General features: G+C 42.0%; 5 protein-coding genes across 9 annotated transcripts; 3 read left to right on the top strand and 2 right to left on the bottom strand.

The window, feature by feature from the left end:
• Positions 1–5893: 5893 nt before the first annotated feature.
• SPATA9 (spermatogenesis associated 9) lies at positions 5894–17937 on the top strand. The gene is made up of 5 exons (XM_077818017.1): positions 5894–6049; positions 6183–6271; positions 14409–14636; positions 15324–15419; positions 17689–17937. Exons 1-5 carry the CDS (start codon positions 5989–5991, stop codon positions 17935–17937), a joined length of 723 nt encoding a protein of 240 aa, XP_077674143.1. The 5' UTR covers positions 5894–5988.
• A 1180-nt stretch (positions 17938–19117) lies between these two features.
• RFESD (Rieske Fe-S domain containing) lies at positions 19118–27352 on the bottom strand. Its single transcript, XM_077817211.1, has 4 exons — positions 25347–27352; positions 24563–24743; positions 24429–24463; positions 19118–23664 (listed from the first exon to the last, which is right to left on the bottom strand). Exons 2-4 carry the CDS (start codon positions 24738–24740, stop codon positions 23395–23397), a joined length of 483 nt encoding a protein of 160 aa, XP_077673337.1. The 5' UTR covers positions 24741–24743; positions 25347–27352; the 3' UTR covers positions 19118–23394.
• Positions 27353–49625: 22273 nt separating this feature from the next.
• GPR150 (G protein-coupled receptor 150) lies at positions 49626–51869 on the top strand. Its single transcript, XM_077816332.1, has one exon. It carries the CDS (start codon positions 49626–49628, stop codon positions 50916–50918), a length of 1293 nt encoding a protein of 430 aa, XP_077672458.1. The 3' UTR covers positions 50919–51869.
• Positions 51870–67090: 15221 nt separating this feature from the next.
• ARSK (arylsulfatase family member K) lies at positions 67091–124197 on the bottom strand. Its single transcript, XM_077817204.1, has 8 exons — positions 123821–124197; positions 112609–112738; positions 107887–108046; positions 91015–91297; positions 87346–87517; positions 81543–81767; positions 68351–68575; positions 67091–67798 (listed from the first exon to the last, which is right to left on the bottom strand). The coding sequence occupies exons 1-8, from the start codon at positions 123995–123997 to the stop codon at positions 67518–67520; spliced, it is 1653 nt and encodes a 550-aa protein (XP_077673330.1). The 5' UTR covers positions 123998–124197; the 3' UTR covers positions 67091–67517.
• A 147-nt stretch (positions 124198–124344) lies between these two features.
• SKIC3 (SKI3 subunit of superkiller complex) lies at positions 124345–204108 on the top strand. Of its 5 annotated transcripts, none has more exons than XM_077817201.1 (41): positions 124345–124350; positions 127007–127104; positions 129046–129189; positions 131136–131227; positions 132166–132292; positions 133699–133839; positions 135832–135930; positions 136031–136139; positions 143933–144073; positions 146203–146304; positions 147207–147349; positions 149442–149528; positions 149618–149721; positions 149815–149941; positions 151386–151565; positions 153166–153290; positions 154069–154322; positions 157927–158029; positions 164476–164652; positions 165135–165279; positions 165435–165513; positions 165607–165668; positions 165789–165845; positions 166935–167003; positions 168861–168935; positions 169725–169866; positions 170899–170992; positions 176903–176980; positions 178608–178732; positions 179498–179621; positions 182877–183098; positions 184056–184128; positions 184522–184575; positions 184691–184802; positions 191783–191911; positions 194150–194271; positions 196437–196595; positions 198487–198639; positions 200442–200572; positions 201713–201836; positions 203220–204108. In XM_077817201.1, the coding sequence occupies exons 2-41, from the start codon at positions 127015–127017 to the stop codon at positions 203295–203297; spliced, it is 4752 nt and encodes a 1583-aa protein (XP_077673327.1). In that variant the 5' UTR covers positions 124345–124350; positions 127007–127014; the 3' UTR covers positions 203298–204108. The 5 variants fall into 5 exon arrangements, with proteins under 5 accessions (XP_077673327.1, XP_077673328.1, XP_077673324.1 ...); XM_077817202.1 differs by having other exon boundaries at positions 124350–124480; positions 132217–132292; XM_077817198.1 differs by having other exon boundaries at positions 124350–124480.
• The last annotated feature ends 201 nt before the right edge of the window (positions 204109–204309 follow it).

Here is a 204309-nt window from a genome sequence, read left to right as displayed (position 1 = left end):
TCAACTCTGATACCAACTGCAGAGACACACAGCGCATTGGAGCTGCACTCGGCACTGAGGTATTCACTGGCACCAACACAGTCTGTTGCCGATACTGTTTTACCAGTTAGCGCTGTGTATGAAAGAGGTACACTTCTCCTCACCATCCCCAGGACACACTTTTTTTTTTTGCCAGCATCCAGCAGCGACTCTGCCGCTGAGATCTATGAGTAGTGCTGCCGAGAGTAGGGAGGATCTCTACAGACCTCAATCACCAGCATGGGGGCACTGGTCTTGCAAGAAGCTCACCAGCCCTCCATGCACATACAGTGCACCACTGTGGCCCTTCTGGGGCTACTGGGGTCCACTTTATCAGTCCTTTAGAAGCCAGTCCCTGTCTTTATGGAAGAGGAGGTCCCCTCTCCTGTGACTTTGCGAGTGCGACCTCAGTCACTGGAATGAAGACATCCTAGATCTGAGCCTTGTAACAAATATCAGTCACTATAATACCAGTGGTGAAACATGTTGAAAAATGGTGTCAGGTATCCTCCTTGAGATCCGAGTATTCTTACACCCACCCCAACACTCTTGGATGTCAAGAAGTCAAGATTCACCAAGAATATGCCCAAAGTCAAAGAGCCCAAATGCTTACATCTGTTTGTAAGAAAGGAATTCTCATCAGCCTTGCTCCAGATGAGGGTGGGCAACTGCCAAACATTGCTGGCCAAATATGATTTTTTAACATGAGAACGGGTGACACCCTTCCTGGCCAAGCCCCCTCACAAAAGCAGATACAATCTGAAAGACATAATAAAAGGCCAGCTTGTGGCCAACACAGCTTTACAGCCAGCAGTGGATGCTTCTGACACCACAGCCAGGTCTATGGTCACCATAGTGACTAAGCAGACAGCGCTGGGGCTCCAAGCCTCAGGTATCCCTCACAAGATTTAAGACACGACTGAAGACTTGCTCTTTGAGGGCTTGGAGCTGTTCAGCGAACAGACTGATAGCACCCTATGTTCGCTGAAAGTTTTCATAGCAACCCTGTCCTCTCTGGGAACCTACACACCTCAACCCTATTGGAAGGTGTACCTCCCTCAACCATTGCACCAGCAGAGGCTGCATACCCCATCTTACCACAGATAGATGGAGTACATGCTGGGAATGCCCGAGATACAACAAGGGAGGGGCATCAAGCCTCTTTGACCTCTGTCCCACACTCTACCATGATGACTCATGAGCAAATTTGATGAGAGAGTTGGGAGGCACATAGGAACCAGTCTATAGAGCACAACCTCTGGAAGCCACCTTGCTCCATTCCACAAGGCATGGTTCTGTTAACATCAGACAGATGGGTACTGGAGATTATAGCCCATGGCTACCCCATATAGTTTGATTCCACACCCACCCCCCTTCCCTATCGCTCTTCAGAGACTTGACTCACAAGAGCTTATTGCAAACAGAAGTGGTTTCTTTGCTTTAGCTTAGAGCTCCAGAGAAGGTTCCTCAAGAGTACAGGAGAAGTACTGTTAATATTTTCTTATTCCAAAGAAAAAAGACATCTTTGTCCTACGCTAGACCTGAGGGACTCAGCAAATATATATACTGTCTCATGTTCAGGATCATAACACTTGCCTCCATCATTCCCATCACTCCAACCTCAAAATTAGTTCACATCTTTTGACTTCCAGGCTGCATACTTCCACATGGCCATCCCTCTGGCTCGCAGGAAGTACCTAAAATGCACAGTGGGGCCAGCCATTACCAATACAGGGCTCTGCCTTTCTCACTCTCTCCAGCACTGAAAGTGTTCACTAAGTGTCTGGCCATAGTAGGACTCATATAAGAAAATGGAGAATTCATGTCTACTCATATGTAAGTCACCAGCAGGTCCCAAATGGAGGCTGAAACAGCTCTGGATCACTTCCTTTCCCTGTTCTCCCACTTAGGACTCCTAATGAATGGGGGAGAGAGATCTCAATACTGTTGCAAAAAATAATATTAATAAATATAACTTTTAAAAAAGTAGTTACAAACTTGTGTGCACCTTTACTAAATATTAAGAAATAGCTACAAGAATATTATAGTCAAGATGCTTGGAAATATAACAATACACATGCTTAGCTAACTACTGTATGTTACAAAATGTTAAAGCTAGTCAAAGAAATTCCAGAAGGTTTCTGCTTCTAGCTCCCAAGGACAAGCAAACATCAATCTGTATGAACACTTTTAGGAAGAAAACTGAGTGTGAAAGGAATGTAGGTTTGTGTTATCAGAGCAATACATCTAGAGGTAAAGTGGGCCTATGCTAACCCCCCTTTCCCCCTTCTTTTTTTCCAAAGAAAAATCTGAGTTTAAACCCACTCAAAGAATTCTAGAAATAGCCTTAGTGATATTCATTTCTTTTGTAAACACACTACAGTTTTCATTCTTTAAACCTGGAGAACACTTATGATGGGCAATTTTTACAGAAGCTACTGGCTACTTCCAACTCATTTCCACTTAGAGGTGATAACCTTTGTTGTTTCTCAAATGCTTAGAAGGTATAAGCTTCTACTAATATGTATATTTATAAATATTTTGTATTTAAATGACAGGTTTCAGAGTAACAGCCGTGTTAGTCTGTATTCGCAAAAAGAAAAGGAGTCCTTGTGGCACCTTAGAGACTAACCAATTTATTTGAGCATGAGCTTTCGTGAGCCACAGCTCACTTCATCAGATGCATACCGTGGCTGCAGTTTCCACGGTATGCATCTGATGAAGTGAGCTGTGGCTCACGAAAGCTCATGCTCAAATAAATTGGTTAGTCTCTAAGGTGCCACAAGGACTCCTTTTCTTTTTGTATTTAAATGAAAACTTTCATATAATAACTGTCTGATATTATATAAATCATAAAATGTTTTATGTACAAACATAGAGCAAGGTCATTTAATGCTAGATTAATTATTAATGTAAGAAGCCATTTAGGTATAGAATACAGTAATGGTTAATTAACAGCTTAGGCTAAAGATTTTCTTAGAGTTATTTAAATTTAAAATACTGTTTTGAGAACTAATAACTTTTAAATAAAGAAAATAAACTAATGGACTTTTTAAAAACAATTTCATTTCCTGTCAAACTCTAATAAAAGTAAAATCTCACAAAATGAACTGAATAAAAAAGCTAAAATTAACTTTAAAAGTTATTTGAATCTTCACATATTTATATACACCCACAGAGAGAGTTATTAAAGAAATGTTGCATATTAGAAAGACCGCATATTTAGGAGATGAAAGTATCATATAAGCCAACCCCAAAGGCATAGAGCCAATAAAAGAATAACAGTAACCAACTTAAATCTGAACAAGCATTAAAGAGGTGTGTTTTCATATAGTTTCATCAAAATAATCATAAGGGTATACAAAATTCTCAAGTGAGCACCTCACACCCCTGGCTACTCTGTTTAGAAAGCAAGCACTCCTCAGTTTAGCCTTTCCACCACTAAAAGGAAGCTGCCACAGACAGATATGAAAAACAGAGAAGAATCAAGTTTCAGAGTAGCAGCCATGTTAGTCTCTAAGGTGCCACAAGTACTCCTTTTCTTTTAGAGAAGAATCAAGAAACCAACCCAAGGAAACCTCCCCAAGACTTCAACATGGATGGATTGGTAAGAAAAAGTTAACTAAAACACTGCCAGGGATTAGATATAAAAGTCTCATAATGATTTTGTTGGAATACTGAAATAAATTAAGACTAACAGTTTCTCCTGTTAATCACCAACTGGTTAAAATGTATTTTTGGAAAGGAGAGGAGGACTAAACACTGGTAAACAAAAAAGTAGGATTTAATTAAATTTAAAATGTTTAATATTGGTTAATTGGCTTGTCTCAATACAACTCCTTAAATGGCTTCTTCTAAGTAACTGATTTAAATGTTTTCTTCTGTTTCATAGAATGTAGTTAAGATTGTTGACTTTGCCAACTATAAACTGCCAGGTTCATCTGCCCTAAAATCTCCAGAGTACTATCTCTGTTAAAAGCTCTACACAAAGAGACATATAGAAAAAAACTGTAATAGAAGTAACCAGTTTATCATTTGTGTTCAGTCATTTGTGTTTAATGTTTTCCTATTCTTTTCTTTAATTATAAAATAGCATTGGTTAATAATTGTGATTATTTTTCTTGGTCTTAATCATGGTGTCCCATAAAGTATTTAAAAGAACACCTGTGACTCAGTGGTGGTAACCACACCCCCCGAGTTTGTAGTAAGACAATTAGTCCGAGGTGGCCTGCCATTTTTTGTTTCTCTGAACTAAATATTTTTAGTAATTTTTAAAACCAAAGTAGTAGATGTTCAATAATTAAAAACTACCCCCTTCCATCTCACATGAACTATGAGAATTTGTCTGTCATACCAGTGCAGATGATAGAGTGCATAGGAGCTATGCTCAATTCTAGTTTGGCAAAAGCTTTCCTGCCAGAAGATAGGTTTGTGTACCTTCAGTCAAGTCAATGACATATGACCTGCAGACAAGATTGATAGTTGCAGTGCGTACATGTCTGGGTCTCTTTGGCCACATATCTACATGGATGTATGTGATACTACTTGCCAGATTTTGCTAGTGACCTAGGCATCGCTGCCGAAGGACAGTCTGACTTTCATCTGGCCACCTTATAACCAAATGAGTCTCAGTCCCACTCTGCATCCTGAAGAACTGGAATAGTGGATAGACCTGCTGAACATAAGAAAATTGATACTCTTCTTGGTCCCCTCCCCAATGACACTGGGCACAGACACATCAGGGACAGGCTGGTGTGCCCCACTTGAATCACTTGCAAATGCAAGGTTCTTGGTCTCAGGACAATCTAAAACATCATATGAACATCTTGGAACTAAAAGCCATAGCATGGTGTTCCTTCCTTCCTCCAAGCCACCCAAACTGCAGACTTTGATGCACAACACCTCAGTGATACCCTATAGTGCAAATCTGAATTAATAAATAATATATATTCTGCAATACTTCAAGGAAAATGGGTGAAATTCTCAACCCCCCATTTTCTCAGTAAATGGGGCTTTATATGGGCCAGTAGGAACACTATTCTCCTCACTAACAGTGGCAAGGCACCAGCCATCCTGGCATCTGGTCCAAAGGCATCACTATTGTTGTGGTCTTGCTGAACATTACCTCTCAGTATTAAACACAGGGGTTTATAAACTATACTAATTAAAGACAGCTGACAAATACCCCTAGTTCAGAAATGTGGCAATGTTTTGTTTCTGGTCTCTCTTATGTTGGCAACCAATGCAGCCATATTAAGAATCACGTGAATTAAACATATATTTTTGGCACGTTTGAGGGCTCCATTGGTAGTGGCCAACATTAGTATCTTGACACTTGGGTATTTCCTTGTCTTAGAGAGAAGAGCAGAAGGAACTAGAAGCAGCTGGAGCCTATTAGTTTCCCAGGAGCCAACCTGGTGCATATAATAAGAAAAGGAATAATAAATCACTGGCTGACTGATGGAAAGGCTCATAGCTATACTGAGAGAAACAGTCTAATGCAAAGGACAAAAACTATGAGTTCTCTTGCTTGCTTAAAACTTAAGGAAAGGACTAAGGGACTTTTGTTTGTTTACCTTGAACCTGAAGACAAAGGAAATCAGAGACGTATTTTGTTTAGCCCCAAGCCCATGGATTTAGGATACCAGAAGAGCAAAATGTAAAAACAGTGTATCCTTGTGCACAACTTAGAAGAAATGTGATCATTTACATGGCAACTTGTGAAAAGTACGGATGATTTTTTTCCTGATAGGATCATACCTTGGGCACCACACATCCGCAGAGCATCAGAAGCTAAGTGGGTACCTAAGAGATCCACTGTGCTGTCATAAAGACTCCCTGCCTGGATATGGTGATGTTCATGTGTGGGGGGGCCATGGTGTGCTCATTTGTGATCTGAGAGTTCATCTGAGTTAGTCTTGTGAGGTAACTAGAGCTTAGGACTCAGGGGAACTCACCCTAGGACACAAGATGCCCATCAAACCAATCGGGTGGATATGTGGGCAGGTGTTAAAGAGATTTTCTGGACAAGGTACATAATCCTGGTTGTGATCCATTTAAACCCATAAACCTTCCTTGTCCTACCTATTTGTACATGGTACCACCACTTTGTTTAATTAATTAGGTTTTTAATTTAATCTTTAATTGCTTCTTTTTTACCTCAGTTTACCTAATTCAGAGAGCAGTTGTGGAAATTATAGATGAGATTAAGGATGAATTTCCAACCATAATTGGATTGCAACAGTCAAACCAGGTAAAGGTACTGAATTATTGTATTTCATTGTCATTGAAGTTCTGATAAAGGATTTTCCCCTTCTTGTTTAAAAATATTATGAATGTGTTTTATCTACCATTATTTAATAAGACATGCTCTGCTGAGGTTGATATTTCGTCATTAAATAGTTATTGGAGCAGGGACTGGAACCTGGGTCTGCCAGGTGGGTGCTCTAATCTCTGGACTGTAGAGTTATGTCTCACTCTTTCTCTGGTGGGGCTTCTCCACTTCCATTTTGTGCTGGGCCCAATCTGGAAAGTGGTCTCAGAATTGGACATTGTAGGTGAGACAGGCAGGGGAATGGCCTGAGCTGCTTTATGGCATCAGGATTTAGATGGCTCCATACATACCCACTGGCAAAAATAGGGGAATTTATCAGCAGAAATGTAGATGCCTAGGTAATTTGTGGGTTAGGTGGCAGCTGAGTGGAGGTTTTGAGAATCCTAACTTGAGAATCTTAAAACTGCCTCAAGTGGCAGTTAGATGCCCAAAAATGTTTGTGGATGCAGCCTGCTGTCCTCTATTCCTCATCTATGGAATGGAGATTAAAATTCCCCTATTTCACAGAGATGTTCTGAAGGTAAAATCCATTAAGGCTTGTGAGGTGCTCAGACTCTCTATTGTGATAGACCCTCAACTCCTTCTACACTTCCAATTCCACTGACACTGGCAAATCAGACTGTGAAGCAGGCATCAATTCCAATCCCTCTCATGTAGAAATAAAATTGGGAGAAGAAGGCCTGTAATAAATTATTGCCTGAAATACCCCAACATCTACTTCCTGTGTTCCTGGTCTCTGGCTGCGGAGCATCTTTGGCAGAAATTCCGTGACTAGGCTGACTTCTAACACTACAAATTCATTTTCTTCTTCAGTTCTGGCATCTTCCTAGCTAAACAACTCCACTTAACCAATTTAATTGAATCTCATGTCCACAATCCCAACCACCTCTGACCACTCCTCAAACCCTCTCCTCCTCCAACCTCCACTTCTCCCTGCACAAGTTCTTGCCAATTTCTTCCATGAGAAAATTTGACAAAATGCAATATGATCTTCCACCTCTTTTTCTACAATTCTCTCTTCCTCCTCCCTGTCACAGACACAGGAGTTTCTCATCTGTTCTCCTCCTCTAAGCCTTCCTCTTGCCCCACTGACCCCATCCCATCTGATTTCCCTCAGATTTCCCTCATACCCACTCTCATTCCTTCCCTTACTCTTCTTGACCTCTTGTGTGCCTCTGGCTCCGTTGACTGGAAATGAGGGCAGTCTAGCTTAGTGGTCAGAGCAGGCATCAGGAACCAAGGACTAGGGGCAGAGCCAGAGTCAGTAGTGGGAAGCCAGGGCCAAAGATCAAACCAAGGTCAGGAACTGAAGCAAGCAGGGTAACAGGCAAGGAGGGGTTGAAGGCAGAGGCAGGACAGGAATAAGGTAACAGGAGCAATCACAGTGGTGGGCATGAACGTTGAGCAGCCAGCAAGCTGCTGCTGCTACCCCCTCCAGCCAATCAGGTGGTGTAGCCAATCAGACAGCTGTTGTAGGCCAAAGGTATTGAGGAGGCTGCCTGGAGACTAGCTCTGCAGCAGGTCGTGATTCCTGACACTTTTTCCCCTCACGATACAAGCATGCTTTAGTCTCTCCCATCTTAAAAAAAATCCATCCTTGATCCAACATGCCTTTCCAGTTAGTGCCGCATCCTCCCTTTCACCTCTAAGCTCATTGAACATGCTGTTTACATTTGCTGTCTAGAGTCCTCTCTTCCAGTTCCATCCTAGACCCTCTCCAACTAGCTTCTATCCTTTGCGCTTAACTGAAACTTACTAATCCTCTTGAAATCTTGTCCTTCTGTGACTGTCCTTTCCTGATTCTCCTCCTACCTCTCTAATTGTTCTTTAGTGTGTCCTTTGGAAGATCCTCCTCATTTCCTCTCCAACTTTCTGTAGGGGCTCCACAGGGATCTGTTTTTCATCCCTTTCTTTTCTCCCTCCACGCTTATCTCTGAAATCTCATCCATAAATACAAATTAAACTACCATTTCGATGCTGATGACTCACAGATCTACCTCTCTACTCCAGGCCTGTCCCATTCTGTCTAAACTAAAACCATGGCCTGCCTCTCTGATTGGCTAAAATCCACAATGCAATATCAGTGCAAGTTCAGCATGGCTGAAACAGAGTTCTTAATCTTTTCCACTATGTTATCTTAAACTCAGACCTGTTTTTTCATCTTCCCATCCAGGCTATATCTAAATCTTGCTGTTTCTTTCCATACAACTACTTTTGAGATTTCCTGTCCATTTACACAGCTACAACTCTTGTCCAAGGTTTCATCTCACATCTCAATTGCTGCAACATCCTTCTCACTAGCCTCGATGAAGTAAACCTCTCCCTGCTCATATCTATGTAGAATGCTGATGCAAAGATCAATTTCCTTGCCCATTGCTTTGACCACATCACCTCGCTCTCTTTGAATCGCACCACTAGCTCCATCTTCTCTATTGCATCAAATATAAACAACTTATTTTCACTTTCAAGGCCCTTTACAACATATCACCACCCATCCTACCTATCATCCATTCACGATCAAAATGTCAGCTCCGACTTCTGAACAGGTCATGAGGCCAGCCTCCATCACCCACTCATTAATAACGTGAACACCTTTGTACTTTCTCCCATGCTGCCCCTCACACCTGGGAGATGCTCCCCATAAATATCCACAAAACTAACTCATTATCCTCCTTAAAAGTCTCCTTTTCCATTATACCTATTAAAAAAACTTTACAACGGTTAGGCTGCTGGCATGCAGAGACCACTGACAATCATGCTGACAAGTATCATCTAATTGTTTCCTTGCACTTCCCCATCTAACTCTCTGTGTCCATCTGTTGTCTCTTGTCTTATACTTGGATTGTAAGCTCTTTGGAACAGGGTCTGTCTTTTTGGTCTGTGTTTGTGCAGCACCTAGCACAATGGGATTCTGGTCCATGACTGGGGCTCCTAAGTTCTACAATAATACAAAATAATAATAGGAATAACACAGCAATGTCTATTGAATGTTATAATTTGTATTGCAGTAGTACCCAAAGGCCTCAATTAGGATTGGGATCCTGCTGTGCTAAGTAGTGACCCAAAGAGCTTAAAATATGATAGGCAACAAATGCCTTTTTCTATTGCCATTTAGGACTTGATCCTGCTCCTGCTGATGTCAGTGGGTGTTTTGCTATTTTAATAGGCTTGGGATCAGCCTTAAATGAACATGAAAATATTTATTATTTCACCTCTTATTGACATTGGCATCAATAATCCCCACTTTCTATTAGGGGACTAATATGACCGAAAGAGTGGCTACAAATGCCCCCTCCCACCTAATTATACTACTGCAAAGCTCCCATTTGGGGAGTTTTGCTTGAGTAAAGATTGCCACTGACTCAGGTGGGAACAGCACTACTAAACCTGTTTGTGGACACTGATAAAATGTAATTTACACTTCTTCCTTGACAACATGAGCTAAAGTGTGTACCATATACCATACATAATGGATATGGTGACATTTAGTCATTAGGTGCTAAGGGCATTGTGATACATATAAGAACAGCCATATTGGATCAGACTAATGGTCCAACTAGCCTAGTGTCCTGTCTTCTGACAGTGGCCAGAGACAGATGCTTCAGAGGGAATGAACATCACAGGGCAATTTATCAAGTGATCCATCCCATGTGGTCCAGTCCCAGTTTCTGGCAGTTGGAGGTTTAAGGACACCCAGAGCATGGGGTTGAGTCCCTGACCATCCAGGTGAACAGCTATTGATAGACCTGCCTTCCATGAACATATCTATTTCTTTTTTGAACCCTGTTATACTTTTGGACTTCACAACATCCCATGGAAATGAGTTCCACAGGTTGATTATGTACTGTGCGAAGAAGGATTTCCTTTTGTTTGTTTTAAACTTGCTGCCTATTAATTTAATTGGGGACCCCTAGTTTTTGTGTTACATGAATAGCTAAATAACACTTCCCTATTCTATTTCTCCATGACATTCATGATTTTATAGACCTATCATCTCTTTTCATCGTCTCTTTTCTAAAATGAACAGTCCAAGTCTTTTTAACCTCGCCTCAGATGGAAGTTGTTCCATACCCCCAATTGTTTTTGTTGCCCTTCTCTGTACTTTTTCCAATTCTAATATCTCTTTTTGAGATGGGCAACCAAAACTGCACAAAGTGGGCATACCATGGATTTATATAGTGGCATGATATTATTTTTTTGTCTTTTTTTTTTATCTATTCCTCTCCGAATATTCTGTTAGCTTTTTTGACTTTTGCTGTAAAGTGAGTGGATGTTTTCAGAGAACCATCCACAATGATCTCTTTCTTGAATGGTAACAGCTAATTTAGACCCCATCATTTTGTACATATAGTTGGGATTATGTTTTCCAATGTGCATTACCTTGCACTTATCAACACTGAATTGCATCTGCCATTTTCTCACCCAGTCACCCAGATTAGTGAGATCCTTTTGTAATGCTTTGCAGTCAGCTTTGAACTAACTATCTTGAGTAATTTTGCATCACCTGCCACCTTACTGTTCATCCTTTTTTCCAGATCACTTATGAATATGTTGAACAGCACAGATACCAGTACAGATTGGGGGACCCCACTATTTACCTCCCTCCATTGTGAAAACTCGCCATTTATTCCTACCATTTGTTTCCTATCTTTCAACCAGTTACTGATCTATGAGAGGACCTTCCCTCTTATCCTATGACTGCTTAGTTTGCTCAAAAACCTTTGGTGAGGGACCTTGTCAAAGACTTGCTGAAAGTCCAAGTACACTATATCGAGTAGATCATGCTTGTCCAAATGCTTGTTGATGCTATCAGATCATTCTAATATACGGGTGAGGCATGATTTCCCTTTAAAAATGCTGTGTTGACTCTTCCTTAACATATCATGTTTATCTATGTTGTCTGATAATTTTGTTCTTTACTACAGTTTCAATCAATTTGCCTGGTACTGAAGTTAGGCTTACTGGCCTGTAAGTGCCAGGATTGTACTTGGAGCCTTTAAAAAAAATATAAGTTACATTAGCTACCCTCCAGTTATCTTATACAGAAGGTGATTTAAGTGACAGATTACATACCTTAGTTAGTTTTGCAATTTCATATTTGAGTTCCTTCAGAACTCTTGGGTGACAACCACCTGGTCTTAGTGACTAATTTATCAATTTGTTCCAAAACCTCCTCTACTGACACCTCAGTCTGGGACAGTTCCTCAGACTTGTCACATAAGATCAGCACAGGTGTCGGGATCTCCCCCATAGCCTCTGCAGTGAAGACTGATACAAAGAATTCATTTAGCTTCTCTGCAGCAGCCCCATCTTCCTTAAGTGCTCCTTTAGCATCTCGGCCATCCTGGGGCCCCATGGACTGTTTGACAGGCTTCCAGCTTCTGATATACTTTAAAAAAATTGCAGTTAGTTTTTTTTTGACCTTAGCTAGTTCTTCAAATTTTTTTTTTTTTTGCCCTGCCTTTTACACTTGACAGAGTTTAAGCTTCTTTCTATTTTCCTCACTAGGATTTTACTTCCAATTTTAAAGGAATTTTTTTTTGGGGGGAGGGGACTCTAACAGCCTCTCTTACTCTGCTGTTTAGTCACGGTAGCACGGTCCTCTTACAGTTTTTAAAATGATTATTTAGGGCATACATTTCATTTGAGCCTCTGTTATGATGTTTTTAAAAAGTCTCCATGCAGTTTGCAGGCATTTCACTCTTGTGACTGTTCCTTTTAATTTCCATTTAACTAGCCTCCTCACTTTTGTGTAGTTCCCTTTTTTTAAATTAAATGCGACTGCGGTGGGTTTATTTGCATTCTCTCCCCCCCTCCCCATTATGTTAAATTTAATTACATTATGGTTGCAATTATATTCACCTCTTGAATTAGATCCTGTGTTCCATTTCAATGCACATTCCTTCCTAAATGTTTTGAGAACCTTACGTAGTTTTATTTTTTTTATTATCACATATAATAATAGTAATAGCCAATGGTACAAAACATTTAAGACAGATCCTCATCTGGTGTAAATTGTCATAGCTCCATTTATTTCAACAACTATGGCACTTTACATCTGAGAATCTACCCTGCATTTTTTTTCAAGCAACATTGTACAGGGTTTAGTTACAGGACTCCCATTGATGATTTTTTTTTTAATGGAAGTTGCACTTCTGACCAATATCAGATAAAATACAGGTCACTGCAGAGCACACAGAAACACGTCTTTGTTCCCTACATGTGTAAGATACAATTTCTCCCATATAGTTCAGTCACTGAAATTCATCACCCTCACTGAGCAAAATCCGAGTGGTTAGAATTGTGGAGGGAAGACTGCTATGGAATGCTCATACTTAGATCTTTCTCACACCGTCATCCTGTGGCCAGGCTATTATGCCAGTGTATGGACAGGAAGAATGACTGCTGCTACATTGTACCTAGCTACTTGGATCATTGTATCCCTCTAATTATAGATCATGTGGTCCATTATAGAGCCGACACAGAGCTCCCCTATAGAGTGTGAAGGAGAGGGTTCAGAGAATCCTCCACAATCTCTCTAACCACAGTACAATCACCACGGGGCAGAAATAGTGCTAAGGGCTTTGTGCTGCTTCCCCCACCATCACCACCACACTGGGTAAATTTCACACTAATCAATTGATTAGGTTTTCTTTAACATTTGGTTGAATCCCATTGGGCTGTAGGATATAAGGTCAGGTTTCTAAAAGAAGCCAGGATGAAAGATTTTTGTAAGGCTTTGTTACTTGTAATATGCTAATGCCCAAAGGCTCCAATCAGTACTGGGCCCCCTTGATCTTTAAATCAATATTTGAGGACATCAGTAACTCAGCCAGAGGTTATGGGCCTATTACAGAAGTGGAAGGGTGAGCTTCTGTGGCCTGAAAAGCACAGGAAGTCCAACTAAAAAATCAGGATGATGCCTTCTGGTCTTAAAGTCTGAGACTCTATGATAATTTGTACTATTACTAAAAACTGGCAAGCTAAGTGTCCTGGAAGAAGTGGGTGAAGAGGAGGAAAGGAGGGATTTGAAGGGGAGAGTAGAGGCTTTATTTTTCAGCTCAGGAATGACATTCCATGCATAAGTGGCATCATGGAAGAAAGATGTTTGCGGGAGAAGTGGACTCAGGCAAGGCTGGCATTGTCAGAGCAGGGGGCAAGGGAAAATGCATTCAGAGATGAGCAGATGAGTAGAACATATTTTAAAATGTTTACAAATATTGAAGTAGAATATGCCTCTATCTTAAGCATTTCGAATATGCCCATCATTGTATTACCAGGGGGCAATGTGGTAACTGAAATCAATAGGTAAATCACCAACAATAAACCATTAAACTCTTTTGGTCCATATCAAGTGTAATCTCAGTTTAATCGGATACATCCTCTATTAGGCTCTTTATGTTCTGAGCTGATAGACTCTCTCAGCTAGAACACCTGCATCTCCAAATTTATATATTTAGGTTTGCTTTTGATGCTGAGTCTGATGGAAAATAGGGTGAGCTCTGCAAGATGACAGAGCCTCCTGGGAGATGCTGACACCATCAACATCCACAGAAGTAAAGTACTTCTCAAATTCAGATGATAGCAGCACTTTCCTGTTTGCTAAGCCACTGTAGGAGGGGGAATACTGCAAAGGCCATACACCTATTACAGGAGAAGGGTAGTCTTGTGTCCACTGGCCAAACAGGAGCTACAAAAGATTTTTCTTCTAGATGCTAACTGTGCTATATAAATGCATGTTGTTTCCCAAGACATTAAAAGTGTAAAACATTCTGGTACTTTATATATGAACACGGGGCAGGATTATATCTTCCTATGTGTTTATAAAGTGTCTTGGATGTTGCCACAAATCAAGTAATTATACATGTTCATTAGTTGTAGAGTTAAATGAAGAATGATAACTGAGCTTTTAATAAAATCGCTTGTATCTCTGCATAGCCTCAGTATCAAAGGATTATCTTTGGAATAGCCTTTCACTCTCCATAAAGTCATGATATTCTAAGAAATTCATTTTAGAATCATATGCCATATTATTTCTCAAACACTTCCCTTTCAGGAAATTGTTCCCATTCTACAAGCATCCAGATCAGTTGTGGCAAGTGCATTCTCTTCATCTCCTGGAGTAAGAGTTATTAATGGGCTAAACAGAATATCAACATCTTCAAAATCTGTTGCCAAAGTCTTGCAGCCACAACTTGTTCAACATTTTGCAGAGTTAAATACTATGTCTCATCGTCTTCTGAAAAATGTAAACACACCAAAGCAGCCTCTCTATAAAAATCAGGTATGGGAGCATTAGTTCAAATGCTTATTATTTAGGACCTATTCTGACATTCTTTACCTGCAATGTATATCAGGTTTTCCAACTACTTCCAATTAAAAGTTCTGTTCCACAGCTCATTCAAGTTACTGTGTGCAAAACTGGAATCTTTACTATCTTTATCTCATTTTCCCCTATGAATACTTTCACCTCTATTACACAGTAATTCATATGGGCACAAATCCTGAAACCATTGGTTTGTCCTCATTCAGTTAACATGCTGGGCCAAAATAGTAGGCATTTTGCCTGAATAAGGACTGTATACAAACAGATCCCGATTGCACCCAATATCTGCAAGTGGAGAGGCCCCTGCATAGGTGGTTCTCCTCCTTCCACATGGAAAGAGACTTTAGCCAGCTCTGCAGCAGCATTAACTCTCCTCCTCCATCACTACTTTCTCCTATAAGCTACAGAAGGCCTGCTGAGTCAGAAGAATAGGCAGGCTGGTAGATGGGCTGTAGTGGATGCCACCCCTTTATGCTTGTGATTCCTGTATGTTCCAGTGACCCACACAGATGACAAAATGAATGTAAATATAGACATTACAGAAGTGGATATAGATATAGGAAACTGCTGTTAAAACATTGTCCTATTGAGCAGCATTGATATTTTGGCAGCAAAAACTGTTTTAAAAAATTATTTTTCCTTCAGGGTAGAACATTTTCCCTGTTCGATGTGATCTCCTATCCAGCAAAGACTGCTCTCACCAGCATAATGTGTGCTTCCTATGCAGCACTAATTTATGTGGTAAGTATACGCTTCTTAGTTTTGCACCTGATTCTGCCACCCTTACCCACAGTGAGTAGCGCCTTACTCCATATGTGAAACCAATAGGACTATGTGCAGCATAAGGTACTATTTAGTGGGTAAAGGGGACAGAATCAGGCATTTTTTGATCAATTCAGTTCCTTAATATTCATGCTATAGTAATGTAGCCATCAGAATAAGATTTAAATGCTGTCATCAACAATAAGAAAAGGAGTACTTATGGCACCTTAGAGACTAACAAATTTATTTGAGCATAAGCTTTCGTGAGCTACAGTTTATGCTCAAATAAATTTGTTAGTTTCTAAGGTGCCACAAGTACTCCTTTTCTTTTTGTGAACTAACACGGCTGCTACTCTGAAACCTGTCATCAACAATAAGCATTTCAGTTTTCTCTCTGCTCTTTTCATACAGGTAGCTGCATGACAGGTGCAATGAAATGGTTATTTTTACTCAAGTTGCATTTGAGTAAAAATATATGCTTTGTACATGTTTAGGCAGCCTTGCAAACTTGGTCCCAAACCAAGGCATAAAAATCTACTCCCCTGTCTTCCGCTATATTGATTGATAATGGAAACTAATGATATTTACTCACTTATTTAAAAAAATTAAAAGAACCCAAAAACCCAACTACTTACCCTAGATAAGTGGGACGCTATTATTTTTCAATGCTGCATTAAATTGTCTCATGAATTTGTGGCTAATGATTTGCTGATTCTTTACTCAAGATTATTTGCCCCTCTGACCCATCCCCTCTAACCTGTCTCATAGACTTTAAGGCCAGAAAGACCCACCATGATAATCTAGTCTGACCTCCTGCACATGACAGGCCACAGAACCTCCTCATTCACCCACTCCTGTCACAACCTCTGAGTTACTAAGCTACTCAAATGTTCATTTAAAGACTTAATTACACAGAACCCATCATTTACTCTAGTTCAAATCAGCAAATGATCCATGTTCCATGCTGCAGAGGAAGGTGAAAAAACCCCTGGATCTCGGTCACATTTCCCAACTCAAACATGGCAATCAGTTAGATGCATGGAGTGAAAAATACTGTAGGCAGGTATAAATATACAGCACATGAAAAGATGGGAGTTGCCTTACCAAGGGGGTGACGGGGTCAGTGCTAATGAGGCCAATTCAATCAGGCTGGCTATGGCCCATTCCCAACAGTGGACAAGGCGTGAGTGTCAACAGAAGGAAAATTACTTTTTGTAGTGACCCAGCCACTCCCAGTCTTTATTCAGGCTTCATTTGGTGTCAAATTTGCAAATTAATTCCAGCTCTGCAGTTTCTCATTGAAGTCTATTTTTGAAGGGGTTTTTTTGTAGAAGAATGGCTGCTTTTAAGTCTGTTATTGAGGGTCCAGGAAGATTGAAATGTTCTCCTACTGGTTTTTGAAGGTTACAATTCTTGATGTCTGATTTGTGACCATTTATTCTTTTGTGTAGAGACTGTCCGGTTTGGCCAATGTACATGGCAGAGGGGCATTGCTGGCACGTGATGGCACGTTTCCCATTGGTAGATGTGCAGGTGAACAATCCCCTGATGGTGTGGCTGATGTGGTTAGGTCCTATGATGGTGTCCCTTGAATAGATATGCAGACGGACTTGGCAACAGGGTTTGTTCCAGGGATTGGTTCCTAGGTTAGTGTTTCTGTTGTGTGGTGGGTAGCTGTTGGTGAGTATTTGCTTCAGGTTGGGGGGCTGACTGTAAGCAAGGACTGGCCTGTCTCCCAAAGTCTGTGAGAGTGGGGGATCATCCTCCAGGATAGGTTGTAGATCCTTGATGATGTGCTGGAGGGGTTTTAGTTGTAAGTATTTACAGTAATACATTCTATAGGAGAAATTTGTAATAGTAATAACTGTTTGTTTAAATATTTGATAGACATAATGGCATTGACCCTGTGAGCAAATTCACTTAGCTACAACTGTACAAAGTGTGTGGCTGCTGTGGTGATGTATAAAGGCTTGATCCTATGAAGTGCTAAACATAGTAGCCTTGATTCAACAGCACTTAAGCCTCTGCATAATTTTAAGCACATATATAGTCTTACTGAATTTGCTGGGACTATTCATATGCTTAACTGTATTAGATTGTGGCCAAAGTGGTCAGCACCTTGAAGCATTGAGTCCTTTATTACTAAGATATTGGTATGTATTAAAAAACTTCAAAATAAAGGGTACTTCTTGTTCATTTCAAATGTCATACAGACAGTAACTAAACTATATACCTTTATTGTATGTAGGCAGTCTCTATTAACACAGTATTAGGGAAAATAAAAAACATTGTTGAAGAAGAAAAGGCCTCAAGAGAAAACACTAAGAATAAGGAAGAAAAAGATGTATTCTCCAAATATGAAGATTTAGCAAGTTACACTGTGCCCTCTCCAGAGAAGCAAGTCTTTTCTGAATTTCCTGTTGATTCAACTAAGAGCAGCATTCACATCCTACATTCTGCACTGGATCAAGATACAGTACTTAGTAGTGGTAACTGAAGCTCAAACAGGTTTGTGAGCTTTTTGTTAGTGCATTAAATGTGAAAAGAAAGACACTTATATACACAGAATTTACATTCTCTATTTGTTAATAAAATAATTCATACAAAAACTTAATATCTTCAGAGTACCTTGACTAGTGAAAGGAAAAAAAAGTCTATCTAGGTATGGCTGAGGGCCTTACTATGAATGTTTTTAGTGCCATGTTCTATAGGATGTAAATTTCTCACTGACACAAACTGTTTAAATTTCATTGATTATGCAAGTTAAAAAAATCCGATGCTTTTAAGTGTAGAGTCTAGTGGGTTCCTTTTATACCAAATTCCACAAATCTGGCCCATGTCTAAGTGCATTTTTCTAGCAGATGGTCACTGACTATATTGGATTAATGTATACTTTGTTTCCTTTACTGTGGTTCAGCCTGCCAAGGATGTTTCTCTCTGATTTTTCCCTTTACCCAGACTTTTCTCATCTCCTGTCTTGATTCACTGGACTAGGATGTTTGACTTCACAAAATGTTATGAAGTTTAAAAATAACCATATCCAATTGTGTCAGAACTATGAAAAGAGATTATCTTTGCATTTTACCCAAAGCATTAACAGAATACTCTCCTCTGTGTCCCATTGTTGTTGAGAGGCCACACACTCTTATGTTTCATGTTTAAATTTCTTTACAACTTCAGAAGCCAGATTTTAATGAAGTGAGGCCCAAGGTCCACAAGCACCACCTTAATCTAGCATTTAAACACACCCCATTACTCCTTAGTCCATGCAAATACATGATGTACAAGTACAGCTCTAATTTTGTATAAACAGATCTACCCATCTGATGGGTTAACCCCCACTGACATACTGAGGTACCCACCTGTTTCCCCTTACACTGTCCTGATGAGCCAGGCCCTCAAGCCTCCTCCAGCATACACCCAGGCAGGGACACACCCAGCTTCAGAAAGACGGGAGACACTGAAATCAGCTCTGCATGGGAAGGCTTCACTAAAGAAATGCCCAGCACTCAAGTGCACATCCCCCCTGGAGTGTAAACCCAAAATTATACTGTCTTGCACTGTACAGAGAACTGTACAGTAGCATAAGCTCATGAAATTCACTCCCTTCCTCAATATGGAGGAAGATGTGCACAGTTTTCCCCCCCGATCCCCCAGTTATAAGTTCCACAAACTGGTTCCAGAGAAAACAAAAAGTTTATTAACTACAAAAGATATCATTTAAAACCTAAGGGATCGCAAACAGATCAAAGCAGATTACCCAGCAAATAAAACAAAAAACACAATATAAGCTTAAGATACCAAAAAAAGAAACTGGTTACAAGTAGTAGTTTCTCACCCTAAATATTATTTTGGGCAGATTGCAGAGGCTCTTGAAGGCAAGCTGCTCTTGTTTGCAGCTTGAAACTCTACTCTCACAGGCCAGACATCTTTCCAGCCTGGGCTCAGTCCTTCTCCCCACCCCCCTTTGTCTTTTCCTGCACTCATTGTGGGTGGGGATTCAATGAAGAATGAATGCTGATTAATCCTCCCCAGCCTTAAATAGCTTTTACATATGGCAGGAATCCTTTGTTTTCCAGTGTGGTTCCCACCACCACCACCACCACCCTCCGTGGAAAAATACTGGTATTCTACCATGGAGTCTAGTACCAGGTGACAATCACATGACCCTGCAGTATCAAAGCAGCCATGAGTCAGAGGTTGTTTGTAACATCCCAGGAAAGCTTCTGAGGAAGGTGGGAGATTAGTATCTTCAAAGACCTATTGTTCTCCCTAATGGTCCATTGACTGGTCCCCAGCTAGCCAGCCAAACTGGTTGCATTCTGTCTGGTGGGCATTCCCCAGGTGCAAACGCTTTTGTAGTACAGATGTATTCAATGGAGTCAAGATTCCTAACTTTAGATACAAAAATGATACATGCATACAAATAGGATAATCAAATTCAGTAAATTGTAACTTTTCCAACAATATTTCACATGCCTTATCTTGCAAGAATGCTATAATATTATAACAATAGTTTATGAAAAATATGGGGTGTAGCGTAACACCACCCTTCAACAGATTCAACTATACCACTTAAAACAAAGATGGCCCAGTACTCTGATTAGATCAGCACCTGGATGAAGAATAGTTGGTTGAAGCAGACGCTGAGCAAGAAAAAGAATATGTTGGTGGGCAAAGAAAAGCACTATGAAGAATTTACAGGAACGAGGCAAATACCTTCCTCTGACTAAAGGTATATGTTCCTAATTGATGAAGTCACTCTGTAGTTTATGAATGTTCCTGGATTCCTCAATGATGCTAAGCTTTTGCATAACACAAAATATGAGTTATGCTTTCTACCAGCTCCAGTTGCCTATGAGATTCCATATCATCCTGGCAGACAGACAGTGACCTGCCCTCAGTTATTCACACCTTTGCCAGCTCCTATCTGGACCACCATAATGCAATATACCTGGGCCTGAAGCCTTCAATGCTTAGGAAACTCCACTAGTACCAAATGTTGCAGCACATCTCAACAACATTGGCTACCATAAGCACATCAGCCTTGTGCGCCACTCTCTACACTGACTTCACCCAGAATACTGAATCAAGTTCAAGGTCTTGGTACTTATCTTGAATGGCCTGACCCCATAGTATCTGAAAGATCTCCTAAAGTTCTGGGATAAGTACTGTGCTTGACAACTCTGATCCTCAGGCACAATGGGGCTTTCTACCATATGAGCAAAGCTCATGTGTCCAAGAGGCACAGCTTTCTCGGGGACTAGTCAGACTGTGGAATGAACTGCCCCAGTGCCTCTATCACAAACTTTGCTACTTTCTGCTCCAAGTTCTAGGTACACGCTTCTTTGAACTGCCTTATCCAAGATACCTTCTGTCAAGGTTCCTTCCCCACTCTGAACTCTAGGGTACAGATATGGGGACCTGCATGAAAGACCCACTAAGCTTATTCTTATCAGCTTAGGTTAAAAACTTCCAAGGTACAAACTTTGCCTTGTCCTTGAACAGTATGCTGCCACCACCAAGCGTTTTAAACAAAGAACAGGGAAAGAGACCACTTGGAGATGTCTTCCCACAAAACATCCCCGCAAGCCCTACACCCCCTTTCCTGGGGAAGGCTTGATAATAATCCTCACCAATTGGCACAGATGAACACAGACCCAAACCCTTGGATCTTAAGAACAATGAAAAATCCATCAGGTTCTTAAAAGAAGAATTTTAATTAAAGAAAATGTAAAAGAATCACCTTTGTAAAATCAGGATAGTAAATACCTTACAGAGTAATCGGATTCAAAATACAGAGAATCCCTCTAGGCAAAACCTTAAGTTACAAAAAGACACAAAGGCAGGAACGTACATTCCCTCCAGCACAGCTTATTTTACCAGCCATTAAACAAAAGAAAATTTAACACATTTTCTAGCTAGATTACTTACTAATTTAACAGGAGTTGGAAGGCTTGCATTTCTGATCTGTTCCTGGCAAAAGCATCACACAGACAGAACCCTTTGTTCCACCCTCTCAAGATTTGAAAGTATCTTGTCCCCCCATTGGTCATTTTGGGTCAGGTGCCAGCGAGTTTACCTTAGCTTCTTAACCCTTTACAGGTGAAAGGGTTTTGCCTCTGGCCAGGAGGGATTTTATAGCACTTGTCAAGGTTCTTCCCCCACTCTGAACTCTAGGATACAGATGTGGGGACCTGCATGAAAAACCTCCTAAGCTTATCTTTACCAGCTTAGGTCAAAACTTCCCCAAGGTACAAAATATTCCACCCTTTGTCCTTGGATTGGCCGCTGCTACCACCACCAAACTAATACTGGTTACTGGGGAAGAGCTGTTTGGACACGTCTTTCCCCCCCAAAATACTTCCCAAAACCTTGCACCCCACTTCCTGGACAAGGTTTGGTAAAAAGCCTCACCAATTTGCCTAGGTGACTACAGACCCAGACCCTTGGATCTTAAGAACAATGAACAATCCTCCCAACACTTGCACACACCCCCTTTCCTGGGAAATGTTGGATAAAAAGCCTCACCAATTTGCATAGGTGACCACAGACCCAAACCCTTGGATCTGAGAACAATGAAAAAGCATTCAGTTTTCTTACAAGAAGACTTTTAATAAAAATAGAAGTAAATAGAAATAAAGAAATCCCCCCTGTAAAATCAGGATGGTAGATACCTTACAGGGTAATTAGATTCAAAACATAGAGAACCCCTCTAGGCAAAATCTTACGTTACAAAAAAGATACACAGACAGAAATAGGTATTCTATTCAGCACAGTTCTTTTCTCAGCCATTTAAAGAAATCATAATCTAACACGTACCTAGCTAGATTACTTACTAAAAGTTCTAAGACTCCATTCCTGGTCTATCCCCGGCAAAACAGCGTAAGACAGACACACAGACCCTTTGTTTCTCTCCCTCGTCCCAGCTTTTGAAAGCATCTTGTCTCCTCGTTGGTCATTTTGGTCAGGTGCCAGCGAGGTTACCTTTAGCTTCTTAACCCTTTACAGGTGAGAGGAGCTTTCCCCTGGCCAGGAGGGATTTCAAAGGGGTTTACCCTTCCCTTTATATTTATGACAGCACTGTATACAGAAAGGTGGTTACCCTTCCCTTTATATTTATGACACCCTCTGATAAGTGTTTACATTTTTAAAATAGTCCAAAACCAAAATTCTACATGACACATCCAATTTTCCTCCAGAGGAAAGGGTGACAGAGAACTCACATATGTCATGTTGGTTAACTGATTATTGGAATGTGCTCAGGCACTACCATGATGAAGGAGACAAAAGTACTTATTTAGAACAGAACTGGGGTAATTGCACACACAAAAGTAACCATGCAAAAGCACATTACAACACACAAATGCTTTGTACATCACTTTATGAAACTCTGGTCCTATGTGTTAAGAAGATAAAATAATAGGTTTTTCTCCTGACCTGTAAATATAATATTTTTTTAAAAATATCTCCCAATTACATTGAAATTATTATAGTTCTAAACTATTTAATGTATACAAAAAATTCTATCCTTCAACGGATATTTACCATAACATTTCAAGATGTTTTTATAAACTAATTAAATGCAATAGTATAATAATCCTCCTCCTAAAAGTTAAAAGATTTATACTATAGGAATGGAAGATTTAATACTTCAAATATTACAAACTAGTCTAATGTACATACATTAAACTTGTATTTTATTAAAGACAAATATAAAACTGCACTGGCACAATGCTAACTCATTCTAAAGAGGGTCTTGAACTTTTGTTTATGATCTTACTCATTTCTACATTACTTAATGCTCTAATAGCAATAAGATTAACACTGGTATTTCATTATATTAACATCTAGAAAAAATCTGCATATCATCCTGATATACTGATGATGCCTTGTACACACACACACTGATATTTTGCATTATGGCCACTGATTTTGAAGTTCAGGATGTGCATTATTTTTTCATATCAGAACTTCCAGTCTTTTTGTACTTATCAGCATAGTAATCAGAGTCACAGCTGATAGATAAGTCAGAAGGAGTCACATAAACACTTCCATTGTCTACAGTAACCTTGTGAGTTCTTTGCTTTATTCCTTTTGATCGCCATTTTGGTGTTGCTGATGGTTCTGTAGGGTTTACGGCTTGATCTAATCCTTCTCCTGTTGCCAAAGCAATTTTATACTTATGCCAAGGGCAAATAATGCAGGGCTGTCCATTGACATCCTGCGGAAAAAATTAGGACAACCCACAAATCTTACTCTTCTCTATGAAATATCTCTAGACCAACACACAGCTTTGTGGACTAGTTTTAATGCCCTGTACTGCCATGGCAGGAACACCAGGTTCTGTTTTTAAAATTAACAACTGGAATACCAAATCAGATTACTGATCCAGCTAGCACAGCCTGTTTGCAACAGTGACCAATGTCAGAAGATTCAGAGGAAAACCCATAATGCCCCTAACTGGCAATAATCTATCATAATGGGATGTGTGTGCATAGATGACAGGGATTCTTTCAGACTCCAGATAATAAAGATAATAGCCATTTTTTATTTTCAACAGTGTGACTGGAGATGCTTTTACTTACTCACATTTTGACATACACCACATCTCTCTATGATGTGCAAACACAAAGCATGCTGTCAGTGTTTTATAAAGTAAGTGTCTCTAGTAAGTGCCTAATAATAAATGATTATTAAACTATTTGTCTCAAAAGTACCTGAACTTGGCCTCCTGTCCCTCAAGCCAGCAGGGAGTTGAGAGCATTGTGGACATTGAAAAATTAAGGACTGTTAGAGAGAGAGGGCCAAATTTTGCTTTCAGCTATACCAGTGTAAATCCAAAGTAACCCCACTGATTCCAGTAGAATTACTGCAGTGTTACCAAGAACATTATTTAGCCCAAAGTGAGAGAATAATATAAAATTGGTATTAAAATGTAAAAAGATTCTGAATAATTGTGTGTGTTATTTTTAGAATGTTACATACCTCTATCTCTCCAAGATGTAAAGGACCTCCTGCATCTGAAACATAGTGGAATATGGAATTAGAGTCAACACTCACACTAGCTTACTTTAAAATTGTTACATAAACACCAAGATGAAGAGTGCAAACAATCTTACGGTAACAGTAACGGTCCATGGCATAAAATTTCCCTTCATGGTAGAAAACGACAACTTCTCTGTCATGGACACTAGCTGTTATTCTTTGGGACTGTTTTATGTCTTCTTCCTTACCAGCATATACAGGAGCATCAGCCTTCACTTTATCAGGTGTTTCAACTGAGCTGTGCAAATCCATGTCCTTTAGTTAAAATAGTAAAAAGCCACTTTATAAAACAATTAAAGTTTAGGGTTTCTAAACAAGGACACTTTGGATACCAAGTCATTCATAAAGATATTTAACCAAAATATCATAAGCAAAAGTTTTGGTGAAAATATATCTGTATTATATTAATAAAACATCCCTGCTTCATAACAATGTATATCCAGTCTGTTAGATAAAAGAACAAATGTCATGGTACCTATTAATTAAAAGTTCATTACTAGACTGAGGGCTTGGGTAACAGCAACACTGCAGTTGGGGCAAAATGAGACTTAGATTCTAAACCTCTTTTAATTCATTTATGCCAATCCCCCAAAAAAACTCCATATAAACAAAAACAAATGTGCTAAAACTATTTTTTAGATCATGTCCAGGTTGGGGATATACACGGATTTAAAAAAATAAAAGGGTTAAAGTTTACATGCAAAAGAAAAACCAAGTTAAAAAAAAAGTCTTTGTATGTACAGAGAAGAATGGGCACAAGGGAGGGTAGAGGGGACTAACCAAAGTGGGATAGAATCAAGCTCTAAATGGGATAAAAGCAATGTAGCTCCTCAGCAACACATCAAGTCACATCAGTACCTTAGATCCATACTAGAGCATGACGGAGATGAAGAATGAAGAAATGAAGTTGCAAAGTAATGAGAGCAGCACCAATTCCCTCTATAGCTCCATCACATCCAGGCCTCCTCTGTGTATCAGCTCTGATAAGTGCTTCTTTACTGAAAAAGGCTTTCTAAAAGACAGTGGAACTGGTCTGAACAGCAAAAAAAGGCAGTCTTTGTGTGGGACACAACATGGCTGAAGTGAACTTTGCAAGAACTGAAAAGAGGAAGGCTGTGGCTGGGCTGATAACAGAAGATAAGAGTTGTTTGCTTCTTTACTCCTTATAATTATCTCATAGCTGCCTTCTCCAGAAGGCATTGTGGAGTCACACTCATTTAAAACAGCATTTAGAAGTTTTTTATAACATTCCTATGTTAATTCACGCATGGCAAACAAATAATTCTAAATCAAATATGCATGTCACAGCCCCTGCAGGCTGGTGTAAACACCATGGTACTTTCCAGGCTACTTACAAGCTGATTATGCATAAATCTAATAGCAGTACGGCTCCTTCAGGCAGCCCCATCCATTTGTGTTTCAGCTCATGCCATGTTTCTATTTCTAGCTAAGATTTTATCGTAATTATTAGTCACAGGAATACATTATCCTGAGAATTACTCACTTCTTTCACAGCTTGCTTTGTAAATAAGCATAGTACAAAATATTCTGAAGACTGTGAACTGTAAACTCCTGATCTCTAATATCACTGATTCAGTATGTAACCTTCAGCAAGTCACAGAGGCCAAAATTTTCAAATACAGTGCCTACAATTAGGCATTCTCATCCTCACGAAGGTGCTTGATTCTGCATGATGATCAGCACCCAAAACTCCCACTAAGATTGATGGGAGTTTTAGCTGCTGAACACCTCTGACAATCAGGCCACATGTATTTGGTTGCCTAAATGTAGGCATGCACCCAAGTTTGATTCAGACTTAAAAAGGCTTCAGCTCAGCCTCTGATTTTGCTGGCATGTTTTGGCACCCACATTTAATAGCTGGGGCAAGTGCGAACATTTAAACATTAAATGTCACTTTGAGGCACAATCAGGCTGATATGTAAATACTAGCATATGTGCTTACAATTAACTGCAGGACCAAAACTGTCCCAACAAACGGCAGGTCCTCCAGAGAAAGCCCTTGAGACTGACCATCTGAATCTGAGTATAAGTCTGTTAAGAAGCACTGTGGCCGAGGAAGGGTTTCTAGCACTGAGGGAGAGAGCCAAGGGATTCTTGCCAAGGGCAAACTATAATTAGACCCTTTTTTCAGCCCACTAATGGCGACTCTCAGCTGGGAGCTGGTGGTGAGCATGGGAAGAACTAGCTGGAAGTCGATATTCTGACTCTGACAGATGGGAGGAGGCAGGCTCCTTGCCCACTGGGAGCAGCAGAGAGGGGGGATTCCACATCGCATGACAGAAACCTAATGAAAACTCCACTCCAGCCTTCCTCTGGTGTCCTTCCTCCTCATCCTCTCTGTGCCTGGCTGGAGTGCTTCCTAGCCCCCGCCAGGAGCAGCAGCTCTCTCCTCAAAACACTCAGCTACCAGTTAACTGCCAGCCACTGAAGTGCTACGGAAAGAGGAGTGGCCGAGCCAGCTTCCCCCTCCACCAGCCGCTGTGAGCGCTCTAGTTTTCTGGCCGCTCCTCGGGGCAGGCCCGCGCCCTCAAGTTTCCATCCAGCATCTCCTGCCCCGCAGCCCTGCCAGGCCGAGGGGAGCGTGGCCCCAGCCCCACCCCGGCTCCCACCGCCTGAGCAGAAAACAGGGAGCGCCATCGCCCGGGCCCCCATGCTCGGTGCGAGCAGCAGGCTCAAGGGCTAGGCGCGGGCGGGAGCTCTCTGGGTCTGGCCGGCGGAGGGGACACAACGGTGCCGGTACAATTGGGGCCTCGCGCGAAGCGGGAGCACCCGGGGAGAGCCCGCTCCGTCAGTTCCCCGGCCGGGCTCAGCCCACGGTTCGCAGCCGCGACGGGGCTCACCAGCCCCACCTTTAACCGCCGTTGGTGTTCGCGCCTGGCGCGAGCCCCGCAGCTGACAGAGCGGACAGAGCTCTGGACCGGGCGGAGGAGCGGGGAGTCACGCGCACAACCTAGGGCGCTGACTGATCATGACGGTAGCGCTGCCTCAGCGCGCTCTGGAGCCCAGCCGTCACTACCCTGCAGACAGCCCCTCTTCCAACGTGCGTCACGCACAGCCGGGCCGCGAGGCATCGCTGCGCCGCCGCAGCCAGCCTCAGGGCCCACCGCCTCGGGAGACTACAACTTCCGGCAACCGCCGCGCTCGAGCACAGACTATAACTCCCGGCAAGCACCGCGACCGCTCAGACTCTGATAGGTCGCATAACAGAACACGCGCCACGCGTTCTCCGCCACTAGAACCGGCCTCTACGCACCCATGTAAGGGTCCAGCAGCGGCGAGACACGCTTCCACCACAGAAGGGCTGCGAAGTAACACGTGACCAGAGACCTACCAGGTTATTGGAGCCCTGAGCACCACGTGACACGTGACGAGCGCATATCCTGCATGACTCGCGGGAATCCCGGCGATGGAGCTAATCTCCATTGCCCCCTAGCGGGGAGGCTGAGTACTGCGCGCTGAACGCTGTGTGGACTGGCACGGCCGGGAGATGTGAGGGTCGCATCTGGCCAGTGGGGCGAGGAAGCACAGTATGCGCGGCCCTTGCTGGCGCTGCTCGCTCGCAAGACGTTTGGGATGAAAGAGCAGAAATTCAGAGGGGGAGACTTCTGCCGTCCAGAAGCCCGTGGGGAAGCGCCATTATCCATGTCTGTTCAGCCGGTAGCGGACATGTGAGCCCCTCCCCTTACTTTCAGCAGTGACAGACCTGTCCTAAGGGGCTGGGTTGGTTCCGCCCCCCCCCCCCCCGGCCCCCGCTGTCTTGTAAATATCACATCATTTCATTGGAATTCACTGTTGCGGACAGTGCAGGTGGTGCATCTCTTGGGTTCTGTAGGTACATTGGTCTCTCACCAGATAGGGCGACTGAAGTCAGTGGTGACAAGTTTCAGTCCTTGGGACTACTCACCTGTATAAAGCACGTCACGTGCATCACTATTTGCAGCATCAAGGCCCTTGGAATATGTTTAAGAAAGAGGGACAAAGCCACCTAGTGCTAACAGCCTAGAAATTCAGCTTTAGACTTGAAACTTTCATAGCTGATGATGTTGACTGGATTCATGTGCAGCTACAATAATACAGTGAAAAACTCTCCCAAACCCATTTGTTACCAATGTGGATAAAAATCGAGGACTTTTTAAATAAAAAATGATTTTTTTAAAATTTAAATTGAATACAGGTTTTTTTTTCCAAAATAAGCCTATTTAAAATTAAATATATAATTGACAACCTATGTTAACGCATAAACTTATTATAATCTATTGACATAATCTAAATTAAATAAAAACATAATATGAAGTAGGATCTATTTGCTCTTGAAATTTTAAAGAAAGTCAAACCCCTGAAGGATGGAAGTCACGGGCTAAGTACCTGGAACCAGAGTCTGCTGAAGTACTAAACCAACTTTTCATAGCAATGGCCTCTTCTGCAGATGCAGAGAATTTTTTTTCATTTCAATTCATTCACTTGAGTGACTAGTTCATTCAAAGTTAAGAAACTAATTTGGAGCTGAAAAAAATAGGAAAGCTTATTTTCCTCTTCCAATCTATGAATAAAAATTAGAAGATGAGATCTACTAATTCTAAAATCTTAAAGGACATAGGCCCAGATCTATAAAGGGATTCAGATAACACATCACTGAGCATTGTGGTGCTTAACTTTTAGGCACATAGAAAATCACAGGAACAAAACCACAATCCACAAAGCCTGAGTTAGATGCCTAGGCTCCCTATAAGATGAAATGGAGAGATAGGTTGTCAAGGTTCCTCCCCCACTCTGAACGCTAGGGTACAGATGTGGGGACCTGCATGAAAACCTCCTAAGCTTATCCTTACTAGCTTAGGTCAAAACTTCCTCAAGGTACAAGATATTGCACCCTTTGTCCTTGGATTGGCCGCTACCACCACCAAACAAATACTGGTTACTGGGGAAGAGCTGTTTGGAAATGTCTTTCCCCTCAAATACTTCCCAAAACCTTGCACCCCACTTCCTGGACAAGGTTTGGTAAAAAGCCTCACCAATTTGCCTAGGTGACTACAGACCCAGACCCTTGGATCTTAAGAACAATGAACAATCCTCCCAACATTTGCACCCCCCACCTTTCCTGGGAAATGTTGGATAAAAAGCCTCACCAATTTGCGTAGGTGACCACAGACCCAAACCCTTGGATCTGAGAACAATGAAAAAGCATTCAGTTTTCTTACAAGAAGACTTTTAATAGAAATGTAAGCAGTGTCAGGATGAGCTCCACCCTGACATCTGGTGGTGAGGTGTGGCAAGTTGTGGAAAAGAACTTCAGGGGCTGATCTCATTTGCATAGGCACACCCACCCCACCTAGAATGAGGCCATAGCTGCCCAAATGGTCACTTTGGCTGCTGTGGGATCCCCAGTATCTCTGTTATTGGGGCAGGAAGAATAAATTGTTGTTACACTGATTATGGGAACTGTGCTTGGAACTGTACTTGGCCTTTTGTTATGATGGAGGGACTCACCATCAACTAAGTAGAACTCGCTAGGCAAGGGTCATGGGTTTTAAAACTCTGTGAATGGAGAGAGGCTGGGGATAAGCATTAATACTTGGTGGCATGGGCCCCTTGGTGAGGGCCTTACATGCTAATTGTACTTCCTCTCTCCACTGTGGAATATCAGAGCTAATTTTGATCCTATTAGGAGTCTTGTTACAGGCTGCTGATCTCACTTTAGGCTAATAGTGCACTAGCACTGAGGCTCCACTACTAAGAGCTGAAATCACTGAGCGTTGTGTTAAGTAGTGGGGGAGCCTGAAGATATATTGTGGAGCAGTTTGCAGGACGGCTGGAGTGTCTTGTGGACAGGCTGGTGGAGCAGTTCGTAGGACGGCGTGAGCTGCTGGTGGGATGCGGAGCAGTTTGTGGACCGGCTGGTGGAGCAGTTCGTGGGACGGCGGGAGCTGCTTGTGGGCCGCTGAGCGAAGGAGTTCGTGGGGCGGCTGGCAGAGCGGAGCAGAGGCCTATGGAGCTGTGGGGCAGTCAGCTTCAGATCATGTTAGGTGCCTCTTACCCCCGTCCCATCTCCACCCAGGTTGGGAGGTAAAGCTCCACAGATAAACTTTCGAACTCTGGGGCTGCCCTGACCAGGGACAGAGACTTTTGGGTCATTGAACTTTTGGGACTTTGGGTGATTTGGGGTTGCTGGACTCAAGAACCAAAGGGAAAGGGGCATGCCCCAATTTGCTTGGGGTGGGTTTTTTGCTCATGGGTTGTGTTATGAATCCTGTTGGTGGTGTTTCCCCAACATAATGCCACATTGTTTCTGGTCTGTTATTAAAAGGCTTTTTGCTACACTCAGACTATGTGCTTGCAAGAGGGGAAGTATTGCCTCTGGGAGGTGCCCAGCGGGGGTGGTATATATTTGTCCCAGGTCACTGGGTGGGGGCTCAAGCCGGTTTGCATTGTGTTATTGGAATGGATCCCCTATATATTGAACCCGGCCCTTGTTGCTACCAACTCTGACAGGCAGAAGGGTTACAGAAATAGGAGTAAATAGAAGTAAAGAAATCCCCTCTGTAAAATCAGGATGGTAGATACTTTACAGGGTAATTAGATTCAAAACATAGAGAATCCCTCTAGACAAAACCTTACATTACAAAAAAGATACACAGACAGAAATAGTTATTCTATTCAGCACAATTCTTTTCTCAGCCATTTAAAGAAATCATAATCTAACGCATACCTAGCTAGATTACTTACTAAAAGTTCTAAGACTCCATTCCTGGTCTATCCCCGACAAAAGCAGCATATAGACAGACAGAGACCCTTTGTTTCTCTCCCTCCTCCCAGCTTTTGAAAGTATCTTGTCTCCTCATTGGTCATTTGGTCAGGTGCCAGCGAGGTTACCTTTAGCTTCTTAACCCTTTACAGGTGAGAGGAGTTTTCCTCTGGCCAGGAGGGATTTTAAAGGTTACCCTTCCCTTTATATTTATGACATAGGTGCTGTAGAATGCTATCCACAAAAGTTAGACAGGGAGACACCTAAACTAGCCAAGCAGAGATGCCAATGTCAGGTGTATGTGTTAAGCCCCTCTTGACACATTTTGGGGACTACCCGGACTGGTAAGGGGTTCTCTTATTGCCTGCCCTGTAACTTTGGGGGTCTTCATACTGTGCAGTTGTGGTTCAATTTCTTGACACCAGTAGCCAGCCCACAAGCACACTCAGGCTTTCACCAGTCTTGGTACCCTCTGCAGGGTGACACCAAGAGGACTTTCAGTCCTGAGTCTCCCCAAATTAGGGTTACTATATTTCAGGTTCACAAAAAGAGGACACTGCCAGAGGGGCAGGGGAGTTAGAGGGGACATACAGTTGGAGGTGCTGGAGGGGGTACTTGGGGATGCTGGAGGGGTATGTGTGTACTGGGAGGAGTATGTGGGGGGTACTGGAGCGGGTATCTGTGGCGGGAGTACTCACTGGAGGTAGGGGGCTGTGTCTCTTCCGGTGCAAGGGCGGCTGGTTCAAGCCCAGGACACAGTGCCAGCCATCAGTCAGTGCCTCCCTGTGGGGCCCCCTTCCCAGGCCTAGGAGCCAGGTCCTGGATAGGTGGGATCCAGGAGCTGTGGCTGCAGGGGAATGGACCAATCAGCTGTGGATGCAGGGAGGGACCAGTAGGGAAGCGGACCAATCAGGGCTCTTTCTGAGCTGCAATGATTGTTCTGCAAAACCCCCGGACACTGCCTGTTTTTTGGAAAATCTGCTGGGACTGAGGGTGAACAGTAAAAAAAGAGGCAATGTCCAGGAACACCCCGATCGACGTATGGTAAACCTACCCCAAATTCATTGTAATTCTTCATTACCAGACGTTCGAACCATTCCCCCCTGGTTTGTCACACCTGTAAGCATGAAACCAGCCCCATCTATATCACTTACTTTGGCACACACAGTCCACACCATTTGAAAACCAGAGATCTGCTTTGGAAGAAAATAAAAAGTTTATTTAAGAGAAAAAAACACAGATTCAAAGATGAAATAGTGAGGGAAAGCTAACCTATACAATTTTCAGAGTGGTAGCCATGTTAATCTGTATCAGCAAAAACAATGAGGAGTCCTTGTGGCACCTTAGAGACTACCAAATTTATTTGGGCATAAGCTTTCATGGGCTAGAACCCACTTCATCAGATGCATGGAGTGGAAAATACAGTAGCAGATATATATATACAGTACATGAGAAGATGGGAGTTGCCTTACCAAGTGGGGGGTCAGTCTAATGAGAGAATTCAATTAACAGTAGAACACCAAAGGAGGAAAAATCACTTTTGTAGTGGTAATGAGGGTGACCCATTTCAAACAGTTGACAAGAAGGTGTGAGTAACAGTAGGGGGCAATTAGTATGGCAAAAATACTTTTTGTGATGACCCATCCACTCCCAGTCTTTATTCAGGCTTAATTTGATGGTGTCCAGTTTGCAAATTAATTCCAGTTCTGTAGTTTCACATTGGAGTCTGTTTTTTAAGTGTTTTTGTTGAAGAATGGCCACTTTTAAGTCTGTTATTGAGTGACCAGGGAGATTGAAGTGTTCTCCTACTGGTTTTTAAATGTTATAATTCCTGATGTCAGATTTGTGTCCATTTATTCTTTTGCATAGACGCTGTCCGGTTTGGCCAATGTACATGGCAGAGGGGCATTGCTGGCACATGATGGCATATATCACATTGGTAGATGTGCAGGTGAACAATCCCCTGATGGTGTGGCTGATGTGGTTAGGTCCTCTGATGGTGTCCCTTGAATAGATATGCAGACGGACTTGGCAACGGGGTTTTTCCAGGGATTGGTTCCTGGGTTAGTGTTTTTGTTGTGCGGTGTGTAGTTGCTGGTGAGTATTTGCTTCAGTTTGGGGGACTGTCTGTAAGCGAGGACTGGCCTGTCTCCCAAGATCTGTGAGAGTGAGGTATCATCCTTCAGGATAGGCTGTATATGCTTGATGATGTGCTGAAGAGGTTTTAGTTGGGGGCTGTAGATGACGACTAGTGGCGTTCTGTTACTTTCTTTGTTGGGCCTGTCTTGTAGCAGATGACTTCTGGGTACCCTTCTGCCTCTATCAATCTGTTTCTTCACTTCACCAGGTGGGTATTATAGTTTTAAGAACACTTGATAGAGATCCTGTAGTTGTTTGTCTCTGTCTGAGGGATTGGAGCAAATGCGGTTGTATCTTAGAGCTTGGCTGTAAACAATGGATTGTGTGATGTGTCCTGGATGGAAGCTGGAGGCATGTAGGTAAGTATAGCGGTCAGTAGGTTTCTGGTATAGGGTGGTGTTTACGTGGCCATCGCTTATTAGCACTGTAGTGTCTAGGAAGTGGATCTCTTGTGTGGACTGGTCCAGGCTGAGGTTGATGGTGGGGTGGAAATTGTTGAAATCCTGGTGGAATTCCTCAAGGGCTTCTTTTCCATGGGTCCAGATGATGAAGATGTCATCAATGTAGCGCAAGTAGAGTAGGGACGTTAGGAGACAAGAGCTGAGGAAGCGATGTTCTAAGTCAGCCATACAAATGTTGGCATACTGTGCGGCCATGCGGGTACCCATAGCAGTTCCGCGACTTGAAGGTATAAATTGTCCCCAAATCTGAAATAGCTGTGGGTGAGGACAAAGTCACAAAGTTCAGCCATCATGTTTGCCATGACATTATCAGGGATACTGTTCCTGATGGCTTGTAGTCCATCTTTGTGTGGAATGTTGGTGTAGAGAACTCCTCCTGAAGGTCGAAACTACAGACTGCACTTCTACATAGAGTGCTTCCACTGAGGTATACGGGCTGAAATTGTGGAAAAGCAGCATCACTTGCCCTTTAACCTCAGCCGTTCAGAATACAACGCCATCCACAGTCTCAGAAACAACTCTGACATCATAATAAAAAACGCTGACAAAGGAGGTAATGTAGTCATCATGAATAGGTCAGAATATGAACGAGAGGCTGCTTGACAACTCTCTGACACCACATTCTACAGGCAATTACTCTCTGACCCCACTGAGGATTAGCAAAAGAAACTATACCATCTGCTCAAGAAACTCCCTGAAGAAGCACAGGAACAAATCTACACTGACACACCCCTAGAGCCCCAACCAGGGGTATTCTATCTCCTACCCAAAATCCATAAACCTGGGAATCCTGGATGCACCAACATCTCAGGCATTGGCACCCTGACAGCAGGATTGTCTGGCTATGTAGACTCTCTCCTTGGGCCCTACGCTACCAGCACTCCCAGCTACCTTCGAGACATCACTGACCTCCTGAGGAAACTACAATCCTTTGATGATCTTCCAGAAAACACCATCCTAGCCACTACAGATGTAGAAGCTCTGAAAAAGCGGTTAAATGGTGAGGTAAAAAGTTTGTGGATGATACAAAATTACTCAAGATAGTTAAGTCCAAAGCTGACTGTGAAGAATTACAAAAGGATCCCACAAAGTGGGTGATGGGGAAATAAAATGGCAGATTAAATTCAATGTTGATAAGTGCAAAGTAATATACATTGGAAAACATGAACCCAGCTATCCATACAAAGTGATGGGGTCTAAATTAGCTGTTACCACTCAAGAAAGAGATCTTGCAGTGATTGTGGATATTTCTCCGAAAGCATGCACTCTGTGCAGCGGCAGTCAAGAAAGCTAACAAAATGTTAGGAACCATTAAGAAAGGAATAGATAAAAAAAAAGGAATAGATAATAAAAAAGAAAATATTATAATTGTAGTATATAAATCTATGGTATGCCCACACCTTGAATACTGCATGCAGTTCTGGTCACCTCATCTCAGAAAAGATATATTAGATTTAGAAAAGGTGCAGAAAAGAGCAATGAAAATTATTACGGGTATGGAATACCCCTACAAGGAGAGATTAAAAAGACTGAAGCTGCTGAAAGCTTAGAAGAGAGAGGACTAAGGGGGAATATGATAGAGGTCTATACAATTATGAATGATATGGAGAAAGTGAATCAGGAAGTGTTATTTACCCCTTCATATAGCATAAGAACCAGTAATCACCCAATGAAATTAATAGCAGGTTTAAAACAAACACAAGGAAGTACTTCGTTACATAATGCATAGTCAAGCTGTGGAACTTGTTGCTATGGGATGTTGTGAAGGCAAAAGTATAATTGGGTTAAAAAAAGAGCTAGATAAATTCATGGGGGATATGTCTATCAAAGACTGTTAGCCAAGATAGTCAGGGGACACAAGTCCATGATTCAAGTGTCCCTAAACCTTTGACTGCCAGAAGCTGGGATTGGACAATGGAATGAATCACTCGAAATTGCCCTGTTCTGCTCATTCCCTCTGACGCATCCGGTACAGGCCACTGTCAAAAGACAGGATATGGGGCTAGATGGCACATTCACCTGACCCAGTATGACCGTTCTTATGTTGTTACATTTTCTATTGCCTTAACACAGTTTTCCAAAGTAGTCCTAGCTAAAGGAAGGATCCAGTATTCATGAACAGCGTCCCACCTCAAGAGTCAAAACTGTCCCTCAAGTTCTGGATAAAAAACTTCTGTTCCAAGCCTGCTTTTAACAGGCTTTTTCCTTCTTTTCTCTCTCTCACAGCCTGTCTACACTACAGAGTTACGTCAACTTAAATTACGATGATGTACAGCCACTGCTGTATTTAAACCACTGGTGCATGTCCAAACTATGCTTCTTGTGTCGGTGGAGCATGTCCACATGAACAGGTGGGTGTCATAAATATAAAGGGAAGGGTAAACCCCTTTGAAATCCCTCCTGGCCAGGGGAAAGCTCCTCTCACCTGTAAAGGGTTAAGAAGCTAAAGGTAACCTCGCTGGCACCTGACCAAAATGACCAATGAGGAGACAAGATACTTTCAAAAGCTGGGAGGAGGGAGAGAAACAAAGGGTCTGTGTGTCTGTCTATATGCTGGCTTTTCTGCCGGGGATAGACCAGGAATGGAGTCTTAGAACTTTTAGTAAGTAATCTAGCTAGGCATGTGTTAGATTATGATTTCTTTAAATGGCTGAGAAAAGAATTGTGCTAGAATTGTGCTAGAAGAATAGAATAACTAATTCTGTCTGTGTATCTTTTTTGTAACGTAAGGTTTTGCCTAGAGGGGTTCTCTATGTTTTGAATCTAATTACCCTGTAAGGTATCTACCATCCTGATTTTACAGGGGGGATTTCTTTATTTCTATTTACTTCTATTTTTATTAAAAGTCTTCTTGTAAGAAAACTGAATGCTTTTTCATTGTTCTCAGATCCAAGGGTTTGGGTCTGTGGTCACCTATGCAAATTGGTGAGGCTTTTTATCCAACATTTCCCAGGAAAGGGGGGGGGTGCAAGTGTTGGGAGGATTGTTCATTGTTCTTAAGATGCAAGGGTCTGGGTCTGTAGTCACCTTGGCAAATTGGTGAGGCTTTTTACCAAACCTTGTCCAGGAAGTGGGGTGCAAGGTTTTGGGAAGTATTTTGGGGGGAAAGACGCGTCCAAACAGCTCTTCCCCAGTAACCAGTATTAGTTTGGTGGTGGTAGCGGCCAATCCAAGGACAACGGGTGGAATATTTTGTACCTTGGGGAAGTTTTGACCTAAGCTGGTAAAGATAAGCTTAGGAGGTTTTTCATGCAGGTCCCCACATCTGTACCCTAGAGTTCAGAGTGGGGGAGGAACCTTGACAACAGCTCTTTCATCAACACAAAGAGCAGTGCACTGTGGATAGCTATCTCACTGTGCAACTGGCCACCATCTGCCACAGGGCATTCTGGGATGGGTTTGCAATGCCTCATGGTGGCAGGTTCAGTGTCCGATGATGCAGCTTTCTGCATTCCATCATTCCATGGCCTTCCTAGTACAATTTATGCTGCTTTTCAACAATCCCTGTAAACTGCCTGCCTACCACCTCTGTCAGAAAGCATGGATCCTGCACTGCTCTCCAGTATTGTGATGAGCGTTATGAACACAACATGCCTGATCCTGTACTATTTCATGAGCTGCAACTCTGATGATGCCATGGTATCTGCCCTGTTTTGTGTCACGGACAGAAACAATTCAAGATTGATGTTAGCATTCACAGAGCAGCTGCACATGGTGGACTATCAGTCCTGGGCTTGAGAAACAAGCACTGAGTGGTGGGATCACATTGTTATGCAGGTATGGGATGACAAGCAGTGGCTGCAGAACTTTCGGATGCACAAAGTCACCTTCCTGAAACTGTGTGCAGAGCTTGCCCCAACCCTCCAGCGCAGGGACTCCAAAATAGGAGCTGCACTAACAGTGGAGAAGCAAGTGGTGATTGCTGTGAGGAAGCTGGCAATGCCAGACTGCTACCAATCAGTTGAGAATCAGTTTGGAGTGGGGAAATCCACTCTGGGGGTTGTAGTGATGCAAGTGTGCAGGGCCTTTAATTGCCTCCTGATACAAAGGACTGTGACTCTGGGCAATGTGCATGAAATAATGGATGGTTTTGCAGCAATGGGATTCCCTAATTGGGTGGGGTGATAGATGGCACACATATCCCCATTTTGGCTCCAGACTACCTTGAGATGGAGTACATCAACATGTTATACCAATAAAATAAAAACCAGCAGGATCTTATTAAAGGGGGAAAGGCAAAATGCCACATTTATTGTGAATACAGAAAGAATCATAGTAAGCAGTTAGTTATAGCTATAACATTCCATTCAATTTCATATTTATTCACACGTTCATTCATACACACACACACACAGGTTCTGCAAGGTTGTTCTCATAGTTACCAGCCTTAGAGTTGCTCATGCCAAGCCACTGGCCAGGTGGCCTGGACACAAGGAGGAAGCAGGGCCTTGTCAGATGCTCATCTGATGCTCCTGGAAGTTGGTTTGCAGAATCAGACCCCAAAGTTCTCACTTTCTAGAGTCCATTTTTATAGGAATTTATTCCTATGCCAGTCTATGGGAATTGCTTCATCATGCTGTTGCTGAATCAATCAGCAGATAGCACATTCCTGACGGCTCCGTGCTGCCAGATATTATCTTGTTCTTCGGTTCTCCCATCCTTGAGGCTGTTGGGTGGATTCCAGTCTGCCCTCCGAGGGTCCTCTGGTTGTTTCCACTTGACACCTTCTTCGGCCGATGGACACTGGATTCTTAGGCTGGCACCTCCCTGATCATTCAGTTACTATCCACACCAAGCATCCATCCACATACATCCTCTATCTGTATTTTAATCACAATTGTTAACAAAGCGAGATGAATACAACAAAAGGGCGGGGAGTCTCTGGGTGCTGTTTCTGTTGTTGCAGAGTATTGCTTTGAGTCTCTCTCTGTGTGAGTAGTTGTTGTTACAAAGTATTGCTTTGAGAACAGACTCTGTCTTAGAATGTACTAACGCAATTAGCAGCTTGCAAGTTTCACACAGAGAGGGAGAGAAACAGTAAAAACAAGAGAGCAAAAACCAAGAGACCTCTTATTTAGTAATACCCTGGAATTTAAACTATGGGGAATAAAACTCATTTGTGATTTTAATACAGAACTTCTTTAATATGATCCAACAAACAGAAAGGGCTACTTTTCTATGGCCTGCAAGTGCTAATGGGTCACCAGGGTCATTTCACTGACATCAATGCAGGCTAATCAAGGAAGGTACTTGATGAACATGACAAAGCTGCATGCAGGGACTTTCTTTCCAGAACAGAGGATTACCATTGGGTATATGGAAATGCCAATAGTAATCCTGGGAGAACCTGCCTACCCCTTGCTCCGGTGGCTCTTGTGGTTGTACGCTCACCACCATGACAGCAGCAAGGAGCGCTTCAGCAACAAGCTCAGCAGGCACAGAATGACTGTAGAATGTGCCTTTGGCCACTTAAAGAGGCCCTGGTGCTGTCTCCTCTGCAGGTTAGACCTCAGTGAGAAAAATATCCCCATGGTTATAGCTACCTACTGTGTCCTTCATAATATATATGAATCAAAGGAGAAGTTTCCTCACGGGTGGAGCATGGAGTGGTGCGACTATCAGATACCAGGGCTGTAAAAGGGACTCAATGGGGAGCTATTTGGATTAGGGAGGCTTTGAAGGAGCATTTTAAGAATGGGCCATTGGCATAGATGACTCATGCCTCCCCATACTTGGGGGGTACAATCTAAAGGGGAGGACACGACCTCCCTAGGTGTCTCCTCTGCCCAGTGCCTCCCCCACCCCACCCTGTGGCCAGCCCAAGGCCGCTGTGCTCTCCCCGCTCCACATTACCCCGCGCCTCCCTCTGTCACATTCAGCTGCTCTCTCTGGTAGCTGGGTGGGGAGCGGGACAGAGCCGCTTCTGCCTGAGAGAGCCTGCCTGGGAGGTGGCCTGCTCCCTGCCCAGGCTTGACTGCCAGGGACAGGGGCCAAGCAAGCTGGAGCCCCTTTACCCCCCTGGCATGTGCTAATATAACACTGCAAATGCACCTATTGGTATTGTCTCTGAATGTCAGCAATAGCCACCATATGCTGGATAATAATAAAGATTCATTCACTTTCCATAAATTCAGTTTTATTCCATACCCATGCAAACCTATTTATGTATTGGTAACATAAATTTCACACACACAGGGAAAAGTATCTTTAAAGGGGAAGAAAAAGGAAATTGCCAAGCACATTTGCCAGTGAGGCTCTCAGAGCTGGGTGTATGTCCAGCTCTCAATGTGCTGCTGAGGCCCCAGAGGAAAGGAGGAATAGGGGAGGGGGCTGTTGCGGGAAAGTGCAGGAAAGCAGTTCTGTATGGGCTGCAGAGGGAGGCAGGCACAGATGTGTTCAGACTGAAGTTCAGTCAGAAACCGCAACGTGTCTGTTTGCTCCCTGAGCAGTGTTATCCTCTGTTCCTGCCTGTTTCCTATCCTGACTATCCCTCCGCAATCTGTCACTGATTGCCTCCCTCCGTGCTCTCTGCTCACAATTCGAAGCACCAGATGCCTGCAGCACCTCCTGAAACATTTCTTCCTTACTTCTCCCGTTTCTTTTCCTTAGCTGGGTGAGGTGCTCTGCTGTTGTGTGGGAGACAATCAAAGGCACATCTGCAGCTACTAAAGAAACAATAACAGAGGTGTTATTGTCAGAGCACTTACACCCTTAACCCAAACGAGTAACAAACACATCTTTCTCACTTTCCGTTGGCACTCACACAGCATGGTGGTAGTCCCAGCCATGGTAAGTTAGGACAAAGGTGTGGGGCAGCCATGAGGGTATCAGTACCAGTGCATAGGGCTACTGCACTGAATACTGGCACCATTTTTCACAGGCTGGGGTGACTGCAGCTGCTATCTCACTCCTGAGGTTAACCAAGGCTGCAATGGTCCAGCTCCTGCATGCATGTGGCTTCAGACCGGCACTGTATGCTGCTGCCCTGTGTGCTGCTATGGTCCCTGCGAACTAATCACTGAGTGGCATGGCAAAGTTTCATACCATGGGGGAAGAAACAAGGCAGCCCTCCCAGGAAAACTTCAGGAGAGGATTGGAGATCACCCCCAAGAAAGTTCCCTCGAGATCTCTATGGAGGATTCCCGGGACATCTCAGTGTGCATAAACAAACTTTTCTGCAGGGTCCCCTCTCTCAAGCTGTAGAAGGGAATGAGAAGCAGATAGAAACTATTCCTGCACTGGTTATTCACTACTTCTTGTAGCCTGATTAAAAAAGTAGTACACGAGCAGATGGGTCCCTGCATTATTGAAGCAGAATGAGTACTTACCAGAGGTTCCCGCCCATGCATCAGGCTTGCCAGTGCTGGACGGCTAGGAATGGCTAGATTTTCCAGGAGTCAAAAAGCGTTCCTGGCTCACCACACCACCAGATCATACGTGCCAACTTATGCTCCCACCGGTGGGTACTCGATCCCCCCCCCTGCACGGCCCTGCCCCAACTCCACCCTTGCCCCGCCCCCTCACACCTCTGTCCTTCCCCCATTCCAACCCCTTCCCCAAAGTCCCTGCCCCAACTCTGCCCCCTCCCTGCCCCTTTTCCGACTCCTTCCCCAAATCACCGCCTCTTCCCCACCTCCTTCCCTGCGTGCACCACGTTCCCGCTTCTCCCCCTCCCTCCAAGTGGCAGGGCGGGAAGCGCTGGGAGGGAGGCGGATGAGCGGGGAAGCAGTGCGCTGAGGGGAGGAGGTGGAAGAGGTGGGCATGGGGGGGGAGCTTGGCTGCCGCTGGGTGAAGAGTACCCCCTAATTTTTCCCCATGGGTGCTCCAGCCCCAGAGCACCCACAGAGTCGGTGCCTATGCACCAGATCACCCTGTTTCCTGTCCCCCATCCTTCTCTGCCTCCACTTCTTTGCCCAGCATGTTGTCCTCTGGGTTCACTCTGGTTGCCAGTGACTCCAGCCTTCCTGAAGTATCCAAGGGGCTCTTAGCAGTGGAGATGGGGTCACTGCCAAAGATGGAGTGCAGCTCCCTGTAGAAGTGGTGTGTCTGCAGCTCTGTACCAAAGCGGCCGTTTGCCTCCCTTGCCTTCTGGTACACCTGCCTCAGCTCCTTGATTTTTATGCAGTACTGCAGCATGTCCCTGTCATAGCCCTTCTCCACCATACCCTGAGCAATCTGGCCACAGACATCAAAGTTCCTGTGGCTGAAGCAGAGTTGTAACTGCACAGTCTCCTCTTCCCACAGATCCAGGAGATTCACCACCTCTCGAGTACTCCAGGCAGGAGTGAGTTTGCTGAGTGGAGGCAGCATATTCAGCTGGGCAATTGCTCTCCAGGTCAAGCAAACAGGAAGAGTATTTTCAAAACTTCCCGGGGCTTTAAAGGGGAAGGGGCATTCACCTGTGTACCTGACTGCACGGCAGCAGAGTTCAAAATGGCGACCAGAGTGGTCATGGTGAGCATTGTAGGACACCTCCTGGAGGTCCCTTATGGCAACATAAGCCACGTAGCATCTACACTGACACTGCATCGCTCTAAGGACGTTGCGATATGCTTAATGCCTCTTGTCCAGGGAGTTTTATTACGTCAGTTTAGCAGGTGCATTAAAGCAGTGGAGGAGCACTGCAGTGTGTACACCTGCGTATTTAGGTCAGTGTAAGCTACCTTACATCAACTTAACTTTGTAGTGTAGACATGCCCACAGTCTATGGTTACCTTTGGTTATTCAGAGTGGGGAAATTCCCTCTTGGCTTCAGAGCTGGGATGTTCTTTTCAATGTCAAGTTTGTCTCAGTGTATTTCCATTACCTGTAATGGTTCATTGTTGTTTTCTGCTGGGTTGGACAATGGATAGTTATTTGAAGCTGGTTTTATGTAAACAACTGGTTTTGGTGGTGCCCCTCCCGGCTTGACAGCTCACTGCCTTGCTGTGAGGTATAGTACTGATTATGAGCACAGTTTTCTATATACACAAATGCATACATTTACAACCACAGTCTGTATAAATATTTCATAATGACCATCACATTCAGAACATTGTAAGTTTCACAAAAGACTTACCTGATACACGTTTATAGTACAATAATACAGTATGCAATCATTTAGCTTAAATGGTTATTTTTAGAGTTTAAACCTCCTCTTCTTCCTTTGGGGTATCTGGACCTTGATTGGGTTAACCTCTCCCCTCACAGAGATAGACACCTACATCCAGGCTGCAGGAAGGTGCCTATCTCTCCTTAGCGATCCATGAATGGAAACCTGTCTCCTGGAGTCAGGTGGCTTAGGTTCCTAAGTAGTTTTTTGTGAGAATGAGTCAGACGCCTGCCTCCACATACCATAGCTGGAGCAGGAGGTGCAGTGGTGGGTCAGAAGGGGTGACTGCCTGGTGGCCTTTAGTTGTACATGTGGCATCCCCACATCAGAATATCCCATAGTTCAGTGGTTAGAGCACTGTCCTGAGAACTAGAAGACCCCCTCTTCAAATTCTTGCTCCCTTTCAGGCAGAGAAGGAACCTGAATCTGGGTCACCACATCCCAGTTAAGTGCTCTACCCACTGTGCTAAAAGTTATAAGGTGGGTGACAGTAGTGGCACCGCTTCCTCCAGACAGATTTTGAATGGGCCCTGATCTAGGCAGGCAGCCTCTGAGTATGCCAAGTGGATTGGGCCCTGCATGCGAGATTGGTGTTTATCTGCCTGTATTCCACAGTTCAGGGATTGCTCAAGGAATTAGGTGGACACCTAGAGTGAGGCAGCAGTGCACAAGCCAGAGAATCATAGAATCATAGAATATCAGAGTTGGAAGGGACCTCAGGAGGTCATCTAATCCAAACCCCTGCTCAAAGCAGGACCAATCCCCAACTAAATCATGCCAGCCAGGGCTTTGTCAAACCTGACCTTAAAAACCTCAAAGGAAGGAGATTCCACCATCTCCATGGGTAACCCATTACAGTGCTTCACCACCCTCCTAGTGAAAAAGTTTTTCCTAATATCCAACCTAAACCTCCCCCACTGCAACTTGAGACCATTACTCTTTGTTCTGTCATCTGCTACCACTGAGAACAGTCTAGATCCATCCTCTTTGGAACCCCCTTTCAGGTAGTTGAAAACAGCTATCAAATCCACACTCATTCTTTTCTGCAGACTAAATAATCCCAGTTCCCTCAGCTTCTCCTCATAAGTCTCCACCTAATCATTTTTGTTGCCCTCCACTGGACTCTTTCCAATTTTTCCACACCACATCCTTCTTGTAGTGTGGGGCCCAAAACTGGACACAGTACTCCAGATGAGGCCTCACCATGTCGAATAGAGGGGAACGATCACGTGACTCGATCTGCTGGCAATGCACCTACTTATACATCCCAAAATGCCATTGGCCTTCTTGGCAACAAGAGCACACTGTTGACTCATATCCAGCTTCTCGTTCACTGTAACCCCTAGGTCCTTTTCTGCAGAACTGCTGCCTAACCCCTCAGTCCCTAGTCTGTAGCAGTTCATGGGATTCTTCTGTCCTAAGTGCAGGGCTCTGCACTTGTCCTTGATGAACCTCATCAGATTTCTTTTGGCCCAATCCTCTAATTTGTCTAGGGCCCTCTGTATCCTATCCCTACCTTCCAGCGTGTCTACCACTCTCCCCAGTTTAGTGTCATCTGCAAACTTGCTGAGGGTGCAATCCACGCCATCCTCCAGATTGTTAATGAAGATACTGAACAAAACCGGCCCCAGGACCGAACCTTGGGGCACTCTACTTGATACCGGCTGCCAACTACACATGGAGCCATTGATCACTACCCCCTGAGCCCGATGATCTAGCCATCTTTCTATCCACCTTATAGTCCATTCATCCAGCCTGTACTTCTTTAACTTGCTGGCAAGAATACTGTGGGAGACCGTATCAATAGCTTTGCTAAAGTCAAGGAATAACACGTTCACTGCTTTCCCCTCATCCACAGAGCCAGTTATCTTGTCATAGAAGGCAATTAGATTAATCAGGCATGACTTGCCCTTGGTGAATCCATGCTGACTGTTCCTGATCACTTTCCTGTCTTCTAAGTGCTTCAGAATTGATTCCTGGAGGACCTGCTCCATGATTTTTCCAGGGACTGAGGTGAGGCCGACTGGCCTGTAGTTCCCCGGATCCTCCTCCTTCCCTTTTTTAAAGATGGGCACTACATTAGCCTTTTTCCAGTTGTCCGGGACCTCGGACGATTGCCATGAGTTTTCAAAGATAATGGCCAATGGCTCTGCAATGACATCCGCCAACTTCTTTAGCACCCTCGGATACAGCGCATCCGGCCCCATGGACTTGTGCTCGTCCAGCTTTTCTAAAGAGTCCTGAACCACTTCTTTCTCCACAGAGGGCTGGCCACCTTCTCCCCATGCTGTACTGCCCAGTGCAGTAGTCTGGGAGCTGACCTTGTTTGTGAAGAGAGGCAAAAAAAGCATTGAGTACATTAGCTTTTTCAACATCATCTGTCACTAGGTTGCCTCCCTCATTCAGTAAGGAGCCCACACTTTCCTTTACTTTCTTCTTGTTGCTAACATACCTGAAGAAACCCTTCTTGTTACTCTTAACATCCCTTGCTAGCTGCAACTCCAAGTGTGATTTGGCCTTCTGATTTCACTCCTGCATCCCCGAGCAATATTTTTATACTCTTCCCTGGTCATTTGCCCAGTCTTCCACTTCTTCTAAGCTTCTTCTTTGTGTTCAAGATCAGCAAGGATTTCACTGTTAAGCCATACCATATTTACTATTCTTTCTACACATCGGGATGGTTTGTCCCTGTAACCTCAATAAGGATTCTTTAAAATACAGCCAGCTCTCCTGGACTCCTTTCCCCTTCATGTTATTCTCCCAGGGGATCCTGCCCATCAGTTCCCTGAGGGAATCAAAGTCTGGTTTTCTGAAGTCCAGGCTCCATATTCTGCTGCTCTCCTTTCTTCCTTGTGTCAGGATCCTGAACTCGACCATCTCATGGTCACTGCCTCCCAGGTTCCCATCCACTTTTGCTTCCCCTACTAATTCTTCCCAGTTTGTGAGCAGCAGGTCAAGAAGAGCTCTGCCCCTAGTTGGTTCCTCCAGCACTTGCACCAGGAACTTGTCCCCTACACTTTCCAAAAACTTCCTGGATTGTCTGTGCACCGCTGTATTGCTCTCCCAGCAGATATCAGGGTGATTGAAGTCTCCCATGAGAAGCAGGGCCTGCGATCTAGTAACTTCTGCGAGTTGCCGGAAGAAAGCCTCATCCACCTCATCCCCCTGTTCCGGTGGTCTATAGCAGACTCCCACCACGACATCACCCTTGTTGTTCACACTTCTAAACTTAATCCACAGACACTCAGGTTTTTCTGCAGTTTCATACTTGAGCTCTGAGCAGTCATACTGCTCCCTTACATACAGTGCAACTCCCCCATCTTCTCTGCCCTGCCTGTCCTTCCTGAACAGTTTATATCCATCCATGACAGTACTCCAGTCATGTGAGTTATCCCACCAAGTCTCTGTTATTCCAATCACATCATAATTCCTTGACTGTGCCAGGACTTCCAGTTCTCCCTGCTTGTTTCCCAGGCTTCTAATAATAATCAGCTAATAATAAGAAATGGATCATTCACTGTTTTCTAATACAATAAAAATGCAAAAATTAAGTGTCTGAATAAATGTAAGTTAAACTATACAACTGCTTAAATAAATGTGTATAACTATAGTGTATACTCCTAGTTAGAAACAGGAAGCACCAAATTTAGCATAAAGGCTATATTTAGTTGCAAATCTACATGTTTTAGTGGTTACCAACTAATGAGAATCAACCTTTCTTTAGGAAAAAACTAAAAGTAAAATGCAAAACATAATAAAATCCTTGTTTTTAGTCACAGTTTCCTGCTTGCTGATTTAAATCAGGATTGAAAATGGTGCTTTAAATCCCTTTTATTTAAATCAATCCAGCCTGCTTGTTACAGATCCACATCTTGTGGGAAATCTCCTGACAGTAATGGTTTCAAACCCCCCTTTTTTAAAAAAGTTGGCACACTAGTGAGCTCTTTTACCATAATTGGTAATACTCCTTGATACTAGGCCATTTTATTTCCATATATGCATCTGATAAGTTTTGTACTGATCTACTAATGAGTTATTTTTAATTACACCTAAACATTTTACAAAGCCAAATAAATGTCTTATCATTTTACTGGTACAGTATATATTTGAAATGTTCAAAAACTATTTATTTATTGCCCCAATAGAGCAGCGGTGTACATGTAATACATTCCTCAACACAGAAAGGTAGCAGTAACCTCTCACAGGTCATATGCTCACAGATAATTTATCATCCAACTAGGAGGAGGTACTTAATTATACAACCCCTTCCTCCCAGGGGCTTCTGAGTTAACTGTGAACATACCCCTTAATTATAACAGTCACCGAACCTGAAGAGCATTTGACTGTCTCATTAACCACATACTACATGTACAGGAAATAACAGAAGCAAAGCTACTGTCAGTAAAATTAACTAGTTGAATCGCACCTGAGAGCAAACAAGTGGACAGCTTTCCTTCTGACTGGGACAGGTTGGATCTTCCTATGATTGATAATTCACAGCATTTTCTCACATTGGGATGCTCATCCAGCTCAGACCCCTTCCTGCTCTTTGCAGAATGGTCTTAGATAGGTTCCTATTTCCAAGTGCAGTTTGCATCTGATGCCTGGTTGGGTACTGTACAGCTGAATTACTCGATGCCTTCTCTCACTGGGGGCCAGATGGGTGATGGGTGGAGTGTCCTCAACAGGCCTTGAAGTCAATGGCCCACATACGATAGGACCCTTGATTACCGTGTTCTTCTGCAGCATAGCTACAATATTTTTTTATGTCCTTTGACTATCAGGTTAAAGTGAATCAAAGTCACGTGGGTAGTGTAAGTATAGAAGACATTTGGTTCAAATATGATGGTGCTATTCTTGTTTATTCGAGAGTTTTACTTTTCATGTACTTTGAAAAGAAAATGGATGGCACCTCATGACTGAAAGGACATTTCTTTTTTCACTTGGCCCCCAATGTTGTTTGTGGCTGTGTCTATCTTTGAAGAGCTTTAAGTCTATTTTTCAGGCGATGAAATATGTACACCCATCTCTGTGAATAGCACCCAGGGGATGGGATCAGGGCACCAATGAAAATCTAAATACATGCTGAAAAAATGTTGTGATTTCCTAAGGCAGTATCTAGTTATCAAAGTGTGGACATCCATCCCAAACCCACAATTTGCCAGCTCCTGTAGGATGCAATTAGATTAATCTCTGAGAGTCAAAAGGCTATAGGTATCGTCAATTAGATTAAGTAAAAACTCTGAGTCAAAAGGAGAAAAGTTATTTCCCCCTTTTACTTTAAACCGATTGTGTTATTTGGTTTGTTCTCAATAGTTTATGAAGAACTTGGCTCCTTTCTTTAGCATTTTCTGAGTCACTTTATCTTATGTTGAATGGAGGCGTCCCTGAAGCCAAGTGCCATCTGGTGGAAATTTTATTAAAAGAGATTGGGTGTAAGAGAGAGATTTGTTCTTTGAATCAAAACACAAACCAGTTCACATGAGTAATGGCTCATTTATATAAAACCTTTCAATTTCCTACCCTTCTAGGTTAATATTTCATATCATACCAAGGGGAGGAACTGCTGTTAAAAAAAAGAAAATATTTTGAAAGATGCCTGAACAAAGCATTGCCATGGAAGTACAATGTGGTGGTGATTGGTATTTCATCAGGAAACGACACTAACTACAGAATGCAAGCGCTCAACAGGCTGCTTTCTGATAAATGGGACTCCTGAACAGCTTTAGCTTCATTTTGTTTTGATTAAAACAAGATGCCACATTACCCTTTATTTCTGATTTCTTTAGCACTTCCTCGTGTTTACGCTGCGCTCAGGGGCTGTGTAATAACAACACACAGCCCAGAACTGAGAATCCTTTTATTTTGTCTGGTATGAAAGATTGTTGAAATTGCCCCGCAGTTTAAAAACCCGGGTCAGATGCCTGAGCTGTCTCCGTCCGAGATTCCCTTCCTCTTACTGCAGAGTCTCGAGACAGAACTCAGAGGTGGAAATGGCTTTGGGTGATGCAGGGCAGCGAGAGCGTGAAGGTGTGTTGCGGGCACTTCGGACTGCGCTCGGATCTGTTCACCGCCGGTACGTTAATAAAGACTTTGGTTAAGGGCTGGAGAGGAGATGGAGGCTGGCGGGCGATTGTATGGGCCGTGTGAGGGCCATACCTGTTTCATTTTGGGATGGGGTGGGGGGGGAAAAGACTGTTGCTTGGTTCAGGTGTTGGGAACTGAGATGGTTGCTAAACTGCAGGGAGGCGGGAAGATGGTTGCGATTGGATCTGGGGGTGGGGATACTGTGTTGTTGGGGAGGGGTACTATAGTTGCTTTGTTAGGGTGGGGTGAGAAGCTAATTGCTTGGTTGGGGAAGACGTTCCTAAGTAGGTGGTATGGGAGAAATTGGCTGTTTGGTTCGGGGGGTGGGGGGAGATAATAGGCGTGCTCGCTGCGGTGTGCATGCACAGCCCACCTTCTCTGTGTGCCAGATGACAGGCAAAGCCCCTATATATGTCGCCGGGAAGCGCATTCATCAGTAGCGCAATCCTTTCTCTTGCTTCCCAAGAAAGTTTGTATCCCAAAGAGCAGAGTCGAGCCGGGAGGCGTGCAGGGACCGGGCCGCTGAGAGCCTGGGACCCCGGGTCTGCCCTGCACGAGACTCCAGCCCCCCATTTGCTGGGGCTCTGCTGGGAGCCATGGAAGACCCTTTCAGCCTAGACAGATTTTCCCCGGAACTCAACCTCTCGAGTGCCCTGCAGCCAGGCTGGAGCCTGAATCTTTCCTCCTCCCCCGGGGACCGGCGCTGGTCTTCCCTTGGCCGGCAGGTGCGGGTGATCTCCGCGGCCGCCATCCTGCTGCTGGGGCTGCTGGGCAACTGCCTGGTGCTGCATCGCCTCTGCTGCTGTGGCTGCTGCGGCCGGGGCCGGCGGCGGCGGAAGATGGATTTCCTCATCGCCCACCTGGCGCTGGCCGATCTCTACGGCTGCGGGCTGGCCCTGTTCTCGCATCTGGCGGCAGAGCTGCTGGGGGCCGCCTGGCCGGCGGGGGACGCCGCCTGCCGCCTGCTTAAGCTACTGCAGGGCTCCGGCCTCCTGGCCTCGTCCAATGTGCTGGTGCTCATCGCCTTGGAGCGGCACCACGTGGTGAGGCGGCCGGCGGACCCGCCACTGCCCGCCCGGGCCCTGGCCGCGCTGGGCTGGCTGCTGGCCCTGCTGCTCGCCCTGCCCCAGGCCTTCGTGTTCAGGCTCGCCTCCCGCCCCGGGGGCAGCCGCTGCCTCAGCATCTTCGAGCACCTCCCGCGCTGGCACGGCCAGGCTTACGGCGTGTACGGGGCCGTCACCGGCTTCTTGGCGCCCGTCAGCCTGCTGTGCTGGGCCTACGGCCGCATCCTCCTCGCCCTCTGGGCCGCCCAGGAGGAGAAGCCGCCGGCGGCGCGGGGGGTAGGCGGCAGCGGCCGCCGCCGCCTGGGGCTGCCGGCCGCGCGGCCCCTGCTGCTCAGACTGCCGGCCGCCAGCTGCCCCATGCCCCGAGCTCGGGTGAAGACGCTGCAGCTGACGCTGGTGCTGATCGCCCTGTTCGCGCTCTGCCGCCTGCCCCGCTTCGTGCTGGAGCTCAGCATGGCCTTCGGGCCCGGCGGGGAGGCCCCGGCCGCGGCCGGGCTGCGGGAGGCGCGGGCCGCGCTCGGCATCGTGGCGGTGACCAACAGCGCGCTGAACCCCTACGCCTATCTGCTCTTCCAGAGCCACCGGCCCTGGGCGCGCCGTCTGCAGAGGAGCCTCTGCAGTGCGGGGCCCGGCCCGACCTGCTGCTGCCCCGGCCCCGAGCGGGAGCCCCGCCGTCGGCCGAACCACCGCGCCCCGCACCGACACCGCCCGAAGGACGGGCCGCCCCCCAGAGCCCAGCGCGCCGCCTTCTGCACCCCAGCGCCGCCGCCCGGCTCAGACTCCCGGGAGCTTGAGGACACCTCCGCCTGCGAGAGCGGTTTCTAATCAGCCTTCCTCGGGGCGGGGGACAGAGCCCGCCAAGCGGCACCCACCGCAGCAGGAGCAAGCAGCAGGCCACCGAGGGCAGAGAACGATATCGTTTAACATCCTCCTTGGCCCAGTGCCCGGTCATCGGCCCAGCCTGTCCTTCACCTGTCACCTCCCTCCCCCAGTCACTCCCGCGCACGCCTTTCTCTCTTCCCATTACTTTTCTGCCAAGTTTCTCTTGTGTCACTTCTTCCTGTTTCTCTCCCATACCCTTCCTCTCAATCATCTCTCCAACTTCCCCTTCTTTCTTTTTCCGGAGTTTGAATAACTACAAAGATGGGGTTTAAAGTTAATGGCCTCTGATGAGAGGCTCCTTACATGTTCAAAATGCTCCCAAGATACTGATCTTTGTGTTCCTGGGATGAGGGAAATTCAATTCCCTAACCAAGCAGGGGGAACAAGCCTCATTCCATCACTGTTTGTAGCCATGTGATGATTAGATGTAATGTGGTTTATAGAAGCTGAACTGTGTATTTTGCATCTTTAATATTTTTATTACAACTGAAGTAGCTGTCTCCTTGTTCCTTAGGGATGTGGGGCTCAAAGATAGGGTTTCAAAAGAGCACCAGTACTTTATAATTATATACAGATATGTATAGGCCGGAAGGAATTTCAGAAAGCCTTTAACTGAAAGCCTCCTGAAAACTAGCCAGGATAAGGTTCTGTATTATGAGGTGTGTTTTCATGTCCTTAACCATAGCATTGTCCTTTGTGTTTTCTGTCTTTTTTTTTTTTTTTTTTTTTACAGGAGAAGAGTGCAAAAATCAGCAGGGCTGCTGTTGCTATGCAAACTGACTGAATGTTGTACATATGAATAGCTCTATATTTGTAACCTTTACAAAGCCTTCTGAATCTTTTTGTTGCACTCTGTGGACTTAGTGGTAGCCCATTTGTAAATAAAATCAATGAGTATATGAAGTGACATTTTGTTTAAAGAAACAATGTAAAAGTAATGGTTCCATTTTGTTTCAATCTGACTGGACTCTGTAGGATAAGCTGCTGAATGTGTTAATAATCGGCAATGAAGACTGAGTCAGTGGGTTGTGTGGGTAGAGTGTAATGGAAATCTACATGTACAAAACACACCTTGCAAAAGACAAAAGTCTTCTAAAATTTCTTTATATGCCTGCCTAACGAACAGTAATATAGAGTTCATTTAATGAGATAATTGGCTCCATCCCTCCTATTTTTTAGGATTTGGCAAATATCCATGTAGCTAATTGAATATTTTCTAGGTGCCCTTTTGGGCCCTGTTCACACTACAAAGAAAGTGAAACACAGGGCTAAATCTTGTTTTCAGATAGCTAGGTAAAACTCCTATTGAGTTGAATGTGAATTGTGTATCATATAGCACATTATACATCATGGTATATACATCAACACTACTAACATGCTAGAATTGGCTTCCATCTTTACTATAATTACAACAGAATTCTGAGACCTAGTGATAACAAGGGTTGTCCTTTCACATAGTGACAACTTGATTCCTGTAGATGGAACCTGAACAGTATTCCATAATTGGACTTGGAAGGTCCCACTGATGCTACAACTGGGAGCTACATAGTTACTGGTTCTCCTAACTTCATTGGAATTGTAGTGTAGAGAAGCCTTAAAGTCACATTCATATACTGCTGGGGTCAAGAGGTGGTAATTTTGAACACAAGTTTTAACTTGTTTAGGCTGTATCTAGTCTGTTTCCTTCCTAATGCTTCCCATTATTGCTACCACATAAATGGCCTGTAATGGTGTGTGAACCCCACACAGTCCCTGAAAGGATTAATGTGGGCCTAAGAGGCTAATTATGTTACCTGGCTGCTCCTGGAAGAAGAACTAGGCTTAATTGATCATGAAGCCAGTTTGGTGAGAGCAAGCTGGTTAACAGAAAGTCAGGAAGTTGAGAGCAGAAGTGGGCTGTAGTAAGAGATGGTGTAGTTATTTCCTAGGAACAAAGAGGTGGTGGGGAGGAAACCTGGGGAGGAAAAAATAAGCCAGGGATCATAGCCTTGAAAGAAGGGTCAACCCACAGAAGTTGTGGGGAAGATGGCCTGAGAGAGGTTGGGTAAGAAGAAGACAAAGGAAACAGCAGCAAAGAGTGGGACTGTACTGACTTTGTCTGCTAGTTATAGGGTCCAGGGGCTGGAATCTGGCATAGTGGGAGGGGCTGTTTTCCCCTGGAAGAGAGACTAACATCATGAATGTCCGCAGAGGGTGCCAGAATGAAGGAGAGCTGCTATGCCACGCCTGCTCATGAGGAGGCCACTCTACACAGCTCTGTTGATGGTAATGATGGTGGGAGCACTAATATAGACAAGGTTCCAACTGCCACATTTAACACTGTTTAACGCTGCTGAAATGGAATATAAATCATGCAATTGTTTAAAAAAAACAGTGGCAGTTTGTCTATACTTGAGCTCTCACCTGTGGAGCTGCACTGGTGTTAGCCACAGTGGGAAGTTCTAGTGGGGGAAAGACTAATGTATGCTAGGATTCCAGTTGCGTGTTCACAATTTCATCGGTTTTTCTACAGAACTGTCACTTGGTCCTCCTAGGCAATTTCATAATGCACAATAGAATAGCATGGTCCAGTGAATAGGGCACTGGACTAGAGCTTAGGAGACCAGGGCTCTGTTCCTGGCCATGCCACCAACTTTCCGAGTGACCTTGAGCAAGTAACTGTACCTTTGTGTATTTCTGTTTGCTGTTGTCTGTTTTGTCCCTTTAGATTGTATATCCTTTCATGCAGAGACCATCTCTTGCTATTGGGTGGATTTGATTTAAATCAAATTGATCATGATTAAATTAATTCATGATTTAAATCACTAGTCAGGAAGACTCGATTTAATCATGGATTTCTACATAAAAGTGCATTCTTGTTGGTTGTTATAACCTTAATACATATTCTTCACAACTCAGAGATAGATGTAGGTTTTATTTTTAGAAGGTACACACTATACATTTTTAAACTGATTTATTTTGAGAACTTTTCAGATTAGTTTTAGAGCTATATCAGAAAATGAATGTTTGTTTGGTTATTTCATTTACCAAAGGTAATTGAAGCAGATATTTATGAAGTCATTGGGAGGTGAACTATCTCCAGTTCAACGGGTTAATCATTAATATTTGGAGGATTTTCTTGTCATGCTGTATTTGGAGGAGAACATCACCAGACAGACATTTAAATTGTTTTATTTAACTAAAACAACAGCGTTAAGTATTCTGGATTTTTTCTTCAACAGCGAACATATAATATTTTAACTAAACAAGCATATGTCCCTCATTTCTCACATTTATCTCCAGACTTCTTCTCCTTGTCCAGATCTAGTCCTCCCTCAGTAATCTTCTATTCATTGAACTTTTTGAAACTTTGCAGCTTTAGAGAGAGGTAAGGGATTGACTCTGTATTTACAAATTTACAGAAAGACAATACAGTTGAGGTCTGTTATTTCTCACCTCTATATATTATTTATTTATTTAAAAATATTTTTGCTGTTAACAAGCATGTTACCTCTGGAGACACAAATCCACAGTTTGAGAACGGCAAAACCAGGCATCTCTGATGGTATCTTCTAGACTGAGCACTGAGTCCCACTGGGTAGATAGAAAGATTAACCTAAATAATCTATACAGAAGCTCCTGGAACCCCATAAGATTGGGTCCCTAATCCATGAATTTTTGGAACTCATTTGCAAAACTTCTCTTAAACATTACATGAATATATTGTCTCATACTATAGAATTAGAATTTATAATCCCTATTCCATGATAAGATATCTTTTATAATGTTACTTAATTAAAAGTATCTTTAGATAAGTTTTTTCCTCAAAAAGTATTTTATCCAAAAAATCTGATTTAAATAAAAAAAATCATTCATTTTTATCCACCCTGCTTGCTATGCATTTATACATTGGAGCCTTGATTTCAGTAGAGGTGTCCAGCTGCTACTGCGATACAAGTAACCAGTAATAATAATAGAGCCTGCCAGACAAGTTCCCTCTGTGCCAATTAAAACTGGATTAGTTCTTTCCTAGAAAATGACATTTAAACATGGTTCTCCCTAGAAAAGTGCTTACATTTTGAAAACAGTGTAGATGGAGCCCAGCTGTTAAAAAGAATTCTAAGGAACCACATTGCGGCAAGCATTGTCTATACTAGGTAACATAGTTTCTGTTGGAAAGGGGTATTAACTATGGGTGAAGTTGAACCAGTGCTGTAAAGTGTAAACAATTTAGCTATGAGGGTAGGGTGGACTAAATCATGTTCAGCACAACTTCACCAATCATGACTGAGCCTTGAAATTCTGCCACCTTACTGGCAATTACAGGCCAGTAAGCCTAACTTCAGTACCAGGCAAATTGTTTGAAACTATAGTAAAAACAAAATTGTCAGACACATAGATAAACATTATATGTTGCGGGAGAGTCAACATGCCTTTTGTATAGGAAAATTCTGGCTCATCAATCTATTAGAATTCTTTGAGAGTCAACAAGCATGTGGACAAGGGTGATCCAGTCGATGTAGTATATTGAACTTTCAGAATGCCTTTGACAAGGTCCCTGACCAAAGGCTGTTAAACAAAGTACAGTAGGCAGTCATGGGCTGTGTTCCCTCGAAGGTGCACTCACGAGGCCATCAAGGGATGCACATCAGGTGCACACACAGGTGAGCATGGAGAATGTGGACGGTGGGGGCAGTGGGGTGAGGTGATGGGCATTTGGGGGAGCTTGGGGAATGCAGGGCTGGGGGGAGAGAGATGCCTCTCTCCCCCATCCCCAGCTCCGGCCGCGGCTGCAACGGGGACAGCAGAGATGCACCTCTCTCCTGTCCCTAGCTCCAGCCAGGGCTGCGGCCGGGACGGGAGAGATGCTTCTCTCCCCCAGCTCCAGCTGGGGATGTGGCGGGGACGGGAGAGATGGCTCTCTCCATCAGCCCCAGCCTTGGGGTCATGGAGGGGAGAGGTGTGAGTGTGTGTCTCACACACACACACTGTCTCTGTGTCTCACATGTATATACACACACACACCCATACTCACCTTCCAACACATACTTGTGCTGTTGTTGTTACTTCATGATACTTCCTGCAATGCACATATGTTCTCTGTAATTTTATTCTTTCAAAGTGCTATTTTATTTTTTTGACTTGTCTATGCATTTCATAATTTTTATTACTCTTATGCTTAAATTTAATTCTTTGAGTAGTGAGTTCTAAAATGCCCAACCTGTCCTGGCTGGAGTCATTATCCCTAGGGTAACTTTTAAATATATATATTATATCTAGGTTTTTGATTTCTACTGGTGGTGCACATCCACACATTACCTTGATATTGGTGCACATAACAAAATTCATTCCACACATAGGTGGAAAAAGTTAAAGGGAACATTGGTCATGGGATAAGAGGGAAGGGCCACCCATGGATCAGTAACTGGTTAAAAGATAGGAAACAAAGGGTACGAATAAATGGTCAGTTTTCACAATGGAAAGAGGTAAATAGGGTTCCCCAAGGATGTGTGCTGTTCAACATATTCATAAGTGATCAGTAAAAAGGGGTGAACAGTGAGATGCCAGATGATGCCAACTAACTCAAGATAGTAAGTCCAAATCTGACTGCAGAAAGTTACAAAAGGTCTCACTAATCTGGGTGAGAAAATGGCAGGTTAAATTCAATGTTGATAAGTGCAAAGTAATGTATGTTGGAAAATATAATCCCAACTATCCACACAAAATGATGGGGTCTAAATTAGTTGTTACCACTCAAGAAAGAGCTCTTGGAATCCTTTTGGATAGTTCTCTGGAAACATCTGCTCACTGTGCAGTGGCAGTCAAAAAACTAACAGAATGTTAGGAAGTATTAAGAAAGGGATAGATTATAAGACAGGCAAATATCATAATGCCACTATATAAATTCATGGTATGCCCACACCTTGAGTACTGCTTGCCGTTCTGGTTATCCCATCCAAATAAATAAATAAATAAAAATTAGAATTGGAAAAGGTGCAGAGAAGGGTAGGGAAAATGATTAGAAGTGGAGAACAGCTTCCATCTGAGGAGAGATTAAAAAGATTGGGACTGTTCATCTTAGAAAAGAGAGGACTAAGGGGGGATGTGGTAGAGCATCGGTTCCCAAACTAGGGGCGCCACTTGCTCAGGGAAAGCCCCTGGTGGGTCGGGCCTGTTTGTTTATCTGCCGCGTCTGCAGGTTCAGCCGATCACTGCTGCCACTGGCCGTGGTTCATCGCTCCAGGCCAATGGGGGCTGCGAGAAGGGTGGCTAGCATGTCCCTCGGCCCACGCCACTTCCTTCAGTCCCCATTGGCCGAGAATGGTGAACCGTGGCCACTGGGTGCTGTGATCAGCCGAACCTGCAGACGAGGCAGGTAAACGAACCGGCCCGGCCCACGAGGGGCTTTCCCTGAACAAGCGGCGCTCCTAATTTGGGAACCACTATGGTAGAGGTCTATAAAATCATGAATGGTGTGTAGAAAGTGAGTAGGAAAGTGTTATTTACCCCCTCACATAACAAGAACTAGGGATCATCCAATGAAATTAATAGGCAGTAGGTTTAAAAGAAAGATAAGGGGGTAGTATTTCACATGATGCAGTTTACTTGTGGAACTCACTGCCATAGGATGTTGTGAAGGCCAAATGTATAACAGGGTTAAAAAACAACTAGACAAATTCATGGAGGATAGGTCCATCAATGGCTATTAGCAAGATGGTCAGGGATGCAACCTCATGCTCTGGGGTGGCCCTAAACTTCTAACTACCAGAAGCAGGGACTGGATGACAGGGGATGAATCATTTGATAAATTACCTTGTTCTATTAATTCCCTCTGAAGCATCTGGCACCAGCCAGTGCCAGGAGATAGGGGTACCGGCTAGATGGACCATTAGTCTTGGCCAGTATGGTTGTTTTTTATGTTCACCTGGTGGATTGATATGCCTGTGAATCCAAGAACAGAATTTGTCCTTTACTATTTCCTTAAATTCCATGTGTTGCAAAGTTCATTTGACTTGGACTGCAAGAATAGTAGTGCGGATGTTTAACATTGATGTGAAAATAGTGTACAGGTTATATAGCATACACTATTAAATTAACCACTTCTGAAGTTAAATTGGTTTAACTTTGTACAAGGAGAGTTTATGCTGGGTATCTAGTGTAAGGAGAGAGGGAGTATTAAAGTGCTTCCTTTTTCTCCTCCCAGTGCTTCAGAAAGAAGGCTCAGACCCAAAGGAGATTAAATAATTTATTTATGGAAGCCAACATATTTGCTTTTGCGTTTTGTTTTAAAAAATACTTTGATTTCTTAAAATGTTACAAGAGAAGAAACACCAAACTAGATACGCAACCTTAGTTTTAGAATAAGTATGTGGTAAAGGAAGACACTATACTTATAAACTACAAGAAGTGTTTTGTTTTTTTTTACATAGCATTTGGTTGATAACATACAAGTATAGAGATTACAGGGCATTAAACCAGTGATTGGTGTTGTTCTTTTTTTGTGTGTGTAACTTTTTTTTATAGAGAAAAACACAAAATTGTAGCTCTGCTGCATATAATTTCTTTTGACTCACTTTTTGGGTTGCTGTCTTATCCTTGAGAGCTTGAAAGAAGAGATGTTACTGGGCCATAGGACAGGTGGACATGCCAGGATAAGCAAACGCAGGCCCTGAAATGTCTGTACCGACCAGAGAGGCACAATGTTTAAAGCAAGAGAGTTGGTGCCAAGGGGTTAGCTTCCAGAAACAGGAGAGTCAGCCCCTCAGTTGCTCTCTACAGAGTTGGAGAGTGAACTCCATTTGACTCTCCTCCCAAAGAACCAGTTGACCAAAAGCCTCCAGCTTCTTAGGGGGCATCCCCCCTCAACTACCTGTCCCTGAAATCATTTGGCTACTGAAAGTCTTGGGTGGGAACACAACCAAAGGTCCCTATTCAGAGGGAGAGGAGATTCTAGCCTCCCTCGTACTGGAAGGTGAGGGAAGACTAAGAATTGATCAACACAAGGACTTGCTCAACCCAGTGAGTGATTTGCCTGCCTTACAATGGGATGCCACAATTGTGAGTAATATGTGCACTTCTCAAAGCTAGTTAATAAAGCCCCAGGGGGTGAGTTAAGAGCTGGTCTGTGTATACAGAGCCAAGAGAAGGCTTACATGGAGCAGAAAGGGTATGCCAGCACCACAGTGCTCCCAACAAAGGTCAGGCCTGCAACTTCCCTGTAACTTCAAGTTCACCTTCCTTTGCTCATTCCAAAAGTGCTCCAGTGCACAGGGCAGTGTGTACATTCCATCTGCCTGAGACTGATGGGTAGACACTGGGGGTATACCCCCATTACCTTTATATTATTTTTGAGGCATATTGATTATAATTAGTTACTAGAGGGAATGTGATTATTTCAGGGAGCATCTGATTATTGTTGTAAGATTAAGGTGTTCATTTATTTATCTGTTCCCCTTGATCTTCCTTCGTTTTCATCCTAATTTCTGTCCTTACTCCTTTAGCACTATCCCTCCCCCTAATTAGTGTTTATTCCTTCTTAAAACTGCTTGGCCCTTGTTTCTTTAATAAAGAAACAAGAACATCAGGATGCTGGGCACTAGGATGGCAAGAGAGGGCAAGTTGCTCAACTTTAGTAATTTTTTTGGACTCATTTGTGGGGTTGCCACAGTCAAGGGGAAGTGCATAGTTTTGCTGTCCCAGGAATAACCCAACAGGCACATTATGACTCTGAGGCCTGGTCTACAGTACACAGTTATTTTGGAATTAGCCGAGTTAATTCGAAATAAAACGGATTCCGTCCACACGACCAAACCATTTTTTTCGATTTAAAGGGCTCTTTACTCCGATTTCTGTACTCCACCTCGGCAAGTGGAGTAGCACTAAAATTGATATTGCAGTTCTGGGTTACAGGTACTGTGGATGCAATTCAACGTTATTGGCCTCTGGGAGCTATCCCAGAATGCTCCCTTGTGACTGCTCTGGACAACACTCTCAACTCCGATGCACTAGCCAGGTAGGCAGTAAAAGCCCTGGGAACTTTTGAATTTCATTTCCTGTTTGGTCACCATCAGCACAGTCCACCATCGGAAGAGACCATGCAGTCCCAGATTCGCAGATGAGCTCCAGCATAGTCCAAATGGGAGGTACTGGAGCTCATCACATGTTGGGGAGACAAATCTGTTATGGGAGAACTATGTTCCAAAAAAAGAAACGCAAATACATATGCTAAAGTCTCCAGGGCCATGACGGAAAGAGGCTACTCCAGGGACACAGACCAGTGTTGTACAAAAATCAAGGAGCTCAGGCAAATGTACCAAAAAGCCAGGAAGGCGAACAGGCGGTCTGGGTCACAGCCCCATACATGCTGCTTCTACCGTGAGCTGCATGCAATTATGGGGGGTGACATCACCACTACCTCACCACTGTCCGTGGACACCTGCAAGGGGGGAGTTGCACGGAGTGAGGAGGATGAGTTATTGGAGGACGAAGAGGAGGAGGAGGACAGTGCACAGGCGGCAAGTGGGCAATCCGGTTTCCCCCCCCAGCCAGGAACTATTCTTAATGCTGGACCCGATAACCTCCCCCGACTCCCAGTGTGGGCTCCCGGACCATGACCCTGCAGAAGGCGCTTCTGGTGAGTGAGAGCCTGTTCAGAGCCACACAGTGGGGAATGGGGGGAAACCCAGCCACGCTGGGCTGTTCGCGTTTAGTTTAAAAGGCTCATCCCTGCTCAGAGCCTCATCAGAGCCACACGGTGTGTATGTGGGAGGGTGTTATATGAAGCGATCATCCCAGAGAGCCTGCAGGACCCTCCTTTTATATGGCAAACGCACCAGGCATTGCTTGCTATGGGAAAGGGGGCCTGGCAGTTTGAAAGCATTGAAATGAATGCGGAAGAAGCAGAACCCCACATGTCCATAGGGTTTACCATGGCTGCCTGCAAGCTGAATTCTGTTGCGTGGCTGTGTGTGATGGCTTACTCACACCAAAGTGGCAGGCACTTCAGTATGAGGCAAAATGCGACTTTGTACAGAAAGAACATGTGCTGTGTACTATGAATTGCCTGTTTCACTGAGAAAGTGTCCCCTTCGTTCTCTAAAATGTATCTTTTAAAATACTACCCTCCCTTTTTCTCCTCCCGCAGGTGCAAATGTTTCAACGCAGCCCCTATATACTCCGTCCCAGAGGCTGGTCCAGATTAGAACGTGAAAAAAACAAACTCAGGACAACATGTTTTCCGAGCTCATGCAGTCCTCCCGCACTGATAGGGACCAGCTGAATGCATAGAGGCAAACAATTGCGGAGTCCTGGAAAGCGTTAAATGAACACGAAGAGAGGAGGGACGCGCACAATGAGAGCAGGCAGGATGCTATGGTCAAGCTCATGGGGGAGCAAATGGACATGCTCCGCTGTATGGTGGATCTAATGCGGGAAAGGCAGCAAGACCACAGACTGCCACTGCAGCCCCTCCTTCTCAAGTTCCATAGCCTCCTCACCCAGATGCCCAAGAACACGGCGGGGGGAGGCGGTTACGGGGACCCACACACTGAACCCCAGAGGATTGCACAAGCAGCAGAAAGCTGGCATATCCGTAATTTTGATATGGTTTCTGGACTTGTCCTTCCCTCCTCCTCTACCCCTCTCCCTCAGTACCCCCCCTTCCCCGGTCTACCTTCTGATTTCTCTCAATGTGTTGTGCAACAAATAATAAAGAACAGTTTTTAAACAATTGTGACTTTTTTTCCTTTCATATACATAGGGGGCGGGTAACTTCAAGAGAAACAAACACAACTGTCATACCATACCCTGGCCAGTCATGAAACTGGCTTTCAAAGTTTCTCTGATGCGCACCGCACCCTGCTGCGCTCTTCTAATCACCCTGTTGTCTGGCTGTGCGAAATTGGCGGCCAGGCGAGTTGTCTCAACCTCCCACCCCAACCTAAAAGTCTCCCCCTTACTCTCACAGATATTGTGGAGCACATAACAAGCAGCAATTACAATTGGAATATTGGTTGTGCTCAGCTCTAACCGAGTCAGTAAACTGCACCAGCATGCTTTCAAACATCCAAAAGCACATTCTACCACCATTCTGCACTTGCTCAGCCTATAGTTGAACTGCTCCTTACTACTGTCCAGGGTGCCTGTGTATGGCTTCATGAGTCATGGCATTAAGGGTTAGGCTGGGTCCCCGAGGATAACTATAGCCATTTCAACATCCCCAACAGTAATTTTCTGGTCTGGGAAGTAAGTCCCTTCCTGCAGCTGTTCAAACAGACCAGAGTTCCTGAAGATGTGAGCATCATGCACCTTTCCCGGGCATCCCACACTGATGTCGGTGAAACGTCCCTTGTGATCCACCAGTGCTTGCAGCACCATGGAAAAGTACCCCTTGCGGTTTACGTACTGGCTACCCCGGTGTTCCAGGCCAAGATAGGGATATGAGTTCCGTCTATCGCCCCGCTGCAGTTAGGGAACCCCAGCACAGTAAAGCCATCCACAATGGTCTGCATATTTCCCAAAGTCACTACCCTTGATAGCAGCTGGTCAAAGATTGTGTTGGTTACTTGCAGCACAGCAGACCCCTACAGTAGATTTGCCTACTCAAAACTGATTCCTGACTGACTGGTAGCTGTCAGGCATTGCAAGCTTCCACAGGGCTATGGCCAGTCGCTTCTCAACTCTGAGGGCTGCTCTCATTGGGGTGTCTTTGCACTTCAGGGCTGGGGACAGCAAGTCACAAAGTTCCATGAAAGTGGCCCTACGCATATGAAAGTTTTGCAGCCACTGGGAATCATCCCATACCTGCAACACTGTGTGGTTCCACCAGTCTGTGCTTGTTTCCCGGGCCCAGAATCGGCGTTCCACAGCATGAACCTGGTCCAATGCCACCGTGATCTCCCAATCGCCACATGCCATGCTTCTAGGAACGTCTGTGTCCATGTCCTCATCACTATCATAATCGCGGTGTTGTCGCTTCCTCGCCCAGTTTTGCAGGTACTGCACATATTGCTGGATAATGCGTGAGGTATTTACAATGGTCAAAACTGCAGCAGAGATCTGAGCGGGCTCCATGCTTGCCGCGCTATGGCACCTGCACAGGTAATCCTGGAAAAAGGACGCGATACATAGGAAAGCAGAGTGGCAGCAGAAGAGGTGCTGTTCGGTTCACGATAGCCAAAAAAAGGTGGAAAATGGTGGTCTTCTGTAGCTTTCACGGAGGCGGGAGCCCAGGACAGACAACATGGAGAAGCTTGGTAGCGCGGCAAGAGTGGGAGAGCAGAGTTGGTGGCGGAAGCTGTGCTGCTCAGTTCACAATGGTGAAGCGGTCGACGAGGAAGAGAAAGAGTAGATACTTATAGAGATTACATAGAAAGACGAGAGGAAATGCGAGGTGGAGTCATAGTACCAGGAGAGAAGCGGTGCAGCTTCGTCTGCTGAAAGCAGTATGGCGTCTGCACACCAAAAAGGCGCGAAACAATTGTCTGCCTTAGCTTTCATGATGGGAGGAGCGACTGACAACACACACCCTGAAACACTCGTGAGAATGTTTTTGCCCCATCACGCACTGGGAGCTTAACCCAGAATTCCAATGGATGGCGGGGACTGCGGGAACTGTGGGAAAGCTACCCACAGTGCACCGCTCCGACATTCGATGCTAGCCTCTGTACTGTGGACGCACTACGCCGAATTCACGCGCTTTAGTGGGGACACACAAGACCGAATGTATAAAATCGCTTCTGAAAATTTGAATAGAATAATTCTGAAATAATTTTGTACTGTAGACATACCCTCAGTCACAGTTTGCCTCCCAGTTTCCTCTTCCTCCACAGAGGAAGTACCTTGTATTAGGCCTATGGTAGCCAGCACACTGAGGATTGGTATTCCCAACCCCATCCTATAGTCCCTCTCCTGCTGTGCCCAGTCCTGCTCAATTACATGGAGATGACGCAGCCCTGAAAAGGCTCCTCTTTGCTGCTACCTATGATCCAGGAAGCTGGTGCAAGGGAATAAACGGGGTGCCTTATTCCCTCATGTAGCACACAATGTGCCACAGACTGGTCCCCTCTGTGAGCAGAACGCCTACCCACAACTACATTCTGAAGCAGGCTCACCAGCTTTGAAAGGTACTGCTGTGTCCACAAAGTCTTCAGATTACATAATTTTCCCTTCTCTATAATTTCTTTAAATGATACATAATGAGATACCACTGGAATAAAGGCTTGTGATCATTCTTATTTTGGAATGTACTGTACAGTATACTGCCCTTTTCCAGATCTTTGAACGCTGTAATTCCCTTTGCTCTTGAAGTCTTGAGAAGTGCAAGGCATTCATGTGTGAATATTCTTCTCAAGTCATATAGCTAGTTTCCAATATATTCCTCAGATCTGATCCCTTTTCTGTTTTTTAGTTTTGCTGACAGTGATTTCATCACCATTTGAACTTTGTACTCATTTTTAACAAGAATCATAACTTACACTGCACTGCTCAGATTCATTTGCACTATTAATGTAAAATCTTTGATTCAGAATAAAAACTGAGGGGGAAATACTAATGGGATGTGTAAGATCAGCTTTAACATATTATGGAAGCAAAATCACGATATACTATAGTTTAAAACACCACACTTAAAACATCTAGTAAATCAGTCTATCAATTCAGTTACTGAATAGGTGTAAAATGTTTAATCTCAGAAAGCAGATGGTATTTTCATGTTTATCTTTGCCAGTTTAATTTTACTGTTGAAATGTTTATTATGGATTCCTATTCCGAGAGTTCTTAAATTTGAAGCATAATGTGATCTTGAATAGTTACTATAGCAGCTGCATGTACATTAGCTTAAAGAATAAGGTGCACTTTGAAATGTTCATGTAATTATGTATTTCATTAAAAAAACAGAGTAGGTTAGAGTTGCCAGTCAATTTTCCTACCTACGCTCCATTTCTTTGTAAGACTGATTATTTTCTGTAAGGTCTACTAGAAGTGATTTAAAAATATTGACATTTTCAAAGTTAATCTTTTCTTTGGGATTCCCATTGCAGCACATCTCCTTCCTTTTATCTTTTAGTCCCTGATTCTGCAATCAGATGCATACAGGTGTAAGTGTCCACTTGCATGGAGAATTGGTACCTTAGACTGTAAGATTTCCTGGCAGACTGTCTGTTTTATACAGTGCACAGCATACAGTTGATGGTTAATGAATAGGTCTATTCACAAACATTGGCTTTCGTGCTTTGTAGTTTCCTGTCACATGTAGAGAAAAATTGGTGTTTATATTTGCTATTTGTTGCTCTGCAATTTATATGCAAAGTTTGCATACTGGATAGGAGGCCCCAGAAACAGAAGTTGAAAACTGGCCATCAAAGTTCATTAGGAGAGGAAAGAGAACCAGAGGTCTCTAATTTGTGTGTGTGTGTATACACATACATATTTAGAGAGAGAGAGTCTGACAGTGCCCCACATAAGGCTTTATGGAAATATGCTTATGAATGTATATATGACATAACTGGAATATGTTCTATGCTACATATGCCATGTAACATATCTCTGTGAAGATTGGTTTCAGAGTAACAGCCGTGTTAGTCTGTATTCGCAAAAAGAAAAGGAGGACTTGTGGCACCTTAGGGACTAACCAATTTATTTGAGCATGAGCTTTCGTGAGCTACAGCTCACTTCATCGGATGCATACCGTGGAAACTGCAGCAGATTTTATATATACACAGAGAATATGAAACAATACCTCCTCCCACCCCACTGTCCTGCTGGTAATAGCTTATCTAAAGTGATCATCAGGTTAGGCCATTTCCAGCATAAATGTACTTGTGGCACCTTAGAGACTAACCAATTTATTGAAGATTATGATCTACTGAATCTATTCATCCTATTTGTATGTATGTGTCTTTATTGTATTTGAAGTTATGCATATTGACTGTATACTTGTTTGCTTTTAAATAACCTTAGTAAGGCATTTGGTCAACTTCTTTAGAAAGGAATTTGCAAGTTAAATGCCCAATCAAGAAGCACTTAACGCACAATGGATTTGGAAGGCTCTAATCCACATAAGAAGTTTTCCTGGAGACATTCAAGATTGCAGGTGGGCGATGGCTGCTGCCTATAAAAACTGAGTCGTGCATGGACATGTGACTCCAAAACTCCATTTTGTAGCTGGATTCTACACAGGGGCAGGGAGAGGAGTCCACCCACAAGAGAAAGTCTATTTAAACCCCAGGGAGACCCCTCCATTTTGTCTTCAGCTGGCTAAAGAGATAGCCTCTCCACCCCTAAGGATACCTGAAAGAAACTGGAACAAAGCACAGTAACTACAGGGGGTGTGAGTGATTGTTGGACTCAGACTAGGTGACTAGTTTGCAAAAGGAAGCTTACTAGGTGAGGTTTTTATCTGTATTCAGTTTTCTTACTGTATTAGACATAGACTTGCGTGTTCTATTTTATTTTGCTTGGTAATTCACTTTGTTCTGTTTGTTACTACTTGGAACCACTTAAATCCTACTTTCTGTATTTAATAAAATCATTTTTTACTTATTAACCCAGAGAATGTATTAATACCTGGGCAAACAGGTCTGCATATCTCTCTATCAGTGTTATAGAGGGTGAACAATGTATGAGTTTACCCTGTATAATAAAATGGATTTATTTGGGGTTTGGACCCCATTGGGAGTTGGGCATCTGAGTGTTAAAAACAGGAACACTTCTTAACTGCTTTCAGTTTAAGCCTAGAACTGTTAGGGGACGTGATTCAGACCTGGGTCTGGGTTTGCAGCAGGCTAGCGGGTCTGGCTCAAACCAGGCTGGGCGCTGAAGTCCCAAGCTGGGAGGGCAGGGAAAGCAGGGGCAGAAGTAGTCTTGGCACATCAGTTAGCAGCCTCAACGGGGTTACTGTGATCCAACCCGTCACAGACAGTGAGTGAGTTAGTTGTTTACTCAGGTACCTACCATAGCCTCAGAATTTTTGTTCAGACCAACACTAGTTATTACCCTTTTTTGATGCTCTACATCCTCTCTGGTGTGTGTGTGTGGGGCGAGTGGGTTGGGGAATCTTTTTCATTACTATTTTAAAATCTATTGGGATGCTACGATATTTCACTATAATCTGTATCCCACTGGATCAAATCCTGAGGTCTTTATTCAGTTTTTAATTAGTCCTTACACATGCAAAATCTGCTTTGCATTTTATTGCTTAAATATTAATTGACTAATACATTCGGTATTTTCTTAATACACAGTATTTTATAGAAAGCAATTTTGATGTATGTGTACTTCCTTCCCATGTATTCTTAAAAATCGATTAACCCCCACAGATATTAAATTTTACATGATGGGAGCTAGGTTTGGTATCATGGTCAGTTATATAACAAACATTTAACTTGCTAACAAGGATATAAAAGCTTGTGCGAGCTTTATTTTCATGGATTGCTATTTTAAATTAGCAAACAAATAGTGTTGCAATTACAACTGCATATTTTCATTTCCTGAGTGCGTTCCTTGCGCTCATTTAATAAAAATTGTTACTATAAGGGCAGTCAATAATCCCTTGTTGCAGTTACTTTATTCATTAGTGTTCATTTGGAGCCATCTGTGAATTGCATCTTTATACTTTCTTGGTTCTTTTAACCAGTCCTGATGCCATCTGAGATTAGCTATAACGTTGGAATAATTCTGTCCCAAACTTTGTTTCCAGTTGATAAATTGCTTCTTGTTGTACTTGTGCACAGAGGCAGAGATTCTTGGATAGTTTACTATGGAGCGAAGCTTTTTGTCCAAGAAATGTGTGACTTCTGGAAATGTTGTAGCTATGTTTGTTAGTTCATCTGGATCAGCAGACAGATCTATAACAAACAAAAACCAGTTAAGCGCAATTTGCCAAGATATGATTTGGTAAAAACAGAACCATTAAAAATATCTATAAAAAGAAAAGGAGTACTTGTGGCACCTTAGAGACTAACAAATTTATTAGATCAGGAAAGGTGAGCTATTACCAGCAGGAGAGCAGGGGGAAGGGGGAGGAGGGGAACCTTCCCCGCTACTGTTCTTGTAAAATGCTGAAAATGGCCCACCTTGGTTATCACTACAAAAGGTTCCCCCCTCTACCCCACCCCGCTCTCCTGCTGGTAATAGCTCACCTTTCCTGATCACTCTTGTTACAGTCTGTATAGTAACATCCATTGTTCCATGTTCTCTGTGTATATAAAATGTCCCCACTATACTTTCCACAGTATGCATCCGATGAAGTGAGCTGTAGCTCACGAAAGCTTATGCTCTAATAGATTTGTTAGTCCCTCAGGTGCCACAAGTACTCCTTTTCTTTTTACGGATACAGACTAACATGGCTGCTACTCTGAAACCTAAAAATATCTAGTGAAGAAACGTGGTTACTATACCAAAGAGCTGAGAAGGTACTGAATGCCCATCTGAATATGCTATATATTTCCATTTGTCAGTTCGAAGCATATAGGTGGAAGAATTCACATTACATCCATGGAATTCACTCAGGACCCATGGGGGGTGCAGCCTTCTGGATGAAACTTCATCTTCTGCCATTTCAGCCAACAATGGTATCAAGGAATATCCACTGAGATTCTGCGGGATAGGAATTCTAGCTATATCTGAACAAAGATATAAACATAGTTAAGCCTTCTTTTAATTAACTCTAGTAATGATAATGAACATTATATCAAAACACTAAATTATTAGTTACCTGAACAGTGACCATACTAGTGTGTTAAACCATGCCCTCTAATTATACTTCCTGTTAGGAAACGGAAACACAGAGGTTCACTAAAAGGAAGATTATTGAGGCATAAAACAACAAGCAAGGAAATTCTAAAATATGGTTGTCACAGCAATGTGAATTCCATCTTAGAGGGCCCGTATTGCAGTTCATGTCATGCTCTTTTGTCTTTGTACGTCTGAGGTGATATCCACGAACACTCTGGTCCCTTTATGCCATATGAAAAGACCAGAGCAACGTAAAGGGGCCCTAAAAACTCCATATGGGATTGGGGGAGGATTCACTTGGCCCAGGCACTACATTAATATTATTTAGCTTTTATATCGTGCTTTTCAGCAGTAAATTAAATTATTTACAAAGGGTCAGTATCACTACTCCCATTTTACAGATGAGAAAACGGAGGCACAGAGAGCTGAAGTGATTCACCCAAGGTCACCCATCTCCTTGCAATCCCATGCTGGAAGTTGGGTGGGGAGCAAAACGGGTCTCTCAAGGGTAGGGCCACAGCTTTGACTCAGGAACCTCTTAGTGCCAACTGACAAGGGGCACATAGCGGTTACAGGATCTCCTCCCTCTGGTATTTACATTATAGCTCAGCAAAACAGTGTAATGCAAGATCTTGAATAAAAGTTGGTGTCACTCAGTATCATTGTGAAATGTATGTACAGATACTATGTAAGGAGTTGTGTGTATACATATATATGGAAAATGTCTTCTTAATGTCTGTGGCTAGGGACTGGTCACGAGCAAAGGTGAAAAACAGGCTTCCTGTCAGAGAGGAGATGTTTATCCATCTGTTTACATGTAAATTAAGTACTGTCTGATTCACAGTGGGTTTCCTATCACCAGTCTGAACTGAATACAAATGAAGAATTGTGGGGATTTGAGAAAGAAACTAACAGGAAGAGAAAAAATGGGGTGGAAGAACCCTATCCAGAGTTGTTCTTCAAACATTTGCCTGAGTATTTTGGTAGGGACAAAGGAGATGCCTGGGCACAATTTACTGAGGAAGAAAAAGGACAGCAGTTTTGCTTCATGAAAAAGGGTCTCAAGCAGACTTGGTTGAAAACACTGAAGAGAACTTTAGGTGAGACAAGCGTCTTTAGACAAGAAATTAATCTGTTAGTTATACAGTCTGCAGGGTGTTATAATTTTGTTTAATATGTTATTTGTTTCTAATTCTCTTACTCACTATCACTTGTTTCAGAGTAGCAGCCGTGTTAGTCTGTATTCGCAAAAAGAAAAGGAGTACTTGTGGCACCTTAGAGACTAACCAATTTATTTGAGCATAAGCTTTCGTGAGCTACAGCTCACGTCATCGGATGCATACTGTGGAAAGTTTAGAAGATCTTATTATATACGCACAAAGCATGAAGAAATACCTCCTCCCGAGAGTGGGGTGGGAGGAGGTATTTTTCATGCTTTGTGTGTATAAAAGATCTTCTACACTTTCCACAGTATGCATCCGATGAAGTGAGCTGTAGCTCACGAAAGCTTATGCTCAAATAAATTGGTTAGTCTCTAAGGTGCCACAAGTACTCCTTTTCTTTTCACTATCACTTGAATCTCTGTTTTTTTTATAATAGATATATTTATAGTGAAAACAAGAATAAGTTTAAGTGCTGTGATATCAACCAAAGTGGTGATCCAGGGTTGCATGTTACAAGATGATGTGTACTGTTCCTTTGGGAGCTGTGAGCCTGGTAATTCTGTGAGTGAGTATTCAGTGGATTAAGGGCCTTGATACTGCGAGGAGTGCTCTGAAACTAAGTGGTTGGTGTGTGCCTATCACTACCTGCACAGAGAAAGTAAGGCCTGCAGAGGCTTGGAAGTCAGTGCTTGTGCTGCCAGAAGCTGCTGGTTTCAGCAGGCACAGACAAGACTGCTTCACACTAAGGGCAAGTAGTAGTTAGGTGCCTCAGAGTCATAACCCTGGGAAGCAATATAACAGCACATGGTGCAAAAGGGATTCTGGGCAGGGTGCAGTCCAGGTCAGCTGCCATAACTCAGGCTTCCCCACAAGAGCTAAGTTATACTAGGAGACTCTCCAGCCACCAGAGCAGGCCTAGATTAGGAGTGTGCAAAGATGCATTGATACTCTAGGAGGCACCCATATCACCCATGCTATCTAAACACCAAAGTGTCTATTAAGAATGTAGTACTATTTTTATCATACTATGTGTCATTAATAACTCTGTGTTTTCCATTTCCCAGTGGCCTGCAGTAGTGTATCTCCTGTTTTATGCACAGGTTATTGCAGGTACATGGAGTAGTCACTTCATTTGCTAATGGCACTTACTGTATGTATATAGCCCATACTGGTGACTTTTTTTTCTTATTAGCATCTAACATCTTTCTTCTCCTCTCCTAGCTTTGTTAAATTGCTTCTGTAGGCTGTGCATCAGTCTGTAGATCTGCCTCCTGCTATGGTAAACAGGCGGCTTCATGGAGGCAGCAGTAGGACTTAGCAGTAGGACGAAAAGTGGTATCTTTGTAAACCAGTAACCGACAGTCTTTGGGCCAGACTATGCCCAGCCCTAAATGAGTGCACAAGGGATATAAGCCCTGCTGCCTTACACTTCTGTGCAAGGAGTGGGAACTGTAGTCACTGCATTCCTTTAAGATCAAGAAGTGTTCAAGGCTAACATCTTCAATAGCTGTAGCCTCCCCCATGGGGCTGGGCCACACCCCCCAAACCACCTCCATGCTGACCAGCAAAGCTGAGGCCACTTGGAGGGAAGTGCATGTCCCACCCTGTTAAAGGATGGAACTAAAGTTGCAATCTTAGGGAAATTATGCCTAACACAGAGTTTCTGCCAGGGTCACTCAAGACCTTCTGTACCATCCTGTACTGAGGGCAATTTACCCTCAAATCAGTCAGACAGGCAAGGGGTGAATCTCCAATTTCTCAGAAAACAAAGTATTTAGATAAGATGGTATCTCGAGAAGAGAGGATATTTCCTTGTGACCATATAAGCCAAGCAATTACATTTGTAATGGCCAAAGACGCATGGGTTGTTTCATCACTTGCCAGAAAGGAAAGGTTAAAAGATGACTGAGATGCTTCTTCCTTATTTTTTTTCTTAGTCACCTGAATAATTTAATTCTACTTCATTTATGTTTCTATTTTTGACATACTGATTACAGGAAGGAGGAATTGGCAGAAGTAGAGTGAGAGAACAGGAAGGAGAGAGCTTTAAAAATACAAACTTCAAGAAGAAAGACTGAAAAGGAAGGATTTTAAAACACTTGGATCAATAAATTATTTGGAGGGAGTGACAGACACAACCAAGAAGGGAGGGATTTAAAATCTGTTAATATATTTTTGGGATCAAAATCTGGAACACAGGCTCTTTTACATCCAGTCCCTAAGATGGTATATATCCTATCCTGGCTCTGAAAGGGCTGATGTTGGTCTGAGAGGACAATTAAGCCATCTGGCTGCATCTGGGTTGTGGACCAGGCCTAAATATGTCTGAAGTCCAGCTAGGAAAGGAGTTGAGAGATGACTACAAACAAAGGAAATACCGACCAGAAGGGGGCTGCAGACAGAAACTCTGCAGTCATTCTCTAGGACTCTAGAGTGGAGAGACTGAGAGGGTAAAGTAGGAAGACCATGGGGAAAGCTGGAATAGGGAAGTCTGGCAGGAGGCTAGAAGAGACATGGAGCAGCAAGCTCCAGTGGTAAGTCCTGATAAAAGGGCAGGATTGGGACTTCCTGGGATGCATTCAGTGAGGCAATAATAAGGGAAATATAAGAGGGATGACGGATTAAGCCAGAGGAGGGCAGAAGTTGATTTAAATTGGTACTTTGTTTGAGATTTTGTTGGGGGCATTCCAAGGGAGAAAGCCTTGCAAATCTAGGTCCCAAAAGAAGGATGAACTTAGAGAGGTTGTGGGGAGACACCCTAAAAAAGAGGATGTGGTAAGTGTAGGGAGGAAGCAGCAGGAAGTCTGGGAGCAGATCTTGACTGCAGGTGTAGGGTATCTGGACTGGAACCCAGCACTGTGGGTTTTCAAAACAACTACTAGGGAAGATGGCATGAAGTCCCTGAGTAGGGGACATGATGACGGAGAGCCTTGGGAGAACAATGTGAGGACCATGGGGCCCAGAATCAGGGCCAAAGACCTTCGTGTGGACATTGGACTGTTTGTTCTGTTCCCTAGAAGGAGCGGGACTAAAGTGTGACCTGGCCACAGGGCTGAGTCGCAAGAGAGACCACCACAGGGCTGAAGCAGCCATTGGCAGGGCGTCACTGTATGACAGATCAACTATACCATGTCCAGCCATGAGGGGGCATGCCAGCAGTGAGTCAATTCCTCCACAGTCCCAAGTTAGAATTTGAATCAAGGTGAAAGTGACTGAAAAGTTATAATTTGAAGGCTGTTTTGAAGGTCTACGTGTCATAGTCTAATCCCTATTGAATAGGTTCCTATGTTACAAAAAGCACCATATCGTGGAAATGGATGACACAGGGGACTGGTCATAGGATTGAGAGACTTCAGTCTCCAGTAGGAATTGACTATCAGTACCATCTGATGGCTGTTCGATGATCTAATGTAAAATGTGTTGGTGGTCTCACCCTGTATCTACAGTACAAGAGTTCAGATCACAAAAATTGCTATTACAATTAGCACTAAAGAGAGTCCCAAGCTTCATTTAGCATGAAAACTGACCTATCTTCTCACCCATGAATGGGGTCTCTTCAGAGACCAATTAAAAGGGAAATTTTGGTGTGTTTGCACTGTGCTTCTGTTGCTGTACCTGTTCTTTGAACACAGTCACTTTACAATGCTGGCAGGTCAGCACTTTTAATACATATGCAATTCATTAAGGAAAAGACAACAATGGGCAGAGGAGAAAGGGCGACAAAACAGTGAGGTGAGATGTGAGAAATATGTTGAGGGCAGAGGGATAGGAGGACATGAGAGAAGTGGAAGTGGCAGAACAGAAGAGAAACAACAGACTATAAGGAGGTGCTTTCTCATCTTTGTGTACTTTCTTTTCTCTTCTCTCTCAACAACTTTGCCAGTTCTACCCGTTCCCTCCTATCCCTTTTCACAACATTGGACAACATTCTGACTCTCCTCTCCCCTCAATGTTGCTGTCAGAGTCCACCCCACTCTTCCCCATCCACTTTCCTCTCTGACTTTGACACCTGGCTCTCCAGCTCATAACCATGTACCATTTTCATCCTACCAGCTTCATCATCTGTCAAGTCTGATCTTCAAAGCTAGATCAACTCTCCCACTCACCAAGACAGATGCTCGCTCAACATTGAGGTCTCATCTGCTCTCCTCTAACCTCTCTGCTTGATCCAGTGTGTCAGGGTCTGTGGAAGACTGGTGTCAGTGCCCAGGACATGGGTGGTCTGGTTTGGTGGTCAGTGCAGTGTTCAGGAACCAGAGGCCAAGAGGCAGATCCAGAGCCAGGTGTCAAAGTTGAAAGTCTGAAGCTATAGAACCATAGCCTAGCATTAGAGCTGGGGTCAGACTGGAAACACAAACTAAAGCCAAGAGTCACTATTAAGTCAGAAGCCAAAAAGCTGAATAAGGTTAGAGCTGGAGCAGTCAGAAACTAGGGCAATAGAGTTGAGGGACCGGAATGAGGCTGAGGGCAGGAGCCGGGAACAGGGTTGGGTTGAAGTTAGGAAACACAGATTATGCCAGAAATGAGGCAGTGGATGGCAGGGTCTGTAGCAGAAGCAAGCCAGGATCCACTTTGTTGCACAGACAACTTCTAGTCTCTGATCTGGCTTAACTAGTGAACCCAGCCCTATCAGGGACTCCAGAGATTCTCCAGTCAGGTTTCTGTGGGCAGTACCGTTAATGGAGTGGAAGGCTTGAGGGGTCCCAATTCTCTGGTCACTAGTACAGCAGTCAGGCAGGTTGTAGATGTGCTAGCAGCCTGCAGGCTCAGGTTCAGGACCTCGCACAGTGAACCCATCTTCTCATAACTCCTGACCTACTTTGCTCCCAATCTCACTGCTTGCCTTCCTTTCCTCCTCAATTTCTCCATCTTCTGGCCTTTTCCTTCAAAATACAAGCGTGCCTTCATCTCCTCTTTCCTCAAAAACCCCACATTTGACCAGACCTGCCTCTCCCCACATTGCAGGTTTCTCTTCTTTCTTTCTCCTCCAATTTCACTGAATGTGGCATCTACAACCATTGCCTTGAATTCATCTCCTTCATCTCTACTCTAAACCCTCTCCAATCTGGTTTCTATCTCCTCTGTTCCACTAAAATTATTCTCACCAAAATCTTGAAAGTTTTTTTTTTATGGCCAGATCTACTTCATCTTCAGCCTTGTTGGCCTTTGACAGTGTCAAAAGGAGTAATTATATCCTCTTATTCTTGAAATATTGAAATTATTCCCTTGGCTTTCATAATTATCTTCTGGTTCTAAGCACCTATTCTAGTGGATCTGCCTCCTCCCATCCTCCACTTTTAGTGGAGTCTCACAGGGCTACAACTTTCTAGGGCTACTCTTGTCCCTTCTATAATCTTTCTCTGTAACTTCACCTACCACCTACTGTCCCATTCCTGACTTATTTCCCTTCATCTAATGCTGCATCTCAGCCTGTCTCTATGGGTATGTCTACAGCGCCCGTGTCCTGGTTTGCACGCATATGGGCACGTGTTAGCTAAGCCTGCCTGAGTGTCCATGTGCCCATTACCCCATGTAGCCAAATCCACACTAGCATGGCAGTTACATGTGTTTGGCACTAAGATTTCTGGGAACACAGCCCATGGTTCTTAGCACTTTACCAACTGGAGCTATTCTAGGATTTGTGGTATATTGTGGCAGCATTTGTTCTTCCCAGACTCCTGTGTGGAAGTGGTTTTAGCTTGCCAACACATTTAGCTGATACACTTTTAGCTCTGCACACTCGTCACTTCTGTTCATTCTAGCTGGGGGGGCCATGTCATGGATTCCATCAACTGAGCTGCTCCTGCTGGTGGTTGAAGTATTTATGTATCAGGGTACATGTTCTGTGAGATTCTGGATGACATTTCAGCAGCAGTTTCTGAAATATGTAAGGCAGTGGGACCCAAAGGAGGTTATATTCATGGCAGACTGGAGAGACCGGATTCTTATTGCAACTGCAGCAGTTTCCCCAAATGTAGGCTGGGGCTTCCAGTGCAGAACAAGTAGCACATTGTGGTGGTATCAGATCACCATGCAGACCTGGGATAACCAGTAGTGGTTCCAGCACTTCTGAAAGTAGTTGTAGACCTTCATGGAGTTGAGTGTGGAGCCTGCCTTGACCCTCCAGCACCAGGACATGCAAATGAGGGAGGCCATACCAGTCCACAAGTAGTATGCCCACAGATAATGGGCATAATTAATGTGTCTGAAATAATAGCTGGCTTTCAGAGAATGGGGCTCCCAAACTGCTGAGACCGTTGAGGGCATGCATGTGCCCATAGTTTGCCTGCCAAAAGAGGCAAGTGAATGTCATCCACAAAGGATACTACTCCCTGGTTCTACAGGCTTTGGACTACCACAACAGCAGGTTCATCAACATGGGAAATACAGGACAGGTGCATGATGCTAGGGTATTGAGGATATCTGGTGTTTACCTGTTTGCACAAGCAGGGACCTTATTCCTTCTAAATGGCATGGTTACCAATGGGGTGTCTGCCTACTTTTATTTTAGGGGAACCTGCTAAACCTTTCTTACCATGATTCATGAAACCATACCCTGACCTCAGAGGACCTGGCGGAAGAAGGTTTAATTATATGCTTAGCAGTTACAGGATAGTGGTGGAGTGCACATTTGGCAGGCAGAAGGCAAGATGGCATTGCCAAAAAACATTTGGATGCTTGTGTGGCCAATACCATTCAAAATTATTGTGGCCTGCTGTGCGCTACACAACACTGCAAGGCTAAAAGTAAGAATTTTCACATGGAACAGTCTTAAGACACTTGATATATGCAGACTTGATATATGAAACCAGAAAGTGCATTGATCAGCACCAGGAATGGGTCCAGGCAAGCATGAGAAAATGGGGATGCCTTTCGTGCCACATCTAGCATCTCAGGGTGAGTGGATATGGACCAGTGATGCTGTGCTGGGAACCTGTGATGCAGAAAGGCTCTGTACTGATGTATAACCTGGTTTGCTATTGTATATTTAATATTGGCTTTATGTGATAAGAGACTGATACTTTATCAAAAGCTTTGGAGACGACTTCCTGACTCTTCCTCCTTTTCCATGCACTCACACACACCAACTAATTGTGCGACCAAACCATTTATTAACAAAACCCAAAGAAAACAAAACAAAGTAATAGTAAAGCCATTGCAAGCATACCAGTTCACTGGCCATAAACAATTATTGACAAATGTGCAAAGTTAAATAAAATGCTAATGGTTTGTGAAACAGTACAATTAACTGAAGTCCAAGCTCCACAGTCAGTCTTGCTGGTAGTGGAACTAGATGTCAAGTGTGCCTCCTGTTTTTCTCCTCCCTGGCCAAACATGGTGACTGCACTGTACAGGGGTGGAGTACATAGTGTACATCTGCCCATTCCAATTCGTAGAGCTGGTCACTGGTTGGTCAGTTTGAGTTTGCCAGTCGCTGCACTGGCTGCAAGATGTGGTACCACAGAGAAGAGTGTGCAAGCACTGGTGATGGTACAGAAGCCAACAGCAGAGCTGGAAATGAAGGTGGCTGTGGTGCGGATACTGGCAGCTGCACCCTGTTGGCCATCATGGTGAACTGTCGGTCTAACAGAAGCTAGGCTTGAGCCCTTTTCCTCTGCTCATGTCTGAGGAATTGGGTGAGCATTCTTTCTTCCCACTCCTCTGCTTTTTGGTATTTTTCTCTCTTGTACCGCATGTCACAGAACATCTCATCTGACCTTTTTTTCTTCCTATGCTGGTTAAGGGTTCTATCCCCAAGAGTCCAGTGTGGTAATGTTGGTACAGCTGAAGTGGAAATGCCTGTCAAGAAAATGAAAGAGCTTATTATTTTTTCAAGGGAGGCAGAGGGCTGGGAGAAAGGAAAGAATCCGTCCCACTTTATGTTTTGCATCAAAATGAGGCCAAGGTTTGAAACTTTTTTCAACCTGATATGCTTTTATTTCATCATCTTCATACACTGATGTATTCAGAAGCTTCTTCTAGCAACATTCCCAGACAAAAGACAAACCATGGTAAGATTTTCAGATTTAACTGTTATTTTACAAAAAATGTCAGGAGGTGGTTGTGAGGGTAGGGCTCTGTTACCAGTAGTAGTTTCAATATTCTTTCAGGCCAGGGAAGCCTTGGAGGATATTATTATTTGGAAAGACGAACAAATTTTGCAGGCTACATGCAGAAACCCATCTATCTAAGCAAGGGAGATTTTTGTGGTTGCCTGGTGATTGAACAGCAGATCAAAGCATGGAGAGGGTTGGTTAGTTATGTAGGCAGCCACTGGAAGTTTGCCTGACCAGGAATTTTACAAACCCGCTTGAATTTCTCCTGTATGAAAAATTCTCAAGCATCTTCCAGAAGTGGGGGAAAATTCAGGCAAATGTTATCAGGAGGCTGAAGTAGGATGCAGAGAGTTCTGAAGAGCAGAACTGTTTTCACTCCCAACCCCAGCCCAGACAGCGTGCTGTGAATGGACAGAACCAGACGGCCAAGCACTGAAGTCCACAAGGGACTTTAGTACTAAATGCAGCCAGTGGGATTTATAATCCATACTGTCTGGGACAATGCTTTAATGCTACTGGGGTGATTGAGTTGCAGACAGTGGTATATTGAAAGATATGTAATCATGCTTGCTAAGCCTGTTACTGTTCATAATTTGCTATTACTCTTTTTAAAAAATAGTTAAGAATCACTAGATATATGTTTAAATCACCCTCCCACCCCGGGCAATACTTAGAATCACTTTAGATCACACATGATGCGGACAAAGCAGGGTGGCTTTTGCCCTCACCCAAAGATAAACCCATCCCATGTAATATCCTCCATAACAATGATTTTATTGGTCATAATCCTGAAATCCCACTCTTATGCTACAATTTCCCACATGGTAATTATAAAGTTGATGGGTTGCACTTACCAGACTATGGATCCAATTCCTGGTCCCGCATTGCTTCCTCTCCGGACTGTTCCCTGGGCCGATCTCAGAACAGATCCTCTGAAAATTCACCAGGACACCCACTCACCCATCCGGCCACATGGACTGATCCTGGGCTTCCTGCTCCACAATCTGTTTATGGGAGTTCATTGTGATGTCAGCCAGTGCCATCCCCAGATTTTTTACCCCCTTCCTCTGGTCTGAAAGTAAGATGATCTGCATTCGGAAGCATGTCAAGAAGGACGGTGGGCTGTGAGCTCAGGGCAGTGGCAAGCACCCGGTCCAAACTCCTTGTAGAAAGGGCATATAGATAGGGAGTTGCCAGATCTGCTGTTGCCATCCTCAGCTTTAAGTGCTTGATGTGCTCCCTGTGCTGCACTCCAATCCAGTTAGGCCCATCTCTGACAGCTTCTTCATGATGTTCTCATACATGGATGTTCTGGATACTCCTCCCAAACTCATAATGCTTGCTGTACTCACACTAGAGGTTAACCAGAACTCTGGAGTACTCCTGCAGCCACCTAACATGATGCTGATGATGTGCCTCTTCCTATTAGGCACAGTTGAGCTGTGCAGAAACAAGCAGGTCGCATGGAAATGAAGGGTTAAATGCCGAGCAACTGTGTATAAACGAGCAGTTGCATCTGGTACATAGTGGGTGACAATGAAGTGGGTAGGTTAAAGGGCCAGAGCATGCAGGTACTGGGAATTGTGGGAATGGCAGTGGAGGCTTATCTAAACACAATCCCAGGTACTTTTGCTTTTGCTGTATCCACACTACAAAATGGGTGAGTAGAGGTGTAGCTCAAAGCCCAACATGTGCTTTGCCCAACATCCCCAGGCGAGCACTAAGTATGGATTCAGTGTGCATCTATACATGTTTAATCTTCCTATTAGTCCACTTGTGGATGGTAGGAGGATTTGGGGAACAATGTGCAGTTTTTATATTATTGGAAAGAGTAAATAACACTTTCCTATTCACTCTTTCCACACCATTCATGATTTTATAGACCTCTATCACATCCCCTGTTAATAGTCTCCTTTCTAAACTGAACAGCCTGAATCTTATTAGTCTGTCCTCCTATGGAAGCCATAACATACCCATGATCATCTCTGTTGCCATTCACTGAACCTTTTCCAGGTTCTCCTACAACCTTTTTGAGATGGGGTGACCAGAACTGTACATAATATTCATGGTGTGGGTGTACAATGGATTTTATACAGTGGCATTATGATATTTGCTATCCCTTTCCTAATGGTTCCTAACATTGTTAGCCTTTTTGACCACTGCTGCACATTAAGCTGAGGTTTTCAGAGAACTATCTACAATGACTCCAACCGCGTTCTTCAGTGGTGACAGCTACTTTAGAACCCATGAGGAAAAAATCATCCCAACTACAGTGTGCACTACTTTGCACTTAACACTGAATTTGAATAAAGTGCCTAGGGAGGTTGGGGAATCTCTGTCATTGGAAGCTTTTAAGAACAGGTTAGACAGTCACCTGTCAGGGATAGTCTCTAGACAATACTTAGTCCTGCCTTGAGTGCAGGGGACTGGAATAGATGATCTATTGAGGTCCCTTCCAGTCCTACACTTCTATTATTCATTTGCCCTTTGTTGCCTAGTCGTACAGTTTTGTGAGATCCCCCTATAACTCTTGGCAGTCAGCTTTGGACTTAACTATCTTGAGTATTTTGTATCTGCAAACTTTGCTACTTTGCTGTTCATGCTGTTTTCCAGATGAACATGTTGAATAGCATTTGTCCCACTACAGATCCTTGAGGGACCCCGCTAATTACCTCATTCCATTGTGAAAAGTATTTATCCCTATCCTTTGTTTCCTATCTTTTAACCAATTACTGATCCAAGAGGACCTTCTCTCTTATCCCATGACTACTTAGTTTCCTTAAGAGCCTTTGGTGTGAGACCTTATCAAAGGCTTTCTGAAAATCCAAGTAAACTATATTGACTGGATCACCCTTATCCACATGATTGTTGACACCCTCAAAGAATTTTAATAAATGATTGAGGTATGATTTCCCTTTACAAAAGCTGTGTTGACTCTTCCCCAACAAATCATATTCATCTGTGTCTGATAATTCTGTTCTTGTCCTCATCTTCAAGAAGCTTCATAATACTATGCCTCCCAGTTAGCCACTCTTGTGGTTTTACTACATCACCCCTAGACCTTCCTCTCAGCTCATGATGCCCACCTCAATCTTCCTATTAGTCCACTTCTTTCACAAGTTCCTTTACATTTCTGCCATGCTGTCCTTTATAAATGGAATATCGTCCTCAAACTAGTAAGTAAAGCCACTACCTTGACTTGGACTTGAAATCCCTTCTCAGGACCCACTTGTACTATGATGCTTACAGTCAATGGTCAAGTAGGTAGGTAGTAGGGATTACTGAGATCCATAACATTTCTTGTGTGTTTACATCTTAAGACTAAAAAAAAGAGGAAAAAATGTAAATACCTGAAACGAACGGATTGCATTCATTGCTAGTCTTTGTGACCACATGTTCCTATCACAGTTACCCTTATCCCACTTCTTTCAATCCCTCTATTTAATCCCTACACCACTTGTTGATCTTGTGTTAAATCTGATTGTAAACTCTTCAGAGGAGGCATCATATCTTACTATGTTAGTATATCACCTATCACAACAGAACCCTAAACATAATGCTATTACTATTGCCACCACCAATTCATACCCAAATCTCAAAGTTTCAGTTATTTCAAATAGAATCAAGTTACTTACCAAGCATAGTTGGATAAATATCTACAAGAGATACCACATTTGATAGGTTATGATGAGCTTTAATGCTTGGCCCCATAACTAGAAGAGGAACATGGGAACTTGCTTCATACATGCTCATTTTATAAAACTGCTGATGTTCCATAGCAAGTTCTCCATGATCTGCTGTGAATATAACAATGGTTCTTTTAAGAAGTCCTGTATCACTTAGAGCTGAAATGATCTGACCTGCAACAAAAGAGAGACTTGAAAAAAGTATGTTCAGATACTATGTTAAGCTTCTGCACCTGCAGAGCAGCATGCAAATCCTGAGGGGAGCGGGCCCTTACTAGCAACTGGGGTGCTGTTCAAAGGCCTTGGAGCTCCTTTCCTTCCCACTGAAAGCAAAGCCTGAGACTCCACCCCTCACTGCAATATCCATTATAGTCTGAGATTGCTGGGGACTGTGAATCCCAGCCTCGGAGATGGGGCTGAACCACCACCAAGGACATCTTGAAGGGATGAGAGGCACTCCCTCCTCACAAAAGGAGGCCACGCACAGTTCTGGATGGGATCCCATTCCAGCTAACAATACCAAGGGCAGTTGGGACAGCAGAGGCCCCCACCAAAAGCACTGGATATTGTGGGTCCTGATTGAGCGCTCACCCTATCCCAGTCACTGGGCTTTTCATTCTCTCTTGTGCACGTACCTCCACAGGAGCTACTGCAGCCTCAGATTTGCGCAACGGGGAGAGAAAGAGGGGCAGGATCAATGGAAGCGCGGTAGAAGGGATGGCCATGGTTCAGCATGGCCATGGTTCAGCAAGGTACCTACATATGCATAACCTTAAGCATGAGTAATCCCACTGACTTTAATGAGACTACTCACATGCTTAAAATTATGTACCTTACAGAAAAGGGGCTCTAGTCGAAAGCTACCCTGCGCCATGTATTGCAGCAGCATGATCGCTTCAGGATCAGAGGTCCTGGGAGGCCTGATTACTTCTCCATGAGAGGCCTGTGTGACCCACAGGATTGGTCCTTTGCATTTATATATGACCTAATCATTCTAACATCACAAAAATCATTTAAGTAACTCTTCTATTTATTGAGAATTCTTGTTCTTTAGATAACACTTTTTAAAGTGAAGAAACAAAACACAGTAAATTAAGGCGGATTTGCATATATATATATATCTTAAAACAAACCATGGAAAACTTGCATGCTTATTTAGATTTAACTTATTTTTTCTTGTAATTTTCAATATGTTGCTATTATATCCAAGGACAAACATGGGAGCCTTGCATAGGTCATTTTGTTGTCTACTTCATAGTCACAACTGCTGCCTGTTAGCCCAAGCAGTTAGCTAATATTTGGGGCCTTGCTAGGTTGTTTCCATTTGGAGAAGAAATAATGAGAGGAGTCAGGTGTCTGTTTGTGTAGAATCTTTGTAAATAAATAGGATTGCACCAAAGTTCTGTTTCCTTGAACACAGTAGAAAACAATCAGGAGGCAATCTCCTAGTGCAGAAATCTAAGTTTGCCTTTTCAGTGAGTATTCTTCCCAAAAGATCTCTTATGACTTCTTCCTAAGGTCGCACTCACTCTGCTTCTTTGTAGTCTGCTTGCCTTCTCCCTTCTTTTCTGGTTCCTTCACACACAAGGACACTTAATCAATACCCCCAGCCCCTACATTTGCAATTGCTTGCCAGGAAACCACTTGTGTCACATGGCTCAGTTTCTACTTTGGCATTGCCATGATGTCTGTGTCTTGGGCAGTTGCTTCTATTGTTTCAGCCATCATTAAACAAAGGGCTATTTAATTGCTCCACTGTTTAGCCTGAATGAAGGGTGCTTAGCATATCCATTGACTTTTACCAGGTCTTAACGCTATTAACATCTTTCAACATACACAAAAAGAAAAGGAGTACTTGTGGCACCTTAGAGACTAACCAATTTATTTGAGCATAAGCTTTCGTGAGCTACAGCTCACTTCATCGGATGCATACTGTGGAAAGTTTAGAAGATCTTATTATATACACACAAAGCATGAAAAAATACCTCCTCCCACCCCACTCTCCTGCTGGTAATAGCTTATCTAAAGTGATCACTCTCCTTACAATGTGTATGATAATCAAGTCGGGCCATTTCCAGCACAAATCCAGGGTTTAACAAGAATGTCTGGGGGGTGGGGGGTAGGAAAAAACAAGGGGAAATAGGCTACCTTGCATAATGACTAAGCCACTCCCAGTCTCTATTCAAGCCTAAGTTAATTGTATCCAATTTGCAAATGAATTCCAATTCAGCAGTTTCTCGCTGGAGTCTGGATTTGAATTTTTTTTGTTGTAAAATAGCGACTTTCATGTCTGTAATCGTGTGACCAGAGAGATTGAAGTGTTCTCCGACTGGTTTATGAATGTTATAATTCTTGACATCTGATTTGTGTCCATTTACTCTTTTACGTAGATACTGTCCAGTTTGACCAATGTACATGGCAGAGGGGCATTGCTGGCACATGATGGCATATATCACATTGGTGGATGTGCAGGTGAACGAGCCTCTGATAGTGTGGCTGATGTTATTAGGCCCTGCGATGGTGTCCCCTGAATAGATATGTGGGCACAGTTGGCAACGGGCTTTGTTGCAAGGATAGGTTTCTGGGTTCGTGGTTCTGTTGTGTGGTATGTGGTTGCTGGTGAGTATTTGCTTCAGGTTGGGGGGCTGTCTGTAGGCAAGGACTGGCCTGTCTCCCAAGATTTGTGAGAGTGTTGGGTCATCATTCAGGATAGGTTGTAGATCCTTAATAATGCGTTGGAGGGGTTTTAGTTGGGGGCTGAAGGTGACGGCTAGTGGTGTTCTGTTATTTTCTTTGTTAGGCCTGTCCTGTAGTAGGTGACTTCTGGGAACTCTTCTGGCTCTACCAATCTGTTTCTTCACTTCCGCAGGTGGGTATTGTAGTTGTAAGAATGCTTGATAGAGATCTTGTAGGTGTTTGTCTCTGTCTGAGGGGTTGGAGCAAATGCGGTTGTATCGCAGAGCTTGGCTGTAGATGATGGATCGTGTGGTGTGGTCAGGGTGAAAGCTGGAGGCATGTAGGTAGGAATAGCGGTCAGTAGGTTTCCGGTATAGGGTGGTGTTTATGTGACCATCGTTTATTAGCACTGTAGTGTCCGGGAAGTGGATCTCTTGTGTGGACTGGACCAAGCTGAGGTTGATGGTAGGATGGAAATTGTTGAAATCATGGTGGAATTCCTCAAGGGCTTCTTTTCCATGGGTCCAGATGATGAAGATGTCATCAATATAGCGCAAGTAGAGTAGGGGCGTTAGGGGACGAGAGCTGAGGAAGCGTTGTTCTAAATCAGCCATAAAAATGTTGGCATACTGTGGGGCCATGCGGGTACACATAGCAGTGCCGCTGATCTGAAGGTATACATTGTCTCCAAATGTAAAATAGTTATGGGTAAGGACAAAGTCACAAAGTTCAGCCACCAGGTTAGCCGTGACATTATCGGGGATAGTGTTCTTGAAGGCTTGAAGTCCATCTTTGTGTGGAATGTTGGTGTAGAGGGCTTCTACATCCATAGTGGCCAGGATGGTGTTATCAGGAATATCACCGATGGATTGTAGTTTCCTCAGGAAGTCAGTGGTGTCTCGAAGGTAGCTGGGAGTGCTGGTAGCGTAGGGCCTGAGGAGGGAGTCTACATAGCCAGACAATCCTGCTGTCAGGGTGCCAATGCCTGAGATGATGGGGCGCCCAGGATTTCCAGGTTTATGGATCTTGGGTAGTAGATAGAATATCCCAGGTCGGGGTTCCAGGGGTGTGTCTGTGCGGATTTGATCTTGTGCTTTTTCAGGGAGTTTCTTGAGCAAATGCTGTAGTTGCTTTTGGTAACTCTCAGTGGGATCAGAGGGTAATGGCTTGTAGAAAGTGGTGTTGGAGAGCTGCCAAGCAGCCTCTTGTTCATATTCCGACCTATTCATGATGACAACAGCACCTCCTTTGTCAGCCTTTTTGATTATGATGTCAGAGTTGTTTCTGAGGCTGTGGATGGCATTGTGTTCTGCACGGCTGAGGTTATGGGGCAAGTGATGCTGCTTTTCCACAACTTCAGCCCGTGCACGTCGGCGGAAGCACTCTATGTAGAAGTCCAGTCTGCTGTTTCGACCTTCAGGAGGAGTCCACCTAGAATCCGTCTTTTTGTAGTGTTGGTAGGGAGGTCTCTGTGGATTAGTATGTTGTTCAGAGGTATGTTGGAAATATTCCTTGAGTCGGAGACGTCGAAAATAGGATTCCAGGTCACCACAGAACTGTATCATGTTCGTGGGGGTGGAGGGGCAGAAGGAGAGGCCCAGAGATAGGACAGCTGCTTCTGCTGGGCTGAGAGTATAGTTGGATAGGTTAACAATATTGCTGGGTGGGCTGAGGGAATCATTGCTGTAGCCCCTTGTGGCATGTAGTAGTTTAGAAAGTTTAGAAAGTTTAGTCTCTTTCGTAGAGAAGCAAAGTGTGTGTTGTAAATGGCTTGTCTAGTTTTAGTAAAGTCCAGCCACGAGGAAGTTTGTGTGGAAGGTTGGTTTTTTATGAGAGTATCCATTTTTGAGAGCTCATTCTTAATCTTTCCCTGTTTGCTGTAGAGGATGTTGATCAGGTGATTCCGCAGTTTCTTAGAGAGCGTGTGGCACAAGCTGTCAGCATAGTTTTTTTTTACCATTTACTATTACCAGCAGGAGAGTGAGTTTGTGTGTGTGTGTGTGGGGGGGGGGGGGTGAGAAAATCTGGATTTGTGTTGGAAATGGCCCACCTTGATTATCATACACATTGTAAGGAGAGTGGTCACTTTAGATAAGCTATTACCAGCAGGAGAGTGAGTTTGTGTGTGTGTGGGGGGGAGGGGGTGAGAAAACCTGGATTTGTGCTGGACATGGCCCAACTTGATTATCATACACATTGTAAGGAGAGTAATCCCTTTAGATAAGCTATTACCAGCAGGAGAGTGGGATGGGAGGAGGTATTTTTTCATGCTTTGTGTGTATACAATAAGATCTTCTAAACTTTCCACAATATGCATCCGATGAAGTGAGCTGTAGCTCACGAAAGCTTATGCTCAAATAAATTGGTTAGTCTCTAAGGTGCCACAAGTACTCCTTTTCTTTTTGCGAATACAGACTAACACGGCTGTTACTCTGAAACCTTTCAACATACAATTACCATCCTGGTCTGAATTCACACTGGTAAGTGAGAACACTCAGTAAAATGGTCCATTAGTAGGCTTGGCAGAACTCTTATTTTAAAAAAACCAAACTTCAACAGGTAATGTCGATGTTTGTTTAGGCATTTTTTTCTATTTTTATGGATTTTATGGATAATTTCACAGTTGCAAGAAAAACAGTGGGGAAGGGGCCCCCGTAGGCAATTATTTAATGATATCAAAAAGTTAAAAGTTTAAAACCTATAAAACAGAAAATATCATATCACATGTCAAAATATACAAAGATATATCCTTAAATCAACCTTCAATAAGTTCTTAAGCATGATTTTTTTTACTTTGCTTACCTGTAAATTTTGATCACCATCAATTGAAATATTTTTTCATCAGTTTGTATGTGTACAGTGAAATCAACAACATTTACCACCCAAAACTCTAATCCTTCCAAATCTGACAGCAATATTCTAAGCCATCCAGTTCTTTTGCACATGCATCATTTATGCAATATGTAGGAAGCTATTTTGCCTTGAGTAATTCTTTACAAAAGGCTAGTCTGATCAGAGTTATCTACTAACAGCTTCAAATCTCTTTTCTGTATTATTATTCTGGAAGATTACCTACCAAGCATGGCATCTGTCTCAGCACACATGGCATAATAAAATGCTCTGATATCTCTGATTTCTTTCCTTGTAAACTGCCCAGTGCAATTCTTGGTGTAAGAAGAATAATAATCTACTGGGTGCATGTCTGAAAGAGGAGGCCATTTTGGAATTTTAATGGCTTCATATCTCACCTAAAAACAAGAGTAAATTAAGTTATTTTGGCAAGTGAGTTTAATGCTTTACAATGGGTTTAAATCAGAAATTCTCAAACCGTGGTCCATGCAGCACCTGCTTACTATCTGTTACTTTTACAGATATCCAATCACCACCTTGCAAAGAAGAGCCTGGACACCAGTAAAAATCAGCTGGAAAACTACAGGAGGACCCAGCAGCATGTGACCTGCCAGCTGATATCTCAAAAGACAGATAAAGGACCCAGTCTTTTAGAACTATATTCAGTAACTAATCTCAGAAGTGTGGGCATAGCACCACATAAAAGAAAAATGTTGTACCATGTGCCTCCAAAGGACTAGGTGTCATCTGGGAAAATAGATCAACATGGCAATTTACTCTTTCTGGGAAAATCTCCAGAAGAGCTGGCATGAAATTTGTATCTTGGAAAAAGAATTCACATGGGTAGTCTAATTTTCAAATATATACTGGATATATAAATTCTGGCATTTGGATGCTCAGATTGGCAATTAGGCCAGTTTGATGCCTTGTGCCAATTTAAATGCCATCGTCTATAATGGAGATGTTCTATTTAGGCACACACATTTGCAAACTGGACCCTGAATATAAAAATAAGCATTGCCTTTTGACTCAGATTTTAAAATGTTTGTTTTTACTGATCAAGAATTATTTCTAAATATTTAGAACTGTGAATTACAAACTAGGCAATGTGAAACCTCCATGACTTGAAAAACAAAGTAAAGTAGTTTATTAACTCTTCCATGATCTTACTAATTAATAATCACAGCTGAAGGCAGGGTTGACAAGTCCTAGGTCACAATGTAGTAGCAGGTCCTGGGAGGCTTAGATGCAGTATAGGAAGGCAATGGAGACTGGGCTAGGAACACTTGGCACCTCAAAATGAGTTAACAAAACTGATATGTCAGGGCTTGTACAGTGAGTATTTATAGCAGCATGTAAATATCATCCTAAGAAACAAAATCAACAGAATTTATTTTTTATTCTTGATGAAAATACCACAAGAGAGAAAACTCCACAGGCTCTAATGACTTTAGATTCTAAATATGTATGTATGTGTCCTAGTGGTAGTGGCATCTTGACAGAATTTGTGGGACTGATAGAGGACAAGCAAGGTACATCTGGAGCCTCCACTGCTCATTTATTTAATGCTGATGGGGAGCTGAGGCATCAGAGGTAGAAGATTTCAGCAGTGGAGAGAGCTCCCCAGACTCTAGCTAGTGCTAAAGACTCTGCACAGCTGCCACTGGTCACTGGGATGTCATTTCCATGACCTTTTCTTGATTAAATACACTATTATCAGGCTAATTAAGAAGAGAACAAAACCAGCCTCCAACTCCACCTATCAGCTGACAGTATTGTGTTTCAAGCCAGGGCATGTTGCAGAGATAGCAATTCTCTGCTGAATGAATCCTTGTCCATAGACAAGAGAAGTACATCCACACTCAACCTGTTAGACCTCTCTGCAGCAGTTGGTACCTTTAACCACCAAATACTATTGTCCCACCTTTAAGAGGCTATTGGGTGGTACAGAAACACTTTGAAATGCCTTAACTTCTTCCTCTCAGACCAAACCCTAGAGAAATTATGGCCATTCGTGCCAACATCTCCAAAGCCCTCATCTCCCACAAAAGTCAGTATTCTCTCCCATATTATCCAACACATTTATACGAAGTCATTAAAAGAGCTGGTGAGACAACAAGGTCTGAAATGCCAGCAGCAGCATACATTGACAACACCTGGCTCTTTATCTCCTTGACATTAAATGTAAACAGCAACCGCTCCAAGTTTTCTCAGTGTCTAAATGAAATGAGAAACTGGCTCCAGCTGAATTCAGGCAAGAGTGGAATTCCAGTAGGGAGAGAGAAGTTCCTCAAACAAGGTGGTTCTTCTAGAACATTCCCCATTACTCAAGGACCTCTGCCCTCACATTAAGTCAACATCTGTGACTGGCCAGAAGATTAAACTCCTTCCTAAAGAACTTAGACCTGACAATAGTGATCCATTAAATTCATGATCTCTATGCTTGACTGTTGCAACTCATATCTAGGAACAAAGCCATGTGCCCTGGAAAAGCATCACTCCGTACAAAATGCAGCAGACCATCTGCTTAGCAACACAGGGTACCAGAAACATCATGCTGATGCTTCACGCTGCAGTAGCTCCCCCTTGAAGATAGAATTTAATTCAAGGTCTCTGTCCTTATATTCAACGATCTCCATGAGATTGCTCCTAGCTACTTGAGAGACCATGTTTTTCCTCATAACCATGACAACCATGTTCAGCTGGAACCATGAAACAGTCAACAAATGGAGGGTGGTTCGTAAAACCAGGAAAAAAAAATCTTCACAGGAGCTGGCCCTATCTTATGTAACTCCCTCCTGTAACAGATCAGAATGACCACAGGCCTTCCTGCATTCAAAACTAAATGTAAAAACACATCTCGTTGACTTTGCTTTCCCTTAACATGGTGCTCTCACATACAACTCAAAATAAAATAATACATTTTTGAAAAATTTAAAAAACCTCATCGTAATCTAACTACTTTTTCCTAGGTAAAGAATGAAGAAAGAGTGTGATTGTTATTTCTATTTTTAAATGCTTGAAAGGATATCAGATATTATGGTGAGAGGTGGCCCATCAAATTACATAGGTAAACTGACTTTACAGCACCCCAGTAGTAAAGACTGGGCAGATAAATGTAAAGTCTCTTCAAAGCCTACTGCTGAGTTACTGGATTGTGTGAAATCTTGTTGTCATTTAGGCAGCGGGAGCCATGGTAACTAATCAAGAGAGTTTTGTGACAATAGTAAGACTGCATTTGTGGACAATACAAGAGGCAGATAAACAGAAATTGTTCACACCATTCTCTCTGGGAGAAGGAATCTGCTGATTTCCTACACATGGAAGCAGAGAGATTTTTCTTAGCATTAGAATGAAAAACTGAAAGAGCTAGATTAGTAATCAAAGCATCAGGTAACAGAAAAGACAAAAATTTGCATTGTGCAAGGCATTGATTTAGCACCTTTGCAGCCATTCTGGGTTAAGATCAACCTGTCAGCACAGAATTCAGACACAATTTGATTTTATATAGCATCTCTTGTGCTCAAGTTGCTACCAAATGCTTTATAAAACAATGAGCTAGAGACTAGGAGTGCAAAGTTTGTACAGACAAACACCATTAAGTGTCCAGTTTAATATACACTCCTTTTGGAATCAGAAATGGTTTTACCGAGTCAGGGAATATTGGCCAAGAGAGACTGGAGTTGTCACCTTCTTTTTTCACTTCTACATGGGCAACCTTAAGAAGTGTGCTTAACATCTCATCCACAGATGCCCATACAGTGCACTATAATATCAGAACTGGGCCTGAGCCCAAGTCTGATGTGAATTATATAAGGTGCGAAATAAGGTAATGTACATACTAAATGCAGTTACAAATTCATTTTGATTTAAGTTTCTATACATTTTCACATACCTTTTCAAGCCAATAGGGAGATGTTAGAAATGTAGAAGACCCAAAATTTTCCCCTGTAGAGGGTGATGGGTATGGATGTGGTAAATTTAACCCCAAGTAAAGAACAAATGGTTGATTAAAGCTAGTGGCTTCTTTCCTTATCCAACTTGCTGCTTTATCAGTATTCTGCCAATCTTCTTCCATCACTCTCATAAATGTCTTGTTGCCAGTAAGATTCACCATGGGTCTGCCTTCTTGTCTGAGCAGGAAATCAACATCCCTTGTCCAAGCTTCTACACGGTTACTGAAAATACAAGACTGCATTGGGTGGAAAGCATTTCCTTCTCTTTTCATGCACTAAACATCTAGTAACATCACCTCAGTTTTAAAATATCTAAACATCTTTCTAAATTTGCAACTTCATTTTATTTACATATTTCTATATATAATATTAGTGTTATTAGATTGAAATAACCAAGAGCTAAACTATATATTCATTGCTTTAGTTAATATTTTTCCAATTCTGAATCTTTTTTTTCTTATTCCTGGTCATTTCATGCCATAGGGCTCTTTTCCTGCCTCTGATCCATCTCCCAGTTCTACTTTGGCAAATGAACATTTAGATACAGCACTTCCAAACCCTGTTACCATATCTTCACTTAACGGATTCTCTTCACTTTTTGCTATGGCTTCATCGCTCATTCTACCTGCTGCATCTAACTTGAAATTTTATTATGTAAACTTATTTTCCACTGGACTGTTTCAACCACCTAGAGCATCACATCTTTTGAAACCATACCGTTTTATTTTGGATTCTACTATACCACTTTTTGTAACACTGCCACTTTGGACCAAATCCTCTGCTGACTTTCCCTGTGCAACCCGCTGACTCCAGATGATAACATTATCAGAGAAAGGTGGAGGCGGCAATGGAGCCCTAAGAGGCATAAATGAAACAAGTTTCATGATCAAATATGTTTTGAGCCAGATTTTCAGACAATTACAATTACTGAATCTCTAAAATCCTGAGAAATCTGAACTACAGATGTATCACTCTGGCAGAGAAAGGAAATGACACCAGAAGTATCATAAACAAAGATTGGAGAGTGCCACTCCATCTTAGAAACTTACATGTCATTCAAGGAATGATAAAAGAAAGTATGTAGCAGCAGATTCCTCAGGACTTTAGCCATATAGTTTTGTTAAAGTATAGTGCCAATTATATTTTAAAGAACATTCATGTACTTTTTCTTCCTCATTTGGAATTTTACAAATAGGTTCTTAACTTTTAGCAAAACCTTTGTATCTCACTTTTATCAATAAAACAGTTTTAGGTCTTTTTAAATCTTGTGTAGTTATCTGCACTTCCAAGATAAACAAATGTTTGTTATGCTTAACTGAATTAATCACAACCATTTTAACAAGATTAATCATCATAATTTATCTAAGTAGGAGATATAATATTTATTGAACCTAATTTTCAAAATATCAGTGTGATGGGGAGTACTACCCCTTTACAGGACAGTCTTCCATTTATGGCCAAAACAGGCAGGAGGGCAATGAAAAAGCATGCTGTCCTACCTCAGGACTGTATATAAATAAAAGAAAGCTGAGCAAGACAGAAAGGGATGAGAAGCCAAGCTGGCTGCTATAGGTTACAGGACCTGGGACACTAGCTGAATCTGGGCCTTAGAGACTTGTTTTCTGACTAAGTTTGGTTGCTCTGACTCAAGGCTCTGAGGTAAGTGCTCTATGAACTTGGTTAAGCTGCTCCTTCCCTTACTTGATGCCTACAGGAGAGCCTGCCTGTTCCCTAGAAGAAGAAAAGAACTAGGATTTCTGCTGGCAGGGGTTGGTTTGGAGGACTTAAGCGGTCAGTTTGATTTTTGCCACCCCTTTCTTGCATACTGTATAGTTAGGCATCCATTGCCTGTACAAAGAGTTGTGTGCAATTATGGTTTAGATTTTTTTGTGCACATTGCTTACTATATTTAATGTAATATAGAACTTAAAATATAACACTGATATATATATATATATATATGAAAAATGTAGGCCAGTCTGACCATCCAGATAAAGTTAGTTTGGGGCTTGGGAGAAAAGGAATGGAACAGGTCACTCTCCAGTACTAGAGCAGTGGGGAGAAGTATTGACAGGTCCCAAAGGAAAACAAATCTTTAGGCAGAAAGAGAGAGAAAGAGAGAGAAAAAAGGAGAGAAAGGATTGCTACAACAAAGAGGATGACGGAGAAATAAATGGGGCAATCTCTATGCCCCATAAAATGCACCATTAACTATATTTTTATCCACAGATTGAAAGGAAGAAATACTAATGAAGTGTTAAACCAATTGAAGGCAGAAATATGTATTTTCTGCTATAATACATCATACAATTTTAATTAAACCACAGTAAGAAATCAGACGATTTGTTTAAAGGGGTCATCTTCTCTGCAAAGAAGACATGAGAGATTCACAAACTGTAAACAAAGACTTAATGATCAGTTAATGAGAGTTACTAACAAGAATTTAAAAGTTTTGAAATGAATCTTAAACAATTGTTTATAACACTCGTAATGAGAAAGAAGTAGGATTATACCTCCTTTGCTGACAGATGGTACTCCAAAGATAACAACTTAGAGAGCGGAAACAAACAATGAAGAGATAAAGGACAGAAATATAATGTTGCTTAATAATGAAAAGAAAATCTTAAGAGCTGGAATCACTACTATTGTATAAGTGAAAACATATAAAAGGCCACTCAAGTAATTTAGGTCCCAACTGACATATTTTAAATAAAATTCTTACATGTCTATAGCACCCTTGTCACTCTGATCTCTGGGGTACAGATGTGGGGACCCGCATGAAAGACTCCCTAAGCTTATATTCTACCATCTTAGGTTAAAAACTTCCCCACGGCACAAATTCCTTTCCTTGTCCTGGGACAGTATTGCTGCCACGACCAAGTGATTTACACAAAAATTCAGCAAAGGGTCACTTGGAGTCCCTATTCCCCCAAAATATTCCCCCAAGCCCCTTCCCCCGTTTCCTGGGGAGGCTTGAGAATAATATACCAACCAGTTGGTTAGCAATGTGAGCACAGATCAAACCTTTTCTTTAGGACACTGAAAATCAACCAGGTTTTTAAAAGAAGAATTTTATTTATAAAGAAAAAGTAAAAGAATCACACCTTCCATCCTGATTTTGCAGGTAACTTTACAGGGTAAATAAAAAGATTTAGAACACAAAGGATTCCCCTCTGGCTCAGCTTCACAGTTACAAAACAGGAATGAAACTACCTCTTTAGTATAGGGAAAATTCACAAGCCAAAACAAAAAATAACCTAACGCATTTCCTTGCCTTACAATTTTTGTAATTTTAGATGGTTCATTTCAGGCATGTTTTCAGGAGATATTGTACCTGCTTGGTCTCTCTCCGCCCAGAGAGGGAGCAAACAAAGAGAGTCACAAACAAATCCTCCCCCCCCGCACCCAGATTTGAAAGTATCTTCTTTCCTCATTGGTCCTTCTGGTCAGGTGCCAACTAGTTTACTGAGTTTCTTAACTCCTTACAGGTAAAGCGATTCAGTAGAGCTGCCCTGGAGGGATTTTATGCTACCCGTATCTCTATGTTTATGACAACCTTTCATTCAAAAGAGCCTCACGATTATAAATATACAACATTACTAAAATGTAGTCACTACAGTACTTTGATGGAAGGGTAGCAGCTATCCGACAAGCAGCCGTGGTGATTGGGAAATTTTGGCCAATGCCTAAATTATAACCTTCCTCATTATTTCCTTTTGATATAAGTACTGAATTTTTTCAAACAGCTGAAAAGCGTCATGATTTATGTTTGTAACAATGAAGAGTCTGTCCAAATGTGTTCAACTCCTCTGATGCTCGGGTTCTGCAAAATGAACTTAAATTGGTCGCTGTTTTCGTGTGTGTGTGTGTGTGTGTGTGTGTGTGTGTGTGTGTGTGTGTGTGTGAGAGATCTCTGTTGGTGTAAAGGTGGAGGAGGCAGTATATGTGCCTCCTACACCAGCTGCATATCTCTGGCATAAGCACGAAGGAGATCTTATTGGGTGAGCTGAGGGTCTGATAGGAGTCAGTCAGCAGAAGAAGGGGGTGTGCTATAGCTAAGCTCCCCTACGCCTGATCTCCTTGTAGCATTACAGAGCTTACATCAGAGGTGGAAGTTACAACAACAAAGTGCCTTCTTAACTGCTGGAGCCTGACAGTCAGGGACCTGGGAGCTGCAACTGGCTTCCAGCAGCTGTCACTGTCCACAATATCAAAGAATTGACACTCTAGTCTATTGGATAAGATGAAGAACTGGGTCAGTCATTAAAAAGTCACTCTTTGGAAGCACAGCAGTTAGTCCCAATGTCCTGGACAAATTCAAAGTAAATTAGTTACATCCTGCTACAAATTTCCCATGTAGATGCAACTGGATACAGTTTTCTGCTGAGCACTGTTAAACACCAGACATGTTCCAACCCATTTCAGTGCTTGTTGATGTGATCCCTATATAACACACCACAGAGCATTCAACTCTGTTCAGTGGCTCATAGAAAAAAATAAGACACACCCCTACTTCAAAACAAGCGTACAATCTACTTTCAAATATGATGCAATAATGTGGGTCACAAAGCAGTGTGAAGGTGAGGATAGGGACCAAGTTTACATCAATGAGATTACATAGTCACTGAGCAAGGCTAGCACACAGCATGATAGGACAAACATTTTAAAATTTTGATTCGTATATTAGCCCAGGATGTGTGTTCCATCTGTATGTTCCACACTGGATTCAAAGCACAGCCAATGAGTCATCAAGACAGGCATCATTGGCAAACTGGAAGAGGCAGGGTCACTGTGATCAGATACAGAATGTTCCTAAATGACCTCAAAAGCATGTGGTGAAGTTTCTAAAGCATTTCACGATCTTTAGCAGAAAGGTGTTTGTGACATTTGGGGGATCACCCAGACAAGTAAAGGGTTCTGTCACCACCTGCCTTGAAAATTTGGGTGCCTTAATGATCTCAGTAGACAAGAATAAGAATCAACGCCTCACCCAGACTTCCACCCACTCAGTTACTGATAGCAGAGTGACCCCAATAGCCTTTCTGGTCATGAGTCTCCCCAAATCTATTCCCTGAGTTCTTAACAACAAGGCATTCAGACATTTCCCTTCTGGTTCATCATCCCTGAAGGAAGGAAACATGCCCCCCTGTTATCAGTCCACTTGGGCAGGGACATTCCACCCAGATTGCACAATATAGACCTGCTTAGGGTAAAAAGAAACAAAACGGTTATTTAATAGAAAAATCACAGCTTCAAAGATGAAATAGTAAGAAAAAGCAAACATACAAGTTACACAGAAAATAAACATGAATACACAACCTCAGGCTTTATAATTCTATATTTGTTAAACTCCCTTTTTGAATACTCCCTACCTATTGCCTCTGAACAGTTTCCCAACATGCCCTCTGTCTTAGAGAAGATCCAGTGTTTTAGACAGCAGCTTGGTTACATGCTAGTCCTCAGTTTTTGGATATGCTTCACTTTAAACATGTTCTCTTTTAAAAGGGTTTGCAGTTTTTGTTCTCTCACACTCTGAGACTATGGCAATTCATGATTACACAAAGCAGAGAAAACTCCCTCCTTCCTTAATTTTGCAAGGCTAGGGTTTTCTTTTTAGCTTCAGTGTCTTTCCATTAACTTTAATGGTCCAGGACCAGTCCTATTCAACATATTCATAAATGATCTGGAAAAATGGGTAAACGTGAGGTGGCAAAATTTGCTGACAATACAAATCTACTCAAGACAGTTAAGTCCCAGGCAGACTGCAAAGAGCTACAAAAGAATCTCTCAAAACTGGGTGACCGGGCAACAAAATGGCAAATGAAATTCAATGTTGATAAATGCAAAGTAATGCACACTGGAAAACATAATCCCACGTATACATATAAAATGATGGGGTCTAAATTAGCTGTTACCACTCAAGAAAGATCTTGGAGTCATTGTGGATATTTCTCTGAAAACATCCACTCAATGCGTAGCGGCAGTCAAAAAAGTAAAATGTTGGGAATCATGAAGAAAGGGATAGATAATAAGACAGAAAATATCATATTGCCTCTATATAAATGCATGGTGTGCCCACATCTTGTATATGGCGTGTAAATGTGGTCACCCCAGCTCAAAAAAAGATATATTGGAATTGGAAAAGGTTCAGAAATGGGCAACAAAAATGATTAGTGGTATGGAACAGCTTCCGTATGAGGAGAGATTAATAAGACTGGGACTTTTCAGCTTGGAAAAGAGACAACTAAGGGGGGATATAACTGAAGTCTATAAAATCATGACTGTTGTGGATAAGGTAAATAAGGAAGTGTTATTTACTCCTTCTCATAACACAAGAACTAGAAGTCACCAAATGAAATTAATAGCCAGCAGGTTTAAAACAAACAAGAGGAAGTATTTTTTCACACAACACACAGTCAGTGTGTGGAACTCTTTGCCAGAGGATATAATGAAGGCCAAGACTATAACAGGCTTCAAAAAAGAACTAGATAACTTCATGGAGGATAGGATCCATCAGTGGCTATTAGCCAGGATGGGCAGGGATGGTGTCCCTAGCCTCTGTTTGCCAGAAGCTGGGAATGGCGACAGGGGATGGATCACTTAATGATTACCTGTTTTGTTCATTCCTTCTGGGGCACCTGGCATTGGCCACTGTCAGAAGACAGGATACTGGGCTATGGACCTTTGGTCTGACCCAGTATGGCCGCTCTTATGTTCAGCATGCTCTTTTTCTGGGTTGTACAATGCTAGGTCCTTGGAGTTAGTTTCGTGGACATAGCAAGCCCGAGAGTTGCCCCTCCCTGCCTGACTGCTTCCCCACACAGCTATGAGGTAATGCTGTGGTTGCATCCTAGTTACAATTACAAATGTCTGCATATATATACATGCATACATTCATAACCGTAACCTGTATACACATCTCCTAAGGATCATCAAATTCAGAGCATTACAAGCCTTCATAAATGACCTTAATTGATATATTATACACAGTAACATTGTATACAAGTTGATTCGATTGTTCATTTTTTGGGATTCAGACCCCTTATGGTGTCTGGACCCTGACTGTCACTGTGTTATTTAATAAAATATTATTGTCCACAAAGGAAAACAATCTTTAAGACATGTGTTTCCCTGAAAATGTTCTCAAAAGAAAAAAATGTAGACACACACACACTCTCTTTATTCTAAACAGTATTTATGAAATTAAATGTGTATTCAATGTATTACTTTAAAATTGCAGGTAGCTGGGCTGGACTGGCGGGCTAGTGGCAGTACAACAAAGTGCTTCACAGACAATGTAAGAATTTGGCTCCCAAGGTCAGTCCTTTATTCTGGGCTTGTAAATCTGGGAAAACTGCTGAGATAACAGGAATCAATTCCACTCCCTAACTGGCCAGAAGAATCCTCATATGTCCAGAACATGTTTCCACAGAACTCCCAACTCCTGCTGGCCTGGAGAATAGAAGTGAACCTGGAATTCCTGAAGAGTGCAAATAGTAATTTAGGATGAAATTCTCCCCTGTACAGAGGGCCAGCAGAAGGCCTGTAGCCCACTTAAGCTCACGAAATGGTGGACAGGCCTTATGCTAGCCCTCTGCACACAAGTGAACTTCACCTTTAATGTAATGTTCTGATTATTCTGTATTATAAAACTTTCAAGGGGTTGTAACACGATCAGAGTTCATTAGCCCTTTCTCTCCCCAAAAGGTATGTTGTTACACTTTAAAGAGTGAGATCGCACATGCACATATACATTATAAAGTTTAACCAATTTATTTCAGTATAAGCTTTCGTGAGCTACAGTTGTAGCTCACGAAAGCTTATGCTCAAATAAATTGGTTAGTCTCTCAGGTGCCACAAGTACTCCTTTTCTTTGTGCGAATACAGACTAACACGGCTGTTATTCTGAAACCTGTCATTATAAAGTTTGCGGACGATACCAAGCTGGGAGGGACTGCAAGTGATTTTAGAGGATAGCATTATAATTCAAAATGATTTGGAGAAATGATCAGAAGTAAACAGGAGGAAATTCAATTAGGACAAATGCAAAGTACTCCATTTAGGAAGGAACAATCAGTTGCAAACGTACAAAATGGGAAATAACTGCCTAGAAAGGAGTATTGCGGAAAGGGATCTACAGGTCATAGTGGACCACAAGCTAAATGTGAGTCAACAGCGTAACACTGTTGCAAAAAAAGCTAACATTATTCTGGGATGTATTAACAGGAGTGTTGTAAGCAAGACATGAGAAGTAATTCTTCTGCTCTACTCCGCACTGATTAGGCCTCAACTGGAGTATTGTGTCCAGTTCTGGGCACCACATTTCAGGAAAGATGTGGACAAATTGGAGAAAGTCCAGAGAAGAGCAACAAAAATGATTAAAGGTCTAGAAAACATGACCTATGAGGGAAGACTGAACAAGTTGGATTTGTTTAGTCTGGAAAAAAGAATACTGAGAGGGGACATGATAACAGTTTTAAAGTACATAAAAGGTTGTTACAAGGAGGAGGGAGAAAAATTGTTCTTCTTAACCTCTGAGGATAGAGCAAGAAGCAATGGGCTTAAATTGCAGTAAGGGAGGTTTAGGTTGGACATTAGGAAAAACTTCCTAACTATCAGGGTGTCTAAGCACTGGAATAAATTGCCTAGGGAGGTTGTGGAATCTCCATCACTGGAGATTTTTAAGAGCAGGGTAGACAAACACCTGTCAGGGATGGTCTAGAGAATACTTAGTCCTGCCATGAGTGCAGGGGACTGGACTAGATGACCTCACCTCTCAAGGTCCCTTCCAGTCCTATGAGTCTATGATTATTCTGCAATCTATCTTCAACTGGTGTAAACTGGCATGGCTCTGTTAATTTCAAGGAGCTATGCTGAGTTACAGCTACTGAAGAGCTGGCCCTTTATTAGCATCCTCCTCAAATCTGATTAATCATGCAGCAGTGACAGATGCCTGGTATCTGCCAGGATCATGCTGTGATGCATTCATAATAAACCATTTAATATCATTGTATATGATCACATACTTCCTGCACATTTAAGAAATGGAAACTTCACATTTGCAAAGATTATTTTTTCTTATCAACGCCCTAACTGCAACAGTTTCCTAGGACAAATGGAAGTTAATTTTTTTTAATAAAGTACCAAGAAAACTAACAGCCCATATTTTTTGTCAGATAGCTGTCAGTTAATAGACATATGTAGGCTTGGAAGGATTAGATTTTTAATTGGTAAATGTTGGTAAATGTCAATTTCACCATACATACACAAACCACTGAAAAAATACTTCCGTTGATGCTAATCAACATTTACAACTAGACAAAGTAAAAGAAAAAAGCTGCTTGAGTACTCAGAGTTAGATTTAAGGATATTTACTTTGTATATTTTGACATTGTGATGTTGACAATTTCTGTTTTAACAATTATAAAGCTTTGACTTTTTGAATCGTCTTTAAATATTGGGGGGGGGAGGGTGCAATACATTTCCCACAACTGTGAAAATTTAAATAGATAAATATTGAAAAAAAGTTTAAAAATAAACATTCATATCCATAAAAATTATATAAAAAAGTCAAATTCTGCCAAACCTAGATATATGTTTAGGGCAAACTCTTGCTCTGTGGTTCAAAACAGAAGCAACTGCATGTTGTATGGATCAAATCTATATTTTTAAAATATCCATATGTCTATTGAGCTTAACAGTCATACATCCCATACTGAGAGGGCAGCTCTGTTTCTCTTTGCAAGCCTTCTCTTTACCAGGAAACCAAAGCAACAGGACTGCGCTAATTAACTCAACATGCAACAGTAACCTTCCTTATATTTATTCCACACTATTTATAGATTATTTAATTGGCTAGTTAGACTTTTTAAATGTCTACATAGATGCAATTAGAATGAGATACACATTTTTCTCTAACAAAAAACCATAGAAGTTGTTTTAGTTTTCAATTAGAGAGAAAAGTATTAAATTTTAAAATTCCACTTACGTATACACTAGAAAAGTCTGACTCAACATGTATTTATTTTCATTTATTCTCAACCTCCACCCACTTGTGTTCAAGCAACAGTAAGGGCTTGATCCTGTGATGTGCTGATCCCCCTCAACTACCACTAAATAGAAATCTGAGAAGGCTCAATAACTTGCAAAAGGCTTTCAGCGTAGCAGGTTCAGGGCATAAACCACAAAGATAAACATTGACTAAAATCACTGAGCTTGATTCACTACTATGTTACTCAAGTTTGACAGTGCAGAACCACTGATTGTATAATATTTTGTATTAATACTGAATCTACCTCAAGCTCCTGAAAATTCAGCTCCGGGTGACTAAACAATCATGTTAGTCATGTTATATATATGATAATATATACAATAATAATAATAATCTCCTCTGTATATCAATTTTGCATGCTTTCTTTTTCTTAAATAAATTTAAATATGTTGGCTTCTTCTTTCTTAACTGTTCTAGACAAACCTGAGCATTTTAGGGTTTATTTAGCTGAACAGAACAGGCAGCGATGAAATTTCATAAAGGACTGTAGAGCAAGGCAGAAAGTAACAAAAGCAACAAATTAATGTTTTTTGTTCCATGATTTTTTTCACCATAGAAAATTAAAGTTTCTCAATTATCCAAACTTTAGTTAGCTATCTAGTCAAACTGTCATTAAGCTTTTCTAGATTGTGTCCATACTACAGTAACCAAATCTGGAAATTAAAATCCTACTCTTCAAAACAGAATTTGAAAGGATTATACTAAAATAGTTCTACTGGCAGCAGGTTAACACAAATTCATTTCTTTCCCCTAGAGAAGGAGGAATTCCAAACGGCGAGATTGAGGCATAGGCACTATAGGACTATGTCTACAGCGCCTTGAGCCGTGTTATTACATCAGACTCTCAGTTTTCATAAAGAAGTTACTAATCCTAATGGCTACCAAAAAAAGCTTGAATATGTGACCTTACTGTAACCAATGTAGTGACATCTGCCCGAATCGGAGGACACCCTGAAACAGTATCTCAGAGCTCTGAATTTCCCTACGTATCAAGATCCATTGCCTAGGGGCTGTTTCATCAACATCACAACAACACAAGACTGTATGGCAGAAGGAGAAAAATTCAGTGTGCCTGCTCACGCAACCACTGAGGCAGATAAACTTTGGCTGCTGAGGTAAGTATTCAGGTACCCTGGCCATACTGTTCCCAGGGGAAGAGGACTCCAGCTAATGCTCCTCTGGTGTTAAGGGGGCTCCAAACCACTACTTCTCTCTCTGGGGCGGGAGGGTGACCCCCCCCTCCCGCTGCTGTGTGTGTGTGTGTGTGGGGGGGGGGTGCATGGGGGCCATAATTGCCTTAATCTGGCCCTGCAATAGTGTAAAGGATCATCTGTAATAGTGATGAGGATAACGTATTTTACTCATTTTACACCCTTCTGCACTCAAGCCTTTGCAATGAGACCCCAATCTTCCTGAAACTTTTGGCTCTGGGAGCAAGAACAGGGATTCAATGTTAAATCTGGACACCAGATCTATCGGTCTGACCAAGTTTTCTTCACCATAGCCACTTCTGTGCTCTGATAATCTTTGGGGAAGCTAGAAAACAGTTCAACCTCTATCATGAATTAGTATAAATTAGAGCGCCATGGTACTACTCTGTCTTGCAACATTCTCTAAGGAGCCCATTATGCTGGTTGGAGATCACCTGGACTTCAAAGCACTCTCTCCCCCAGGGATAGGAACCAAGAGGTTGGATTTAGAATGGATAACGCCATTTGAATGACAGGTGGGGATACCTCTACCCAAGAGTGGCACAAAGGGGACAGATGAGGGGCAGAATCTGGTCCTGGCCCTCCTTATGTAGCCATGCAGAAAATTTTCATCTTTCAAAAGTAATTTACACTTGCCTTAAATAATTTTATTCTAGACACGTCTGCAAAAGAATGAATCATCCACATAATCATTTATTCCTTGCATTACATTGCACAAACTCTGAACCATTGCTTTCTCAAAGGAAGATTCAGTGAAGGTGCATTTGAGGTATTTGTATACAGTTAAGATCAGCTATGCCTTTTAAAAAGTATGAATAACCGCAGTACTCAACAAGTTAGTGATGCACATTTTTAACCTACAAAAATACAAACATACTGTGACAAAGCTCCAACCTTGTCTCAGTGGGTACCGCGCTTCCTGGCGGATTACGCTAGCCTCAGAGGCTCACTGTGACCCTCCACGTAGCCCTTCTCTCTCTAGAGGCAAGGGTCACAGTCTACTAAGCCATTTTCATCGTAAGCCAGCAAGGGAGGTGAGGAGAAGTTATCCTCCCTCGCACAGTCTCTGTTGTCTCCCAGTCTCAGTGATTAGTTGGGAAGGGGAGTGGGGAGCCTGGGCCCACCCTCTACTCCGGTAGCAGTAGATAGCTGACTTTTTGGAAACAGGATGAGTATGATTCCCTGGGCCACTTCCCCACAGCAGCCCTCACTTCCTTAATATCTACATCACCCTTACCTCAGGGCCTCCTTCCTTGTGCCAGATAGGGTTTGTATTAGGGTTTGTTTCTCCAGCGGCGTGGCTTCCTACTACAGCTCGTGACACACATGCTCCCACTTAACTAACTGGGAGGCTTTTAACTAGTTTCAAACAGCCCCTGATTGGCTTCAGGTGTCCCAATCAACCTAGCTGTCTTCCCTGCTTTCTGGAAGGATCTTAATTGGCCCCAGGTGTCTTAATTGACCTGGAGCAACTGCCATTTGCATACCCTTGTAACAGGGATTTGTTTAGCCTGGGGCTAATATATCTGTCTCCCACTACTTTCCTATAGCCATCTGGCCTTGCCCCGTCACAATACGTAAATAGTTTTCTTCCTTTACAATTAGTTTTACAACTCTTAACATGGCACAGTGAGGAATTAAATCATGCACCAAAAATGAAAAAGGTTTTTTTTTTAAATCCTTTTACAAGTACATATTGTTACATATACTGTACATGTATCTATTTCTTACTGAAAAAGAAAGACAAATGCATCAGAAGTTCTGTAATGATAAAACCTGAAGATACAGTAGGGGACATATATTGATAGTTCAGATGACAAGTTATGTAAAGAGTCACAAAGAGAGAGACATGCATTTATAAGATAAGTTTAAGTACAATGTATTACGGACTTAATTCACTAAAGAAAGTTCTCATTGGCAACACAAGATTTTGCTGTAGAGTCTTCATTCAGGATCACCCTTTCTTTCCAGTACAGAACCTGAACTTTGAAAAATCTGTGTTCCTTCATCTGTAAAATGGGTTACCTACTTCAGATGAGGATTAGCTAGCTAATGTCTACAAAGCACTTTGAAGATGAAAACTGCTGTGTAAATGCTAAGTATTAATAATTTCCAAAGTCTCCTTTCAACATCTGATTTCTCATTTCAGATAAGGAAGGGACTGAAGGATAGAGAAATTCTGAGATATTAGTTTAGTAGAAAAGAAAGAGAAATATCAGTGCTAGCAACATTAAACATTTCAATAGTGGACATAATCAGAAACCAGGAAAATTGTGTACCATATTAAAAGCTGCAAAACAGGCAGTTTTTATATGTACTTGGGGAAGCCACAGTGACACTGTTTTATCTACTCCATCTATTTATGTCGTATTTTGACTATCACTGTGAAAGATGTTTGGCTCCTTAAAGTTTTTGCTGTTTTTCCATGGCTTGCTTTCATTAAAAACTTTTCTTTACAGACAAACTTTGCAGCAACAATAGATACTCTCACTGAACATTTGTATTGTATTTGGAAACATATTACCATATTTAAAATTTTCTGAGGACATGGGGAGATTTAAAACATCTCAATGCTAGCAAAAACTTTTCTGGTCTGCTTCCCCCCGCCCAAATATTTCAGATATTTAGGTTCAAGCAGGCATTGAGGCAAGACCTAGCACAGACTTTAGACAGCCTATAGAGAAACAGCTTCTGGGCACTCTACCAAGGAAGCAATACAATCTGCCTGAAGTGACCCTCAATCCTAATATCTCTCAAGCTCTTTCATGCTGGGAAAAAAATGATTTCAGTGATCATATTCTAGAGAAGTTGATGAACAGACAACCTCCTTTAAGACTGATGCAGCTGTCTTTATATAATTTGGCTAAAATTTCCCTTCCCTCTAGCACATCCCATTCACAGATGGAGCATGCAACAGTTAGGCTAGTCAGCCTTCAACACAACAGGATTACAAACATTAGCATGGCTGCTGTGTGACTACAAACAAAAAATATGAAAGGACATGTGGACCAACTAAGCACACCAACACAAATGCCATCTTTCATCTCATGTAGAGGACCCAATCTGGGGGAATCCCATGCTACAAACTGGGCGTGGAAGAAGATAATGTGGATGGAACGCTGCACACTATCTATATCCCAATTAATATCAGAGGACTGATCACACCATTTAATTTCTCTCCAACTAGAATATAATGTAACAAGTACTGCAATATGGCAACATATTCAAATTTGTCACTTGTTCACCTCACAGTTCGGCCCAGAGGAACTTGTATTGTCTGAAGTGCCAGAACTTGCCAAATTTTGTAGAGAATAATACTATTTCTCCAGACTGGCAGCTACACTAGATGAGTTCCTAATTACTCATCAGAGAGTTAATATAGATGAAGTGATGCAAAAATGGAACAAAGAATTGGCAATAAGTATCTTAATCCCACAGTGAAATAGAACAACATGAGAGATTAAAGAAGCAACCGTGGACCTCCAATTAAGTCTCCTTCAACAAAAAATCATGTTTAGGTTCATGGTTGCCCCAAGCACTTCACAAAGTTAAAGCTACCCTCAGTGATCAATGTTGAGGTGTGTGGGGGGAGTGGGGAGCGGGGTTGTTACGGAGCCAGCATGCATATGTTTTGATCATGTCCTATTGTTTCCAGCTTCTGGGATGATATTAAAACCAGAATTAATAAGATGCTAGAATTGTCACTTGACCTTAAAAGCAGACATCTGCATACTATACTGGGTCAGATACCCAGCAAATGGAGGCTATCACCATACCAAAGGGAATGGCTACATAGACTTGTACTGGCTGTGAGAGGTCAAATTTTGTTACACTGGAAAAATAAATCTGTCCCTTCCCCCTCATTTTTCCCCCCAGCAGGTTTAATGGACTGGCAGACCTGTCTGCAAAGAAAGGCATCTGTAATGGTGTGGCACCCACTTCATACAAGAACTCCTTTCTGGTCAGGTGTGTTTGCAGTCTTTAAACAGTCCCAGCCCTGGTATTGAGCCATAGCCCCAGAACTTCCTCCCCGGAGGCAATGGTTTTGCCCTCAGCTCCTTGGATGGGCCTCTTAGCAGTTCAGATCCCTCTCTGTGGTTTATTGCTGTCCAATTGTAGGCCACTTCCTTAGTGGCCTATGGGGGGGGGGGGGGGACCTGGACCCACCCACTACTCCGGGTCACTACCCAGGGACCCAAAGAATAGCATCCATTTGCCACCATGTCCCTTTAATAAAACAGCTTTCAGTTCCCTGGGCCATTTCCCCATAGCCCCAGCTTCACCAAAGCTTCACCCTTACCTCAAGGATCTTTTATGTTCAGGCCCAGCAGCCAGCGAGGAGCTCTTCCTCTTGCCCCTGGTCTTTGCCAGTACTGAGCAGTCCATGGTGCTGCAGTTCCCTTTGGCTAACTAGGAGCACCCCCCTGCACTCCTCTGGCTCCAGCAAGAAACTGACTGTCTCTGGCTCTGCAGCTCTTTTTATATGGTTCTCCTGGGCCCTAACTGGCTGCTCCCTGCAGCCTGTCTGATTGGCTGCTTCCCCTGCAGCTACTCTGCATTGCTTGGAGGACTCCTCTCCTGCTCTCTTCCCGGGACATGTGTTGAAGACCCTGAGGCCTCCAGCACAGCACCTCTGGACCTAGTCCACACCATCACAGCATCACATACAATAGATAGCAAGCCCTAGAAAAAGCTGAGTCTATTTGGGTCAATTTCCTAGAACTGATCAACAAAAAATCCCTGCAGGATGCCTGAAAGAAAGACAGGAGATCAATCTATAGCCTTCCTCTTTATTCCCTCTCCTCTCCATCTCTTTCCCCCTGCCTTTTTCCCTTTCATTTTTATTTATTATTTATTGATTTGGCTATATGGCATAAAAATCCATGTGCTGGAAACATATAGTAATTTTTGTACTTGTTATTTATGTTGACACCTAAAATACCTTTGGTTTGTTAAAAGAAAAAAAATGTAATTAAATCAGAAAAAAGAAAATGAAAGGACTTTAAAATCTTTTTAGCCTTTTGTGTGATTCAGTTAAATGAATCATCCTTCTTGTAGACAATTCAGACAGAATTTAATGGAGATGGATTATGCCTTTATCATCTTAAAGCACTGGTCCCTTGTTTACCAAGTAAAGCTATGAAAACTGTAATTAGTGCTCTGTACTAAATAATGTATTTTATTTTAATTTACCATAACAAAATGAAATTGACCTACACAAAGAACTGAAATAAAGTTGAGTTTGCCAATTAAAATGAATAAATACATTGCACAAAATTCAGCAGAACATGTTTAGGATTTATGGATGAATTCTGGTGAGAAGCACAATGAAATCAAATTATTTTGGGCTAGCTACACTGCAATCTTCTTATGAAGCTGTTTTAAAAAAAATATTATTAAAAATTTAGTTTTATCCAGATTGTATCCAAATGGACAAATCAGAGATGTATAAATTGAGATTTCTTAAATATAATTATTTGCACCTATGACAGGCATATTTAATCACATTTATGGATGCCATACCAGAGAGGAACATATCCATTGCCTACCTCACTGAGTGATGTCCCGAAGTATAATCTAGTTTCCCATATTTCTGAGTGTGGTAGCCATGCTTTTGCATCAGGTCCATCCATGTTGTATAATTTGGATCTAAACCTTTGAAGTTATTCCAAGATTCTGTTAAATGAGTGAAGAGGCCACTCCACATAGCTGAAAAAAGCAAGTCAGAAACAAATGCTTATCAATGCATTTATAGAACAATAATTAAGGCTGTCAAGTGATTAAAAAAATTAATAGTGATTAATCACACAATTAATTGTGCTATAAAACAATAATAGACTAACATTTAAATATTTTTTGATGTTTTCTACATTTTCAAATACATTGATTACAATTACAACACAGAGCAGTGCTCACTTTATATTTATTACAAATATTTGCACTGTACAAACGAAACAAAGGAAAAAGTATTTTTCAATTCACCTCATACAAGTACTGCAGTGCAATCTCTTTATCATGAAAGTTGAACTTACAAATTTAGAATTATGTACAAAAAAACTGCACTCAAAAACAAAACAGTGTAAAATTTTAGAGCCTACAAGTTCACTCAGTCCTATTTCTTGTTCAGCCAATCGCTCAGACAAAAAAGTTTGTTTACTTTTACGGGAGACAATGCTACCCGCTTCTGATTTACGTCACCTGAAAGTGAAAACAGGCATTCGCATGGCACTTTTTTTGTAGCCGACATTGCAAGGTATTTACGTGCCAGATATGCAAAACATTTGTATGTCCCTTCATTCTGATGACACTTGTTAAGAAAATAATGTGTTAATAAAATTTGTGATTGAACTCCTTGGGGGAGAATTGTATTTTCCTGCTCTGTTTTACCCGCATTCTGCCATATATTTCATGTTATAGCAGTCTTGGACAATGACCTAGCACATGTTGTTTGTTTTAAGAACACTTTCACTGCATATTTGACAAAATGCAAAGAAGGTACCAATGTGAGATTTCTAAAGATTGCCACAGCACTTGACCCAAGGTTTAAGAATCTGAAGTGCCTTCCAAAAACTGAGCGGGACGAGGTGTACAGCATGCTTTCAGAAGGTAGATGGACAGCTGGCTAGATCATAGGGCTCAATGGCTAGTGACCAATGGCTTCATGTCTAGTTGGCAGCTGGTATCAAGTGGAGTGTCCCAAGGGTCGGTCCTGGGGCCGGTTTTGTTCAATATCTTCATTAATGATCTGGAGGATGGTGTGGATTGCACCCTCAGCAAGTTTGCAGATGACACTAAACTGGGAGTAGTAGTAGATACGCTGGAGGGTAGGGATAGGATATAGAGGGCCCTAGACAAATTGGAGGATTGGGCCAAAAGAAATCTGATGAGGTTCAACAAGAACAAGTGCAGAGTCCTGCACTTAGGACGGAAGAATCCCAGGCACTGCTACAGACTAGGGACTGAGTGGCTAGGCAGCAGTTCTGCAGAAAAGGACCTAGGGGTTACAGTGGACGAGAAGCTGGATATGAGTCAACAGTGTGCCCTTGTTGCCAAGAAGGCTAACGGCATTTTGAGCTGTATAAGTAGGAGCATTGCCAGCAGATCAAGGGATGTGATCATTCCCCTCTATTCGGCATTGGTGAGGCCTCATCTGGAGTATTGTGTCCAGTTTTGGGCCCCACACTACAAGAAGGATGTGGAAAAATTGGAAAGAGTCCAGTGGAGGGCAACAAAAATGATTAGGTGGAGACTTTTGAGGAGAAGCTGAGGGAACTGGGATTAGTTAGCCTGCAGAAGAGAAGAATGAGGGGGGATTAGATATCTGCTTTCAACTACCTGAAAAGGGGTTCCAAACAGGATGGATCTAGACTGTTCTCAGTGGTACCACATGATAAAACAAGGAGTAATGGTCTCAAGTTGCAGTGGGGAGGTTTAGGTTGGATATTAGGAAAAACTTTTTCTCTAGGAGAGTGGTGAAGCACTGGAATGGATTCCCTAGGGAGGTGGTGGAATCTCCTTCCTTAGAGATTTTTAAGGTCAGGCTTGACAAAGCCCTGGCTGGGATGATTTAGTTGGGGATTGGTTGCCCTTTGAGGAGGGAGTTGGACTAGATGATCTCCTGAGGTCCCTTCCAACCCCGATATTCTATGATTCTAAGTCTTAAAAGAGCAACACTCCAATGTGGAAACTACAGAACCCAAACCATAAAAAAAGAAAATCAACCTTCTGTTGGTGGTATCTGACTCAGATGATGAAAATGAACATACGTCAGTCCACACTGCTTTGGATCGACATCAAGCAGAACCCATCATCAGCATAGACACGTTCTCTGGAATGGTGGTTAAAGCATGAAGAGGCATATGAACCTTTAGTGCATCTGGCACGTAAATATCTTGTGATCCTGTCTACACAAGAAGTGGGCAGCATTATCTCATGCACATGTAAACAAACTTGTTTGTCTGAGTGATTGGCTGAACAAGAGGTAGCATGGAGTGGACTTGTAGGCTCTAAAGTTTTACATTGTTTTATTTTTGAGTGCAGTTATTTTTTATACATAATTCTACATTTGTAAGTTCAACTTTCATGACAAAAAGATTGCACTATAGTACTTGTATGAGGTGAATTGAAAAATCTCTTTTGTTTATCATTTTTACAGTGCAAATATTTGTAATAAAGATAATAATATAAAGTGTGCACTGTACACTTCAGATTCTGTTTTGTCATTAAAATCAATATATTTGAAAACGTAGAAAAACATCCAAAAATATTTAATAAATTTCAATTGGTATTCTATTGTTCAACAGTGTGATTAAAACTGCGATTAATCAAAATTAATTTTTTCAGTTAATCGTGTAAGTTAACTGCGATTAATTGACAGCCCTATAATAGTATTAATACTTTGTACTTTTATAACATGTTCCATGGCATCCTCTATCCAAAGATCTCAACACACATTAATTAAGATATGCAGTCCCTCTGGGTCATGTAGAAATGTTGTTATCCTCATTGCACAGATAAGGAAACTGAAGTCCAGAGGGGTAAAATTATTTGTTTAAATTCACACAGTAGGTCAATAATAGAGAAGAGAGTAGAATCCAGGTCTCCTGACTCTTAGCTACATGATCTAATAATTATTTTTTAATTTGCATTGTGCCACTGCCTAGGAGCCCCAGTCATGGGCCAAGGTCCCACTATTCTAAGCATGGCACAATCATGAAACTTAGTTTCTTCTCCTAGAAAAGAAACATTTTTGTTGATTGTAAAAATAATATGCCTTACTTAGAAAGGCCCCAAAACAGCAAAGGACTTAAACGTGTTAAATTTTAAGTGTGAGTTGGTCCCTTGACTTCAGTGGTTTTTTCATAAGTTTAACGTTAAGCATGTTGACCATCAGGATACGGCTAACCCCTACTGTGGGTCCCCAGACATCACCCCTCACAGATTTGGTATCGTGGTGCTTTAGCTCTCTGGCTATGGCATGCTCAAGCCCTACTTTTTCTGTCAGAACCCAAAACAGAAAAGAAAACAGATCTCAGAATGAGGATCATCCATGGGATCTTCAGGAGGACCCTTGCTCTCCTGCTCTGAACAGCTAGTCCCTTTCTGTTAGTTTTCCTGGACCTAGCTGTTCCATCCACCAAAGGGTTCATCCAGGTAGAAAGTTGCCCTAAACTCTCAGCTTGAACCAGGCTTCCCTGGTCAGCCCTGAATTGGATTAGTTCTTCTCCTTTTAGCTCTCCTTTCCATGCCTGATATTGGCTGCATTGGGTGCAGGTGTAACGGCAGCATCAACTGAGTCCACAGGCTCTCTTAACCCTCTCATCATTGCTAGTGAAGAGCCAGTCAGTTTTCCTTTGCTGCCAGTATGGGGCCTCTGTGCCCCATCAAATATACATATAAGTGCTTTTCTGAATCAGGGGCATAATCTACAATGTGTTAGGTTTCAGTGTGAATACTTCGGGGAGATGAATGAATCAGTTCCTCTCAGAGCTACTGTTTCAGTCCCTCTGTGGACTCACACAGACATCACTAGATTGGTTACACTTAGTTCATACGTGAAAGGTTTCCTCCACAACAATAAAGGCTAGAAACTTATTAAAATGAAAACTTGGATTCTGAAGCACAACTATTATCAAATGGTGTATAATATGGCAAATTTTGTAGTCATAGAATTTCACAATACACAGGGCTCTGATTATAACTGGTTGAAACAACAGAAAAAGTTTAAAAAACACTATCATATTTAGGTAATAACTACTGAAAATACAAGATATTTGAGAATAACTGGTTAGACGAGCTGATGTCTCAAGGCAAAGTTAAAGGCCATCCATCAGTTTCAGTCAGTTGTTAGCATTTCATATGTGTTCTAGGCAGTAGGAAAGGTAGAAAGTATCTCTGTGCTGGGAAGTCCCAGCCCTGCCCTGAATGCAGCCACAGATCAACATTGCAGAGGACAAACAAGTCCATTGGAATCCTTAAAGGTTTTCAGAAGTACTGAACCTGAGTGAAAAGTTTGCAATGGCTTGGGGATTGAGAAGTTGGAAGAGAAGAATGCGGTTGGGAGGAAGAAGAATGGGAGGCAGACAATGGGGGGGGAGGGAAGAGAAATGGATAAAACCTCAGAAAGTTTGGATAATTTCAAATAAGCGTTTAAAAATGGGGGCTTATTCAGCTCATACCTTCTGAGGTTTGTCCATCACTAATGAACATTTAAACCGGCTCTCCCCTGGTACTTACTATTTCCCTTAATAAGATTTTTAATATGGTCTTACCTGCACGAGAAGGACAACATATTGGAGAATTGGTGTAGGCATTGAGAAACACAGTGCCGTATCTTTTCATGAGATTTATAAAAGGTAGGATCACGGTCTGATTTCCTGGATAAAATGTCAACCTTCCATCCTGCAATCAAACAGAAGGTACTTAAAAACATTAAAATTGATAATGGTAACATTTTCTTTAATAATCAGAAATAAAATATTATGAAAATGACCCAAAGCTATAGTACGTGGCAAATTTACCATTCTAGGAATTACTGAAACAAACTTCATCCACGTTTTGGTTGTCCAAGAGTTGTACTTAGTTTTGATCTTGTAAACTGTGCAAAGAATAAAATCCTCGTGCAAACTACATAGGATAATAATACTCAGCACTTATAAAGAGTCATTAAATCTGGCACCTTCCAAAAATGAATTATCCTGGAAAACTCTGAAACACGATTCACCGATTACCACCCTGGTGTCTAATCTTCATGTTTGGCAAGATGACTAAGAAGCCATCTTCTACAACATCTGAGCCATCTCTACCAATAACCTAGCACCCTTCATCTCAAAACATGTTTCAGATTATAAAATGGCATAGAAACACTGCTGGTCACACTGGTAAATGATCTCTTTGAGCCATGAATAGTGGGCAAACATCTCTGCTGTTTGATCTGTCAGCATCATTTGACACTGGCCATGAGGTGCTGCTGACTTGCTTAAGACACCTGGTACGGGTGGTTGGAGTCAATGGAGCTGTCTTCAATCCTTCTTCGCAGACGTATCTCAGCGTGTCATGGTGGGCAGAACCTTTAGGAGAACTGCATGGTTCAATCCTATTCCCACCTTATTTCAACATATATACTAAGCTCCTAGGGGAGAAGTGAGATACCCTGAAGTTCAATACTTGAGCATGCAGACAATACCCAAGTCTACAGCTTTTTCAGATCAAACATAGAAAGCACCATCTTTCAGTTGCCTGGTGCCTGAATGAGACAAGCACCAAGATGAAGAACAGTTGGCTAAAACTAAACCGGGGTTAAAAATAAGTTTTGTTCTTCTTTCAGTGCTTGCTTATATCGATTCCAATTAGGTGTACGCGCACGCCGCATGCATGGCTGTCGGAAAGTTTTTCCCCTAGCAGCATCTGTCAGGTCGGCTGGGGAGACCCCTGGAGTGGCGCCTCCATGGTGCTCAATATATGCCCCTGCTGACCCCTCAGTACCTTCTTACTGCCCATGACGGTCATTGAAACTGTGGCATCTTGCTCTACAAGTTCTCCAAGTTTCCCTAGCTTTTGCAGATAGTTGTTGTTTGCTTTTGTTGGTAGTTCTTTGTTTTTGTTATAGTTAGTGGTAGCAGGGTTGGGGAGTTTACTGGGGGGGTTTACTGGGTTGGGGTTTTTTCTTTGGGGCTGTCATGTCCTAGTCCCCGGGATTCAAGCCTTGCAGGTCCTGCTCCAAGCCCATGCCAACAGGCGACCCCCCCATGACTCTTGTCTAAAGTGTCTGGGGGAGGCTCACTAAGCTGAGAAGTGGAAGATCTGCAAGGGATTTCATCCTTGGACTAAGAAGGAGCGTGACTTTCACCTGAAGCAGCTCTTTATGGAGGAGACCCTTAGACTCCAGCCTCCTTCGACACGGCAAGACCTGGCACCAAGTTCTTCGGTGCGCTGTGCCCCAGCAGTGGTAGTGGAAGCGGCACTGCGGATGGACTCTGGCTGAGACCCGCGGCACCGCCGCTCCCTCGCACCAAAGCCGGCAACATCGACCTGGCACTGCTCCCGCTCTCCGGCACTGGAAGCCGGAGGTGGGTGGCTCTCCTTCAGAGAGACCCACCCCCCTGGAACCGGCCACTGTGGTGCGTCGCGGAGGGGAGCACCCAGGAGTGAAGGTCATAGACATGACACTGTCAATTTCGGCCCCGCTGGGGGAACCATTGAGTCTGGAGCCATTGGACTCCCCGACCCTCAGTGTTGTGGAAGTCCAGCTCCCTTTCACTCTGGAGACCTTTGTGGCTGCAAGGGATCTCATCGCCATGACAGCACCAGAGTCTCCTCTGCTCCACGCCAAGCCTCTGATGCCTCAGAGGATGGCACCGTCTCGAGGCAAGCCGGCGTTGATCTGACCGACAGCACTGTCGGCCGAGCCTCGGCACCGCTCCCAGTCCTGGAACCGCTCGTAGTGCTGGCGCTGCTCCCCATCGTGGAGCTGTTCTGGATTGCATTGGCGTTCCCAATCGCTGGTCGATGTTGCGGAGCAGGTCCCGGACCCGGCACCGATCCCGGTGCCGTTCACCGTCTTGGTGCAGCTCCAGGCCACAGTATTGCTCCAGGTCCTGTACCGCTCCAGGTCCCGGGACCACTCCCCTTCTCCTCGATGCCGCTTACCAGCGCAGATCCGCTCGGCCCCACCCTGGCCCTTGAGATCCGGATCTCGTTCCTCAGGTTTGGAGACGGGGTCACAGTTTTCGGAATGGGACTACTGCTGGTTGGACCGTGGCCGCCCTGATGTGGGGGCAGGACCATGGCAGGGGCCCACCCAGTGGCAGTTCTGGACCCTGGTGGGCATACCACCAGGCCCAAGGTACGCAGTTTGGATCTTCCTGGTTGGCCACCTCTGAACCACAGGTGCCAGAAGTCTCAACCAGTCAGCCCACTCCTGGGGGTGTGGAGGAGACGTTGTGCCCCCTCCCCATCTTGGGACCCCCTCTGACTCTGGTTCCCGAGCCTGGACCTGTGGTCGGCGACGCAGGGCATCGAGGCCCCCGTGGAACAGAGGGGTCAGGACGACCCTCTCCTCCCCTTGGCCTCTTAGTCCTCCTCCCCGACGAGGCTGTGGCGGGCACCTCAAGCTCTGGGCCACACCCCATAGACATCTGTGCCCATCAGGACCTCCTGCGCAAGGTGGCATGCAACATGAATCTGCAAGCCGAGGAGGTAGTGGAATCAAGGGACCGGTAGTGGACATTTTGGCCCCGGAAGGTCCATCGAGGGTGGCCCTGCCCCTCATCAGGTGGCCCTGCCCCTCATCCAAAACCATCTGGCAGATCCCGGCCTCCATTCCCCCTATGGCAGAGGGGGTTGAATGTAATTACTTTATACCCTCGAAGGGGTACAACTATCTGTTCATGCACCTGCAGCCCTGCTCGCTGGCGGTTGCGGCTGTGAATGAGGAGAAGCACGGACAGCAGGCCGCAGCGCCCAAGTTGAAGGACACCAAGCGGCTGGACTTGTTTGGCCGCAAGGTGTACTCCACGGGTGGGCTCTAGCTCAGGATTGCCAATCAATACGCACTCCTGAGCTGCTACAACTTTAACTCTTGGAACTCCATGTTGAAGTTCAAGGAGCTTATGCCTCCTGAATCCAGGGAGGAGACTGGGGCCCTTGTTGACGAGAGCAAGACGGTGGCATGGACCTCTTTACAGGCCTCACTGGACGCTGCAGACTCGACCGAGTGTACCTTGTCCTCAGGGATTGCCATGAGGTGCACTTCCTGGCTGCAAGCCTCTGGCCTGTCTCCTGAGGTTCAGCAGACGCTGCAGGACCTGCCCTTTGACGAGGAGGGCCTGTTCGCGGAGTGGACTGACTCTAGGCTGCATAGCCTTAGGGACTCGAGGGCAACCATGAAGTCCCTGGGTATGCACACCCCAGCAACCCAGCAGCCGCAACACTTCAAGCACTTCAAGCTCCAGCAGCCGCAACAGCGCTCCTACCCTCTTCGGACGAGGTAGGACTTTTACAGGAGGCGGGGGTGGAATGGCACGAGGAAGCCCTCCAACACCTGGTCTGGGCAAGGTCGGGGCCTGACCAAACCATCGTTGGGTTCCAAGCAGGCCTTTCGAAGGGACGCCTGAGGACAGCATACCAGACTTACCCCCAGATCCTTCCCCACCCTTATTGAATCGTTTATCCCACTTTCACCATGCATGGTCCCAAATAACCTCAGACTGCTGGGTCCTTTGAATGGTGGAAGCGGGATATTCTCTCCAATTCTGCTCCTACCTGTCCTCCCACCCCCCTTCCCCGTCCCTCTTCAGGGACCCCTCTCACGAGCAACTCCTTATCAGGAGGTTCAGGTGCTCCTTGCCTTGTGGGCGGCAGAGGAGGTTCTGTGGGAACTAAGGGGCAAAGGGTTCTACTCCCAATAGTTCCTAATCCCCAAGGCCAAAGCGGGCCTCTGGCCCATTCTGGACCTGCATGGGCTCAACAAATTAATGGTAAAGTTGACGTTTCGCATGGTCTCCCTGGGCACCATTGTCCCTTCTCTGGATCCTGGAGACTGGTATGCTGCCCTCGACCACTTTTGGCCGGTTGTTAAATTTAGAAGCCCTTTTAGAACCGGTTGTCTTTTAGAACCCATGACGGACAACCGGTTCTAAAAGGACTTCTAAACTTAACAACCGGTTCCAGCAAACCGGTGCGAATCGGCTCCAGCTCACACTGTGTGTGGCCATACCCCAAAACCGATTCCCCACATCTGCCCATCCACTGTATGGGAAGGGGAGTAGTAGCCCCACTTGCAGCTCTCTCACTTCTACTGCAACTTGCAATGGTGCCCACAACAGTATCCTGCAATGTTTAAATGGCCCATTTTATCAATTTCTTTAAACAACTTTTATCAATAATATTTGTTTATTTATATCTTAAAACCAAACCTCCCTCCTTTCCCAAAAGAAAACTTCAAATGACTTAAATCCCACTAACTGTGCACATAGCTAGTGTAGGTATCCACCTGTTCCTTTCACTGTTGTGCTTATATTCTCTACTCTCAGGGTGTTTTGATGCAGCTTGTCCTAAATTATATTGTAAGCTCTTCGGTGAAAGGGCTGTCTTTCACTATATGGTCCTGCCCTGCAAACACTTACACACATGTAACTTCAAGCATGAGAGTAGTCCTATTGAATTCATGGGAGCGAAGTTATTCATGTATTTATGTTTGTACAGCACTAATCACAATAAGGCCCCGATCCTTATTTGGGCAATGCTGTAGCATACCAAAAAATAGTAAGTTAGTGCACAGTGGTTCTTAATGGATAGTTTTCTAGAATTCAGAACTACTATGTGAAAATAATTACTCAGTGAAATACTATCTCATAAACAGAGAAATAACATGGTAAATTGAACTTCCACTCTTTTTTCCTATTCAAGCATAACCTTAGTAATTTACATCTATGGATGTGTGTCATATGACAATGGTAAGGAATCAAGGCAAAGTTCTTTTTTCTAACATTGCACAAGGAACTTTTTTAGAAAAGGGAACCATTATCATCATCCTTAAAGCTCTCACTCTGCTTCACTGTGGAATTTCAACCTAAAATGTCCTTCAGACTCTGCCTGGCTTCCTACACCAGATATCAATAAACAGTACACATAACTTCTCACAGTGCACAAAGATTTAGTTTTTAGATAGGATTTGATCCTGGCTTCATTTGAATAGTTAGTCACAAGCATTTGCAAGACCAGGGCCCTAGACTCTCTGACATTTCACCTTTAAAAGAATAAGCTGTGTAAAATGGATAGAGACAATTCTCTAGCATCTGAGTCAGTGATGGCCGAAGAAAAAGCATGTACAGTATAGAGATGTAAGAGTTACAGTGACATAACTGTGAGAATGTAAGATCTGTAGATACTCAGTTTTGAAAGAATCTTTAATTTGTTAAAAATAATTGCTTAACATTATGATTATATTTATATTTCACATTGTATTTTACAACTTGCTATACTTAGATAGGAGGGCAAACATACACAAAAACAGAATCATAACTTCTTTTTCTGCCTTTGGCCTTACAATAGAGATCCACAAAAACATTTTACTCAGCCGAAAGTATATTGTGTTTTTCATGCTACACTGTTTCTGTGCCTTCAAAGATATGTGGTCAAATTCTGATTTCAGTTATACTGGTATAACTTCATTGGAGATGGTTTCACTGTCTTATATAGTCCCCTCGGGGAAAAAGAAATCTGGGACTAAACAAGCAACAAGCACAATAATTTTTATATTATTATTATTATTATTATTATTATTTCTATAACCATAACACTTATGAGCCCTAGTCATGGAGCAGGACCCTACTGAGTTAGATAATGTACAAATACAGAACAAAAAGGCAGTCCCTGCTTCAAAGACAAGACAAAATAAATGGATACAGACAAAACAGAGTACAATGAAACAATGTTGGTCAGCATGATAGGTCATAATCTCAGGACACCAGCATTGTTGTCAAGTTTCTCGTAGGCATCACAGAAAAAAGTTTAAGGGAGGGTTTTGAAGGAGAAAAACTTATTTGTTTTGCGGACATTTAAAGGGATCGCCTCCTAAGCAAGAGGGAGCAGCATGGGAGAGAGCACGGAGAGGGGACTTGTTTAAAAATGTAATAAGGCTTGCATCATGGGCCAATCAGAAGTGGGAGTTGACATCTAGATAGCAAATGAGAGATATAATGGGGATAGGTTTCAGAGTAACAGCCGTGTTAGTCTGTATTCGCAAAAAGAAAAGGAGTACTTGTGGCACCTTAGAGACTAACCAATTTATTTGAGCATGAGCTTTCGTGAGCTACAGCTCACTTCATCGGATGCATACCGTGGAAACTGCAGCAGACTTTATATACACACAGAGAATATGAAACAATACCTCCTCCCACCCCACTGTCCTGCTGGTAATAGCTTATCTAAAGTGATCATCAAGTTGGGCCATTTCCAGCACAAATCCAGGTTTTCTCACCCTCCACCCCCCCACACAAATTCACTCTCCTGCTAGTGATAGCCCATCCAAAGTGACAACTCTCTACACAATGTGCATGATAATCAAGTTGGGCCATTTCCTGCACAAATCCAGGTTCTCTCACCCCCTCACCCCCCTCCCAAAAACCACACACACAAACTCACTATCCTGCTGGTAATAGCTCATCCAAAGTGACCACTCTCCCTACAATGTGCATGATAATCAAGGTGGGCCATTTCCAGCACAAATCCAGGTTTTCCTCACCCCCCCACCCCCATACACACACAAACTCACTCTCCTGCTGGTAATAGCTCATCCAAACTGACCACTCTCCAAGTTTAAATCCAAGTTAAACCAGAACATCTGGGGGGGAGCGGGGTAGGAAAAAACAAGGGGAAATAGGCTACCTTGCATAATGACTTAGCCACTCCCAGTCTCTATTTAAGCCTAAATTAATAGTATCCAATTTGCAAATGAATTCCAATTCAGCAGTTTCTCGATGGAGTCTGGATTTGAAGTTTTTTTGTTGTAAGATAGCGACCTTCATGTCTGTGATTGCGTGACCAGAGAGATTGAAGTGTTCTCCGACTGGTTTATGAATGTTATAATTCTTGACATCTGATTTGTGTCCATTTATTCTTTCACGTAGAGACTGTCCAGTTTGACCAATGTAAATGGCAGAGGGGCATTGCTGGCACATGATGGCATATATCACATTGGTGGATGTGCAGGTGAACGAGCCTCTGATAGTGTGGCTGATGTTATTAGGCCCTGTGATGGTGTCCCCTGAACAGATATGTGGGCACAGTTGGCAACGGGCTTTGTTGCAAGGATAAGTTCCTGGGTTAGTGGCTCTGTTGTGTGGTATGTGGTTGTTGGTGAGTATTTGCTTCAGGTTGCGGGGCTGTCTGTAGGCAAGGACTGGCCTGTCTCCCAAGATTTGTGAGAGTGTTGGGTCATCCTTTAGGATAGGTTGTAGATCCTTAATAATGCGTTGGAGGGGTTTTAGTTGGGGGCTGAAGGTGACGGCTAGTGGCGTTCTGTTATTTTCTTTGTTAGGCCTGTCCTATAGGAGGTAACTTCTGGGAACTCTTCTGGCTCTATCAATCTGTTTCTTCACTTCCGCAGGTGGGTATTGTAGTTGTAAGAAAGCTTGACAGAGATCTTGTAGGTGTTTGTCTCTGTCTGAGGGGTTGGAGCAAATGCGGTTGTATCGCAGAGCTTGGCTGTAGACGATGGATCGTGTGGTGTGGTCAGGGTGAAAGCTGGAGGCATGCAGGTAGGAATAGCGGTCAGTAGGTTTCCGGTATAGGGTGGTGTTTATGTGACCATTGTTTATGAGCACTGTAGTGTCCAGGAAGTGGATCTCTTGTGTGGACTGGACCAGGCTGAGGTTGATGGTGGGATGGAAATTGTTGAAATTATGGTGGAATTCCTCAAGGGCTTCTTTTCCATGGGTCCAGATGATGAAGATGTCATCAATATAGCGCAAGTAGAGTAGGGGCTTTAGGGGACGAGAGCTGAGGAAGCGTTGTTCTAAATCAGCCATAAAAATGTTGGCATACTGTGGGGCCATGCGGGTACCCATAGCAGTGCCGCTGATCTGAAGGTATACATTGTCTCCAAATGTAAAATAGTTATGGGTAAGGACAAAGTCACAAAGTTCAGCCACCAGGTTAGCCGTGACATTATCGGGGATAGTGTTCTTGACGGCTTGTAGTCCATCTTTGTGTGGAATGTTGGTGTAGAGGGCTTCTACATCCATAGTGAACCTGGATTTGTGCAGGAAATGGCCCAACTTGATTATCATGCACATTGTGTAGAGAGTTGTCACTTTGGATGGGCTATCACCAGCAGGAGAGTGAATTTGTGTGGGGGGGTGGAGGGTGAGAAAACCTGGATTTGTGCTGGAAATGGCCCAACTTGATGATCACTTTAGATAAGCTATTACCAGCAGGACAGTGGGGTGGGAGGAGGTATTGTTTCATATTCTCTGTGTGTATATAAAGTCTGCTGCAGTTTCCACGGTATGCATCCGATGAAGTGAGCTGTAGCTCACGAAAGCTCATGCTCAAATAAATTGGTTAGTCTCTAAGGTGCCACAAGTACTCCTTTTCATAATGGGGATAGACCATGAAGGGCCTTGAAAGTGAAAACAAGTGTTTTATGCTTGGTGCGATAATGTGGGAGTCAGTGAAGGGATGCAAAGAAAGGGATGATATAGAATCAGAGAGTTTATGTCTAGAAGAGACTACCAGACCATCTAATGTGACCTCCTGTATATCACAGGCCACCAAGACCACCCTCCAAACACATACTAAACCCAACAACTGAAATTAGATCAAAGTATTACAGCCCACAGGAGATGAGACTACTATGTATCACAGGGAGTGAATAGGAGGGACCAAGGTGCACCAGTGTCTGAGGCCCCCATGATGACAGGGACATGATTAAGTGGAAAATACCCAGATAATCCCGGCAAAGTGACAAGAAAGGAAAATGATTTTTGCAGCAGAGTTCTAAATGAATATGAACAGGGTAAGGTTTACACACTCCTCAAAAAACAAATTCTTGCCTAGTCCTTTGATTAACATTAAATAAACAGCCTGAGGAAAATTACAAAATAAAATTAAATAAATAAAATTCGAAGTGAGAAAATAAAAATGTGAATTTAGATTATGCAAACTTTCTTATACAAAATAATCAAGTTATGACTGCAATGCAGTTTTAATGAAATGCAAAGATTTGTTTGCTCCCCAAAAGAGCTGCCATCTACCATAAATAAGAAAGGATATTTATTTATGAAGTAAATAAAGATTAAATGAAATAAAGTTTTAAAGATGATAAATAATTAATTCAAGGGTCTGATTGTACCCATTCTATCTACCTGTATTGTTACATCACATTCACCCAGAGGTGAAAGCAAGCTGGTATGGTCCAGTATGGCGTACCGGTAAAAGCCAATACACAGCCGACCGTACCAGCAGGAGGCAGCTTCCCAGGGGCCTGGCAATTTAAAAGGGCCCTGGGCTCCCAGCAGTGATTTAAAGGGCCCAGAATCATCCTTGGGCCCTTTAAATCATGGCTGGAACTCGGGTTGCGGTGATGGCAGCAGCTGGGAGGCTCAGACCCTTTAAATCGCTGCCGGGTTGCACTGAAGGGCTGGCTGGGGGAGCCCGGCCCCGGCCCCAACCCCAACCCTTTTGCCCACGGCTCCGCCCCTTCCAGTTGAGCTACCCTCCCTACCTTGCTCAGGACCCCAGCTGCCCTGCGTACCGGTAAGTCCCTTAAGTTACTTTCACCCCTGCATTCATCACTGTAGCATCAGTTTCCGGAGGGTGCTTGACCCCCGCTCCATCCTAGGACCCCCCCTCCACCAAGCCCCCACTCCGCCTCTGTCCTGCCTCCTCTCCCACAACTCTTCCTGCCCCTGCTCCTCCCCCCCAGCACCTCCTGAACAGCTGATCATAGTGGGGGGAGCTGATCGGTGGGGCTGCCGTAGGTGCTCCAGCCCCAGAGCACCCATGCAGTTGGTGCCTATGTCTGTGGCCATTGTGGACACAGGGGGCATTTACAAAAAATGTTCATCAGCTTTATCACCACTTTAGCTGAACTGGCGGACATATAGTGTAGATAAGCTTCTGGTATTTTTACCACGTTAGTTAAAGCTGATGAAAGCACAGTGATAAAAACAGGCTTGGGCCCAGTACCATGATTCCCTCCAGTTCAGCTGAACCTGTGTTTAAATTGGTTGGAATAATTCTATTAATTTCCCCATGGTGGACGATACCTGAATTTCTTATAATTTCTAAAGGCTATATAGCCCAAGTATCTCTGATTGCTCCCTACAGTTTCCTATTGGTAGGAGCGTTCTTCTCTTTTCAACATAGGTCAAATACATTGTTTTTACATTTCTGTTTTGCAGTGTTCACTGCTACTGTTACATCATGACCAGGGTTACCATAACTGATAACAGAAATCAGTTACACATAATTTGATTATTTTTAACTGATTAAAATAACAGGTTTCTTTTTAGAAGTGTGATCTTGAGAAAAAATCTGACTCTTTCTTTAAGCTCAAAAATACAAAGTCTTTCAGTTAATTGCAACCCTGTCTTTATGGTCCCAAGCAGAAGTGATGATGCAGCTGGACAGCTCTTGGGGTATTAACATATCCTCTTTTTTACTGGGATTGTGGTCCTTGCTTGGACAAGGTGGTTTCACAAGCCCTGACTGTGACCCATTAACAGCTCCCAAATAAATTTCAGAATGTGAAATGCCATTTCAGCATGAGACGAAGACGATTTGACACCAAGGCACACACTGCCTTGGGTCACATTGCACAAGCGTCTCTGAAGTGCAGCAGGCACCCCAAACTCATCAGACTCTACAGAAGCTGGCAACACCAGGTTAATATTTGGTGCTACCTGTTTTATACCTGCTCAGGCTCTTTCCCTGTGAGCAGAGGCCTGGAGAAGCAGGAGGCTCTGGTGGGATACTTACAAAGGCATCGCACATCACCATCACCACGTTGCGCGCTCTCTGGCTGCTGCCCGCGCCCAGGTGTCCCCAAGCCGTCGGACGCGCCTTCGCACCTTCCCAGCGGGTGGAAGCCAGCAGCAGCAGCACCAGAGCCGCCAGCACCATCGTCCGGGCCCCTTCTCCGCACCGCCCCCTCATCCTCTCCCCTAGCCCAGGGCCAGGTCCCCGGGCACACGGCCCCTCACACAGCCGCAGGGCGAGCAGCACTCCCCGGCAGCCAGGCTGCAGCCACTGAGCAAGGGCTGGGCCTAGAGCCAGCCCTGCCCACCCCAGCGCTTTGACAGGGCCCGGCGACAGGCCGGCCCCTGCCCGAGGCCTGAGAGCAAGACCCCGTGACTCTGCCCGCAGCAAACCAAACTACAGCGCCCATCAGGCCCCGCCGCAGCGGGCCACGACGAACTACACCTCCCATCATGCCTCGGAGGTTAGGCAGTGAGGGAGGTCGGGGGGATGAACTACGACTCCCATCATGCCACAGGAGCGGGAGGACGGTAAGATGGCCGCGTCAAGAGCCCTCCCGCGGAAAGGGTAGTAACCGAGTCAGTGCGCCTGCGCGGCCGAGCCGGGTGGCCGGGGCACGGGGAGTTGGTGGCTGGTAATTGAGGCAGAAGGTGGAGGCAGGTGAAGCGCTCAGGGGGAGCGGGCGTAGGGGGCGGGGCCGCTGGCGGCTCCTGAGGGACTTTGCTGGCCCCCCGCGGGCGGCGCGGCGGCTCTGCGCGAGGCTTGCGTGGGCCCAGCGCTCCCCAGCTAAGCCGGGGCGGTCAGGGTCCGTGGGTGGAAGGGGACCCTGTGCTTGGGGAGGGTGCCGCGGGGTCGGTGCGCGTTGCTGAATGGGAGGCCTGGGGCCCCGTGGGCGGCAGCTGCTGGTGAAGTGGCGTAACAGGGCAGTCCCGCTGGCTGCCGTGGCAGCGGAGAAGAGAGGTCTCTGCTCTGGGCAGGGAAGGCGAAATAGCCCGGAGAGCGGCGGCGCGGGGGGGGGCTAGCGCTAGATCCACAAAGGGACGGGGGGAGCGTACACTGCAACCCCCCCCCCCCCCCCCCGCTGCAGCCTGCCCAGAGCTACAGCCGTGATGGGCTGACGCCACAGCGCTGAAAATAGCAGTGCAGATGTTCCGGCTCACCCAAGCAGGGATGTCTACACACTACTGTTTTTACCGTTGTAGCTCGGGCCCTGCAAGCCTGAATCTGTGCAGTGGGTTCTGAGACTTGCTGCTACGGGAGTTGTGTCTCCCCCCCGCCCCCCCCGTGAAGACATACCCACGCTTATAGTCAGTGTTGCAACACCTGGTATTTAGGCACTCTGCTGCCAAGTGGGATCCTTAGCCCTGAGTTAGGTGCCCAGGCTCCCTATACCATGCATGAGGTGAGTTAGACTCCAAAGAAAGGGATTTACAAATACCAGTATGCTGAGCAGGGAGCTGTCCAATCTGGCAGTAGGAAATGCCAAGGAGAAGCGTGGGGGCTAACCCTCATCTCTCAAAGTGAGTTAGGTGCCTGACTCAAGGCTAGAGATAGAGGGCCTATCTCTACTTTGGCATCACAGATCTGAACTGGGATCCACTCCTGGAGTTAGGCACCTAAGCCAGGTCAGCCCTTTTCATGAAAAACTGGAGATCTCCTTCCCCCCCCCTCCCCCCCAATATTGTAGCCAGTAGCCTGGTGATCAGATTACTGACCTGGGATGTGGGAGATCTGTTTTAAAATTTCTGCTCAGAAGCAGGGACTTGAACTTAGTTCACCCATATCCAGGGAGTAACCGCCAGAGTATAGAGTCATTATCTTTCCAGTCTCACTGGTCTGTGACTGTGCTAGATAATAAATAAATAAATAGTAATATATGACTTCTGTTCACAAAAAGAAAAGGAGTACTTGTGGCACCTTAGAGACTAACCAATTTATTTGAGCATAAGCTTTCGTGAGCTACAGCTCACGTCATCGGATGCATACTGTGGAAAGTTTAGAAGATCTTATTGTATACGCACAAAGCATGAAGAAATACCTCCTCCCGAGAGTGGGGTGGGAGGAGGTATTTTTCATACTTTGTGTGTATAAAAGATCTTCTACACTTTCCACAGTATGCACCCGATGAAGTGAGCTGTAGCTCACGAAAGCTTATGCTCAAATAAATTGGTTAGTCTCTAAGGTGCCACAAGTACTCCTTTTCTTTTTGCGAATACAGACTAACACGGCTGTTACTCTGACTTCTATTCAGTTTTTCATAGTGGACCCTTGCTCCCCAGTATAGTGTTTCTTTTCTATTCATTCAGACATAGATCCTTTTGCACTGGGATATCCCCTTCCTGCCACTCTCCCCATCCTGGCAATGATGATAATTGCATCCGAATCATGTACGCTTTCTAATGCATGTGTTAGAGTGAGTGTAAATAATGTGTGTATCAGACTGATGTGTGTGTACAATATACTTAAATATACATGTATGTGCTTTAAATGATACTATGTGCAAACTTCAAAATATATTGTTAACTTTATTGTTTATGTTTCCATTTTTTTAGAAAAACAAACTTGAATATTTCCTTCATTCCTACACATATCCCTTCCAAACTTATGAAGTGTTCTTTCCCACATTAGGAAGTGGAATTTGAAGTTGCTCAGTGATCTTGGTAGAATGGTATAGTCAAAAAGTGTTGGGAAAATCTTTAAAATGTGAATGACACAGAAACATGTAAATCTCCATATTACTCGTTTCAGAGTAGCAGCCATGTTAGTCTGTATTCACAAAAAGAAAAGGAAAACTAGTGGCACCTTGGAGACTAACCGATTTATTTGAGCATAAGCTTTCGTGAGCTACAGCTCACTTCATGATACATCTGAGTACATGATTGGTCCCAATAACTTCAGTGGGACTACTCACATACTAAAAATGATGCATGTGCTTGGGATTGGGGTTTAGAGGTGTACTATCACATATACATTTTTTTATTTGTGTACTGCTTTTTTGTCTGTACTGGATTGATAACTATTTGAGGCAGGGATTTTGTCTTATACTTGTACAGCAGCAAACATATTGTTAACATTTGCTAAAATGTTTTCTCTGTGTATGATAATGCAATATAAGTCGAATGCTTTGAATAGTATTTGATATAAATGTCTTTTCTTAAAACTAATTTTCTGTCCTTTTGACTTTAGCAGTAATAATGTCAAATAAGGAGGTGAAGGCAGCACTGAAAAGTGCCAGAGATGCAATAAGAAATAAAGAATACAAAGAAGCCTTAAAACATTGCAAGGTAATTAATTCTTCCACTTGTATAAACATTAATTGTGTGTACATATAAAAAGCCCTACTATTTTCTGTCTACTGGAATTGTACTCTATACTTTCTGCAGTAATATACATACTAAGTAATGTACACATCTTGGCAATGTTCATAGTGAATGTTTTGCTGTGGGGTAATCACTAAAATCCGATGGATCAGTCTTCTTTTCTTGAATGAAGGTGAAGTTCACCAGAGTCAGACAAATGCCACCCTTTCAGTTCACACACTGGATCTTATTGCTAGATGGTAGATATTGTGGGTTGGTGTGATGTTGATTTCATTAGTTGCCCATGTTAGCTTGTCCAGAAAAGGAGATCAGTTTTCTGTTGCATGTGCTTAAATGCGAAGCAGAGGGTACAATAACTCCTCACTTAAAGTCGTCCCAGTTAACATTGTTTCGTTGTTACGTTGCTGCTCTGTTAGAGAACATGCTCGTTTAAAGTTGCACAGTGTTCGGTTATAACACCCTCCACCCCCGGCGCCTCCCACCTGCCAGCAGGCCCCACGGATCAGTGCCTCCCCACTCACTTCTGTGCCTCCTGCCCACTGCAGTCAGCTGTTTCGCAGCACGCAGGGAGGTGAGGAGGGAGGACATGGCATGCTTGGGGGAGGGAGCGGGACTGGGCGGGAAGAGGCGGGGTGGGGTGGAGTGGAGTGAAAGCAGGATGAGGCCTTGGGGGAAGGGGTGGAGTGGGGGCAGGGCCTGGGGCAGAGCACCCCCTGGCAGTTTGAAAAGTCAGCGCCTTTGGGCCCGGAAGCCCATGGCTGTTTCCAGCTCTGCAGGGATCTAGAGGCCCAGTGCCTCTGCATTGTGTGTCCCAAGCATACCATGCAACCTGGCAGATTGGCTCCCTTAGGACATGACTGGTCTCACCAGCATCTCAGGGGGTGGGAGGTGTTCAGTGACTAAGTGGTGCAGGCTGTGTGATCTGCTGCTCAGCAGAGACATCCCCATGGGGTGCTGGGGATAGGATGCAGCACACTGTCCCTTCCTTTGTGCTGCTGCTTGCCTGCTCTGCGTGGCTCCCATGTTGAGCCCAAAGCCGCAGAGCTTGCATGGGGCGGACTTTGCAGGCCTAGGAGTGGGGGTGTCGTTGGCCCACACCCTCATCAGAGCTCTGGGGCCAGAGGATATTCACTTACCTAGTCACAGCTGTGAGTCAAACTGCACCAAACTGGCATAAAGAAATTTACCAACAAAAAAGAAATAAAGGAAAACAGCAATCTCTAGATGTGTTTTTTTGAGTTGGGAAAGTTCAGCAAGAGGAGCAGCCGGACGATCCACCCTCTTCCACTGTCTGACTCTACCACCTCAAACAAGCTTCACAATCATCATTGCTGAGTATAGTATTACATTGTTTAAAATTGTTTAAAACTTATACTGTATATATATATAATGTCTTTTGTCTGGCGAAAAAGATTTACCTAAGCCCTCCCACCCCCCATTTAGCATTAATTCTTATGGGGAAATTGGATTCGCTTAACATTGTTTCTCTTAAAGTCGCATTTTTCAGGAACATAGCTACAACGTTAAGCAAGGAGTTACTGTATTAATTCTCAGATGACTGTGACAAAAGTCTGTTTCTAACCATAGACTTTAGAGGAATCCTTCAATGACCACAGTTACTGAGACCTGTGTCACGAGGACTGTCCATATGCAGTTTCTTCTTGCTAGAGAAAGCTACCAATTAAAACATTAACCTTTTATTAATGCTCTAACTTATGTTATCACTATGCAGAAAGTAACATCTTGTTAAATAGATACCTAATAAATAAAATTCACTGTGTACCAGACTAGTATGTTCAGGAGCTTTTATTCTAGAAAGTAAGAAAACTGATTAATCAAACTCGGTAGTTGAGTCTGTAAGACACGTTTAGTACACTAGCTTCATTTGAACTCTTACATTTTTAGGCAGTGCTGAAACAAGAGAAAAATAACTACAATGCCTGGGTGTTTATTGGCCTGGCAGCTGCAGAGTTAGAGCAGCCTGATCAGGCCCAAAGTGCATACAAAAAGGCTGCTGAACTTGAACCCAGCCAGCTACTGGCATGGCAGGTATGTATTCGACTCTAGTTCCCCTTTACCCTTCCTATTAAATAAGCTACTGTGTTCTTAAGTATAAGAACAAGATCCAATCAACATTTGACTCTTATGGCAGATCCTCAAGTTGTGTAAATTGTCATATAACAAATTATATCAGTGCGGATCTGACTCCTTGTATGTACAATGTGAAAACCAATGGGAGTTGCATGTGTGTAAAAGAGGGCAAGTTTTGGTTTCATTATATTTAAATTATGATAGGTCTTCTAATGGATAAATATGTTTCATTTCCTTGGAAAACAAAACAAACAAACAGAAAAAGTATGCTTATCCCCCTTAGGTGCTTTCTTAGTTCCCTTGCTCATGACTCAGTAAATTTAATTTGGTGTTTCTCTTCTATAAGAGAGAACATTGTGCACAATAACTTTTTTCCCAGCCTCTGATACAGAGTTGTGAAAATTGGACTATGTTGTTGATTTCCATGGTCCTAGGCAACAATAATAGACACTCTTTAAGATGGTTGTGCAAGTGATAATCTACAACGTGTGCTGTTATATTAGATTCCTGTGCCCTTAGGGCACATCATGAAGCATATGGCTGAAGGCTAGGTCGTTGATTCATGTGTCTGGTAAAAGGGAATATTTAGTGTTTTGTAACTTAATAAAGAGGTTTTTTAATATCAGTAATTTTAATTTTTTTAAATGCAACAATTGGACATATATTGAACTTACCTTAATTGAATCCTCATCAGCCAGTCAGGCTCTGGCTTTTTTTAAGGTAGTACAAAACAGTAACTTACTGAGACAAAAATGTTTTCTGTAGTCTTGCACAATTTAAGATGCTTTGTTGTTGTCCATTGACTGGTGTTAAAATATGATTTTACTTAACTGTGTTCAGGTAGTCTGTGTTCCACTTCACTAATCTCAGAAATTGTTTTAAGAAAATACAGTGATCTTTTATTATAATGTAAATGATATTTAAGAACATAGGAATGGCCATACTGGGTCAGACAAGAGTCTGTTTAGCCCAGTATCCTGTCTTTCGACAGTGGCTAGTGCCAGATGCTTCAGAGGGTATGAACAATACAGCAATTATTGAGTGATCCATCCCATATTGTCCAGGCCCAGGTTCTGGCAATCAGTGGTTTGGGGGCACCCAGAGCATGGGGTTGTGTCCCTGACCATCTTGGCAAATAGCCATTGATTGAGCTATCTACCATGAACCTTTTTGAGCCCAATTATATTTTTGCCCTTCACAGAATTCCCAGCAACGAGTTCCACAGGTTGACTGTGCGTTGTGTGAAGAAATACTGCCATGTTTTTGTAGCCCCCTTTTTTACCCAAGCAGCTAGTCGAAGTTTGGGGTCCAAGAGATGTTCCAGTTAGGAGGAAAAATTGGTGATAGTCAGGTATTTCTCTGATGCAGTTTTCTTTTGTTTATAAAGAAAGTGTCTCTGAACATGGAAGGAATTGTGTAGCAGAAAGCAGTTCTTTTGCTCACAGCACCAAGTACACTCTTCTCAGCCTGCACCCTGATCCAAAAACCACTCTGCAGGTTTCTTCCAGGGGCAGACACTGTTTTCAGCTGCTTTTTCAGGCTGACTGTCTCGGCTCTATGTGTTCTGCATTCCCCACCCTTTACAAAACACACTACTGACCATCTCTGCCCCAACAGTCTGAAAATACTTGGACAGGAGCTTTGTGATTAACATACTCTGACAGTTTTGTTAATTGAAGAATGCATTCGCACCCAATCTCAAAGAAGTTTCTGATCTAAGCAGTCACCAGTACCTCTCAGCATAACATTATATTCTGATCCTGCATTGAGATTTGAGCAGACAGATCCCAGTAGAGCTGCACTGAAGGCATTGGGTTTCTTGTGGGCACAGCCAGACTGCATGCCTTAAAATGATCTTGGAAATATCAGATGTGAAATCTAACATACATTTTACTTTTGTTTAGGGATTAGCAAATTTGTATGAGAAATCTAACCAAACAGATGTCAAAGAAAACTTGTTCAATGTTTACCAAAAGCTCTTGGAACTCTATGAAAGGTAAAGAATATTTTAGATTAAATTATGACACTGCAACATGTTATCTTAAAATTTCAGTTGCACTAGAAAAAATCCAGTTTTAATGCCATCACTGATACATGTGATAATCTGCCACTGACACGGCTACGACTCTGAAACCTGTGTATAGTAACTAATTCTAATACTCATGTTGTATCTGAGGTAAGGCCTTGTCACCCCTAGTGGTTTTCTATAATGTGAAGTTGGGATAGAGATAAATTATCACTTTTCTATTTTTTTTTTATAAGAAGAAATCTTTTGGAATAAATATTATCTAAACTATTGACATTAAGTATCTGGTGTCATGACTGTATCCATTGACTTAATGTGGTGCATAGATGGATGAACTTTATAAATCTCATAACTCTCAGTTGATGTTGATGGTTAGCATAAATATCACTAGTACCTGTACTCACAATTTTTATGGTCACAGGGAATTTCATCTCCCATTACAGTTTACAGTTCTAAACAAAGCTAGCTCTGGTTGTATGTCACCAGTTTCCTCAACTGATTGAAGTGTTCTTATTGCTTTGTTTTTGTGATTTTGGTTTTGGCTAATGGACACTGTCAACTTATAAATCATACATCTTTTTAAACATTTTTAATTACTTCTGTTACAAGTAACATCTAAGATAACTATAATTGAAAGATTAATGGAAAATACTTTTGTTCCAGTTTGTTTACTTTTTGCATTTGACAGCATTTAGGATAAACTGACTATATACAGTTTGCGTAAATTTTTCACACAGTAACTGCAAGAGAAAAACATTCTAAAAAAATTCACAATAGTTGCATTAGAACTTGGAGGCACATATAGTATCTGCAGCAACTTCTAATGCTTTCATTTAAAAAAGAAAAAAAATGTCTAGATTTCAAGTTGTCAGTGTGTCTTGAAGAATGCATTTCTCCATATTTGTTAGAAAACAGACCTGGCCTTTTTGTGTTTTTTTTTTTCCCCCATCTTCTTCTAGTACTGACAAGCAGAAGTGGTGTGAAGTGTGTAGGAAACTTGTGGAATTGTATCACCAAGAAAAAAAATACCTAGAGGTCAGTTACTGATTTACTGTCTCTCCTTTTCCTATGCAAATTATTCTTTTTTTTTTTTTTTTTTTGTAGCAAGAACTCATCTCGCTTAATTATACACTTCTGTTCTCCGACCAGCTTTTACCACTAAATTAGAGGCAATCTATTGAATTGACATGTCTTAACATAAAAAGCAATCCTAGAAATGGTTAGTTTACCTTTTATTAAAAGGAAGTTGCAATCATTTTTGTTCAATACAATGTTCTGAAATTCACCGTGTTGACATGTTGTGTCATATAAACAAAATTGCATTAAAATGTTAGTTTCTGGTTGCAGTCAAGCATTTGAATATTTTTCCACTTTTTTTTTTTTTTTAACTCAGGGACTCAGAAGTTAGGAAATGCCAGCTCAAAGGATGCCTATGCAACCTTAATTCTGCCCTCTTGTGCTTATGCATTATAATGCAGTTTGTAATTAAATGATGACATACTATTTTTTCTACAGTACTTTTTCATCTACTCCAGTTTTTTGGGAGTATTTCGATTCCTTGAAGTTTGAGAACTTTAATGTTAGTTTCATAGCAAAAATTCTTTGCCAAGGATTATTATTAGTTTATTTTGTTTGCAAGGCAGACAAACCTTTGAAAACCTAGATGTAAAACATAAACCACAGTTTGCTCAGTAGTAGGAGGGGTTGAACCTGGGATCTCAGGTTCTAAAAGCATGAGCTTCTGCTGTGTGAGCCTTAAAATCCAGCTCTGGTATCTCAAAGCCAGTATTAGACTCATAAATTCAGCTTCCTCTATGTGGTCCAGCCACTAGAGAGAGAGAGAGAGAGAGAGCCACACTGTGGTTATTTGATACTTTCTGTGTTTCACTTCTGTTAACAGTCTCAAATTTTAATAGGTATTCCATTCTCTGTCTGAATATAATGCAGAGTCACTTCACTGCTGGAAAAGATAATAGTGCCTGGGGAGCTATTTTCTTTTTTAAACTGGTCATCAGAAGTATGGTTTATCGAATTCTTTATCTTACACAGTGCATGTAGGGTAGTATCAGACCTATTATTAATGCAGATTCCTCTATTATGATGGAGTTTTTGAAGGAACATTTGAAAGGTTTCTTTACAGCAGTATTTTGTTATACAAGGTTAAATGAGCAATTACAGACCATCAGCTACATCTGTTGTACTAAACTGCTTAAATACCACTAGTTCTGTTGACTGTACTAAACAGCACTGTGTAGTAATTTGTCCAACACTCACTCATTAGCCCTTGCCTCTTGCTAAGTGCTAATGCTATTTTCCAACCACTTAAGTTGGGAAATTGTAAATCTTATTGGCAAGGGGTTAAAATAAATTGGCGTGATCACACTGGGTGTCAGATTTTTAAATGAGTTACAGAATGATTCATTTCTCTTTCCTGTTGACAGGTGGCTTGCACATGGCACAAACTGATAAAGATAAAACAGGAGGAAGGTGCAGATAATGCTGAGCTCCACCAGCTGTGGAAGAGGCTGATCCAATTACTGCCAGACAGTACGCAGAATCAAGATAATGAGACACAGCAGTTGGTAATGTTTCTCCCTCCTACTCAAATCATAGAAATGGAGAGCTTGAGAGGTCAGCTAGTCCATCCCCCACAGCATGCTGGGCAAGATCAAGTATATCTAGAGCATCCTTGACAGCTATTTGTCTAACCTGTTCTTAAAAATCTCCGATGTTGCTGTTCCACAGTCTCTCTATTCCAGTGCTTAACTATTCTTATCATTAGAAAGTTTTCCCTAATATCTAACCTCAGTCTCCCTTGCTACAAATTAAGCTGATTACTTCTTGTCCTACCTTCAATGGACATTCAGAACAATTGATCACTGTCCTCTTTATAACAGCCTTTAACATATTTGAAGATTGTTATCATGTCCCTACTCAGTCACTTTTCTCAAGACTAAACATGCCTGTTTTTTTAACCTTTCCTCATAGGTCAGGTTTTCTAAACCTTTTATCATTTTTATTGCTCTCCTTTGGACTTTCTCCAATTTGTCCACACCTTTTTTAAAGTATAGCTCCCAAAACTGGTGCTAAGTAGAGTGGCCCAATTACCTCCATGTCTTTCTTACGACAGTCCTGTTAAATCATCCCAGAATATTAGCCTTTTTTTCAGCTGCATCACGTTGTTTACTCATATTCAATTTGTGATCCACTATAATGCCCAAATTCTTTTCAGCAGTATTACTGGCTAGTCAGTTATTCACCATTTTGTGTTTTTTTTTCTTCTGAAGTGTTCTTTACTGTTGTCTTAATTGAATTTCATCTTGTTGATTTCAGACTAATTCTCCAGTCTATCAAGCTCATTTTGAATTCTAATCCTGTCCTCCAAAGTGTTTGCAACCCCTCCCATCTTGGTGACATAAGCAAATTTTAAAGCATTAAAGTCCTGTGGGATCTCACCCGTCCTCCATGAGTTCTCAAAAATTATCACTAATGGTTCCAAGATTTCTTCAGCTAGTTCCTTAAGTACCTTTGGGTGAATTTCATCAGACCATGAATACATCTAACTTAACTAAATATTCTTTAATCCATTCTTTCTCTATTCTGGCTTGTGTTCCTTCCCCCTTGTTGTTAATATTAATTATGTTAAGCATTTGGTCACAATGAATCTTTTTTGTGAAGACTGAAGCAAAATAGCCATTAGACACCTTAGTGGATACAGGCAACTAGACTTTGGGTTAAATTTTAAAAAGTGCTTAAGTGACATGAAGAGCCCAAGACCCATTGACTTTCAGTGGGATTTAGGCTTTTTGAAAATTTTGCCTGTAGGTTTCTAAGTCACTTAGGCTCAGATCCACAACGGTATTTAGCCTTCTAACTTCCACTGAAATCAGTGGAAGTTGGGAGCCTAAATAACATTGTGGTCCTGGGCCATAGACCCTTTGAAAATATTACACACTGTGTGTCCCAGAATATTGGTAATAGAAATTAAATCAGGAGAATTTATTGGAGATGGAAGAATACATTTTTGAAAAGCCCCTGTAATGTAGTGTCTTACATAACTGCTGTTTTAAAAAAAAATCTTTTGTGATGCATTACTTTTTAAAAGTTTAGATTCATTTTGGCAGTGTTAAGGTTCTATCTTAAAGGCACCCAAAATAGGAGCATCAAAATGAACACTTGCATACCAATATTTAATAAGTTATTCAAGCTCATAGCTGTCATAATGGATAGTGCTTCATGTGCGCTCTTTTTGGTATATATCTTATGCCATTGCATGAATTAGATTGTTTACCTCCTTCAACTAGTAGCACACTTACTACCAGGCTTTGAACACTACATGAATAATACTTGAGTATGAAGAACCACCTTGTTATGTATTTTGCTCTTTGCACAACAGAAGTTCTATGAAGGACCACCTGGGCACAGTGGGGCCAAATAAACATATTATAATCATGTTAATGGTATACTGCACCCTGTTTAGTTACCCAAAATAGTGACTAAATTTCATAAGTTCACTATTTGTAGCTTTTCTTGCTAATTCACACTGTTGTACACTTACCAATTTCTTATTTCAGCTTTTTACTGCATTTGAACATGCAGTGAACTCTGTAGACACGGTTCCCAGTGAAGACCACCAAAAGCTTTACAAAAACTTCATTCAGTGTTTGTCAAAAGTAAGAACAGTTTAATTTATAGTCTCTTCAATAACACAAATAACATCTAATAATACTGCATGAATAGCTAAATAAATTGCTTTGATTTTTTTTCCTCAAGTTTCCTCATGAGACTGCCAGGCTGAAGAAGGCCTGTGATGATATGATGGTTTTGTATCCCACCATGAGTTATCCTTTAGAAGTGCTCTGCTTGCACTTTATTCAGTCAGGTGAGTGGGATGGTTTTGGTTCATTTTTGTTGTTCCAAATCTTGTATCTTTTCACTGTGACTTTTGTCTTGCCCTTCACTCCCCCAGCCCTTCTCATAAAAAAGGGAACCAGTCTTTCAAGATCTGTTACTTCACTTTGTTGAGGGAAGATGTAGTTTGAGGCAACTTGCACCACTTTTCAACACAAATACATTGTCTATATTAGGTGCTATGTTTCTACCACCCTGGAGAGGAAGACAGTTCTGTTCTAAACTATAGTGTCTCAGAGCTGTGAAACTTAGTACTACTGTAGCATCAAAGGACTTCTTAAAAAATAAGTATTCTTTGTTCAAGACCAGTTCTGGATTCTTGATTCCTTTGCTGGCAGTGTACTCAGTCCCATGGGAAGAGTGCTTCACGAAGCTCAAAAGGAGCCTCTCTAGATAAGTGAAGGTTAGCTACATGAGGTTTGAAGAGAATCCTGTTTGCTTGTCTTTGGTGGAAAGGATGGTGACAATAAAACCAAAGCTTTGGAGATGGCTAAAGTGAGAGAATTGGTGAACCAGTATACCCCTTTCCTCTTGGTAGGAACATTCATGAATCTTTTTCCACAAGACTTCCTGGTGGGTGGGCAGTAAATGGGGCTTTTTAGGGTGTTTCAGTGAAGTGGAGGAGAGGGGTCTTTTTTAAAAACAGATTTGTTTGTTATATGCTTTAAGAAGGCAGCATGCAGTCTTCCATACTGCCGGGTTTGAAACTGTGTTAAATTTCAGTTTTGAGCGCTCACTGTTGCATTAATATTCTATAAGTGAATAAAAGAAAAGGAGTACTTGTGGCACCTTAGAGACTAACCAATTTATTTGAGCATGAGCTTTCGTGAGCTACAGCTCACAGCTGTAGCTCACGAAAGCTCATGCTCAAATAAATTGGTTAGTCTCTAAGGTGCCACAAGTACTCCTTTTCTTTTTGCGAATACAGACTAACACGGCTGTTACTCTGAAACCTATAAATGAATAGTGATTTTAAATGTGTCAGCTTTTGGTGTCACAGCTGATACCTTAAAGGGTCCAGAAGTGACTTTCAAGTTGGACACCCCCAAAAACACTACTTGTAAATATACAGTCATATCGACCAGGAATGTCACACAAAAACTAAGTAGAAGTGTATGCCAAGAATCCATACAGAAATTCCTGTGTTTTTTAAACAATAAAGCTGTATAATTTCCTTTGTTAGGAGTGGAAGAATGCCTTATAGTACCAAATTTCAGGGAGCTAGGCATCATGAAAGTAATACAGCAGCAGAAAAATTGTAATACAGAACTCTTAATTTCAGTGTTTAAAACAATTGAACCCAGTGGAGAGGAACCAGCAAGAACAAACCAACAAGCATAATTCATCTGCAAGAAGTGCTAGTACATAGTCTATTGTATCACAGCAGAACAATCCAGAATGTGTGCATTCCATTAAATTAAATATAAGTCTGAACCCAAATATGTAATCAGGCTTCTATGCTTTAAAACAAAGAGAAGGGAATTGTTAAGCTCATTCTGTTTCTTTGTGACTTTCCTGAGCATCTTAAAGCTGAAGTTCCATCTCAAAATAGATATGTCTGGCTGCTATGGAATGCACGGATCTGCACCAGGCCCAAAACTGCTGAATTCACTCCTCCTTGCAAAGAGTCATTTATTATTTTCATCTCTATGTGCCTGGACCAGTATTGGTAAAATGAATCTTAACTATCCAACCATATAGTTTCCTGAGCTTTAACAGTTTTCAGTGTTCTCTCTTTATCCTTGCTGGAATAAGCAGACATCCATTTCAGTTACAGTTATTCCATTAAATTCAATGGAATTACTGATCCTAGGCCAGTGGTGAACTTGTTCAGAGACCAAAGGAATTCCTACTGGCCTTGGAATTTGCTGTGTGACCTTGGCCAAGTCACTTCACTTCACTGTGCCTGATTCCCCTCCAACCTTTTGTCTGTCGTGAAAGATTATAAGCTCTATGGGGAAGGGACTGTCTTTTATCTAGGTGTTTGCATTGTGCCAAAAGTAATGGGACCCTGATTGCAATTGGGGTCTCCTAGAACCACATATAATACACTGTATAGCCTAAATGTAAAGATCAAACAGTGATTTCTTTATTGTAATGTGCCGATACTACATTGCAGTCCATTTATACATAAATTGTCATTAAGCTGATAGTTTTGCACTTTAAGAAAGATGTGGACTTGAAACTGCACTCAAATTCTAGCATGTGTTCACTTATTTGTAGAACATAAAACATTGTGAAGAGGTTACGGTCAACACTTCAAAGATCACACAATATAATACAGCACACAATATCTAAACGAGTTTTACAAGGTGTATTGTTTAGACCATGCTTCCATTTTCTACAGTCTAATCCAGGTTAAACAAATATATAATTTATAAATGAACAATCATAGAAATTTAGACCAAGATTTAAAAAAATAGGTGTCTAAAGGTAAGGTTTGTATATCCATATTTAAACACCTAATAACCTAAATGACTTTAGGGCTATGATTTATGCTGTCAACCAACCTCAAAACTGGGGGAACATGAATGTGGCTTAGTGCCACCTTTTTCTCCACTTTTCTTCTGAGCTGTGCCAAGTACAGCTCAAATACAGTACAGGATCTGCTCTGGAGCGTTAAAGCTAAAGAAACAGGGAAGTCAGTTGAATCCCATCTCTGTACAATTATCAAAATTAGAAATTTTGAATCTAGCAGTAGAATCTCTCAAATATGTCTTCACTCTTCTGGTATTGAGGTGCCACAACTTGTCTCTCTCAATGTTATGGGTTTATCGTCCGTTAAATAATTCTTGTAATTGATAATGCAACATTTTGGTGATTGATACGCTACCAATTGTAGAAATTTCTGCTTTCAGAAAATCCAGTTTGCCCCATCTAAGTTGTTGCATAGGGAAATATGTATACAAAAATTACTCCCTTTAGACAACGATCTAAACCTACAGCCTTCACTCTCCCATGAATATTTGTGCAAATTCCCAGGATCCTGAACACTGTAATCTCTAAAGGCGGATTGAATTTTGCTTGGAGTAATTTAAAGAACGGGGTGGATTTCACTAATAAGATGTAGCCCTTCTTATCCCTCATAGATTTGTTGGCCCCAGTGATCAGTATTCCTTAACGCTACACACTTCTAAAATTTCCATTTTTAATAATCTAATTTCAAGATAAGTTTTTTGTAAGAGATCTGACCAAGCTTTAGCTTGGTCTAGGAGACAAGGTACCATCTTGGATTCATTTTTAAAGGCATGAAATAGTTAGCTATCCCAGCAGAACCCTTCTACTTGAGAATTTCTCAGTGAGATTACAGCCTGTAAAGTAGTCTAAGGGAGCAGTTACCCTGAGTTTTGGCTTCCCCTGAACAGTCAGTACCTGCTTCTGCTGCTGCTGGGATTTTAGCAATGGCTTACAAACTTACATGGATATAACTACATCGCTCAAGGGTGTGAAAAGTCCATATTTTTTACACTGATTTAACCCCTAGTGTAGACAGCTCAGTGTCAATGGGAGGGCTTCTCCCATCGACATAGCTACTGCCTCTCATGGAGAAGGATTAATTACTCTGACGGGAGAAGCTCTCCTGTCGGTGTAGTAGCATCTGCACTGAAGTGCTACAGTGGCACAGCTGTTCCGATGCACTGTTTTAAATTTGGACCTGCCCTTATATGCTGAATCTTCATGACTTTATTTTCCAGCACTTGTGTATAAAATTTACTGGAGTTGGCATTTTTTTTGGTGATATTATGTGTACAATCTTATAGAATGTGGCTTCTTTCCAGGCCCTCTAAATACAGCGCTGCTCATTTGACTTATGCTCCTTATGTATGTTCTGCAGTATACAGCCTAATTATTACTTAACTTAAACAAAAATTTGAGTATTTATGAAAAGCCTTAAGTCACTTTGCAGCATAAGCTTATTTACTGTAATGCTTGGGCATCTGTTTTCTCTGATACTCAGCTGTTTCAAAGCCATCCATCACTGTTTTCTGTTCTGTTGTGGACAAGTACATTTATTTCCTTCCTGCCTTGGCTTGTATGCTGATGTCTCCAAGTCAATATGATTCAGCTTATGAAGATGAATGAAAACAGATACTGAACCTCATTCATAGTTAGCACAAGAAGAAATGGTAGGGCTCTCGCCCATCACTAAATGACCAAATTTTGGTATGGGAAAGGGAAGTAGTTAAAGCAAGGGTTCTTGGGCCACATGCGGCCCAATTACACACAGCTGCGGCCCAGCTCAGCTGTGTGCTAAAGGCCGGCCCGCATGCCCTGGGTCCACCAGGTTCCCAGCTACCCGGCATGGAGGGGTCTGGCTGGGCTGCCCTGCCACACAGCACGTTAGGGTCGGGGCTGCCAGCCTGCCCTGTGTGTTGGGAATCTGGGGCCGGGGCTGCTGGCGGGCCCTGAGGGGTTGGGAATCCAGGTCAGCTGCCTGGCCCTGCAAGCTCCAGGATCTGGGGCAGCTGGCTCGTTCCTGCATGGTGGGGTCTGGGGCAGCTGTGCGGAGGAGGTCCGGGGTCTGGGGCAGCCGGCTGACCCCATGGGGTCCAGGGTGGGCAGCCGGCTGCCCCGCGTGCTGAGATCGGGGATGGGGCTGTTGCTGCCCGGCCTCAGCGGCCCAGGTAACAAAATGTATAATCAATTGAGAACCACTGACTTAAAGCATTTGTACTGTATGTTTTTAAAACATATATTATGTAAAGTTTTACAAATAGGAAATGCTCATGGTCAGAAAATAGTATGCTCTAAAAATAGATGTTTTTGGGGAGGGTGTGTGTGTGCATATGTATGTATTATATGTATTTATATATGTATTAAAAAAATCTATGTTCCGTTAATACCATGCAGAAATGCAAAATGCGTGTACAGCCATCTGAACAATTACTTTAATCTGTCTTCAATTTTTTTAACTGTTTATTACATCTGTGTCTTGCTTTCTACTATGGATCTCTGCCTTCCTTCCCCAAGTCTGCTTATAACTTCAAAGCTGCCACAAACATGGAAAAACACAGATGCTGTATTTTCGTTTAAAAGATTGCACAAATTCATTTACTGTGCCACTAGGGCTGCCATTTTCTAACAGTAATTTTATTTCCCTTTTGTATTGGTAACTAAAGATGAACAGGTTGTGTATGCATATGAGAAATATCACTGACATCCTGATTTGCTAACCGATCCCCAAAATGGACAATCTATCAATCAGCTGGCAACTGAAGTAGTAGAAATAAATTCTTGTCTATAACAAACTGCACCATAAAGTAGGAGAGTCACCACACAAACTTCTTTGGTTTAACTGTGCTGCTTAGTTTATACACAGCATGAATCTTATTTCAGTGACTCTTAGAATATTTTACCTTAATGACATGGTCATTTAGACCAGGCTGGAAAGTCATCTTGATTGCTTGGGAAGTTTAATCTTGCCTGTAGCTCATGTAGGATTGACAATAACCTTCCAGCACACACACAGAAAAGAGACTGCAGGGATAATTTTAAAATGGTAGTAAGTCCTGAAATATGCACAGTAAAGTAAGTTCTGCAGATGCATATGCTTACTTTTTAAAAAAATGACATTTGTTCTCTCTTAGGTTTGGGTGGCAACTACAGATACCTTGTTACCTATAGTTTCATATGTTGATGCTTCTCACTAATCCATATATAATCAATAAACAGTCTACACTGGTGGTTCTCAACCTCTTTACCATTGTGGGCTGCATATGCAGCTCTCTGTTATGTGGGCCACATCCATGCAATATATATGCTACGTGTATGGCCTGGAGGATGTCACATGGGCCGCAGCAGTGTGCTGATTGGGCTGCAAGTGGGCCACTGGTTGAGAACTACTGGTCTGTGTGCATACTAAGCTTAACTAGGTGTCACCCATCTTCCACGTGAAGGACAGCCTGCTCAGTTTCTGAGTCCTTCAAACCTTTCCAGTAGCATTTTGCCCTCTTGGTTACAATCTTATGTCTTTCTTTGTCTACTCAGCCTCTTGACCCCGGTCTGAACTAGTATGATATTTCCTCAGGAGTTGTTTATCTGTGCCAGAATCTGCAGTAAATAATCCCCGCCCTCCCATTTTAATTCTCAGGGGGTGAGACTCTGTAACCCTCCCTGCTGGGGCTAGACTACCATCCCTAGCTCAAAAAGTTATATTTCGCATTAATAGATACATACACTTATGACAAATCCCATGGCACATCTCAATATACTAACTAGTCTTTTGACTAGTTTCTATACGTCCATGGTTTCACATCTACCACAATGGCAAAATAGAGGAGTGGAGTATTTGTCTAGTTACAAGTTCCTGAGTGAAATTCCTGAAGTGAGATGGCATGGGCTTCTTTCTTCCTCTCCTGTGCTGTAGTGAAGGCCTCTGGTTCAGTAATGTTTGTACGTGCTGTCCATTTTTACAAGTGTTTTGAACTGAAACTTGGCTGCTATGAGGGCATTCAAGCCACTGTAATTACTGATTAACAAGCATTTGTGTAGTTCACTCCTTTTTCCTTTGGCATTAAACTGGGCATTCCTTTGTTCATAGTGCCTTAGGAGACCACCAGGAGTGAACTTGCTGTTAGGTCCTTTGGGAAGTGGAGAAGGAACAAGAAACTAAGGGCTATATTCACAAAGAAACTAAAGCACCTAGAAATCACTTGGATTCACAAAGCATGGGTTAGGTGCCTAAACTCCTGATACAATGAGTGGGAAGAGATAGGTGCTTTAGAATGGGATTCACAAATTCAGCATGCTAGGCAGGGAACCTCCTAAGCTAACCACTGAGAAATGCTAATCTGAGGGGGTATGTGCTAAGCCCTACCCATCTCACAGAGATAGGTGCCAAGGCCAGGTTTCAGGGAAGCACCTCCCTCTGCTTGAGATTCTCAGGTGCAGACCCTCTTTTGGAGTTAGACACCCATGCTGTTTGGGGTGTGGGAGGAGAAAGAGAGTCCTTCCCTTAAAACTGTTAGCTCAGTAGTTAGGGACTCACCTGGGATGTGGGAGTCCTCTGTCCACCTGAGGGCAAGAAGGGATTTGAACAAGAATTGGCTACCCCTCAGATGAGTACTCCAATCACTAAGCTATAGGATGTTCTGATGTAGGGCTCCCCCAGTCTCTCCTGTTGAAGCTGTTCCACTGAATAAATAATTTGGTGGGAAAAAAAAAAAGTAATTGGAATAGGGGAACTGGATCCTGGGTCCCCCACCTGAGTGCTCAAAACATCAAGCTACAGAGTAATTCTCATGCTTGTACACTTTCTCTCTCACCTAACTATGCTTTCAAATTGCATTATGTAGTCAGACTGAAAGGTCCTCTGTAGTGGACTTATGGGATGGGGAATTCAGGCAAGCATTAATTTTGGGTTGTTAGCTGTAGCAGGTGGGATCTTCAGCTGTGCTAAATTGAAAGGCCTACCTAGAAAGTAGTTTCCCTTGATGAGGATATGAGCTTTAGCAATTTAACCTGAGTGGCTAACTCCAAATTCAGGCCTACAAATTTTGGTATGTGGTTCAGAGGCATTAAGTACTTGTAGTGTTTCTTGACTCTGTGTGTATAGTACTTCTGAAAACTGGTTGCTAGTTTTAGAAATTACTGTATGGTAGGAAACTGCTACTAAAAATTCAGCCAAATTAGGTCTGATGGCTAAGTAAATTAATTTCTTTCTAAATCTGTTGAGTAGAATACATTGTTAAATCTTCTTGTGACTTTTGGCTGTTATGCACCATCAAGCTGTGGTTATAAGAAATTTTCTTTTTGTGATACTAGGCAGTTTCACTGAAGAGGCTCAGCATTGTTGTTGCAGGCTTATGGAGATGGACTCAAGTAGCAGCCCAGGCCTTATTGGTTTAGGTATCAAATTCCTCCAAGAAAAAAAATATGAAGAAGCTGTCAAGAGCCTAACTGAAGGTAAACATGTAATATAAAAGGAATGGATAACGTGTTGCATAGTAATTAATATTTCTACTAGGTACAACTGCTAAATTATACTAGATTTATTTTATGCTTTGTGCTCAAAGTGGAATCAGTTAAACATTTTGTAGTTAGGTAAAACAAGCAGTAAATTTAGAGGGATGTCTGCTTGAAATCTAGCCAATTTTTTAAAAAAGAGTTAAGTTGTTTTGGTTACTACATCTGCTTATAAGTTCCCTTGCCAATTCTGAAGTGTTTCTATAAGTGTGTGTGTTCTTTCTTTCTTTTTCTTTCCTCTGACCCTGTTGCTGAGTCAAATCCTACACAAACCCAAGGGCAGAGGATGCCTATTATACAAAAGAAACAGTGAAATTGACTATGTTCTGCGGTATACAAATGCATAAAGTAAACCATAATTTTTTTAATCTTTCAGTTGTAGTAGCCTTATGAAAATAGATTTAAAAACAAACTCAGATGTAACTCTTTTTTTTTTTCTATTAAGCTATGGTGTCCTTTTAAAAACTTTTGTATGTGTATATTTACACTAAAAATGATTGTATTGGCCTTTGAAAGAGAATCGTTAAGCTTTTATACAGCAGCTATAACTACTGCAAAGTTTTATGTTAAACTAATATCTTATTTATTAGTGGCTTGGTTGCACTCAGATGTAAAAGGCTCTCTTAAAATGGGTCATGACTAGAGGTTGTTGGACGATAAGGGTTTCTCTCCCCCCCCCCGGAAAATTTTCAACTTTTTGACTGGAAACCTGAAATATTTCAATTTACTGATACCAGTGGTGTGCCTATGGGAATGATCATTGGGTGCCTCACACCCCCCAGTCAGACTACATCTCCCATGATGAGCTATGGCCAGGGATTCCTCTGATGTACTACCTCTCCTCACACGAGAAGAGACTATGGTGTGTCATGGGAGATGATGTCTGGCTGTGGAGCCTGGCCCATAGAAACGAACGGGGAGTTGTGGCATCTGAACTACAACCCCCATGAGGCATAGTGGCATATCCTATTGAAATATTTCATTTTTTGGCCAAAAACACAGATTTTCAGGCATTCATATCTTTTGACATAAAACCAATTTTCTGTAGAAAGCTGATACTGTTTTGCCCCCCAAAAAACCTTCACTTAAAACCCCAGTTTTCTGTAGAATGTAGGGACTTTTGACATAAAACTGATTTTTTAAAAAAATTTTTTTTTTTTGGTTTTAAAAAAATAGAATTCCTGAACATCTAAATGTTTTTGAGCATGAACTGAAAATACTACAACTAGCCCTAGTCATGAACTCAAATTTCAGGTTCATCTAGTTAAAGTGCCTAATATGGGAAAGAATGAGTGACATGGAGCAAGTGAAACTGCCCCCTCCCCTTCAAAATATCCCCTTACATTTTTTTTCCCCTAAAACAAACACTGTGTGTGGGATGGGGAATACAGTTAATGCCATGCATCTGTCTGCTGGGTTTCATCTAGTTTTGCTCATAGAGGCTCTGAGGGAACTTCAGACTGTGTCCTAGTAAGGAAAGTTGAATCTATTGTTGACAGATACCAGTGGACAATCAAGGTACTTACGCTTTTCAGGAACAGATTAGCTCAAATTTTATTGAGGCGGGAGGGCAGAGAGGGGTGACTAAATCTCAAAACACCAGTGAACTTCTCAATTATCACCAGATTTTTAACATTCCATTTTTAAGGAAGGCTAGTGAGGAGGCTGTGGTGAAATAGTTTTAATATTATCTAAGTCCTAAAATTTCTTTGATCTCTTTCAGTCTGCCTTTAGACCTGGGTGGAGCTCATGCTGTATTGGCATCTGTAGATCTTTTAGTAGTGGACAAAGACCTGAGGAGAAACTTTTGGAGCAGTCCAGGAGATTTTGATCCTCATCTCCCATTAAATGGAAATTTTTATATTCAAAATGAAAATATATCTTAAACCATAGTGTTGTGTAATTCCTTGCCTTTTTCTCCTATTTTCTTACTGGATAGGAAGAATATTGTGAAAATATTGAATGTGTCATAATAGCGAACCTTGCACTCTTTTTAGTTCCACCTTGGCTATCTGTATCCCCAAGATTTATTTTAAACAGATAACTGATTTTAAAAATATTTGTTCTAGGTTTGCAGCAGAGCAGCCTATGTCAAGCAGCATGGTATTATCTGGCTGAGGCGCAAATGAAAATGCATAAACACAAAGAAGCTGTTATTTCCTGCAATCGAGGTAATTATCTTGTATCTGAAAGGAGTAGTAATCCCCAATCTTTCACTTTATATTAGATTAGAAAACAATATGGTCATGTTGTTGGCTTACGTTGTAGCAAATACAAAGAAGTGAGTTATATTGTGCTTCTGAACTATAACCATCTTAAGAAATCTGATTCCAAGGCTAATAAGGTCTCTCTCCTCAAAATGTAAAATAATTTGTGGTAGTGCCAACTGAAGAAGCTAATGTTACGGTTTCAAATAGAAGGGTACTCTGCATGAATGGTTTTTTCCCTCTGAAAAGGCCTGGTGCAATTGAAGGATAAAATAATATCTCGCTAGATGTATTCACAAGTCCATCTTACATATGGCCATCTTCCTGTGGTGTTCAAGCTCTAGAGTTGTTAAACTGTCTTGATCCTTTGAGATTCTAAGCTGCTATTTATTGGAGTAATTTCCAAAACTGTAATTACTGATACTAAGTTCAATCTTGATTTCCACCTGAATTTCCCTCTACACAGAGAAGGGAAAGCTAAATTTTGCTGTTAAAGGGACATTGTTCATTCAAAATGTCTGAAAACTTTGTACCTAGTAAGTTACAAGATTATTATAACTGGAAAACTAGTGAAAATAAAGTGTTTTTTTTCCTTTCAGTTTCTTCTGAATGTTAGCACCTTGTCGACAGTCAATTTCACATTCTTCCTTGTATAGTTAATTGCTCTCTTGCTAAAAAGAGTTAAATAACTGGGGAACAGAAAAGACCAAGTAACACACTTTTAAAAAAAAAATCTTAAGAAAAATGGTATGATAGAGGGTGCTCTGTCAAATTTGAACACTTATTTAAGTAAGCTTCACAAAATGTCAAGTTGATAGTTCCATGCTTGATTTAAGAACTAAAGTGAAATCTTTCATTTTTAACAGCTCTTAAGATATCAGGACAACTTGATGATGATGATAGTGGCAATCTGCAGCAGAAATACCTTGCCCTTCGTTTGAAAGCAGAGGCTCTTATTAAAATAGCAGGTGCTGACACTGCAGAAGAAGCCATTAGCACTCTTGCGCAGGTATTTTTTGGCTGATATAGTTATATTTAAAGAAAATCAAGCTGTCTTCCTATTGCACTCACAATCAAAGGATGTTTCCCCTTCCCACTCCCCTTATTTTATTCCCAGTGCAGAGAATTACTTTATATCAACAGTATTTGGTAAAACATGTCTGTCTCCCTCTTTCTCTCTTTTACTTTCCACATTCTCACCTTCCATATTCTTAGTCATTTCAACTGTCATTTGGCAGTCTCTCTTCTACTATCAATCTTTAAATTTTCAATCTGTCTCATTGATGACCTCCATTTTCGCACCTTATCTCTGGTCCCTTATTTTTGTTTTAGTCTGAACACACAATGAAACAAAACATATATATGCACAAGATGGAAAAACCAAAGAAAAAAACAAAATTCAATGTTTATGATTTATAAAACAAACCCGAGCCCATAGAGGTCACAGAGCATCAGTTATTAAAGTGACTAAATAGATAGGTTATGTTCTCACTTTGTGTATTGGGGATTAATATATACTCAACTGCAAAAGTATGTAATAGTTATGTGACCAGACATCCTCACATTTGTTCCAAGCATTTCTATTAGACAGTCATTTTTTGTCCATTTAGGCAGCACTAGAGAGCTCACCAAACCAGTCTATGTATGAGGGAAGAATTGCAGATTTCCATTTTCTCAGAATAATACTCTGGGCCCCTATAGCTACTGCAGTTTCTTACTGTGAACTTTTAATACCAGCTCATCCAGCACTCCTAAAATACACAAGCTTGGAGAAGGAAAGATAGCAGCACTTAAAGAGAGCACTCAATATGGAATTCCAGAATACATGCACTGTTTGACAGGTATAGAGGATGTGTGAAAGGTTGGCATGTGGCTGTTAGTATGTCCAACATTTACTGTGCGTTGCCAATCTAGCCTTAAACAAATGTTCTGGAGTCTAGCAGTACCTGTTCTAATATCTTGTTCTGGAAAAATCACAAGGATGAGAAAACTTCACATTCACTCTGGGTCCTTCTTAAAGTCTAACTCTGTTTCCTCTAGTTCACTTCTCTCTGACTTAGTGGAAAAACGTTAAGTATACTTTATCTTGAAGCACTCTTTTTTTTCTCACTTATTGTGACAAATACAGGAAGGAGAGAATGAGGGACAGCTCCTGCTTGCTGCTTTACTATCCCATCTTGCTTTTTGTCTCCAAAATCTTAGTGAATGCTGTTTTACTCACTGCTTAGACTTCCGCCTCTGGCCTTGATCTCCTCCATTTGCTCCCTACACTCCACAGAAACCACTCCGTCCAAGGTCACTTAAGCTCCTATCTAAACTAATGAAATTCTCCCTTAATATGTAAGCTTCCTTTTAAGATTATTTTAAACTGTGGGAGGTGCACTATCAATGTGAAATTGCATGTTTAATATTATTATGACTCTCAGTCCTGCCCTGAGAAGTGTAATGTGTATCACCATATATCTTGGGGGGAGAACAGGGAATTGACAGCTGACACACAAGCAGAAATGCATAGCTGACTTTCAAAGATAACCCGTTGAAGCAGGTTTTACTTTGGATAGCTCCACTAAGTTTTATATTAACTATTCTGTAGCATTTATCTTCAGTTATCTTGCTGTCTGATTTTCTATTTGGAAACTCGGCCCCGAAAAACATCTGCTTATAGTTAAATCCACAACTATAAAATCTGTTCTAATGCTACATTAAGCTTCTTGAGAGAAGATATGCAAATCTTATTTTTAAAATAACACACACATAATGGTAGAGTAACATTTTCTATACCCAAAATCCTTTTACTTGCTGATCTACAAGCTGTAACATACTTCTTGGCTATGATGAGTCAGTAGAACAAAGGCCAGTTAGTTATAACTTTCAAGGATCTAAATAACCCCTCCAAAACTTAAATTCATGTATGTACTGAATAATTCTATTGTGAATGGCATTCAACACAGATTCCTAGCATTATCTGGGGACACAGAGGGTAGAGTTAATATATTTACTATTTCTATTATGCCTGGAGATAGGTCTAATATCTTGCTGAGTAATAGCCTACCAGTTGTAGGGTTCAATAAAGTTTCAGCTAGTGTTTTACTATTTTCTAGGTTTCAGATATAAATAATGACCCAGTGCTTCTAGCTCTCAAAGGTCAGGCTTATCTGAACAAAGGTTTGATTGATCAAGCTTCAAAGGTAATTTTATTCTTTTTTTCTTTTAAATTGAACTATTTTTATTCCTGTATATAACTGGGAAAATAAAATCAAAACATATCCTTTGGCAGGTTGCACAGCAGCTTGTGTTGTCCCACCTGCACCTGGCAGAAGCCCATGCTCTTGAAGGTTTGATTCATTATACCCAAAAGAATTATCAACAGGCAGAGAGAAGGTAGGTTTTCTGTGTGCCTTTATAAGGCAGCAGGGAACTCTTTAAGGTTTTATATGACCTTTTCCCCCCTCCCGTGCCTCCTCTTTTACTTAGCTTTCAAAGAGCGATTGAAAGAAAAGCTGAAACTGCAGAGTACCATTACCACCTCGGACTCACTTACTGGTTCATGGGTGAAGAAATAAGGAAAGATAAAACGAAAGCTCTCACTCAGTTTCTGAAGGTAACAAAAACACTGTTAACATGTTCATGTGGAACTGTTTATTATAAAACCTAAATTAGAAAATATCTTGGCTGGAATGGGGCTAAATGTATATCTAATGTTTCACAAGCTGAGGGGTTGGAAAGCTTGCACATGGGACAAATTAAAAGTGGAAGCTGGGAAAAATGGATCTCCATGCAAACTTTTTCTTGGGACAGTTTGACTCCTTGAAAGCTACTTGCCGCTTCCTTACCTTCCTCTCATAGAGGCTCCTAATGCAGCCTAATGGTAGTGACTTAGGAAGCAGCTTCTGACCTATCTTTTCTCCTGGGTTATGCAGTCCAGGCTGATGCATGTCCAGACTGAGCTGCGCATGCGCTTCAGAAAGTGGGGAAGGAAGCAAAGAAGAAGGGAAAATTTAAAGTGGAGGCTGAAAAAATGGGGAGGGGGGACAGGGGACGGCGGCAAAGGGGCAGGAGAGACAAAAAAGGAGGATTGGGAAATTCTAAGTTGGATAACCAAGTTGAAAGGTTGGGAGCTACTGATGCAAGTAAGCTGGGGTTTTCCCCTTGTTTTTTTCCTATATAGAAATGAATGTGTGCATGCTTGTGATGCACACTACTCACTTAAGGGACATGGCGAGCATGCTGCATTCTTGTTTTTTGTCATGGATTATAAACTTGGTCGACAGATGCACCACAGGATTTTTTTTTTTCCAACAGACTTGTTTTTTGTGTTTTTGGGGTTTTTGTTTTTTTAAATATACCCAAACCACTGTCTTTTTCCCCCTGCGTATAGGGGTATTTCTTTTTGTCACTCTGGCTAGGAAAAGAGCATTTATATGCTCCAACATGAACAGTGAAGAGTGAAAGAATGGCATCCTCATCTACTGCCTCCAGTCTGATATCTCTGCTGTATGCTGCACAATATGAAAAGGACACTTTTAATAACTGATCACTACAAAACTGTCACTATGCTGCTTGGGTGTGGTCTTTCAGACCTAAACAATAGCACATACTTAAAGTTCCCATTGTTAAGATTGTTTAAACTTTAGTACATAACAAAATAAGTCAGCTTGCAGCAGAACTACAAGCATAGTGCTAGAAAAATAACAGTATTTTTAACTTACTGTTGTAACAACACACTAAATGCTTATTAAAATGGATTGTAATGTTCCCTTCACAACTTGTTTTGTCTGATGTGCAACATTCACAAGCATTTGGCATATTTATCACCCTCTGTAAACTCTGTGAAACAACTGAGTATTTTTTTTGTTTCAAAATTCTGCCTAGCTTTAATATATTACCTTTGATGCTACATGAGAAATTCACAAGTAATGTATGTCTTTGGTTCGATATGGCCTCTGTTGTGTAAATATTTATAAATCAATGGACTCGTTCTTGTGTATTTATAATTATGCTTCAGAATGCATCCTATTCTTTTCCATTGGTGTGCTTGTTCATAGGCTGCAAAACTGGACAGCTACATGGGAAGCGTCTTCTGCTATTTAGGCCATTACTACAGAGAAGTAGCTGGAGACAAAAGCAGGGCTCGTGGCTGCTATAAAAAGGCTTTTGAACTAGATAGAACTGATGGAGAAGCTGGAGCAGCAGCTGTAGACTTAAGTGTGGAACTTGGAGACACGGTATTGTATATCCAACGTTTTTTTGAGCATTTACGGTCGAATTTGAAGTGACTTGTAGAACAACAGAGTTTCTTGTCCTCAAAATACATAGAGTTTTGAGACTGGACACTTGGTCTCTTTTTTCATTGTTTAGTAATGTTATAGCTTCAGGCCTGCTTGACTTCTCCACTTAAAAATATTGATTAAACTTTTTTGGGAAAGAAAACTTGACATAATATTTCTGAGCCCCAGAATTAGCATGATTTTGGAGGTGGGAGAGTGTGACGTTCCCTTCTGGTGTTATCTGGACCGGTGATCTGCTAGGGTTAATTGGCAAACATGAAAACCTCATGTCAGCCATACAAACTACTCAGTCAAACAATCCAAAACATCCTACCACAGAATATTTATTTTAGATGAACTTCTTTACCCACCTAGTCAACTCTTGTAGCTTATTATTATTTATTTATTTATTATTTTATTTTAAAAAGCAAAACCCCACTCTTAATAATTTCATTAAAACAATATAGAACTCTGGAAGCTTAGTGATAGGAACTCAGATATAGGGCCAGTAACTATGGCTTTCAGTAGTTCTTTATTTTCCCTACTTTGAACAGATCTCTTTATTTTTTTCCCTCCAGCTCCCAGGAGATGTCGTAGTTATCTGCCTGTTCTAGTTGAGGTGGATGAAACTGTTAATAGGGAGAAGTTTGAAAAATAAACTGTCTTTAGAATATATACTAGAATCAGATTTGGTATGGGACTTCAGTGAACTGCAAAGTCTTTCAAATAACTCATGCCCTTTAAAGAGTCTAATGTTCTTAGAAAACTGAGCATTTAGTAATGTACAAAAGCATTACCATCGTATCTGTCACAGATTAATTTTAAGCACAGGTTCAAAGTGAGTGTGTGTTTGTTCTTGTCTTCTAGATCTTTAATTGTTACCCCCCTGCCCCCAAACAACTAGGGATCAGTTTTCAGGCTAATGCCTCTGATCAGACAAGACTCATCTGAGATTCAAACAAATCAAATTTAGACTGTAGGGTCTGCATAGCTGCTAGAATTTTCAGTGGAACTTTTGAAGTGACCCATGTTTGTGTAGGTCTCCAACAGACAAAAACAGACTAAAAAGCAGCGATGCCTAGCAGAGGCCACAGAGGAAGGAGACAAATTGTTCCTTGCCTCAGTAGTAACCTTTCTATTGTGGTAAGGTCAGCTGATAGAAAGTTTTTTCTATAATTCTTCTCCCATCTTTTCCTCTGCCCCCCATCCTCTGTCTCCCTTACTTCCAGAGATCTGATAAAAGAGGGGTGAACAAAAGTTTAAGATCAGTCCATGCAAGTCAGTCTCATTATTCCCCTTGTGAAAGAAATAACAAAACTAAAACATGGCCCATTCCCAGACAATAGTCCATAACTAATGTCTGATATGAGAGTGATTCTGGAGAAATATAGGCTTTTTTGTTTTCCCTGTTAAAGTAACTGACCTGTGTCTCCAATACTTGAGGAGTAGTATACTAACTAATTTGTTAGACAAATGCAAATCACTAACAATGATTTGTTCTCTTTATATTGCACGTACATGTAAATGTATCTAATCTGATATTCTGGGGTTTTGTTAGGAGGCTGCTCTGGCAATCTTGACTGCAGTAACTGAAAGAGCAAGTGCTGGTACAGCAAAGTGGGCTTGGCTTCGTCGTGGACTTTACTACCTGAGAGCCGGTCAGCACTCTCAAGCAGTGGCTGAGTAAGAGAACTAGTAATTGAGTTAAGCTATTGGCCACACAGTGCTAGTCAAACAGTTTATTCTCTAAAATTTACTTAGGTCAAAGACAGCTTAAATAACAAAGGAAATCTCCCTATTAAGAGATTTGGCTTATTGCAGTTGATGCTGCAGCAAATGCTATGAAGTCATAGTGTCTACCCTTCTCCTTTTACAGAAAAACTTAGCTTGAGAGCAGTAGTCAGAAATCAGATTTCATTGAGATAATTTATAAAACTTTGTCTCCATAGGATCTTGAGCCAAAACTTTGAAATTTATTACATTGTGTAATATGCTATAGGAGGATGAAAATTACATAAGAAAAACCTAAAACTATATCATTTCATCAAGGAGTCCGGTGGCACCTTAAAGACTAACAGATTTATTTGGGCATAAGCTTTCGTGGGTAAAAACCCCCCACTTCTTCAGAGGTAAATCCCTTCTCTTCATGTGTCATTATAATGCCTGCATCTGTAATTTTCACTCATGCATCTGAAGAAGTGTTTGTTTATCTTTTTCCCACGAAAGCTTATGCCCAAATAAATGTTAGCCTTTAAGGTGCCACCAGACTCCTTGTTGTTTTTGTGGATACAGACTAACACAGCTACCCCCTGATACTTTATATCATTTCCTATATGTCCATGTCTCTTGACAAAATGGATACATTTATGCAAGGAAGAGATTTTATATTTTAAATTAACTAATGTTCTACTTTATTATTTGAATTTAGGTAACTGTGTCTTTTATTTCCTGACATATTCAGCTTGCAGGCAGCTCTAAGGGCAGATCCAAAGGACTCCAACTGTTGGGAGTCTCTAGGAGAGGCATACCTGAGCAGAGGTGGCTATACAACGGCACTGAAGTCCTTCACAAAGGCCAGTGAGCTGAATCCCAAATCGATATACAGTATTTACAAGGCTGCATCAATTGAACAGATTCTAGGAAGGTATAAAGACGCTATAGCTGAATACCAACAAATCTTAAAGAAGTCAAAAGAATATGTACCTGCACTCAAAGGTAATAAAGATGGATTGTTAACTTAGTGTAAGATTGAAATTGAAGCACCAAATTCTAAATCGGGAAATGCTTGTGTCAAGGTTCCTTCCCCACTCTGAACTCTAGGGTACAGATGTGGGGACCTGCATGAAAAACCCCCTAAGCTTATTTTTACCAGCTTAGGTTAAAACTTCCCCAAGGTACAAACTATTTTACCTTTTGCCCTTGGACTTTATTGCTGCCACCACCAAGCGTCTAACAAATATATAACAGGGAAAGAGCCTGCTTGGGGGAAACATCTTTCCTCCCCCCCCCCAAATCCTCCCAAACCCTACATCCCCTTTCCTGGGGAAGGCTTGATAAAAATCCTCACCAATTTGCATAGGTGAACACAGACCCAAACCCTTGGATCTTAAGAACAACGAAAAAGCAATCAGGTTCTTAAAAGAAGAATTTTAATTGAAGAAAAAATAAAAAGAATCACCTCTGTAAAATCAGGATGGTAAATACCTTACAATGTAACCAGATTCAAAACATAGAGAATCCCTCTAGGCAAAACCTTAAGTTACAAAAAGACAAAAACAGGAATCTACATTCCATTCAGCACAGCTTATTTTATCAGCCATTTAAACAAAACAGAATCTAATGCATATCTAGCTAGATTACTTACTAAGTTCTAAGACTCCATTCCTTTTCTGTTCCTGGCAAAAACAACACACAGACAGAGTGAACCTTTGTTTCTACCCCCTGCTCCAGCTTTGAAAGTATCTTGTCTCCTCATTGGTCATTTTGGTCAGGTGCCAGCGAGGTTATCCTAGCTTCTTAACCCTTTACAGGTGAAAGGGTTTTTCCTCTGGCCAGGAGGGATTTTAAAGGTGTTTACCCTTCCCTTTATGACAGCTTGTACTGTATAGAGAGGAAAAATGACTTTGACCAGCAAGCAGCGCTCACTGGGCACTAGCAGACAAAAAGTTAAAATGGTGGATATTCTTGAGCCCTAGCAGGTAAACCTAAAAGATTCTCAGTTTGGTAGGTGGCGTTAAAACTTAGAATTAAAACTAGGTCTATCAAACGATTAAAAAAATTAATAGTTACTAATCGCGTGATTAAAAAAAATTAATCATGTGATTAAACAATATTAGAATTACATTTATTTAAATATTTTTGGATGTTTTCTACATTTCCAAATATATTGATTTCAATTACAACACAGTGTACAGTGCTCACTTTATATTTATTTTTGATTACAAGTATTTGCACTGTAAAAAAAACAATAGTATTTTTCAATTCACCTAATACAAATACTATAGTGCAATCTCTTTATCATGAAAGTTGAACTTACAAATGTAGAATTATGTACAAAAAAAACTGCATTCAAAAATAAAACCAAGGTAAAACTTCAGAGCCTACAAGTCCATTCAGTCCTACTTCTTGTTCAGCCAGTCACTCAGACCAACAAGTTTGGTTACAATTTGCAGGAGATAATGCTGCCTGTTTCTTGTTTACAATGTCACCTGAGAGTGAGAACAGGTGTTCTCATAGCACTGTTGTAGCCAGTGTCACAAAATATTTACGTGCCAGATGCGCTAAAGATTCATATGTCCCTTCATGCTTCAACCACCATTCCAGGGGACATGCGTCCATGCTGATGACAGTTCAAAGCAGTGTGGACCGACGCATGTTCATTATCTGAGTCAGATGCCATTAGCAGAAGGTTGATTTTCTTTTTTGGTGGTTCGGGTTCTGTAGTTTCCACATTGGAGTGGTGTTCTTTTAAGACTTCTGCAAGCATGCTCCACATCTCGTCCCTCTCAGATTTTGGAAGGCACTTCAGATTCTTAAACCTTGAGTTGAATGCTGTAGCTATCTTTAGAAATCTCACATTGGTACCTTCTTTGTGTTTTGACAAATCTGCAGTGAGAGTGTTCTTAAAATGAACAACATGTGCTGGGTCATCATTCGAGACTGCTATAACATGAAATATATGGCAGAATGTTATTAAAACAGAGGAGGAGGCGGCACACAATTCTCCCCCCAAGGAGTTCAGTCACATTTAATTAACACCTTTTTTTTTTTTTTTTAAACGAGCGTCCTCAACATGGAAACATCCTTTGGAATGGTGGCTGAAGCATGAAGGGACATACGAATGTTTAGAATCTGCCACGTAAATACCTTGCAATGCCAGTTACAAAAGTGCCATGCAAATGCCCTGTTCTCACTTTCTGGTGAGATTGTAAACAAGAAGAGGGCATCATTATCTCCTGTAAGTGTAAATAGCAATTGGCTGAACAAGAAGTAGGACTGAGAGGACGTGTAGGCTCTGAAATTTTACATTGTTTTGTTTTTGAGTACAGTTATGTAACAAAAAAATCTACATTTGTAAATTGCACTTTCACAACAGAGATTGCACTACAGTACTTGTATGAGGTGAATTGAAAAATATTATTTCTTTTGTTTATCATTTTTACAGTGCAAATATTTGTAATAGAAAATAATATACACTTCGATTTAATTTACAACACAGAATAAAATATATATGAATGTAAAAAAAACCCAAATAATTAAACAATAGAATATCAATTGAAATTTATTAAGTGGGATTAAAATTGCGATTAAGCCCTGATTAAAACACACCCTTCTCCTCACGTCTTTCCTCCCTCCACCTCCACTTGTGTTTAATCCTAGAGCAAAAATCACTGCATTACAAAGAGGAGGAAGAGGTGGTTTGTGCCTGGTCTTTTTGCTCTTATATATTAAAGCCTGACTCTCTGTGCTTTTCATTAAAAAAAACAAAACAAAGAACTTGTATTTTCCTCTGAAAATATGAGGAATTTCAAGCTCTGTTTTGTTTTTTGAGAGTGAGTTGGAGGAGAACTTTGATAGCTGAAATGGGGATTGTGAGCTTTTTATTGCCCATAGGTGAATGGGTGGGAATGGCTGGATTCTTAGCAAAGAGAGTTCCTCCCAAGCGTTTTAATGGACATTAAAACTTCAGATTTGTTTTTAAACAGTCTAGTTTTAAACTATTTAGGCTTTGGGTTTTTTTGTGTGTATCTGTAATTCTCCAGTTCATATTCTTCCAGGGTAGGTAACAACTTACTTTCTAACGTGGGTAAGAGGGCCTTCTGAAGCCCTGCAAAGATGAGCATGTCATATTATTGCCAGCCAAGCATGCAAATGCCTGTACTCAACTTGGTGGCGTGTCTCATGTAATGCGATAACTTTTGAGCACCATATCCATCAATTTCAGGGAATGTTCTGGGCATCAGTGGCTGGAACCCTATAGATTTGGGATGGGATGGCAGATGGGAGGGGGGCACAGTCCCTGGCAGGTGGAAATTGGGGACCTTAGTATGGTGGGAGACTAGGGGGAGTTCAAGGAATCCCTGAAATACAAGAATACACAGGGACCTTGTGCAGTGGAATGGAGGGATGCAAGGAGTTCCTTCTGTGTATAGTAAGGTAGGCCTGCAGAAGCTACAAAGCATGCTACTGCTTAGTTATGCTTCTTTGACCTGCTAAATGTTCTTTGTGCCATAATACTTGGGTTTTTGAGTTTAACTATATAAAGGTGTCCTTCAAGTCACTCTCCTGCTCACAGACTAAATGTTTAATTTCCTTTCAGGTCTGGGAGAGTGCTATCTCATGATGGCACGGGCTGCTCTTGCAGACTATCTTGATGGGAAAGTTCTAGATTATGTAGAACAAGCACTTGAATATTTTACACGGTTAGTACTTCATGTTCAAGTATGTAAGTCTTAATTAAGATCCTGTGTGGTGTTTTTTTTTCTATTAAACTTGGGATAAAAAAATTTGTAGTAAACTAATCTAGCATGAAATTTTATTTTGTATTTTTATGAAGTAGCGTGAATGATGCATCTTGTATTCAGAACACATGAAGTGATTAGAAAATTTTAACAATTGATAGGATTGTTTTTAAATTTCTTCTTGTCATAGTGTGAAGAGACTGATTAAAAAGCAACAATGACATCCTTGCAGAACACTGGGGAGAACTATGTGGAAATGTAATAACTACTAAAATTGGGGGTGGGATATGGGTGTTTTTTGTCCCTTTGTGTGTGCCTACCCACAGTCTTTTTCTATGGTCCTTTCAGTCTTCACTGCTCCAGTACTCCAAACTGAGGGTGGTTTACCTTGTGTAATATACTGTTCAGATCAGAGTGGTATTGGTGAAACATGCTCTTCTCTCTCAAACTTAACAGACTTTAATTTTGTCTTTCATTTTAAATCATACATTGTGACTGTAGACTTTTGTCTGAAACAACCCCTCCCTGCTCTCAGGAAAGAATCTGATCTGAGGTGGAGGCTCCTGTTAAAAAAGAATGTGAAGGATTATATGGGACTGGGGATTGTTGTGTGTTTTTTTTTGTTTTGTTTTGTTTTTTTTAATAATGGAGGGCTGCACAGCTCTGTTTTGAAGTTTACACCCAGCAATGTAGGCTTTAAAAATAAAAACAATAAAATCGTTTAAATCTCCTGTACATCAACAAACTCCATTCCTCATGCTACATCCTCACTTTCTTCTAATTTTGAGGCATACTGGAGGCTACAGCAGAAATTCTTGTGGGAGAGCTAAGATTTTCATCTGTAGTTCACTTTTAATGAAACTAATGAATTACCTACAGATTACTGCTGAAACTACTCTTAACTATTTTGTTAAAGACCATAGCTTAAATCCTGGCCACACTAAGGAAAATGGCAAAACTTCTCACTGAATTCAGTGGGCTATAATTTCACCTATACACATAGCGACCCCCCCCCCCCCCCCCAAAAAAAAAAAGTTCAGGCGCCCAGGTGACTGAATAAAAGGAATAAAAAGCTACATTCAAAAGATTAATTGAACTACAGTCTTCAATTACTCTTATATACAAGCTGTTGTCTATGGAGTACTTTCTTTTCTTCCTATCACCATTTCTTATGCTATACTGATTTGTTCCCCCATCTCAGTCAAGACCTCTTGTGGCCCTTGCATATGCAGCCTATGCCCATGTACTATACTAAAGGAGGCCTTATCTGTGTACAGTAACTCCCCACTTAACGTCCTCTCACTTAACCTTGTTTCGATCTTACTTCCCTGCTCAATTACAGAACATGCTCCATTTAAAGTTGTGCAATGCTTCGCTATAAGGTCGTTTGGCTGCCTGCTTTGTCCACAGCTGGCAGCCCCCCTACGCTCCCGCCCACCGGCAGACCCCGCGGATCAGTGCCTTCCCCCTCTGCCTCCTGCCCATGGCAATCCACTGTCTTGCGGTGTTCAGGGGGGAGGAGCAAGGACTCGGTGCACAGGCTCCCCCTACTTCTCCTACCCCCTGAACACTGAAAACCAGCTGATTGCTGTGGGCAAGAGGCAGGGGGGAGGCTGCGTGCCGAGTCCTCACTCCTCCCCGCACTCTCCTGCCCCCTGAATGTCGCAAGCCAGCTGATTGCTGCGGGCAGGGGGGAGGAGTGAGAAAGTGGTGCGCCTTCCCCCTGCCCGCAGCAGTCAGCTGGCTTGCGGTGTTCAGGAGGCAGGGGAGGGAGTACAGGCGTGCTCTGGCCCCCCAGCCCCGCCCCATTGGATCCCTCCCCAAATCCACTCCCCGGCCCCGCCTCCTCCCCCAAGCGTGTCATGTTTTCCCCCCTCCCTCCCTCCCTCTCAGGCTTGCTTCATGAAACAGCTGTTTTGCGGCGCAAGCGCTGGGAAGGAAGCGGAGGTGAGCTGGGGCGGGAGGGCGGGGCGGGAAGCTGCCAGTTTTCCCCCCGGGTGCTCCAGCTTAACATAGTTTTACTTAAAGTTGCATTTTTCAGGAACATAACTACAACATTAAGTGAGGAGTTACTGTAGTTCCTTGATTGGGCCAGTGAGATACTTCAGGGTTTTAAGGCACTTGCAGCCCCTGTTGTGGCAAACAAGAGCCTTGAAAAGCAGGTGCAAAAAAGATAAGATACATAATGACATGTTGGAATATGGGGAGTTTTCTCTCTTTATTGTAATGAGGGGTATGAGTGGAACAGAGTGAAAATGTAACTGCTTCAAGTTTTTTCTCCAGATTAGTAAAGTATCAACCTTTCCTTTCTATATTGTTCTGATGAATCTTTGATTTAATAAATGGATTTAGCTTGGTTATGTGACCTTTCACATCAGTCTAAAATCGAGCCCTAACATCATCACCTAAAACTTTTAACAGGAAAAGAGCCCACTCCTATTGCCCTTTCCATCTCTTAATTTATGACCTTAAATTTCTAGATGTCACATCATCTAATCTTGTTTCTTTCCATGAAGCTGCCATAGAAGGCTGTTGGTTTGTTTGGTTTTTTTTGAGGTGATCTCCCAATAGAAGAGGATTCTGTAAAACATCCCATCTTCGTCTACCTGCCAGCAGTATATGTCATTCAATAGCAGGATGTATCCTATGCATTTCTAGATGTGGACATTAATATAGTTATTTGGCATGGTCTAGAAGAGGGAAAGTAAAAAGCATGTAGGACTTGTCTACAGGGTGGGCTAATGTGCTCTACAAGGCTGTAATTTCTAAAGTGCACTAACTTGTGCATTAATTGGTCTGTGTAGACCCTGCTGGTGCACGCTAAAGATTCCCTGGTGTGCTTTAACATGATAGTGTTTCAGCCAACACTACATTAACGCACACCTGCAGAGTCTACACAGCTCAGCATATTGGGGTTCTTTAGAAATCGCACACCCAGAGAGTGCATTCCCCCACTATGTAGATAAGCCCTTACTTTAGTAGAGTATAATTCTTTCCTGCTCATACTGGGTCAAAGCAAGACTGCTTTGTAAATCAGTCTAAGTCTGTTAGGAGTGGTCTTGAGCTTCTCTTCCTCTAGTTGGATAACTCATCTGCCTTATCCATCTCCCTGAAGCAGCTATGGGAGTAGACTCCCAGTGTTCTTCTTTGTGTAGGAGGCACTTATGAGGCATTGTCACAAGTTCTTCAGCTTACTTCAGTGAATCTGTTGCTGATAAACTTCACCTGTGGCTTTGCTACTTTCTAGATGGCAATATATGGTCCGTTTACCTCTTCCATATACCACACACAGTTTCTTTTCTGTCTCTTCCTTTTTGACTATAGAAAACAACAATAAATTACATAACCCCAGTGTTGTCCCTGTGAGTGTTTCACTGTAGGATCCAAATGCCCATGCACTCTTGGTTGGAGGCTTTTATAAGCAGTGTCTGTGGGTCCAAACCTACATGTTATGCAGTTTGGTGCAAGGGCGTATAGGGAAGGGCAGACCCGCTGTCAATCCAATTCCTTCTCAACTGCTGTTGTCTCCAGATGGAGCTCTGTGGTGTCCACTGCTTCTCTAGAAGTATCTTTACTCATGGGGGAGGGTTATTATTATTTTCCTTTTTAGCCATAGTTTTGTGCTGGGTTCCCCTCTCCCAGGCTTTGTTGTTGTTTGCAGTACTTCCTGTTTGAGTTATACCAAAGGCCATGAGTTTCAGACCCCATCAGACTTGCCAAAGGTCTTTTCCCCTTCAGTGACAAGACTTCAGCTGCCTCAAGTGCTTTGAAGAGTCTCACGCTCCCATCAAAGTGCAAGGTCTGCATGGGGTTCAAAACCAGATCTTGCAAACTGAGGGAGGATAGATAGAGGCTCTTCTTACTGAAGTGCTCCCTAAAGCTCTCTTTGTTCAAATCTCCTCCCCCCGTGTACATCTGCCTCATCCTCTGAGGCTGTAACAGTGACTGCCAGAGCTCCAGAGGCAGCTTCAGAAACAGCGCATTTGAAGAAAAAAGCCCGATTTCACAGAGAAACTCTAGAAGAAGGAATAAGTCACTTCTTTGAGCTAGATTCAAGGAGACTTCATGTTCCGTCATGGGTGTTGCTGAGGCTCCTGTGGATTTCAATAGTGAAGCATTGATACTGCCCCAAGAGGTCTTCCAGTAAACAGCAATGAGTAGTGCCAACCCTGGTAGAGGCAGCAGAGATTTCCAGGCACAATGATTCCTCTAAGCTTTTCCAGAATTCTTAGCCTATCTTAAACTTCAGTACTGCTCCCTTCTCATAGCCATATAGAGCACTCAGACTGGCCCCTACCTCCCTGAGGGGAATAGTCATTCCCTGGTACTGCTACACCTGCTGGTGACCAACTCTCTTCACTCTGGAGTGGGATCCTGATCTCCAGTGCCACCTTGACCTCTGGTACTGCTTCCAGTACTGATGATCAGAGCCCTTCCACTGGACATGGGAGATAATTTCTCAGACACTGAGGATTTTGACCTGGGCTCTGCCTCACTCCCATATCTTCGGAGATATTTTGTGAGGAGGACGTACCAGAGCCCAGTGAATGCTCTCAGCACTCCTGGTAGGACCACCCTTGCCCTCTCCTAACCTACCACCACAGTGGACCTACTGGAATTCTTGGGCTCCGTATAGGGACCTGTTTTATAGGATACCCTCTTGTAAGAGACCTTGTTTAGAGAACCCCAGGTCCCGCAGAAGCCTCTGGTCCCACAAGTTCAGCCACCAGTACTACTACAACTCCCTGTCCAGGAGGAGACTTTGGAATGGGAGGCAGCAGCTGAGGACAGTACACCCCCATCAGATAAGTAGTCCTCTTCCTCCCTCAGTGAGGCAGTGATGCTGCTGCTGCCACCACCATCCTCCTATGCAGATGGCTGCAGGGCCTTTCAGGACCTGATGAAATGATTGTCTGAATCCCTCCAAATTCCATTGGAGGAAATTCAGGAGACTAAACGTTCTTTGGCGGACATTCTGCATTCCACCCCCAGGGCAAGGTTGCCTTGCCTGTTTAGGGGCTGGTGACAATAATGCCTCATAAAGTGTGGGAGATACTGGTCGCCATTGTGCATACCAGCAAATGGGCAAATAAATATAACATTTCAGCTAGGGGACTGGAATGTTTTTTGCCCCCCTTCATCCCAGCCCCAAATTCTTGGTGGATGCAGTTAACAGCATACATGGTCAAGCTCACTCCAGGCCCACCTGCTCAGACAAGGAGTCCAAAAGTTTAGAACTTCTTGGTTGGAAGAGCTGTTTGTCCGCTGCTTTTCAATTTTGGGTGGTAAACTATCAGGTCTTGATAGAATAATTGTTGAAATCATATTTTTCCAAGTTTGATCATCTGCCTCAAGAACTAGGGGAACAATTTCAAGCCCTCATTTCAGAGGGTCCGTTTATAACTATAACTAAAACTTCTCTGTAGGCCTCAATTGATGCTGCTGGCATGGCCTCATGGTCAGTAGCAATCACTGGTTTGCTGCAATCTTCTGGCCTCCCCAGGAAAGTTCAGAATACTGTTTTGAAGACTTAAGCTTTTCAACTGGTGACACTGAACATTTTCTGTGAATCATAGACAGCTCAATTTTTTTGACCCTTTCCATTCTAAATGTACCAGGCTTTTTCAAGTCCTGTGGAGCCTCCTAGAAAAAGATTCAGACCTCAAAGAAAGGGAGCTTCTTCTGTGGTAACCTGTCAGCTTTGCACCTTCCTCTAAATGGTTTTGACAGCTTGAGTGAGGATCACAAAGCACCCTCTTCACCAGATCGCCTCAGTGGTCCTCTGGTCTTGAGTTGGGCCTCTCTTCAGAGGTTCAGTCCATGCTTTTGAATGGTAGAAAGCAACCCAAAGATATATTGAAGACCAGCTGTTCTGGGGAAGCTCAGAGTTGAGGTCATTCTGAGTGTTTCCTTGTAATTTGACTGGTTTCAGAGTAGCAGCCGTGTTTAGTCTGTATTCGCAAAAAGGAGTACTTGTGGCACCTTAGAGATGAACAAATGTATTTGAGCACAAGCTACAGCTCACTTCATCAGATGCATCATGAAAGCTTATGCTCAAATACATTTGTTAGTCTCTAAGGTGCCAAAAGTATTCCTCTTCTTTTTCCTTGTAATTTGTTACTGCAAACTAGGTATGTTCACTTTTTTTTAGTTATGATGGATAGTTGAGGGGAAAGTGACCAGTTTTAACTTTGTTCTTGTTCTACATATGTGTGTCTCTTTATATTTTTTATTTTTTACACGTTATTTGGAGGGGCAGAAAAGAAAAATTTATATCCGTCTTTCTCACTCAAACAATTCGTGTTCATTTTAAACTTTCCCTCAATTTCAGAATAAACTCTTTCTGAAAAAGGGAGAGGACTGCCATACCTTAAATAACTTATTTAAATTAATACCTTATTTTTCAGAGCGACAAAGCATCGTCCTGATGTATCTTGCCTTTGGAAACTACTTGGGGATGCATGTACTATCGTGCATGTTATTTCATCATCCAAAGTGAATGTTAAAGTTCTGGGATCCCTTATTGGTCAGAATGTAGGCAAACAAATGCTGAAGAAAAGTGAGCTCCTCAGTTTGGGAGGAAGGTAACAATCATTATGAGATGCTTCATCATATAAAGTCTACTAAAATCTTAACTATTCTAGACTAAAAAGATTGGAAGGCTAAAAATTTCAAATACTAAATCAATATGCATCCAGCATACATATGTGGAAGTGATATGCATAGAATAAATTGCAGAACTTTGTGATAAATGAATTGTGCACACTTTGACCATCACACCCTTCACGTTGCTCCCTAATCAATTTTCTTATGACCTTTTCCCCCCTGGAATTCATAACCCCAGATCAGTTTCAGACAGCAGTCTAACTTAAAAATGTTGCCACAGAATACTAGCCTGAATTCAGCATAAAGACTCTGACATTTTTTTCCACACTTGTAACTTGTTAGTGACCATTTTTGTCTGCCTCTACTTCAGAGCACCTCTGAAGGCAGGCTTCAGTTCAGTGGTTTATTTTTAAGTGGAATGAGTGGGGATAAAACAATTCTGTGATTCATATTTCTGTAGGTGTTATGGCAGAGCATTAAAACTGATGTCCTCACCTAACACATGGTGTGATCTTGGAATAAACTACTATCGTCAAGCACAACACCTAACAGCAGCCGATAGTGACACAAATGAGATCAGTGAACTGTTAGAGAAATCTTTACAGGTATTGCGTGTCTTTCTGCCATCTTCAGTGACACTTTTTAAACACTGTCACTTTCAGGATCACTTTGTGCTCAGTGTAACCTAAAATTGTGTCAAACAACAATGGTTAAAGTCTAATGTGCTATAACAACTCACAGTTAATTCTCTTCATTCCAGTGTCTCAAAAAAGCCGTGAGGCTTGATAGTAAAAACCATCTCTATTGGAATGCACTTGGTGTGGTTGCCTGTTGCAGTGGTAAGTCTCTAAAATTCTGTGCAGCTAATTTAGAGGGCAGCTTAGCTACTTTTGTTAACAAAATTCAGTTACATCTAATCTTCTGTCTTCTAGGTGTTGGGAATTATGCTCTTGCTCAACATTCATTCATCAAATCTGTTCAAGCTGAACAAATAGTAAGTGCTGTAGGCAGCTACTCTCTGTTTCAAATGGGCACTCAAGATTCTTTTTATGGCGCTGTTTTTGAATACAGTAATAAACTGGCTTTAATTTTTGTATTTAATTATTTTGCATAGAATGTTGTTGCCTGGACCAACTTGGGGGTTTTGTACTTAGCAACTGAAAACATTCAGGTAAATATTCCTCCTCCTCAAATGATGGCTCTTTGAAAAGGTGTTACTTTAATGCAATTCTAGAATGCTTTTTAACAGCAAAGCACACCCTCCTGTTTAAGGTAAAAGTATTGCCAGTTTATAAAATTCAATCTGCTGTACCATTAAAGAGTTACAGGCAAAATCACATACTTGAATTCAATACTGTTTGAAACAAGTGATTTCAGTTAGGAGAAATAATTCAATATTCTGGTAAATAGCACAGGTTTGGTTTTTCAGACAGTTTAATGAAATCAAAATTATAGTGTATGCAATTTTAAGGGACAAAAACTGCAATCAAACATACAAATTCTGTTTGCCAAAAATTCAGTTATAGTTTCTGCTCAAGAGAAAGCTAGAATAAGAAGAGTGCCTTTAAATGAAATTTAAAATTTATTTAGACTTGTATTTTCTGCTCCATTTGACTGGAGCAGAGCATAGTTTAGAAAGAGGCAGTGACAATCCCAGTTGCAGAACAGAAACTGATCACTGTTTTTATTTTTTTTAAATTTGTGATGAGAAACTGATTTCTTTAAAAATGGATTAGTAATTTCTGAAGCTTTCAAAACTTGTTGCAAAGCTGTTAAATGCTCAGAATCTGATTTTTATGATGGGAATGCTGAGATTACACACAGTTCAAAGCAAAATGTGGAGTCAAAGAATGAGCACTTCCAGAACTCAGCGAGCTACATTTTTTTTTTTTTTTTTTATGAAGAGGAGAAAGTTTGTATTTCTAGCAGTGGTGGCTACTAGAAGTTTGCATTCCTCTCAAACCCCCCCCCCCCCCCATAGCAAATATAGCTGTTGATTATGTGGGAGTAGGAGGAGGTTTGGGGAGGAGGGAGGTGAGTGTTCCTATTGTTAAAGCGTGAGGTGGTATTGAAATACTTTATATGGGTATTACACTGCTGTTCTGTATGCCACATTGGATATTTTTAGTGATTTGATTTTTGTCCCATATAAATAGTTACACCATTGTTTCTGTATTTCAGTATCTAGAACAGCAGGTTTTTGGCTTATAGTGCTAAATGACTCACTGTAATGTACCTGATTTCTTATGTGCTTTTACAGCAAGCTCATGAAGCCTTCAAAGTAGCTCAGTCCCTTGAGCCATCTTACTTAATGTGCTGGATTGGACAGGTAAGATGTCAATATCTTTCATAGCATGGGTTTCAGTAGGTTTTAACAAGGTATATTGAATTTCGGCACCGACCCAGCAAAGCACTTCACTGGGATTTAAGCGTGTGCTTAAAATTAAGTCTCAGTTTACATTTTTGTGTGTGTCTCCTTGAAACAGAAAAAGGCCACTTTAACCTTCCTATTACTCCCTTTGGCTTTCTCTAAAGTTTCCACAAAGTTTTCTTGTCCATTATGGGAGCTGTGTTCGGTATCAGTTTTTTTTCATAACTTATTTTTGTAGTCTGTTACTTACTTACTCTGGAAGGAGCAGTATAGTGAAATTGGCTAATGATACATGATGATGATTTATTTATTAGTATCATGGTTAATGATAGAGTACTGTTTTCAGTGCTTTTTTTCCCCTGGACATTCTGATTAAAAACCTTTTCAAGTATTAAGACACTCTAGCAGCCATATCAAGAGATCATGATGGAGCACTGGTATCCCCCAGTCACCTGCTCGGTTTGGAACAGTCAGTCCATAATGCTGCTAAACAGAAGTAGTGTTTATGGGTCAACTCCTGCACCCTTTGGTCATACAAATACTCTCATTGATGTCAATGGAACTGTTCCTAAGAACAGTGGAGGAGGAAAAAAAAAACTTGCTTGTGTAGTATTAAGTTCAGTAATTTAAAGACCGCAAATGTAAAGTTCTTGTAATAGTGGTAGCTCTCCCACATGGAACATTAATTTGCCACCTCTGCATTGAGTATTAAGATATAAATTTAAGTCTGCCTTCTCTGCTCCTGCAAGATGGCAAGTGGAAAGAGGCCTCTATAATCACCTGCATGTTACTGTCATGGGGGTGGTTGTGACTGTGATAATTGGGCCTACAAATGTACCCTAATAGTGAGCTCAACTATAAAAATTCAGGGGAAGGTCATAAGATGTCATAATAAATGTTGATGGGAGGCGGAAAGGTGCAAAGGCAAAATACAGTGAATTAGTCCAAACAAAAAGGCCTACAGATAGGACTGTGTTGAGAGAATGCCTGATTTAAAAAAAAATTGAAAACAAAAAGGTATAAAACTGCATATCCTTGAACCACAATTGGTGTCAGATATTATGCCTAGTTGCTGAACAAAACAATAAGAGAATGGGCTGTGGTACCCATCGTTCCCTTTTGTAGTCCATAAAGGAGGACTCTAGGAGAAAAATTGGCTACTAGAGCAAGCTTCACTATCATGGTTGCCACTTGAGACTCCAGGAGTGAAAAAGGAAAGGAGGAATATGTGTGGCCATAGAGACATTCCCAACCCTACTCTTTGTCCTGTTGTTCCCCTCCCATCACTACAAGTACCCTCTGTAACCTTTCCTTGTTGCCCTGCTAATCATGCATAACAATATGAAACTGAACTGTTGAGAGAAGTGGTAAAGATTTATATTATTGCTGTGTCCCAAAATCCAGGTCAGGATTGGGGTCCCATTCTGATGGGTGCTGTGTAAAGAGAATCCTTGCTTGTGAAGGACTTGCAAAGTAAAAGTTCTTTGTTTCACTCTATAGATACTTCAAATGCAGCAATCTGTTCCATTCCTTCATCTAAGTTTACACACTCTTTAATAGTGATTTTTTTTTATTCTTGTAGCAGTTATATTACCATTCTTTGTATATTTGGGGGTTTCACAAAGATCTCTTGAGAGTTTTTTTAAAGTAAAAATGCACTACATTAGGTGCTTATGAGATTTTTGTGGTCATTTGTTATGTACTTTGCAATTCTTGCCTCTCAAGAAGAGCCTTTAAGTGGGAATAATGATTAGGAAACTCTTATCTGTTTACAGTACCTAATCAAGTAACTTTTTCTTTTAAACTTGTCTGTAGGCTCTTATTGCAGAGGCTGTAGGCAGCTATGAAACTATGGATCTCTTTAGGCACACCACTGAACTCAGCATGCATGTAAGTATTTGAACAGTCCTCTCATTAGCAGATTCTGAACAACTAGCCTTTTTCATACTAAGGAAAGGCATGTGATAAAAGTTCATATTTTATCTTATTAAAGTCAAAAGGTTAGAGGCCTGTTTCAAATTCCCCTTATCTCTCATGTTTTGTATTCTACTTGATATAAGTTTTTTATACCACTCTCATCATTGTAGTATCTGAGCACCTTCCTGTAGCGTTTTAAGCAATTGGACTAATATGTCATATGTGGCTCATTCTTTCTCTCATCCTCTCTCCATGGGGAGAATTGTTTAATATGTACACTGTGTGTTTATATGAGAGAAGACCAGGTAGAAGTGCATTAGGAGTAGAGGATGGTGAGGTTTGCACTGGTGTTTAGCTCCTGTAGGAGTTTGTTCCTTAGTCTTGGACCAGTCCTCCAAGAAAGCGCTGTGTCCTGCACAGGGAAACTTTACCTTTGTGGTAGAAAATTCCCTTATGCCCGAAGAGTAAAGAATGGACTTGAGTGGTGATGATTTTTGTCCCTTTTATAATCTGTCTGCTGTGAATGGATAAAACTTTTTTACATTTATATTCAAAAGAAGAATTTATAATTGGAATTGCAGTCACCTAAAACACAATTGTTAAGTAGTAAAAGGAAAATGCTGATCTGATGTTACATCTAACCACTCTTCATTGAAGATTAGTGTGCTATAGAACAGAGAGATTTCTTTTTTTGTGTATTGTTGGTTGAGCAGTTAATGATGCCTGTGTGTGTGGTGGTGGTGGTTTTGTTTTGTTTTTGAGACTGAGGGAGCAAAAGGCTATGCTCATTGGGTGTGCTCAACGCTGCAAGATAAAACCAACAGAGAAACAGAGCTGTATCGGTACAACATTGTTCAAATGAATGCTATTCCGGCAGCACATGTGGTTTTGAGCAAATACACAGGTAGGTAACATCTTAAAGTTAAAATACTTCATTTGATATCTGTCAAAAGTTTGACTAAAAAGCATATTCAGCATGAATGTGTCTTAGCTATTACTTAATCACTTTTGCCAAAATTGAGCTGGTCATGAAATCTTGTGGTTGGGGAGGCTCTTCTGAGTCATGAAGCAGACAACCAAAATGTATCGTGTGTGTATCTTTGTTTTTGTTACATTTATGCATAATGAAAATATGACCCCAATAAGATTGAATTCTTTCTGGCTCTCCTTCTTCAAGAAAGAATCTCCCTGAAGAGATGAGTAAGGAATATAGGATCAAGGCCTTGCCTGACTTGTCCTTAAACGATGCCAGTAATAGACTCACTTTGACTACTGAACTTGTGCTGTTGACAAGAATATGTCTAATATTGGGTGAATTTTGCATACAGAATAAAACTCTGAGGCTCTAACTGCAGAATCCTAATCTTTTCTTGTATAATTCATTTATACAAGATATTGAAAGAGGTGTTACTATGTTCTAGGGAGAATTGCTAGCATCCCACTTGAAGTTTTAAATTAATACTTTTCAGTACTGTTTCATTTTAATAGACATGACTTCAAAGCAGTACAACTGAAGCTAAAACCTTGATATTCAATTTATATTTTGGTAAAGTCTGTAAAAAGTTGAACCTTTTCAGATGTCATTTTCTTTAATGTTGTTGTTGTTGTTGTCTCTTTGTAGTCAGTTTGAGAAATTTTAAAATACATAGACTATTTGGTAAAATGGAACTTGTTCTTGTGGGCAATAACACTAATGCCATATGAATTAAAATCTTCTCTTGAACTAGCCTGAAGATGGGGTGGGTTTTGATAGATATATTTTCCATGTGTTGTGTGAAGGGTGCTAAAGTGACTCCCAGTGACCTCAGTGGGCACCTGATAGCTAGAACTCAAGTTGCTTTGAAAAATACATGTTGCTGTAATATGTTTCACCATATGACCCTGATGCTTTTTCACTGCTCGTTGTGTGTGAGTATGGTCATTTCTGGTCTTCCAGAAAGAATTCAAAATGATGCATCTGCTTTCACGATGCTGGGTTATTTGAATGAATATCTGCAACTGAAAAATCAGGCAACAGATGCTTATCAAAGGTAACCTATACATGGAACAGATTTTAAGTGCTGAAATGTACACCTGGGGTGAAAAATCTGAGATGGGTTTGTTCTTTCCCTACACACTGTTTGCCAGTTTCCTCCAATGCATTTTAACTAATCACATTTAAAGGGGAGTCGCTGGATGTCTGATCTGTTTCTAGCTCCTGTTATTGAGATGGTAAGGTTAGTCAGAATGTATAAAATTACAGTAAAATATCTGTTTCTGAGTGTTCTTCATTCACTAGAACATAACATTCTTCTTCGAGTCCATCCTTCTTCTATCCATTCAACTTAGGTGTGTGCTCGCCAGGTGCACCCGTGCATAAAGTTTTTCCCTCAGCAGTATCCATAGGGGACGGGCTCTGGTGCCTCCTGGAGTGGTGCGTGTATGCTGCAGCATATAGGGCGTCACTGGCCCCCTCCATTCGCCTTTCCTTCTTGCCGGTCCCAGGGTAAACCCACGTTGGGACCACCGCAGTCTCCACCTTTCCAGCAGCACTTCCCATCGCAGGGGAATTCCCATGAACAGTCGTCCTCTCACAGCTGACGTGCTTCTGACCACGATAGGCAGAAGCTTCATAGCCCTATCTGGTCTCCAGACCTAGAACAAGGACAGAGAGGCTCGAGGCCTGGCTCGCCAGCAACTGGGTGCAGACCTCTGGAAGTACGCACCCCCTGGCAGGAGTTTCGGAGTCAGCACCTGGAATCTCTGTGGCACTGGAATCGCTGCATGGACAGGCTGAGGGACCGACAGTACCATTCCCGGGACTGTCGCCAATCCCCCCAGGGCAGCATCACCACGTGCGGCTACATCTTCATGACACCAAGCCCGCTCTAGTTCCTGATCCCTCTCCACATCCTGGTACCACTCGTTAAGCATGAGGTGCCCCAGGATGATGCTAAGGCACATCATGAGCTGCTAAAGAGGGTTGTCACCAACCTGGGCCTCCAGGTTGAGGAATTAGAGGAACCCATAGACGCCTTCTTTAATAGTCTCTGCCCCATGGCCCCAGTGAGGGTAGCTTTACCCCTACGTGAGGGGGTTACTAAAATTACAAATGGCCTCTGGCAAACCCCCTCCTCCTTGCCTCCGATCTCCAAGAGGGCGGAGTGCAAGTACTTTGTGCCATCCAAGGGCCACGAGTACCTTTATACCAACCCTGCTCCCAATTCCCTAGTGGTAGAGGCGGTCAACCACAGGGAGAAACAGTGTCAACTGGGGGCTATTCCTAAGAATGAACACTCAAGGAGACTGGACTTGTTTTGGGCATAAAGTTTATTCATCCTCCAGTCTACAGTTGTGGGTGGCCAACAATGAGGCTTTACTAGGCCACAGTGATTTTAATATGTAGCAGGCCATGACCAAGTTCGAGAGCGCCCTTCCTGAGGCTTCTAGGAAGGAGTTCCAGGCAATCCTGGATGAGTACTTGACTGCAGCCAGAGCAGCTCTCCAGACAGCATCAGACGCTGTAGACACAGCTGTCCATACCATAGCATTGGCCATCTCATTGCGCAGGGCTTCCTGGTTGTTCCTGTCTGGTCTTTCCTTAGAGGCTCAGCAGTCAATGCAAGACCTCCCTTTTGACAGGCACACCCTGTTCGCAGAACAGATGGACATTAAGCTCCATGGCCTGAAAGATTCCCGTATGACCGTAAAAGCACTGGGCTTGTACATCCCCAGCCTCGCCCACAAGCCATTTAAGCCTCAGACAGGGGAGCCACCCTCACCAGGACACACCCCCCCCCAAAAAAAAAAAAGATCCAGGGGCTACAAGAAGCGCCCTGGTCAACAGCACCCGTCTACATCCCAGACGGGCTCAACCCGCAGTAAGCAGACAGGCAAGCGCACGTTTTGAGGGCACACCTGAGAGTGACCTACCAGACTGTACCCTGGATGCTTCCTCCCCTCTGTTTGCCAGCCGCCTTTCTTTCTTTCTCTCCCTCTCTCTCTCCCCCTCCCTGCGTGGGCGTCTATAACACTGGACCGATGGGTCCTCAATACGGTGGCACAGTGTTATACCCTTCAGTTACTTTCTATCCCACCCCCGCTCCCCATCCCTCTTCAGGGACCCCTCTCACAAGAATCTTCTCATACAGGAGGTAGAGGGTCTAATACAGCTGGGTGTGGTGGAGGTAGTTCCTGTGGAGTAGAGGAACAAGGGGTTCTATTCCCGATACTTTTTAAGCCTCAAAGCCAAAGGCAATCTGTGGCCCATACTAGACCTGCGGGGCTTGAACCGCTACTTAGTGAAACCAAAGTTCCATATGGTCTCCCTGGCTTCCATCATCCCCTCCCTGGATCTAGGAGACTGGTACTCCGCCCTCGATCTGAAAGATGCGTACTTCCACATCGCCTCCTTCAAGGAACACAGACACTTCCTCTGGTTCATGGTAGGTCCAGACCACTGTCAGTTTGCAGTCCTCCCATTTGGCCTAGCAATAGCATCACGGATATTTACCAAGTGCACGTCAGTGGTGGTGGCTGACATCGGGGTATCCAGATCTACCTGTACCTCGATGGCTTGTCAAGGGCAAGTCCAAGGGGACGTCACGGTGCTGCTAGCCACATACCATTGCCTTGGCCTGTTGGTGAATGACGACAAATCCATGTTAGTTCCTGTTCAGAGGACAGAATTCATCGGAGCGGTGCTCGACTTGACCTGCGCCAGGACGTTCATGCCACTGGAGAGATTTAGGGCACTGACAGACCTAATTGCGGAAGTCTTTGCGTTTCCCCTGACCACGGCCAGGGTTTGCCTACGCATACTAGGTCACATGGCGGTGTACGCATATGTGGTGCGCCACGCCAGGCTCTGGATGTGACCCTGCAGCTATGGCTGGCAACAGTCTGCTCCCAGTCCAGGGACCACCTGGGGAAGATCACCATCCCCATGACGGTACTTACCTCGCTGCAGTGGTGTACCGACCCCGGGAAATTCCTGGAGGGAGTTGTCTTCATCAGCACTCCTTGTCAGTCAACTTGGTATTAGATGCCTCAGATGGGGGGGGCACACCTCTGCATCCGAGTCCAGACCCAAGGTATGTGGTCCCCAGAGGAAACGACACTACACATAAACGTCAAAGAGCTCAGGGTGGTGTGCCGAGCATACACAGTCTTCCTACCTCACCTGTTGGGCAGAGTGGTCAGAGTCCTTACGGACAACACAGCCTCGATGTTCTACATCAACAGGCAAGGTGGAGCGCAATCCTCGGTCCTTTTGCCAAGAGGCACTCCATCTCTGGGACTTACGCATCGACCACGGAATCCATCTAGAACAGTGGTTCTTAAACTTTACTGCAGCCTGCACCCTTTGGTTATCAAAATATGTTCTCGCACCCCTTATCAAAAATCATTGGAGTAGGTCAGTTCTTTAAACCTAGATATATTTTGTTTGTATATTACAGTAATTGTTAAATGTATAATGTTAATTAATAAATACATAGGTTTGATGAAACAAAGTAGTTGTACTTAACGTGCCTGTGCTTAATTTGTGTTTTCGGGGTGATTTACCTTCTAAAAAAATCTGGCATGTCTCACACCCCCAGAAAGGGCATCTCGCACCCCAGGTTAAGAACCACTGATCTAGAAGCATGTCACTTTCCGGGGGCCAGGAACATGCTAGCAGATCACCTAAGCAGGGACTTCTCCTCTCACCGAGTGGGTGCTCCACCTGGAGGTAGCTGGCATGATCTTCTAGAGGTGGGGAACTCCCCAAGTGGATTTGTTTGCCACCAGGCAAGACAGAGGGTGCCACAGGTTTTGCTCCAGACTGGATCTGGACAAGGTCTCCCTCTCCAACGTCTTCCTCCTGCCGTTCCCTCCAATTCCGCTCATCAGCAAGATCCTAGTGAAAATCAAGAGGGACAAGGCACAGGTTATCATGATGACCCCGGCGTGGCCTTGCCAGCACTGGTTTAGGACGCTTTCAAGCTTGTCAGCACTCTCTTCCTGGCCCTGAACAGACCTGCTGTCACAGGATCACGGCCAACTCTTGCACCCCAACCTTGCGTCCCTCCACCTCACGGCGTGGATGTTGCGTGGCTGAACCCGGATGAATGGGCCTGTTTGGATGGTGTCCAGAAGGTTCTCTTCGAGAATAGAAAGCCCTCGACTAGGCAGACCTTCCTGACAAAGTGGATGAGGTTCTCCCGCTGGGCGGCCGAATGGGGCGTCTTCCCTTCGCATTCTTCAGTGCAGTCGATCTTGGACTACCTGCTTCATTTAAGGAACCAGGGCCTAGCGCACTCCTCTATCAGGGTGCACCTGGCGGCCATTTTGGCCTTTCATCCGCCAATCCAGGGGCCGACTGTGTTCTCCCATGACATGACGGTCAGGTTCCTTAGAGGCCTCGAGAGACTCTTTCCTCAAGTCCAGTCCCCGGCCGCTCAGTGGGATCTCAGCTTGGTTCTGTCCAGGCTCACAGGTCTGCCCTTTGAACCTTTTGACCTTGTGCTCCCTATCTCACTTATCATTGGAAGGTAGCTTTCCTGGTGGCAGTGATTTGTCGGCGAGGCAAGTCTCTGAGTTGTGAGACCTGACCTCAAAACTGCCGTACACGGTCTTCTATAAGGACAAGGTCCAGCCCCAGCCCCAACCAACTTTCCTTCCCAAGGTGGTGTCCGCCTTCCACATGAGCCAGGACATCTTTCTTCTGGTCTTCTGCCCTAAGCCCCAGGAGACCAGTGAAGAGAGGCGTCTTCACGCTTTGGATATAATAAGGGGTCTGGCTTTCTACCTAGATGGGATAAAACTTTTCTGTACGTTGACTCAGCTTTTCATCTCTACAGTTGATAGGATGAAGGGCCTCCCAGTGTCCACGCAAAGGATTTCTAACTGGATCACCTCTTGCATTTGGTCCCGCTACGAGATAACAGGAGTCCCTCCACCGCCAATCATCAGACCCCATTTGACTAGAGCGTAGGCATCCTCGGCAGCCTTCCTGGCACACGTTCCAATTTCAGAACATCTGTAAACTGCGACGTGTTCCTCAGTACACATGTTCACGGCCCACTATGCCATCATACAGCAGGCCAGGGATGATGCTGGGTTTGGCAGAGCTGTGTTGCAATCTACATGTCCGTGAACTCCTTACCCACCTCCCAGGGGTACTGCTGGGAGTTACCTAAATTGGATGGACATAAGCAAGCCCTCGAAGAAGAAAAGACAGTTACCTTTTTTCGTAACTGGTGTTCTTCGAGATGTTGCTCATGTCCATTCCACCAGCCCTCCTTCCCTGCTGCCGGAGTTTCCGGCAAGAAGGAACTGAGGGTGGAGGGGGCCAGCGGTGCCCCTTATACCAGCGCATATGTGTGTCACTCCAGGTGGTACCAGAGCCAGTTCCTTATGGATACTGCTGAGGGAAAAACTTCCTGCACCAGTGCATGTGACAAGCGCACACACACCTAAGTTGAATGGACATGAGCAACACATCTCGAGGAACACCAGTTACGGAAAAAGGTAACTGTATTTTTTTCAAAGAAGTGCAAATTAATCAATGCCTCTCATGGAAATTACCACAGAACCTTGCAGTATATTGAATCTTTCAATATGATTGTGGAAACTGAGGTATCATTGCATTGTCTCTACTGTTAAAACAATGTATAAACACAGTTCTTCCCAAAAAGGGGGGATAACATGGATGCAGTAGTGGTCACTGAACACAGCAAATATTTTGTAATTTTAAGCCATTATTAAAGAGACAGGACAACTCTTACAGTGTAGATAAGTCACTGGCCGTAATAAGCAAAAGAATCCTTCTGGTAAATCTTGAGTAATCTCTTATTTTGAGAGAAATAAGGGCATAAACTTGCAGGCCTTTTATGGACACACACTCACATTATAACAACTGTTTGCATGTACTCCTGGGCATATTTGTGAATTACTCATTCTTTATGGTCACTTTCAAGGGCGGTCTCCTTGCTGAAGAACTCTGAAGATAAAGAGAAGTATAACATAGCAATGCAAAATTATGGTAGATCACTCTGGTAAGCAGTGTTTTTTGTTTAAGTTGTTACCTCTTGCAATATCACAGTATTACTTGGAGAAATTCCACCACAGAACAAGGAATGGCCACATCCTTCATTTAATGGGTACTTTATGGCAGATAAGCTATTCATATTTAACTTTCGTTTTAATCTTAAACCATTTTTTATCATATGCAGCACAAAATTTAGAGCTTCACTATCTTATACATACTTTCATTAAATTGCTTTCAGTTTCTCACTCTTAAAACTCTGAGCTGTACCCATAATAATTCAACAGTTAGGTTTAACTTTAGCATTCCTTGTCTCTATTTATGTAGTTTGCAGAAGGAAGCTCAAACTCTCTTGGTTTTTCTACCTGCCATCTGACTTGGAATTTATTCCCTTTCTTTTTGCAGGTAATCCAGTTTGTAGTGTGAGTAGTTAGCTGTTGTATGTTGTCACTACTTTTTAAAACAAGAATTTTTTTGTTGAGATCGGTGTCCAAAAGTTCCAGGAGGTTGCCCATATTGGAGTCTCAGGTTATGTGAGAAATCCCCACAGAGTGGCACCTTGTAGCTAGTATTCCTAGGATAGGGTTGCTCCTGTAGCAGAGCTGTGCTATTGCTTTGACCTTTTGGGGTCATGCTGACTGACTTGAACTAGTTCTCGTAAACAGCACTATGGCACAGATTATTCTTCTCTTTACGATGTCTGCCTCAACAGTCAGAACAGTCTACTAGTCCTCTGATTCCATCTCAGGGGCATAGGATGGAGAGAATCTTGACGTCGGAGGATAGTTTCAAACTGCTTCCTTTGTGGTGGCGTCAGCTCTGTTAAGCAAGGTTTTAGAAGTAAATTTTTTTTAGGCAGGAAATATCTACCCCTGACCTCAATGTGAGTGATAGAACCAGTGCCCTCATCCTAGAGAGGTCATGTCTTCCCATCATATTTTTCTAAGAGCATCTTGGTAGACTAAAGAGATTCACTTAAGTGTTGTGATGCTCAACATCCTCATTCCAAGTTGCATGTATTGTATGTGAGTGTGGTCATTTCTGGTCTTCCAGAAAGAATTCAAAATGATGCAATATTTTTGTGTGAGTACAAAGTTCTCATGATTGTTAATGAACTTTAGTAAATAGTCCTATTGCTTTTCTGCTATGATGGTCTTATTCATAGCAAGATTGCCAAATCTATTCTTCCTCCTCCCTCATAGAAATCACTAGGCAGTATCTTTTTGTATCACACTATAATATCGTTCCCTGGATAGTATGTGTGATCAATTAATATTAGTGTGCTCATATGTTGATACAAACGTCAGATAGTTCCAACAAGCCGTAACTATTTATTTAGCAAATCTGACTAAATGTTGTATTTCTGAGCTAGTAACATGGACTTGAAGCTTTCACGTAAGTGAAATGGGATTGCAAATATCCACATTAACAATAAGTTCATCCACCTAGAATGAAGGGTTTGCGGGTACACTAATAGTTCTACATTTCTTAAAACCAAAATTCAACCCCTTTCTTTTTAATATACTGGGCTTCTAAAAGACAGCGTTAGTGAATTTAGCAGATGGTTGTACAGATCATGAACTGGGGCTGCTTAAAACTGCAGTTCAAAGCTGATTTGGGGCTTTTTTTTTTTTTAGTGCCATAGGTCAATATGACAAGGCCATCCAGGCTTACATGTCCACTCCTCTCACAGAGTTAGAGGACATCGTAGGAGTTGCACTAGCTTACTTCAAGAAAGGGCTTTTACAAGACAGCATTAAGGGTAAGTGTCTGTTTAAACAAAGGTACAGTACATTTCCTGACCCTAAAGGAATATGGCATTTTCTAGATGAACACTTACCCCTTTTGACTTTGTACTCCTGACTGACACATTCTGTCCCAACTTATGCACGCATTGGGGTAGTATGGGGTATAATAAAGGCAGAGAATTTTCAGATTTTCATATAAAATTCATCATAATCACCAGATTGCTACTCAGAAAGTTGCCATGAGCTATTGCAGTGTACTGGAAAAAATATCTTTTACATATCAATTGACATTTTCAATGCAGGACACCGTGGTAGTACCAGTACTTGCTTACTCTCTACATCCAGTATGCGAGGGTAGGGAAATAAAGGTATTATGAACAAAGGTGGATGCTAAACTTTAAAAATGGATTTTTGCTGCTTGGGGCAAGGAATCTTGAAACATCAAGAGAACGCATTCCTTTCCTGGATGTTCCTTTATCACTTTTCAACAATTTTTAGCATTCGTTACATATGAAAATTATTTAGGTTTCAAAGTCAAACACTCAAAAGTTAGGAAATGCCAGACTTACAGTTGCATGTTCTTGTGCAACCTTAATTCTGCCCCTTTATGTCCAACCTGTGCACTGAATGTGGCAGGGGTCCTGTAGGGGAAAATGTATGTGATCATGTAACTAAAGACTCTCATAGTGCATATACATGTCTGTATCTTGTCACTCCAGAATGCTTTTAAATCTCTTGATTGCTTTTTTTAAATTCCTATCTTAATTTAATATTCCCAGCCTATGAGAGAGCCCTGTCTCTTGCTGAATCTGAACAAGACAAAGCCCATATTTTGACTGCCCTTGCAATAATGGAGTACAAACAGAACAAAGTGGATGCTGCAAAGACGTTGCTGTTTAAATGGTATGTGGATGGTGTAGCATGAGTATGTGTGAGAGAGAGAACTTGTCAGAATTTGAAAGTACTGTTAGAAGCTTTAACTTGGAAGTTTTTATTGGGAGTGCTTTTTTTAGCCCAAAAGTAATGAGGTACAAACACTGAAGGCAGCTTTGTAAATTAATCTAAAAGCAGTGGTATTGTACCTACCAGTAGTACTTGTCTTCACATTTGTTGAGTGGCTTGCTGTGTAAGATGTTTTTAAATTTAAACTAAGATATTGTTCAAAACTTAATTTCCTATTCTGTGGCATTCCTTGCAAAATAAGTTCCAAGTTGCTATCTTAATTTTCTTCAGAGAGTTTAAAGTCTTCCATCCTTAGGAAAAGAGTGTGTGTGTGTGTGGTGTGCAGTTATAATAAATGTAACTTTTTTTTAATAAAAATTTAACCTAAGTAATTAAAAATCCCCCAAAGAATAATGCTGTAAACACCACATAGCATCATGGTAGTATTCTGTAGATTTCACTTAAAGATCAGCAGTCCTGTTTCACCTCTGCATTTTGTAAGTGGTTTTTTATCTTTCAGGATTTTGAAGATTTAAAAAAGTGCCTGGTCTGTTACTGGGCAGTTGGCAGCCAGAAATTAGCCTCTACCATTTCAGTCCCCAGTGTTGAGCAGAGTGGCTGACTTTACTTTCCCTAAAAAAACGAGGAGTCTGCTGGCACCTTAATGACGAACAGATTTATCTGGACATAAGCTTTCGTGGGTAAAAAACCCACTTCTTCAGATGCAAGAAGTGGGTTTTTTACCCACGAAAGCTTATGCCCAGATAAATCTGTTCGTCTTTAAGGTGCCAGCAGACTCCTCGTTGATTTTGTGGATACAGACTAACATGGCTACCCACGATACATTACTTTCCCTGTTTACCAAAGAATACTGTGTCGGAAACATGGCCATATTGACCATCTCTATCCTGCCAGCAAATCCTCAAGTTACTGAAATAATTGAGGTCTGTGACCTGGTGCTTTAAATCCTGAGTAATTGATGATTAATATGATGTAGGAAAATGTTATTTCTAGTTAGTCACGAAAGTGTTCTTTCTATTTTTAACATAAATTTCAACAATGAGTGCTTCCTACATATCATTAGTCACTAGCATTAAAGAAAACTAGTAAATGCTCTGGAAATGCATCATTTTTAACTGGAAGCATGTAACATTATAAAAAGTGAAATCTGTCAAGACTTTAAATTTTACTGTTGGGTTTTACACCCATATAGTAGACTGATGGCAACACAAAAACCTGCAAAAAAGAATTTCACATAATTAGACATATTTGGTGTCTATAGCTGATATTAGAGTATAACTGTAATCTTGTGATGGAGTCAGAAGAAACAAAAGGTCTAAATGTTCTACTTATTCTTTTGTGCTTTTTATAAAATAAGTATATTTTTACATCTGTGATTCACAAAATTTGGTTAACCAGGATGTTGGAGGATTGTTTTTCCTCCATTGATTTAGCAACACAGCATAGAAGTAGGATATTAAATTTTTGACCTCCAGTGAAATCATCAATACTAAAACAAAACAATAGGACCAATATGTTTAGGAATCTTTTCATATTCCATTGCTAAATTACAATAGGCAGCGTCTCCTTTATATTCATATTTATTTCCAATTTTAGGATGTGACCACCAAATAAATGAATTCTCATAATTCCATATTCTGATAGTTGTTTCCTTTTAATTTGATCAGATGATACTGCAGCAATTTTCTCTTATATCGGAACATCTTGAATTTGTGCAGTCTCTTGTGATGTGTAGTTTTTTGCACCAGTTTTTCTCCCTACAGCTCTCCTACTTCTTCATGGAAAGCAGTTCTGCTTCTGCATTACTATTATTCAAAGCTTTCTATAAAACTACTAGATAACACCTACTTTTGTACTTATTTAAGCAGCAATATAGTTAATTGTTTTTAATTTTTTAGAATATTCTTTATAGAGATGAAAATTTTGAGTTTAAAAAAAAAAAAAAGCAATACTTCATTGGGCTTTGATTCTGTATTCCAATTTTCCTTCCAAATTGGTTCTAAAGTTTCACCAGCAGTGACTAATGCACATACATTTCATTTTAATTTCCTAACCTCCTTGCATGTGTTTCCTCAAAACAGCTTCATGGAAAGTGCAATGCATACAGTTAAGCATGTGCAACAGCAGAACTAATCTACTGACTGGACTGCAAATTGTCTCCCTTAATTCCTTTTGCTATAGCATGGAGTTGCAGTAGTCATATATGTATTCATGGTACAGTGCAGACTGCTAAATATGAGATACTGACAGAAGATGTAAATATTCCTCCCCTCCCACCCTCCTTCATCTGTGTTTTTTTTGTTTGTTTTTTTTTTTTTTAACTGGGAAATGCATATATCCTGTACCCAGAATGCTAGCTCTGTGCAGATTTTATTACTCAAACACAATTAATTTTAACTTAGATGATCTTGGAAAATTATACAGAAATTCTACAGCTACCTGAAGCACAATTTTATGTAAGAGGGAATTCTTTTCCTAGCAGAGATTGGATCTTTTTTACTTTAGGGAATCTAAATCAAAGCTCTCATAGCAAAATTATTTACATCAGATGTCAGATACTGCCATGCCCTCAAAAAAGAGTGTGTGTGTGTGGGGGGGGGAGGAGCAAACCTCCTCCCCAAAAATCCGTTTGCTTAGTATGAGTAACTGAGTTTATATTTATAAGATTATGTATACTATTGGAGAAACTTTTGCTTCAGGAGAAAGTAGATGCATAAGGTTGAGGAGATATTTGACTCCATTACCAGACATTTTTTATGGCTACTCTTTGTTTAAAAAAAAAAAAAAAAAAAAAAAAAAAAGACAACTGAACATGCCTGATGCTTGCCAAGCAGTAGTCATGAGCTTTAAAAGCTGAAACCCACGTAACTCCATTGTACTCAATCTTATCCAAAGGATTTAAGAATATTGATGTAGGACTGAGTTTGAGAGTCCTATCATGAGAGGGTATTAATTCAGTGCGCCACATTATTATTGCTGGATTAGGAATTCAAACATACTGTGAGCTAAAGAGGATGTTTTGTTGCTCTGAAGAGGTAGTTTCAATTTGGAGTGAATCTTGTGAGTAAATTGCTGTTTGTTGTTTAACCAGCACTTACAACACTATGACAAGTGGAAGAAGATGACAAATCCTGCAAACTATACTTGAGGCTAGTATTGTATTACATAATAACCTGTTTTCCATTGTATTTATAGCTCTATATTAAAGGAACTTACTACAGAAAGCCTGCAGGCTCTGTGCACCCTAGGTCTGGCAAAGCAGGATGCTACACTTGCAACAGCAGCACTTAAAGAATTACTGAAGCACACAAAAAGCAAGGATAACGTTTATGAGAGATGCCTTATTACATCTGCTGTGTATGCGCTGCAAGGTAGAAATGTGGGAGTGCAGAGGCAAGCTTCCAAAGCTGTCCATAGGTGTGTGGTCTGCATTTTTGTATATTAATGGCAATTAAACTTTTACCCTCCCATGCAAAACTATCCTTTTTAAACTTTGTGAGTGCTGGAACAAGACTTACTAAGCAAATATCTACCCTTTTACAAGATACCAGAGTTTGTCTCTAGGTATGTTAAGAGTGAAAAATGTAATTCATTTAGATCAAGTCAAATGGCAGAAGCTGCCTCTATTCTTGCATTTTTGAAATACTGTCATAATATCTTTTTATGGGATCAAATTGTTTTACTCTTAGGAACACATTACACTGTGGTACACAGTTATAAATCTACTTATGGTCAGCATGTGTACTATAAACTTCTGTGTGCCTATTGTCAACTCTCTGGATTGTTCAGTAGAAACTTACCGATAAAGCTGGGAAAGGTCTGCACTGTAACAGGTTCTTCTCTGCAGTGATCCCTCAGGTTTTATCTAATGTAATCTTAAATGGTTTCTTAGGCAGTTGAGTCCATTAACTAAATGTTTTTTTGATTTAATTTTAAATGTGTGTGGGAGGGAGGGGTTAAGTTTCAAGCTGTTGCTCTTGGTTATGCCATTAACAACTACCAACTTGTACTGTCACCTCTCATATGTTTCAGACAGTTATCCTACTCTTCTCTCTTTCCAGATTATCTTAAATTCCCTTATCCCAGAGTAGGTTTCTGATCTTTAATAGCATGTCCCTGTTTTTTGACGACAGTGATACATTAGGGAGAATACCGTCTATCTAATCTATAATCGTATATGTCTGTTCGCTTTAAGTCACTAACCATGGAAGCTGTTTGCATAACTTCTTTTAAGAAGATTACAGATGTAAGCGTTGATTATAGTAGCGGGTCTGAAAGTAGATGCCTATCCAGAGATGTGACCAGCAGGATTCACATGGCTAAGTACACCTCTGTAGGAAATGCAAATCTGAATATCCTTACTCTCTTCTGTAGTAACCCAGATGATCCTGCTCTTTGGTCTCTTCTCTCTCGACTTGTTCCTCTGTATACGCCACATAATGCAAAGGTAAGTGTGTTGCAGTTATCCTGTATTAAGCTTTGACCATGTGTTAAGCAACATATATTTGAGTAGAGTTCAGTAATTTCAATTTTTTAATATGCTATTGTGCACTAATTAACAAGAACAACTATTATGATTGCATTCACAATTGCAGGCAACTTGTCAGAAATGCACAACTGCCTTCTTTGTGTGTATGCTTTAACAAAAGCAGTGATGCTCCCCTTAAAATAAATAAAAACACTATGCATCAGCTTGGAAGAGAAAATACTTGAATGTAAAATTAGTTCATATTGCTGATCAAGGTCAAGATCAGAAGCATGATCCTGTCATTTCAACATCCCTCGTAAAACCCCAGCATTAAACAATAGTGATGTAATCTGTTCAATATTTTTCTTTTAGGGTGGAGCTGTGGCAGGAAATGTTGCTCATATGCTTGATTTAAACCATGGAAAGGTTTGTTTTTCGCTTCAGACTTTTTAATTCAATAAATAATCCTAAAGTGAACACGTTTTGGCTTTTTATAAAGTAATATTGAAGCACACTAATGATGCTTATTCTTCATGTGTAGAAAGCCCTGCTGCATACTGCAGTTAATCAGTTGGCGGTGGGATGTCATTCAGCTGAAGATGAGAAAAACAATGCACTGAAGGATATCCAAAAGGCAGTACATCTTTTTCCAGGTGATCATTACTCTATCACAAACATTCATGCTGCGATTTTTATTTTAAACTTCTATTTGTTAGGATTCCAGTAATATTTTGGGGAGAGGCCTTTGATCAAGTAAAATAGAATTAGCTTTCCGGGGACTGTTTGAACACATCAAGGGATAGGTAAATGCTGAAGTTGAGGCTCACTCTAACAACACTGGAAATTATTTAATCTCCCAATAGGAGAAGAGATTTGTGGTGGTGGTTGTTTCACACACCAGTCTCAAAATTCGGACGCTCAATGAATTATATATAACCTGCTGCACTGACCTGGAAAGATCTATTCATGATTTTTTTAGAGTTTTTGGATTGCAAATACTGTACTAATTTACTGAATGTTGGTTAGTGCTACAAGCAGCTGTCCTATTAGCAAATTGCAATCTTTGTTATTATAGTAAATGCAAAACTAATGTTGAGACTGTGAAATCAAGCACTCAGAAGTCAAATACCAAAATGCTAAATTTCTTCTACATTGTTAATGCTGTGGTATGCATTAACGTAATGCATAAAAGAAAAACTTTTTTTATCACTTTCTCACAGATATAGGATGATTTGACACTTTCTGGAGCTTTGTTTCATTTTCCAGTATTTATTCATTGTTCTCCTTCATCCCTTCTCAAAAATCTCCTTTGCTATGATGCCTACAAAAACTTTAACAGTGTAGGCTGCTGGTGTGCTGAGACCATTGCCTGTCATGCTGACCAATATTGTCTTATTGTTTTTTTGTCTGTCTGTATCCATCTGTTATATCTTGTCTTATACATAAATGGAGATCTCCCTGGGGCATTAGACAGTGTCCCAATGCAACTCTGGTCCATGACCTGGATTTGTAGGCACTATGATAATGCAAATAATTGTATAGGCGGGTCTGATACTGGTGCCTGTTAACTTTGTTGCCCAATGCTTCTCATAAGACTCTGTTTTCAGGTACTTATGACTTGTCAAAATTTTACCCATTTGTCTTAAATTTTCCATAGTGAGTATCTGCCTGTAGGCTGAATTTTAGTTTGGAAAATTTCAGCCAGAACAGTTCAGCTGTTTCTGAGAATGGGATTAAGAGAAAATACATTTTTCCCATTTAAAAAATAAATTCTGGTGATCCTTTCTTTCAACAAAGTGAGCACCTTGTGCTTTGAAGTCCAGGACTTGTAACTTGGCAGGGTAGTGGCCTTTGTGTGATTGGATGTGTCTCTTTGCCATCCCAATGAAAACTTGCCCAAATTCAGTCAAATTATAAAACCTAGAATAAACCCAGTTTGTACTTGCTCATAGAGATTATGGACATTTTAGCTTCTAAAATCAAGAAAGATTTCATCCTCTGAGCATGTTTGAGCCTCTAGTGCTGACTGGTCTTTGCAGGCACCATCCCCACAGAACAACTTAGTATGCTACTTTCAGCTCAGGACTACAAGGGCAAAGCTAGACTGTTCTAGAATGGGCACTGGAACTGAGAGCAGAGTGTCTCTCCCTCCTGTGATCTCCCTGCTGACACCTTGGCAGCCCGGAGGAAGAAGCAATCTAATTTGAATACAGAGGCGACCAGGTGGGAGGGAAAGAAGAAGATTGTGGCAAGTAGTCTGAGACTGGGTACAGAGGAGAGCAGGCAGAGACACTGAGAGTGGAAGCAGGATGGTTAACCGTGAAGAGCGGAGGCTGGGATTGGATAGGCAAGTAGAACGAGATTGGACAAGGAGTTAGGGGTGGGGAAGAGACCGTATGGTACAGAGATCAGGATGGAGGGAACAGGGCAGAAGGGCAAGCCCTGAAAGTTTGACCTCTAGAGCACATTCCCCTCCAAAGCCTGGAATAGAATATAGAATTCCTGAGTTGCACTATTCCTCTGCCCATAGCAATATCTGTGAAACGCACTGGCAAAGTTTGTGTCCCTGGCCCCCTGCCCCCCCCCCCCCCCCCCCCCGCCAATGCTGGTCCACAGAGGATAACTTACTACTTCTACTAACTTAAGAGGTCTGTGCAGTGGATCTTAAGGTTCCACCCCTACTGAACCATGTGGTTGTTGATACAGTGCTACTTGATGGAATTAGTTTTTTCAGTTTGGTTTAAAAATAAAAACCTAGGAAGTTATACGTGTTGTTTAGTGTGTGGCATGGGGCCCACATGTTGCACCGTGAAGAGAAAACACAACGTTGAATAGCTGCTCATTAAGTGAGCACCAGTCCACTCTGTACACTGAATGAGGCAGGGGTCCTATGTAATTACTGTATCATAATGCACATACACAAGGGGGCTGAATTAAGGTTGCCAAGGCATGCTTGATTCTGGAATTTCTTAACTTTTGAGTGCCTGAGTTTGCAACCTTAATACAGTAACTGAAGTGGGAACATTGGATTTGTATGGGACAGAGGTAAACGTTTGTTGAAAATGTGGAGCTGTTCTGGGATTGCAGAATATACAGTGATGTTCAGGGAGAAGCAGGTTCTTCACAAGTGTTGGACAAAAGGAAAATATTATGCCATAACCTCTGGGTAGTGTTTGGAAACATTGCAATAAGTGCACAGTTTTAACTATACAAAATTCCATCATTATGAAGCAAAGGAAACTATATTCCCTGGAGTGTCTTAAAACATTCCCTTCTTTGTAATAACACTTAACATGTAGCCTAATCTAAAAGGGTTCTCTGGGACTCAGTGATGTTGCTGCTAGTACACACAACTTCTCAAGCACTTAATGTAAAAGATATCATAGAATCCAGCTCAATATATGTTCTAGGAATTATTTGGAGGAAGTTCTATGGCCTGTGTTGTACTGGAGGTCAGACTAGAACAGCGGTTCTCAACCAGGGGTCTGTGGCCCCCTGGGGGTCCGTGAGCCCTTTCAGGGGGGCTACAGAGCCCCATGGCTCAAACCCAGTGTCCTAAGCCCCAGTGCTGAAGCTGGGAGTGGCAGGGGGCTGAAGCCGGCGGTTCCCCCCCATCCCAGCTGGGAGCAGTGCAAGGCTGAAGCCAGCAGCCCCAGCGCACCTTCTCCCCCAATGAAGCTGGGACCTGCACTGGGAACACAGCCCCTAGCTACCACCTGCACGCACCTTATGCTACTTCCCTGCCTGCACACAGCCCCTGAGCTACCCCCCTCACTTCACACAGCCCCTAGCTACTCCCTCCCTGTACCTGAGCGGTTTTCCAACTTTTTGAACGGAGTCCCCCCTTTGAGTTGTATTTTTTGGTTTGTGTTCCTGCCACAGCCCAGACAGGCGGGGTGGCCTCCTGAGTGAGTCGGGGTGGAGGGTGGCGGTCTCTCCCTCGACGCTGCTGTGTGGAGCTGGCTCGAGCCCTGCCAGCCCTTGTCACCCCAAAATAGAAGTAAAACTATGCCTATGCCCACGGGTCCCCCCCCCGGCCTGGAGTCCTGAGCTTTGGCTTCAGCCCCGCTGCCTGGGGCTGAAGCCGAAGCCTGAGCAACTTAGCTTCACAGGGCCTCCTGTTGTGTGGGGCCCTGGGCAATTGCCCTGCTTGCTACCCCCTAAAGCTGGCTCTGGCTTTTATGCAGAAAACCAGTTGTCATGGCACAGATGGGCCGTGGGATTTTTATGGCGGGGGGGGGGGGCTCAGAAAGGAAAGAGGCTGAGAACTCCTGGCCTAGAGGATCATAGTGGTCCCTTCTGATCTTAGAATCTATAAAGTATTTTTTCTACTGAGCCCATCAACATATCTGACTGCTTTATTTTGTGCTTACTCATCAATAAAACTATAAGTTCTGTCTGTAGAATACTTATCACTAGTGGTCATGCATGATTCAGAAATAAAAGCTCGACTTTCCAATTTTCAGGGGAAGTTTGCAGAGCTGACAACTAAGGAATTTTGGAGTCGTTAAGACTTTTATCCTATGTGTAAACTGAGAAACGTGTTTTTTAGCCACTGATCCAACAAAAATGGAACTCTACAATGTCATTTTAGTCACTTTCCAGAATATAACTGCACAGTAAGCCATTAGCTCTTTTCTGTAAATGTATTTATGGTGAAATATAAATCCTATTAAGATGTTGGATGCAACTTCACTTCTTAAAACAACTGGGAGTGAGCAAAATTACTTGTATTGCTTTCTCTCCCTGCTCCCCAAACACCTTGTATTTCCTGTTAGGCATATTTCAGCCTGTGTCTGAATCAGTAATCTACATAGAATGGAGTACTTGCAAAGTACAAAATTAGAAATAATGTGCATATTCAGTGCTTCCCTTATTGGCAAGGATTGCAAGTAGTTTTCATATGAATGTGTTTGGTCTATGTGAAATTATCACAATAGATGACCACCTATTGGTGGTCTCTGCAGAAGCTGAAGATGGATTGGGTCATAGAGACTGAACTAATTTCTCACTCCTAAAGGTCCGCCTTTGCAGGGCTTAAACAATTAAGAGTAGGTGAAACTTGTAATGTTACTGGCCATACTTTTTCATGCTCCTGCTGAGCACAGAATTCCAGGCTTTTAATTTAGCATCTCTCTTGAGCAATACATTTACTAAAGCATACATTTTGAAAATTCCTCTTCAAAGTCAAATACTTTCCAGTAGAATAAAATTTATTTAATATTTAGCTAAATATAGAATTTGCTTTTAAAAAAAATTGTGCTAGAGCTTTGCAAGTTTCTAATGATATTTAAAATATTTTATAGTTAAGTATTTCCCCAAGGCCTAGATAAAACTTCTATTTAAAATGAAAACTATTTTCCATGTCATCCCTAATGCATCTGTTATCACTAATAAACTTTCAAATAGCTGATATTAAATCTCGGACAAGTACAGATCTTGAACAGAATGTTAAAACCCTAATACTTAAGATGAAGACTTCCCATTTATGTGTCTGGTGACTAGCCTGCATTTATGAAAGAAAGTAAATATTGGAAACTCGCAATCCCACATCATTAAAATCATTTTTAAAATACCCTTTTCACAAGATTGCATAGGACAATTATTTCAGTACAGCTGAGGAAGAAAAGATGGCATTTTTTGCATAGGAAGATAGATACAATGTTAAAAGTATGCTCTTGGTATGACCATGATATGACAGGGTATATGTTCTTGTATGTCTTGTTACTTATAGCAGATTTATCAAAGAATCTAATAGGGGCGGAAAAGATCTCCCTCTGCCAATGCTGGACTGTTTTCTGTAGTGCATATTTTGTAATGAACGTCCAGTTTAATTTAACTGTCCAAACCAGTGAGATTCCCTAACGTACCTCAATTATTCAAAGAAAATTATTTTTAAAAATTCATTTTTAATAAGTGTCATTTGTCAAAAAGTGATGTAAACATGTAGCTTGAAAAAACCACATTCTAGATTTGTGCTTGTGCAGGCAGAAAGCAGGAATGCAATTTTTGGCAACAGGTCTTTGAAATCTGTTCTTAAGTGATTAGCAGTGGCCCAAGTGCTTTCATTTCACTATAGTAAAGATTCTTGTGTTTAGTGCATAGGATTGCAGCAGGATTGAGTCTGGCTTGGATGTCTTCCCTGCTCTGCGAAACTGTAGTTCACAATCTGTAGGTTATTTAATTTCTCTGTGCCTCCATTCCCCCTCAGTAATGTGGGACTAATTGTTACTAATTTTACACAAGGATGCTTGGCAAAATTGAAGATATCAAATAGTTTCACAGATGTTAAACAGAAGGCACTTTTAAAGGGTTAATCATAGTCTGCAAAAATTTTGTTTCTTTGATAGAGTACTTCTAACATTCTCCTAATCAGTTTCTTACATCAGAAAGTAAACCTACGGCTGTCCTACATCTTTATCTCTCATGTACAATAGAACTTATCTAGAGAGATCCATGTCTTGCACACATTTGGGATCATCTCAGTTGCACTGTTTATATTAAAAATTGGGAAATGTTTACCTTAGGACATTGGTTTAAGCACAGATCAGTTTGGAGTCATAAGCAAAATGACTGGTGCTGTCAGTCCAGTTCCTGGTGGACATGTGCCCATGCTGTAGTTTATTTAAAAAAAAAACAAAATAGTTACCATTAGCACACCTGTTGCCAAGGACTGAAAATTCACACTGTGTGGACCAACGTTTTACAAGGCTGCCTCTTTGGAATGAAGACATGTTTGAGGTGCATTGGTGAAGGGGTGTAGAGAAGCTTGCTGTGCGGCATCTTTACTCCCCTTTTTCCCTTGTGTCTGAGATTTATGTGCTGGCAAGCTGACTTAGCATAAACACATTCTAAATATTTTAGATAAAATGATAAATATCTGTTTTAATTTCATGTTCATTAAAGATTTAACAACCTGTCTCCTTAATGCTCCCATGCCATTTTAGGACCCTCACTTCACTGTTCTCCCTTTTTGTTCTGGATTGCAGTACTATATAGTACTGATGAACTGTTCTCTCTCCAACACCAGTGGGGAATGCTTATGATCAGCTGTGTTCTGATGGTGAAAGAAATGACCAAGCCATGAGACTTGGAAAAATATTATTCTTACAAAAGCAACAGTCACTGTGGTATCTACAAGAAAGCAGACTTGAGTTCTACCAAAGTCCCATAAAACGTGCTCTCGCATAATATAATACTGTACTAGCGAGTATAGGAGAATGCGGTGGTGTAATTTTTATAATTGGTGCTTTAGTTGTCAAGTTTTATTTTCTAGCCCTTTCTTATAAAACTAGAATGAAATACAATTCAGTGATTCATTAAATGTCACTTAACGTACAGGTGCAACTCTCATTTAGCTCCCTTGCATCTGAGAACAGAATTAGGTCTGACCATTGTAGTGATTACAAAGACAGAGGTTTATGCCCTGTCTTTTTTTTCCAAAGTTATTGAGGCCCCTCACCCAACCAAAGATCCCATTGATTTCTTTACTTGATTCTAACTATTTTTGTCTTGTATAATTTTTTATGGATCCCTTGATTGCTGTGATAAATAGTATATCAGTTGAAGACTCCTGTAAATAGAATGCTGATAATATTGAATATATGGGCAATTTTTAAAAAAATGTTTTCAGATGATCCTGCTACATGGGCAGTGCTAATGGGTGCCTGCCATGCTGAAAATACTGTTGTCTATTTGAACAACACACAGCCTAAGAGAAGAGACCTAGAAATGACACTTGTAGCCACAGTTTCAGCCAAAAGTAAGTTATACAAACCTTTTTAATTTTCATACTTTTCTAAGAGGGGAAAAAAATCAATACTTCTGGTTTGTGGGTTTTTGTTTTTGTTTGTCCTTAAAGTCTTCAACAGTAATCTAAAGAAAATTGCTTGGAAAAACATAACTCGCTTATACTAGTTAAATGCAGGCTGGTAGTGACGCTCAAGCAACTGATCTTCGTAATAGTAAACAATGCCTTATATTGCTTGTCATCAAAGGCATTGCCACGTGTTTAACCTGTTTATAAATTAGGATGTTCCCAGACACACACTTTTGGTTTAACTGGATTTAAATAATGAATAGATAATGACAATCTTAAGGAGAAAATGTCTAGCTTACCTATCTGATAGATCACTTTGGCTCATGGTGAAGAGTACGAACAACTCTCTTCTTATTTCTAATATGTATATGGATTGTCACAGGGCTGGGGCTCAGCTGCACGTATGCTAGACTTAGTCTACCAAGGAGAGAGAATGAATATAAGGGTCACGTGACAGGGAGCATGTGACTAAGTACTGTGTGTGCTGGGAGACATAATGGCAACCTGTGATCATTCACTGAGTACAGACCTTGAAATGAGTGCTTCGCTCCAAGCCTACAAAATCAGGAAGAACATCCAGGAAAGGGTTAGTGAGGAGGTCAAAGCTGAGTAACTCTTTAGGCTCCTAGGTAGGCCTGGGAGACAAACATGCAGGTAGCAAGGGCCTGCTAGGAGAAGAAGCTCAGCAAGACAGGCCTAAAACCTGCACCAAGGATGGTGAGCCAGCAGGAAAGACTGGATTTGGGAGTCTGATTTATTAACATAATTCAAAAGGGGAGAGTTAGTGAGAACACCTGCAGCATGTAGTTTGATTTAACTGGGAGGAAGGAGAAACTGAGGCAGTAGCAGATTTCTGAAGCCATACCAGGTAAACCCAACTACCATTCTGCTAGGAACCAGAAAACTCATCTCCTTGGGCCTCTAAAGAGAGTGAAGGTTCTAGTCTTTTCTACCTCCTCCCCATATGGCTTTTGGATCCCATCCTTCAGAAATGTACCTGATGAAACCTCTGACATTGGTGGCCATTTTATGAAGAGGGACCAGACTAGAGTACCACAGTCATAGTACCATAGTGAAGCATGTGTAGAATTCACAGCACTGTCTAAAAAATAGCATAGTTGTGCAGTAATATGAGCAGATATTCTATGACTATTTGTTCCAAATTTTAAAAAATGGCTGTTTTTTGGCTTTCTATGATTATTCTATCAAACAACTTTGCTAAGAAAAATATTGAGTGAATGTTGAGTAAATAGTAAAATATTTGTTGAAAAAGAATTTTGAACTTACGAACAGCAATATTTTGTGCCAGAAATCTGATTCTAAGAGGTACTTATCCAACCCTGGAACACAAACAAAACCATATAAATTGTGTCCAAGGAGCACTACCCAACTCAACTCATATTTTGAAAATCAAACACTCTGAATGAGCTGCTTTGTTTATAGACGAAAAGTTGTTCAAAATTATTTACCAAACTTCTGCAAACGTAATGCATTTGAGAAAATCATAAGCTTTTGGGGACAATTCACAAATGGAAAAGAGGCTGATAATTACTCACAAATTGCTCCTTAAGTTCTCACTATAATACTTCTGAATACTAGTATCCTTGGTAGGTAAACAAAGGATACAGGGTCAGAACTAAGATTATTTACAGAATCTTAACTCCCAGGTGTCCTGGCTTGAAAACATCTTATTTTCAGTACTTCTACAGTGGTCTGATATTTAAATAAATAAATCGATACATTATGTACTTTATGCTAAAGAAGTTTTTGATCTGGGATAGCCTGCCTTTGTTCATTGTCTCTATAGCCTCCCTTACTAAAAGGGCTTATGTGTTTTTTGTTGGTTTTTTTTTTAAAGGCTAACATTTGACTGACTTTTTTCTTATTACTTTGAAAAATTGACTTGCTTCACTTATTTTATCAACCCTACAAGTTGATACCTACCTTTAAAACAAAATAAAAACTGTGCTCGCTTTCTAAGTCTGTTTTGCCATGTGCGTGTGTGCATGTGTGTGTATGTATGTAATAAAAATACCAGGGAGTGTGGTCACTTAGCCTGTCTGACCTATCATCATGAGATGCACTAGGTCGTCTTTAGCTACTATGACTCAAGCCTGATATGTGGCAGGGCACTAGAGCATATCCAGCAATACATTCTTAAATGCATGTTTACATTTACAGCTAAAGAAAAGGACCTCTCAGCTGAGTACATCCAGGCTCTTGAAGACTGGTCACTTTGTCAAGCTATTACCGGTTTAAAAGAGACTGGTAGAATTACAGAAGCTGAGGCTCTCTGCACAAGGGTATGGTTACTACCACTGTAGTTGCTGCTTCATGACTTTGAGTGGAGCACTAATTCCTATGTATTACATATGCAATGGTAATAAACAGCAAAGGAGCAACAGTCTGTTACAAGCAGAGCACAGCCCAAATGCATAAACTGACTTTTTTTTCACCTTTTAGTAAAGGAAAGACTATGCTTTATCAGTAGTTTTTATAATTCAGTTTAAACTTACTGACCATTTAAATTGGTTAAATAATTGTTCTCCAGCCATGTTCAGTACATTATAGCACAAAAAAACCTACTTCAACTTGATCTTATCCCATCTATCTTATGTGCTTATCTTCTTGTCCCTCCACACTTATGCCAGCAAAAAATAAATTCTTACAAAAGTTCCAAAGGCATTTTATCCAGAGGGAAGTGCAGTTGGCTGTATTGTAGGATGAATGACTTGCTATGTACTCCGTCACACTGATTATTCACTTCCTAGCCCACACTCAATTTTCAGAGTCTTGACTGCAATCCAGAGTCATAGGTACCTTTTAAACTACCCCAGACTGAATCACCTGAATCATTACAAGTGTTTGCATTGCTAAAGAAAAATTAAGTAAATGGTGAAAATTCAGAAAATATCTTATGAAAGCGTTTGTGGTTTATGTTAATTTTCTAGTATCAGGAAGTCTAAATTTCTTTTTTGAAGTGGCATGTGTGCATAATGGACTGAGAAGGCTGCCACCTTCACAGAAGTATTTGCAAAGCAGCCCATAGATCTAGTGTATAAGCCATTCACCAAACATTCCAAAATAAACACCTAATTCTTAGCAAATGTGGCTTTTTTACGAAGGCTGCTGTTGCTGTGGTGACCCAGTCAACCTAGTTTGCTCATGTATTACCTTCTCTCTGGAACCACAATCTCTTCTAAGATTGTCAGCTACTGCCCTTGAGTAAGGTTCAGTGGACATGTCACTTTTTGAAGAGAAGAAATTCTCTTGCTTATCAGTTTTCCTTTAGTCAGCATATCCATTGACCTACCTGTACAGGAATACGTTAACAAGAGAATTAGTCTGTACATATTTCCCTAAGGGAAATATCTCTGTAGTTCATTTTTTTAAAATGTTTGTTAATCTTACTATGGTTTCATGTCTTAGTAAATTTAGGTTGGATAGCACTTCTCCTTTGGGAGGAAGTTAAGAGGTAGGCCCTATGTCCTTGAAAGCTCTAATCACCTCAAGATCTGCCGAAAGAATCTGACTGAGGAGTGAAGATCAGTTTTTCTGTTTTTCTTTTCTGAGCTAGGCAAGACCATTTACCTATGTGAGACCATTCCTTAATTGTTGAGGGTAGAACTGCTGAAAATACCAGTCTCTGACTAGGGACCAAATTCCATCTACTAGACTGTTGCCTCTTTAACCCTCTGGAATAGCTTCGAATGTTTTCGATTGTTAAAATGTTTGTTACGTATAGAGTCACTTAATTCCCAATATACACCTTTTGCTCCAAATAAATACCCTTTAAAGAATCTGGGTTGAACTAGGTTTTTGAAATGTGTACTGATTTGGACAGTGAAAAACCAGTCTGTAAGTAATGTTTTGGGACTTTACTGCTAATGTAAAGAAAAGTGCAGTTATTAGAACCATGTGATGGCTGCTGTTTTATTCTGAAATCATTCCTAGAAGGGGAAGTATGCATGTGTGTGGCATCTCCTTCCCCTAAGACAAAATAAATGGGGGACGCTGTCCTGAGAACTCACAAGTCCCTGGATATACGCTTACAGCCAGTTCCAGCCACATGGTGGCCCTGTGTCTCTACATTAGCTTTGAGACTCCTTCTCTCCTCTGGCTTCTGGGCCCCATGGATTCATTAGACTCCTATTCCTTGTTCTTCCCCTCCACATTAGATATCTGCCTTCTAACCCCACCTGTAAGTGTGAGGCAGGTGCAAGACTTTGGACAGATTCTCTATGGGACTTGTGCAAATCCATGATTTCAGCAACCTTCCTGATGTGCAGAAAAGGAGAGATTAATACACAGAAATAGTCTGCTGCAAGTGGATCATAAGGAGGGGGCAATTCTCCTCTCACATTTTTCTGTACAAAATGAAAAGTATTCAAAAGAATGTTCTTGGTTTTTAAATATGTCTTCTAATAACTTCTTGCATTTAACTCATAAAAACTGTTTTTGGTTTTAGAGTTTAAAAAGTTGCCCCGATCACCCAGATCTGTTCCTGCTCTTGAGACAAGTTCAGTGTAAACAGCTTTTTCAGTCACACAAAGAGCTTCCAGATACTGTCTTGGAGGAACTTCATAAAACTGTCATGTCCAACTCCACTTCAGTAACAGCGTGGCATGTAAGTGGACTCTTTCTTCCTGTTTCAATACACATCCCTATTACAGTGGATTATCTGAGAAGAAGGGACTCTGAGTTAACATTCCTCTTCCTAACACACACTAACAGCTGGTGAGATGTGAGTACTAGATAATTATCTCTATTAGAGAACTGAAAGTACATAGTCCTCCTTATGAAGGCAGGAAAAGTGTAAATTTATGTGTTAACTTAATTAGGTAAACATATGTTGTGAATATTTGCCGATCTTGACTTCCACATCACAGGTCCCCAGTAAAACATTGTAGCTTAATGTACTATAACATACGTTACTAGGCACACATAAATGATTCCTCAAAACCCTAAGGCATGTTCCTGAACAGTGTACAAAAAACTGGACATGTGCTGTCCCTGTGTTTCCTTCTGTTTGCACTCTCTGCACAGGTGAGTAACTCTCTTTCCCCTTGTTCAAGAGCATCAAGACAACCCAATTCCCTGACACATTTTAAAAAAGAAAAAGGTTTTTCTTTCCTTTCCTTATTACTGGAAGAGAAGATCTAACTAAAGTTTTGAAATACTGTATTTCAAAAAAGGGACTGTTTTCTTAAGCAATCCCACCCTTCCCCTCCTGCTGATGATATTATTGATATAAGAATGTTTTCATTATATCATTATTAGTACTATTCATTTTGCACAGAAAAATATGAGGAGAGTAATTATTCCTCAAGAGTCACCTCTGTGCATTCATATTACCCTTCCTCAGTTCTAGGTAACATCAGGACTCTGCAGTTGGGGAGAAGAAAGGCTACTGGTTGCTGCCCCTCTGCCCCAATGGACACTGCTTTAAGGCAGTTCTACTGCTTAATGATGGATGCAATAATCCCACAAGCATAAATATAGAGGCAACTCTCTAAAAGGAATCCTTAGGACAGTGCTTGGAATTGTACCCCTGCTCTCCACTCCGAGAGTCATAAAATGTGCCAGTAGCCAAGGACCAGGGGAGAGGGATCATCTAGGGAAGGTTTTAGATGAAAAGATTAGTTGTCTAGATCCTTTCATTGTTTCATGGCTGCTTCATGACCTAACGGAGAGCTTTCTTTACAAGCATGACTTGTTGATGTTGGAACATCTAGGGTATATATGCAACAATTTACAAACTCCTGATTTCTTTTGCACCAATACATTTTCATGTCAGTACAAAATAAGCCTCAGTTATAGTCCCTTGCCAACCTCTCTGTAAGAGGAGTTCACTCTGCTTTGCTGATGGAGCAAGCAGAAGGATGAGAACACTAGGTTAGTCGGACTCACCTAATTCCATTCCCATCTGTAGCTCCTCCAAAAGGAACCTTCTATCTGCAGAAGTTCAGGGTGTTGTCTGGCAAAAAGGATAACTACATATTTTCAACTGAGTTCAAGCTGTAAGATTAAATATTTTTACTTCCTCACATACAGTAGCATGAGATAGGAAATACATCTTGTTCAAGGGCAGAAACTTTCTAACTTGTCTGAACAGCTTTCCAACATCCTAATAGAACTGTTGTTGGCAATCTAGTGCTAGGTGGCGTGCTCCATTTCACAAAAGATAGCTTAGGAGGTCCCCAGTGGAAAATGAGTTTGGCTACCTCCTAGTTCATGTCCAGATTCACAAAACTACAAAATGGTTGGCAGTGTCTAGTAAGAGACCTCTGTTGTGAAATAGCAGACCTCTGTCCTTTAGTACTATAGCTACACTGGCATGGAAATTTGCACACTCCTTCCCTCAAGCAGGTGTTCACCTGTAAAATGACCTAATTTTGTGTGTAAAGATCAACCTAATATATTCATGAAATTTGGAAAACTTAAATTTACATAGTCAAAAATACCTGAATGATGTGTTTTAACGAGCACTACCGAACGTAATGGTTCTCTATTTTCAGTGGCTGGCAAAAGTGTACCAGTCTCAAAGAATGATGGTTGCAGCAGAGATGTGTTACAGAAAGAGTCTACAATTGGCATCCCAGCAGGGCAGCTGGAACGGGAAGTTATCAAGTTTGCTCAGGCTAGCTATGCTTGCACTGGAAATCTGTGTGGTAAGATAACCACAACTATTATGATAAAATGAATTGATTTAAAATGTAAGCCATCTGCTGTTAGCTATCTTTTTTGTAATCTCCCAGATGAAGTCCTCCCATAAACTGTGGGAAACTGTAAGACTTTTTTGTTCTCTTTTGTGAACTACTCCTCAGTAGTTAGCAGAAATGATATTTTCATTTCATGCTAACATGGATGGGAATAAACCTAATACACTCTAATTTTAAAAGACTATTGATTGTTCTTAGACTTCTCTCCAGGAATATTTTGTCTAAAGGAAAAATATATGGAATAATCAACTAAAACCATTAAGCTTTATTTTCTAATACTAGATTATTAGAAACTGACTGTAGTATAACTTCCACTTTCAAGACTCTTACTTCACTGAACATGTGACATTTGTATGAGTTGCATTCACTGTTTTTTTTTAAAATTTATTTTCATTTTTATTGCACTCGTGCCTAGAGGTTTCAGTCAGGTTTGGCGCACAATTGTGCAGTTTGCTGTACAAACCCATTGATTGTCTTTGCCTTGAAGAGCTTACAGCCTAAGGAAAGTCATTCTAACCTCTCCCCCTAAAACAGGGGTGGGCAAACTTTTTGGCCTGAGGGCCGCAACAGGTTTCTGAAATTGTATGGAGGGCCAGTTAGGGGAGGCTGTACCTCCCCAAACAACCAGGCATGGCCCAGCCCCCCGCCTCCTATCTGACCTCCCCCCCCCCGTTTCTTGCTCCCTGACAGCCCCCCCCGGACTCCTGCTCCATCCAGCCCTCGGTCTCCTTTCTGACGGCACCCCCCCCCCCGCCCCCCAGGACCCCTGCCACATCCAACCAACCCTTCTCTTGTTTCAGGCTATTTTGCACAAGATTAGAGTATGACATAATTAAGACTGTTTGTTTGTTTTTTTCTATAGTGTATTTTATACTGATCAGTCTTCATAGCTGATTAAATTCTTTTGAAGCAAATAGATCAGCTTTTTTAACAAAACTTTCGCTACCCACATTCTCTTGGCACAACCAGAGCACTTTACAAGACAGTTTCTATTACATAGGTTTGTTTGCTCTCAGCTTTATCTTTAGCATAGCTGAACCCACTTAAATTGCACCCACTCTGGGGCAAATTCTGGCACATTTTGTTGTCTTTAATTATTTCACGTAGATGTCAGTAGCATAATTGCTGTCTCTTACAGTCTTGAATAATGTGTTTCTTGTTATGTTTCCTAGTGAAAACCTGTGAACTTCATATAAACATCTATATTTTTGTCATGCAAAAATTTTACTAAATGTATTACCGTCTCTCCAGTAATCTAATTCAGTGGACTTGGCAAACATGAATTGCTGAATAGTGGCTCCACTAAATAAACATAAATTTAGAGTTGCGGTTTAACTTATGATTTTCTGTTTCGACTTTGTGTACTTGTGAGGATCCAGTGTGGATAAATTCATCTCTCCAGTGTAGCCTTGCAAGCTTTCATCCGATGTACAGTGTCATAAATTTTGCTCATCCTTAATATAATAATGTTGTTAAAAACAACTCTGCAGATGAATGGCCAAGTAGAATTTTGCAAGGCACCTATAGGAGTGCTGAAATAATGCAGTTCTGGCTTTCCAGCCCTGTTATACCCTGAGACTTAGAAATCTAAGTTAACAAACAGGAAAGCTTAAGAATTAGCAAACTTGCAGAATTAAAGGCTAATCATGTGCAGATGGTGTGTCTGCAAACAAATAACATCTTGTACCCAGTGAAACATTTTGGCTAGTAACATAGTTATTAAAGTTTTCTTGCTGTCATCTTGCTGATAGGCTAACGTTTCAAATGATCATTGGCCATCCTTGGTTCAGGAGGCAACAACTGAAGCTTTGAAACTTTCTTTCTGCCCACTGGCTGTTCTTCTGCAAGCGCTGCTACAGTACAATCGCAAAATGGGGGCGAGGTATGTGTTCGTTGTTTTTGTGGGGTACACTGTCTTATAATGTCTGGTGAACTTGAGTGCACGTGGTATGCCTTCGTTCAACTTTAAAAGCTGAGAAACCAGTTGAAAGCAGGGAACCAAAGCAGTAGTATTTTATAGTTGGAGTTTTTTGTGGTGTCAAAGACAGCTACAGCTTTTGGCTAAGCTTTTTAAAAACATATCAACTAAATATATTTAAACTTTTTTGCAAAAAAGATCTGATGAGTATTGGTTGAGTGGGATGGTAGCAGTGAGGCAGTCTCATTCCATCTAGTCTCAAGTGAGATTCAAAACAAGTTTCTGGCCCCTTTTTTTCCATGGCACATATTTGCAAAAATAGGATTGCTGGTACCAGTGAACTAGCCAAATTCTAGCTTGGGTAACCATATTCTGCCTACCTGAATTTCCCCTTGGATGTCACTTTGCTGACTTTTCACTTGCCATAAAATTGAATAATGCTGTTGCAAGCTATTAAACAGTTGTTTCACACTAAAGATGGACTATAATACGTGTGTGAATATACACTGGTTATACAAATACACTTTACTAAAAACTTTTTGCTGGTCACAGGACTAATGTTCTAGTAACTGCTTCCCTAGAAGCAGCTGTGACACCTTTAAAGGTTTATATTATTGATAAAAAACAAGAGCAAATGCCTTTTAGGATTTCAACAGGGTAGTGCTGCCCAAATTATTGAATTTATGGGCAGCATGATGCACAAATAATTTTTTGGGTTACTACTTGTAGCAGAAGAGTTTACATTTCCAGGTGTACTTGTAGAGGATTGCTCTCAGGGTAGTTATTATCCTAAGGGGAAATAAACTTAACTATGCATCATTATGTACGTTGTGGACATTGAGAGGCAGTGCTGAACCCACAATTGGGAGAAGGGAAGTAGACGTAGGAAAAATTGGTGATATTGCTATCAACTGTTGTCATCAGCTGCAAGACACTTGATTGCTCGTACGAATTTTAGCTAAGAGGACAATTTGGTTTAATCAATACAGTTTAAAATAATTCTGACTCTTGCCAGGATAGCATTAGTTATACAAAAGAAGAAAATTGTTAAATGCAACAAATTTCTAGAGATTACTCGGTATTAAATTTTATTTTTGTTCCTAGGGAGACGCGTCGAATGTTGGAAAGAGTGGTATATCAGCCTGGGTATCCAGAAACCATAGTATCAGTTGCACGCTGGTACCTCCTAAGACATTTATATGCCAAAGATGATTATGAATTAATAGATGTAAGAGTCAGTCTATATCTATACAGATGTATGCAAATACCAATCATATTGACTAGCTTTCTATGCTAGTCCCCATTTATAGAAATATTTATGGAGTGTGTTATGGAATCCTTCCAGGATTTGGGAAGCAAAAGCATAATATAATTCCAGCTTTGTGTGGAGCCAGTGTTTCAAATCAAAGCTGCACCATGACTGTCAGGCAGAGTCAGCATAACTAATTGTGACTGAGACTGGATGCTGGCCAATTGTGCACTTCCATCTTGTTTAAGACTGAGATCTTACAGTAAAAAATTGAGGTTACACGATAATTTATTGAAATGCTTCTTAGATTGTCAGCCCCAGTACAGATGCAGACATAGGTCAAGACAGAATGGGGGGGGGGGGGGGGGGGATTTGTTTTAATTACTATTGAATGTTGCTAAAACAAGTGTAAAGAGTAAATGTGAAAGCCGCCAGCACATCCAAAATAGCATGTGAACTGCTCTCTAAATCTTCATATTTTGACTGTAATATCAGAAGCAAGATATTTAACTGTGAATTTTAAGGGAGTGGTGTTGAAAGTTCCTGCTCCAAAATGCATTTTACATTTTTAGATCACATCTAGGGCAAAATTCTTCTGAGTTCCATGGTTAGACACGCATTATGGGACTCCAGCTAAAAAAGAGTTGGCAATACAGAGTTCTCAATATGATTTCAGTGTGGATTCATTGCACTCCATTCTGAGCAATCATTATTAGCGAGAGTTTGACCGAGAGCTCAAAGAGGAGTCATAAAAATGTCTAGTGTATGGATCAGGAGGGATTTTCTTAAAGAAAAATTGAGTTTGGCTAAGTGACCACAGGGAGTGAGGAAGTGCCAAGCAGAACCTATGAACATATGTAAAAACACTAAGCTGGAGAGCTCTTCTTGAATAGTACAAAGGCCTCAAGTAGGAGTCATAGAATTAAATTCAGAATGGGAAACCTTAAACTGTCAGGAAAAACCTCCTGACAATGTTATATAAGTAAGCGGTGAGAGGGCCCCATGACATGGATCATATATAAAGTTAGACCTGCCAAATCCCCGTAAGGGTCCTGCAGGGAGCAACCCTGCATTGAGAGGCCATATGACCTAGTTGGTCTCATATCTTCAGTATCTTCCCTCCTGTAAGTGAATCACTTAGTTGGAAAACTGACCTCCGCCCCAAGCAACAAATGATGTCTTGCATTGCAGTGGTTGCAATTTAGTTTTTAAGGCATTAAGCAAACTATTGCATAATACTGAAATATCCCATTTATCTCTGGATATTTAGGTTGCTTAGGTTTCTTGGGGAGCTGAATAGGAGAGAATCAAATATTTGGGAATCAAATAACTTTTTTTTTCTTTTTCTTAATTTTCCCACAGGCACTTGTAGCGAATGCCAAAGCTAATGGAGATATTAGATCTCTGGAACTAGACAAGAAATTATCAGCATCTGCCTAGCATGGACTTCTTTCAGTGGCCAACCAGAAGGAAAAAGTCAGAGGAAATTCATGAAACCTAATTCACACTACCTGCCAGCAAATATTTTTTAAGTGAAAATCATTTTTTGTTAGACAAAAACAAATTGCTTTTAAAATATTTTTTTAAGATGGACACTGCCATCAACCTGTTTTTCCTTTACTTAAACAAAACTCAAGTTCATTTAATGTGTATTTTTCCTCACTGATACATTTATGTTATGCTGCTGCAATGGAGAATCCATTTTTTTTTCTGTTGGAGTTTACAGCAGATGTCCCTGCTCCTCCCATGGACACTGCTTATCATTTTGCACTTGCAGTGGTGCAAAGCAGGACAAGTTTCTACTTTTTCAAACAAAGCCTTAAGTTGTCAAAGTAGTATGCAAATTCATATTTTTTAAGTTATTCCCAACTGTTGTAACTTGCAGAAATCTAAGCTTTCTATAATGTTCATTATATTACAATTAGAATTCAAATACATTTGCAAATCCACATGCAGTGGTGGGAAGCAAAAAGATATGTAACACTGTAACTGATTAGGTTGCAGACAGGAGGAACCAGATTTCTACAACATACTCTGGTCAAGGAAAATATAAATAAGTAAAACTGAGGTTTTGCACAATGATCCGGTCCATGGATATATTTATAAATCTGTATGGCAATTTGTATTTATGATTTTTTGGTAACCCTGCTGTTGACTGCTTATTTGGATTAATCATGATGATAATTCTTGACACATGATGCAATTCTGCCCTGTACTTACTTGTAATTAAAATAAAATGCAATGAATCTAGTCTGAGTATTTTGTTGTAAACAATTAGAAACTTACTATATGCAGCACTTATATTTAAATATGTGTTAATTTTCAAGTTTGAACAGGTTGGCTGGCCTGTTGCTCTTAAATTACTCAAGGGAGGAATGGCAAGGGTCTTCTACTATTTCCTTCTCCCACAATCTGCCATGTAAGACATTTTCCTTAAGGTGATTGGTCAGAT

Source organism: Eretmochelys imbricata, chromosome 5 (assembly GCF_965152235.1).
Source record: "Eretmochelys imbricata isolate rEreImb1 chromosome 5, rEreImb1.hap1, whole genome shotgun sequence".
Taxonomy (NCBI): domain Eukaryota; kingdom Metazoa; phylum Chordata; order Testudines; family Cheloniidae; genus Eretmochelys; species Eretmochelys imbricata.
The sequence above is the reverse complement of the archived record's forward strand: the minus strand, read 5'-3'. Positions and strand labels throughout refer to the sequence as shown.

Bases quoted from the DNA above. Each gene is read 5' to 3' on its own strand.
- SPATA9 (XM_077818017.1), top strand. From the start codon at position 5,989: ATGCCCATCAAACCAATCGGGTGGATATGTGGGCAGGTGTTAAAGAGA. The intron at 6,050-6,182 runs GTACATAATCCT...TTTTTACCTCAG, and splicing joins AAAGAGATTTTCTGGACAAG to TTTACCTAATTCAGAGAGCA. The intron at 15,420-17,688 runs GTAAGTATACGC...TATTGTATGTAG, and splicing joins ATGCAGCACTAATTTATGTG to GCAGTCTCTATTAACACAGT.
- RFESD (XM_077817211.1), bottom strand. From the start codon at position 24,740: ATGGATTTGCACAGCTCAGTTGAAACACCTGATAAAGTGAAGGCTGAT. The intron at 24,464-24,562 runs GTAAGATTGTTT...ACTATGTTTCAG, and splicing joins CATGGACCGTTACTGTTACC to ATGCAGGAGGTCCTTTACAT. The intron at 23,665-24,428 runs GTATGTAACATT...TTTTTTCCGCAG, and splicing joins TACATCTTGGAGAGATAGAG to GATGTCAATGGACAGCCCTG.
- GPR150 (XM_077816332.1), top strand. From the start codon at position 49,626: ATGGAAGACCCTTTCAGCCTAGACAGATTTTCCCCGGAACTCAACCTC.
- ARSK (XM_077817204.1), bottom strand. From the start codon at position 123,997: ATGAGGGGGCGGTGCGGAGAAGGGGCCCGGACGATGGTGCTGGCGGCT. The intron at 91,298-107,886 runs GTAGGCAATGGA...TTGTATTTTCAG, and splicing joins TCGGGACATCACTCAGTGAG to TAACCGTGTAGAAGCTTGGA. The intron at 68,576-81,542 runs GTAAGTAACTTG...ATCTTTGTTCAG, and splicing joins TATTTATCCAACTATGCTTG to ATATAGCTAGAATTCCTATC.
- SKIC3 (XM_077817201.1), top strand. From the start codon at position 127,015: ATGTCAAATAAGGAGGTGAAGGCAGCACTGAAAAGTGCCAGAGATGCA. The intron at 147,350-149,441 runs GTATTTTTTGGC...ACTATTTTCTAG, and splicing joins CCATTAGCACTCTTGCGCAG to GTTTCAGATATAAATAATGA. The intron at 183,099-184,055 runs GTGTGTGGTCTG...TCTCTTCTGTAG, and splicing joins GCTTCCAAAGCTGTCCATAG to TAACCCAGATGATCCTGCTC.